General features: G+C 42.1%; 12 protein-coding genes, 1 long non-coding RNA gene, 2 other non-coding genes and 2 pseudogenes across 28 annotated transcripts; 9 read left to right on the forward strand and 8 right to left on the reverse strand.

Moving 5' to 3' along the window:
• Positions 1-903: 903 nt before the first annotated feature.
• On the reverse strand, positions 904-28406 carry LOC103709434 (annotated as a pseudogene).
• A 24415-nt stretch (positions 28407-52821) lies between these two features.
• Positions 52822-55083, forward strand: LOC103722722 (annotated as a pseudogene).
• A 4636-nt stretch (positions 55084-59719) lies between these two features.
• LOC103722711 (auxin-responsive protein IAA1-like) lies at positions 59720-63505 on the forward strand. The gene is made up of 5 exons (XM_008813364.4): positions 59720-60082; positions 60415-60596; positions 60691-60802; positions 62748-62809; positions 63156-63505. Exons 1-5 carry the CDS (start codon positions 59841-59843, stop codon positions 63191-63193), a joined length of 636 nt encoding a protein of 211 aa, XP_008811586.1. The 5' UTR covers positions 59720-59840; the 3' UTR covers positions 63194-63505.
• A 5740-nt stretch (positions 63506-69245) lies between these two features.
• On the forward strand, positions 69246-79929 carry LOC120106156 (serine/threonine protein phosphatase 2A 57 kDa regulatory subunit B' kappa isoform-like). The gene is made up of 2 exons (XM_039119046.1): positions 69246-71129; positions 79342-79929. Exons 1-2 carry the CDS (start codon positions 69969-69971, stop codon positions 79708-79710), a joined length of 1530 nt encoding a protein of 509 aa, XP_038974974.1. The 5' UTR covers positions 69246-69968; the 3' UTR covers positions 79711-79929.
• Positions 79930-81380: 1451 nt separating this feature from the next.
• Positions 81381-89262, reverse strand: LOC120106157 (protein PGR-like). The gene is made up of 5 exons (XM_039119047.1): positions 88871-89262; positions 88635-88748; positions 87138-87360; positions 82492-82740; positions 81381-81775 (listed from the first exon to the last, which is right to left on the reverse strand). The coding sequence occupies exons 1-5, from the start codon at positions 89017-89019 to the stop codon at positions 81644-81646; spliced, it is 867 nt and encodes a 288-aa protein (XP_038974975.1). The 5' UTR covers positions 89020-89262; the 3' UTR covers positions 81381-81643.
• A 1787-nt stretch (positions 89263-91049) lies between these two features.
• Positions 91050-96191, reverse strand: LOC120106158 (D-glycerate 3-kinase, chloroplastic-like). The gene is given in 15 exon segments (XM_039119048.1): positions 91050-91435; positions 91943-91993; positions 92125-92241; positions 92335-92409; positions 92588-92656; positions 92737-92768; positions 92964-93042; positions 93197-93223; positions 93225-93239; positions 93322-93373; positions 93605-93684; positions 93965-94099; positions 94101-94339; positions 95046-95280; positions 96132-96191. Coding segments are annotated over 14 exon segments (1287 nt in total). The 5' UTR covers positions 95218-95280; positions 96132-96191; the 3' UTR covers positions 91050-91291.
• Positions 96192-110983: 14792 nt separating this feature from the next.
• On the reverse strand, positions 110984-128906 carry LOC103722715 (photosynthetic NDH subunit of subcomplex B 3, chloroplastic). 7 transcript variants are annotated; one of them, XR_003388641.2, is made up of 8 exons: positions 128589-128906; positions 128374-128487; positions 114577-114630; positions 113644-113706; positions 113438-113500; positions 112031-112093; positions 111688-111800; positions 110984-111372 (listed from the first exon to the last, which is right to left on the reverse strand). XR_003388641.2 is itself a non-coding variant. In XM_008813369.4 (7 exons), exons 1-6 carry the CDS (start codon positions 128847-128849, stop codon positions 112058-112060), a joined length of 591 nt encoding a protein of 196 aa, XP_008811591.1. In that variant the 5' UTR covers positions 128850-128906; the 3' UTR covers positions 110984-111372; positions 112031-112057. The 7 variants fall into 7 exon arrangements, 5 of the variants coding, with proteins under 5 accessions (XP_008811591.1, XP_038974977.1, XP_008811594.1 ...); XR_003388642.2 differs by lacking the exon at positions 111688-111800 and having other exon boundaries at positions 113657-113706; XM_008813369.4 differs by lacking the exon at positions 111688-111800.
• Positions 128907-130800: 1894 nt separating this feature from the next.
• On the forward strand, positions 130801-136057 carry LOC103722716 (katanin p60 ATPase-containing subunit A1). Of its 2 annotated transcripts, XM_008813375.4 has the most exons (8): positions 130801-131103; positions 131967-132094; positions 132310-132778; positions 133701-133898; positions 134240-134484; positions 134949-135104; positions 135272-135359; positions 135511-136057. In XM_008813375.4, the coding sequence occupies exons 3-8, from the start codon at positions 132353-132355 to the stop codon at positions 135790-135792; spliced, it is 1395 nt and encodes a 464-aa protein (XP_008811597.1). In that variant the 5' UTR covers positions 130801-131103; positions 131967-132094; positions 132310-132352; the 3' UTR covers positions 135793-136057. The 2 variants fall into 2 exon arrangements, with proteins under 2 accessions (XP_008811597.1, XP_008811595.2); XM_008813373.4 differs by lacking the exon at positions 131967-132094.
• A 113-nt stretch (positions 136058-136170) lies between these two features.
• LOC103722717 (pentatricopeptide repeat-containing protein At5g11310, mitochondrial) lies at positions 136171-138579 on the forward strand. Its single transcript, XM_008813376.4, has one exon. It carries the CDS (start codon positions 136314-136316, stop codon positions 138090-138092), a length of 1779 nt encoding a protein of 592 aa, XP_008811598.2. The 5' UTR covers positions 136171-136313; the 3' UTR covers positions 138093-138579.
• Positions 138580-145322: 6743 nt separating this feature from the next.
• On the forward strand, positions 145323-165384 carry LOC103722718 (protein TIFY 8). 5 transcript variants are annotated; one of them, XR_005508379.1, is made up of 7 exons: positions 145324-145927; positions 148510-148721; positions 148819-149264; positions 149401-149488; positions 161790-162015; positions 162100-162254; positions 164867-165370. XR_005508379.1 is itself a non-coding variant. In XM_039119052.1 (7 exons), exons 1-6 carry the CDS (start codon positions 145720-145722, stop codon positions 162186-162188), a joined length of 1269 nt encoding a protein of 422 aa, XP_038974980.1. In that variant the 5' UTR covers positions 145324-145719; the 3' UTR covers positions 162189-162193; positions 164867-165370. The 5 variants fall into 5 exon arrangements, 4 of the variants coding, with proteins under 4 accessions (XP_038974978.1, XP_038974981.1, XP_038974980.1 ...); XM_039119052.1 differs by having other exon boundaries at positions 162100-162193; XM_039119050.1 differs by lacking the exon at positions 162100-162254 and having other exon boundaries at positions 145323-145927; positions 164867-165384.
• LOC113463785 lies at positions 157467-161783 on the reverse strand. Its single transcript, XR_003388639.2, has 2 exons — positions 157747-161783; positions 157467-157647 (listed from the first exon to the last, which is right to left on the reverse strand). It is a non-coding gene; the product is annotated as an uncharacterized LOC113463785 (long non-coding RNA).
• Positions 165385-172965: 7581 nt separating the features above from the next.
• Positions 172966-174656, forward strand: LOC103722719 (gibberellin 3-beta-dioxygenase 1). The gene is made up of 2 exons (XM_008813381.3): positions 172966-173848; positions 173934-174656. Exons 1-2 carry the CDS (start codon positions 173040-173042, stop codon positions 174535-174537), a joined length of 1413 nt encoding a protein of 470 aa, XP_008811603.3. The 5' UTR covers positions 172966-173039; the 3' UTR covers positions 174538-174656.
• Positions 174657-186548: 11892 nt separating this feature from the next.
• LOC103722720 (pentatricopeptide repeat-containing protein At2g13420, mitochondrial-like) lies at positions 186549-189678 on the reverse strand. Its single transcript, XM_008813382.3, has 2 exons — positions 188928-189678; positions 186549-187989 (listed from the first exon to the last, which is right to left on the reverse strand). Exons 1-2 carry the CDS (start codon positions 189543-189545, stop codon positions 187024-187026), a joined length of 1584 nt encoding a protein of 527 aa, XP_008811604.1. The 5' UTR covers positions 189546-189678; the 3' UTR covers positions 186549-187023.
• Positions 189679-190455: 777 nt separating this feature from the next.
• TRNAD-GUC lies at positions 190456-190527 on the forward strand. Its single transcript has one exon. It is a non-coding gene; the product is annotated as a tRNA-Asp (tRNA).
• Positions 190528-190701: 174 nt separating this feature from the next.
• Positions 190702-198048, reverse strand: LOC103700102 (probable 2-oxoglutarate-dependent dioxygenase AOP1). Its single transcript, XM_039119055.1, has 3 exons — positions 197583-198048; positions 197141-197465; positions 190702-191219 (listed from the first exon to the last, which is right to left on the reverse strand). The coding sequence occupies exons 1-3, from the start codon at positions 197963-197965 to the stop codon at positions 190947-190949; spliced, it is 981 nt and encodes a 326-aa protein (XP_038974983.1). The 5' UTR covers positions 197966-198048; the 3' UTR covers positions 190702-190946.
• Positions 198049-206025: 7977 nt separating this feature from the next.
• LOC103722721 (transcriptional corepressor LEUNIG) lies at positions 206026-224019 on the reverse strand. 3 transcript variants are annotated; one of them, XM_026810620.2, is made up of 18 exons: positions 223652-224019; positions 222648-222745; positions 222430-222539; positions 221164-221613; positions 220969-221057; positions 220684-220771; positions 220538-220604; positions 220067-220116; positions 218407-218718; positions 217197-217391; positions 215477-215722; positions 215246-215390; positions 214981-215090; positions 214705-214854; positions 211039-211194; positions 210783-210899; positions 209518-209724; positions 206026-206551 (listed from the first exon to the last, which is right to left on the reverse strand). In XM_026810620.2, exons 1-18 carry the CDS (start codon positions 223681-223683, stop codon positions 206408-206410), a joined length of 2766 nt encoding a protein of 921 aa, XP_026666421.2. In that variant the 5' UTR covers positions 223684-224019; the 3' UTR covers positions 206026-206407. The 3 variants fall into 3 exon arrangements, with proteins under 3 accessions (XP_026666421.2, XP_017702060.2, XP_017702059.2); XM_017846571.3 differs by having other exon boundaries at positions 215246-215363; positions 220538-220613; XM_017846570.3 differs by having other exon boundaries at positions 220538-220613.
• Positions 224020-240301: 16282 nt separating this feature from the next.
• Positions 240302-240407, forward strand: LOC120106159. The gene has a single exon (XR_005508380.1). It is a non-coding gene; the product is annotated as a small nucleolar RNA R71 (small nucleolar RNA).
• Positions 240408-288358: the final 47951 nt, after the last annotated feature.

A 288358-nucleotide genomic window follows, 5' to 3' on the forward strand; every position in this document is an offset into this window, starting at 1 on the left:
TGCGCCCCGCTAAATTGGGTCTGGGCACGCTTTCGATTGGTTTTTTTAAAGAGCTTGGACCACGGTCGAATGTCCTCGATATCTTGTTGCTCAGGCGCAAATTTGGTCATGTCTTGTGGACCCATGGATCCCGTCGTTCCGCTAGGAATTCGAGTTGGCAGCCTTCACGTAAGCCACGCGGCAAATGAAGTATAGGCCTCTGGGTTCGGGTCGTATCTTCCGCGCGAAAGAATCGATCTTTTTCTTTTTTTTCCCACGTCAACCGGATCGCATCTCGTACAGCTCTCAAAGCACTCCAATTTTTTTCCTTAGATCAACTGCACAGATCTCAACACGAACCCTTATGGGTATTTTTTATGGCTGCAATAGCAACCAGAATAAATTCTACCTTCAACCGAGGAAAAGCTATCCTACACTTTTTGCTAAAAAGTGACCAATTCTGCAATTCAAGCCTGAGTGGACTCCAGCCGGTATTGCATGCAAGATACATGGACCAAACATAGATATTAAGGGCTTCACACATTTATCCAAAAAAACTCCTCAATAGTTATTAGATGTCTCTTAAATCCACTATGTGCTGATGCTAGATCTCATCCTATTTTACATAATTATTGGTGCATGATGCACACTTTGCTCAAGCACGGCATATTTACAAGAAAGCAAATAGTGCAGCTAATTAGATGATATTTTATGTAGCCAACTATATTAAAACTATAATATTGTACTCTACTTCAAATCTTCCTAGTCAATTTTTGAATATTTTATTTTTTTAATTTCTATAACTGTACAAATTCTTGAATGATTTAAGTTTTTTAAATATTACCTTTAAAAAAAAAGACTCGTAATTCGACTTCCCCTAGACCAGCTGTATAAGTTTCATCCACAATTATGCAGGGTAGGGGATGACCAGACACAGGCAACTTTGGTCTATTTAGTTCTTTCTTTTCCTTCCTTTAGATGTCTACAGGTTGACAATTAGGATATCCTGAATAGCTGGCAAAGATAGCGCGATAGCCTCACCTCTATCAAACAAATGCAGCAAACAAACTCTAGGCACAAATGCAGCATAGCCTGACCTCGAAACTTGCCGTTGTTCGCTCATCTCAGAGGCAATCACAAGGCCAGGATCCGAACCATGTCATGCATCCTGACCTCTTTCGCCTCATCGTTCCCCCAAGCTCCAGCATGCATGCCAACTCTAGGTTTTCATGAGATCACATCCTCTGTAGAAGACTTCATGGACGGTCTCAAACCCATCAACAATCCCCAGCATCGCTCACAGCTCTATCAGCTTGTATTTGTGGATCGAGTATTCCTCTGGGGAGTAAAGAACAAGCAGTGAAGCATGCACGCCACTTTGTGATGAGATGCAGAAGCAGACTACTATATTCTCTAGCAACACTCGATCTCTCCTAGCTGATGAATTTTTCATGAGAGCCAAAGACTTAGTTTCCTCGCATTCACAATCCCCAGGCTTCCGACCTTCACCTGGGCGTCCATGCCGCCACACACATCCTCACCAGGGATTGTCAAGGTATGGAATCCCAACTGCTGCAAGATCAACCAGCTGCCAGAGGTCATCGAGCAGCAGCAGGAACTTGCTTTCAGGCACTCGAATACAGTTCATGACCACAGCTCGACTTTTTTGCTGCCACCAGATGCAGCCCAAGCACCATCCTCTTCCATGAATGCCATGGAGGACTGCAGTTGCTTCAGCTTCAGCAGCATCAATGATCTGAAGCCACCACCTGACATGTTGGGTGCAAGGGAGCTGCTGAACTCAAGGTGTTGGCTAGGAACTGGATGATATGTCAGGAGTTAAAACAGAGCTGCAATCGATCTCAATGGATCCATCACACAGACACACACATACACACACACAGACACAGGACAATTTGTATCTTTGTACAAAAGGTCAGGCGATGCTGGAGTACGAACTTGTAGAGATAAGCCGATGCTCGGTCAGTACAATCAAATGCTTCAGGACATGAAAGTTCGTTCAAGCAGCCAGTTATTGCTGGTAAAACAAATGGATGCTTGTGCAACAACTTCTCTTTCAACAGGAAAGAAGATAGGACCTTCGAGAGTGGATGAAATGCTTTGAAAGTCCGAAATGTTCCCAATGAATGAAAGCAGACCAGGAGGACCTTTGCATCGGAGGTTTTATTGTCGATCTAAAAATAAAAATTTTATTGTTAATCATATAAAATAAAAGCTCTCAAATCAAATGCCTGCTGGCCTGTAGAAACTTTTATGAGGGTCACGTACCTGCTATGCCATTTCTTCCACCCAGGAGCAAAAGTTCAACAGGCGAGCACCCTTAACAAACTGTCAACAGGAGATGCACTGAACATTGTAACATGATGAACCCCTTAAGCCGTGTCAAGTATTCTGTTGTGTTATAGATGCCTCCAATATGACATAAGCCATCTATACAAGTGAAAATACATGTGCCAGGATCCACTGTGTGAGGATCTGCTGGAAATCAAATCCTCTTATCAAATAAACCTGTTTTGCTTATTTAATCTGAGTGAAGCAATCAGAGATCACCAAGATCCATTAATCTCCAATCAGACTTGAAGCATTGGCACGATCCTGCATCTTACAAGCAAAGGACCTAAAGAAGTTTGTCCTGATCTTTCAAGATATTTGGATTACCTTTCCATCTACTCGTAGTCAACTGATCATCACCATACACTACCAATAGCCTATGTTTCAAAGCCTGAACTGTCATGTACTTACCCCGCGTCATCCACCTGTAATATCTCAACTGCAAAGACACAGACCAGCATATCCAACAGAGAAACAGGAACCTTGAAGCATAGTACTGTAAGAACATCTTCATAGAATAAAACCATCCATTTTTCCCCCAAAGGCAGCGGATCCATGCTTGGCTACTCCCATACATATATATAAACAGAACTTACAGAAGGCTAGCAACCTCAATCCCAATCAACAAAGCAAAAGTTGGAGATCTATCAACAAAATTTACACGTCTATATTGCAGATCTTGTGGCATCTGCACCACTCCCCACCCTCCTGTCAGTGTGTGGCCGGCCAAAGTGTGCACCAAAGATTGAACCTGCCGTGTCCCCTACCTCAGACTTGCAGAGGGGACAAAGGGCATTGATTTTGAGCCATTTATCCACACACATCAAGTGGAAGAAGTGAGAGCAAGGGAGCTCACGGAGATCATCGTTGTCTGCATAATTTGCAAGGCAGATACAGCAAACCTGCAGCAACACACGCCAAATAAATTATGATTTAACAGTAGGTTTCAATATTACTTCTTTTTTTTTTTTTACGAGAAATCAAAAGCGGACATATAACACAAAAAACAGTTTAGATATTATCTTGCACAGAATCCTGATTATAGGATGCGCCCATTAAAGGACCACAAGTGCACCGTCAACCAAAGGACTTGCTAGATGTGAAATAATATAAATCAAAAGTAACAAAAATTTAATAAAAAAATGATTCAAGGAAGACGTATAGGACTGCATGCATGTAATTGCAGATAACATGTGAAAATTTGAGGATTATTTACATAAACATTGATTTCACAACGTAGCACTTCAGTACATGTGTTATATCCTATAGCAGCAGGTTTCAGCATCATCCCTAAATGAAACCAATGCTTCTATCAACACCTGTTATATTTTTTAGTTCTTAATTGATTTTACGTACCTTAAATGATCACCCAGGACAAACTATTAAAGACAAAGGAGAGGTCTATGACTCCTTAAAATTGTTAATATGATCAACAAGCTTAAATTTTATTCAAAAAAATATTTTGCTACTGATGGAGGAGATGAAGACTAAACAAATCAAAACCATCTCACAAAGGAAGGGGAAAAAGAAAAACAACATGACATGAGAATACAGAGGAGAAAGAAGGCTAATGCCTTTCCTACTCCATGTACATAAAAAGATGTCACGACACCCACAATGCAATAAGAAAAGCATCCACATTCCACATCATGAGCAAATCTAGAAAATGTTAAGGCAATCTTCCATCACCCCAAAACTCACTTATTTCCAACCAATGTTTTGCCATGTATAACACGCCAATAAAAAGTACCACCTCAACAACTAGACTTGTATCAGCCGTTGGCATCCCTTTCCACTTTGTAGAGGTCCTTGGTCCAAACCTGGGTGGTAGAATTCCCATAGTATTTCTTTAAATAAGAGAGAGAGAGAGAGAGAGACCTTCTTAAATTACCAGTTTAATTTGACACGACGCTGAATTTTCATATTGATACTGAAATAGCAACTACACACACATTTAAGGAGGTCTAGTAGGGCTGAATTAGGGCTGCAAACACTTCTATTACTTGCTCTCCAGAATCTGAAACCAGGACAGCCAACAACAGAATTTGAAATTAGGGGCAATGGATGTTCAAGAAAAAATAAGAGAGAGAGAGAGAGATAAAAGAGGAATTAGTAGTAGGGAATAAACAAAAGAGAGAACAGATTATGAGAATGAAAAATGAAGAAGAAGAGAGAGAGCAGGCAGAGAGGGCTGAACCTGGCCAACAAAAGCTGCCCATATTTATAGACTCTGAAACAGTGAAAAGCTTTGCTTGCTGCCCAAAAGGGACTCTTCAAGATCCTAGAACTATTTTCACATAGATTGATTCCATAAATGACACCTAATCAATCTAAAATTATGCTATATCTAAACTTCCAAAATAACAATTAAAATCCTAGAACTTCCAACTCATCCAACCCAATATACAACTAGGACTCTTACACACCAATCTTACTCAAAACAGGACCTTAAAACTAACTCTAAAAAAATACCTAAGAAAAACGTCCAAAAATACAATAATAATATTTTTGTCCTCCATAAAGCAGATACAAGAATAAATTCAAATCTCGATTAAGTGGGGTTAATGAAAAAACACATGATGTACCATTTCACAGTTCTGCAAGGAGAATCCACAAGCGAAATTGGAATCAGGTATCAGTGATCATATGTAAGAATCTCCATCCTCAGCATGAGTAAATAAAGAACTTGAAGCAATACTGATGTTGCCCTGATAAAGGATGTGAACTAAAATCGTAGCACATGACCTAAACAAGAATGCTTCAGCTAAACTAAATGCCATAAACTTTTAACGGCACCTGCTATTTGCTTTACTACTAGAAATAAGAAGCTATCAGATTCTTGCATCCTTCAACCCCATAAGTTTTTACAAAGTCTAAGACAGCAAACCATCTTATAACACTTGGAAAACCAGCAGCAACTTAAATGCTACCTTGTATGTGCAATTTTTTTATAATGTAACATGTAGAATAATGGCTTAAACATTAATGTGCCACACATTGCTTCCAAACCCAAGAACAAGCAATTCAACACCAGCTATTAACTTACCTTTGCCTCTACCAATCTCCCTCTGAAGTGGGCACTAACAATAACACAAAAGTTATGCTCATCCACCTCCTCACACTTCCACTATCATTTTGTAATAATATCGAATCTGCTAACTTTGATCTCCTAGTCCAAAATAATACAAAATAGTACAACCCATTAGGGTAGCGACTAATCCAAATTAAATAAAGAGATAACATATCACATCGCTACTATTCTTTTTCTTAAAAAAGATAACAAGATTCTCCAGGTAAGAACTAGTTTTAGAAACATGAAAAACACAGGAGGAAATAATGATAAACACAAGGGTAACTGATGCCGAACAGCAGGGAAAGAGAGAGAGAGAGAAAGAGGAAGAAGAGAGAGAGAAGAAGAAATAGAGAAGGAGAGAGGAGGGAGGAGGAAGAAAGAACTAGGCTTAGCACCTAGTCATGCTCAGGGTTTCACACGTCAGAGCTCAAGAAAGAAATTCAGAAATTTTATTCATAGCATAACCCTAAATGATGTATGTCCAACATATTTATAAGACCCAGAAAATGCAAAAAAACCCTAAAAAAAACTAGTCTCACAAAAGACCCTCAAAATAATGAAATACCAAAATAAATCTTAAAGGCTGTCCAATAACAAAATACCCTAATAAGCCCAAATAAAATAAAATCACTCCAAAACTGGCTGAACCATCCTCCTGCAGCAGCTGTAGGCCCGAGTGACGGGCGGTCTAGCACTAGTGTACGCACCAGCTCTCTCCGGATGGGAAGAAGTCGACCTCGACAAACGCAGCTCGGTGTAGCTCTGACAGTACTCCAATAGGTCCAAATCAATCTGCTGAAGCTCCTCGCGCGTGAGCCAAGTGGAGTCGGACGCTAGTCATCCTCGCCAACGAACCAAGAAGCGCTGGATACCTCCATCATTGGTAAAAACTGTTTGATCGTCTAAAATAACATCAATGTGCTCTTGTTGTGCTCGGTGGAGTAAAAAAATCGAAACTGGTATGGGATCAATAATAAGGGAATTATCAGGCTCAGAAGATGGCTCAACAAAAGGGTCATCGGGGAGTGTTGGTGGGCCCTTGTAAGCAACCAAATCTTCAATATTAAAAGTCGGGCTAATACCAAAATCAGAGGGGAGGTCAATGACATAGGCGTTGGTACCAACCCTGTGCAACATCCTGAATGGCCCAGCACTATGGGCCTACAATTTTTTAACGGTTCCAGAAAGAAACCGCTCAGGCCGAATACGGATCATTATGTAATCCCTTGTTTGAAATTTTTTAGCATGGAAATCAGCTTGCATCTTATAGTGAGCATTACGTCCATGAATGCGCTTGTGGATTTCCTAATGCAACTCATGAATGTGCTGTGCAAATGCATGTGCAGACTCAAAAATCCTAATATCGGGTGATATGGATAAGAGATCTAGACGTTTTCTAGCTTTGTAACCATGCACTACCTCAAATGGATTCATGCCTATGGACCTGTTGACTAAATTATGGGGGTGAATTTCTTGGACAAGGAGAGTGAACACCAAAAATTCGTTGAACACTTTCTGCTCAAATTCAGCAGAACGTAGGATGTGGAGGTTCTTGTCCTTTGACACTTCTCTTCTCTTGTTTTTGTCATGTGGCTTGGGCAGCAAAGAATTGAGCTTAATTTTTTTGCCCTCGAACACGAAAGAATAAGAATTGGATCGACCAGAGATGGTAACATTAAAGTCGAACAACCAGAGTCTCTCTAAAATTAGATGTCCTACATCCATCGGAATTATGTCACACGATATGGTGCCCTTGTAAGAAAGAATGTGAATGGGCACAAGACATCTCTCTTTGATGTAAATAGAAGTTGTGTCAATCCAAGAGACCTTGTAGGGTTGTGGTTGGGGAATGGGAGTCAAACCTAAGCAAGAGACGATGTTGGAGAATATTGCATTAATACAACTCCTGCTATCGATGATAACTTTACAATCTTTTTCTTCACACTTAATATAAGTATGAAAAATCGAGGTTCTTCAGTCATTAGTTTTGTCGGATTGTGCGGGGGCACATCTGACTACACTCATGGTGGACTGGTCAAACTCTCTCTCTCTGACTGTGCAAATGATATAGGTATAGTGTGGATGCATCCTAGAGTATCAAGTCCTTCATCACACGCTTCTTCATCAATGTCCTGAATATCATCGATGTCTGGTTCGTAGACTTGCTCCTCCAAATTATCAGTGTCACCTCCTGCTCTTGCTAAGCAATAACAAGAGATTTGTTAGCACATTGGGAGGCAACGTGACCAAAACCTTGGCATTTGTAGCACTGAATTTAGGAATATGGTTTGAAAGGCTCACAAAGGATTTTTTTGCCTTTGGTGTCTCAGCATGGGACAAGGGCGGTAAAAAGAGTTTTAGGGGTAGAGAACCCCACAAAAGGTCTGGGCCCCGAAGAATAAGGATTAGTGGAAGTGCCCCGATTGTCAGAGCGCCTTACAAACATGGACTTGGAGACCTGCTCACAATTCTATACGAATGTATATGCTTGGTTTAAAGTGGACACCTCTCGAAGGACAAGTTCCTTGCTAAGTTCATCATTGAGACCTCTACGGAACTGGCTCGGGACCATTCTCTCATCCTCAATCACATTACATCGCATCATGTATTCATCGAATTGGGCAATGTAGTCAGTGGCTGATCGGGTGCCTTGTCTCGAGTTGTTCCATCGATCAAGGAGATCTTGGTAGCTAATGGGCAAGTATTTTTTCTTAAGTTTTTCTTTCATTTCTATCCAGTCAGATATGGCAGGTTGACGTCTCCTTGACAGAAGTTGTTCAGTGTTTTGTTAGAAAAGCTTAGCTCGACCGATGAGCTTCATTCTAGCAAATCGGATCTTCTTTTCTTCAGACAAATTATACTACTCAAAGAAGTGGTCCATTTCGTGGAACCAATCTGAGAAAATCTTTGGATCAAGACGATCATCAAAGGTGGGAGCTTCAATCCGAATGCCTTCCATCACATCTTCATCATAGTCACAAGGTTCTCTAGGTTCTACATTGTAGCGATAACCCCTATCAACATTAGGGACTGGACCCGATCCTCTGTGACGAGGTAGTTGGAGGACGGCCTAAGAAGGGATTAGGGTCAAAGTGGCCCTGTCGCACAGATCCTAGATGGTCTAGGGTTTCATCCTCGATCTTTGGGCCTTCCAAATGGGAGGCACTACCTTCTTTAGATCCTATAATCCTCTGAAGGGAAGACTCAGCTAAGTCTAGTCAGGTGCAGGCCTGGGTGGACACTGTGGTCAAATCTTGGACAGCCTTTAGCAAGGCTTCGATGTTGGAATCCATGGCAAGTTGAGATTCTAGCTGGGAGACAACACGACCACTACGAAGGTGCATATAATGAGTATGCAAAGTTGTGCGTAGCTCTACAATACTAAGGCAGTGGTAGTTCCTAGGCAAACCTAATGCATGAAAATGATGCCTAAAGCAAAATATATATGCCCAATATAAACGGAAAGCTAATTCGTAGCAACTGAAATCAAGCTTAGAATTGTGTAATAAATGTAGGCAAGTAACTGCAGTCAAATAGTGCGAGTGTTCTATGTGTTGCAGGGTTGCACGCAGCCTCGAAGAACTCCCAAAGATTAGGTAGCCCTACAATTAATGACAAAGATAGGCCACTACAAGGGTTTTAGGATTGTCTATGTGTTGCATTCACAGTAAGCTAAGTCAATAGAACACACAAGAGTTCATCGATACTGAATTTTAGACAAGCAAATAGAATTTCCAGAAATAGAGAAATTTGACTTGGGCTAGGCGACAACCAAAAATGCGGCACAACAAGTAGGCTCGTCAGATGGCTCCAATTGGGTCTGATCGCAACAACTCGGCGGGCCAAATATCAGCAACTCGTACAGTTTGAATGGCCTGTGAACTAAAAGGAGGGTAGGTGTTGTGTGGGCCTGTATAAGAAAAGGCCCTTAAAGTGAAGAGGGGGAAAGGGGTGGATTGGGTCGATGTGTAGAAGAGAAAGGGAAAGCGGCAGAAAGAAGAGACGGCGAGGGCAGAGGCGGAGCTTGAACAGTTGCGTCCCCTAGGGCTCGGGCAGTGGAGCTCGGACGGCTGCATCCCGCCGTCCGACGCCGGAGGTGGTGACGAGTCGGCGGTGGCCAAGCAGACCACGCCGCCTGCGAACGCAGTCAAGGGGAGCGGCACTGCAGAGGGGAAAGAACCTTGGGGACGAAGGTGAGCAATACCTTTTTTTTTCCTTTTTTTTCTTTTTTTTCTCTTTTTTTCTTCTTTTTTGGGGATTCTTACCTCGGGTTAACGGGCGCAGCTCGCTCCGCTAACCCTTTACAACCCGATGAACCTCTCGGGTTGTTGCCAAGTAGGGCTTGGGGAAGGAGACACAGTGGCTACGGCTGCGTGGGCTTCTGCTTCTCCGAACCCAGCGCGCGGTAGCGTGGTCGCGGGCGGCGGCAATGGATCTAGTGCGCGTCGGCGTGCAGGCAAGGGGATGGGGAGGGAGACACAGATGTTGTTCACGGAAAGGACTTCTCTTCCTTTTTGTGTGTGTGTGTGTTTTGGTGTTGCTTCCCTATGAGGCCTAATCCCCAAGGGACGGCCACGGAAGGAAACTTGGCCGCACAGCTTCAGAAGGAGGGGACGGGGCCCTTTCTCGGCTAAGGGAGTCGTCGCCCAAACCGTGTGAAGTCTGAGTCCTCACGTGAAGAATGATGCCACAGAAGGCCAAAAAATGTTTTGTTGCCTTGCTCTGATACCAATGTTGATGTCGGACAGCAGGAAAAGAGAGAGAGAAAGAGAGAAGAGGAAGAAGAGAGAGAGAAGAAGAAGAGAAGGAGAGAGGAGGAAGAAAGAATTAAGCTTTGCACCTAGCCCTGCTCAGGATTTCACACGCCAGAGTAAAAAAAGAAATTCAGAAATTTTATTCATAGTATAACTCTAAATGATGTATGGTCCAACATATTTATAAAACCTAGAAGATGCAAAAGAACCCTAAAAAAAACTAGTCTCACAAAAGACCCTCAAAATAACGAAATGCCAAAATAAGCCCTAAAGGCTGATAAATAATAAAATACCCTAATAAGCCCAAATAAAATAAAATTACTTCAAAATTGGCTAAACCATCTCCCTGCGGCGGCTGTAGACCCGAGTGACAGGCAGTCTGACACTGGTGTCCGCACCTGTAACTTATATCCGAAGAAAGCTTCCACCAATAAACTGACTTCTTACATGATGCCAACCTATGATACTGAAGGGTTTTAGCATGCTATAATGGGCAGCGGAAGCTAGGAATTTTAAAAATTTCTTAATAAAGTTCCTTAACATAAAACCCTTATAAGCCAAGATCACCTTAATGGAAGCAATCAAATAATATAATATAAATGCAGAAATAGAAGAATACCTCTAACGCTAATCCAATGTGCAGAATTTCCACTAGGTGCCCAAGTGTTCACCCTCCAACGTTGATCCACACGAAAACTTGATTTAAGTCTTAAGCTCCAAAGACTTTGATCCTTAATGCAGAATTCTTCTAAAGAACTCTAATGGCTTGCTTTTCTTTCTTTCTATTTTTCTTTAACCTTCTAAAATCACTTCTAATCCTTTTGTCCTAAAGAAGACCATCTTGTCTTGGCTTAGGACACACTAGAAGCAATGCTTGAAAGAAAGAAACTAATGTAAGAAAGAAAGAAGAGAGGAGTGGGGTGGAGTTGGAATGATGAAACCCATGGAGTGCTAGCCTATTTATAATAGGTGTAGGATGCATCTCCAAGGGATGCATCCCATCCACACATCCTCTCATGAAAGGGCATCATCTAAAGGGCCATATCAAATAAGAGGAGGTGCAGATCAAGTGAGGAGGTGTATCAAATGATATGTCCTTTCATGTGGTGCCATATTTTGACCAAGTCAACATCACATGCTAATCACATGTCCATCACGCCTCACCTCTTGATCTTTCATGATGATGATCCAAGGGCTCCAATGCAAGGCGCCATTCACTTGACCCATTATGTCTTCATCCAATGGTGGGATTAAGATCCAATGGTCAATTATGATAGCCATCCTCTAACCCAATCCAATTGGGTTAAACCAACTCTCTATTATGTCTTCATCCAACGGTAGATCAAGATCTAACGGTCTAGATTGAATGATTTATTAAATCTAATCTAATTAGACTCAAACCAAGCCAATTAGGTGCCAACTCTTGGCTAACCCATATTAGAACATGATCTAATCAAATTAGATCAATTAAGAATCGGATTCGAATCCAATTCGAATCAAGAGCTAAGGGTTTGCAACACCTGCTAGGATGTCTATCTTGCAAACATGATCTAATCCAATTAGACCCTTAATAAGTTTTTTTGTGTGTGACCCATTGGGTTCCATACTTAGCCAGCAATAGGTGTGAGTGCCAGTTGACCCAACTTGATTAGAACTCTTCTAATCGATTTAAGTCCAAACTGCGCGAACCCGAACTTAACAATTAGAATTCTTTCTAATTGGTGATCGAATTAAACTCTTTAATTCGATCAAACCTATAAGACAAGATTGACGTCTAGCAACGTGTCATGTCTATCCGGAAAATATGGAATTTGGTGGAAATACCAAAAATATCCTTCAGTGGCAAGTTACCGTGCAATTCAATCCTTTAAACAAATTGCATCCCGAATATGTATATGAGTATGAATATATGTCAAACTCAATTTCATATTCATATATTTCTCAATCTTCTAATGATAATTCGAATAATGAAACATTAGAAATTCTTTCTAATTTTCACTGTGCTTTGATCAAAGGCTTCCTGAATTATCATATGATTAGAATAAATAGGATGCGATCTTCTCTTACTAGAAGTGATTAATTTCTTGTTGCCCTACTCATAATCTTCGTACACAGTCCACCATATCCAGAAGACCTCGTACATAACTTATTGTCATGAATGAGTGGAAACCAAAATATGGATTTATGTGCACAAGATACTATGGTGATCTCAGGTCAAAGGATCAGTTGCACAACTCTCACTAAGAGAATCATCTTTTGACAGGTAAGTAAGACTTCATAAGATTTCTCTTTGTAGGTCAATTCAGTGAACTCATTTCTCTAATGAGCACCCACATCTTTGTATTAGTGTCTCCACACAAGTGATTGTGAGATCAATCACCCTCTGCATCGAGCATACATAAGATGTGCCAGTCTTTCCGGTAAACATTGATCCCCGACTCAATGTACCAATGACTGGGAATATTTAAGATTAGGATTTTAGGATTTTAGGTCTCACTAGTATGATCTCATCATAGCCTCAAAATCATTGCCTTAATCTAAGGGGTTCATCACAAATATAATCAACAGCATATCATGAAACACAATGCCTTTATTTATATTAAATGTCATGTACATGATTTGAAAAATCAAAAGAAAATCCTTCACAATACATATTGCGATTGGTTTGTAGGGCATCTACTCTTTCAATCTCGCACTTGCACCAAAGCCAATCGTCCTTATATTTCATCCCCATACAATCGAGGTGGCGATCGAACTGCTGTTGTGGTAGAGCTTTAGTGAACAGGTCTGCTAATTTGTTCTTTGTGTCTACTCGTTCAATGATTATGTCTTGTCTCTCGACGATCTCTCGAACGAGGTGGAAGCGTCTTAGAATGTGCTTGGATTTGTGATGAGACCTTGGTTCCTTTGCTTGAGCAACAGCTCCAGTGTTGTCACAATAAACTGGAACTGGTCCAGCAATCTCAGAAACTACTCCCAACTCAAAGATGAACTTCATCATCCAGACAGCTTTCTTAGCGGCTTCACTTACAGCAATGTATTCTGCCTCAGTAGTTGAGTCAGCTACAGTTTGCTGCTTGGAACTCTTCCAGCTCACTGCACCACCATTTAGGGTAAAGACATACCCTGAAGTGGACTTGCTATCATCTGGGTCTGATTGAAAACTAGAATCAGAAAATCCTTCTAGTTTCAACTCAGATCCTCCATAAACTAGAAAAATATCTTTAGTCCTTCTTAAGTACTTAAGAATATTTTTCACAGCTATCCAATGATTCTCTCCTGGATCAGCCTGGAATCTACTTGTTATGCCTAAGGCATAAGCAACATCAGGCCTAGTACATAGCATAGCATACATAATTGATCCTACTGCCGAAGCATAGGGAATAGAATTCATTCTATTCCTCTCTTCAGATGTCTTAGGAGACATCTTCTTAGAGAGACGTATGCCATGACTCATAGGTAAGTAACCTCTTTTACTTCCTTCCATGCTGAATCTTTTCAGCACACGATCTATGTACTTAGACTGGGACAAGCCTAGCATCCTTTTAGATCTATCCCTATAGATCTTTATACTAAGTATATAGGATGCTTCTCCCAAGTCTTTCATGGAAAAGCTTTTTGATAGCCAAGTCTTGACCGATTGTAACATTGGAATATCATTTCCAATGATTAGTATGTCATCTACATACAATATTAAGAAGACAACGGCACTCCCACTAGTCTTCTTGTACACACATGGTTCATCCACATTTTTGATAAAACCAAACTCTTTAACTGTTGTATTAAAACGGATGTTCCAACTCCTCGATGTTTGCTTTAATCCAAAAATGGATCTCTTAAGCTTGCATACTTGATTTGCTCTCCCACTTGAGACAAATCCTTCTGGCTGTGTCATGTAAACCTCTTCCTCAAGATAACCATTAAGGAAGGCGGTTTTGACATCCATCTGCCAAATTTCATAATCATAGTATGCAGCTATTACAAGCAAAATCCGAATAGATTTAAGCATGGCAACTGGTGAAAAAGTTTCATCATAGTCAATTCCTTGCTTTTGCCTGAAACCTTTTGCCACCAATCTAGCCTTGTAGGTTTCTACTTGGCCATCTGCTCCAATCTTCTTCTTATAGACCCATTTGCAACCTATAGGGTTTACACCTTCTGGTGCATCAACCAAAGTCCATACTTGGTTGGTATACATAGAGTCTATTTCGGATTTTATAGCTTCTAACCATTTGTTAGAGTCATTACTCATGATAGCTTCCGAATAGGTCAGAGGATCATCATTTTCAACGATGTGGGCTTCATCATTCTCAATGATAAACCCATACCTCTTAGATGCATTTCGCACTCTATCTGACCTTTGGAAAGGAGATGCGTGTTGTGGTTGTACTTCATCAATGGGTACATCTGGTTGAGGAATATCTTGTGTTTTCATTTGTAGGTCTTGAACTTCTTCAAGTTCAATTCTCCTATCCTTGCCTTTTTCTAAGATAAACTCTTGCTCTAAGAAAGTGGCATGTCTACCTACAAAAACCTTTTGTTCGGTAGGATGATAGAAGATGTATCCTATACTATCTTTAGGATAACCTACAAAAATACATTTATCTGATCTAGCACTTAGCTTATGTCCAAAATTTCTTTTGACATAAGCTTTACAGCCCCATATCTTAAGATACTTAAGATTAGAGTTGGGCATCGGGCCGTGCCGGGCCGGCCCGGCCCAGGCCCAGGCCCACCGGGCCCGAGGTCTAAACGGGCCGTGCCTGGCCCGGCCCACTTCATAAGCGGGCCGTGCCGGGCACGGCCCGTTCAGCACGGAACAGTAGCCCGGCCCGGCCCCAGGCCCGTCTATTGGCGGGCCGGGCCGGGCACGGCCCGTTTGGACCCGTTGCGGGCCGTGCCTGGCACGGCCCGTCTGGAGAGGGGGGGAGAAAAATAGCCGTTTCCAACGGCTATTTTGGAAAAATTCCAATTTTGCCCCTCCCAACAGTCCAAAAACGGCTAAATTGAGGGGTATTTTGGGAAAAAAAATTTGGGCTTCTATAAATAGCCCTTTCCTCCCTCATTCTCACCACACCAAACCAACTATTCTCTCCTTCTCTACTACTATTATTTCTCTCTTCTAAAGTGCTCTTCTAGCAATTTAATTTTTAGTTTGCATTTAGCAAGTGTTCAAGTGCTACACAAGAGGAGGTTCCTGTTGAGAAGAGAAGGTCACTCCTGTTGAGAGCACAAGAGGAAGCTCAGAATCTCGGCTCTGCCTCTGCCCTCCGACCCTCTACTCAATTCCTCCTTGTGGTTAGTTTTTATTTTTTGAATTCATCAATTTAGATATGTCATTTTTTGAGGAAAGTCAGTTTGGCATTCCTCCTATTTCTGAGGGAGAAGAAACTAATCCCCAACCCCATGTTCCTAGTTCCTCTAGAACTAGTGAACCGAGTGGAGATCAAACCTCTTCTCGTAAGAGGACTAGTGCTGTATGGAATGAATTTGATAGAGTTATGGTTGATGGAGTCTGAAAAGCTAAATGTAAAAAATGTGTCAAACTTTATAGTTGTAGTAGTAGTGGGGGAACAGGGCATTTAAAAAGACATCAAGAGAGTCATAAGATGCATGATTCTCATGCTCAAACTCAAAGTACCCTTAATATACAAGGGAGATTACTTGTAGGTAATTTTGCATATAATCATGAAAATCAAAGAAAAGCACTTGTAAAATGGATAGTTAAGGATGAATTACCTTTTAGTTTATGTGAATCTTTTAATTTTGAAGAATATGTTCAATTAAACCTACAACCTGCTTACAAAAGAACTAGTAGGCGTACATTTAGAAAGTAGCTATGACTAACTTTTTAGCAATGAAACAAAGTTTAATTGAAACACTTTCTACTTTAAATGTAAAAATTTCATTAACTTCTGATATTTGGTCAGCATCTGTAGGTAGTAATTGTTTTATTGCCATTACTGCTCATTATATTGATAATGATTGGCAATTAAATAAATGTATTCTTGCTTTTCGTGCTTTTGATTTTCCACATTCTGGGCAACAAATTTCAAATGTCATTTATCAAACTGCATGTTCATATAATATTAATGATAAAATTATGTCTATTACTTTTGATAATGCATCTAATAATAATTCTGCTGTTGCATTATTAAAAGACTCATTGCATCCCATGTTAGATGGAAATTTATTGCATATTAGATGTGCATGTCATATCTTAAATCTTTCTGTTCAAGCTGGCATGGGCATGATTCAAGATGTGATTTCAAAAATTAGAAATGCAGTTTCTTTTATTCATGCTTCAAGATCAAGACTGCAAGAATTTAAGGAACTATGTATAAATCATGGTAAACATTTTAAAAAATTTAAACTTGATGTAATTACTCGTTGGAACTCAACATATAGCATGATACATGATGCATACCCATATAAAAACTTATTAAGTGCATATATTAATGATCGTGGATTAGGCTTTACATTGACTGAAACTGATTGAAATAAAGAAAAAATTTTGGAAGATTTTTTGCTTAGTTTTTATAATGCTACCAATGTTCTTTCTGGTATTTATTATCCAACTTCATGTTCATTTTTACAACAAGCATATATAATTAGTCAAAAATTTGCAGAACATAGATATGATGATGTTTTAATGCCTATTATTGACCTAATGGAATCTAAATGGAATGAGTATTGGGACAAGATATGTCCTATGCATAACTTAGCTGCTGTATTTGATCCTAGAGTTAAATTAAATGGCATGCTAATTTTACTTGATGCATACTGTGAAAATATGAATCAAGATCCTGAACCTGCTAAAAATGAGATAAAACAACTTCTTTATGATATTTATGCTATATATGATGAAAAAATTCGTGGATCTAGATTTTCCGTACAAACCTCTATTTCTTCTTCTAGTAGTTCTCGTTCATCATCTATTTTTTCATTCATTGCACAGAGAAAACACACACATGCTTCAAGTTTATCTTCATCTTCATCTTTAAGTAGTGAACTAGAATTTTATTTACGAAATGATCTTCAGTCTGCATATGATGAAAATCAAATAGAGAATCTAGATGTATTATCTTGGTGGAAGAGTGTTAGAAATCAATATCCTGTTATGTCTGCAATTGCACGCGATATTTTAGCTGTGCCGATGTCCACGGTAGCATCGGAATCCGCTTTTAGTGCAGGTCGGCATGTTCTTGACGAAAAGAGAAGTAGGATGACGGGCGAAACGGTGGAGATGCTTCTCTGCTTCAAAGATTGATTGGATGCTGAGGCAAGACTTCAAGATAAAGGTGGACATAATACAACATCCTCTGATGATGATGATACAAACACTACTGAAGAGTGAATACTGATTCACTGAATCACTGATGATTAGTAAGATTTCTTAATTTTTTATAATTGTACATTTTTATTGTATTCTGGAGGTCAGACCAAGGTCCAAACCTCGGCCCTTTCTTATTGTATTCTGGAGGTCAGACCAAGGTCCAAACCTCCCTTCATGTACCATTTTGATTTAAATTAATAAACTGGTAGGAGTCTATGCCAAACCTCCCACCATTAAGGTGGCTTTATATTAATAAATCCTTAGTTTTCAATATGTATTAATTTATTAAAAAAATTTATGAAGCATTAATTTTTATGGAGACGGGCCGTGCCGGGCTGGCCCGCGGGCCGTGCCGTGCTTGGCCCGCGGGCCAAGAGCGGGCCGTGCCGGCCCAGGCCCGAAGCGGGCCGTGCCGGGCTCGGCCCGCGGGCCAGAAACCCGTGACCCAGCACGGCCCCCTTAAATGGGTCGTGCCAGGCACGGCCCGGTACTGTAGCTAGCGGGCCGTGCCAGGCACGGCCCGCTTCGTGCCGGGCCGTGCCGGGCCGTGGGCGGCCCGGCCCAGTGCCCAATTCTACTTAAGATTAGGCTTCTTTCCTCTCCATATCTTATATGGAGTACTAGATACAGATTTTGATGGTACCCTATTTAATATAAGTGCAGCAATTTCTAGGGCAAAACCCCAGAAGGAAATAGGAAGATCTGTAAAGCACATCATGGACCGTACCATATCTAATAGAGTACGATTCCTCCGTTCAGCTACACTATTTAATTGTGGCGTATACGGAGGTGTCCATTCAGAGAGAATGCCCTTTTCTTTAAGATGATTTAAAAACTCACTAGAAAGGTATTCACCTCCTCGATCAGATCGAAGGATTTTAATACATTTTTCAGTTTGTTTTTCAACCATACTTTGATACTCTTTAAATTTATCAAAGGCTTCGGATTTATGTTTCATAAGATACACATATCCGAACCTTGATAAATCATCAATAAATGTGATGAAATAAAAGTATCCACCTCTAGCAGGAGTTGTCATGGGACCACATACATCGGTATGCACAAGTCCTAATAACTCTCTTGCCCTTTCTCCATGTCCAATGAATGGAGACTTAGTCATTTTACCCATAAGACAGGATTCACAAGTTCCTAATGATTCATAATCATAAGGATCAAAGAACTCTTCGTTGTACAACTTGTTGATTCTTGATTCGCTTATGTGACCAAGTCGGCAATGCCAAAGAAGGGTGTTATTTACTTCTTCTCTCTTTCTTTTATTGCTTTTATCAATATGAAAGACATTGTCATTAAGTAATAGAACAAGAAGACCATTTTCCATAATGCCATTGCAATAGACTTTATTAGAAAAAGAAATTGAGCAACCATTGCTCTTTATATTAATTTCATATCCTTTCTTTAACAACAAAGGAACGGAAATTACATTTCTAATAATTTTGGGCATATAATAATAATCTTCTAATTCCAGGAGCTCTACCGAAGGCAACTCCAAATGGTAGGTTCCAACAGCTTCAGCCTGGATGGACTCTCCTCCAGCGCCATACAGCTCGAAGTCACCTTTCTTCAAAATTCTAATTTTCTGTAGTCCATTCAAAGATTTACAAATATGAGAACCGCAGCCGGTATCCAATACCCATGAATTTGAATTTGAAGAACTTAATGATAAGTTGGCATGTAACATAAACAAACCTTTCGATGCAACTCTTGCATCGGTCTTCATACTTGCAAGAAAACTCTTGCAATTTCTCTTCCAGTGGCCTTCCTTGCCGCAGTGGAAACAGATACTGGGTTTGGAGTTTTTCTTTCCTTTATTCTTCTTGATCTTGCTACTATTAGGGTTCAACCTTTTCTTAAAACCCTTATTGCCTGATTTCTTCCTTGAGCCCCTATCAACAAGAAGGATCGGACCCTTTTTCTTTTTGATATGGGTTTCAGCTGTCTTTAACATATTTAACAGCTCAGGCAGTGAGACATTCAGCTTGTTCATGTGAAAATTCACAACAAACTGAGAGAATGATTCAGGTAGTGATTGCAGGATCAAATCCTGACTGAGCTCACTATCCATAGCAAAACCTAATTGACTTAATCTGGTGATCAAGTCTATAACCATAAGATAATGATTTTGCACGGACGTTCCTTCGTTCATTCTAGCACGGAACAATTGCTTAGATATCTCATATCTAGCAGTTCTACTCTGCTCTCCATACAACTCCTTTAAATTAAGAAGTATGCATTGAGTGTCCATGTTCTCATGTTGTCTCTGTAGCTCATTGCTCATGGAGGCAAGAATGATACATTTGACAGTTAAACTGTCATTCTTCCACATCTTATGTGTGGCTACCTCCTCTTCTGTAGCATCATCCCCTAGATCTCCAAGATCAGGGGTTTCAAGAATATAGGAAATTTTCTCCTGAGTGAGTACAATCTTAAGATTCCTCAACCAGTCTACATAGTTTGGACCGGTCAACTTGTTGGCATCCAAGATGCCTCTTAGTGATAGTGAAGATGCCATTTAATTCAGAATTAATTCTACATAAGCAAAGAACAAAACTATCATAAACAAACCAATCATGATGACATATATACAGTTAGACAAGGACTTTATCTAATTGTTACTCTCACTATTTTATCGAATATCATAGCCCTCTCCTATGATAAACGAAAAAATCTAATTTTTCTTAGTAGGGTTGAGATCCTAATTCATCATAAAAGCCTTGTGGTTGCACAACAAACCTTTATGAGTTCAAAGGTAAGAAACTCTTTCCAATTGCATCTCATGCAATTCTCAACTTTATCCTATCCTCTTAAAACACTTATAGCCTTGTGGTTGCACAACAAACTATAATGTTTTAGTTAAGTCAAACCCTTCATTTCCATATAGTCATATTCAAATAATATTGCCCTTGTGGTTGCACAACAAAGCAACATATTAAAATATGCCATAAGCATCTCGATGCACCAAGACAGTATAACATCAGTCCTCATTGCAAGTCTTGTGGTTGCACAACAAACTAGCATGGATCTTGACATAATAATGTCGAGGCATGAAGGAAGGATATCAGTAGTGTTTTATCAACATTAAGCTTATCCATAATAGGCAATCAAACAATTAGCCAGGTAAGCAGGTGGGAGGCTTTCCTTACTCAGAGAGTAAGGTCCTAATTAAGTAACCACATTTAGTGCTTTCCTTAGACACCAATTAGATTAATTGTTCTAGAATGGGTCAGCTCAAAATTTTTCAACACTATGACTTAGGGCTTACTGGTCTCATGCACATTCTATAATTATAACATATTGAACATATGTCTTTGTATATGCTATAACAAATTATATATCTATCTCATAGCATATATAAATCATAACCAACTATCATGCATCATAGCTATCTCATAGCATGTATAAATTATTACCAATTAACTAAATCAATTAACATATCTTCATATGAAAATTCATATCATGAAATTTATAACATAATACTATCTCATAGCATAAATACATCATGGCTATCGCATAGCATGTACAAATTATTACCAATTGATTGGATCAATTAATATGCTTCAACATATCTTCTTATAAAAAATTCATATCATGACATTTTATTATATATCATATCATATATGAATCATATAATTCAGCATTCTTCTAAACATATGACATTACTATCTCATAGTAATTTAACAATCATACATCATGCATAATCACCTGATTGAACCAATTAAGGGTGGCTCTGATACCACTGAAGGATTTTAGCATGCTATAATGGGTAGCGGAAGCTAGGAATTTTAAAAATTTCTTAATAAAGTTCCTTAACATAAAACCTTTATAAGCCAAGATCACCTTAATGGAAGCAATCAAATAATATAATATAAATGCAGAAATAGAAGAATACCTCTAACGCTAATCCAATGTACAGAATTTTCACTAGGTGCCCAAGTGTTCACCCTCCAACGTTGATCCACACGAAAACTTGATTTAAGTCTTAAGCTCCAAAGACTTTGATCCTTAATGCAGAATTCTTCTAAAGAACTCTAATGGCTTGCTTTCATTTCTTTCTATTTTTCTTTAACCTTATAAAATCACTTCTAAGCCTTTTGTCCTAAAGAAGACCACCTTGTCTTGGCTTAGGACACAAAGAAAGAAGAGAGGAGTGGGGTGGAGTTGGAATGATGAAACCCATGGAGTGCTAGCCTATTTATAATAGGTGTAGGGATGCATCTCCAAGGGATGCATCCCATCCACACATCCTCTCATGAAAGGGCATCATCTAAAGGGCCATATCAAATAAGAGGAGGTGCAAATCAAGTGAGGAGGTGTATCAAATGATATGTCCTTTCATGTGGTGCCATATTTTGACCAAGTCAACATCACATGCTAATCACATGTCCATTACGCCTCACCTCTTGATCTTTCATGATGATGATCCAAGGGCTCCAATGCAAGGCGCCATTCACTTGACTCATTATGTCTTCATCCAATGGTGGGATTAAGATCCAATGGTCAATTATGATAGCCATCCTCTAACCCAATCCAATTGGGTTAAACCAACTCTCCATTATGTCTTCATCCAACGGTAGATCAAGATCTAACGGTCTAGATTGAATGATTTATTAAATCTAATCTAATTAGACTCAAACCAAGCCAATTAGGTGCCAACTCTTGGCTAACCCATATTAGAACATGATCTAATCAAATTAGATCAATTAAGAATCGGATTCGAATCCAATTCGAATCAAGAGCTAAGGGTTTGCAACACCTGCTAGGATGTCTATCTTGCAAACATGATCTAATCCAATTAGACCCTTAATAAGTTTTCTTGTGTATGACCCATTGGGTTCCATACTTAGCCAGCAATAGGTGTGAGTGCGAGTTGACCCAACTTGATTAGAACTCTTCTAATCGATTTTAAGTCCAAACTGCGCGAACCCGAACTTAACAATTAGAATCCTTTCTAATTGGTGATCGAATTAAACTTTTTAATTCGATCAAACCTATAAGACAAGATTGACGTCTAGCGACGTGTCATGTCTACCCGGAAAATATGGAATTTGGTGGAAATACCAAAAATACCCTTCAGTGGCAAGTTACTGTGCAATTCAATCCTTTAAACAAACTGCATCCCGAATATGTATATGAGTATGAATATATGTCAAACTCAATTTCATATTCATATATTTCTCAATCTTCTAATGATAATTCGAATAATGAAACATTAGAAATTCTTTCTAATTTTCATTGTGCTTTGATCAAAGGCTTCCTGAATTATCATATGATTAGAATAAATAGGATGCGATCTTCTCTTACTAGAAGTGATTAATTCCTTGTTGACCTACTCATAACCTTCGTACACAATCCACCATATCCAGAAGACCTCGTACATAACTTATTGTCATGAATGAGTGGAAACCAAAATATGGATTTATGTGCACAAGATACTATGGTGATCTCAGGTCAAAGGATCAGTTGCACAACTCCCACTAAGAGAATCATCTTTTGACATGTAAGTAAGACTTCATAATATTTCTCTTTGTAGGTCAATTCAGTGAACTCATTTCTCTAATGAGCACCCACATCTTTGTATTAGTGTCTCCACATAAGTGATTGTGAGATCAATCACCCTCTGCATCGAGCATACATAAGATGTGCCAGTCTTTCCGGTAAACATTGATCCCCGACTCAATGTACCAATGACTGGGAATATTTAAGATTAGGGTTTTAGGATTTTAGGTCTCACTAGTATGATCTCATCATAGCCTCAAAATCATTGCCTTAATCTAAGGGGTTCATCACAAATATAATCAACAGCATATGATGAAACACAATGCCTTTATTTATATTAAATGTCATGTACATGATTTGGAAAATCAAAAGAAAATCCTTCACAATACATATTGCGATTGGTTTGTAGGGCATCTACTCTTTCAGATACACCTCAAAAATCGGATGTCACTCATCTTTTCAGTTCCCAAAGAATCAAAGACAGCCAAAATTAATTTCCCCTAAATTTTGTGCTTAACACCACATCCAAGCAGTTGCTTTCCATTTTCTCATGAAAAACAAGTGCTACAGCAATCCGAGATAAGAATTGAAGGTCAATGACTTTGTATAGTAACTACAATTAAATTTGAAATAAAAGCAAATTGATGATGAAATATAAAAACTCACAGCATCTTCAGGAGAAATAATTTGCTCCTTGTCAGTACCAGAAGCAACTGTCCCACCATCATATATGTTCTCTGAATTTGTTTCAACCCCTCCTCTAATTTGGTTTCTCTTTGCCTTAAACTTATAGGTTGGCAGTGCATTAATTGCCTAAGTGGTAGCTCCTCTGGTCTGTCCCAAATCCTCTTGAAAGCCCAGAACAGATATTATGCAAGGCAAACAGCAGCAGATCATGGCACACAGGATAAATGGCATTGCATACCCAATACAACTGAATGTGAGGAAAGCTATACATAACCTAGAGAGAGCAAGGGGTAAATCAGGGTGCATCAAGATGGGAACGAAGTGGAAAAAAAATTAAAGCAATTATGGATGTACCTGTACAAGATGGGAGCATCAGATGAAGATGAGTGCCCACCAAAGATCCAGATATTGCCAACAACAAACCACACAGCGAAAAAACAATACAAAGCCATCTTGTAATGGTCAACCAGTTCACTGAGCCTGTTGAGCACATGATATTTTAAAACAAAATACGTACTTATAATTTTCAATACACTTGAAAGTTTATCTAGTAACTTCAGATTTGTTTCAATGTTGTCAAAATCATAGATAGCAACACAAGAAATTCTATTTGAAGATTACTATAAATTCTTTCTTTCTATTGTAATTTGCATAACTTTAAAAATCACAAATTTAAAACATGTCAAAAAAAATTATGAAGCCTGCACTGAATATCTAAGCCATCAGAGAATATTTGTCCTGTCAGGGAAGTCCTGTTACTCTTTTTTGTTTTACTTCCCTGATCATCAGCAATATGTTAATTTAGAAAATACCAACAAAACTGCAGTACATCCCTAAATTTATAGGGTAAGTTTTTCTTTATGTATACACTAATGCCAAAAAATCATTGCACGTGATCCAAATTGATGGTTCAGAATGTTCTTTAAGACAAAAGGAAGAAAAGCAAAAATAAATCTAATGGGTACTACTTAAAGTGGTCATAAAATGGGAGCAAATTACATGAACTTCTGTCAAAAGATGGCACATGGTAAACTATAGTATTGAAGTAAACAAAATGAAATTTGTTCCTTGTGTGTTTTAGGATGTGTACATCATGATAACCAAATTAGACAATTGACTTGGATGGCAAACAGACATTTCAGCTCATGTGCTCGCACATACCCAAGCCAACTGGCAAGTTTCCGGGGCCACCAAATTCTTTGAAAAGGAAACAAATCTAACATCCAACAAGTCCAACTAAAGCCTTTCTAATATGGCAGTTATTCTCCAAAATATATAAGCCTTAATCCAGCTAGCTTACACTAATAAGAGCACAACTGCTTCAATGAAAGCGAAAAAAGAGCATATAATTGCGGCATCAGACAGAAAAGAAAAGGAAAGAAAAACAACATAATTAACCATGTTCAACATATAACATATAGAGTTTTGCTACATATATTATTGCTAGTCTTGTGAGTTGCATGTGATTAAGTCAAGAAGGAGCATTTGATTGATGGATGTCATTCCATCAAAAACATTGTCTTGGCTGGTCCCAAGCCCGCATGAGAAAGGTTGAGGTTTAATGTCAAATTATGAAATGGATCAATCACGAATAGTTGGCAAAGGCTGGATGGTTAAGGTTATGGTAAGACTTGATAAATATATTTATCTAAGTATATGTACTTCTCTATCTTTCTCAGATATTTACTACAAAATGAACATGGAGGGGCATATTAGCCAAGAGAAGAGTGTTTTATGCAAGGACATTGAGAAACACAAACCGCAGGCACAAATGTCCCATCATGCTGAGCATTTGCATCATATCTGTAGCACAGATAAAACCCATTTGCAATAGCATCCGCTCAAATGTCACCGAAAGTAGTGTGTATTCAGCAAAAATCAACTTTCATGTGTGTTTTCCATGTTCTTGCAAAATGCGTCCATCCCACTTGTCCAAAGAGACATAACCATTCAGACAATTCCGAAAATCCTTAGGAGACCCAAAGTTATCATAAATATTTGTTACTACTGCATGCTGCTCATAGACATTTTGCACAAATCATGATAGCCACAAGAACTTCAAATGATCATATAGCTTGATCCAGCAAAAAAATTATATTTAGCAGTATTGGCATCACATGCATATAACTGAAGTTATAACATGGGTAAATATATTAAAGAGAGTTAATTAATAAAGGTTTACCTAAAAGCATAAAGGTTACATTAATAATGATAAAAAGAACAAAGAAAATGATTTCAAGAATCAGTTTGTTATAATAATTGCATGATGAATGATACCTTGGACTAGAAATTACCAAGTTTTGGTCAAATTGAAAGACTGCTCCGGCGCTATGGCGGTTTTCTCCTTCCAAGGCTTGATTAAAAAAAATGGTAGCGTATGAAGCTGACCCAGCAAGGTTATTTCGAGAAGAACTCTGACGTGAATGTGCAGTTTCTTGTTCAGAGCCTTGATTGTTACGATGAATGTAGCGCCAATAAAGATGAGGTAGAGTGGCAATACATCCTAAAGTATAGCCTATAATCCATGCAAACAATGGAGCTTGCGGATGCTCATGCCTTGACAAGGAAAGAACAACAATAGCTGCTATAATTTGGCTCACATTCACAATAAACTCAATCGAAATCCATAAACCAGAATTTAACGGGTTTCTGTGCCCGCGACCATGGTTATCACCTCTCCTGATTAAAGAAACATTCCTAGAATTGGATACATTGGGCAAAGATGAAGATGATGTAGAAGTTTGAGCTTGTGTGCTTGTTGAAGGACCATCTTCATAATGCAATTCACCCAAATCATTGTGATCACCATCATGAGAGAACGATGCAGAAGCAACATCACCCCTTGTGATCACCATCAGCAGAGGACGTCTGTCGGTTCGATCAACTTCACCTTGTGGTTCAAGAAAAATGAACAGCCATAAAACTCAACTAACAGACTTGAATTAGGAAGTAGCATAGGAAGATAGCAAGATGCCCACTTTCCAGTGCTTCGCCAGTCATTCTTTGTGACAACTACAGGATCTTCTTTCTGATAACACCACTTAAACTCAAAAGACAAGGGGGAAAAAAAGGCATTTTCATTTCACAGGAAATGGAGATAATTTTCAGTATTGGAATGCAAAGCTCAATGATTTGTATCTACCATGAACCCAAAACTGATATATTCTTCCTTTTTCTCTTCTAAAAATCGAAACATATCAAGAGTAACCCATCCTGCAAAATAAATTGGTAGACCGGATAAGCTGCTCAGAAATGAAGAAATTAAATACATCAAATGGGTAACTATTTGAAGCTTCAAATGGTTCAGATGATGGTATCTCCTCACTCATTGCATCACAGATATATGAAAGAAACAAAGTCCAGGAAGAGGCTGACATTGTAGGAAAATGTAATGCAGTAATGAAGCAAATAATATCCAGCAATGAGAATGCATTATCAATGGCCCACCTCCTGAATGCTTTACGGCCCTAAAAGTGCACTAAAAGCAGAATGAAAAGTTTCATGCAATGCATGCAGCACTTTCTTCAAGCATTTTTTTTATTGGTATTTAGATCTTTCAATTAAAATATATACTTAAAAAACATCCATCCAAATACGCACAAAATTAAGAAAGGGATCAACGCATGTGTTACAATAAGATGCTTTCTTGTTATTATAGAATAAACACGGCAGGGTTTCCACCCTAAGGAGAATGATAGAAGCACCATTATCAATTACAACAGGTAGTGCACTAAACTACTCTTCTTCCTGATGCTGCTATAAGGTTGCTGCAGTAACAACTCAAAATGATGCAAATTAGCACCTCAGAGCACTGAAACAAGTACCCAATTTAGGTGTTTTTAAGCGCCAAATCATCTGAATGGGGAAGTACACTGCTTTGCTAATTAGTCATTCACCAAATTGTTCAACATTTTAACTAGTATATGCAGTAGAGAACCCGACTCATAGATCAGACAGTAAGAAATAATCAATGGACACAAAAGAATAATACCTAAACATCAATAGCAGCAAAGTTTCTCTCGAGCTAACAGTAGAAGCATCTGTCAAATGCTCACAAACTACTGCAATCCAACCATTGAACAACAAGAACGAAACTTCAAAACATGAACAAGTAAAAGACCATCAAAACCCAAGAAAGCCCAAAATACAGCAATTGAATCCAAACGGGGAAGGCATATTAATCGAAACCCAGGTCTAATCCACCTTTTGATACATTAAATTAAACCCTAGTCTCTTAAACTAGGACCAGAAAATCCCTAAAATCTCTCATCAATCTACAAATAGATGCTCCCACCAAACCATAGCCCTGAAAAGAGAACAAAATCTCTACAAGAATTCATCCCCGAGACAGAAACACTAAACTTGGAGAGGGTTTCATCAATCTAAACACACAAAGTAAAAACATTAAAAAGAGAGAGAGAAATCATTTAACGCCAATTCGCGGGAGGAATCTGATCGATTGGTTCCCTCCCGTTTTTGTTTTTTTTTTTTTGCATCTTCAGGCTTTCTTTCCTTGATTTCCGAATATTTCTGGCATCGGCTTTCGATCTCCGTTGCCCGGTGGAGTCGTTCCCGGCCATTTCCGCACGTGGCAAGCGATCGAAAGGTGATGTGCATCACGGCCAATCACAGCCCGCTAGAAGGACCCAATCAGAATTCACGACGATGTCAGCAGATGCTCAGCTAAGAGTTGCCACCTGGCACGCGAAAGGTGTTCAGGTAGTTTTTTTTTTTTTAAGTTAAAACAGCAATTCATATAACTTTAATATAAATACATCCAACCATATAAAAAAAAAACAAAAAAAAAACAATCAACTACAGCTAGATAGATTCGAATCCCAAAACCTCCCCTCAATTGGCGGTACTCTAACCGAGATCACAGACGAAATTTCACTGCCTTTAGTGCCTTCATAAGTAGGGCATGATCCATACATAGGACGTTCGTGCCATTTTTGGCTGACTACATGCCCGATTTCTATTGGTATTCTCCTTAGCCCATATAACCAAATTTTTGGTAACCTTTGGTGAGTGTTGGGATATTCCGGCATAATTTTTTTCTATTTTTTGAACATCATTCTGATAGAAAGTCTCTGCCAACCACACCCTAAGACTCCTTTATTTTTATTATTTTAGATCGAAGCATGGCCATCGCTATAGAATTTTGATTGCTACCATGGCAATAAAAGAATTCTTTTTTTTTCAAATTTGCAGCCGCTATTCTTGCCCTCATATTTCATATTTTTGTACTACTGTAGTTTCTATGACTAAACAAAATAAAAAACGACGAACCCGGCGTAACAGTATCAAGTGCCCAGGCAGGACTTTTGATCTTGGCCGTCTGATCTCTGACTCTATTCCGAAGTCCACAAACGAAATTGGGAAGGGGTATCGTTTGGTTCTTCGATCATGGTTGTTTTGATCAGGACCGTCTGTTCAAGAAGAAGCACATCACCAACTAGAACTTTGAGACGTTTGATCGCTGGGGAATTTTTCGGGGTTCCCGTGGAAGGAGTCCATCACCTCGAGGCGGAGGGGAGCGATCACAAGATGGGTGAATTGAAATGTGGTCCTCAATCGAAAACGATTTGGGCAATTAACCCCTCCAATCTCAACTTATTATGTTCCAATACACTCATAAGCGCGGCAATTAATTCCTTCATTACGATCGCCTTATAAATATATTATTTTGCACATCTACCTATTATAAATATTTTAGTCATTTTAATTTTAAACTGTTAATTTTTAATGGCGTTAGATGGCATGGGTACATATGCAAAAATAAGAATAAAAAAAATGGTAGAAATAGCCAAACAAGTGTTTTGACGAGGGTATATATATAAATATCAATTTTGAAAGAATATTTATACAAAATTCGATATTTAGGAGGATATTAATAAAAAAATACTTCAGAAATAAACAATCGTTAATGGGCACGACATGCTAAAGGGGATTTTTTTTTTTTTCTCCCCTTAAACCACTGTAATGGAGAGAGAGGGTGAGAGCGTACAATTTGGTCAGATCAAGACTCGCCCATGATAAACAATAAAGATGAAGGATAAATACAAAGTTTTTTTTTGAAAAAAATATAAAGTTCAAATGCAATAAACACAAGATAGTGTAAAATAAACATAAATCTTATAGGAGTAAGCACAAACGGGCCACGAGTAAGCAGAAACCTATTAGGCATTCATATACTAGACTACGGTAATAAATAGAAACACCATGGAATAAACACTTCATTGACGAAGTGCTTTTTTTCTTGAAATGTAGCATTGTTGTCCCAACAATTAATGAAGTATATTTTTGTAAACACGACACTGCTGTAATGAAGAGAAGGGACAACAGCTCATTAATGTTTCTTCTTTTTCTGCCTTAATGGTTCCTGTTACGGGGGAACTTAGCCACCATGCCCCACGTGACCGGCACGCGCGCCCAGAAAGACTACGGCAGCTCCTTGATCCAGTAATCCGACCCCGAGTCGGACATCTTCGGCTCTGCAGCCCGACCCCGAGTCGGCTGCCCCTTGATCCAGCAATCCGACCCCGAGTCGGACATCTTCGGCTCCGCAGCCCGACCCCGAGTCGGCTGCCCCTTGATCCAGCAATCCGACCCCGAGTCGGACATCTTCGGCTCCGCAGCCCGACCCCGAGTCGGACATCTCTCGACAACGACAGGCTATTCCCCAGAGGCACGCCGCAGCCTCCTGCTCCACTACTCCCTGCAACGGTTGTATCTGGCGCTGCTCCACGATCCCCTGTAACAGCCGTACAAGGCGGAGCTCCACTACGCCCTGTCATGGCCGTACCCAGCGCTGCCCCACGACGCCCTGTAACGGCCGTGTCAGTGGCAGCTCCATCGTGCCCCACGATGACGAACCCCCCTGAAAGACCCCCCAGCCTGGTATATATGCGGCTGGGGGGAGAAGGGGGGGAGGTAAGCAAGAACTTCCAGAGCATTCTCTTACTTGCTACTATTATCTCTCCTTCTCCTCCAATCTCCTCTGACTTGATCGTCGGAGGGCCCCCACTACCCCAGTGGTGGTGCGAGGCTTGCTTGCAGGTTTCCCGGTGGAAGGTGGAGCGCAATCAACACCAACCAAGGCAACTCAAACGGAACCCCGTTCACACCGCCGTGCCAATCGTTCTCGGTTTGGACCACCAGCAACAGTTGGCGCTAGAGGAAGGGACCGAATCTCAGAGCGATCGTAATGGCACGGCGAGGTGGTCGTGGAGCTTCCAATGCCTCCGGTCGCGGGGCCTCTCGCGCCTCCGGCCGGGAGGCTGCTGCGTCTCCAACACATTCTCAGCAACACTCCACCGCTCCACCTCCCATTCAGATGGTCGAAGCCGCTCAGTTCGACCAGTTAGCCCAGCAGGTTCGCACCCTCGCGGAGGCAGTACAGAACCTGCAGGGTGTGATGTCTCGGGCGTCGCAGCGGGCCCAGGAGCCGCTGCTCCCTGAGTGCTCACCTGTCCTCCTCAACCCGCGCTCCTTCCTCTCCCATGGGGAGGAGCGCCGGCGCGAGGAAGATTCTCGAGCACGGTCCATTCTGCCGGGACCTTCCCATCGGAGCTGCGCGGGGTACGAGAGGCGGGCCCGGGCGCGTTCCCAGACCCCCCAGTCCTCAAGGAACCCGCACTCCAGTCGGTCCCCCTCTCGGTGCTCCTTGTCTCCCACCCATCGGTCGCGCTCCTGGACCGGCGGGTGGACGATCTCCACCGACAACTCCAGGTCCTGAAGGGCCACTCCAAAGATCCCTTCGCCGACTTGGAGATCTCCTCCCAGCCGGCGCTTGCCTCGAGGATCCTGCGGACCCCGAATCCGCCGGGGTTTAAAATGCCGGCGATCGAGCCCTATGACGGGGCGGCGGACCCGCGGGATCACGTCGAGAGTTTCAGGACCCTTATGCTCCTCCACGGAGCATCAGATCCTCTCCTCTGCAAGGCCTTCCCGGCGACCCTCCGTGACCCGGCAAGGGCGTGGTTTGCCGGCTTGGAGGCTAACTCAATCCAGTCCTTCGACCAGTTTACTCGCCTCTTCATCACCCATTTCGCCGTCAGTAGCCGGCGGCGACTGGTCTCCGACTCCCTCTTTGATGTCCGGCAAAACGAGGGAGAAAGCTTGCGGGATTATCTTACCCGCTTCAACAAGGCTACGCTGGAAGTCCGGAACCTGAGCCAGGAGGTGGCTCTTTCAGCCCTGAAGTGTGGCTTCCGAAAGGGCAGACTCACCTTCTCCCTGGACAAACACCTGCCGCGGAGCTTCCCGGAGCTGTTGTCCCGGGCGAACCAGTATGCGGACGCCGAGGAGGCGGCCGCCCACCGGAGCAAGGAGGCCGCCGAAATCCCTCCAAAGCTCGGGAAGAAAAGGCGAAAAGAGGCACGCCAGAGGAGGAGCCCGACGCCTCAACGTCGGCGCAGAAGCCTGTCGCCGGCGAGGAACCACGGCGCCCTACGCCCTCGTTCTCCGCCTCGACGTTTCAACCGGTACACTCCTCTCCTGACTCCCCGGGCCCAGATCCTCATGGAAATCAAGGGGCGGGAGGACCTCCCGGTCCCGAGACAGATGAAGAAGATTCCTGGGAGGAGGCCCTCTCGGGCGTACTGTGAGTACCACCGAGACCACGGCCACGACACCGAAGACTGCTTCCAGCTTCGGGACGAGATCGAGGCTCTCATCCGCCGGGGGCGTCTCGGTCGATATGTGAACGACCGACGTCCCCCCGCAGACTCGCGTCCGGCCGACCCGGCCCCTCCGGAGCCTCGGGAGCAGAATCGACCCGTCGCGGGCGTGATCCATACTATCACTGGGGGCTGCTCTCGGCCCGTAAGGAACGCAGGGGGCTCGGTGGAAGCATCAGGGGTGGCCGTCGCGAAGAGGCAGAGGGTCGGCAATGTAATCACTTTTTGTGATGAAGATGTAAAGGGGGTTCAGACCCCCCACGATGACGCCATGGTGATCTCCCTCACTATGGCAAACTATGATGTAAGGCGTGCTCTTGTGGATAGTGGAAGCTCAGCTGATATTTTGTTTTACGAGGCCTTCCAAAAGATGAGCTTGTCCAGACAGTTGTTGCACAAAGTATCCACCCCCCTCATAGGATTCACCGGTGACGCTGTCCCAGCGGAAGGCGTCATCGAGCTGCCTGTGACTGCGGGCGTCACACTCGCAGAAGCCACCGTGCAACTCGGATTCTTGGTCGTCCGTGTTTCCTCGGCCTACAACGCTATCCTCGGACGACCCGGGCTGAATGCCCTTCGCGCGGTGGTCTCTACGTACCACTTGCTCATGCGGTTCCCCACGGCGGCCGGGATTGGAGAGGTCCGAGGTGACCAACCGACCGCACGGCAATGTTTCCTAGCAACTCTCAAAGGGAAGAAGCCCGTGGAAGCCCTAAGCGTCGAGTCCCTTGACGCCAGAGACGAGGTGGCCTTGCGGCACGGGGAGCCGGCCGAGGGTGTGATCGAAGTTCCCCTCGAGGAAGGTCGCCCGGACCGGACGGTCCGGGTCGGCACCAATCTCGACCCGGGAGCTCGGGCTCGGTTGGTGGAATTCCTCCGAGCCAACGCCGATGTATTCGCTTGGTCGGCGGCCGATGTACCTGGGATCGACCCGGAGGTCATTTCTCACGCCCTCAACGTCGACCCGACCCACCGACCAGTAAAGCAGAAGAAGAGACACTGTGCCCCGGATCGGATCCGGGTGGTCGACCAGGAGGTAGACAAACTCTTGGAGGCAGGATTCATAAGGGGAGATGCTCTACCTCTATCTGGCGATCTCCCCAACCGCAGTCAGTGCGGTACTGGTTCGGGAAGAGGCAACGCTCCAGAAGCCTGTGTACTACATCAGCCGGGTCCTACGGGATGCCGAGACGCGGTATACGAAGGCTGAAAAGATCGCCTTCGCGCTGCTGACCGCGACCAGGAGGCTTCGCCCCTATTTCCAGGCCCATTCTGTCACCCTCTTGACCGATCAACCGCTGCGGCAGATCCTCAGCAATCCTAAGAATGCGGGACGGCTGGTGAAGTGGGCAGTAGAACTTGGTGAGTTCGACATCTGCTACTAGCCCCGACCCGCCATCAAGGCCCAGGTGCTCGCGGATTTCCTCGCTGAGTGCACGGTGCAGGAGGCGGAACCTAGATCGCCGAAAACACCCAGCCTCGACCTCCCGATTTGGACGCTTCACATCGATGGGTCGTCGAACCCCGAAGGTGGAGGGGCCGGGCTGGTCCTTACCAGTCCTGATGGAGTGATAGCCGAGTATGCCTTGAGGTTCGGATTTTCAGTGACCAACAACGAGGCGGAGTACGAGGCCCTAGTCACGGGACTCAAACTCACCAAGGAGCTCGCCTGAAGGTCTTCACCGACTCCCAGCTGGTGGTCGGGCAGGTCCGTGGGGAGTTCGAGGCCCGGAACCCGACCATGCAGAATTACGTCCGGAAGGTGCAAGCACTCATTCCCGACCTCGGCAGTGTCGACATCCAGCAGGTCCCAAGAAGTGAAAATGCCAGGGCCGACAGGTTGTCCCGCTTAGTGGGCGCAGACGCGCACAACTTGTCGAGGGCGATCTACCTGGAGACCCTGGATGCCCCGAGCATCGGCGAGGCTGGAGCGGTGATGGCGATTGATCCGGAGCCGTCTTGGATGGACCCGCTTGTCGCCTACCTCGCCGAAGGGATCCTCCCTGAAGACGAAGATCAAGCTCGGCGACTTGTTATGAAGTCCGCCCACTACGTACTCTATGAAGGGAGGCTGTATCGGACCTCGTTCACCGCCCCCTCTTAAAGTACCTCCGCCCCTCGGAAGCGGCCTACGTCCTCGGCGAAGTCCACGAAGGCGTTTGCGGATCACACTTGGGGGCTAGGTCCTTGGCGCACAAGATCATGAGGCAAGGCTATTATTGGCCTACCTTGTTGGAGGACTCAAAGGATCATGTACGGAAATGCGACGCCTGCCAGCGCCACGCCAACGTCCAGAGAGTCCCTTCTGTCCCCTTGGCACCAATCACTGCACCCTGGCCCTTCGCCCAGTGGGGAATGGATGTCCTCGGACCGTTCTCCGTCGCTTCAGCTCCGCGGAAATTTTTGATTGTTGCAATCGACTACTTCACCAAGTGGGTGGAGGCAGAGCCGCTGGCCACTATCACGGAGGCGCAAGTCCGGAAGTTCGTGAAGAAGAACATCATTGTCCGATTTGGGGTACCTCGGATCCTCATCTCGGATAATGGTCGACAGTTCGACAACAAGCATTTCCGTGACTTCTGCGAGGAGTTCGGGATCGAGCATCGGTTCACATCTGTGTCGCATTCCCAAACCAACGGCGAGGCCGAGGTCACAAATCGGACAATCCTCCAAGGAATCAAAGCGCGAATCGGTCGGACGGGGCAAGCTTGGGTCGAAGAACTCGAGAATGTCCTTTGGGCGTATCGGACCACGCATCGGAGCCCTATCGGGGAGACGCCTTTCAGCCTAACCTATGGCGCGGAAGCCGTTGTCCCCGTGGAGCTCGGACTCCCCTCACCTCGGGTGGCCGCGCACCGACCCGAGGCCAATTGGGAGCAACTCCGAGGGAACCTGGATCTCTTGGAAGAAGCGAGGAAAATGGCGCAGGTTCGGATGGCGAGGTATCAGCGGAGGGTGGCCCGATATTACAACTCCAAGGTCCGACCGAAGCTTTTCAGAATCGGAGATCTGGTGCTAAGGCGAGCTAAAGCATCTCAACCTGCGGAAGGTGGGAAGCTAGCGCCAAATTGGGAAGGCCCGTATAGGGTTCGCTGGGTAAACCGACCTGGCTCCTACCAGTTGGAGGCCCTAGATGGTCGAGAAATTCCAAGGAGCTGGAATTCCGCTAACTTGCGGATGTATTACCAGTAGAACGACAATGCCAGAAAGACAGTTCAAAAATGTATAACACTTTTCATTTCAATAATTTCTGGTTACAATGGCGTGCTCGTGTAATTACAAGAAATTTCCAGAGGGGAATTAGGGTGTAAAGAAAGTAAAGAAGAGGTGGAGACTCCGAGGAACTGAAGATCTGGGATCCCGAAACCTCCATCCGAAGCGGCTGCAATCCCACCGGAAGTGGGTGCTTCCAACCGGAGGCGCCATCGACGTCTCACGAAAAAGACGAAGAGCCGGCGCGGATGAAGAAGAAGTGGACGAAGGAGAAGTCCACACTGCTCCTACCCAGAGGCGCCATCCACGCCTCACGAAAAAGACGAGGAGCCGCCGCAGAAGAAGCTCCCGCTGCCTCCAGGGGAACGCCACCTCCAAGGGATATTCCGGTCCTCCCCAGTGTTAGGGGAGAGAAGGAATACAAGGGAGAAGAGCATATGGAGGCGCGGTCCCGGATCAAGCGTCTGGCGCGGAGCTCAATCGGGAGGCTGAACTTCAAGGAGGGGAGACGTGATCCCGGATGAAATGCCTAGAGCGGAGTTCCGCCGGGGAGAACCTCCTTGTTGATCCCAGATGAAACGGCTAGTTGGCGGAAGTCGCGAAAGGGCGCGCCTCCCGTTCCTTCGGTAGGGGTCTCTCAACCATGCGCCGGAGAGGAGGCCCATGATCCATGGCAACCTGAACAGCTCCGGCTTGGCAGGCTCCATCGCACCTGCACCTATATTTATAGCCAAACTGCGGCCCCCCGGTCGTTCCGATGCGGGTGGCTCCAATAAATGCGGGCGCATTGAATCCGGAGCCGATCCGGCTCTCAAGGCGTATCTTCCCGCGATTTCCTAAGCGTTATTCTCCTTAATCGCATTCTTTGTGCAGGACACTCCGGGTGGCCTGTACCCCTAGGTCCACGTATCTCCGCTCGCGCCCAGGCCGCATCCGCCTCGAAGAACGTGCGTATCGCGGCCGCTTAACTGACACTCCTCGCAAGCAGCAACTGGCGATCCGATTTCCCAGGTAACCCCTCAATTAGCATTTAATGCCCATCTGGTGTTCCCCAGGCGACGCTTAGAGAGGAGGAGAAACACGATCGCAGCTGGCCACGGAGAAATCCCGTCGGGCGGCAAGCGACAGGCGCACGACCAGCGAGCGGAATTTTCCGAGGCTCGGCCCTCGGATGCCAGGCTAACCCGATGATCATCCCGGGAGCAGACTGGCCTGAAGCCCCGACCGGTCGCCTCGGCTTGCGCCAGCCTTGGCCGACCAACGAGCGGAATTTTCTGAGGCCTGACAACCCTCAGATGCCAGGCTAACCCGATGATCATCCCGGGAGCAGACTAGCCTGAAGCCCCGACCGGTCGCCTCGGCTTGCGCCAGCCTTGGCCGACCAACGAGCGGAATTTTCTGAGGCTCGGCCCTCGGATGCCAGGCTAACCCGATGATCATCCCGGGAGCAGACTAGCCTGAAGCCCCGACCGGTCGCCTCGGCTTGCGCCAGCCTTGGCCGACCAACGAGCGGAATTTCCCGAGGCTTGGCCCTCGGATGCCAGGCTAACCCGATGATCATCCCGGGAGCAGACTAGCCTGAAGCCCCGACCGGTCGCCTCGGCTTGCGCCAGCCTTGGCCGACCAACGAGCGGAATCTCCCGAGGCTCGGCCCTCGGATGCCAGGCTAACCCGATGATCATCCCGGGAGCAGACTAGCCTGAAGCCCCGACCGGTCGCCTCGGCTTGCGCCAGCCTTGGCCGACCAACGAGCAGAATTTCCTGAGGCCTGACAACCCTCAGATGCCAGGCTAACCCGATGATCATCCCGGGAGCAGACTAGCCTGAAGCCCCGACCGGTCGCCTCGGCTTGCGCCAGCCTTGGCCGACCAACGAGCGGAATTTTCCGAGGCTCGGACCTCGGATGCCAGGCTAACCCGATGATCATCCCGGGAGCAGACTAGCCTGAAGCCCCGACCGGTCGCCTCGGCTTGCGCCAGCCTTGGCCGACCAACGAGCGGAATTTCCCGAGGCTTGGCCCTCGGATGCCAGGCTAACCCGATGATCATCCCGGGAGCAGACTAGCCTGAAGCCCCGACCGGTCGCCTCGGCTTGCGCCAGCCTTGGCCGACCAACGAGCGGAATCTCCCGAGGCTCGGCCCTCGGATGCCAGGCTAACCCGATGATCATCCCGGGAGCAGACTAGCCTGAAGCCCCGACCGGTCGCCTCGGCTTGCGCCAGCCTTGGCCGACCAACGAGCGGAATCTCCCGAGGCTTGGCCCTCGGATGCCAGGCTAACCCGATGATCATCCCGGGAGCAGACTAGCCTGAAGCCCCGACCGGTTGCCTCGGCTTGCGCCAGCCTTGGCCGACCAACGAGCGGAATTTCCTGAGGCCTAACCCTCGGATGCCTGGCGTAGCGCCGGAAGAAGTTCCTGAGGTCTAACCCTCGGATGCCTGGCCTAGCGCCGGAAGAATTTCCTGAGGCCTAACCCTCGGATGCCTGGCTTAGCGCCGGAAGAAGTTCCTGAGGCCTAACCCTCGGATGCCTGGCTTAGCGCCGGAAGAAGTTCCTGAAGCCTTACCCTCGGATGCCTGGCCTAGCGCCGGAAGAATTCCCTGAGGCCTAACCCTCGGATGCCTGGCTTAGCGCCGGAAGAAGTTCCTGAGGCCTAACCCTCGGATGCCTGGCTTAGCGCCGGAAGAAGTTCCTGAGGCCTAACCCTCGGATGCCTGGCCTAGCGCCGGAAGAATTTCCTGAGGCCTAACCCTCGGATGCCTGGCTTAGCGCCGGAAGAAGTTCCTGAGGCCTAACCCTCGGATGCCTGGCCTAGCGCCGGAAGAATTTTCTGAGGCCTAACCCTCGGATGCCTGGCTTAGCGCCGGAAGAAGTTCCGGAGGCCTAACCCTCGGATGCCTGGCTTAGCGCCGGAAGAAGTTCCTGAGGCCTAACCCTCGGATGCCTGGCTTAGCGCCGGAAGAATTTCCTGAGGCCTAACCCTCAGATACCTGGCCTAGCGCCAGAAGAATTTCAAGAGTCGGGAGTCAGCGAGACGCTACCAAGAGTTAAAAAGAAGAAGGACGAAAGTGAAATGAAGAAACTCTATTTGCATTAACTTTCATTGTTTCAGGGCCGAGACCCATACAACTTGGCAAAACGCCAACACACAAAGAAAAGTACAGAGGGTCAGCTTGGAGGAACCCCCGGGTCGGAAACGCCCGGCACGTCTGCAAGGGGTAGGGAGACGGTTGGATAATCAGCAGGCAATGGCGCCGGAGGGGAGTCGAGAAGGGAGATCCCACTCAGGTCAATTTCGGGGTACTTAGCCGACACCCTTGCCAAGCCTTCCTCGAAGCCTAAGACAAAGGAGTCGGACCCCGCGTCCGACATGTCACGGACGAACTCGTCAGACTGACGATAGGCCTGTACCGCCCCCGACATGTCACGGGTGAACTCGGCAGACTGACGATAAGCCTGTACCGCCTGACGCCCGATCTCCGCACTCTTCTCGGCCAGCGCCGCCTCTGCTCGCTCTATAATCTGAGCTTTTGCCTCCAAGACCTTCGCCACAATCCGGTCATCCGCCTCGGAGGAGACCCTCAGCAGATCAGCCTGGGCCTCCTTGTGCTTCGCCTCGGCAGCGATGCGAGCAGCCTCAGCCTCCTCCAGGCGCGAATGAAGCTCCTGGTCGCTCGCGCGGGACTTCTCCAAGGCCGACTCCAATTCGCCCAGCTTGGCTTCAAGAGATCGGATTCGGTTGCGGGCGTTGTCGGCTGACCGCTGGGCCTTCTCCCACCTCTCCCGGTAGTCGGCAACCTTCCGGGACTGCTTCTCGGCCCGCTCCTCCGCCTTCCTGATCTCGCTTTCGAGGCCCGAGGCAACTTTGAGTTGCTCCTGAGCCTCCAACAGTTGCTTCTCGAGGACGGCGAAGCCAACTACCCGCTCTTCGGCCACTCGGAGCCTCATCTCGAGGTCCCGGGTCGTCCTCCCGGCCGTAGCCTGGTCTCCCTCCTCTACGGCTTTCAGTCGGTCCTCGGCCCTCACCCGAAGCCTCACCTGTTCTTCGTAGCTCTCCTCCAGATGGATCATGTACTGGGCGAGCTGATAGATAGGAAAAATGAGGGCGTCAGGCGGGGATCAATAGAGCCTAAAAATGACGAAAGCGACCAAAAGAACACTCACCGACATGAGACAGACACAGCTGGCTGCCGAAGGGTCGCTCGCGCCACAAAGGCGAATCGACGCCATTAAGGAAGGATGTCCGCCGAAATCCTCAGACTGCCAGGTCAGCAACAACCGCCATACGCCATAAAGAAGGCGGGGAGCTCGAAGCGCGCGCGCCTCTCCGAGGGATGGCGGCAATCTCGAAGCATCACTCCCTTCACCCGTTCCCCTTATGGTTCCAGGCTCGGAAGTGGGGGGCTACTGTTACGGGGGAACTAAGCCACCATGCCCCACGTGACCGGCACGCGCGCCCAGGAAGACTACGGCAGCCCCTTGATCCAGTAATCCGACCCCGAGTCGGACATCTTCGGCTCTGCAGCCCGACCCCGAGTCGGCTGCCCCTTGATCCAGCAATCCGACCCCGAGTCGGACATCTTCGGCTCCGCAGCCCGACCCCGAGTCGGCTGCCCCTTGATCCAGCAATCCGACCCCGAGTCGGACATCTTCGGCTCCGCAGCCCGACCCCGAGTCGGACATCTCTCGACAACGACAGGCTATTCCCCAGAGGCACGCCGCAGCCTCCTGCTCCACTACTCCCTGCAACGGTTGTATCTGGCGCTGCTCCACGATCCCCTGTAACAGCCGTACAAGGCGGAGCTCCACTACGCCCTGTCATGGCCGTACCCAGCGCTGCCCCACGACGCCCTGTAACGGCCGTGTCAGTGGCAGCTCCATCGTGCCCCACGATGACGAACCCCCCTGAAAGACCCCCCAGCCTGGTATATATGCGGCTGGGGGGAGAAGGGGGGGTAAGCAAGAACTTCCAGAGCATTCTCTTACTTGCTACTATTATCTCTCCTTCTCCTCCAATCTCCTCTGACTTGATCGTCGGAGGGCCCCCACTACCCCAGTGGTGGTGCGAGGCTTGCTTGCAGGTTTTCCGGTGGAAGGTGGAGCGCAATCAACACCAACCAAGGCAACTCAAACGGAACCCCGTTCACACCGCCGTGCCAATCGTTCTCGGTTTGGACCACCAGCAACAGTTCCCATTACGATCCTCATTACTTTGGGAGTGGTGCGAGATCAGACGGCTTCGAAAGCGATCAACTTGGCTTCCGGATCCATTCGAATAGTGCGTAGTCTCTCTCTCTTATCCAATATTGTATTAAATAAGAAGATTATTAATCCATTAATAAGGAGTCTATTAGCTTATTAAATCATATCAAATAAAGAACTTTTCATCAGTATCATTAAATCAATATAGAAATTAATTGATATTATTAATAATTATATTTACCTAATATATGCTGGTATTAGTGAAAAATATTTTTCATTCCTATGATACTCTGCCCATATCTTGTATCATTCATTATATCACACTAATATTTTGTTAATTTTTATTGTAATTTTGTGATCATGTTCTGTTCGAAAAATAAAAGTACAACTACTAATTTTACTATATTGTATTTAAACCTCTATATTCAATACATTTCTATTTCTATCATGATCTTATTATTTTATAATAATGCATTATCTAACTATATCAATAATTATACATATACTATTGAAATTTGTATATTAATAGTGTTGCTGGTGGTCCAAACCGAGAACGATTGGCACAGCGGTGTGAACGGGGTTCCGTCTGAGTCGCCTTGGTTGGTGTTGATCACGCTCCACTTTCCACCGGAAAACCTGCAAGCAAGCCTCGCACCACCACTGGGGTAGTGGGGGCCCTCCGACGATCAAGTCAGAGGAGATTGGAGGAGAAGGAGAGATAATTGCAGGTAGTAGGAGAATGCTCTGGAAGTTCTTGCTTACCTCCCCCCTTCTCCCCCCAGCCGCATATATACCAGGCTGGGGGGTCCTTCTAGGGGGTTTGGGAATCGTGTGGCACGATGGAGTTGCCACTGACATGGCCGTTACTGGGCGTCGTGGGGTAGCGCTGGGTACGGCCATGACAGGGCGTAGTGGAGCTCCGCTTTGTACGGCTGTTACAGGAGATCGTGGAGCAGCGCCGGATACGACCGTTGTAGGGAGTAGTGGAGCAGAAGGTCGCGGCGTGCTTCAGGGGAACAGCCTGTCGTTGTCGAGAGATTGCCGACTCGGGGTCGGATTGCTGGATCAAGGGGCAGCCGACTCGGGGTCGGGCTGCGAAGCCGAAGATATCCGACTCGGGGTCGGGTTACTGGATCAAGGGGCAGCCGACTCGGGGTCGGGCTGCGAAGCCGAAGATATCCGACTCGGGGTCGGGTTACTGGATCAAGGGGCAGCTGTAGTCTTCTTGGGCGCGCGTGTCGGTCACGTGGGGCATGGTGGCTGAGTTCCCCCGTAACAGTAGCCCCCCACTTCCGAGCCTGGAACCAGAAGGGGAACGGGTGAAGGAAGTGATGCTTCGAGATCGCCGCCATCCCTCGGAGAGGCGCGCGCGCTTCGAGCTCCCCGTCTTCTTTATGGCGTATGGCGGTTGTTGCTGACCTGGCAGTCTGAGGATTTCGGCGGACATCCTTCCTTAATGGCGTCGATTCGCCTTTGGGGCGCGAGCGACCCTTCGGCAGCCAGGCGTCCTCTAGCGTCACCGGGGCGTCACCCACCTTTCCGCCTATTTAACCGGGGGTCCTCCTCCGTCCGCCTTTCTCTTTACAGACATCTTCGAGTTTCTCCTTTGCGCTGTCGTCATCGCCGTCGGACTGTTCGCTTGCTCCTCCTTTGACGCTCTCGGAGCCGTTCTTCCTTCTCTTCCGGTGAGTTGCCCCATTCTTTAATTTAGGGCTCTCCATACTCTCCTTTTGTATTAGTGTACTCCAGTCGTTCCGGTCCTTTCCCCCTTCTTGACCCTGTCCTGACCGTAGATTCACTGGCCATTAGGGATGGACGAAGTGAGAGCAGACCGCATTAAGTCGGAGTTGGTCGCCGAAGACCTAGATAGGTTCGTGGCTCGATACCACCTTCCCGAGGCCTGCAATGTTACACTCCCGGGGCCTGAGGAGAGGATGTCCCATCCTCCTCCAGGGAAGGTTGCCATCAATGAGGGCATTCTTCAGGCCGGGTTCCGCTTTCCCCCCTCGGACTTAGTCGTTCAGGTGCTTCGGGGTTTAAGAGTGGCGCCGACGCAACTGGTGCCGAACTCATGGCGCGCCCTGACGGCCTTTCAGGTTCTCTGCCGCATGCACGAGGTTCCCGCCACCCTGAATGTCTTTTGGGAATGCTACGGCCTGAGCGGCCACCCCCAGGATAAAGGGTGGTGGTGCTTTGCGGCGCGGCGAGGGTGCGGCCTCGTCAAGGAGGCTCCTACCTCCATTCACGGCTGGAAGGAGCGCTTCTTTTTTGTTGACGCAGATCCCTCTTGGGGAATCAGGGCAACCTGGGAGACGCCGATGAAGTCCCCGATTGGCCTATCGAGGTTGTCGAGGGAGGAATCCGATGGCGTCGCCGTCTTGAAGGAGTTGGTTGCCGAGGCGAAGCACAAGGAGGCTCAGGCTGATCTGCTGAGGGTCTCCTCCGAGGCGGATGACCGGATTGTGGCGAAGGTCTTGGAGGCGAAGGCTCAGATTATGGAGCGGGCAGAGGCGACGCTGGCCGAGAAGAGTGCGGAGATCGGGCGTCAGGCGGTACAGGCTTATCGTCAGTCCGCCGAGTTCACCCGTGATATGTCGGAGGCGGTACAGGCCTATCGTCAGTCCGACGAGTTCGTCCGTGATATGTCGGACGCGGGGTCCGACTCCTTTGTCTTTGGCTTCGAGGAAGGCCTGGCAAGGGTGTCGGCTAAGTACCCCGAAATTGACCTGAGTGGGATCTCCCTTCTCGACTCCCCTCCGGCGCCATTGCCTGCTGCTTCTCCAACCGTCTCCCTACCCCCTACGGACGTGCCCGACGTTCTCGACCCGGGGGTTCCTCCAAGCTGACCTTCTGTATTTTGTTTTTTTCTTTGTGTGTTGGCGTTTTGCCAAGTTGTATGGGTCTCGGCCCTGAAACAATGAAAGTTAATGCAAATAGAGTTTCTTCATTTCACTTTCGTCCTTCTTCTTTTTAACTCTTGGTAGCGTCTCGCTGACTCCCGACTCTTGAAATTCTTCTGGCGCTAGGCCAGGTATCCGAGGGTTAGGCCTCAGGAAATTCTTCCGGCGCGAAGCCAGGCATCCGAGGGTTAGGCCTCAGGAAATTCTTCCGGCGCCAAGCCAGGCATCCGAGGGTTAGGCCTCAGGAAATTCTTCCGGCGCTAAGCCAGGCATCCGAGGGTTAGGCCTCAGGAGATTCTTCCGGCGCTAAGCCAGGCGTCCGAGGGTTAGGCCTCAGAAAATTCTTCCGGCGCTAAGCCAGGCATCCGAGGGTTAGGCCTCAGGAAATTCTTCCGGCGCCAAGCCAGGCATCCGAGGGTTAGGCCTCAGGAAATTCTTCCGGCGCTAAGCCAGGCATCCGAGGGTTAGGCCTCAGGAGATTCTTCCGGCGCTAAGCCAGGCATCCGAGGGTTAGGCCTCAGGAGATTCTTCCGGCGCTAAGCCAGGCATCCGAGGGTTAGGCCTCAGGAAATTCTTCCAGCGCTAAGCCAGGCATCCGAGGGTTAGGCCTCAGGAAATTCTTCCGGCGCTAAGCCAGGCATCCGAGGGTTAGGCCTCAGAAAATTCCGCTCGTTGGTCGGCCAAGGCTGGCGCAAGCCGAGGCGACCGGTCGGGGCTTCAGGCTAGTTTGCTCCCGGGATGATCATCGGGTTAGCCTGGCATCCGAGGGCCGAGCCTCGGGAGATTCCGCTCGTTGGTCGGCCAAGGCTGGCGCAAGCCGAGGCGACCAGTCGGGGCTTCAGGCTAGTCTGCTCCCGGGATGATCATCGGGTTAGCCTGGCATCCAAGGGCCGAGCCTCGGAAAATTCCGCTCGTTGGTCGGCCAAGGCTGGCGCAAGCCGAGGCGACCGGTCGGGGCTTCAGGCTAGTCTGCTCCCGGGATGATCATCGGGTTAGCCTGGCATCCGAGGGCCGAGCCTCGGGAGATTCCGCTCGTTGGTCGGCCAAGGCTGGCGCAAGCCGAGGCGACCGGTCGGGGCTTCAGGCTAGTCTGCTCCCGGGATGATCATCGGGTTAGCCTGGCATCCGAGGGCCGAGCCTCGGGAGATTCCGCTCGTTGGTCGGCCAAGGCTGGCGCAAGCCGAGGCGACCGGTCGGGGCTTCAGGCTAGTCTGCTCCCGGGATGATCATCGGGTTAGCCTGGCATCTAAGGGCCGAGCCTCGGGAGATTCCGCTCGTTGGTCGGCCAAGGCTGGCGCAAGCCGAGGCGACCGGTCGGGGCTTCAGGCTAGTCTGCTCCCGGGATGATCATCGGGTTAGCCTGGCATCCGAGGGCCGAGCCTCGGGAGATTCCGCTCGTTGGTCGGCCAAGGCTGGCGCAAGCCGAGGCGACCGGTCGGGGCTTCAGGCTAGTCTGCTCCCGGGATGATCATCGGGTTAGCCTGGCATCCGAGGGCCGAGCCTCGGAAAATTCCGCTCGTTGGTCGGCCAAGGCTGGCGCAAGCCGAGGCGACCGGTCGGGGCTTCAGGCTAGTCTGCTCCCGGGATGATCATCGGGTTAGCCTGGCATCCGAGGGCCGAGCCTCGGAAAATTCCGCTCGCTGGTCGTGCGCCTGTCGCTTGCCGTCCGACGGGATTTCTCCATGGCCAGCTGCGATTGTATTTCTCCTCCTCTCCAAGCGTCGCCTGGGGAACACCAGATGGGCATTAAGTGCTAATTAAGGGGTTACCTGGAAAATCGGATCGCCAGTTGCTGCTTGCGAGGAGTGTCAGTTAAGCGGCCGCGATACGCGCGTTCTTCGAGGCGGATGCGGCCTGGGGCGCGAGCGGAGATACGTGGACCAAGGGGTACAGGCCACCCGGAGTGTCCTGCACAAAAAATGCGATTAAGGAGAATGACGCTTAGGAAATCGCTGGAAGATACGCCTCGAGAGCCGGATCGGCTCCGGATTCAATGCGCCCGCATTTATTGGAGCCACCCGTATCGGAACGACCGGGGGGCCGCAGTTTGGCTATAAATATAGGTGCAGGTGCGATGGAGCCTGCCAAGCCGGAGCTGTTCAGGTTGCCATGGATCGTGGGCCTCCTCTCCGGCGCATGGTTGAAAGACCCCTGCCGAAGGAACGGGAATGAGTGCTTGCACCTTCCGGACGTAATTCTGCATGGTCGGGTTCCGGGCTTCGAACTCCCCACGGACCTGCCCGACCACCAGCTGGAAGTCGGTGAAGACCTTCAGGCGCCGGATGCCGAGCTCCTTGGTGAGTTTGAGTCCCGTGACTAGGGCCTCATACTCCGCCTCGTTGTTGGTCACTGGAAATCCGAACCTCAAGGCATACTCGGCTATCACTCCATCAGGGCTGGTGAGGACCAGCCCGGCCCCTCCACCTTCGGGGTTCGACGACCCATCGATGTGAAGCGTCCAAATCGGAGGTCGAGGCTGGGTGTTTCCGGCGACCTAGGTTCCGCCTCCTGCACCGTGCACTCAGCGAGGAAATCCGCGAGCGCCTGGGCCTTGATGGCGGGTCGGGGCTGGTAGCGGATGTCGAACTCACCAAGTTCTACTGCCCACTTCACCAGCCGTCCCGCATTCTCAGGATTGCTGAGGATCTGCCGCAGCGGTTGATCGGTCAAGAGGGTGACAGAATGGGCCTGGAAATAGGGGCGAAGCCTCCTGGTCGCGGTCAGCAGCGCGAAGGCGATCTTTTCAGCCTTCGTATACCGCGTCTCGGCATCCCGTAGGACCCGGCTGATGTAGTACACAGGCTTCTGGAGCTTTGCCTCTTCCCGAACCAGTACCGCACTGACTGCGGTTGGGGAGACCGCCAGATAGAGGTAGAGCATCTCCCCTTCTTGCGGCTTGGACAGCAGGGGAGGAGACGCCAAGTATTCCTTGAGCTGGTCGAATGCTGCTTGACATTCGGCCGTCCAGAGGAAGTCTTTCGGGTGTTTCAACACCTTGAAGAAAGGTTGGCAGCGTTCGGCCGATTTTGCCACAAATCGTCCGAGCGCGGCGACCCTCCCAGCGAGCTCCTGAACCTCCTTCACTTTGGTCGGAGGGGACATATCTTGGATGGCCTTGATTTTGTCCGGGTTGGCTTCGATCCCCCGCTGGTTGACAATGAAACCGAGGAACCTCCCGGCCGAAGCGCCAAAGGCGCACTTCGCTGGGTTCAGCTTCATGCAAAACTTCCGCAGGGTGGCGAAAGTCTCCTCCAGATCCGCGATGTGCTGGTCTGCATGGCGGCTCTTTACCAGCATATCGTCCACGTACACCTCCATGTTCCGGCCGATTTGCTCTTCGAAGATTTTGTTGACGAGGCGCTGGTAAGTGGCGCCAGCATTCTTCAGACCGAAGGGCATTACCTTGTAACAGTACAGCCCCCGGTCTGTTATAAAGGCAGTTTTCTCCTCGTCCTGTGGAGCCATCATTATCTGGTTGTAGCCGGAGAAGGCGTCCATGAAAGACAGCAGCTGATATCCGAAAGTCGCGTCGACCAGTTGGTCTATCCGCGGAAGCGGAAAGCTATCCTTGGGGCATGCCTTGTTCAGGTCGGTGTAGTCGACGCACATCCTCCACTTTCCGCTCGCCTTCCGGACAAGTACGACATTTGCCAGCCATTCGGGGTAGCTGACCTCCCTTATGAATCCTGCCTCCAAGAGCTTGTCTACCTCCTGGTCGACCACTCGGATCCGATCCGGGGCACAGTGTCTCTTCTTCTGCTTTACTGGTCGGTGGGTTGGGTCGACGTTGAGGGCGTGAGAAATGACCTCCGGGTCGATCCCAGGTACATCGGCCGCCGACCAGGCAAATACATCGGCGTTGGCTCGGAGGAATTCCACCAACCGAGCCCGAGCTCCCGGGTCGAGATTGGTGCCGACCCGGACCGTCCGGTCCGGGCGACCTTCCTCGAGGGGAACTTCGATCACACCTTCGGCCGGCTCCCCGTGCCGCAAGGCCACCTCGTCCCTGGCGTCGAGGGACTCGACGCTTAAGGCTTCTACGGGCTTCTTCCCTTTGAGAGTTGCTAGGAAACATTGCCTTGCGGTCGGTTGGTCACCTCGGACCTCTCCAATCCCGGCCGCCGTGGGGAACCGCATGAGCAAGTGGTATGTTGAGACCACCGCGCGAAGGGCGTTCAGTCCGGGTCGTCCGAGGATAGCGTTGTAGGCCGAGGGAACACGGACAACCAAGAACCCGAGCCGCACCGTGGCTTCTGCGGGTGCAACGCCCGCAGTCACAGGCAGCTCAACGACACCTTCGGCCGAGACAGCGTCTCCAGTGAATCCTATGAGGGGGGTGGATGTTTTGTGCAACAATTGTCTGGACAAGCTCATCTTTTGGAAGGCCTCGTAAAACAAAATATCAGCTGAGCTTCCACTATCCACAAGAACACGCCTTACATCATAGTTTGCCATAGTGAGGGAGATCACCATGGCGTCGTCGTGGGGGGTCTGAACCCCCTTTACATCTTCATCACAAAAAGTGATTACATTACCGACCCTCTGCCTCTTTGCGACGGCTGCCCCTGATGCTTCAGTCGAGCCCCCTGCGTTCCTCTCGGGCCGGGGGCAGCCCCCAGTGATAGTATGGATCACGCCCGCGATGGGTCAATTCTGCTCCCGAGGCTCCGGAGGGGCCGGGTCGGCCGGACGCGAGTCTGCGGGGGGACGTCGGTCGTTCACATATCGACCGAGACGCCCTCGGCGGATGAGAGCCTCGATCTCGTCCCGAAGCTGGAAGCAGTCTTCGGTGTCGTGGCCGTGGTCTCGGTGGTACTCACAGTACGCCCGAGAGGGCCTCCTCCCAGGGATCTTCTTCATCTGTCTCGGGACCGGGAGGTCCTCCCGTCCCTTGATTTCCATGAGGATCTGGGTCCGGGGAGTCAGGAGAGGAGTGTACCGGTTGAAACGTCGGGGCGGAGAACGAGGGCGTAGGGCGCCGTGGTTCCTCGCCGGCGACAGGCTTCTGCGCCGACGTTGAGGCGTCGGGCTCCTCCTCTGGCGTGCCTCTTTTCGCCTTTTCTTCCCGAGCTTTGGAGGGATCTCGGCGGCCTCCTTGCTCCGGTGGGCGGCCGCCTCCTCGGCGTCCGCATACTGGTTCGCCCGGGACAACAGCTCCGGGAAGCTCCGCGGCAGGCGTTTGTCCAGGGAGAAGGTGAGTCTGCCCTTTCGGAAGCCACGCTTCAGGGCTGAAAGAGCCACCTCCTGGCTCAGGTTCCGGACTTCCAGCGTAGCCTTGTTGAAGCGGGTAAGATAATCCCGCAAGCTTTCTCCCTCGTTTTGCCGGATATCGAAGAGGGAGTCGGAGACCAGTCGCCGCCGGCTACTGACGGCGAAATGGGTGATGAAGAGGCGAGTAAACTGGTCGAAGGACTGGATTGAGTTAGCCTCCAAGCCGGCGAACCACGCCCTTGCCGGGCCACGGAGGGTCGCTGGGAAGGCCTTGCAGAGGAGAGGATCTGATGCTCCGTGGAGGAGCATAAGAGTCCTGAAACTCTCGACGTGATCTCACGGGTCCGCCGCCCCGTCATAGGGCTCGATCGCCGGCATTTTAAACCCCGGCGGATTCGGGGTCCGCAGGATCCTCGAGGCAAGCGCCGGCTGGGAGGAGATCTCCAAGTCGGCGAAGGAATCTTTGGAGTGGCCCTTCAGGACCTGGAGTTGTCGGTGGAGATCGTCCACCCACCGGTCCAGAGAGCGCGACCGATGGGTGGGAGACAAGGAGCACCGAGAGGGGGACCGACTGGAGCGCGGGTTCCTTGAGGACTGGGGGGTCTGGGAACGCGCCCGGGCCCGCCTCTCGTACCCCGCGCAGCTCCGATGGGAAGGTCCCGGCAGAATGGACCGTGCTCGAGAGTCTTCTTCGCGCCGGCACTCCTCCCCATGGGAGAGGAAGGAGCGCGGGTTGAGGAGGACAGGTGAGCGCTCAGGGAGCAGCGGCTCCTGGGCCCGCTGCGGCGCCCGAGACATCACACCCTGCAGGTTCTGCACTGCCTCCGCGAGGGTGCGAACCTGCTGGGCTAACTGGTTGAACTGAGCGGCTTCGACCATCTGAATGGGGGGTGGAACGGTGGAGTGTTGCTGAGAATGTGTTGGAGACGCAGCGGCCTCCCGGCCGGAGGCGCGAGAGGCCCCGCGACCGGAGGCATTGGAAGCTCCACGACCACCTCGCCGTGCCATTACGATCGCTCTAAGATTCGGTCCCTTCCTCTAGCGCCAACTGTTGCTGGTGGTCCAAACCGAGAACGATTGGCACAGCGGTGTGAACGGGGTTCCGTCTGAGTCGCCTTGGTTGGTGTTGATCACGCTCCACTTTCCACCGGAAAACCTGCAAGCAAGCCTCGCACCACCACTGGGGTAGTGGGGGCCCTCCGACGATCAAGTCAGAGGAGATTGGAGGAGAAGGAGAGATAATTGCAGGTAGTAGGAGAATGCTCTGGAAGTTCTTGCTTACCTCCCCCCTTCTCCCCCCAGCCGCATATATACCAGGCTGGGGGGTCCTTCTGGGGGTTTGGGAATCGTGTGGCACGATGGAGTTGCCACTGACATGGCCGTTACTGGGCGTCGTGGGGTAGCGCTGGGTACGGCCATGACAGGGCGTAGTGGAGCTCCGCTTTGTACGGCTGTTACAGGAGATCGTGGAGCAGCGCCGGATACGACCGTTGTAGGGAGTAGTGGAGCAGAAGGTCGCGGCGTGCTTCAGGGGAACAGCCTGTCGTTGTCGAGAGATTGCCGACTCGGGGTCGGATTGCTGGATCAAGGGGCAGCCGACTCGGGGTCGGGCTGCGAAGCCGAAGATATCCGACTCGGGGTCGGGTTACTGGATCAAGGGGCAGCCGACTCGGGGTCGGGCTGCGAAGCCGAAGATATCCGACTCGGGGTCGGGTTACTGGATCAAGGGGCAGCTGTAGTCTTCTTGGACGCGCGTGTCGGTCACGTGGGGCATGGTGGCTGAGTTCCCCCGTAACAAATAGTATATCATTATATTAATATCAAAAAAAATATTTTAAAAAATAATCTAGCTTTTATATCTATTTCATATTATATTTCAAGACTAGCTGAGAAAAGGAGAAAAAATTATATCCAGTGCATCACATGGGTTATAGGCTAGTTTCGTACTGGTATCATGAATGGTGTTTGTATATTTACAAATCCTAACTTATAAACATGATACTTACCCAAAAATGAATCTAGATAAACAACTTACCATCATGACATCATAACAGTCACCGCAAGAATATCAAATTAACCATGCGTTCCCGACCTAAAAAGGGTTTCCATGGCGTGGCTTCCGTAAGACAATCAAAAACTAAAATGTTATAATGAAACAATTTGCCCTGCATGCAGAAACTAAAACCCTCGACAGCATCCCGGCACGCCTAAGTGATAGTTTATGCCGATGCGTTTTTGTGTTGGTAAAATAACATACACCGACACTTTAATAAGTGTCGGAAAATTTTTGGTTTAGCCAATGCTTTCATGTTGCATCGGTAAAAAATTTTTCCACTCAAATATCGTCGACGCTTTTTCTAGCATCGGTCGATAATTTACCGACACTAATAAGCACCGGTAAAAGCTATAAAAAACGCCGATAAAAGATACTATTTTTGTAGTGAAATAGTATCCAGCATCGATAAGCTAAACGTTCGCGTAGCTTAGCTCGAAAATCCAGGTCTCGACCTTAAGAAAAGCTCCACGTTCTCAATATTTCCGTGCATGCACCATAGAGAGACGATATGGGGCCCAACATGGCTTAACTTCAAAGGACACTAATTTATCTCCCCAAATACAGAATCCAGTATGAATCTTCACATATTTCTAGTGTATAATACAATGAAAAACATCGAGATCCCTGCTTATCTAGTAGACCTTGGCCTTATTTCTTTCTTTTTTAGACAGAAAGAAAAAAAAAGACAAGCTAAATGGAACATGCATGTACGTTGCATTTACGCTTAGGTAGTGACATGCTTTGGTTGACTAATCATCCGGGTATCTGCATCTCATTTTAGTTACTTTAGAATGTACCAACATTTGAACCATGACGCGAACCATTTATATCTCATTGCACAAGTGTCATTTCCGAAATCTTGCAAAATACTGTTTTGGTCATGGACAAACAAACCTTGTTCTAGGTCTGTCTTGATTATAAGGTACTCAACTTGAATACTGGTGGAGTCTACGAACAAACACTTATGACCAAGATACACCATTTATGTACTAAATTTTATACCAATATCATTCTATTATAGTATCGGTATGTGGTATGTATGAGATGGCGAGGTGTACTTGATGGGGAGAATATTAGTTATCATGTTCTCAGATTGTTCCAACCTCCCTGATTTTGGCACTGACTGAGGTGAATAACCTTGGTATTGGGCGATGTATTCTGCTGGTCGGACCGACCGTGGAATAATGCAAGATCATTGAAAGGGTTGCAATTATGGTACAACAACTGATCGTGCTGGGGCAAAAATACACAATCAATGCAATTGTAGATATATCATAAGGAGTTGTTACCATGCATTAAGCGAATAAGGCTAGCTGTCGCCATACAATTATCGTACCTTTCGACAAATAAGATAACGAGTACTCACCCCATCCTATATATAGGAATGACGGGGGCACTCTTTAGTAAACACTCTTTCGCTCTCGCCTGGCCTCTCTCTTTTTCTCCCATTGATACTCTAGATTTTCACTAACTTAAGCATCGGAGAGTCCCCTGCTAGAAATCTTTGGGCAAATGAACTTTCTTGCAGGTCGTGCTCGCCTTTCGAAGTAGCGACATTGGTCCATCAGTGTCTTAAAGCTACTCCTTAACTCTTGATCAACCTGCTTTCATCTCGAATCAGACCGACCTTGACAGAGCTCGGATGGTGACCGACCTTAGCTCGGATTCTAGCAGCAACAATACTGAATATCAGTATAGTATGAAACTATATACCGATTTGGTATCAATATGGCATAAGATGTTTGGTATGATATGGCTACGATGCATGTATTAAATTTTGCTCACTATCGTCATCCACACACAAGCCGCATGTAGTCATACTATTTTTGGGCCATTATTTTTCGAGCTTAAGAACGTCACGTTCATGGTCCATCCCCGGCTTCCACCACATGTTAGAGCTGGTATGCGGAGCAGACCCCTTTCTTCTTCCCGTGATATCAGCGAGCTACGGGAATTATACTCTCCAATGCGCCCCTGGAAAAACGAATGATGGGAATTATATCGTGGTCCGAGAAATAATCGAAACAACTCCCGAGGAGGATCCCGGCCCTTGGCACGCGGCGCAGCCTCGGAGATTTTTGACGGTCGGTTTCCCACAGGTTGAACGTTTGGCTGTAATTAATTACTTCAAAACGTCGCTTTAGCTTAGCTTCTCCCCGACATCGCGCCAAAATCCGTGCTTAAACTACTCCCAAAATATCCGCTTCGAGGTCGCTCGGACGAGATCCCCTCTCCTTCAGCGGCAGCTTCGCTTTCGGAAAAGTTCGGTCCCCTCCTACATCCCCGCACGCGCGCTGGGTCCTGACCTGATAATTAAACAAATAAAAAAAATTATTTGATTAGAGTTTTCAAAAAAATATATATTTTTATACCAATAAAACTTTTATATTTTATAAAAAAATTACAAAAAAGAGAAAAGCTACTTTTTTTTTACCGAATAAAAATTAATTTTTTAAAAAATTATTCTTAAGTCATTAAAATTTTTAAATAAGTTACTTTTCTTTATTAAAAGTATAGTGGATATTTGACCAAAAATTTTTTTTTAAAAAAAAAAATGTTCAACCAAATATAAGCCTAAAAAGGGAGAGAAAAGAGGCTAGTCTAGTTGCAGCAGAGTTTCTTGACATCCATGATGTGACCATGACGTATGTAATACGCTATGTGTTGTTATTGATTTGTTCATTTTTATTTTATATAGTTAAAATGCTTTAAAGAATATTCAATTCTAAATACTTTGTAAATTAAAATTAAATTTAAACAAACATGAAATTTGTAGCTTTTGCTCGTGTATGAAATGAAAACAAAATTTTAACTTCGGCAAGATTTCTAATTTAGAACATCTAAAATAGTTAAATTTCATCTACATATATATTGAAATATCTAGATTAAGTTGGATAGTTTGGAATTAAGAATTAAATAGTTTATAGTTTGAGACTGCATTAACTCATCATGTAACTAACTAGTATTTTATATACTAAAAATGATCACAACACTCGTTGGAGATATTGGCGAACTTTTGCAAGCCAGGAGCTACCATTTTATCATATCATGTTGATTTTTTTGTTAGAAATATTACCATCCAAAATATTGTACTTCCACAAAAAATTAGATTTTTTTTGTGTCTACTAAAGATGTCACAGGGTATTCTACCTAAGGTTGAAAATGGGTCGGGTTGACCCGTGACGCGACCCAACCCACTTAAACCCAACCCAATCCAATTTAGAGGATCCGCGGAGCCAAGTCAAGTCCTAAAATTAGACCTATTCTATTTTTCGGATCAAGTTTGGGTTTACTAATTATCGATCTGCCCCGGATCTGACCCGTTATTTTTTGGGTCAATTTTGGATTGTTTACTCAACGACCTGATCCGACCCGACCCAAAATCGGATTACCCGTTTGGGCCTGTAGCCCCACATGCCTTAGCTGCAAACAAGGGAACTCGGATTACTGGGTCACTCGGCCATTCGTCGGCATCGCTCGCTCGGGTTCGATCCTCAGGCTACTTTAAGCCTTCAACTCTTCAAAGGTTTCAGGCTTTTACTCTTTCAACCAAGACTCGAGGCTCATTCGACATTTCGACTTTTCCTTTCAAGACTTTCGGTTTCCATTGTTGCCTCTCTCTCGATCTCTTGATTCTCCATTGGTGCCTTCTCGAATCAAGCTCCCCTTTCGTGCTCGTGCATCGCCGCACACTCCCCACGCCGCCGCTTCTTGTCCTTCCGGCAGCTCAACGCCCTCACCGTCATCATCGTCCTCTTGGCCTCCAGCATGGTTGCAGCCGCCGACATCGCCTTTGCCCTCTTCTCCCTCGTCTACCTCCCCCTCCTCTCCTCCGCTGCTTTCCCCCCTCCTCCCTCCTCCACCGCTGCCCCCGATCCCTGGTCTTCAACGGCCGCAACCCCCTCCTCGCCGCCTACGTCTCTGTTCGCACCCTCCTCGGCCTCCTCCTCCCCATCACCTACATACTCGACAGCGTTTTGCCAGTGACAAGAAGGGCATCAAGGCTGCCGTTCCCCATGTCTTCCTCCTCGCTGCCCAGGTCTTCCTTGAGAATGTCACCTTCTCCGGCAGCTTCTCCCTCCCCATACGTGCTCGGACCAGACCCGAACCCGAATTTTTAGAGTAGGATTTGGGTTATACATAAATCTGACCTGACCCTAATGACCCGTTGTGTCAAATATTATAGCCGTGGACCTGACCCGATCCGACCCGACCTTCAATTGGGTCAGGTCTGTCCAAAATTAAGATCCAAACAAAAAACTGTTTCGGGGTCACTCAAGGCCTGATCCGATCTGACTTATTTGCATCCCTAGTTCTACTGTTATAACTTATTTCTACTGCTTAGATATTTTCTAGTAATTTCTTTGCACAATAATTATAACAAGTGACTATAATAAATATTATTAAAATATATTTCTTTTTTCAGGTAAAGAAACAGATAACCGAGAGCTACAGAACAGGGTGTCCCTGTGTTCTTTGTTACATGGTAAATTATGCTTTCCCCTTGCTTTCCTTTTCTAAGATAGTGTTAAGGATTATTTTAAATTCCCAAGTTCTTCGTTACGATGAAAATATTACGATAAAAACAAAGATGATAAATTATGCTGATGTGCATGTAGTTAGCAGTTGTGAAATTTGCTCAAGCAGATGCTCTCAATTTTTGAAAACATTAGCTTTCTAAAGGAAGTAAATCCAACACTATGCACTACATTACATCAAATAAATTTAACATTATTTGTATAGTTGGCTGCCCACTATATATCATCATGCTCCCTGGCTGGACGTATTGCTGTTTACCTCTTTTTTTTAAAAAAAAAAAGGCTTTAAGCCCTGTTTGTATCAGGAAAAAAAAATTATTTTCTCTTTTATAACTTAGCAAATTTTTTAACCCCAAAAATTACATTAATTTGGAAAAATCGGCTCCCTTGTTCGAGTATCTTTTGCTTTATTAATGCATATGACTATCTCCACCGTAACATCATGAAATTAAATGTTGTCGTGTACGAGCAAACATCTTCCAGCAAGTACTACTTTCGTCGAAGGTTGCGAGTCAACCACGCAATGTCAGGTCCATGCACCGAGTCGTCTGCAGCTCTCATCACCTAGATGCAGCTTGAGAGAAACGGCTCAAAATTATTCCTGCTCCTAATAAATTAAGATGATTACCATTGGGGTGGTAGTCCAATAAAAATATGGCCTTACTTCCAATCAAATAGTTACAAGTTTGAAACGCACAGGCGTCGATTAAATTATGGAGACCGGATGCTCCCTGTTCGGACACGGAATCTGAAAGGACGTATCACTCTGTTGGTAGCCTCGGTGGTGCCAGGTGTGACGTACTCACACATGGTATTTGTATCGGAGTTCAAAGGGATAACCGAGCCGGGCCCACGAGTAGGGAGGGTATGAGTAAAACCGGCTGGGATGCCCAACACACACGATCATTTCTGTCCGCTTCGAATATTTTTCTGGCGGGATGGAGGGCCCAGTGAGGACTGCTTCGCGGAAGTGGGCTTGTCCCTTCCTCCCCCCTTCTCTTTTTTTTTTAAGGCAAAAAAAAAAAAAGGAAGAGAAAGGTGATTTTAACAAATCTAGTGCACCTAGGGACCCCAAAGATTCCATGGACCACACCTAAAGAAAGACCAATCATAACCCACCCCTCAGGATTTCCCACCACTTTCCAATTCCCAACCACAACTAATAATCTTTTCAAATATTTTTTTCTTTTGGTATACCGGCAGCTCACAATAGTTTCGCATGAGCACTGCCTACTGAGTCAAGGGGCAAAATACTCCATAGATGTAGAAAAACAGATGCAAAGTAAGTCTAGAGAATCTTTTCAGAATGATGAGCAGTAAAGAAGCCGATCCGATTAGTTGCTTTGTTTGTTTTCCGGAACACATGCACAACCTAAAAGACATCACACTCTTGTAGCAGCTGCCAGGCGTCCTCAAGAAGCAGATGGTCAAACACCTCCGGCCCCTTTTGTGGAATCCACTTAATCATCTTCATTAAGTTTTCCTCTAGAATGATGCACCAGGCTCCAGAACTCGCCTCGTATAAGAGATACGCTTCCAAAGAGTTCTGATATACTTTTGCCTTATATTTTCACCACCATCATCTTAAAACTTTGGAGTCTACGCTATAGCGAGGCAAGGACCCCCGGAACCCGGTCATCGGCGCCGGCTGCCGCACGTAAACCGCGCGGGCGAGCGGTGTGGTGGACCGACGAGTGTGGATTCGGGGGACAGGCCGCCGACACGGACCGGCAGAAGGTCACATGGTTGTCCTTCCGGGGACCGACTACTCCCCGCTTCTGGAAAGTTGACTGGGCCCACCATACCGCTCCCCCGGCTCCCTTTCCCTTTCCACCCTTTTCTTTTCCGTTTCTTCTGGCTTAGCCAGTGCCCGGCTGGCCGCCACCATCCAGACCCAGAAACAACGCGTTCCCTCAAATCATACTCTTGATTCCAATAAATAAATGTTCTCGTTCACATTGAACATATACATGAATATACATTGCTGTCTGTATGCCTATTTTCTCCTCGAACGACGTTGGCTGATTTGGGTAACAAATGATTCCTTTCTTTAAATTCATACGAGGTTTGCTTGGACATGGAACATTCCTACAAAAAATGGAGCATGCATTCTTGAGAGAACACAACCATCCATGGTGCATGCTGAATCCTTAGCTATGTTCTATTGACGAAACTGATGTGGCCTGGATTCGTTGGCTTATGACCAACCAATTCAGCCAAACAACCTAGAGGCCATGATGATTAAGCCCACAGACCGGCAACAAGGGGTTAGCGTCTTTAATTCAAAGCATATTAAAAACAAATGAAGTTCATTAAGAGAAGCAATTACAATTCCACATATTCATGAGATATGTTGCACGACGAGATATTGTACAATTACTGCACATTAAGTAGCTACTTCACGCCTGGGGAGTTATCGCACGGCCAAACAGTGTGCTAGTGATGGCTCGATGTTCACTCTCTCATATATATATATATATATATATATATATATATATATATATATATATATATATATATATATATATATATATATATATATCTATATCTATATATATATATATATATATATATATATATGTTGAGGGAAATACGGGTCCCCCCAAAACACTTGATTGGAAGCGCTCGACCTCGGACGACCAACCTGGCGCCCGACCTCGGACGCCCGACCAGGCGTCCAACCCAGAAACTCTCAACCTCGGAACGTCTGACCTAGAAAGCGCCCGATTTCGAAAGGCATCCGATCCCAGAAGTCGAACCTCACTGACTGCCCGCTGCGGTCACATTCTCCTACAGCCCAATTTGGGACCACGGCTTGGGCGACTTACTCAACAATTAATGCGCATGGTCTCTGCAGATATCCGGCTTACTCAACAATTAATGCGCATGGTCTCTACAGACCTCCGGCTTACTCAACAATTAATGCGCACGAACCCTGCAGACCCCCGGCTTATTCAACAATTAATGCGCATGGCTCCTGCTGTCTGCGGATCTCCAGCCCTCCACGGCAAGTCAGCTCGGCTGCGTTCAGTCAGCCATGACAACTCCCTGATTCCGACCTCATCCTCTACGGCAAGGCATTAATTCACATGATCGTGCACCAATTCGTGCGACGTGCTCAGTCATACGGCAACCTGGTCCCGTCGCATCATAGGTAACCCAGCACCCCTCTATAAAAGAAGAACTTCTCTACCTTAAAAGGGGCTGGACGCTGAAACTCTGGACATATTGCTCCTACTTATATTTCCCCCTCTAACTTAAGTATCGGAGGGCCGGCGCCGGAAACCCCGGCCACGGGCTTGTTGCAGGTCTACCGGAGGACGCCGCTCGCCGACGGACTGTCTCCTCCTGCTGATCCAGCACCGGAGCTCCTCCTTCTCAGCCGATCATCGCCCCCGGTCCAATTTCCAGCAACAATATATATATATATATATATATATATATATATATATATATATATATATATATATATATATATATATATATATATATATATATATATATATATATATATATAAAACTGAGAAAACTCCGGGTACTTTTTTTTTTTTTCTCTTAATCTGCTAAAACAAGTTTGACAATCCTTATTTATTTATTTTTTTTGTTTGCATGCTGAACTTTCACCTCCGAGTAGATTAATCCGACCATACCAATTCGAGCAAAAACCGATCACTCACCTTTCACTACCTCGTTCCACTCCATCGTATCGAATTTTGGCGGCAATAGAAACTAATATTGGGGATGCAAATACTTATCTTCAAAATTTTATTTGGATTAATTTGTGGGAATTGCCACTTAATTTAGCATTTAATCTTACATATTAGTTTGAGATCACCTTTACCTTTTTAAGGGAGTACGATATGTATCGGATTACTTTTGGTTGCCATACGTGAAGTCACCGATCCGTAGAACTCTTCCTCCTCGGGATCCGAATTACCCCGTGTAACACTAGAAATCGATCGCACGACTGGCCGCTGCACCAATAAAGCGAATCCAAAGAGAGCCGAGCCGAGGAGCCGGAGAGACCCGGGGGAACAGCTCGAACCGACAAGGCCTGCCCCACACGCCAAAAAGGCCGTTCACATACCCACAGGCACCACCCCTTGTCCGCTTTCCCTCTCGCGGACGAATCCCAACCGCCCGATCTCCACCAACGTGTCGCCATCTCCCTGGCTATTCGCCCCCATCCATCCATCCATCCATCCATTATAAGGGGATCAGAAGAAGCCAGCCACACGGAGACGGAGGGAGAGAGATAGAGGAGAGATCCAGGCAAGGAGAGAAGAAGCGCTAACCCTAAGTCCCTAACCCTTCAGAGTAGAGACGACCCTCGGCAGTGGAGGAGATGTCGACGGACACGGGGAAGAGCTCGACGGAGTCGGAGGTGTCCGGTCTGGACTACGAGGAGACGGAGCTGAAGCTGGGCCTGCCCGGGGGGTCCCGGATCGCCGGATCGGAGCCGGAGAAGAAGCGGGGGTTCGCCGAGACCGTGGATCTCAGCCTCGCGGGCGAGCCGCGCTCCAGAGATCCCGGCGATCGCTCCACCGACGGCCTCGTCTCCGGCGCCGGCAAGCCCCCAGCTGCTAAGTAAGCATATCACTCCCCCCCCCCCCCCCCCCCCCGCGCCTCCCGCCCCTCGCGGGGAGCCGAATCCACATGGAATCGTCACTTTTCTGACGGTTTTACCCTGACTAAATTCGAAATCAACGGCTAAAGCCGAGTGACCATGTCTTTTATCGAGGGGCAATTGCGTCAATCAGGATATCGGACATGATCAAGCTGACGAAAATACCCTTTCCTTTCAGGGGACCTATATGGCCTATGGGACGAGTTTATTCGTAGGTTGCCGAGTCACGCACAAGGGCAACACGGTCGTTTTTTGCGTGAGATTTACTATTTGAACTATTTTTCTGAAACAGGGCCCAGGTGGTGGGGTGGCCGCCGGTGAGGTCGTTCCGGAAGAACGCGTTGAAGAGCTGCACGTACGTGAAGGTGGCCGTCGACGGCGCCCCCTATCTCCGGAAGGTTGACCTCGAGATATACGGCGGCTACCAGCAGCTCTTGACCGCCCTCGAGGACATGTTCTCCTGCTTTACCGTCCGTACGTTCCCTCTCCTTCCGTCATATTTTTTCCCCTTGTTTGCCCTGATATGGCCAGTTTCTGACGAGGGTAGTTTGGTCGTTTGCTATGGCAGGTAACTATCCCAACGAGAGGAGGCTGGTGGATCCCGTGAACGGGACGGAGTACGTGCCCACGTATGAGGACAAGGATGGCGACTGGATGCTCGTAGGGGACGTCCCTTGGAAGTCAGTCCCTCCTTTCTCTATCTCTATAATCTAGATTAGTTAATAATAGTAATTCTAATTAGAATAACAATGTTCTGACTGGCAAGATGTACTTTTTACTTCTGTTAATTGTTGAAAGTTGGTAAAAAAGGACGTGACTTCTGGTTTGCATGAACCAGGGTGATATTATAGATCGAGTTGCACGTTCGAATAGATTTACAATTAAATGATCTAACTATATCAAGAAATGAAACAATTAAATTAGCATTAGCGCGAAAGAAGTGATCATCAAAATACCGTAACTTTTATTTTGGTGATGTTGTTATGGTTTGCTGCTTTTGTAGTATATGATTTGATAAATGGTTGGTTGAGAAGAAGTACGATCATGGAATGCAACTGCGGTGGAGGATCTACTAAAAAAAAAACTGGTGGAGGATAAGTCGAAGTCCAGCTGGGGAATGGGAGATTCTTGGAGATTTAATTGCTTTTGGTACTTTAGATCCATTTTACAAGAGAAGATGGTGTGATGGATGAGAGTGCCACTTTTGCATGGAGAGTTTATGCAGTGGAGGCAAAGTGGACATGCTCCTTTTAGAAATGGAATTTCTTGTTATTATTAATATGAATATTGCTAATCAAATGATTATCTGGGAATTCTGTAATCCAATTCTATTCCAGGGAAGATTCTTTGATGGGAAGTAGGGTTCATGAGCATTACTTGAGCACGATGTAGATGATTTTAGCGTAAGTATGTAAGACTTTTGGAGGATGTAGATGGAAGGATAACAATAAGGAGACCTTCCAGTTGACAAGGTCGAAGATGAGCCTCATGGGTAGATTGGTCATTTGATGAAGGCTATAAGGGTTAATATTTTGACAACACAATTTTGAGGGCTTGGATGAGAACCAATGACAGACTAGGACTCATAAATTCTACCCCAGGTTGATAGGATAAGGGTCCTTGACTCATCTTTATATATTCTGAGTTACATATCAATTCGGCAGTTTACTAACCAAAGTGGAGGGGTGTTGGTCTTTTCCAACAGCAGAGTTCTTCAACCACATGCTAGGATTGTCTCCCTAGTTTGGTACTTCATATAATTGATGCGGTAATTGAATAAGTCATCACCACCTCCGCCAGCTCAACTTGCCACTTATATTTTGCTTTCCTATCTATATTGCTTAATTTCCTTATTTCAAATTTGAAACTATTTTGGACCTCTTCTAAACAATATGGCTGGTTTTTGGTTTGATGTTTAATTGCCAACATTTAGTCGAATTCTCTTATTCAATGCCTGATTCATTGGCCAATATAGACATTGTAAACAATATATGGTGAAATGCAAATATGTTATCTGATTACTGCATGCAGTTTAAGTATTTATTCTGATGTAAGGGCTATTTTATGGGTTACTTTGGAAGATAAATCACATATGACTCTGTCCATCTATCTCTGATGGAAAAGATTTAGAGAACATCATAGATTGAATAAATGTAGAGAACATGGTAGAGAGAACAAATAGTTTCAAATTCCATTCTCATGAATTCTCGTTTCTATACCCAAAAAAGAAAGAAAGAAAGAAAAACTCTTGCTGCTTGAACAAATGTACATGAAAAGCAACACAATACCATGCCTCATATCTGGTTTTCACAATCACATATATGTGAGAGGAATTGCAATTATTTTATACCCATAATGTAGCAGTTCATCCGTCCTCTTTGTTTGTGGCATTTCAATGTGCCCTCAATCTAAAATCTTTCTTTCATATCGTGCATGAAATTTATCAACATATCATCGCTGAACTTTAGGTAATGTAGATTCTGCAGTTCACCCCAGAATGAAGGGCTGCTCTTTTAACAATGAAGTGCTCTCAGTGCCAAGTGTATATAGAATTATTAACCTTGAAGCATCACAGTTTTAACGCTGCATAAGCGAACAAATCTAACTCATGTTTATTAATTGCAGAATGTTTGTTGCATCATGCAAGCGTCTTCGGTTGATGAAAAGCTCAGAAGCTGTCAATTTAGGTAATGCTTTTGCTCTGTTAAATCAATCCTCTTTAGTTTCTTTCTAATCCGAAATCATTGTTACTGTAGGATTGTTTGCCTAGCTGTCTGTTTTTGAACTTGATTATATGATGATCTGTAGAAAGGAGTCTCTGTAGATCGTTGATGCTATTCACCGTCTTTGGTATCATAACATGCTGTGTTTCTCAATCTCTCAATTTAGTGTGATCAAATACAGTACCTTAATTTACAGACATTTTCTCTGCAATTCCACAGTGATGTTGGTTTCTTCATACCGAACACATCGTTGTAAGAGTTATGGTTTGGCCACGTACTTGGTTCATTGATTTGCTTATGGTGAATGCAGCTCCAAGGACGCCCCAGGGTTCCACGAGCGCCAGGTGAATGGGAGCTGCAGCATCATCAGACGACGAGATCATGTACAGGGATATTTTCTTGTCCTTCTGGTTTTTCTTAAGGCCTCTTGGAGAGTAGAAATAAGAGCTTCTATACATAACCGTAATTTGGTTTTCTTTTGGGGAAAGATATGAATATACACATTACGGTTGGTTTGTTATCAATAAGAAAACATTATGCTTGTGGTCCAGCTAACAAGCTTTCTTTCAGTCTTTCTTGAATGACCAAAGTTTAACATTCATCCATATACTGTTCCAGTGAGAATTTGGAATATAATGCTTGGGATGAATCCATTAACCATGTTGCTGCCCCAAGACCTTTTACCGAACTAATCTTGGGGTCTCACTTGATGAAATGCTTTTGTCTGTTCTTTGATTTCTGTGGCTCGTGGTTTAGTGCTCTCTGCAGTCCCAAACAAAATGAATATATATTTGAATTACATAGTGAAATTGTGAGCTGTAACTTGCCGTATGGTTTGTTGCTCTATGGCACATTCTTGGGTTTGTGGCAAAGTGTGGACTTGTTTGCTCAAGTTTTCTCCAGCTTCAGTCGCCTTTATGACCTGTTCAATTGCAGGGAGTGGTCTCCACTTCTTTGATCGTAATGGGAAGGCTGTGTATCGTGACTTCATTCTGTATACATGGTTTCAGCAAGAGCAATAGTTAATAAGCCTGCTTTGGGGACACCTGGGCACCCTCTGGCCGACATGTGGAACCTCATGTTTTGATGTCATTATCTTTCCGAACAAAAGAAAAAAAAAGAGGAGTGCTACATGTTGTCATTGAGGATCGGCTTGACTTAGGCACCGAGTGAGAAAGTTATTGGAAGACTTTGCAGCGAGCTGCTTGGATGGTACAAAGCAAGACTTTGTTTCGAAATGCATGCTTGCATCTGAAGTTTTGGTCCACAATTGAGCTCTGATTTGAGATGGAAAAACTAAAAAAGTTTTTTTTGTTGGAGTGTATCTGGAGAGACGTTCTTTGATGTTTAAGTCAAGACGATACTAAGAGAATAAAGAAGATTTGTAGTAGGTACATTGAGAATTAGATGATCACTTGAAATCATGTTATATACTGTATAGAGATGTGTTGTAGTTGTGAATACTACTCTAATCTTGGGAGCAACTAAAACCAAGTGGCAGTTAAGCTTATCTAGTTGTAATCGTTGGACACACGTTAATGCTTGTTTTTCTTTCTCATCCCCTTTTTTTTGCTTTTTTTTTTTTTCTGGTGGATAACAGGAAGGAAAATATTGTAAGTAATGCCCTTCTATAGAATCTTCTTGATAGGATATAGTTGTAAAAATTGCTAGTACTCACTGACGCTTGCTTCTCTCTCTTTCTTTTCCTAATGAATAAAAAAAAAAATTACAAGTAATCATGGTAGGAATTAGATAGTAATTGGCATGGTTAATTGTCGAAACCCACTGACCTCCTCCGAAATTTTATCCGTTTTGATGAGAAAAAGAGTTCCAAATTTTTTACAGAAATTTTTGCCGACAAGTCTTGTAATTTGGGCAAAATCCAAATGTGGTAATTGACGTAATTTTTATAACTTTCTGGGGTTATAGGCGAACACAAGATGGCAGTGATGTAATTTTCTTCACTTAGGTGGGTTGTTCAAAATCGAATAACTTAATCCGGACCCTTCGTCTTCCTCGCCGATCCGGGCGTTAATGCGAGAGAGAGGGAGAGGCCGGTTGCCGGGGAAGAGTTAAGAGAGAGAGAGAGAGAGAGAGAGAGAGAGAGAGAGAGAGAGTGGGAGGGAGGGAGGGGAGAGGAGAGGGATGGAAACGAGTTGTGATGGGCGACAATAAACGACCAAGATTAACCATATATGGGTACACCGGCAGCTCATACTAATCTCCCGCTGCTTACTAAATCATGGGACAAAATACTTTATAGCGATGGTGGGACAGTATAAAATGGATCCAGAGAATCTTACCAAAATGATGAGCAGCAAAAAAGATAACCCAGTCAGCAGTTTTGTTCGTCTTCCAAAACATATGCCCAATCTGAAAGACCTTACACTCTTACAGTAGCCACCGGACATCATCTAGAAGCCGATGGTTAAAGACCCCCGACCTTTCCTGTAGAATCCGCTCCACCATCTTTACTAAATTTATCTCTAAGATGATACACCGGCCTTCAGAACTCGCCTCGCATAGAAAACACCCTCCCATACATTTTGAGTTTCGCCCCAAAATAGATGATTTGAAGGTGCACCGCCTTCCTGCCGCAATCTCTAAGAGCCACTCAATTTTTTAGTTTTTAAAAAATAAGCTTAGCAATGTTAGATATTGATGAGACTTGAGGTGCTAAGGAAATAATGCTAACAATAACAATATTTCATGTGAATTAATCAAACAATCCACAATCATGTGACAAGGCACAAACATATTAGTCTGCAAAATTCAACAATTAACTCAAAAATCACTTTCTAATTTTGTTTATCCTATTTAGAAGTCATGCGCCCCATTATTTTTCTTCCTTTCTATTTAAGAAAAGGCTTTCTTGATGCGATTATAAGCCCCCCAATTTTAATTCATTTAAGGTACTTGAAATGATTTTTTTTGTTGTTTATGTTTATTATCTATGTGGGATATTTTACCATCTAGCTATTTGTTTGAACATTAATATCTAATTTCAAAACTTCTTTTTATAGGTTTATCTCTATTCCAAGTTTCTCAAATAGGGTTTTATGTTTCTAAATCCACATTGGAACTACCAAAAACTAGGTTCTAATTTGTGACAATTGTAGGTCCTATTTCTCTATCCTTGTTCGCATTTGGATGTTTAGGAGGATGGGTAGGTGTATTATATAATGATCTACACTTGTGCATTTGGTTCATGCCGAAATCGAAATGAACTGGAATAATCATATTTTGTGACGCGTTTAGTTCATGATAGGAATTAGAACGAGAACTAGAATATTTTTAAGTAAGATATTGAAAAATCAATTAAATAGGGGGGTATTTAAAAAAAAATTATTTATTTTTAATGAATCTAGAGGAAGCGTTGGAATTGAATTTTGAAAGATTGAAATTTTCCCATTCTCTCTACAATAAAAGTGGAAATGAAAATGAAAATGGACCCTCTCCAATCAATCAGTTGGTGTGGGTCTTATTCCTGTTTCCACTCCGGAACTCTCTCCAATCAAGTGCATCTTTATATTATATATTTTAAAAATAAAAAAAACATGAAGCAACTCAAACAAAGTATTTATTATTTTTTTTTATAGTAAATAGAGGCACATCAAATAGTTTTAATTACGTTTTAATATTAGAAAATATAAATTAATTTTTATTCCGCTGCACCGTCCAATCAAATCAAGCAGCATGCTGCTGCTCCATCAACCATTCCCTTTTTTTTTTTTTTTGGTGAAAACGGCAATTCATATATCTCTAGCTTGAGTACATGCGGCCATATCAAAAGAAAGTAAAGACAACAACGGGGTAGGACACTCAGCTACTGATGTCTAAAGAAACCCTCCCGAGTGCCGGGCAACATAGGAGGCGACCCAGTCAGCCGCTCTGTTCGCCTCCCGATACACATGTGCAGCATGAAAGTCACCCATCTCCTGAGCCAGTCTCCTAGTCTCAAGGATAAGTGGATGGCCATCACCGAACCTATCCACCCCCTGAATCCAGTCGATCACCACCGAGGAGTCTCCCTCGAGAAACACCCGGACAGCACCGAGAGCCCTCCTCGCAAAGGATAGGCCCTCCCAAGCAGCACACAACTCTGCCCCGACAACGGTAGGTCCTGAAATGCTGCGGCCCCCAGCGGCTATCAGTCTACCCCCACAGTCTCTGATCACAAATCCCACACCTCCAGAGACACCATCCACCAGCCTACTACCATCAAAATTTACCTTGAGATGACCAAGGGGTGGGGGTACCCAAGAAACCAGGGCGAACCTGGGCGCTATCTCAGCGGAGGAAGTACCCCAGATGTTCCTGGCCATCCCAGAGGTAACAGAAGCAGAGGCCACGACGATCTCCCCTGCACGTAGCACTGCATGATCCACCACCATCCGCGAAGACCACCTCCTCCCCTCAAATATGCGGGCACACCTATCCAGCCAGATATGATAAATGATGTATGCCATCATGATGCCCTCCCGAGCAAAACATGGGCTCCGCATGGAGGCTCTCAAAACGTGCATCAGGTCCTGGGCCGTCTCCACCGAAAGGGGTAATGTAACAGGGGACCTACTCCATACCTCCCTGGCCCTGGGGCACTGCAATAAAACATGGTCAATGGTCTCCTCCGTCCCCAAACACAGCTCACAACAATAAGAGATCAACATGCCCCGTCTAGCTAGCATGCTCCTGGTCGGTAGACAACCCCATGCCACCTTCCAGAAGAAGAGCGCCACCCGCGGATGACATCGCAACCGCCAGATCCATCTGCCCTCAATCCACCGATCTGGTGCCCTACTGATCAAGGAATGGAGATCCCGAGCTCGCACCTGCACTCGGCCCGTCGACCGCCAGACTAACCTGTCCGGCACCTCCTGCCAGGGAATCGGAATATCCAAGACCAACTCAGCCAACTGCTCCCCAAACACCTCCCGAATCAGACCCTCCCTCCAACGGCCCCCCTCTGGGTCTATCAGATCACGGACCCTGAATCCAGCAATCCTCGCCGAGTCCACCATAGTCGGAAGACGGCTGATCGGCTGCTCAGTCACCCACCTGTCCTCCAAAACGTCGATCGACCGCCCATCTCCAATGGCCCATCTCAACTCCGGTAACACCAGCGCAGCTCTAGCACACATCTCCCTCCACACCGGCGAGTGGGTACGGCCGCCACGCACCCCAGGTATCAAAGCTCCATATTTGGCCCTCATCAGCGAGGACCACAGACTATCCGGCTCTAACACAAATCTCACTGCATGTCGCGCCGCTAGCGCCTCCCGCCTAGCCATCAGGGACTGCACCCCCAGCCCACCGAATCTGATCGGCTGACACACCACCTCCCATGCCACCAAATGGATACCTCCTCTGCCACTACTCCTTCCCCAAATAAAGTTCCTAAAGATCAACCATTCCCTTCCAAAACGTATCATGATCAAAAGCTCCACTTTATTTCCAACCATCCTCCGGAACACTTTAACACCACCCACTTACGCCACCGTCCCAAACCTCGGAAAGGCCATACAACCAATCCCACCTTCCGTCGTAAGCCCATCTTTTGTCGTATTGTCGTATTCATGTAACCAAACGAGAATCCCCACCATCCAAAGCTTCCGGTGGACCATCACCATCACATCACGTCATTTCCGTCGACCCGAATGTCTCGTCTTGTAGATCAACGGCCCGGTTTCTCTCATCCAGAGTCCATAACACCCGATGAACTATGGGCTCGTTTGGTTCGCGGAAAGTATTTTTCCTCCTAGGAATATGATTCCTGGGAATCAGATTCCTAGGAAGAGGATACCTAGGAAAGTACTTTTGGCATGTTTGGTTAACCATGGGAAAGTGACAAATTTCCAAAGTGCTTATGTTTGGTTGACCATCCACTTTCCTAGGAAAGTTAAGTATAATTTCTATTATGCCCTTAATAAAAATTAGGTCTTTAATGCCTCTTTAATGCTTCTTTAATGCTGAAGGGTCTTTTTAGGAAAAAATAAAAAAGAAGTGATTCCCACCTCATGGGAAAGTTACTTTCCCATGTTTCTCATGGGAAAAACTTTCTCATGAAATGTGGGAATCATATTCCCATGGGAATACAACTTTTCCATCTCTCTCCTTTGAAAACTCCAACCAAACAAGAGGCATTTCATTACTTTTCCGTTGACCACACTTTTTCCCCTCCTTTTCCTGCGAACCAAACTAGCCCTATGATGGTGCGCCGTAGTTAAGACCGTTGGCGTCTGCTAATAATATCAGGGCCGATGGAGGACGTCTCAACGGTACAGATCTTCCGGTTCCGAGCCGGCGCGCGTTAGAGCCCAGTGTCGCTGTCGAACTTTAGTTTGCGATTCTCCGAAAACTATGTCCATTTTAGTTCCATCTAATCTGGAATTTGGAGCTCACACTTCCCTTTCTTTCTTCCCTCTTCTCGAGGAGCTCCTCGAGATCTAATCAGATCGTGCGAGCGACCGAAACCAGCACCGATCCCTCGAATCCCCGCCGGATCGAGCGCTGCCTTTTGAATCTGGGGCTTCCGGTCGGGATTTTTTCCCCTGATTCCAAGATTTCGAGCTCGGGAGTCTCAGATCGGTCTTGCCCGGCGATTTCTAGGGTTTGGGGGTGCTTTGAGTTCCCTCGTTTTCTTGCTCGAGATCATGGGTTTCTTCAGTCATCATGGTTGCTCGGCTTGGAATTACCGCCATCTCTGGATTCTAGGGTTTCTTGCGTTCATCCTGGTTTCTTAGTCGCAGTTCTTGGGGCTTCTGTTGACAATCTTGTTCAAAGGTAAAAGTTGTTTCTTTTCTCCTCTCTGATCTCGCCGCCATTATCAAGATCTTGCTGCTTGTTTCTATTTCCATTTGTACGGCAAAATCTCATCTTGTTTCCTCGAATAGAACAGTCGACTAGGTTTCTTTCCATATCGATCTCCCTTCGCAACCCGACTCCACGTCCCCTTTCCTCAAAATATTCTCTATATCTGAATGTAAGCTCGAGCTTCGGCCATTGGTTTTTACCTAACATCTGGCCGGTACAGAATCTAGGGCTTAAGCTTGGTCCTTGCGATTTTGTACATCAAAATTTGACCCCATGAACTGGATCTGAGTGTTCACACGATCTTACGACCATGTGGAAGCAATTCCTCAGTAAATTACCCCGAAAGTCCTCGAAATCGGATTGTGCTTCGGATTCCGCACACAACCACCCAGGCAGCAATGCCTCCTCTTCTGGCAACTCAATCCAGCGGACAAACAGTGGTAATGCCGGGCCAGGCCGATCAACCAGTGTTAAGAGGATGTCTTCTGCTGTCTTCCCATCCAGTGTAGTCGCCGGGATTGAGCCTCTCCTGTCATTCAAAGATGTCTCAAACACCGAAAAGCAGAACCTTTTCATCAGTAAGCTGAATCTTTGCTCTGTTGTCTTTGATTTCTCTGATCCAAACAAGAACTCCACTGAGAAAGATATGAAGCGGCAGGCCCTATTAGATCTTATCGATTTTGTCAATTCTGGGACCTCTCGGTTCACTGAGCCGATGATCTCCGCCAGTTGTAAGATGTTCGCCATTAATTTATTTAGGGGTTTTCCTCCAAATTACCGTTCCAACTCTTCCTGTGGTGGGGAGACTGAAGAAGAGGAGCCACAGTTCGACCCTGCTTGGTCCCATCTGCAACTTGTGTATGAATTGCTCCTAAAATTCATTGCATCCTCCTCCCTTGATGCAAAGATGGGGAAAAAGTTCATGGATCATTCATTTATCTTGAGATTGCTTGAGCTCTTTGATTCAGAGGATCCGAGAGAAAGGGATTGCTTGAAAACAATCTTGCATAGGATTTATGGCAAATTCATGGTCCATCGTCCTTTCATTCGCAAGGCAGTAAGCAACATATTCTATAGGTTTGTGTTTGAGACGGACCGGCATAATGGGGTTGCCGAGTTGCTGGAGGTTTTTGGGAGTGTGATTAGTGGATTTGCGTTGCCTCTTAAAGAGGAGCACAAAATTTTTCTCTGGAGAGCTCTTATTCCTTTACACAAACCAAAGTCGGTAGGTGTTTATCTTCAACAACTGACATATTGTGTGACTCAGTTCATAGAGAAAGAGCCAAAGTTGGCAAGTTCTGTGATACGGGGGTTGTTGAAGTATTGGCCTGTGACGAATAGTCAGAAAGAGGTAATGTTCTTGAGCGAGTTGGAAGAGGTCTTGGAAGCAACTAGTGTGGTGGAATTCCAAAAATGTATGGCCCCTTTATTCCGGAGGATTGGTTTCTGTGTCAACAGTTCGCACTTCCAGGTATTTCTTTCGTCTTCTTTGTTTTTGGTCTTTATTCAGTCTTTAAACATGTAGATGCTTTTATTTGGAAAAAAGGGGATGGTCAATTTGTTTTTTTAAACATTTTTGAATTTGTAACTTTTTTCTCGGCACTTTTAGTTTTTGTCTATACCTTTTATCACTCCTGTCATCATAGAGGCTGCCTTTTTATTGTGAGAAAAGTAAAATTGCTGATCTGGTTGTGTGCCTGAGAATTCCATATGATGGTCTGCCCATCATAGTCCTGCTCTAAGCTATTGAAGAGGGAGCTATTAGTAAAACACAACATCTTCTTTCTTCCCAAATACCCTGCCGCAAAGACATTATTTTGTCATTTAATCTGGGTATCCCGGTATGGATGCTTCTCTCTTCTTTGAGTAATTTCTCTGTTATGTTTGTGCTTTCAAGTATTTGTCAAAGTGATTATGCTTATGGAATAACTAAATGCTTGTTTGCTTCCTCGTTGTTTACAGTCATTATGATTGTCAAGCACTTGTTAGATCAGTTGCTAATCAGAATGACCTATATCCTTATTTAGTTAGTGTAATCTGTTGATTTTTAGCTCCCTTGGTTTCTCTCAGTTACATGTTTTCTGTTTTAGAGTTGTATTGGTGATTGCTTATGATTGTACTCTCCATTATCTGAAACCTTTTCTCCATCCGCAGACAGAGGTCTGGACAGACTTTGACCTTATACCTTTTTTCTATTTAATAGGGCTGAAAACGGATTGGATACGGATCAGATATTGATATATCCACATTTGTATCCATATTTTTCAATGAATACAAATATGGATGCGGATATTAAATGGATATCAAAATTAATATTCATATTTGTTCTAAACGGATACGGATACGCATTGGATATTAAGCATATCCATATTTGTTATAAACGGATATGAATCGGATATTAAACATATCCATATTTTTTTATCCGAATACAGATATAAATCAGATATTTTTTTAGATATTAATCAAAATTGGGCAAAATTCAATGATGAAAACTAGCAATAAAGACATGGTCGTAAAAGAAAGATTCAATTAAAAATATAATTTTAACAAGCATTTATCAATAATAAAAACTAACAATTTCATATAGCTCAAGGTCACTCGTCACCGAAGTAGATGGGATCTATGGCGCTTGAAAAGCTTCTCACGGTTGTCGCTAGTTGCAATTGCTGGGTAGAAACTAGGAAGTGGACGAGAATTTCAAAACCTTAGTTGCTTGAAGACGATGAAGAGGAAAGAGGGATGAAACGGACAAACAAGAGATTTGAGCCTTTCAGGCGTGCGAGGTGATTCAAAGAATTTTATTCAAATCGGGCATTCCGTATTCGGGTTACTGTCTTAAGTGACGGTCATTCGATATCTGGATTTTTTTTAGTTTAGGTTTGGTAATTACTTAATTAGTTCTCTGATTTAACTTAAACTTTTGTTTTTCACTTACTCTTGTTAGATGGATATCTAGATCTGGATCCGGATCCGAATATGAAAAATCAGGTGTAATCGCATCTGTATCCGTGTTCGAGAGATTTTGAACTGACTATCCAAATCCGTATTCGGATCCGACTGGACCAAAAAAAAACAGTATCTGAATCTGACCTGAATTGAATACGGAAATGGATATGGTCGGATATAATCGGACCCACTTTCAGCCCTACTATTTCGTGATGATGTAATTTTTATTACATACCAGGCATGACCTATTAAACAAGGAGATGCGATTGGCAATCCTTAAATATTTCGCAGGAAAGAAAAATCCATGGGATGTCTTCAGTCTCCTGATTACCTTCTATGGAAATGCTTGTGGTTTCCATCAATGTCTGTTTGTGATACAAGCAAAATGGATGCATGCCATGTCTCATATAACCTTTTTGTGATGCAAAATGATTGGTCTGCAGTGTTTTTTTTTTTCTTTGAAGTTATTGTGGAAGGAAGGTGGCCAAGCAAGGTAAAACAAGATGGTAACAATCAAGGCGTGATTTAGACCTATCTATTTAAAGATTGCGATATTGGTTGGATTTGGGTTGATGCAATACAATCACATATTGCAAAATATAAAAACATATATATTAAGCCAATTGTGGATAAAGTGGCGAGAAAGCTGATGGACACTCATGCAGTCCAACATTGTGATGCAGTGGACTATTAGGAATCAGGTCGCTCTTTTTTTGATAAATCACCAAGAAAATATAGATTACGTGCGTAGAAAAATAGATTGATACTTGTAGAGATGATTTGAGAACACAAGAAGAGGGAAGAAGATGGATGAAGACTTCTCTAGGCACCACAAAGAGTACTCACTTTTAGCATACCGTCCAAATTTACTTGGTACTTTCCTCATTTCTTTCTTCTCTGTCTCTCTCTTTGTTGGTGGCACTAGAGAACTCTTACTTGAGTTCGCAATGTGATATATGAGAAAGCTATAAACACCCAAATTTTGTGCCCCCCGCCCACCCTATGGTGGAAGCCTTAGGCCTTTTTGGCACCAACCTAGGAAACCATAGGGTTGGCAGCCCACTAGGATTGAACCCCAGCATGTGGCAACCACCTAGGAAGCCCTAGACATGTGGATGGCCCAGGGTTTCTAGATGTAGTCGGCCACCTAGGGCTGGCCTTATGAGCTGGCTACACTAGAAATCCTCATCTAGGGTCGAGTCGGTTCATTATTCCAGTCTGATAATTCTGATGCTGTCCCATACAAACCAAGTATACCAATTACCAAGGGTTTAATTTACTTGCTTAATTAAATGAGCCCGAGTTTGTCAAGTTGTCGAGTTATCTAGAGAAAATATCAGGGACGACAGATAAGTATAAGATCTGAGATCAACGTGGATTTTTAATCTACCATGTCCTTTCTTATTTGATGAGTGTGCCACAATTGCAAGGAAGCAAGGTGGACTAGCCTCCTTATACATAAATGTGCTATCATGCTAATCATGGTAGACGGACTGGATAGAAAAGATTTTCTTCATGCACAGCAACTGTTTATGCAATTCAATCCACCTTTCATTATCCTCAGTTGATTGTTTAAAAAATATTAGCATTGTCAAACCCATAGCCAATCAACCTCATGGCCCATTAGAACTGTAGATCACTTTGCAAAATCAATAGAAAGTAAACCAAGGTAAATTGGGTTTTATCAGTTGCTGCAAGATTGATCTGTTCGAGATGGTATGGAATAATCACCATAGTGCTAAATTAAGAAATGTAGGAAGTGCACTAATCAAGGACAAAGATGTAAAGAATAGATTAAAATGTATTCACATCTATGATGGAGTTTTAAGGAGAGGCCCCCGAGGGAGAGGAGCTCGGATTTGGGTTGAAGGTTTAAGAAATAGGGAGAGACAGCCTTTTGTAGAAAAAGTGGAACAAAACTGGAAAGCGTAAAATGAATTCTGGTGGAGGCTGTAAGAGGAATTATTAGCGAAGAAGTTTTCGTGGTGCTGATCAAAACAACTAGGATAAGGCTTTGATTGCTTGCTTCTTGCTGTCGATGTTGCAAAGTTCCCTAGTCCTTTCAAATGAACATGTAGATACTCACAAACACACACATGCACTTATGCTTGCTTGCTTACTCATGAACAGAAATATTTTGACATGGAAATTATTTTTGTCCAATGTGCGATGCTTCTTAAGGTATTAGTCTAGAGCAAATGAAATTTACCCATCGTGGAATCAATAATTATGAATTGATGATAGCCAGTTTTGGTTCCCATCCAAACACCTTTCTTTTTAATGTATGAAGAATGTAATATTCGAATGAGCATTATATTAATGGGATTCCTTTTTGCTTGGCAGTCGTGGTGTTTCTTTCGAATATTAGGAAGTTAGGAGATTTATATCTTTGAAGATTTGAAATCTTAGAAAAAGTTTTGACTTGTAATAATTATTTTGCAAACCTGAACATTAGATTTCTATGAAATCTGGGACTGGTAAGATCTAGGCATTGTGGCCTTTTCTCATGTCGTAAGACTTGGATGCTGGTATAAAGCTTTGAATTCTTAATGTACAAATTACAGTGTTTCCCGACTATGCATAATTGCACTTAATAAAGAAATAGGTTTCATGAACGTTGAATTCTCTGGATTCTAGTTTTATTTTTTACTTTCTGGCATGACATGAGTTGGAAACCTCTATTTGAATGTCCAGTATTTTGCAAGAATGACTTATATCTGGTAATATTATTTGACCAAATTAACCAACTTAAGCAGTTAACTTATTCCGAAAATTGTACTTAGTAGACCTAAATAATCATATTGTCTAGTTTGAGCTTGACTTTTTGCACAGTTACTTTATATTGATCAATTTGACTTTTTAAAGATGGTTCTCCTAATTGTAAGTTGACCTAAAAAGTTGTACAGGATTTGTTTTATATCAATTTGAGTTGATCATGCTATCAAGCATAGAAGGGACCCACATTAGATGTGCAACCCACCATTTGAATGAACCTTGGCTTTTGTGGCATTTCCATTTGCATTCTCAACAGGTAAAAAAGAAAAAATTGAGGTACCTGTAGTATGGGAATATGAAAGTCTAATTGCATCACATTTTGGACATTCTAAAACTTGGTGAATAAAGTGAACCAACTCGCTTGAATGATGAAACCTTATATTTGGTGACATTTCAAATCTTGATTTTGTGCAATTCATTAGAGACACCTATTAATGTTATTGGCCAAATTGTCCATCATAGTCAAGTAATCAACTTGTTTAATTTACTATGACAATTAAACTAGTAATTTACTCACTTTGGTTGACTTGGTATTTGTCAATATACCTAAGATACTAATCTTGCTTGTTCAATAACTAGATTTCATTAGTCCGTTTATGTCACCCACGCTAAGTTAACCAGCACGGATTTTGAGCAATTCAAGTTGCACTTATCATTTGATTTGTATAACTGGATGTGCAGTTGTAGACAATCATTATTTATATCAAGTTTTTAAAAACCGTTAACTCCCACTAAGGATATGTTTTATTGTACTTCCTTAACCTTTCTATTTTAGAAAAAAATCCAAGAGAACGTCAAAGCCACTTTCGATGTATGGGGCAACCGGGAACCAATTCTTGCTATCATCTTGAGTATTTGCCATGTAGATGGAATTAGAGTTTTTTTGTGTTTTATGATACATGGGTTGAAAGAAGACTCCTTTACCAATTTTTCCATTTCTCTATGTGATCCCTTTGTACATGCATATGAAATTTTGTAAAAAAACAAAATCAGGAGTAATAGGCACCTTCTTATACTTATGTTATGATTCATTATATTTGATGTATTTATGTTGATTTGCTAGGACATGCATGGATACATGAATAATGAATCATATTAAGTAAAAAATATTGGATATCAGTAAGTGACACCTGTTTGCTACTATGTTTACTTCAGTTGGTGGTCTTTCTTATTTCAGAACTGATTGCTATAAGTGGCCGACATATTTGAATTTTACTCAAGAGGAACTATAGAAACACGAGCGAGAAAAAACTGACCTTTTGTTGGAGGTAAAAGTCCAGGGACAGTTGTGCAATTTTTACCCGGACAAAAAGAGTTATAGGATATGCATTTCAAGTCCTTTTATGAGGTCCACAACAAATTTTTTTCTGTTTCTATAGCTATCATATATAATAAGCAGGAACTATTTTTTGAAAATATCATAATTAAATGTTGGTGATCGCTCTTGACTAATTATTCTTAGTGCCATAGAAGGAAAAAAAAGATTTATTTTGGAAGAGTAGAGGATGGCCATTAACTTTCATGGTTGCTTAGAACTGGAGCTGTAAGAACTTAGGATCTCATCCAAAAAAGGCTAGTTGGAAGGTGTTATTTGGATTTTTTGGCCTTGTATAAGTACCCAAGATCTATCCAGTGCATAGCCGATGTGGGACTAAACACGCTTGCACGGGTCTTCATATACTCTCTCCGTTTAGACTCTAATATCCTAGTCAGGCTAAGGGTTCAAATCCAATTACAAGTTTCACAAATTCAATCACAAACACCACGATTAGCCCATGGTTAGCCCAAATAGATGTGTTGCAGTGCCCCATAGTCCACATAGGCCATGGGCTAGCTCGCTCCGATACCATTTGTAACAATCCAGGACCTCACCTGTAAAGGCTAGCAAGAAGATGTTATTTGGTTTTCTTAGCCTTATAGAAGTATCCAAGATCTCCCAATGTATAGCTGATGTGGGACTAAACACGCCAGTGCGGGTCCTTATAGGGCAATTGATACTTATCTTGGTGAGCCATCAAGGTGGCGAGTGATATAACAGGTCCGATACCAATCTCATTGTTGTACATAAGATTGGATGTTCCCACCCTAGTATATGATCAAGCTCATGGTGGGTGTTGTTTTGCAATTTATGGGGCCTCCACCTGAGAACTGTTGAGAATTCACTTATTTGGGCAACTTTTGTTTTAGATCTGGACGTGACTTCAAGCTTTAAAGTAGGATCTGTATTGCTTGAAATCTTATCGCATGGAAACTACATGCATTTATGGAGTCATGTAAAGTACTTAAGTAAAAGTTGACCCCATTGACATGCTTGGTACAGCAAGTTATGCTGTGTTTATTACATTAGATTTTTAGTCCAGTGGAATATTTATGTGCTTCTGGTTTTGTGTGTACTCATTTGCTTGTGTGGGTGTTGAACTTGACTATCTGAACTTAGATTGCTCATATCTCGATGTTCATTGTGTATATTGGCTTTATATGATTCATTTTGCTGCAGTAATTTAATAAGGCATGTTTTCTTCTGCAATCATTTCACAGATTTAGGTGTTAAGAAATCTGTGCTAAAAGAGTGATAATGTGGATCTAGATCCAGGTTGTTTTGGGGCTTGGCTTACGAGGTCCATACCTTCATGAGATATGTCCAGAAAACTAAATATCAGTAAATCATAAACAGAAATTAGCCTATTGTAATGATTGTTGTTTCACAGAAAGTTGTCTTTGGTGGCAATTGTTTGATTCAAATCTATCTAGCCAGAATTGTATGCCATTATTTCTTGTTAAGTTTTTTGACGCGATACTTCTGTTGTTTTGTTATTGGGGTTCCTTTCGTAATATTTTTCTGGACTCATCATGAATTTCTTGGGTGTGTTATATTCGATGACATTTCTTTATCTCCATTGGTTTTTCATGTATGAATTTGCAATGCCGGAGCCTTTTGCTTTCTTTTTTTTTTGCCTTTTTTTATTATCATTAATATTGTTCAAATATCTCCATTTGTTATTATTTATCAAAGCTATGCATGTCCTTTCACCATCAATTTTTGAGTGAGCACCTGAGTTGAAATAAGTTGCATTTGGAAGTAGATATGTTCCTTTATATAAATGATTTGGTGAAGAATAATCATTCAAAAAACCTTCGTATAATGTTGGTGTAGTGATTATTGGGGCTTGTTATGGTTGCCCAGTATATTTGACTGAGAGAGACATTATATCGTTGCAGTATTCAGAGTTGATATCATGTTGAATGCTGAAAACCGGAAATTTTTCTCAAACATAATGCTATAAATTTAAGATAGAGCAAATGTTATATGCACTTCATCGGCAAGTTGTCTTCCCAAAATCTACACCACTATTGGTTGTTAGCATAGCTCTTGATTATTAAAAAATTCTAGAATTATTCTTGGTTTTTTCTCTTGAACTGAATGATTCTCCAAATTGTTTTCCAAAAATGAATCAATCCAGAATTATTCAATTATTCTAGAATTATACACATTTTATGATATATTCACGAGCTGCTCGCAGCTAATTTAAGAACTTTGTTGGGTTACAAATGGATGACACTATGTATTGTTGCTAGCAGTAATGTTTTTTACTATCATTTCCCTCACCTGTACTTATTTTTAAGTGAACAAGTTTACCCCATTTCAGTTTTATTATTTTTCTTGCTTATTCTTGATTAACCGATTTTTTTTTTCCTGAACTTTTGATGAATGTGCAAGATTCTTTTCCTAATTTCGAATCATTACTTTTGGCCAAACTGTTCCCGGATGCCAAACTTGTGATTATGGTTGTCAGGTGTAACCACAGCCATCTGGACATCTAGTCTGATCTTATTAACTGTTACTAATCGAAGTCGTGCCGATTTGTGGCGAGGACTCTTGGTCAATACCTTCATTGTGCAATCAGAGTCAGTATGTTTGTTTTCCTATCAGCTGCTTTAAAATAATAAGAATTACACTGCAGGTTGCTGAACGGGCTCTATTCTTGTGGAACAATGACCATGTGATGAGTCTGGTAGCACAAAATCGGCAAGCTATCATGCCCCTTATCTTCCCAGCTTTAGAGAAGAACAGCCAGAGTCACTGGAATCAGGCAGTCCTGAATCTAACAATGAATGTCAGGAAGATGCTCTCTGAGATGGATGAGGAGCTATTTTTGGCTTGCCAAAGGAAGTTTGAGGAGGATGAAGAGAAGCGAGTGGCAGTGGAGGAGAAAAGAAAGAAGGCCTGGGAACGTCTGGAGATTGCTGCCGCCTTTCAGCCAATGACTGGAAACACAGCCGTCCTTGTGAGACCTGTTATGGCCCCTGCAATTGCTGCTACTCTTACATAGTTATGAAGTGGCATGGGCAAGGAGAGACTAGGGTGGTCTAAAATACATTCAAAGTGCTCAGAGTAAGTTTTCCTAATATTTTTTTGTATTATGGTGTTTTATTGTAACTATGTGGGAATCCTTTGCTGCTCTGGAAGCAAGGCATGTTGTAATAGTCTTGGCACGTACTATCTCTATTGATGCATGTTTCGTCAAGAGCATGGTGCCAAATGCCCCCAATTCTCAGCTTGATGAGTTCTTTGATCACTGCTACCAAGATCGGCTCAATTCATGCAGGTGCCTCTCCATGATGGAATGCCATAGGAAGAGAATTGTAGTTTTTGGGTGCGGTTCTTTTTGATGGAGGTTGGTAACAAGCAACGGGCACTGGTATGCTTTTACCAGGCACGGTTTGATGGTTCCATTTCTTATTTTGTTAATGTGACTTGTGTTCATGTCCCCTTTTATTTTTGACATTGTTACTTTTAAAATTGATTTAAGCAACGGGCACTGGTAATTCTCATAGCTGTAAATGCCATGAATACTTTTTCACTTTAACAGTAGAAGATGGATGATTCGGGAGGTTTTTGGAGAACAGTTGGTTGAGAGAAGGATACTGGCTATTCTGATTCTAGATAGGGTGTCGAGAAATAGGTTGTTGTAGGCTTTTCGACGGGGAGGGCGAGGGTGAGCGCTGGAGATCTAAAGGCGTTGATGGGCAAAGAGGCTTCCGGTAGATTGAGGGTAGGCGGATATGGAAGATGTGGGTGTATCCTAGAGTGGAAGATGCGGGTGTATCTTAGAGTGGTCCTGTTTATGTAGAAGGTGGTTTGGAGGTGTAGAAGGTGGTTTGGAGGTGTTCATCGATTCGAGATGTTTTGGCGAGCAGGAGAGTCAGGGTCGCCCTTATGTGCGAGGAGTGCATGGGCTTGGAGGAGACTATCAGCCATTCTCTACTTGTAGGTCTGGTAGTGGACGTCCGTTTTCTTACTATAGGGTGTGGAGTTGGAGGATCTTTTGGACCACTTGAGGCTGTTGGTAGGCTCATTGAGTATCGTGGAGAGAGGCATCATATGTATTTATATGATGTATTATATTTGGCTGAATCGAAATGCGTGCATCTTTGAGGATAGAAGAATCCCTCCGAGGGTCATGGTGGATAGAGCCACTCATCATGCGACTAAGATTATTGTCACTACCCGAACATTTTCACCTAGATTGGCTAGGAACATCTAAAGTAACTTGCAGCTTTCTCTGAATTGAGCAATCTCACCTGTGGTTATGATTACCCTCGTTTCCAGCTTACACCAGAATTACGAGGCTTTCGTGCTCTCGTCTCACATGCTATCGTCATCATATTGCCATCATCGTGGATTAGCATATCCTGATAGACGGGTACACCAGATACTTGTTTGAGCAATCTGGTTGGCGCTCAAAGAAATTGCAGTATGTCAACCCCCATCATGCTGCAATCAAGAGTTCAGCTTTTAATAACAAAACCATCACCGTAAAGGAAACAACCGCAGCAAAGAGAATAGAGATGAATAGCAAGTGCTCTTATTCTCGTTAATGCTTAAGAACCCCAGAAACTTTTCCTCCTCCCAATTCCACCCCCACCATTCCCATGGGAAAGCAGAGAGAGACCGTCCTTTTCCATCTAGAATACGTCGGCACCATAAATGCTCCTGTAATTATCCCAAAATTTTAAACTCTTATTATAAGTGGATTTTATATCATCAAATATCCCTATTTATAGATGTCTTTTTATTTTTAATTTTTTCCAACTTGAAGATTTCACAAAGTCTTTATCTTTTAGTTTCCGGCTTTTCCCGAATATATCCCACAATACAGAGAGGGAGGGAACCAAGTCCGACCGTCATGTTGAAGGTACAGTAGATGCTGTCCGAGAATCAAGAAGACGTAGTCGCTCGCGAGAGCAATATATGGAAAGCCACTAGAAGATGTACAAGCACGCAACAGACGTAAGCAGCGCTGTTGATAGCACCGACACTGCATTCACAGCATTGTTGTCCAGAATGCTCATTCCTGAAATCTTGACCACTGTAGGTGCACGTTTTCCAACAACCTTCAAAGAAAAATATAAGAGAGTTACAGCACATTTGTCATAATTTGTATCAGCAGAAAATTTTAATAAGAACAGGCAGAAATAATCCGAATATTTTTACTCATTTGATGCAAACAAACAGCGTTGGCCTGCACAATTACATCACTGGGCATCAACATTGATTACAAGCCCATTGATGATAACCTGCACCTCAAGCGAATAAATGAATCTGGAACTATCAAATTTATGAACTCCTGCTGCAAGTCAATGACACTAAGACTTTTTGGATAATTTAAAGCAAAAGCAAAGAAAAAAAAGGGAGATAGAGAAAGGTGAATGCAAAAGGTGCAACTTCATGAATCTCGTGATCCCAGAGGTGGGCTGATCAATATGCCAAATCAGATTACTAGAGGCTTGGAGCAATTGAAAAACATAGCAAAGATGGTTTAGCAAAAAAAATCATGCAGTTTATTAGCTGATGGTTTAGCAGATTCCTTCTGAAGCGAACATTCAGGGGATCTGTTGCACGTCCATGTGATTTAGAAAGCAAAGCATACAAGAAACAAACATATAATGGTTATTGTTCCTACATTCTCTTTGATTAATAAATAAATTTGGTCATTTACGTCAAGCAATTTCCTGTTGGGTTGCTTAAAGGGAACTGATAACATCTTGTAAGAAAAAACGAGATAGTGATAAACGAAACTTTATGGGACATGGCTGATGTATTCATTTACCCTTTTCCTCAAGGTGCAATAACCACTGAACTGAAGCGTTGCTCCTAATAATGAATCAATCAAACTCCCACATAGACCAGCTGCTGCAGCGACTGGTATTACTAGCAGCTGCCTCCAGATGACATCATGAGCACATTCAACTGTAAGCAGTCCAACAATAACATAAGCAAGCCCGATAACAAAGCCAGCTGCTGCAGCTGCTAGAAGACCTTCCACTGTGACAGCACCATTTGTTCCCTTTCGGACAGTCTGCTCATACAGAGAGAAAAATGGTTTAAAGATGTTTCCACTGTTCTGAAAAAAATATAATATGATCCTAAGGTGCCATAAAATCATCAACACAAGTATCTGGTTAGTAGTGAGACAACATCTTGGTGACTTCGTCAATGAGAAAAGCACGTCTTTGCATTGATTGTAAAGCAAGAAATTTCTAATATTGGAATCCTTAGGAGGTACCATTCAGCAGCATTCAAAGCCTTTTTATTACATTTTATTTTAGAAAACAGTTAGCGCAACCGTGGAATGCAAGCCAGGGGCAAAAAATCACATAATGCAAGGTGAGAATTCTGTTTTATGTTCCATTTCTAGGAGCTTTAATAGGGATTATTATTTGAAGAAAACTATAAGACTCCTGTCAGGCAACTAGGAAAAGCAAAATTGCATCAGAATTTTGATATTGGCATCCACTGAGAGATTGACATAAGGGTACTGCATGGCATTGTAGTAATTGGATCCAAATGCTAAGTGAAGTACACAATCCAGGTGATGAAATGCAGAGAAGATCAAAGATGGACATCATAATGCATGTCTCAACTGCTTTTTTATTCTTGCTCAATCGGTAGGGTACAGAAAGATGAGATCAAGACCTGCTTAATTGGGCATTACCACTTCGTAGAAGCTCATCTAACACCACTTGCCTTGTTTGAATTTTTGTTTGGCTTATTACCTGATCCTTGCTTTCCAGATCATCTGATGAGTCTTTTTGTACTATATTACCTTCAAAATGCAATTTTAACGACAATGAAGTAGGATGGCTGTTTGGGTCTACTCCCTTAATATCTGTCTACTTACCAGCAAAGTTTTCCAATGAGACTACTATTTTCAGCACTCTAAAGAATGAAGCTAACAAGTCTTCTGACAGTTTTGGGGTTAGGAGCTATCCGAGTTTCAAAATATTTTCCAACAAAACTCAGCGCACCTACCACACGGTAAGATTAGCATTCAGTGTTGGGGGATTGATAGCCTGTTTTACCTGAAAGGCTAAATTTAAAGAGCACACTAGCTGCTGGGAGGAAAATAATTTTTTGTACCTACAAGTTGACCATTGCTTTGGATTTAGTGGGGGAGCTTATTTAGAGGTTAGGCTGGAGATGTTGAAAAACCTTCCCATCGCTATGGTTCATGAACTAGGTCCAATTGGTATGGTATGGCCTTTTTCCCGCCAATCTCCTATTTCATCTACCTTAAGCATTGTCCATTCCATTCAATCCCGTAGGAAATTCTCACTTAATTTCAGATATTATACTCTATTTTTTTAGAGCCTCACATCTTGTATAGCTTGTTCTGCCCATCTGGATGGAGCCTTCGCTTCGAACTATTGAATAAAGGACGTACTAGTTCGTGCAAACACCTAAAGTGACCTCATTTAAGTCCAATATTTGTTATCAGAACAAAAGAAGAAATATGGAGAGGCTTGGAGAGGGCCGTGGGGGAGGGAAAACTGAATACTCAACACATTCAACTATAAGATTGATTTATGACTTGAGAATATTATCTTAATAAGCTTGTAAGAAATGCTGTTTCATCATCTATGAAAAGAAAATGAGCATAAGAATGTAGAAGCTGCATTTGGCCTATCCCTGCAGCTTTAGAAAGCAGTGCAAAGGAAATGTAAACACTTAAAAATAACTACCATGTCCACCCCACTTGAGTACAATAGTATCATCTGACATTTGGCAAGCAAAAAAAGGATCGACAGAACAGGTATATGTTTGACACTCCTTTTAATTTAAATTCTATAATAAATAATTATTCATTATGAATCCTCAAAATGATTACGAACTATCTTTGTATTACAAGTATTGGTGGGTGTTTAACTACATAACTTTTAGCTGTTGGTCTTTTCAGTAATTTAGTTCTTCCAAATACCAAACTTCATGTCAATTTCTAGGGAACCAGGCGCTACATTAAGTGCAGACCGGAAAATTAAAAGCTTTTGTTGCCATAACAATGAATGTCCAGGTGAAAACTATGTGAGCATAAAGAATAGTACACCTGTTTAGTGGGAGAGAAAAAAATCTTGATGGTGGATGAGCCAAGAGAGGCCTGGTCATTTGATAAAAATGGTGTCCTTAAGAAAATAGTCAGTAAAATTGTTTGCTTATGTAAGTATTTCTATGTGAAAGGAAGACTTGCCCAGCTGATTATACTATGGATTTATTCATGATATCATTTTCCATCTAAAATATGAGCATGTTGTCATGTTGAAGAATGTTGATGTTATTGGAATGCATCAATAGGACAGACTATATAGAACTTCTGTTGACACTTAATTGTTCAAGGAAATTACTATTTTTGATTCAATTGCTAATCTTGGAGGGAGGAGAAAGAATAAGGAGGGTGAGGGTTGGCTGCAATAAACACACAATTCAGTTTGGCAAAAACATGATTTAGGTGATTGTATTGCTTCGTCTTTCATTCTTGAATATCCAGCTATCTGCATCGACACTTGCACAAAGGAATGGTAGTGAAGGTCCAGGGATCGTAGTTGGTTAGCATGAGCTTCTACAACAATACTAAAACTTCCACTTGATAGAGTCAACTTCCGACACACCTTCAACAGAGCTTACATGTGTTTGTTCCTGCACTTGCATAGCTGGCTGTATGCACATATGCAGTAGCTAATGTTTCATTTGTTGCTTGTCACTCTTTATTGGTTCCTATTGATATATATTGGTTGACTACAGTGTTGTATGCACTCTAGGCTGTACGTTAATATGCTTACATCACAGTTAGTCACACAATTATTTTATCCGCCATGCATTTCAACTATGTTATACCATTTTTTGTGGAGTTTACTGCGCTATGGGTACTCTAGAACAACCAACACGTTAGTCTTTGATCTCCATGATTACGGGTCCATGTAGCTGGCAGTTGAGTATCCATTTCTAGACTTTTATGTTGCTTTACTTGACCTTCATAGCCTCCATGTTTCTATGCAATATCTTTTGGTTAATCCATGTGTTTTCAAAATGGTTTTTAGCAGTTGAATTCACATTTTTCTTGTAGATTTTGGATTCCGAGTACTCTCCTTTTTTTTTTTGCCTTTGACATGGTCCTTAAAGTATTGATATTTCCTAAAGTTCCCTACAAGTTCTTCAGTTTTTAGGTTGGTTTTCAAGACTGAGCAGGTTTTGTTCATCACTTTATGACATAAGCCAAAATTTGATAGCAAAAAAATACAAGCATCTAGGGATAATTTAAACATTGATCTGGACAGGGTATTATTTATAATGAACATCACTGTGCCCTGAGTGATGTTTTATCTCAAAAATTTGTTTCATGCATTCATCTCTTCCTCTAGTTCTTTCTTTAGGCTCAAATACAGCTCACTAGCAGTAGATGAAAAGTAGAGATGATGGAGATTGTGAATGGATGTATAGAGCAAGGGAATCTATTATGTGACAAGTGGATTCCTTTGACTATGCATCATTGATTCCTAATAGTGTGACATTTGACTATCTCCAATTCATAATTTGTTCACTGTCAAGGTTTGAAACGCTGATTGTAGCATTGTACCATGCGTCGTGCCTCCTGTATCGTGCATTGTATTGATCCATACCAAATACACATGTTGATACAAATATAACGCTCATGCCAACAAACTGTGAATAGATACAGGGGGGAAACCACCCAACATACCATACCAATATCTAACCAGTACTCCCCTGTATTGCAAGATTTAAATCTTGTTTGCCATGCATGCTAATCTAGAATGTGATTTGAGGATAAAATGTACAACATTTGACTTTCTAGGGATTGGCAAATTGAACTACCACTCAGTGCTCATTTACTTGTTATATAATTATTTTTAATGTTTTCATTGAAATATAAAATCTAAATTAGCAACTTATGTTTTAATTAGCAAATCTTGGTTTGATAAGCAAAACTAGCTCATTGTGCCATGATTTGCATTCTATCAGGGAGACGTTCGAGCTGACGAACATGGAGATAAACTTATCAGCCCACTTCAGGGGTGTATAGATCCCATTACTTACATCACTGACCAAACGGCAGAACTAGAGCTGCATCATCTAGTTACTAGTAAGTAGATGACCAAAACAAAATTCTCGACTTGCTGCAATTAATGCTGATAAGTGTTGTACCCACATGTAACTAGCTAGATGAAGATGTTATATACATGTAACCAAATCAGGCTTTGCAGTCATTATTAGCCCATGACTTGATTCTTAAAATTCAGAGTTTCTTCTGAATAGCTAGTAAGAGACCTTGAGTTTTCTCTTCTTTTTTCGAGAATTTTCTCTCTGATGTTATAGAGCTACAATCCCCATTGTTTTTATAAATAGAAAATAGTGTCTTTCTTTAGTGCATTACTAAACATTACTAAGTTGTTTTAGTGCACTTACCTTGAAAGTTGTAATTAGTCGGGGCTGTGCATTACTAAGCATTCCAATTTCGGATGACCACGTGTCGCCATTGCAGCAGGCATAATGTCCGATGATACCACCAATAAGGCCAGTAATAAGAGCCGACTCTCGTGTGTCCAAGCACCTATCTTTCCCACCCGTCATTTTTGCAACTAAAACTACCAAAATCGTTGCAATTGCACTATTAGCCAAAACCTGTACCCTGTAAACAGAATAAGGTTACTCAGAATAAACAATGTGACACAAATGGCCAAAACATCAATAAAATACAATAGATATCAAAATTTTATGCTGCACATCAAATGACAAATTATTGAAATTCCCCAAGTCTTCAGAAATCAAAGCTTGTAATTGACATGAATTCAACACTTAATGTGGTCCACCACATAATGGTTTCCCAAGGCTTGGTTTTCTGTAAAGGTAAGAAGGTGGTTCATGAACAGTTTAATAAAGAGGACATCACCGAATCCACTGTTTAGATATTAACACATGAATTTTACTTGAAGGAAATCCAATAAATCTCTATGGTGACATGATATAAGTTTTTTTATTAAATAATCCTAACTACTAATTGAGATGATCTACAGATCAACCAGCTATTGAGTAGCAAAACCAACATATATATTCAAATTAAGTTTCTTTAGAACATGAACTCATAGTCAAGGATCACATTTATAATATTGGGCAAAGATGCATCCATGACACAAACAAATAAAATTTCCAGTTAAGATCAGAATATGAATTAATAAGCAAGAAACACATTTGAATTGAGCTTCTTTAGAACATGAAGTAATAGTTACATGAGGGAAACATTGTATCAGGCAAACCTATGTCGACGGCTCAAAGATAAAAAAATATTTTCAGCTGAACTGCATATCAGAAAGTGAGTAGGCCGTCTACATAACTAGATCAAAATATAAGAGAAATACTCAGTTAAATCTTATCATAATTACCACCTACTCAGGTTAGCTTTAGGAATTTTGTTTTCAACATCAATCTTAATTAAGGGTACCTCCTCTATATAGTTAATCTTTTCTACATACTGTCCCAACAACTTTCGCACCTCAGATCATTGCTGCATAGACCCTAGCGAGAGATTATAAAGTTTGGTCAGTTTCTTTCTATCCAATCTTTGGCTGGAATTTGACTGGCCATATCAAAGAAAAAGGGTATATAAATAATTGCAGATGAGAAAACTAAGAACACGAGATATAAAGAAATCACCAAAAAGAGTATAGGGCAAAATTAGACAATATGGTTGGATATTTAAATCAAGAAATGAAGAAAACCTGCTGCCACGTTAATCTGGGGAAAAGAACAAGAAAATAAGCACGAAAGATAAAGTCCTGGAACTGTCCGTCATATAATAGTTTCCCTAAAAGATCTAGCAGAAAGGTCTACAGGTAAAGCTTCAAGTCAAGAAAAAAGAGAAGAGTGAAACAAAAGGGAATTGAAATTTGAACGGCGAAATCTCACCAGTTCCGTAGACCTCCTTCCTTGAAATCCTCCTCAATGGCCCTCTTCTTCTCTTCCCCTATCCTGGTGAGCTTGGAAGAGGTGAAGAAGAAAACAAGAAGCAGCGCTCCGAACCTACGTTGAAGTAAGTCGGAAGGATCAGAGCACAAACTCAGGGAGATTATGTTCGATTCGATCCGATTCACAGATAAGATAATGGAGAAAGGGTCCAGAAAAGGGAATGGAATCGATCGGACCTGTAGTCAGCGGCGATGTGGATAACCATCACCAAGAACCCTGCGAGCGCCCCCGATCCATCGAGCGACCTGCGCTTATAGGCTCTGGCCGCGATCAACAAGGAGAGCACCACGGAGACCACCGATCTAATCAAGAAACCCTCCATCATCTTTCCTCTCTCCACTCTCGAACCTATGGAGATTAGAGTTTGGGTTCGAATGGGGCTTTCAATCTCTCCCGGCGGCGGATGGGGATGGCTGGGAGAACTCGCCCGTCATGGCAGTTCCGCTTGAGGATTTTTTTTATGCGGGAACCGAAAAGATATTCCGCCAGTGCCGTCCAGGCCGAACGATTCTATGCGGACGCCAATATCGCCGAAAAGCGACGCGACGCTTATGGAAACGGGACCCCTTCGTTGGCCCAGACATTATCGCGGGTACCCGAACGAGCGAACGGAGCCATCCAGTTCCGGGGAGGCAAACTTTCCGGCTTGCCCGCCCACGAAACCAGAAAAGAACCTCTTCTTTTTTTTTTTTTTTTTTTTTTTTTTTTTTTTTTTTGGGTACATCGCACTCTGTTTGGAAGTTTTCGGATAATAATAATTGTGCTTGCGGCTTCTTTCTGTTATTTATAATTCATAAAGTAGCCCTCGCCCGGTACACATACTTCTAACGTTTAACCCCAAATAATCCATTGGGGTTTTCTTTGTTTGCTCTTGGACTGGTTTGATCCATAGAAAAAGAAAGGAAAAAAAATAGGATCAACAGAAAAATACAGAGATGCTGAATATTTGATTTGATTAATACTTTTTACAAAAAAATAAAAAATAATTATTCTTTATAAAATTATTATTTGTATGTATATCTATTTTTTTTTTGCGCATTCATTAAAAAATAAACAGCTTAAAATTAAAATGATTAAAATATCTTTATAAGTAGATATGTAAAAAAAAAGTTACAAAGGTATACGAGCAAATAGTAACTTTATGAAAATATTCATGTGATTTCTCATATTTAGAAATGTGTGCATTCAAAAAAAATTGAGCCACATTGTCAATTTTTTTAAAATTTTTTTGAGTTTGTTAAGTTGGAATATTAGGTGATCCCTTTGTAATGCTATTCTCCATTTAATTTTGATATAATTATTGTTATTGAATCTATGACATCTACATATTCTTCATCATTTTTAAAAGATTAAAGCATATCGAATTTAAATCAATTGTAGATGTTTAAATTAGTAAAATACTTTTTAGTGATTTACATGTTGAGATGAAAATTTTGTAAAAGCAACATGATTTACTCTATAAGAGTTGATATTAACATGAGACCACGACATGATAATATTAATTTTTTTGTTACCTTTTTGTTATTAATGAATTATTTTTACTGAATTTTAATCATTTTTTATTATTTTTTTAAGTATATACCCTTGTAAATATGCGTAATTGCATGAATATTCTCACAAAGTTATTTACATATGTATTCTTATAAAGTTACTACCCGTAAGACTATTTCAGTCATTTTAAATTTAAATCATTTATTTTTTAACGACGTTAGATGGTATAAATATATATATAAAAAGAATAAAAAAAGTATACATGCAAAAGTATTTTACGAAAGTATACATGCAAATAGTAAATTTTCAAAAATATTTATACCATTTTGTATATATTGGAGAGTATATATGCAAAAAACCAAAATCTATATAAAATATAAAAACTTCAATTTCCATAAGCTGAAAATTAAGCTTTTTTTTTTTTTTCAAAGATGCTCTTAAGCTTTTAGATAGAATGAAGTAAGACTTTTCTATTTATTAAGGATATAATGGATATTTTACACAATTTTTCTAAAATAGTGGATGTTTGACCAAACATAAACCACTCTCGAATGTACCATTTTCTCATCACCAACCAAATATGCAAAAACTATTTCTCCAGACATTATATAACCAAACGTCGGCTTTCTAAAAAAAACATCCCAATGAGAGAAATTTTTCTCACGAACCAAACAATACAAGCCAATTCTTCTTTAAATACTTCTCTTTCACATGCCATACATCTCAACTATCATAACAATCATAGAAGTCTCCTATATTCGCATCACTTGCAATAGAGAATAATTTATAGTCTAAAAATAAATAAATAAAAAGTAAATGATCGAAGATAACATTTACCAAAAAAAAATAAAATCAAAGATGATATTGAATGAATAAACATGACATATTCCCTCTTTTGATGAACATGTACAAAAATATCAAAACAAGAATTTATTCTTTAAATACCCACTGAAAGATGAAACTAATGTTGTACAGAGTCTTCCAATCATAGATTACTTCTCGGCATAGGCGGAAGAACATGCACAAAAATATCAAAATAAGAATTTAATCTTTAAATACCCACTGAAAGATGAAACTAATGTCATACAGAGTCTTCCGATCATAGATTACTTCTCGGCAATTGGATTCCTCTCTTCATCAATATCGACAACTAAAAGGCAATTTGGATCCAGGCCCTTTGGTCCTTCAGAGTAGAGTGGTGGAAGATAGGCCTTGTATGCCGGCAGATACCGTGATACAAAATCCAAAACCTGCAGGAATTTAGCTTTCATAAAAATGACAAAAGTTTATTCTATGAAACATAAGGAACCGGGTGGTGTGCATATGATAGAGGCAGACCTAATGAGGACAAGGACTGATATGAAGTTCATCTAAAAATGCTTGCACATTCCTTGGAAAACTCTCAAAAAATGCAGTTTGAAAACAGTCATACTTCTGGAGGTATGGACAGACATATTTTGAATTAATAGCAACACTCTCAACATGTGGCATAATTATATTAGCAACTACTTGTCAAATTCATGACCGTAAATGATCGGCGAATGCAGCATATAACGTATATATGCTGTATAGGTTCATATAATAAACTCGAGGATGGCATCACAGCCAACTCACAGACAAGTAATATCTCGATCAATTAAAACTAAATTTTAACCAAAATTCTTAAGCAACATTATGTTTGGGCTATGGAAAATCAAACATATATTATGGGGTTATAAAGAAGAGCAGAGGATGATAGAGATGAATGACTGCAACACCTCTTCATCAGACATGCCAGGTTTCCCATCCTCCCTCATGGCCACCTCTGCCTGAAATTCCATAAGAGAGATACATATTATGCTAAGAATTGCTACAATTGAATGTTTGAGATAGAAAGGTCATATATGATGTTCATATAATAATATAAACTGCTTATATATCATCACATTATGACGTTAACCTGCAAGCGCCATTGGTATACACAGTTGGGATCCTTAATCTTGATAATAATCCATGCCCCAACAAACTTGTCCCATGCATCAAAGTAGGCTTCAAGATTTTTATTTACCACTTCAAGCTGGAGAATAGCGAGGTTATTACAGTTAAAAATTATTAAAAAAATCCACCGGGAAATTTTATTTTTTTTATTTATTTTTCAATAAGAACTTGCCTGTGGATCAACTGCTTTCACAACTTCATTTGGAAGAGGTTTGAAACCAAGCATCCAACCTTCCAACAAAACAACCTAAATGACCAGAGCACAAAAAATACCAATAAGAATATGACATTTCAACTTGGTGGAAACTCTTCAACAATAATAATTGTTTCCATTCTTTTTTTTTTTCGGGTTGGGGGGGTGGGGGTGGGGAGGGTTTAAGATTATTGACTTGATACTATTAATCTACAGTTGAAGGTCGCTTTACCTCCATAGGCCCTTCAACCTCTGGCCATGTTGAAGGGTCAGCTCTATCACCCCTCCCTCCATTAGCAGACTAAATACAAAGAAGAAGTCTAACATGAGCACCCAATATTTTTCGAGTGAAATATTTGAAGGCTTATCTTTTAAGCACACCTTATCATACCGTGGAAGCTTCATCTTCATACCTGAATGGTTTTAACATATTATGGATCATCATTTTCATTCCACTTGAAAAGTGTCTTTTGATTATATATAAAGAAAAATTATTCCATTCTTCCAATTTATAACAAAGCATACAATCCAAATTGCTGATGTTGATCGGCTGAAAACACAAATTAGACATATAGAGAAATGTCTGGTGATTCCTTGAAAAATCATACCTTTTTTTGTCAGCTTGCTTAAAGATGTAAGTGTATCAATTGAGAACTGCAGGTCATGGCTTCCCGCATTCCCACGAAACTGAAATGTGTGAACAGACGATATTCACAAAATGTTCATTGCAATCAAACTTCCATAAACGAAGATACTCCAAATTTGGGAGATTTATGACATCACAGCTGAATCATAGATTGTTCAATTACTGTAATATACACTCGGTGAATATTTTCAGCACCTCCAAGAGAGCATTTCCAGGATTTTTGACTCCTTAGTTTAGCCTGAAACAAAATATTCACTCATCAGAATACAGAGAAAAATAAACAAGAGGGCAACCACTGTTCTAAATCTCTATATCCCTACCTGATCCTCCGCTGTCAAATAAAAATCGTCTATTGATAATGTTGCTGCATTCCTGAGAGATATTTAACATAAACACACCATCATATCATATTTGTGAATCCATAAAGAATACTAACATTCGTCAAGCGGGGAAGAAGGGATGTCATAATTGGTTGAATAAGACAAAAAGACCTGCTGAATCCGAATCAGGTATTTACTCTAAAGGTTATGATAGTTATTATATACAGAAAGTATCATCAGCAAGCAGATTATATTTCTGGCTCCTCATTATCAGCAACCATACCTACCAGATCGCCGGAAAAGATGATCAAGAGCAAAAACAAGAGTTGTTTTTCCACTACCTTGAGGAGCACTTACACCAATCTGCAAAGCATAGAAAGTCAATGTTATTTCATAGGGTCCTAGATTCTTCTTCTTCCTTTATATTCATAAATACAACTACTCCAAAAACTTCCAATAAGTTATATTCGATGTCACAAAATCAATATCTTGTTCACAAAAGTATGATGTCCCGCTCAAGGTTCAAATCTCAAACCAGGAAATGAAGTTGAAGAAAACTCATTCAACATAGATTTTACTCAATAAAGAGGGACAATAGAAGCTACTACCAAGCTGTAATCACAGTCGGAGAGCATACACGTACCACTAGAGGTGGGATCTCATCTCCATCATTAAATTTGGACCTATGGCGCGAAATCTGATCTTCACACCAGAGGAACACCGGAACGTAGAAATGATATATTCGTGCCTTCTCAGGAGCTGACAAATTAAGGTCGTTTCAACCGGAACAACTGACACAAGCCAAAACCAATCTGTAACCACCTGTCGATGGACTCAGCTACAGTCTCAGCAGTAAAACCCAATTTTTCGATCAGAGGACCCGAGCATATGAACTCAAAGAGGTCATCAACAGAGGCAACAAGAGTAGGAGATGTAGGAAATGCCGAATAAAACTTCGCAGGTCCTTGCCCATTGCTTGCACTGGTGACGAAGTCCCTGTGGGTGGTAGAGGGAAAAACTACCATACAGAAGAAGGAAAATGTTTTACCTCAGAATTCTAAATAAAGTTTCAATTCATTAGCACTATAATCCAATATGTACCCAACCAAACCAAGCAGAACAGCCACCTAGCAATCTATTGAGACAACCATTGTGATTAAAAGCACAGAAATCTAATTAACAATATATATATATATATATATATATATATATATATATATATATATATATATATATATATATATATATATATATATATATATATATATATATATATATATATATATATATATATATATATATATCTCGAAACCCAATAATATATTATCGGAAAGCATTTTATGAACATTAGTTTAAGCCTATCATTTATATATATTGCAATTTCGATACCCGAAACCTTCCCAAGAAGAACAAAAAAATCTTCTCAAAATAAAATGATGCAATGACCAGAGAGGAAAAGAAAAGAAAAGCAAGCAGGATTAACAGCAAGACAGAAGCCCTATTGATCGTTAGATCTCCAGAAATTTACGTGCAAGCACCGGCCATGAGGCAGCACAACAAAAGATAAAAACAGCAGATTTGATAAGAACGAAGAAAGATAAAACTAGAAGCCTAAATAGTAATCCTCGCTAAAAGATTCATAGCAGTTTCTTGGGAAAGGAAGGGGGGGGAAGTCTCTTTTGAGCACATCTCCTCTTGTATTGGAAGTGGGGTTCGTTTCTGACCTGGTTTAGGATCGAGGCCTCGAAGGCAGAAAGGCGAATTCTTGTGCAGAGATGAGATAAGATGAGAGGGAGACGACGACGAAAAATGGGAGGAGGAACGGAACCCGTGGGAAGGAGAGAGGGCGGCAGCCGGCCATGGCGAAGGCTGGGACAGCGCGCTCAGAACCCTCATCCCGACGCTGGCGGTGAGGGAAGACGCGTGCAAGAGCTCCCCTATCCGAGCAGAGGCGCATCACTAGTTGTGGGGTAGTTCTATATACACCCCCCCTATTGCTCAGGACACCCCCCAAAAACCAAAAAAAAAAATACCCAAACTAACCTTTAGTGTAATTACCATATTGCCCTTAAAATTTTCTCAGTACACTCCCCCTTCCTCCTTCCTCCTCCTCCCCATCCCCCACCTTCCCCCCTCCTCCCCTCCACCTCCCCTCCTCCGCCTCCCCCCTCCTCCTCCGCCACCTCCTCTCACTCCTCTTCCCCCACCTCCCCGTCCTCCTTCCTCCTCCTCCCCATCCCCCACCTCCCCCCTCCTTCCCTCCACCTCCCCGTCCTCCCATCCCCCACCTCCCCGTCCTCCTTCCTCCTCCTCCCCATCCCCCACCTCCCCCCCTCCTCCCCTCCACCTCTCCGTCCTCCCCCTCCACCTCCCCGTCCTCCTCCTCCGCCTCCCCCCTCCTCCTCCGCCACCTCCTCTCACTCCTCTTCCCCCACCTCCCCGTCCTCCTTCCTCCTCCTCCCCATCCCCCACCTCCCCCGCCTCCCCGTCCTCCTCCTCCGCCTCCCCCCTCCTTCTCCGCCGGCGAGGTGCTCGTTGCTCGGGAGATGGCCGGGGAGGTGCTTGAGGCGAAGTTTTTTGGGCGGAAGAGAGAAGCCGGCGGGTGTTTTGGAGGGGAAGAGCGGGGTGGGGGGGGTTTGGGGGGTGTAGAGAGCAATTTAGGTGAGGGGGTGGGAAGGGTGGGGGGTAATTTAGGAATTTAATTTTTTAGGGGTGTCCTTAGCAAATGGGGGGGTGTAGAGAGTATTTAATTTTTTTTTAATTTTTGGGGGGTGTCCTGAGCAATAGGGGGGGTGTATATAGAACCACCCCTAGTTGTGGGTGATGCTCTCCAGGCTCCAGCTCTATCCAATTACCCGATTGCCCCCATTCTTCCATTCTTTTCCGCCCGTCACCAATGAAATTATCCCTTTATAGAAATTTGAACTGGGCCCGGCAGTCGGATGCCGGGACTGGTTCGCCCTTGACGCGCGCAAAAAAAAAAACCACATTACTCCTTCCCTTTTTTTTTTTTTATTATTTATTTTTTTATTTTTTTATTTTCAAGACGGATAATTCATACAATTCTAATACAAACACATCTAAACAAAATCGAAAAATAATACATCTTGGAGTGCTCTAGGCATCTTACTTTTTCCGACCCCGTAGAGCACCTTCAGAATGATTGGCCACATGGCACATACGAAGCCACCCAATCTGCGGCTCCATTGACCTGACCTTTCTGTATACATGCTTGGCCTGAAACACTACGCCACCACTAACCATTGTCCGGATATCTCAAAGCAGGGGGTGACACGCACACACCGCCAGTGCCTTCCTAGATTCAATCGATAACTGTTGCCGAGTCACCCTCAGCATAACTGCTTTGGCTTGCAGCACACGCCGAGCATGGCCTAACCCGGCCCATGCCACCTTTAGCTCAGCTTCCAATACCGAGGTGTCAAAGATCTGACAACCACCAGTAAACAAACCACTCTGAAGTCCGGGCCTCCGATGATGAAGCCAACGCCAACCCGAACCCTTTTTGAAGATGCATATTATTACATAAAAGTCTCTCATGTTAAGTTTGACTATTTTGATCCTAGTGACAAAATATGAAGAAAACCAAGATTGGAGGAAACATGCTCTGTGCCTTGTTGTTGTATTGATGTATGCTTTATCTATATATATAAGAGTTTGAAATAATCAATGACTACAATTAAGGACTAACAAAAGGAAGGAGCAAAAGAAAGAAAGAGTTAAATAAGGAAAACAAAAAGTCCTTGCTTGCTGCTAGCCAGTCAGCCTGTCATACATTAAGAAATAATCAATGGTTGTAATTAAGGACTAAAGAAAGAAAAGAGCAAAAGAAAGAAAAAGCTAAGTAAGAAAAATAGCTAATCCTTGCTTGCTGCTAGCCTGTCATACGTTAAGACTCCCCCTCAAGGTAGAGTGTGTATGTTATGCACACCCAGCTTGCAGATGAGAAAATTAAACTGATCGGAACCTAATGGTTTTGTGAAAAGATCACCAATCTGATGCTGAGAAGAAACATGAAGAGTGCAAATGAAACCAGCTTGCAATTTTTCGTGAATGAGATGACAGTCAATTTCTATATGTTTGGTTCGTTCGTGGAAGACGGGATTTGCACCAATGTGCAAAACAGCTTGGTTGTCCCAAAATAAGAGAGCAGGTTGGGGATGTTGTATCTGTAAAGTTTGTAGAACAGTTAACAACTAAGTATGTTCGCAACAAGTGGAAGCCATTGCACGATACTTAGCTTCTGTCGAAGAACGAAGGACAATACTTTGTTTCTTTGATTTCTAAGAAATAGGAGAATCACCAAGGAAGATGTAGTATCTGGTGACAGATAGGTGAGTATTAGGACAACCAGCCCAATTTGAGTCACAAAAAGCCTTCAAATGTAGAGGAGAATATGAAGGAAAAAATATTCCTTGACTCGGGGTCCCTTTGATATAACGAATAACCTATGTAGCTGCATCCATGTGAGGTTGACGAGGGCTATCCATAAATTGACTGAGAATTTGAATAGCATAGGATAGGTCCGGGCAAGTAACCGTGAGATACAGTAAAACGTCCAATTAGTCAGCGATAACTTGTGGGATCATCCAGAGAAGGGCCATCTGTCTTGGTGAGCTTCAGATTTTGAACCATAGGAAAAGTGATGGGTTTGGAGCCAAGAAGACCACTATCTACAACAATTTCTAGAGCATTCTTGTGCTGGCATAAAGAAATTCCTTTGGAAGTACAAGCTACTTCTAAGTCCAAAAAATATTTGAGAGGACCCAGATTTTTAATCTTAAAATGACGATGAATAAAGTGTTGGGAACCCCGCCCATGCCGCAGAAAAATCAGATAAGAAGAATGTAGCGGAAGGGGCATGCGCGGGATCAGCGTTCATCGCATGAACGTATTTCAAAACGATGTTCGTAGATAGATTAGGATTAAATTTTTTTAAAACCATTAGGAAGATCAGATCTTCACCTTGTGCGGGTAGATGATCACCGCAAACTGATGATCATGGTTTTGGATGAAGGCTCGCCTGAAGCCGCACACGCGTCCGGCCTCTATGGGGTATCCACACGAGGCAGAGGACCAATCCTAACACTCGAATCTCCCCAGGGTGCTAGCTCCCTTGCAGAGATTTATTTTGATGGCTGAAGTTCTCACTTTGAATCAACTCTTGATTGCCTTAGGAAGGAGGAAGAGGAAGAAGGATCTAGGGAAAAAGAACCAAAGGCTAGATGCAGCCTTTTCTTTCCCCTGCATTGGAAGAAGGAAGGGAGGAGGGAGAAGGCCGCCAACACCTCTTTTTCTTTCTCCTCGCTTGCGGCTGAACCAAGGAAAGGGAGAGGGGCTCACGGTTGGAAAGGAAGAGGGCTTCAATGCCCTAGGTGCCGCCCACACTTCCCCTTATAAAGCATGCAGAGCTCCTACAAATTAGGAGCTCCTTGATGTTTTTCCAAGAGGGGCGCCAGCCCCTCTTGTTTGCCGCACCAAGGAAAAACAAGAGGAGGGGTGTACGCCCCTCCCTCTTGATTAACCTAGTCCTCCTCTAAGGAGGACTAGGATGCCCTCACATGGTCAAGTCCTAATCTAATTAGGCTTTGATCTAAGTGTGAACCAATTTGGTTTTAATTCTATGCAAGTCCTAATCCAATTAGAACTTAAATGAATCATGGACTCAATTGAACTCTTCAATATCCTAATCCAATTAGGAGTCATGTTAATTCATTAGATTAATAATTAATTAGGACTTAAGAAATTCTAATCCAATTAGAACTTGTACAATTTTAGTCCTAATTCAATTAGGATTCTGATTTGAACCCGAAGTCCTAATCTAATTAGGACTCTGGGAATCCTACTCTAAGTAGGACTCTAATTTGAATTCGAAATCCTAATTCAGTTAGGACTCTAGGAATCCTACTCCAGTAGGACTCACAGTCCTAATCTAATTAGGACTCTAGGAATCCTACTCCAAGTAGGATTCGCGTTTAAGTCCAATTAATTAAATCCCATTGTTCATTCTTCAACTAATTATCAATCAAATTGATTACTCGTGATTCATAATCACAATTCAACCATCGGATCAGTCAATACCTTTAATGTGTGTGACCCCATAGGTTCTATTCTGTCTGGTAGTGAGATATATTGCGATCTCCATCACAATATCATTGAAAATTCCTTTCAATGGGTTGGAACGATTCCAACTCAACTCATCAGGGATCATCGATCATCGAGATAGTCCCCGTGAGTCTCACTATCCACTAGTGACACCTAGCAGCATGTAGCGGCTTCCCAGCAGAATGGAATGATGAACCTCTAGGTGCAGTTATCATATGATACAGTCCTTTGTACCACCTATCATCGTTCGGTACCAGAAAAGGAGTCGACAAGTCTATGCCAATGCCAAGAGAAAGTCGCTCCTGCTACTAAGGAAAGGACTCTAAGAGACTGACAAATAGTCAGTCGGCGGAACGGGAGGCTTTAGAGATTCTGTTTGAAGCCGCACCTCGTGGATCCCTACAGGACGGAGGTCATGGACAACTCGTCAAACCCCATCGTCTGTCATATGTCAAGATTTATTCGACTTAAGTTCGAGAGTTGAGAACTCTTTCTCCACTGTGCATACTGCCCCAACCGAGGTCTTACGAACTTAGTCTTATAAATCACATAAAATCACTCCTTATCTATCAAGGTCGATAGATTCCATGTAGGTGCATACCCTACTCCTACAGTGAACCTACTGCAGCCAATCTACACTACAAGGTCCCATATGTCTAGAGGCCATGTATATGTGCAATCAAACTACAATAACCTCACTGTGAGTAGCCGAAGTACCGCAGGTCAAAGGACCAGTCACACTACTGCAACATCAAGCTAGTCACTGATGAGTAGATAGACATCCAAGTGACTTCTTGTATTGGTCACGCTTAGTACCTTGTTCTCTAACAAGCACATGTATTATCACTTCAGTGTCCCACACTGTGGACTCGAATCTCGTCCATCCATAAGGAAAGCGATGTATGCACTGATCTCATTGGATCGATCACCATCCTCGTGATGATCCATCGATCAGGAGCATTTAGAAATTAATCACCAATGATACATGGCTCAAATTCTCAACTCTTGAGAATATGAATCATCATCTTATTAATTTCTTGGACGATTCATAGACACATAAACAATATGAATAAAAATGATGCCTATTTATTATTCAATAATAATAAATCAAGTACAAAATTATGTTCCAGAATTAATAATGTGTCAGCCAGATTGGCTTATAGGGCATACATCTAACATAAAGGCTTTGAGGTCAGCAATAAAAGCGTTATCATTGCTGGCGATGATAATATCGTCGACATAAATAAAGAGAGCTGTAAAAGAAGTACCATGTACCCATGCAAAAAGAGAATGATCACATGATGCTTGTGACGAGAGTACAAAAGTGCGATTTACATGCTGCTTAAATTAGTATTACTACTAACATATCACAATAAAATCGCTGAGTTAAATATTATATTTTTGTTGGATGCAGGTGATCATAAATTAGAGTTAAGATGCGTATTTGGTATAGATTGGATGATGCATGATCCTGAACCTGATCATGCTGGAGCATAATTGAATTTGGTCAAGTACACTTGCACTTGAGCGACACTTGGCAGCCATCCGGAGGCAACGCATAATGGATCTGCCCAGGGTCTAGTTTCATCATCCGAGAGGATCCAAAAGCCCGTGGGGTTCATAGTAGCGGATCCGTGATCTGATCTCTTGCGTCCCTTGCTTCCGCTCATCCAGATTCATCCGCCCGTCTCACGCGCCTCCCAGCCGTCCGCGAAGCATCCACCCAGCATCCCGCATCCTCCTCTTTCCCCATTTCAAAGGCTTCTAGAGTTCATGATTCATTCATCCCCACCGTCACCCCGGCATCATCCGAATCTCAGCATCCCGAGCCCAACATCCGGCCGTCCGTGGCGATTCTCCTGCGTCCAATTCCTTGCAATCTTCCATTTCCGCACCTCAACCTCCTTCCAACAAAATCCCAGCCTCCTCAGATCCCGTCCGCATTCATAATGCATCCTGCGAGCCTCCTGTGAAGCTTCCCAGCGTCCGCATCCAGCGCATCCAAATTTCATCCTGCGGCTAGCTTCCAAATCCGCATCATTCCGTGATCTGCCTCCTCCAGCGATGCATCCATTCCGTCCGTTCCCTCCAAATCAGCTTCCGGATTAGCAATCCATCAGTCCGCTTCTTCCGCGTCCGCAACATTCGGAGTTCACGATCTTCCCAGCGTCTGCATCGATCCATCCATCCGTTCATTGGCACATCCTAGCATCACAACAGGCTCAGCATTCGCGATCTCATCCTAGCCATCCACGCCCATTCCCCTGCGAGCATTAGCGCTCTCACGAACTATATGAGGGGCTCTCTCGGCTGGGAAAGGGGGAGTTCTCATTCTAAAAAAAAATAGAGGAGGGAAGAAAAAGAGAAACAGGGGATGCCCTGTTTCCGAAAAGAAAAAAGAAAAAAAAAGAGGCTGATGTTTGGAATGAGTGGCTGATATCTTAGGAAGGGTGATGGAGGAACCTTTGATGTATTGCTCTTTGAAGTAAACTCTGAACTTTTGCTTTCAATGATTTATATCTATTGATATGTTCTTGATCCATGCATAGTTATTTCGTAGATAGTTCTTTAATGGCTTATGTCTATTGATATATGGATTACTTTAGTATTTGATTCGTCGTAGATGTAGTAAGCACGATGAATGCTTAAAAGTTGAGTTTATATGTTCATGAAACATATTTTTGATTAGATCTATCTTACCATTAGTCTTTAATCAAGAACCATAGAGTTTATTTCTTGGATGCAATATCATTAAGAAGGATTCCAGGTCCCTACCATCTCTATTTTATTGAACTTTGTTTATTTATCTATTATTCTCTGCTTTTAATTTCTGGAAAATCAACTGAAAATTACATCTAAAAATTATGCTAATAATCCATAGATCGTTTCCTGAGGAATCGGTCTCGGACTTTCGAGTTATACTACTTGTGCGATTCTCCTGTACTTGGGAGAGCAGTTTTGCAACGCATCAGCTTGTATAAAGCCATGCTCTTGAAGAGTGCTGGAGAACTTAAAGAACCATTACCGAGAGGCTTGTTTCAAGCCATAAAGGGATTTGTTGAGCCGACACACCTGATGCTCCCTCTGAATAAAGAAACCCGGTGGAAGGGACATGTATACTTCGTCATGGAGGTCATCAAGAAGGAAGGCGTTGTTGACATCAAGTTGGTGCAACTCCCAATTCTTGATCGCTGCTACGGTCAGAAGACATTGAACAGTAGTTAATTTAGCTACAGAGAAAATGTGTTGTGGTATTCAAAACCTTCTTGTTGAGTATAATTTTTGGCCACTAAGCAAGCTTTGTAACACTCGATAGTGCCCATCAGATTTGTACTTGATTTTATAATCTACTAGCATCCGACTGGATGATTGTTAGGAGGAAGAGTAGTGATTGTCCAAGTATTATTCTCCTCAAGTGCTCGAATCTCAGTAGCCATGGCATCATGCCAGTGAGCATATTTAATAGCCTGCTGAAAGGTGCGATGTTCGATATGGGAAGATATAGCTAAAGCAAAAGCACAGTGAATGGGAGACAAACGATCATAAGAGAGTGATAAAGAAAGATTATGAGGAGTACCTGACTGTTGGAGACCCAACTACATAGTGGATGATTGGGAACATTTAGGAGATGACGCCAGATGGCAATGATAGTCCTGCAAGTATCCTGGTTGCCGTGGCCTTGAAGATCGCTTTAGGTTGGAAAGGTGCGGTGGCAGGGTTGAAGGAGCAGTGGTGGCCTGGGTGGAGGCGAGGAGGAAGTTGGCACGTGTTCAGAAATGGAGCGAGGAAGCACAATTGAAGTTTCAGGAGAATGATTGTGGTAGGAAAATATTGTTTCATGGAAAATAACGTCCCAAGAAATGAATATTGCATGAGTGTCAAGGTCAAGGATTTTGTAATCTTTGACACCATATGGGTAACCTAAGAAAAGACCACGCCTAGCATGGGCATCAAACTTAGAACGATTGGTAGCATTAGTGGAAGCATAACACAAGCATCCAAAATGAGCAAATGGGAATATGATGGCTTGGAAGAAAAAAGAAATTTATAAGGAGACTTGCCTAAGAGAAGTGGAGTTGGGAGGCGATTCATAAGGTAGGTGGCTGTAAGTACGCAATCTCCTCAAAATTGAAGAGGGAGGCTAGCTTGGAAACGGAGTGCACGAGCAACATTGAGTATGTGTGGGTATTTGAGTTCAACAACTCCATTTTGTTGGGATGTGTTGACGCAACTCCATTGATGAATAACTCCCTTTTCAGCAAAGAAATCTTGCATGTCAAATTCAAAGCCATTATCACTGCGCACTTGTTTAATATTTGCATTGACTTAAGTAGAGATAAGTGAAAAAAAAGGTTGAATGAGAGAGCAGGTTTCATACTTGGTGCGCATGAGATAGACCCATGTGCAACGTGTAAAATCATCTATAAAACTTTAAAAAAAATATTGAGAACCATCACGAGAAACCATAGAAAATGGTCCCCAAATATCAATATGAATGAAGTCAAATGCATGTTTCGATTTGATATAACTAAGTGAAAAAGACAAACAATGTTATTTTGCAAGAGGGCAAACGGTACAATGATTATTTGAAGAGAGGGAAATACTAGAAACAGAACATGCTACTAATTCTAAGCAAGAAAAAGAAGGGTGTCCAAGATAATAGTGCCATAGATCTGGAGAAGTGACAACCACAGAAGCTGCAACAGCAGGCGAGCCAACCGGATCATGTAGTGTTAGGACCGTAGGTGCTGCCATCTCACTAAAACCTGCAGATGATGGTGAAGGCTTAACCATGGTCTTTAAACCGACCATCCCAAATGCCCCTCCGGCGTTCGATTGCGACTTGGCCCACATCGGCCTCTGCCGCGGGCAAGCCTTGCTGACTTGGCCCACACCGTCCTCTGCCAACAATTCCTCCCAGCAAGCGAGCCCTGCTGATTTGGCCCACACTGGCCTTCGCCAATATTTTTTCCTCTCCAGCAAGGGAGTTTTTTTTTTAATCGCTTATCCTGGGAATCGAACCTGTGTCGCTGGCTCTGATACCATTGTTAGGACCGTAGGCGCTGCCATCTCACTAAAACCCGCAGGTGATGGTGAAGGCTTAACCATGGTCTTTAAACCGACCATCCCAAATGCCTCTCCGGCGTTCGATTGCGACTTGGCCCACACCGGCCTCCGCCGCGGACGAGCCTTACTGACTTGGCCCACATCGGCCTCCGCCAACATGTAGCAGGTGATATAGCCCAGCGTATTTCTTACCCATCCCAATTGTCCTCCATGTGGAAGGGTCCTATATAAAATAATAGTCAAGCAAGAATATAAGGCAACATGAAAAGAATGAACAAGCTTACTTGCATAAATAAGATTAAATGAGAAGAAAGGTACGACCAAGACATCATGTAAAATAAGAGAATTTATGAGGTGTACAGTTTCATGTGGGTGACAGAAGCAACATCACCATTGGGCAATTTGATAGTAGCTTGAAGAGCCGAAGTGATGGAAGTGAGGCAAGTGACGGATCCGACCATGTGTGTCGGTCGCGCTTGTGTCAATAATCCAAAAAATTTTATGTGTAGAGAATGATGCAAAACAAAGGAATGTACCTGCAAGATTAGATGTAGGCTGAGATTGTGAGGATAATATGTTACTTGCATGATTGGCCGAGGCTTGAGAGAGAGAAGGGCTCTTGATAGGAGCAAGAAGTTGCTAACACTGTTCTTGGATAATCGGCAGTTGTGAAGCATCAGAAGGATAGGCCCCTGGTGGCTACCTAGTTGGCCGAGCGTTGAGAATTAATCTTGGTGTGATAGCCTGGAGGGTACCCATGAAGTTTGTAGCATTTATCAATAGTGTGTTTAACGATGTTGCAATGAGAGCATGTTGGATGCTCACGACGAAAAAAGTTGGAGCTATTTTTCTTGACGTTTGACCGAGGAGGTTGTTGAGCAGTATGTGTCTTGCTGACCAAGGCAGTGGATTTAAGGTCGAGGGACGGTGTAACAGTGATATCTCGTTGTTTTTCTTCTTGAATAATGAGGGCAAAGACTTCATTAATGGGCGGCAAGGGGTCCATAAGAAGAATCTGACCTTATATTAGAGAAAGAGTCATTGAGACCCATTAAAAAATGGAGAACATACTCCTATTGTTGGTAATCGACCAATTGCTTGAAAGCGCCACATGAACAATCGGGTAGAGGTCAAAAGTTGAGCAACTCATCCCAATAGCTTTTGAGTTTGGTGAAATAGGTACTTACAGAATTTTGATTTTGAGTAAGAGAGGAAATTGCTTTCTTTAGTTGAAAAATGCGAGGACCATTGCTATGGGAGAACCGGTCTTTGAGATCAAGCCACATGTCACGAGCATTGTCGATGTAGATCACGCTAGCACTCAGGTCTTTGGAGATAGAATTGATGATCCAAGAGAGGACCATGTGGTTGCAACGAACCCATGACATATACAGGGATCAGTCGGGCTTGGCTTGGGAAGAGACCCATCAATGAACTCTATTTTGTGCTTGGCTCTTAATGCCATATAATGGAACAGCTCTAGGTGGGGTAGTTATCACCATCAAGGGGTTGCAAGACCAATATGGTGCCTGGGCTATCACCATCATGGAGAAAATATGGGCTGGAATGATCAGCAGCTGTATGGAGCATGGAAGAAGAGGCACTCGAGATAGAACTCAAAGATGATGCCATGAAAAAAAAAATAAAATTGCTCTGATACCATGACAAAATATGAAGAAAACCAAGATTGGAGGAAAGATGCTCCGTGCCTTGTTATTGTATTGTTGTATGCTTTGTCTATATATACAAGAATTTGAAATAATCAATGGCTACAATTAAGGACTAGCAAAAAGAAGGAGCAAAAGAAAGAAAGAGCTAAATAGGGAAAACAACTAGTCCTTGTTTGCTGCTAGCCTGTCATACATTAAGAAATAATCAATGGTTGCAATTAAGGACTAAAGAAAGAAAAGAGTAAAAGAAAAAAGAGCTAAATAAGGAAAATAGCTAATCCTTACTTGCTGCTAGCCTGTCATACGTTAAGACCTAGCGCCATGAATGTAGAGTTCGGATTTACAAGAAAATTCTTCATGGTAAGTTTGCATCCAACCCAACATTTGAGTGCCGGTACTAATTCGAACCCTACATTAGAGAAAAAATACGGTATATAAAACCCTTATAAAAGATAGATATCTCATTAAGAACTTCTTGTATAAGTTCCAACTTGTGCAGCTTTCTCGGATAAGGTGTTTTGAGAACTAATAGATGACGACAAACACAGAGACAATATTGTAGTCAATGAAAGAATTCAAATGGTTCTAATAGAGGATAAAATGGATCGTCCTGCTCAGGACAGGGGATCATCCCATTCCGACCGAGCAGACCTCAGCACCGACTAGGCCAGACCTCGGTCCCGCTAAGAGCCAGTCCGAGCTAGAATTTCACCAAAGGACCGGCCGACCTCGTCCAGCTCTCTCCACTACTATGACCTGCAGCAACCTTCTCCAACAACGCGCCCCGACCTAAGCTTGGGGCACCAAGCATCTCCGATGACGTGCCCCGACTGAGCTCGGGGTGCCAAGCATCTCCGACGACGCGCCCCGACCTGAGCTCCGAGCACCAAGCATCTTCGACGATGCTTCCTGGCCCTAGCTCGGGGCGCTATCAAACAAACCTCAAGAGTTGGAAAGGTTGGGCCGACCTCGCTAAACATACTAATCGACCGCAGGTAACAGCGCCTCGATCTAAGTGAAAGCATCCTCTAGAGTCAACTAAGAACAGAGTCCACCGAGCCGACCTCACCGAACATATGTCGCGGCCCCCAAGTCGGCCCGACCTTAGTGCTCATCAAGCTGACTTCATCACATAAATGTTACGGCCTCCAAGCGAGCCCAACCTCGCCCACGGCCACATCCACATGCGCACCTACGCGCGCCCCTACGTCCGCATACGTGGTCGTACATTACAACCTCACCGTGCCATGCTTTACTTGTTGGCCACTCCACATGTCGACTAGGGCCATACCTTGCTGCCAAGAATCATATGCTGCCACCTCTATCAACGCCATGTCGTTCACAAGAACGGCCTACACCATGTGCCTCAAGCAAGCTCTGGCTGCATGCCACCTGGCCAAATGCCATCTCCTCTCATGATGAGGGCGGGCCATACCTCCGCCATCTGGGCACCTCCACGGGGACTATAATAGCCACATTAGGTAACGCCTAAGGACCTTTTTTTTCTCTGGCTGGACCAGCCAACAAATACTCCACGCTAACTTAGCCATTAGAGGTCCTCAACAGAAACGTCGGTGAGGCTTTATGCAGGTCCGCCGGCGCGCAGGAAACAACGTCCTTTCTCCATCCCGATCGGTAGCTCTCTCGACTCCTCCAGCGTGGTCACCCTCGGGCTAAATTTGAACCACAACATCTGGCACTAGAAGGAGGGCCTGAGTCATGATCATGAGATTGAGGAGCCACGGAGCTTCAAATACATCGAGGAGCCAGACACCAACTCTCGGTAACTCGCTTCAAAGTCCACCCCCTGCAGCACCTGCACCGGCAGACCAAACTTCTCAGGTCTAACAGTTTAATTTGCTCATCTAACAAGTCCAAATGTTTGTTGCGGCCATTCAAGGCCTACAACAAACGGTAGCCTAGTCTACACTTCCTCTTCGTGGGCGTGAGCCCTCAGGACAGTGCTCGCAACATTACTCCCCTACCATGCGGCATATGACAGTCGACAAAAGGGAATACGATCGACCAAGGAGTAGATCTCCCCGGCTTAAGAGAAATTTTCCTTGGCCCAAGAGCTCGACTCATCCGAGATCTCTTCAGAAGTTCGGAAATACACTCCCCTCACCTCTACCCGAGCCGAGATTCTTATGGAAATCGAGGGTCAAGCTTACATTCGACCACCACCGAGGATGCGACTGTCTGAGTTGTGGAAGCGCTCGGGCAAATATTGCCGCTTCCACAAAGATCACGACCATGATACAGAGGATTGCTACCAACTTCGTGATGAGATCGAGGCACTTATCCGCAAGCCAGTTTGTTTATGCTTAAGTTGACCGGGGGGAAGCCCGAGGAACAGAGCCGCACGAGGGGCAGAACGACAACTGCCCCATTGCAGGCACCATCAACGCCATAGCCATATATTCTACATGTTGGCGGCTCCTCGACCTCGGAGGGCAGTGGCAAAGGCCTCATCCCCACCAGCCCAGATCTAGCGGCCTGAGGCTCACAAGCTGCCACCCCTGGACGGGACTTTAGCTCCTCCAGGTTGGAACTCTGATCTCAAAAATATATTATCATTAGAAATTATCTTTTAGCCTTTTTTAAATATCTCTAAAATGCCTTAATGGATTCGACACTATTTGGTTGTTTCCACGGTACGAGCCCACAACTATGACATAACGACACCAAATATTATCGATAACACACCCCGACCCGAGCTCGGAACGCCCTGCGTTGTATCGATCATGAGCCAAAGAGCTCTTACGACCGCAGGAGTATTCGAGCCATTTCGACGACATTCGACGTCATTTTGACGACATTCAATGCCATTCGACAATATCGGCGACGATGCGCGCCAGCCAAGTTTGGGGCACCCTGCGTTGTATCGATCGCGAGCCAAAGAGCTTCCGCGACCGTAGGTATTAAGAGCCGAAGAGGCCCATCTACGATGATGCACCCCGACCAAGTTCGGGGCGCCCTCTTCGACGACGTGCCCTGACCCGAGCTCAAGGTGCCAAGTATTCTTCGACGATGCACCCCAACTCAAGCTCGGAGAACCAAGTATTCTTTGACAACGCGCCCCGACCTAAGTTCGGGGCGCTCTATGTTGTGTCGATCGCGAGCCAAAGAGCTCCCGCGATCGTAGGCATTAAGAGCTGAAAAGGCCCATCGATTGTGAGTCAATAAGACTCCCTTGACCTTAGGAAAAATATATGAAGGTGATCCGACCTCGGTTCGAGCGCCCAAGTTAAAGTTTACAGAAAACTACGAAGCTCAGCCTGAAGACGTCGGCTCCTAATAACACAGTGTACCCAGCTCGGTGTGTACATCTTAACATACACTTAGCTACGATGCAGGATGACTAACAACTCAGCTACTTTTTTCGCCCGAGCCAAAGAATGACTCGACCTCGGAAGTCGGGGGGCAAATGATAGGGGATAAAATGGATCGTCCTACTCAGGACAGGGGATCATCCCAGTCTAACCGAGCAGACCTCAGCACCGATCAGGCCGGACCTCGATCCCGCTAAGAGCCAATTCAAGCTCGGATTTCACCAACGGACCGGCCGACCTCGCCCAGATCTCTCCACTACTACGACCTGCAGGAACCTTCTCCAATGACGCGCCCCGACCTGAGCTCAGGGTGCCAAGCATCCAACGACGCGCTCTGACCTGAGCTCGGGGCGCCAAGCATCTTTGACGACCCGCCCCGGCCCTAGCTCGAGGCACTATCGAACAAACCTCAGAGTCGGAAAGGCTGGGCCGACCTTAGAGTCCGCCGAGCCGACCTTGCTAAACATACTATTTGACCGCAGGTAACGTCGCCCCGATCTGAGTGAGAGCGTCCTGCAGAGTCAACTAAGAACTAAGGAGACTGGGCCAACCTCAGAGTCCGCCGAGCCGACCTCACGAACATATGTCGCGGGCCCCAAGTCGGCCCGACCTCAGTGTTCATCAAGCTGACTTCAAGTAAATGTTGCGGCCTCCAAGCGAGCCCGACCTCGCCCACGGCCGCATCCACGTGCGTACCTACGCGTGCCCCTACACTGGCATACATGGTCGTACATTACAACCTTACCGCGCCATGCTTTACTTGCTGGCCACTCCACGACATGTTGACCAGGCGCCATATCTTGCTGCTAAGGGTCATACCCTGCCACCTCTGTCAACGTCATGTCGTTCACAAGAACGGCCTACACCGTGTGCCTCAAGCAAGCCCTGGCAGCATGCCACCTGGCCAAACGCCATATTCTCTCATGATGAGGACGGGTCATACCTCCACTACCTAGGCACCTCCGCGGAGATTATAAATAGCCCTATCAGGTAACGCCTTAGGACCTTTTTTTCTCTGGTTGGACTAGCCAACAAGTACTCCACGCTAACTTAGCCATCGGAGGGCTCTTATCGGAAACGCCGGGGAGGCTTTGTACAGGTCCACCGGCGCGCAGGATGCGACGTCCTTTCTTCATCCCGACCGGTTCTCCGACTCCTCCGGCGTGGTCACCCTCGGGCTGAATTTGAACCACAACAGGTTCAATTAGTGGGTGTTAAATGCTAACAATCTAAATTTGTTGTCACCTACAGCCAAACTTCCTTTCATCCTCGTATTTAAAAAATATTTTTTATATAAATATTTTTTATAAAATGATTAAAAAAGAAAAGAAGGCAACTGTACGAGATTAATTAGAAATTAAATATTTTTCTCAAATTATCTTAATTAATAAGATCTGGCAATCTTAATATATTTCATTTTATGAATAAATCACATGGATTCATCTTCTACGGTGGTAACATACCACTCTATTAGCAAAGGCAAAAGGCGTCGATCCGGTTATCATGGGTTTACAGACCATCAAGAGTAACCTCTCTTAGAATGGGGGTCTACAATACTTTGGACCAGACCATTCTAAACTCTAGCTCTATGCTCGGTAGCGAAAACACACACTCGCTTGATAAAATTCGGAGCCACCGCAGACATGTAATCTTGGAACAAACGTCCTCGCTTCTGATGCAGCAGCCTCTCAGACGCCCGCAAGCTGTTCGACAAAATCCGAAACGAGACATAGTCTCCTGGAACGCGCTGATCGCCGCCAACGTCTCATCGCCTTCAATTAGTACACCCTCGGGAGCAACCTCAGTCAGCTGCCTCCACTGGCCAACTCTAATTAGGCCGCCAATTGCACTCCCTCGATCTTTATGCGAAATGTGGAAGAACAGGATAAGCTTATTTAGTTTTCGAGCTTATGCCAAAGCCAAATGCAGTATTATGGAATGGCTTGAGCGTGTGATCTAATACCAGATGCAATGGTGTGGATGACCCTATTGGGTGCATGCAGAATTCATGGTGATATGGAACTGGCAATCTATGCAGCTTAGCACTTGATGGTATTAGATCCTAGAGAGCGTTCAATTTATGTTCTTTGGGACATGCTTTCTGGTTTTGGGATGTAGGATGGCAGAGCAAACTATTCAGAGGGTGATGAGTAATAGAGGGCTGACCAAGGTACCTGGTTGGAGTTGGATCAAGAACAAGAACCAAGTGCATCCATTTAATGCTGAAGATAGATCCCACCCTCAAGATATGTATGAGAGGTTAAGAGAGTCGATTGGTCTTCCCCTACTGAATATAAGATGCATCATTTTGAATTTGGTTAGTAGAGAATCCACTGATATTGTTCAGCAAGTTTGCTGTGTGATTCTCATTCTATCAATGACGAATTCTTTTTCTTAAATACAATCTTCTATTTAAGACCAGATGCTCAATGGGATATCAATTTATATTTCTCCACAAAATTTGATGTTACAAACTCCAGGAGGATATTACAGACTCAAAAGTTGTGGAATAATCACCTTACGAAATTTGAAACGAATTGCAGATCACTTCTTCCACTGGGGCATCCGCTGAACGGTAACCTGAGGGAGGATGGATGGGATTACTTGTTAACATTTGAGATGGTGAAAGGAATTACAGACTTCGCAACTACAAAAATAGATTTACTTGCAGTACAGGACACACGTTAGTTTTCTTTCTTTCTTGTTCTTGTTCTTTTCTTTTTTTTACATGAGCTCAGATAAGTGGAGCAGGAAACTGCACATTAGTTTTCACATATATAGATATATATAGTTACATAGTTATATTTTGACATCAAGATCTTTGTATAGACTGACTAAAACTTGGATGATTATTCCATGTCTAGTTTCATTTTCCTTTGTGAGACAATGAATGCCATCAGCATCTTAGCTTTAACTTCTGATTCAGAATGCATCAAGAAAAGAAAAGAAAAGTTTCTTGTTGACAGTTGCTTATATGCGTAGTGCTAAAAACTGTACAGTTTGCAGAATGACATAGCTTTTCAGCTAAATCCTTAAAACCATAAAATAGAGTTTTCATGTATAGTCAGTTTCTTGAATCAAAAATAAAGCAACATTTCTGTGATTCCAAAATGCAGACAGTACTCTAGGGATGTGCCTATGTTTTAGCTGGAAAAGAACTAATGTGGATAGATTCTAATGAGAAAACCAAATGCATCGAGCTCCTATCCTAAATTTGCAACCAGATCATAGTAAATCAAGGAAAGAACACTTGAAAAGGGATTGCCTGCTTTAGTGTGTGATTTGCCATAAAAAAATATCAGGGTAGAGATAGAAATCTGTATATTTGGCAGCCACTAGATATGGAGATATCACTGAACAGGCGAGGTGAGCGAATGTATATTCGGCTCACTCAAGTAGATAAAAGTAAGGAAATATTCTGAAGCTTTTTTAAATAGCTAGATAGGAATCACTATTTGGAATCTATTTTGTTGCAAACAAAATGAACAGATTTCACTGCAAGTTGTAGTAGAGGTAAATGCCATACATCAACGTTAAGTATGAAACTCATGGAAAAGGACAACCAGATGTTTATTTTCTTTTCTCACACTAATGAAACAAGAGCAGATGAAAAAGGGGCATCTAGTTTTTTCTTACTAGTGCAATTCCAATGTCTAGATGGATTAAGTAAAACCTGTTGCCTATATTCATGTTTTCCTTAGTTTTTTATTTTTGAGCTGACAAAAACAATATATGCTATGCTTAATTAATAAAAATTATTTCTAGCAAAGGTGTACTTCCTGCTGGGCTGCTACTAAAGACGGAATATGATTGAATAGAGCTAAAAAAATGCCAAATCATGAGTCAGTAATAGAAATTGCAGCTAATAGCAAAGGGCCACTCTAAACACTAAAAAGTGAAAGATAATAGGTGACCACAGGATACCTTCCCAGCATTTTCCTTATTTCCTACAATAGTTTGACAAGCGAGCCTCCAAGATTCGGGTTTCTGTAATTGTTAAAAAAAAAAAGTTCAAAAACATAATTGTATGTTAAAATGACTAAACAGCAGAAACTAGTAAGAAACTTCTAATGGTTCAAATCTTGAATGGAATAAGCAGTTTGAAACTCAAGCACGGCGCAGTAGCATGCCTTCTTCAAGTACCGTTTTTCAGTGTTCGTTTTCTCATTCAGAAGTTCCATGCCATCAATAATCTGCAAGATTGACATCGATAGGTTCAAAAAAGCATCATGCAACTTCTGTTTAACAGTCAACTCCAGGGAAAGATGAAATACACAGCAAGTGTTTTCAGACCATCAAAAGCTAAATACAGACCTGTAAGGTAGAAACTTGGCCTTAGACGAAGGTCAAATGTTCTAAGGCAGTGTGGGCCAGGGTCATCAGACCAAAGAAGATCTAATTTAAACTCTAACTTTGGCAGGCATATGATATTGCCCTGTAAAGTATCTTGTGGGGGAAAACAATTCTCAACTCCAATCTAAGCAAATAGGAATAGGCTTAAACTTATTTTTGCATTCAACCATAAAGAGTTTCTCTTCTCGTACAAATTTCAATGAACAATGACCTCATCTATAGTTACTATCATGTGCTCCAGCAACCAAAAGATATCTTCTGTCCTGGGTAGGGAACTTAGGCGGTGTTTGGTTTAGGGATAAGAAAAGTGAAACAGCAATAGTTATCCCTCCTGGAGTAGTTTTTCCACAAGTTATTCCTGTTTTTTGCTTTGATAGGTATAAATCCAGGCTGAGGATATTTTTGTCAAGAAGGAAGAGGTATAGGAAAGAAAGGCAGCCTTATTCTAGATGTATAGTTATGCCAACCTTCCTTTGAAATAGTAATTTTACAAATAAGAAGGTTCAAATGGAATAGTTGTTCCTCCCTTATTCCTACTCAGGTCAGAATTAGACACATTTAAGCAAAATCTACAACTTCCCTATCTGTTCTAGTTTTGATTTTAATTCTCATAACAATAACATTTGCTCAAGCGTTCTGTTCCATGTAAGGCATTAGGACCTTAAGATAACTTCACAACAGAATGAAAGGACCAAAGTAAGCAAATGTACCTCCACAATGCATGTTCCACAGCTTCCGCCTCCTCCACAGTTCATTACCTTCCCCTGTTTCATTTCATGCAACCCTTCATTATAACTTCAATAAGAGAGTCTTTTGGGGCATGTGCATTTTATGGCAATCATGTTCTTCGGAATGATATGCTGTGTCTGGTTCATGTATAGTAAAAAGTGAAACAGGAGTTGTTAGACAGGATTATGTTGGATTTTGACCCACATGACTGATCGTGGGTGGTTACTAGTTGGTTATAGTAACCACTTTCAGAGAAGATATAGCTCCCATATTCCTGATGGAAGGATATACGAATGGGTCTCTCCCTCTGCCTATTTGAAAGACATAGAACCAGTCTCCATCATAGGGTGTCATTAATGCAGGGGTCAAGAGGGAGAAACAAGCTTTGATCGTTCAGTCATCCATGGATCCAGGTACGCTATCCTTTCATGATTTGTTTATGATTCTATTTACAGTTTTTACATGTGGTATCAGAGCCTGTTTCATTCTAGAACTAGATCACGGTAAAAAGGGTAGATCATTTTGGTTGAAGGCCTCTCGGTTGACGAACAAAAATCATATGGGGTGCGTACCATACTAGATCATATGGTACGCGCTCCTATTTCGGCCACGTCAATATTTTACACGAATCTCAAAAAAAAAACGGAAGAGTCCCAATAAGAGTAGAATTTTATTCCTAACGGGAGTCCGTCAATATCTAATATTCAGAGAAATAAGATAGGAGAACGTGAAGGTATCCATCGCCGTATCAAGTAGAGAGACTCTCCATATCCTCTTTCTTCTTCGTCAAGCTTCCCCTTCTATCCAATTCTTCATCAAGCCATCTCTCCGAGGAAAGAATAAAGACCACATCTGTCGCCGTATCTTCTTTCTTCCTTATGAAGTTTTCTTCGTCCCTGACTTCTTTTCTTCTTTTACGAATGTGAAGGCAATTATCCCTCTTCGGTAAAACTTTCTTCTTTCTTCCTAAACCCACCATCTAGATTCATTATCTCAATAGTGTATGAATCATTATCTTTGTACTCGTTTTATTGATCGAGTTATTTCTTCTACTCTAAATTTCAAATGATTGGGAAGATTTTATATAAACTTGTTATACCGCAGGGAAGTAGAGAAAAAAAGGATTTGAATAGTATAACACTATAAATATCTCTCTCGGATGAGTTTGGTAGTAGGAAGTATATTATTTTTTTTTATTACGTTGATGAGTAGCAAATGCTTGGACCCTAAAATCTAAAATACTACTAATAATAAAAAAGTAACAGCCTGGGAATTTTAACGTCGGCAAACTTATTTAGATACCCGGCACGTTTGACATTAGCACCATGTTCATCCCGTTGGCCTTCCAATGACCATAGCTTTTCTTTTGTTTTTGGTACAAGATAGCTACATTTTTTTTTTTGGTATGAGAAAAAGAAGCAATGGCCTTCTGATAAAAGAATTTTTGTTCTCAAATATATAGAACAAATATTGGATAGAGCATCACTCTCAATTGAAAAGGTTTCTACCCTCTTTTTAAATTTATTTATCTTTATATTATATTGTTTTAATACTTAGATGTATTTTTTTTCTAGTGAGAGATCGAACAAAGTCGTGCAAAATTTGTGGTTCAGATATTGCAACATCCAAATTCATGGACTACAAAGAAAAAGTTGGTTGATTGATGCACAAGAATTATCATTATAGTTGTGATTGTGCAGCATTGTCTATTTTACAAGATGTAAAGTTTTGACAGTTTAGATGTGAACATTGATCTATATATATAATGGTTATCACTCTTCTTAGGTTTTAACTGAATTTGTTATCTATTTCAAGGAATGTAAAAGTTTTGCATCTCATTTGAAGTAATACACTATATGGCCAGTTTGAAAAATATGGTATTCGCTATACAGCCAGTTAATACACATTTGGTAATATATTCATCCAACATCCAAATATCTATCTTTTAGCAAATTGATACATAGTACATGGCTAAGTGATACATACTCATCAGCTTTCTGATACATACTTTAAACTTTACTAATACATACTAAGCATCGATCCAATACATATCTTTACATATATCGATACATACTTTCCAGATCATGGTGTTGAGCAGTGTACACTGCATTGCCAAATAATACACACTAGAAAAATGGCCATCCAAGTTTCAATACATACCTTTAAGTATATCGATACATAGTTTCGACAACTTGGTATTCACCAGTACACACCAAATGGTCAAGTGATAAACACTCATCGGCTTCTTCACACACTTTAAGCTTTACTAATACATACTAAGCATCGATCAAATACATACATTTAGGTATATCGATACATATTTTTCAGATCATTGTGTTCAGCAGTGCACACCGCATGGCCAAATGATACACAGTAGAAAAATAACTATCCAAGTTTCAATATATATCTTTAAGTATATCGATACACAGTTTCGACAACTTGGTGTTCACCAGTACACACCACATGTCTAAGTGATACACACTCATCGGTTTCTTTGACACACACTTTAAGCTTTACTAATACATACTAAGCATCGATCCAATACATACCTTTAGATATATCGATACATATTTTCCAGATCATGGTGTTCAGCAGTGCACACTGCATGGCCAAATTAAACACACTAGAAAAATGGCCATCCAAGTTTCAATATATATCTTTAAGTGTATCGATAAACAGTTTCGACAACTTGGTGTTCACCAGTACATACCACATGACTAAGTGATACACACACATCGGCTTCTTAATATGCACTTTAAGCTATTGCAATACACATTAGCAGCTAAGCATCGATCCAATACATACCTTTAGGTTTGTCGATACATACTTTTCAGATCATGGTGTTCAGCATTCCACACTGCATGGCCAAATGATACACACCTAGCAGAATGACCGTCCAAGTTTAAATATATACCTTTAAATATACCGATACATAGTTCCGACAATTTAGTGTTCACGAGTACACACCACATGACTAAGTGATACACACTCATCGGCTTCTTGATACACACTTTAAGCTATGGCAATACACATTAACTTTTGGTGAGGAGAGCTCGGCATCCCGAATGGAACTTGTACTAGAACTTGAAATCTCATCTCTTGAGTACTCTTCCAACTTTTTTCTAGCATAATTTATAAAAAGAAGAGAAGAAGAAGAAAAACAAAATGATAAAAAAAAATTAATTTTTTAACATAAAAAATTATATACATACTATTCCTCAGATTTCATGAACTCTTAGATACAAAGATCTTAAAAAATAGAGAAATTTCGAGGAGAAAAAAACTCGAGGAGAAAAGGATGGGAGAGATGGGTTGGAGAGATGGCTACAATTTGTAACCAACCCATCTCTCCAATCGCAATAGCTAATGTGTATTGCAATAGCTTAAAGTGTGTATCAAGAAGCCGATGAGTGTGTATTACTTAGTCGTGTGGTGTGTACTGGTGAACACCAAGTTGTCGGAACGATATATTGATATACATAAAGGTATGTATTGAAACTTGGATAGCCATTCTGCTAGGTGTGTATCATTTGGGCATGCAGTGTGTATTGCTGAACACCATGATCTGAAAAATATGTATCGATATACCTAAAGGTATGTATTGAATCAATGTTTAGCTGCTAATGTGTATTTCAATAGTTTAAAGTATGTATCAAGAAGCCGATGAGTGTGTATCACTTAGCCATGTGGTGTGTACTGGTGAACACTAAATTGTCCAAACTATGTATCGATATACTTGAAGGTATGTATTGAAACTTGGATGGCCATTCTGCTAGGTGTGTATCATTTGGCGATGCAGTGTATACTGCTGAACACCATGATCTGGAAAGTATGTATCGATATACCTAAAGGTATGTATTGGATCGATGCTTAGCATGTATTAATAAGCTTAAAATGTGTAGCAAGAAGCCGATGAGTGTGTATCACTTAGCCATGTGGTGTGTACTGGTAACACCAAGTTGTTGAAACTATATATCGATATACTCAAAGGTATGTATTGAAACTTGGATAGCCATTCTGCTAGGTGTGTATCATTTGGCGATGCAGTGTGTACTGCTGAACACAATGATCTGAAAAATATGCATCGATATACCTAAAGGTATGTATTAGATCAATGCTTATTATATATTAGTAAAGCTTAAAGTGTGTATCAAGAAGCCGATGAGTGTGTATCACTTAGCCATGTGGTGTGTACTGGTGAACACCAAGTTGTCGAAACTGTGTATCGATATAATTAAAGGTATATATTGAAACTTGGATGGCCATTTTCGTAGTGTGTATCATTTGGCCATGCAGTGTGCACTGCTGAGCACAATAATCTGAAAAGCATGTATCGATATACTTAAAGGTATGTATTGGATTGATGCTTAGTATGTATTAGTAAATCTTAAAGTATGTATCAAGAAGCCGATGAGTGTGTATCACTTAGCCATGTGGTGTGTACTGGTGAGCACCAAGTTGTCGAAACTGTGTATCGATATACTTAAAGGTATGTATTGAAACTTGGATGGCTATTTTCCTAGTGTGTATCATTTGGCCATGTAGTGTGCACTGTTGAACTCAATGATCTGAAAAGTATTTATCGATATACCTAAAGGTATGTATTGGATAGATGCTTAGTATGTATTAGTAAAGCTTAAAGTGTGTATCAAGAAGCCGATAAGTGTGTATCACTCAGCCATATGGTGTGTACTGGTGAACGCCAAGTTGTCGAAACTGTGTATCGATATACTTAAAGGTATGTATTGAAACTTGGATGGCCATTTTTCTAGTATGTATCATTTGGCCATGCAGTATGCACTGCTGAACACTATGATCTGGAAAGTATGAAACGATATACCTAAAAGTATGTATTTAATCGACGCTTAGTACGTATTAGTAAAGCTTAAAATGTGTCAAAGAAGTCGATGAGTGTGTATCACTTAGCCATGTGATGTGTACTGGTGAACACCAAGTTGCCGAAACTGTGTATCGATATACTTAAAGTTGTGTGTTAAAACTTGGATGGTCATTTTTCTAGTGTGTATCATTTGGCCATGCAGTGTACACTGCTGAACACCATGATCTGAAAAATATGTATCGATATACCTAAAGGTATGTATTGGATCGATACTTAGTATGTATTAGTAAAGCTTAAAGTGTGTGTCAAGAAGTCGATGAGTGTGTATCGCTTAGGCATGTGGTGTGTACTGGTAAACACCAAGTTGTCGAAACTGTGTATCGATATACTTAAAGATATGTATTGAAACTTGGATAGCTATTTTCCTAGTGTGTATCATTTGGTCATGCAGTGTGCACTGCTGAACATTATGATCTGGAAAGTATGTATCGATATATCTAAAGATATGTGTTGGATCGATGCTTAGTATGTATTAGTAAAGCTTAAAGTATGTATCAGGAAGCTGATGAATGTGTATCACTTTGCCATGTACTATGTATCAATTTACTAAAAGATAGATATCGGGATGTTGGATGAATATATTACCAAATGTGTATCAACTGGCCGTATAGTGAATACCGTATTTTCAAACTGGCCATATAATGTATTACTTCAAAAGAGATGCAAAACTTTTACATTCCTTGAAATAGATAACAAATTTAGTAAAAACCTAAAAAGAGTGTTAACCATTATATATATAAATCAATGTTCATATCTAAACTGTCAAAACTTTACATCTTGTAAAATAGACGATGCCGCACAATCACAACTATAATGATAATTCTTATGTATCAATCAACCAACTTTTTCTTTGTAGTCAATGAATTTGGATGTTGCAATATCTGAACCACAAATTTTGCACGGCTTTGTTCGATCTCCTACTGGAAAAAAAAATACATCTAAGTATTAGAATAATATAATATAAATATAAATAAATTTAAGAAGAGGATAAGAAACCTTTTCAATTGAGAGTGATGCTCTATCCAATATTCGTTCTATATATTTGAGAACAAAAATTCTTTTATCAGAAGGCCATTGTTTCTTTTTCTCGTACCAAAAAAAAAAAACTGTAGCTATCTTGTACCAAAAACAAAAGAAAAGCTGTGGTCATCGGAAGGCCAACGGGATGAACATGGTGCTAATGTCAAACGTGCCATGTATCTAAATAGGTTTGCCGGTGTTAAAATTTCCAGGCTGTTACTTTTTTATTATTATTAGTATTTTAGATTTTAGGGTCCAAGCATTTGCTACTCATCAACATAAAAAAATAATAATATACTTCCTACTACCAAACTCATCCGAGAGAGATATTTATAGTGTTATACTATTCAAATCCTTTTTTTCTCAACTTCCATGCGGTATAACAATTTTATATAAAATCTTCCCAATCATTGGAAATTTAGAGTAGAAGAAAAAATTCGATCAATAAAACAAGTACAAAGATAATGATTCATACACTATTGAAATAATGAATCTAGATGGTGGGTTTAGGAAGAAAGAAGAAAGTTTTACCGAAGAGGGATGGATGCCTTCACATTCATAAAAGAAGAAAAGAAGTCAGGGACGAAAAAAACTTCACGAGGAAGAAAGAAGATACGGCGACCGATGCAGTCTTTATTCTTTCCTCGGAGAGATGGCTTGATGAAGAATTGGATAGAAGGGGAAGCTTGATGAAGAAGAAAGAGAATATGGAGAGTCTCTCTACTTGATACGGCGATGGATACCTTCACGTTCTCTTATCTTATTTCTCTAAATATTAGATATTGATGGACTCCTAACGAATCCCGTTAGGAATAAAATTCTACTCTTATTGGGACTCTTCCATTTTTTTTGAGATTCGTGCAAAATATTGACATGGCCGAAATAGGAGCGCGTACCATACGATCTAGTATGGTACGTGCCCCATATGATTTTTGTTCTCGGTTGACAGTTCAAAGCCATGGACAGTACTCTATAGTCGTAGGGACAAGGCAATGGTCGCTTTGGCCGGCTACCATCTTGGCCACCTGTCAATGGGATTGGACGGAGGCGATCTGACTGTCGCCTTGGCCGGCCATCACTAGAAACGGACCGACGCAGGGGCGGTCGGACCGTCCCAATGTCGGATCTAGCCGGCATATGGCGCCGAGAGCCGACACGGGATCCGGCGTCGACTCTCCGCCGTGGCCTCCATCCCACACATTTATAGATTAAAAAATGTAGATTAAAAAAAAAACTTACAGGATGATCGCCGTCGGGCGGCGGATTCTTGCAGGTGGCACGACCACCCGGATAGTCACCGTCGGGCGGCGTTGCATCTGGCGACAGGCAACATGATCGCACCCGCCGCTCCTAAGGGCCGACGGGCTGGGTTAGGCGGAACCCCAGCCCACTGGCGTTGCCCCTGGTGGCGTGCGACCGCCGGTGGGCTCGCCATCGGGCGGCAAGTGGACCGAAGGCAGGCGGCGCGCTCGCTGCCCAGCGGTTGTGGGCAGGCGGGCTGGGTTCGGCGAAACCCTAGCCCGCCGCTAAAAGAGGAAGAAGACGGGTTGGGCCGACCCGTCTTCTCTTCCCATTTAATATATATATATATATATATATATAATTTATGGCATAACGAGTCCGGGTTTTGGGTTTCGACCCGAACCCAGAATCGGTAACCCGTCTGCATTTAAAAAAAAAAGGCATAACGGGTTTCGGGTTTTGGGTTTAGACCCGAACCTGGAATCAGTAACCCGTATGCATTAAAAAAAAAAGACATAACAGGTTCGGATTTTTGGGTTTCGATCCGAAACCCGAATTCGGTTGGCCAATAAGAGAAAAATTTTTAGTTAAGCCCCTTTGAAACATTTTATTTATGCAGATACTCCTTCCAGGGCGTTAGAAGAAGAAATTATTTTCATTCAGTCCTTGTTAAATGTTAAACTTATGCATACAATCCTTCCAGGGCTGTTAAAAGAAGAAAATGTTTTTGTTAAGCCCCTAAGAAACATTTTATTTATGCTGGCATACTTCTAGGGCTATAAGAATCAAAAATATTTTAATTTAGTCCCTATAAAACATATTATTTATGCATAGGTCCTTGTAGAGTGATGTGATAAAATTTTCTGTCATTTATTTTACATTTTAGTATACTTGATAGCATAATATGACACATGTACTGATTGTGTAGATTAGTAAAATATTAAATACAAGTTTTATTTTAATTTGTCATATTATGAATTGTCAATTATGTGCAATGTCATTATTTCAATTTGATGTCTATATTATGAAATAGTTTGGTAGTTGCCAAAGTAACCCAACTAGAATGTTTAAAAGACATCAAGTCATCAAATACTCTAATCCCAGGTATTAAGATAGTGACTTTGCAAATTATGACTTACAGTTTTTCAATCATGAGACATTAGGGATTGGTCCAAAGGTGCACCACTTTCAAATGATTGACTTGCTAAGTTAGGATAATTAATGAGTATCTTTGATTTAATAGGTACTAGATGCTCAAAGGCAACAGACCTATTTGAATTTTGGACCTATATCATTAATTATTCCCAGGTGAATTGGGAATCACCATAATAGTAATTTAGTGTTTCATAATTACTACCCAAAGGTGTATTTTAGTAACACTGTTTATATTATTCATTATTATTGCTAACTCAAAGTATTAATGTTGTAAGTATTTTCTTATTGTTGGTTTTCTTATTGCAGTATTTATTCCTATTTCGCTTCATTCGCAAGCTTTATATGTTTCGATATTTAATAGAACCAATTTCTCCGAGTGGAATGAACAAGTCCAGTTTCACCTAGGTGTTCTGGATCTTGATTTAGCACTCCGATCTGAGAAACCGGCTGACATTACTGATATGAGCAGCATGGAAGAAAGATCTTTTTATAAGACTTGGAAAAGATCGAACAGACTGAGTATTATGTTTATGTGGATGAGTTTAGCGAACAACATTAAGTCAATGCTTCATGAATGTGATAGTGCTCAAGCATTATTGAAAACTGTGGAAGAACGTTTTCGATCTGCTGATAAGTTTCTGGCTGGGACATTAATGGCTAAGCTTACCACCATGAAATTTGATGGTACTCGTGGGATACATGAGCATATCCTTGAAATGATAAATAAATGATAAATATAGCTGCTAAGCTGAAGGCTCTTGGGATGGATGTGAATGAATCCTTTTTAGTTCAATTTATTTTGAACTCCTTGCCTCCTCAATTTGGATCATTTCAAATTCACTATAACACTATTAAGGATAAGTGGAATGTGAATGAATTGACCAGTATGCTTGTTCAAGAGGAGACAAGACTTAAGCAACAAGGACATCATTCTGTTAACCTTATAAGTTATGGAGCCAAGAAGAAATGGAAGAAGCCAAGAAAGGGCATAAAGAGGGGACCATCCAAGGGTAAAAAGCCTCATCATGATACCGAGGTTCATAAGAAGAAACGAAATAAAGATAAATATCATTTTTGCAAGAAATTGGGACACTATCAGAAGGATTGCCATAAACGTAAGGCATGGTTTGAAAAGAAAGGTGAGCCTTTGGCTTATGTATATTTTGAATCAAACCTTGCTGAAGTTCCTTCTAATACTTGGTGGTTTGACTCAGGTTCTAATATTCATGTTTCAAATACGATGCAGGGATTCCTTACAACCCAGATACATGATCCAAATGAGAGTTTTATAGTTTTGGGGAATGGGGTCAGAGTTTCTATAACAGCTGTTGGAACCTATCATTTGTTTTTAAACATTGATTGTCATTTAGATTTGCTTCAAACTCTTTATGTTCCTTCTATTTCTAAAAATTTAATTTCTGTTTCTAAACTTGATGTTGAAGGATATTTTTTTAAAATTGGGAATGGTAGTTTGCGTCTTTTCAAAGACAATGTTTTTCTTGGTTCTAGTGTCTTATGTGATGGCTTATATAAAATAAATCTTGATAACTATTTTGCTGAAACTCTTTCGACCTTGCATCGTAATATTGGAATTAAACGAAACCTGATAAATGAAAGATCTTCTAACCTGTGGCATAAAAGATTGGATCATATATCCAAAGAAAGGTTAGAGAGATTAGTGAAGGATGAGATTTTGTCAAATTTAGACTTTACTAATCTCGGTATGTATGTGGATTGCATTAAGGGAAAGCAAACCAAACACACAAAAAATTGCCATAAGAAGTGAAGAACTTCTTGAAATTATCCATACAGACATTTGTGGGCCTTTTGACTCTCCATCATTTCGTGGAGAGAAGTATTTTAACATCTTTATTGATGATTTTTTACATTATGGTTATGTCTATTTATTGCATGAAAAATCTCAAGCAGTGGATGTCCTAGAGGTATATATTACTGAGGTTGAAAGACAATTAGATAGAAAGGTGAAAATTGTCAGGTCTGATAGAGGTGGTGAATATTATGATAGGTATGATGAAACAGGATAACATCCTGGCCCATTTGCTAAACTCTTAGAAAAGTATGGCATACGAGCTTAGTACACTATGCCGGAAACGCCACAGCAGAATGGAGTAGCTGAAAGGTATAATCGTACACTTATGGATATGGTTAGGAGTATGTTGAGTAATTCTCTGTTACCCATATCGTTGTGGATAGAAACCCTTAAGACCGCCGTATACATATTAAACATGGTTCCTAGTAAGGCAGTTCCAAAAACTCCTTTTGAGTTATGGATAGGAAGAAAATCGAGTTTAGGACACCTGCATGTTTTGGGTTGTCCAGCGGAGGCCAGAATTTATAATCCATATGAAAAGAAATTGGATTTTAGAACGATTAGTGGATACTTTATAGGTTATCTCGAAAAATCCAAAGGGTATAGGATTTACTATTCTAACCATAGTACGAGAATTATAGAGACCGGTAATGTCAAATTCATTGAGAATGGTGAAATCAGTGGGAGTGATAAACCACAAAATGTGGAAATTCAAGAAGTTAGGATGCAAGTCTCTTTACCCATGACTTCTAAGAAAATTGTTGTTCCTACAGTTGTCACACGGTTTGATAATAATGAACAACAAATTAATGATCAAATACTCCATGATGAAGTTATCACCACTAAACAAGTTGTAGAAGAATCACAAGGGATGACATTACGGAGATCTCAAAGAGAAGAAGATCTGCCATTCCAAATGATTATATGGTTTATCTACAAGAATTTGATATTGATATAGGGACAAGAAAAGATTCGGTTTCTTTCAAACAAGCCATGGAAAGTGTTGATTCTACTAAATGGATTGATGCCATGAAAGATGAGTTGAAATCAATAAATCAGAATGAAGTCTGGAATGTCGTTGATTTGCCCGAAGGTTGTAAGACAGTTGGGTGTAAGTGGGTCTTTAAGACCAAGCTCGACTTAAAAGGCAATGTTGAACGATATACAGCCAGACTGGTAGCCAAAAATTTCACTCAGAAAGGAGGCATTGATTATAAAGAGACCTTTTATCCTGTATCTAAAAATGACTCATTTAGAATCATTATGACTTTGGTTACACATTATGATTTAGAGTTGCACCAAATGGACGTGAAAACTGCTTTTCTGAATGGGAGTTTAGATGAAGAAGTCTATATGGACCAGCCCGAAGGTTTTTCATTAAAGAAAAAAGAACATATGGTTTGCAAATTCAGAAAGTCAATATATGGTCTTAAACAAGCTTCCTGACACTGGTATCGTAAGTTCAATGATACCATCACTTTCTTCGGTTTTAAAGAAAACATCGTTGATCGGTGTATACACCTGAAGGTTAGTGGGAGCAAGTTTATCTTTCTGGTTTTATATGTTGATGACATATTGCTTGCCAGTAGTGATCTTGGCTTATTGCATGAAACTAAGGTTTTTCTCTCAAAAAACTTTGAAATGAAAGATATGAATGAAGCCGCCTACGTGATAGGCATTGAAATATTTCATGGATTGTTAGAGTTGTCTCAAAAGGCATATATAGACGGAATTCTAGAAAGATTTGGCATGGAGAACTGTTCAGCCAGTATTGTTTCAATTCAGAAAGGGGATAAATTTAGTCTCATGCAATGCCCACAGAATGAATTAGAACGTAAGCAGATGGAAAATATTCCTTATATTCCTTATGCTTCTGCAGTTGGTAGCTTGATATACGCTCAGACCTATACCAGACCGGACATCAGTTTTACAGTTGGAATGCTAGGCAGATACCAAAGTAATCCAGAGATGGATCACTGGAAAGTTGCAAAGAAGGTGATGTGATACTTGCAAGGAACAAAGAATTACATGCTTACATATAGAAAGTCGGATAGTCTTGAGATGATTGGCTATTCGGATTCAAACTTTGTTGAATGTATGGATAGTAGAAAGTCAACATTTGGCTATTTGTTCCTATTAGTTGGAGGAGCAATCTCATGAAAAAGTGCCAAACAGACAAGGACTGCTTCATCCACCATGGAAGCAGAATTTGTGGCATGCTTTGAGGCCACGGTTCATAGTTTGTGGCTGCGTAACTTCATCTCGGAACTTGGGATTGTCAACTCTATTGCCAGGCCGCTGAGAATCTTTTGTGACAATACTGCAGCCTTCCATTTCGCCAGAAACGACAAATATTCTAATGGTGCCAAGCACATTGAGCTTAAATATTTTGTTGTCAAGGAGGAAGTTCATAAACAAAATGTGTCTATAGAAAATATGAGGACAGAGCTCATGATTGCAGATCCTTTGACAAAAGGTTTACAACCGAAGACCTTTAAAGAGCATGTTGAAAGAATGAGTCTTTGTTGTAACCCATGATATTAATTGAGGATTGTATTATGTATATTTCTTTGACACTTAGATATAATTAATTATGTTTCTGATTTTCCTGTTCTTCAAATATATGTACATGTATGAGTTTGAATGTATGATCATAGGAATTATCTCTGACAAAGATATAATGTTTGACCATTATAGATACTTCTTATTTATGGACTGTGATTAAATAATTTACTGGTGTTGTGGTACTTGGAAGAAACTGTCATTTTGGTGATATGGAACCGCCATGACTCGTATTAGTAAGTTGTTTAATTATGGTATTATGATGACCAAACTGATTGTGGATTGGAATGATGCGCGCCTAATGTTTAAATTATTCTAACCAAATTATAGTCATATGGGCCAAGCGGGAGAATGTTGAATTTTGACCCATATAACTAATCGTAGGTGGTTACTAGTTGGTTATAGTAACCACTTTCAGAAAAGATATAGCTCCCATATCCTTGATGGAAGGATATACGAACGAGTCTCTCCCTCTGCCTATTTGAAAGACATATAACCAGTCTCCATCACAGGGTGTCATCAACGCAGGGGTCAAGAGGGAGAAACAAGCTTTGATCGTTCAATCATCCATGGATCCAGTTACGCTACCCTTTCATGATTTGTTTATGATCCTATTTACAGTTTTTACAGATTATTCTTTTATGGGTTTTATTTCGAGATGGAATAGCTATGGCTGCTGAGGCTATCTTTATCCGTATAAAAAGAAAAACATAATCAAGCAATAAAATTATTCCAGCCATCCCTCTGGATGGTTATTCCAGGACTAAGCAGGTTTAACAGGAATACTTATTCCTTCCGAATAAAGTTTATTCCAGGCCCTATTCTTGCTTTGCTCCTGAACTTTTTTTTTTTTGATAGTCAGTAATCACTAGATTGATATAATAAATCCGTTTCTACCCAAAAAAGAAAAACCTATAATAATGTTTATCAAAAAAGCCTATAATAATAAAAATGTACCCAAAAAAGCCTAAATAAAAGACATCAAAACCAGCCATCCATGGCCGAACACCGCCATAAAATAAGATTAGAGTTATCAGGAAGAGAAAAGGTTGGACTAGTGGGCGTTACGTATGCGGCGTAGAGCTCGATCTGGTTGTCGAGCATAATGTCGCGAAGAAGCTTCTCTCCACTGATCGCCGACGCCCTGTCCACCGGATATGACCCATCCACTCCCACTTTCGGCTGCCAGCACCAAAAAAAATTGTAATTGATACCAATGTAAAAGAAGGAATTCGAGAGGCCTTTGGATGAGGAGTAAAAACAAACAAGATACGGGGCGTTACCCCGACGAATTCGAGCTCGATCTGAGGCGGCTTCTCCGGTGTCGACGGAGGTGGATTCGAAGCTAAGCGAGAGATGGAGATGGAATGCTTCGATTTAGAAGGAGAAAAGAAGAGATTTCTCCTGTATCTATAGTTGCTGCTACCGCTACCCCTGGAAGAAGGAGAAGGAGAAGGAGTAGGAGTAGGAGGAAGTGAAGAGAAGGGGAAGGCTTCGGGCTTTGGGTGGAGAGCCAGAGAGACAGAAGCGATCGCGGTGGCCATTCCTTTGCGTCTTTCTTTTTTAAAAAAAAAATAAAAAGTTTTGTTTAAACTTTCCTGCCGTTTTTATTGTCGCCGTTGCTAGATAAGTTAATCCGCGAGGAAGTATGGGATATAATGCGTCGCGCTCTGGGCCACACGATTATGGGATCCGGTGGAGAGTTCCGAGAGGTTCTTCTCGTCCGTCGACCATCAGCAGCGGATAACGGAGGCTTGTACCGTGTGCAGCTAGACCGTGGCTTGATGTCCGTCGAGATCTCCGTGGCTGATATGTTGACACGTGCACTATTCCAGCTGCTTCTGGTTCGAGAATAGGGTCTTGGATAAGTCTTATTCCAAACGAAATTTGCAGAAGCGGGACACCAAAAATGCTGGCTTTTGAATAAATATCTATTTCGACATGGGTTGGATTGGGCCGCACTCTACAGGTACAGCAGGTCAGAGCAGTTATGCTTGAAGATGACTCGGCCACGATTATTAGTTGGATCTAGAAAGTCACTCGCGGTGAGTATAGGTGTCATCCCCTACTTCGAGACATCCGGACAATGGTTAGTGGTGGCATGGCGTTCCACGCCAAGTATGTATATAGAAAGGGCAATAAGGCCGCGAACTAGATGGCTTCGTATGTGATCAATTACTCCTTCACTCCGGATATGCTCTGTAGGTAGAGGAAAGGGAGCTGCCTAGAGTGCTCTAAGATATATTGTTTCTTGATTTCTTCATATGTGTTCGTATAAGAATTGTATGAATCATCTGTTTTAGCAAAAAATAATATTTTATAATCGCAAAAAAAAAAATGTGTTTAAGAAAGATTTGAATGATTTTATTCGTCAAACAATCTTTTCCGTAATCTTGCCCCTCCTTTTGGTCATCTTTGGCTGTCAAACAACTAACCAGATGAACACTTCTAATTCTAGGTAATCATCCTTATTCAATTATCTATATATTAATAATTTTCTTGTTTAGTTTTAGACATGCACATAGGGTGCAAAGACAATGGGTGATATTGCTTTATTTTCAAATGTAATTATCAACAATTTGTAGTATTAACTAATAATAGTTTATTATAACATTGGAGAACAACAATGGTTTTTAAGTAGAATACCTAACTTAAATTTTATAATTGGGAGGCTTGTATGTGACTTGAAATCATGAAATTTATAAAAAATATAACTCCTAAGATAATAGATTTTTAATCCTTTCCTCTAAAGAAAAGAGATAAGAGATATTGATGATGGGTTATAGTACAATATTTCTATCTAATATTTTATTTTATATTTTAGAGCGAACCAAGAGACCTAACTTTATTTTGAAACCCGTAAGGTTATATAAATGTTTTCTTATACATTGCAATAATTAATTTTTTATTAAAAAAATAATAGTTTTAGCTTTTTATAGGAGAAAAAGAAGCATTTTGGATGTGAAAAGATAAAAAAGACGATGCAACATAATGAGATTTTTTTTAAATATCTAACCCTTTTGTTCAGTTTAGTAACCAAATTTCTAAAATAGAAGATTTTTGAATATCGCTTACCATATCGAAAGCAGACAAATCCATACAGCTTTTTGAATATGACCTATTTCAATATCATCTTATATGCACTCTTTTTTATTTCTCTCTCCAAACTATTTAAGATATAACAGTATACAAATACATGTAAGAGTTGGATGCATTTATAGAGCCCTTCTTTTTCCTTCTGGTAAGAGGGAGGATTTGGAAGTAAATTAGATGGTAGGAAAGATGATGAGAAAACCTTTGGATCAAAGAATTTGAGGATAAAATAAAAATAAGAAAAATTTATATTAAAAAAATAAAATAATTAATAAGAGATATTCAGAAAAAAAATTCAAGGAAAAATTGAATTAATTTTTTAAATAAAACTATATTTTAAATTTTAATGTTGGTCTGAGAAAAAGAAAATAGAAAAATAACGCAGTTGCTTCTTTCCACCGGACGTTTAAACGTCACCGCCGCGGCGGAGATGTGCTACAGAAAATTAAACCATTTAGAGGTGTATTTGCGGAAAGGAAAGAGAGGGGGGGAGAGAGAGAGAGAGAGAGCGAGGATTCCTTCAAGCGAGAACGTAGGATTCTTGGAAACCCTAGCTTCCTCTCCGAAACCTAAGAGCTCGACGACGATGGTCGGAACCCTAGCGGGCCTCCAAGATCACCTGAAGCTAGCCAGGGAGTACGCGCTTGAAGGCCTCTATGATACCTCCATAATCTTCTTCGACGGCGCCATCGCTCAGATCAACAAGTAATTCCTTGGATCCCGCTCCCTCCCATCTCCTCGTATTCGATTTAAGAACAAAATCCTCCGTTCTTCTTTCCCTGCCTGTCAATAATTGCAATCAAGATTTCGAAAAATCTTTAATTTTCTTTCAAATCGGCTGGATCTAGTTTCTTGCCAAATTTAGTTGACTGAGTAAAGGTAGCTTTTTTATTACAAATTCCATCATCAATTTCTTATGTTTTTTTTTTATGAAGGTCAGGGCCTTAGTATGTGTAGGACTTCTTCCATGGTCTTTGCTGTTTCCTGTGGCACCCGAGAGGGGTGTGGTTATAAGACCTCTTGGAGAAGTTAATGCATGCCATCGTTGGTTGCTGGTTCAAAACTACTTTGTGGAGAATGATATCCAGCTTGATTTCCTCATTCGGGCACCGTTCACTTGAACTGATTGGTTTTGAAAATCGAAATAGCAAGTCTTTGGGGTTGGGACTCGATGTGCAATGCAAACAAGGGGAGAAGAGAATCATTGCTAACAATGTTGATATTAGTTGCTGCTATTTTTTCAGTAGAACATGATTAAATTAGATTTATTGCTTAACGTGGTTGCTATGTCCTATGTGCATTTCTAGATATTTGAGATTGAGAGTATTAAACCACGAGATGATAGTTTCCACCAATTTTGACAAGTTCACTGTTGAGATATGTCTCATCTCTTTCTGTTTTCTTTCATCTCTTTTTCTTTACTTAGTTAACCAGATGGGATTTGATATAAGTCGCTACTGTCTCAATGAGTGTGTTTAAACTGACAAATCTCTATTATTTGCCACGTGGATGATGAAGCAATATCTCATTTGCTCCTCAGTTGTCTCTTTCCTTGACAAATTTGGCAGGGATTGTCAAGTTCTGTACTACGATGATGGGCAACATACTAACCAAACAGCTGTATTATGAAAATGGGTTGTCTGAGAGGATGATGCAGGCCAAGATCTTCATGTTGCAAGGGAAGGTTTTTGTATAGGTTGTAGATCGACCATTATAGAAAATCTAGTGTGCCTTTTTTTTTCGGTTGAGTGCATTGTCAGTATCAACAGAGCAGTCTAGTCGGGGAATGCTCTACTATCTTTTTCATCATTTCTCTAAGTAAAAGATTACTGCCTAAAAAAATAAGAAGCCTTATTTTAATGGTACTTTCCAATGGTTGGCATTTAAATAGAATTCTATCTCTGCTTACAGGCATCTGAGCACTCTGGATGATGCCATCATTCGTTCAAAATGGATGAACTGCAAGAAGGCTATTTCTGAGGAATTAGACATTGTCAAACAGTTAGATGCTGAGTTAAAGGCTTTCAAGGAAATTCCCGTGTCCAGGCGGTCCTCTTCACCCCCAATACCTACAAAATCCTTTGTTTTCCAACCATTAGATGAATACCCAACCTCCTCAGGTGCCCCCTTGGATGATCCTGATGTTTGGAGACCACCTAGCCGAGATCCACAGAGCAGAAGATCCTCGAGGGCTGGGCAAGCAGGTACGAGAAAATCTTCCCAAGATGCAACATGGGCACGTAGTTCATCTAGGGCTGGAACAATTGGACGTGGGACAAAGTCAAGTGCAGGTAAAAGTAGTTCGGGTGTCAGATCATCAACATCATCTGGACTGTCAGGGAAGAAAGGCAAATCAAGCTCTAGCAAGGCAGATTCACAGGTAAATTTTGTACATTTAATTGGTAAATGCGACTTTTCTTTGTGTTGCTGTCATTGTTTGCTGGTTAAAGATGAAGCAGCCCTTTTTCAACTATTCTGAACGGCAAATTACCAATTGCAAATCCATAACTTCACATACGTAGTACTCTTACCAATTGCTTTTCACTTTTGCTTGTCATTTTCTTTTGTTCATGTAAAATTGTATACGATGAGGCAGCTGCCATTTTCTAACAAACACAAGGAGTAACGTTGATAGCTTGTTTTGCCTTTCCTATGTGAATTTTTATAAATAACTTTGTTCGGACTTTGAAATTCCATTTTAAGCAGTAAATGAAAAGCCCATCATCAAAAACGAGAAATGAAGGTATCTGCAACCAATTTAATCCATTGAATTTCCTGTCATCAACTGTAAGCCTAGACTTATAAGTAAGCAACTGTCATAAGGTATTTAGAAGTAACTGAAAATCTACCGTTATTGGTGAACTGCATACAAGGCCCTGTTATTGTTCATCCGTTTGCACAAATGAGAATAAGATATAAAAGCTTGTTGTTTCCATCCATTACATTAATCTTGTTCAACAGAAGAAAAATGCCTTTGGAAAAATCTAGGGCTGTTGAAATTTACAAAACTGTTTTAGGCAGAAGGAATAAGACAGATTAAAGCTCACTGCCCTTGTTTAGAGAATCATCTTATTTGAACTTTCAAGGTGATGTACAAACTGTTCTTTTGGTAATGTGACATTGTCACTCCTCATGATTCAATTCATCTGTGAGTAATTATCTCATTTTTGTAGCCACTATTAATTTTTATTCAGATTTCCCTTTCACCATTATGATTTTTGTCAATGATATTTCTCTCATGAATTTAGTATTGATAATATGTTTAGGCTTTCATGATTACTGATATGCTTGTGGCATTCTAGAGTGGTGATGCAGAGGAAGGAAAGCCAAAAAGGGGGCAGTACGAAGGACCGGATACAGACTTGGCTGCGATGCTAGAAAGGGATGTCTTGGAGACTAGCCCTGGTGTAAGGTGGGATGATGTTGCAGGGCTCACTGAAGCCAAAAGACTTTTAGAGGAAGCTGTTGTTCTTCCGCTATGGATGCCCGAGTATTTTCAGGTACTTCTCGACGAACTTATGACATAAAATGGCTAACTGCATTCCCTTGTCTAGTTAAAGGTTTCTGCTGGTCCTATATCTTAAAAGTCTTATTTATCACAAGCAGAATAATCTAGGAGGTCAGTTGGCATGATGGGGACCTTTTCTGCTTCCAAAGTTTAAGCTCATTATTTCGAAATCCAATTCTAAACAATACAAAACAAGTTTTTAGATAAGATAGTTTCACTAACAATCAGCTTCTTTGTATTAGCTATACTTGGATGCTGGTTAGCGGGCAATTAAAATAAAGTCTTAAGAAGGGTATGGTGTTCAAGGCTCTGTGTAATGTATCTGTTTTCCAGGGCATTCGTCGGCCATGGAAAGGTGTTCTTATGTTTGGTCCACCTGGTACTGGAAAGACACTTTTGGCTAAGGCTGTAGCTACAGAATGTGGTACAACATTTTTCAATGTTTCTTCTGCTACATTGGCTTCCAAATGGCGTGGAGAGAGTGAGCGCATGGTTCGCTGCCTGTTTGATCTTGCAAGAGCTTATGCTCCTAGTACAATTTTCATTGATGAAATCGATTCTCTTTGCACTTCTCGAGGGTATGCATACCAGGAATCTCATATCCTATCAATTTTATTGCCTTGTGCTTGAATAATTTTCTTTTGCCAGGTCATTCCTTTTAATCCATAATGGTTTATCTGGAGTGTTTTAGTTCAAATGCTTGTGATAGGTAAGCTTACTGGTGGATGTATTTTTTATCAAACAAATGTATAGTATATCATAGATCACTGGATTTATGAGGCAAGGACATTTATTCCAGTCTTATTTGATGACAATAGCTATCTTTGAATTGGTTAATGATTAGGCTTATGATAGAAGATGTGAATAGTGATCACATTCATTGGCTTCCTTGCTTCCTTTTCTTGTTTATAATTCTCCATTATGGCGGTTCTCAAGTTTGACCAGGTGGTGATGTACATTCATGAATTTCATCAGTTTGCTTTCATTTTTAGCAATATATGATTGAGGATTTGCTGATTGTCAAATGCGTGATTTTGTTCAGAGCTTCAGGTGAGCATGAATCATCCAGAAGGGTGAAATCTGAACTTTTAGTGCAAGTGGATGGTGTCAACAACAGCTCTAGTGAAGATGGTCAACGGAAAATAGTGATGGTCTTGGCAGCTACTAATTTTCCATGGGACATAGATGAGGCACTTAGGTTGGAAGCGGAGCAACTCTAGTAATATGAATTTGCTGCTGCAGTGTTCAGCATTTGATTATTCAGCAAGATCTTTTTACAGCAAGCTGTTTGAGATGGCCATCTTTTAGATCCCCAACCTTTCCTTTGTTCTGATGTTTAGCTGTTTATGCATTCTTGTGATACAGGAGACGGCTGGAAAAACGGATATACATACCTCTTCCCAATTTTGAGAGTCGAAAGGAGCTTATCAAGATTAATCTAAGAACTGTTGAGGTATGATTTGCAGTAGGATAATACATTCAAGCTCTTAAATGTTTCTCTTACGATATCATTTAAAATTTTGACATGAAAATTATAGAAATTGTGTTAAATTTTTGTTTCTTCTTGCTTGTATATCTGTGGTTCTCATGTATACTATGAACAGGTAGCTCCGGATGTAGACATCGATGAAGTAGCTCGCCGAACTGAGGGTTATAGTGGAGATGATCTCACAAATGTCTGCCGAGATGCTTCATTGAACGGCATGAGGAGAAAAATTGCAGGCAAGACAAGGGATGAGATCAAGAACATGTCTAAGGATGAGATCTCAAATGATCCTGTAGCCATGTGTGACTTTGAAGAAGCTCTGAGCAAGGTCCAGAGAAGTGTTTCTGCTGCTGATATCGAGCGCCATGAGAAGTGGTTTGCCGAGTTTGGATCAGCATGATACTCAAGTGAATTTCTGGAGCAGGTTGATTCGCAGTTATCAAAATCCATGGTCATCTCTCTCTCTCTCTCTGTTTTTTTTTAAGATGCCATTTTCTGGGCTCTGCATCATTTGAGCTATGTTTGTGCTAATGTAAGTTATCAACATATGAAACTGTAATGTCAAAGCGACTGAAGGTGCTTATTGAAACTATTCTAGATAAAATTGTTATATTAGTTATTATCTGTATGAAACTATAATTGATGGAAACAACTTGTCTACTAAAGAACTGCTAGCAGCTTTCTTTGCTGAGGAAATGGAATTTCAACACAACTGCCCTTCGCATGCTGTCAAGTTCTTATAGAATTCTATGAGATGTAAATCTTACATTAAAGTGTTCATGGAGCTCTAACCTCTCTCGTGTGGTAATTTGAAGTTTGAACTAGTACCTGCAGGCCACTTGCCGGAACTATGTTACGCCCACCCTATTTGGAATGTAAATATTATATTCAACTCCCTGTATAACTCGGAAGTCTCGAATCATGACTGAGGCCGAGATGTTACCAAACCGAGCCTTCATCACCTCCGTCGCCACGATTGGAAGAATCTCCTCCAATCTCCTGCACTCCTCCGCCGACTCATGGCTCTCCGTCCCCGGAAACCCCCTCATGCGGTGGCCCTCGCCGCCGCCGCCCAGCCCACCCGTCCTAACCGACTCCGGTGAGGCACCACAGCCATCCCCAGCGCCGGCTACCGACTCCAGCGCCGCCTCCGAAGACTCCGCCACCATCTCCCACATCCTCCTCGCCACCGCCCCCGACGCCCTTGACTCGGCCCTCCTCCGCTCTAGCGTCGTCCCCAGCCCTCCCCTGCTCCAGTCCCTCCCTCTCTCCGACCTCTCTCCCACCTCCCTCCTCGCCCTCTCCCGCTGGGCCCGCCCCCACCTTGTCGCTCTCGTCGACCTCCTCGCCCGCTCTCGCGCCTTCGACTCCGCCTGGTCCCTCCTCCTCGACGCCGCCCCCGCTCCCCTCCCCGCCTTCACCGCTCTCTTCCGCCGCTACGCCCGTGCCGGCATGCCTACCGCCGCCATCCGCACATTCGACTACCTTCGCCGCCAACCGGAAGCGGTGTCGGCCTCGGAGGGGGATAAAAGCGACGCCTTTGAGCTCCTCATCGACGCCCTCTGCAAGGAGGGCCACACGAGGGCAGCGTCGGAGCTCCTCGGGCGGAGGAGGGAGGCGGAGCCGCCCGGGTGGGCTCCCTCCGTCCGGGTCTACAACATTCTGCTCCATGGGTGGTTCCGGACTCGGCGGCTCCGGAAGGCCGAGAAGGTGTGGGACGAGATGCGGCGGGAGGGCGTACGCCCCACCGTCGTCACCTATGGGACCCTCATCGAGGGGCTTTGTCGGATGCGTCGGCCAGATCAAGCTAACGCCTTGCTGGAAGAAATGAGGGCTGCCAAGATCGATCCGAATGCCCTCACCTGCAATCCGATTGTAGACGCCCTCTCCGAGGCCGGTAGGTTCAAGGACGCCCTCGCTATGCTCGAAAGATTTCCCCTTTATGGTGTTTCTCCCAACATATCCACTTATAATTCACTGGTGAAGGGTTTCTGCAAGAATGGCGATCTTGTTGGTGCTAGCAAGATTCTCAAGACGATGATCGGCAGGGGAGTTCTTCCAACCCCGACCACATACAATTATTTCTTCAGTTTTTTCGCCAAAGTTGGAAAGATTGAGGAGGGTATGAATCTTTACAATAAGATGATTCAATCCGGGTATGTCCTAGATCGGCTCACATACCAGCTTTTGATTAAAATGCTGTGCGAGAAGGAGAAGTTAGATTTAGCTGTTCAGCTGATCGGAGAGATGAACAGGAATGGTTTTGATTCAGACTTGGCGACTAGCACTATGCTGGTGCATATGCTCTGTCGGATGCGCAAATATGAGGAAGCTTGTGATGAATTTGAGAGCATGATTAAGAGGGGGGTTGTGCCGCAATACATAACATATCAGATTCTTGCCAAAGAACTGAAGAGGTTGGGGATGCTTGAAATGGAGAGAAAAATATCAAGGCTGATGGATTCTCTCCGGCATTCTACTAAGCTTCCAGGAACTTACAGGGAAAAGGAGCGGGGTGAGGCTTTGGACTTGAGGAAGTCTATAATGAAAAAGGCCCAGCTGATGTCTGATACATTGAAGACATGTAAAGATTCCAAGGAATTAAGTAAGCTGAGGAGTTCGACGGAGAGTGCCGTGGAAAGTGCAAATAGGCTGATAAGAGATATTAGAAGAAGAGTATATGCAGTAAAGAGTGGGTAGTATATTTGATGGGTTGATTGAGGAATTTTTGTAATAAGATTGGGCTGAAAGTCTGAAGCTCCGAGGCTAGCTGAGACTGGAACCATATTATCTTCATAGTAGTTTTATTAGTTTCAAGGTGCAACAAACAAATCATGCTAGTGTTCTTCTTGAGTTCTTTCCGCTATTCCTGGATAGTCAGCCAGTTCAGTACTCCCACTTTTGAGGAATCAAGTGAGGTGAGTGCAAGTGCTTATATCGTTCAAGCTCAAAGTCCTGACCATCAGTAATTCCTTATCAATACTTGTTATATTATGAAGTATATTTCTTAATGTATGATGATATCATCAATGTTCATTATGCTGTAAAATTGCATACGTCTAACAGGATAGCATTTCTGCTCCAAGAAATTAACCTTGGTGTCATAGCATGGATTCGTTTCATCAGCCTTTGGGATTTGAATTTGAAACAAGAACTTTTCAAATAATATAGCGATCTTGCGGTGCGTTTTGATTCTTTTAAACAGCAGCTTTCAATTCCACCAATCATTTTCTACTATTTTCTCATGATTGCACCTCCTTGTGAGATCTCTTGATTCTCATATCTTTCTAGTCATGTATGGTGCTCCTGTTCCTCTTCTGTCTACTGTACACTGGATGGTGACATCTTGTGGATGACATGATTGGCATGCAAAAAAAGTGGATCGGTAGAATATGCATGCCTGCAAACAACTGTTCAGAAAATAGTATTTCACTTAACATTTTCCACTTTTATTAGCAATTAACGCACAGGTAGACATAGGGAGCTCAAATTCTCATACTAGTGTGAAGTGGTGGATACGGCAAAGCCTGAAAATAAAAAATTGAGGGTGTAAACTGTGAATTTATTACCTTAAAAAATTGTCAGTATATATCTATATCCAGCCCACATGTTCAGAGAATGAAGATTGTTGGTGAATCTTGATTCCATTTGGCAGAAAGAATGTAAACTTCTCTTCAGAGGACAACAATCTGAAAGATAATTCTTCGTTACTATAAGTGCTGATGCTTCAGAACGTTCTTAAACTAATTATGCAGCATAATTGATAGCTAATATCCTACATCGTAATGGAAAATATAAAAATGTTAGAAGACATACTTCTATCAACCTTAAATAGGAAATGTTGTATCGGACCGGATTCTGAGTGTTCAATAATGATGGCGGTATGTACTTTATATTTCATCAAATAAACTGTGTTCGCCTGTTCAAAGGCATCAGAAATGCATCAGTTGTTGATGCCATGCATCCTGGTCTTATAATCCTCTTTGTGGTAATGGTAAAAAGTAATTTTGGGGTCAATTCCTATTGCTAGTTGCTATATGATTCATGATTTGGAATGATGATCATCCCTGGATACAACTTGGTTTGAAAGAAGGGTCACAATTTTTTCAGAGGTGTTTGCTTAAATGTCAAATGCCAGTTCTGGTATAAAACAAAGCTAACTTGAAACGATATGCTAAGAGTCATGCACAATGTTCTGCCATACTAGGCATGACCATTCTTGACAAGCTGACTAGGAGGCATGGACATGAAGAATAATGTGGTGGACTTGGCAAGGGTGAAGGGCGGTTTTACAGGCATGGTGAAATGCCATATGAAAGATAATGAGAAGCTTATAATTAATCAGCATTAGTGAAGTCTGTATTCATATAATGTTTTCAACTCTACATTGTTGCAAAAATATCATGGTGATACTGATATATACTGTTGCAGTGTTGGAGATTAGGGAATCACTACTGCTGTCACAGTCTTAAAGGCTATCTTTATTTTCATTGCTGCTAGGTGGGGGCTCTTGTTAGCGCCATATCCTGCTCTAGCAAAGTCATTGAGCCACAACACCTGCTCGATATGATCAATGAAAATTTTACTATGATAACCATATTAAATCTGCTTCTGCCAGGTGTTGTGGGAGAATTCTCTTGCTAGGGATTGCCTCTATGTTCTCTTTTTAGAGTTCTCGGATTTAGTACTGTCCTTTCTAATCCTTCTTTTGTTTTAATCAATAATCTTTACCATTTGCTTAGCAATTTTCTTTCTGTCAGTTTGTCTGTCTGCAAAGGTACCACTGATGGAACTGGCGAGCTGCAGGAGTTACTTTGGTCATGCTCTCTCGGTCTCTTGGACTCAGTTTTTTTTTCTTTTCTTTTTTTTGGAGGAAACATGGGAGAGGGCCTTAAATCTGACCCTTGCTCTTCAAATTAGTTTTCAATGAATGAAGATTTCATGTTTCCTCCCTCCAAAAAAAAATGTTTTTCTTTTAATAATAGAAATGGGAGGTTTGGCCACCTCAAAAACTGGAGGCTTGACCACCTGAAAATTATTAAATAATGTACAGTATATTACATGGATTATTTACAAGATGGTTTGGCTTGGCTGGGGCTTTCAGTAGCCCCGAACCAACCCGATAGCTGACGGCTTTTAAGATGGAATACTTAGTCAGAAGAGCTGTAAAACTTCTCTTTCTGAAACAAAGCCTTCTTCTGTTTAAGAAACTGTTACCCACTTTGTTAGCCTTCTGTTTTTAGCTGTGAGATTATTTCTACCAATCCTTGTTTGGCTTTCCCCTTGTAGCATGAATTCCAGTTGTCCAGGAGGAAGACTGCATGTTGGTAGATAATATTCCCAGGGAGAGCTTTGAAGCGAAACAGTCTCCTGTTTCTCTCTTTCCATAGGGTCCAGCAGACGGTTGAGGCTAAGCTATCCCAAGTTTGCTTGTTAACCTTGATGGGAAGCTTGCTTTGCCAATCATTCCACATGTTTTTTATGGAGACTGGGGGGTTGGGGGATGTGAAGCTTCTGTGTTATCCTTTGCCAAATTGTTGCGGTGTATGTGCATGATATGAACAGATGATCTGTGGTTTCGTTTTCCGAACAGCAAAAGAGGACAGCATTGTGGGCCTTGAATCTTCCTTCTTCTCAAATTCTCTGCTGTTAAATTCTGGTGTTCCCATATGACGAGGCAATTAAGAATGAAACCACATTACGTGCAAATTTTCTCGATCAGAAAAAAAAAGTGTGATTTAAATCCTTCCTGAACAACTGGTTTCTCTTCCATATTTTGTAGTGCTCTAATTCTCTCTTAGCTGGACATTCTCTATGTGGACTATAATCATCTAACTCTAATATTTGTTTCCTGGAGCTGCTATCCTAGTATGCAAAAGCCAGTGATAAGAAATTCAACATATGATGGAACTAAATCATACAGTAGATTCTGTTGATTCAGAGTTACAAGTGGTTTCTGGCACAACCTTGAAATGGTCGCTGGACCGCATTAAACTCCATTTGGATGCAGGAATTTGGCTGCGGTAGAAATGCAGCAGATCATTAGAAGGTTGATATACTGCTTCTCAGGTTGATATTACTGCTTCTCCTAGTCTTCAGTTTCCAGACTACGCATGCGGTCGGGTATGCCATGATTCCTCGTCAATTTTTTTCTTGCACAACTTGTTCAGATTCTTTTGGTGTTTCTGTCAATTTTCTCCCACCTAGATGAACAGCATTGCAAGCCACTACCTTGATGATGAGGCCCACCAATTTTTGTCAGCTTTGTGCACCTATTCGGCCGGTTTTGCCCGTTCTGCAGGCATATTTTTGCCAAGCCAGTCGCACAAAAGCGTCTCTAAAAGCACAAAGGTCCTGCTGTGAAATCATGTCGACAATGTGCAAAAGCGAGATAGTTTGCAAGGATCATCGAAGACATTAAGAATATTACCAAGTGGGAGCGAAGTCGAATCGTTTGCTCATGCATTACTCTAACCAGGTAGCTGATGGCAAGGGACAATCCTACATAAGCCTCAATGTTTAATTGCTATTTGATTTCATCAATAATTTGTGGCATGCTCTTCTCCATCTTTTACTGAGGTATCTTCTGCTTTTTGTCACTGCATTGTTGTAATTATTGTTAAATGTGTTCTAGGGACGTCATATCAGCCATCGCCTTCTTTCATTGGGGGGCCTCCGCTTTCGTAACCTTGTCGCTTCTCTCAAGAGCCATCATTGAGAATATTCTCCATGTTGAAGAGCTGTCTTCTTTGTAGTGTTCTTGGGTGAGAATTATGCCCCCTTGGAAATTTGGGGGAAGTTGATTCATTTCAAGTTTGCACTGATACAGAAAGGGTCGCTGACCGTATGTCGTTTTGAGATCACTTTGGCTGTGGCATCTGTTCTCTTGCTGGCGTCTGCTATACTCTGTGGAATCTCTGTTTTCTCAGTAGTGGGAATTGGCATTGGTTAGATGATAGCTTATGATATCACACTGCTTATCCCATCATAATTATGCATGCTATAGAAAACATGCAAACCTCTTGCATGATCTTTCAAGTGCATCAGCACAAATCCATCTTCTTCGTATATTTTCGAAATCTAATCCTCGAGGCTGTGGTGAAAGCTTTTTTTTTTTTATAATAATTCTCGCTCGACATACATTTTAATCTTTTTTCCCTCTTTTAAGCTTTCAATGCATCATAATCTCCTCTAACAAGGCTATGTCGAATACTAAAGGAGTTTTTGAAGCCCATGTAACAATCTAGGATCTCATTCAAAATGGCTAGTCCGAAAGTATTATTTAGATTTCTTGATCTTATATAAGTACTCAATAACCGATATGGGACTAAACATGCCTGTATAGGTCCTCACATACTCTTCCGTTTAAGTCCTTAAGGATTCAAACTCTTTCAAATTTAATCATAACTACCACGATCGGCCCGTAGTCGACCCCAAAGGATCCGTACTGCAGTGTCCTCTAGTCCATATAGATTATGGGTCGGGTTTGCTATGATACTATTTGTAACAACTCAGGATCTCACTCAAAATGGCTAGCTATTATTTAGGTTTCTTGATCCCGTATAATTATCCAAGATCTACGAAATGAATAACCGATGCGGGGCTAAACACACGTCCGCACGGGTCGTCACTAACACCTAATGGAATCTATGGCATTAAAAGCATCTCCTACAATTCCACTAATGGAATTACTTCAACAAATTCTCAGTAGCGTCCGCGAGTTGGGTTAAGCCTCGACTTCATGTACAATTATTGTTAATTACTGCGAGTTGCAGGACCAAGGAAGGTGCTGAATGAATCCGGATGCAGCACAGGGCGATCACACGAGATGCTCTAATCATGCCCATCTTATTGTCTTGTCGAAGGGACAGAGCTGATGGATGGTAATGATTTTGCTGGGCTAGCAACAACTCCATGGCGAGGCCCTCGAGTGCAGGTTTGATTTCAGGTTCTCAGGTGGGCCAAAAAATTGCAGGGTTTGTTTTTTCAAAGCCTCCATGAGTAGATGATTTAAACCTAAAAGGAAAGCATAGCTGGTGATGAGTATTGGAGCTTGACAGCAACCACTGTAAGGGGAAGGAATTCTTGGTAACCATGAATGATCGTTTTACACCAGGCCCAAATCATTTGCATCGGTTAACAGAAGATTCAGGTCACAAGAAGACATGACGAGAGGTAAGAAAGTTTGTCATCCGAAAGAGCGAGTGCTCGATCTGTTTGCCATTTTAAAATCGAACACGCCTGAAAGGGACCGCGTTCCATTTTCTAGCGTCCGAGGTGATGTGTCTCCCATCGATCGCAAATGCATTGCATGGCTCGTCCCCACCATTCGCCGTCTCTCGTGGCTCCGGACGCAAAGCCATCCGAAGCGGGCCTACCACGGATGTGCGCCATGAGTTTCCGAGCACTACTCTCGGATGGAAAAGTTGGGATCGTGAAGTAATTGAGGCCCAGTTGGTGGTTCGATTGAGATGAAACCAATATTATTCGAACGCTCGATCATCATCAAGATCCGTACAGGTTTCATTTACACACTCCCGCATCCTCTCTTTTTTTTTCATTTTTTTCTTTCTTTTTTTTACTTGCCTCATCTCCTTTTCACCCAAAAAAAAAAAAAAAAAAAAAAAAACACACCAGACTACACTTGCCTATGGAGAGGCGAACACTATTGCGAACTGAGCGACATCTTATACGGCTCATCATTTTAAATATTTTATTTTGTAGAACTACATATTTTTTATTTTGGTAAATCGGCGGTTCACATCTGGCAAGTGTGAAAATAGCCAACAAAATCAAAAAAACAAAATACTGTGCAAAGGCATAGACAGCCCCATGGTCTAGCCAGAAAAAAATCTCCAGAGTGATGAGCCGCGAAGAAAGCAACCCAGTCTGCAGCATCGTTCGCCTCCCGATATACGTGCGTGGCCTGGTAGGAGTCAGTCTCCTCCAGTACTCTGCGAATATCGTGGAGCAGCGGCTGGTCCTCGACTGAGCACCTCCATCCCCGGATCCACTCAATTATCATGGTCGAGTCTCCCTCGAGGAGGATGCGACCCCCAACTAGTACCCGCCTCGCATAGGACACACCCTCCCAGGCCATCCGAAGCTCAGCGGTTACTACCGACGAGTCAAAAATCCTCTACCTACCTGCCGCCACAAGTCTGATGTCATGATTCTTGATGACAAATCACACACCTCCGCAGCTCCCATCCTCTGCTACGCTTCCATCGAATTTCACCTTGAGATAGCCAGGGGTGGAGGCACCCAAGATACCAATATCGTTCTGGACGCTGCAAGAGCAGAATGGGTGCCCCAGATGTCCCTGACCAACTTAGTAGGTGAAACCTCAATGGTGCCGGTGATCTCCACCGCATGCCGTAAAGCTTGGTCTGCTGCCATCCTCGGATGGAGGCTATCGCCGTCGAAAACTCGTGTATTCCTTTTCAGCTAGCAATGATGGGCCAGGTAGGTATCACGAGCCCCCCCTCTCCTTCCATCCAGACTTTCGAACTGAAGCCTCCAAATGCCGTAGGAACTCCTCGGAAGAACAACGTGTTCATTCTTTCTCCTTGTACTCTGCATGTGGAGGAGAAAAAAGAGAAAAAGTAGTCTTTGATAACTATTGGCTCTAAAAATGTTCGCCTTGGCCAAATCAGGAGTTGTTTCAACTTGGAGCTGATGACTCTTGAGGATGGAAGGGAATATTGACCTTGATGGATGTTCTGACAAATCGTAACACACATGGTGTATTATTACACCCATCTAACGGTCGCTGTCGCCCCATAAAACTCATTAATTACACACCGCTTCCCGAATGGGAAGGAGAGCCAATATAAAATAAGCAGTATATAAGATTCACATCGTAGGCTCGTGGCTGAGCCGCAACACCAACCCGGAGCCCACATATAAAACCTGCACCTTTACCGCTTGAACGCCCCCATTCACCCTCCTCGTGCTCGGTTTTCTTTTTCCTTTTGCTCTGCTTCGAAAACAACTGCAAACCAGAGCAACCCGTAGAACAACAAAGAGAAACGCTTAAGGGAACGCTCACGGTACACAAAGCATTTTCCAAAAGAAAAAGAAAAGAAGGAAAAGGAGAACCAAAGATCCCACCTTTTACTCTCTTTAATGCCTTCGACTCTCTGAAACAAACCCCTCCCCCCTCGCTCTCTTTCTCTCTCTCTCTCTCGCTCCGTCGCTTGCTTTATCTTTGTGGGAATTCGTGCTCTGCTTCGGGCTCGGTGACAATGGCATGAGGAGGAGGAGGCGGTGCTTTTCCTCCTGAGGAAGTGGGGGGGCTTTAAAGGAGGGGAAAAGAGGAAGGATAATGGTGGTTGCGATGATGGGAGGGGATGAGAAGAAGCGCACCTTTCACGACTTCTTGGGCATGAACTGCGGGGAATCCGCCCCGTCTGCTGCTGCGTGGGCGCGGTCTGGGGAAAAGATGCCAGCCGCGGAGGCGGCGCCGGAGGCGTCGGTGGGAGTCTCGTCGGTCGGGCATGGACTTGTCTCGGGGAGTTCCGATCTCGGTTCCGGTAAGTTTGTCTTGGATCTTATCTGTATTCTTGGTGCTGGTTTTCTTTTTCTTTGGATTTTGGGCTTTAGGCTGCTTGTGGTTTATTGTTGCTTTTGTTGGTGCTGGTTTCTCCTATCAAGATTCGTTCCTTTTGGGTGGATTTGTATTGTTTCTTGAATATCCTTTGGATTCTTGGGATTTTGGCTTCTGTTTTGAGTTTTGTTCATCCTGTGGTTTCTTGTGCTTTTGTGAGGATTCACTTCTTCTATCAAAACTCGTTCGTTTTTTTTTTAAAATCTTTTTTTCTTTTAAATCATGTTTTTTTTTTTTGGGGTGTGTGTGTGTGTGTGTGTTTTTTTTTTTTTTTTTGGGGGGGGGGGGGGGGGGGGGGGGGGGGGGGGTGTTGCAGAAAGAGAATCATCTTTGCTGTTTTCATTAATTTTTGGTGTGCTATTCTGATTTTTTCTCCCCCAATTGATTTTTGGCGACGCCTTTTTACTGAGTTTTATGCAATATCTGTTTTATTTCTAACTATATTTTTATTTCTTCCCATTGATTCAATCATTTGAATTTTGTTACTCCAATTTGCAATATTTAACTTTTGTGTATGGTGGTATTGGTTTTTTCCCTTTTTCGGGTAGGTTTCCAGTTAATTATATGTGACTTATGTTGGCAAATATTTGGTAATGAAACTTAGAGCACAGCTCTAGATATTTTTTAACTGCTGAATTACACCCACTGCAATAACTTAAAGTTTTTCTTTTTTCGTTATTGAAAACCAATATATGGTTATAGTCTCTTACTTGTCTAAGGTTTTTGAGCTTTCGTGTGTTTCTCTTCTGTAGTGTTATACTTTCTTAATCAAAATGTTTGTTGATATCGTACATTTTAGTATTGATGTATTCACAAATGGTGCTGATTCAGAGTTCTAAGCTTGTGGTAACTTAAATCCTTTGACCCTGGCAATTTGGAAGTGCTGCATTGCGGCAAGAGTCTAGAACTTTGCTCAATGTGGCTTGTTTGAGCAAATTTCTCAACAAATATGAGGTATTTCCTTCGGTAAGTTAGATATAGTTAGAATGATAACTGGTGAGTCAATCTTGAAGAGATGCGTGATTAATTTTATTAAAACCCTTTGACCCCAATTTTACCATTTTACGTTGGTGGGTAAGGAAAGGAAATGATGAACCTTAAATACAGGAAAAATGGTGCCTTGTTATTTAGATGCAAGGTCAGTTCTGCTTTGTTTCAACATTCAGGCCGTAGCTATGGCCATTCTTTGTTTAAAGTTAGCGGTTTTGGGGATGCGATTTTGATTATTGAATTAGAATATGAAAAGGTCTTGTTGGAACTCCTCATTGACAAAAGTTCAGGCCTTGTGCACTTAGAATTCCTTTTCCCTAGACATTTTCCTTTGTTCCTAGCATATGCATAACATAATTGGCTGCCCATTTTTCATAAAGCTCTCTTTATCTGTGTCCTGCTCTTTTCTTGTTTGTCCACGTATTTTATACATATATCTGACACACCTCTAGGTTTGTTTACTGAAAGGATGTTTAAAAAGAATCTGGTAAGGTTTCTTTTGTCTCTTTGCTTGTATAGTTTTATTTTTTTTTTCAAACCTGTCATGGATGTATGTAAATGCAGGTTATGTTTTGCATAGTTTTGAGTTTTATCCATCTCTTGCTTGTTTCTCACTGAGGTTCCTTAATATCTTGCACTTCTAAGGTTTTCTGTTTGTAGATTTTTCTTAATTAAATTGAAAAGTTATTTGTGGAGCTTGGTGGGTTATTAACCTTTCTAATCAGGTATTCTTTTCTTTGCTCCTTTTATTTTTTTCATACCTTTTTGGTTCTGCCAACTGTTTTCACTCTCTGTTGATTCTCTACTAGCAATAATTGCTGCCACCACCAATCATATATGGCCTTTTTTCAAATTATTATAAATTGATTATTTTTTACTCGTACATGTTTTTTCTTCTTGAAACTCTCTTCACCATTCTCTCTGCTTCAACCAACTCCAGCATTGCTTGGAAACCGAAGATGAAGATGAGCTTGGTATTTATGGAATGGTATTTTCTGTCCTATTCTCCAAACAGTCAATTGTATTCCTAAACTGCTAGCAGCAAGTAGTTTTATGTTAAGAAAATTGTTTTCTCATGGGCATAACAACTCTGACTTTTAGTTCTCTGTAACCAAAACAAACCGCACCACCCCTTTCCCTGATTTTCCATTTCTTGCTTTCCTTTTGGAGTATCCATTTGCTTATCTGCTTACATTTTTTTTTGAGTGATTCTACTGCATTTAAATGAATGTTTTGTTTATCTGAGCTGTTACCATGTTGACACCATATGGTTTGGATAGAGGGTGTTGTTTATGGTTATGATTGCCTTCCTTCTCATAGCTGATTATGTCTGTAGCCCTTCACTTCTTTAGGGTGATCCCTTGGATTTACAATTCAATCACATAGTTATGCAGAATGATTTTGGTAATTCAATTTCTTATTGTCTCCGATTATATCTTGATATATAAGCATTTGATAGAGTCCATGTAATTTCGTGGACAGGAGTTCATTTCTTTTCTTTTTTTTAATTTTTGGCAGAGAGGAAGGGAGGGAACAATTCTGAGGATTTTCACTTTCATGGTAGGAAGAATGCTATGTCAGGGCTTGAGATATGTAACACATCATCAGGAAGAAAGAGGAGCAATTCAGATTCAGCCTACATGGGTTTTGTAAGAAATAGGATGCTTCCTGTGGGCTCAGATTCCCTTGAAAGCTCACGTCTGATGAAGGCACCACAAGCCCATACTCCTGTACTGTTGTCTTAAAATTTGATTTTCATTTTAATCTCTTCTTCCTGTTTAATGCTTGCTTTTTTCCCCCTCATAAAATTATTCACTTGAAATTTAGATGTCCGGAAAAGAGGTGGGAAGTGAAGGGCTTGGAAGATCACATGATGAAATGATGATTTCAATGCAACCACCAAGGCCAACTTCTCTTATATTACATCCTCCACTTAGAAGTAGACCTGATTCACTAATTCCCAAGTGGGAACGATCTATGCCTCCAAATCCTGGGCAGATGGTGCATTTCCCTTTACGCTTTGCCCAGGGTGGAACAAACATAGACAAGGTTTCATCATCGTATGCATATAAGGATGCTAGTGCTGGTGCCACAATCATATCTCAGACTGTGGCAGATGAAGGTTCTAGAACAGGCATTAAAGATTCTGGAATTGTGAATATCATTAATCCCGGTAGTGGAGCTGGTGAGAGAAACTCAACTGGGGCACTGCCTGGTGGCAATAGACCCAAGGTTCCCCAAGCCATAGAACCAGAATCTTGTACCATACCCAGGTAAATCATCATTTGCTTGGTATTTAACATTGCATATCTAAGATACTTTGAAGAAATCAATGTCATCCAATGTTTTCATCTGCCAGATTTGACTGTGAAGATATCAATGCCATCCAAACTTTTATGTGTTTTGCAGATGTCAAAGCACCGTATCTGCTAGTCGGCAAATGACCATATTCTATGCTGGCCAAGCACACGTCTTTGACGATGTCCATCCGATTAAGGTGAGCTCAATAGTCTTTCTGTTCATTTTTAATATTTTGCAGTATGAGAAATTTTGGATTTGGTTAAACTTTAGCAAAACATGCGGTAAATAATCGTGGTCTTACATCTTGAATTGGAGGGTGAGTATCAACACAATACTAAGGTTGCTCCATCATAACCTGGTCATCATGGGCATGGAAACGGCCTCTTCGCATGCGGGGTTAAGGTTGCCTATACCCACCCTAGACCCTATAGCAAGAGCCACGTGCACTGAGCTGCCTTTTTTTATCTTAAATTGATAATTTTCACATATCACTTTTTATCCATCATCATGCGTGCGAAATCTAGCATTGTAAAATTGCTCCTTTGTCCTAGATCATCTAAATCCCATAGCCCCACTCCTTCCAAAGATCTCACAAGGATCAACTTTCAAACTTATATACGGACTGTTTCTACACATACCATAACCAACTTTCAGTAGCACCGAGCAGTGCTCCTGTAACTCTGCTCTAATCCTGGATGTAGTTATGTATACATCAACAGAATTGAGAATCCAGAGACGATGAAGTGATAATTGTTATTCTCTTTGTTCTCTTCATACATAAAAGAAATATAATGGAAAGATCCAATTTCTTTAACAGAAATAATCATTATAAGATCCATTCACGTCAGCGACCCACTCCCAAGGTTTGACCTTTAAGGTACATGGATTTGCAAATTGATGTTGTAGAGTGATTACATAAGTTGACCATTTATCGAAGAATTTATATATGCTTAGACAACTTTCAGAGCAAGGACTGCCGAACCAGTAGCGGGACCCGTACTAGTTAGCGGTCAGTACGGTTCGGTACCGAACCAGAACCGGTACAACTAGATAATTTGATTTTTTTGGATATTTTCTTGATATTTTTTGATGTTTCTATTATCTCAGTTTAACTTAATGATGCATTTTATTATTTTAAAATTATACAAATCATAAAATAGTTAGTGAGATATTGCATGCTACAAGGGACAACATAAAATATTCTCAATTCAAGTAGTGACATAAAAAATATAAAATAATACAATTATTTATATACATTTTAAGTATCACTTACGTACCGATATCTAAAATTGGATCGATTGGTGATGGCTCACGTAGATATCCGGATCATAAGCATAGTCAGGAGGCACATCAACTCACCCCTCTAACCAAACGGTGTTGTAGCCTTGTACGTTCATCCCATAAAGAACGTGCACTGGGTTATAAGCACTCTGGAATCTTTCGTTAAAGCTCTAGCTTTGAGAAGTGTCCTCTGGCTGATAATACGATTGTGGAGACCCCCATCCAAATATGCTGGTAGCAAAATTCGATCTGTGAGATGCTCTGAATTGCGTAAGGTAGTAGCTACTAGAAGATGCCTCGGACGCACTAGATCCATATCCATATTCGTATGGGTCATAGGTTGCTTGTGGCTGCGGATAATAGAATCTAGTATACGGCTCGGAATCTGATATGTTTATGGATCCTACTCCACGTGCGAGGTCATCTGCAACTGCATTGTGTCCTCCTGAATGATCTCAAAGAGTCCGTCTTCTATATGCAATCGTATCCTCACAGGCTCTACCAGATCGTGCATCGTGGTCCCTATTCTGTGTAGCATGCATAAATTAGGACTCACAAGTGTATCGAAGACCATCTTGCGGTTGTGTCTCATAAACAGTGGTCTTCTATCCTTCACTCCTCCATGGCCAGTAGATTTGTGACCACCAGAACTGTCATTGTTGCTACTCTAAGACTCCTCGACACTCTCCATTGGAGCTGCAAGTGTCTTTTGTTTTTCTTTTTTGTGTACTAAGCAGTTGCCTTCTTACCCTTTGTGCCCCTCTCTGCCTGGCTATATCGTCATCCTGACCGAGTCGACCGAATAGCGTAGTGGCTTCGTCTAAGCATCTCTCGATCATATCTCTGAGAGGATGTCTCGGATAAGAAGTCATGTAGTGACTGGCTATCCGATGGCTATGGCTGATTAGATGTAGGAATGCGTGGAATATTGTGCTCAGTCCATTGTCTTGCATCGACTCTAGCCTCGCTGGCTACGAAGTTGGCCGGTCGTGGAGGCGATCCTGGCTCGTCAAGCCCAAATAAAAAATTTTGTCATGATCTCCTCTTATTTTGCAATTTTTGAGCTATTTTTTTAAGCCTCCCCAAAAAAAAAGGAAGAAAGGAGATGGAAAGAGGAAGCACACCTTATTTAGCCTTGGCTCTTCCTTTTGATAGTCTCAATCAGTGTTGTTTGTAAATTTTTGAAAAGAGAAAGTGGCAGAGCCTGTGTCAAATTTCGTTGGAAAGGCCTTCTTGGGCCTTTCTAACACTTTCGGTGCCTTTTAAAGGCATCAGATGGACTGTGGCATTATTGCCACAGTGCCCACAGTCAACCTGGTTCAAAATCGGATTGACTCGGTGCGAAACGAGTCGGCATCGAATTGACCGGTTCCGGCTGGTCCCTTTGCAGCTTCGGTCCGTAGGGGCTGGAATCGAGTTGAAATAGCGAACCAACCTAGTTTTGCATTGGGTCGGCTCGGTATTGCTTGAACTGTGCGGTTCGGCTTGCTTCAGCAGACCTTGTTTCAAAGTGTTGGCATTTGCTATTGCAGCCGTGCTCTCCCATGCTTTGACTGCCAGTTGCATGTTGATATGCAAAATGTTATAAAGAGATTGTGTAAACTGACCATCAATTGAAACATCTAATTGATTCTTAGAGATCTTCTTGTTATCTTTTAGTGAATTGGTTGGGTTCGACACAATCTTCTACTAAAAAAAAAGAGAAAGAAATCTTCTTGTTATTTCTTCTCAAAATCCTTTCCAAATTCCACTTGGATTCTTCTCTTTCCATCTAGTTAATTGCCTATTATCTTCTTGAAGTCATTCTCTAGTACGAGTGATGCATCTCTCTTATAGTCATTCTCTGCCTTTTCATGCAGATGTAAGCTTCTTATAGTATTGCATCTTTTTCTTTGTTAATTTTGCCACACTCTGTTATTTGCTGTCTTGTGGATGAATTTTGGATCATTATCTCCCTTCTTAAGCATATAACTCCTATCTTCAAAAGATCTCCTTGGGTATTTTATGCGTGTGTGCGTTCCTTCCTCATCAATCTCATTGGCCTGCTTACTCCCTTAGAGTTTTCCTTGTTATGCGTATATCCCTTAACTCAGACTTGTGTCCTCTTCTATATTTAGTTCTAAATGACTGAATTTCCTTAGAAACTGTATACCAACGCAACCAGCAATGTTGCATGATGACCATTCCTCTGCAATCATCTCAATATGCACCTAGAGAGGTCTGCTCTGCATCCTTTTACTCAGATAGAAGATTTGAGCCCCAGATTGTATCATCATTGTCAGAAAGGGAGGATAAAAGTCAGTACCAAAATTCCTGAACAGCCATTTGGAAACCTATACATCCTTGTTGACCTGAGTTATCTCTTTTATTCACCCAGAGGGTTGTCAAGACACTAGTCAGTAAGATAATTTCATCTATGACGTCAAAAATTTTCTCATATCAGGAAACAAGTAGTTCAAATGTGCGTTGAGGAAATGCTTTGGTTTGGATCAAGGTCTGCCGAACCACCCGGTTCAGGCAATACTGAGCCGACATGGTGCGAAATTGGGTCGGTTCGCCATTTCAATTTGGTTCTGGCTCATAGCGCAAAGGGACTAGCCGAAACCGGTCCTTTTCGTGCTAGAACCGACTGGTTTGATGCCGACTTGGTGCGAATTGGTCTGTTCGTACCGAGTCAACTCGGTTTCGAATCGGATTGACCGTGGGCACTGTGGTATTATTGCCGCCATTGTGGCATTATTGTCCCAGTGCGGCACTGTGGCAATAATGCCACAGTCCACCTGATGCCTTTAAAAGGCACTGAAGGCGTTGAGAAGGCCCGAGAAGTCTCTCCCAACAGAATTTGATACAGGCTCCACCGCCTCTTATTTTCAAAAAATCGACAAACAACACCAATTAGGCTATTAGAAGAAAGGCCAATGCTAAATAAGGTGTGCTTTCTCTTTCCTATTTTCTCCTTTTTTGGGGGGTTTGAAAAAATAGCTCAAAAATTGCAAAATAAGAGATCATGCTAAAATTTTCGATTTAGGCTTGACGAGCTAGGGTCTTCACGACTGGTCAGCTTCGTAGCCAGCGAGGCTAGGGTCGATGCAGGACAACGGGCTGAGCGTGATATTGCACGCATTCCTGCAGCTGATCAGTCACAACCACAGGGGAGCCAGTCGCAACATAATTTCTTGTTTGAGACATTCTTTCATAGATGATTGAGAGATGCTTAAATGAGGCCACTATACTATCCGGTCGATTCGGTCAGGAGAGCGACATAGCCAGGCAAGAGGGGCACGAAAGGTAAGAAGGCAGCTGCCCAACATATCCAAAAAGAAAAACAAAAGGTACCTGCAACCCCGATAAAGAGTGTCGAGGAGACTTGGAGCAGCAGCGATGACAGTTCTGGTGGTCATAGATATGCTGGCTATAGAGGGAGTGGAGAACAGAAGACCGCTATTTATAAGACACAATTGCAGGGCGGTTTTCAATACACCGGTAAGTTTCAGTTTATGCGTGCCATACAAAATAAGGACCACGGAGCACGATCTGATAGAGCCCGCGAGAATATGATTACATATAGAAGACGGGCTCCTTGAGGTCATTCAGGACACGATGTAGCTGCAGATGACCTCGCATGTGGAATAGGATTCATAGACATATTAGATTCCGAGTCGTATACTAGATCCTATTATCCGCAGCCACAGACAGCCTATGACCTATACGGATACGAATATGGATCTGGGGCGTCTGAGGTATCTTCTGGTAGCTACTATCCTATGCAGCTCGGAGCATTTCACGGGTCGGATTCTGCTGTCCGCATATTCAGATGGGCTCCTCCATAACTGTATTATCAACCAGAGGACACATCTTAGAATTAGAGTTTCAACGAGAGATCCCAGAGTGTTTATAGTCCGATGCATGTTCCTTATAGGATGAACGTACAAGACTCCAACGCTGCTTGGTTAGAGAGGTAGGTTGATATGCCTCCTGACTATGCTTATGATCCGGATATCTATGAGAGCCATCGCCACTCGATCTAATTTTAGATATCGGTATGTATGCTGTACTTTAAATATATATAAGTGATTGTATTATTTTATATTTTTCATGTCACTACTTGAATTGAGGATATTTTATATTGTTTCTTGTAGCATGCAACATCTCACTAATCATTTTATGATTTGTATAATTCTAAAATAATAAAATGCATCATTAGGTTAAACCGGAATCATAAAAACATCAGAAAATGTCAAAAAAAAAAATCAAATTACACTTAAAATCATTAAAAAACTTCAAAAAGAGTGATTACTAATTAAATATTCTTGAAAAGTAAAAAAGAATGGGTGTGCCGGTATAGAACTTGCACACTCTAGCCATACCGCTTCCGGTTTCGTACCGAACCATACCGATCATCGGTATGGGTCCTGATACCAGTTCGGCGGTCCTTGGTTTGGATAATAACCACTTCTATCCTAACCAACTTTGATATGGGTCATAGAGCAGACAAAGAAAAAAATCAGTGACTACTAGGGGGAGCTTCTATATTTTCCTATTCTAACATCACTCTTAGTTTGACCACAAAGTCAGATCGCCAGTTTCACAAAAACAATCACTATGTGATGGTTGTGGGGTTTCCTAATGCAATGATTGTTATGCTAGTTCTTATCTATTCATCATAACAGGCATTATGAAATTTTTATTGATTTGTAATTTATTAAATTTTTTATAGTAATTATTTTTAATTGCATATGTTATATTCTTAGTGGCTTTGAATGTATATTTGGAGGAACTATAGGGACCATTATAAACATAGAATGTAAAAGGACAACCTCGTACATAAGGCTTTCACTATTGCGGGGTCTGGGGTGGGTCAGATATACACAACTTTACCTCTTACATATGGAGAGGCTGTTTTTATGTTTCAAACCCATAATACCCAGGTCATAATGGAGTAACCTTACCGTTGCACCAAAGTTTCCCTCATAAATAGAACATCTGCCTCTTAATCTAAATTTAGTTTTTTAATAAAAATATAGGTGTTAATGGCAGGCTATTGTATTGTTTACAACCATCATTTGCTATGGCTGGTTATGATATCGCAAATTTCTTAGTTGAGGGACCTGAAAATAGTGTGGGACTGGGGCTATGTGGTAGGCTTTTGCTAATGTTCTACTGACCTACTGATTTAATACAAATGTGGTTGTCTTTGATCAAAGGTGAGGTCCTTTGCTGAAATATCACTTGAATCTTGTTGATGCAACTGTTGAGTGCAATGAGAGAATGCGGCTGTCAGTCTGAACTGAAATTTCCATTCTAGGTACAACCAATGTCAAGCTAGTACCTAAGTAAATATAAACCATAAACAAACTGATATTGAATATGATTGTTTGAGTTTAATTCACAAGTTAGTATAAATAAATGCAACAATTGATCAGAGATTTGAGACCACGTAAAATAGTCAAATTAGTCTAGGCTAAAACTCTGAGAGTCCTTAATGTAATTTAATTGAATGACAGCTTAAGTAGCTAAAGACTTAAGCTCCTGCTTAAGTAACTGCTAATTGTTGCAACTGCATTATAATAGAGCAAAGCACACTGCAACTTAATTCAATAACAGAACTTTGAATCCTTCCACAATTACTTAATTCGTAGAAACTGTCATTTCTTCATAGAAAGTGTCTATTTGTAACTTAAACCCATTAAAACTGAATCCACACTGTTACTTAATGCACTAACAAAAACTTCATTAAATACATTCCATTTCTATGACAACAAAGTGATTCTTAAGCAAAGCTACATCCTTCCACAGTCAATCCTTTCCGCTCACATTAGATCCAACCCATTGAAAACAAACTTAAGTTGAGCTAAATCAGCACCCAACCACCCCCCCCCCCCCCCCTCTCTCTCTGGGATTAAGGCTTAGTTGAGTTGAGCTAAATCAGTCTAGCTGGCATTTCAATCCGTTCAAAATCCACTGTTTGGTATCTTGTAACTTATTAACAAACAACTGTATCTACATATGTTTGGTGCCCTGGAGCTCCAGTCCATTCAATCACAGCAGTAAACCATGTAAAACAACTATCAACACTCCATTTGAACCTGAGATCCAACAAATTTGAATCTAAAATAACAAAACAAGATCACAAGGTCAATAAACTTTTGTAAATTGAACTATTCAATATTTGTAATCATGCATTGACTTGAACCAGACATCAACACTTCCAAAGATGACACATCTGCACTTGCGTAACAAGTCACAATACTTGTCATCACAGAATATAAACTGACATGCAAACTTACATCAATACTTACATTTACCATCAAAATCAAAGAAAGTACTTGCCCTGACACAAGACCAATCACAAGGATCAAACTTAAGATGTACTTATGTCAATATTTGATTCCCCATTAAGTCTCAGCACAAACACAAGGCCAATCACCAATATACATGGGACAAATTTTAAAACTATAAGTCTATAAGCATTAAATATTTGTTCAAAATGCATGTCTATAAATTCCATCGTCTATGCACTTGGTCTTGGTCCGCTAGGTGGCTGGTGAGAGCTGAGGGCTTGTGAGCTACCCCTGAGGACTGCACCTGATGCCCCCTGCTACAAGGGGCTCAAAGTTGTGACCTGTTCCCCCCTCATTTACTGTACTCCCTGAACAGTTGGAATGGGGAAGGCACAGGCAGAATGCTTCCAAGTCCATAATAGTTTCTTGGGCATTGGAAGAAAATTGACACTAATTAGATGTGTATCAAATTGATAAGACCAATTACATGTGTATCAAACTGATAAGACCAATTGCATGTGTATCACAAAAAGCACCAACTCTAATAGGAGAAATGGTTGTGGATCATCTAACATAACAAAAAGCACCAATCACATTCAGCTGACATATATCTAAGCAGTAATTAGGAATTGAATAAATTATCTGAGATGCACTTGTAAAAGAAGTAGAATTCTTTGATGGACTTGCTCCACCACCTGATCTAAAAGCTACCCTGACTCACCACTTGGTTTAAAAGTTCCCCTACTTCTGGATTGACATTTGAACTTGCTTCGGCAGCCTCATTTCTTTGTCCCTGTGCATTCTTTGTTATATTAAGTTATTATGGCAATTGGGTTTGAGAGTTATATTTGAAGGAAAAAATCAAAGCATTTAATAATCCAAATAAAATCACCTGAGGTGCTTGATGACTCATTTTCCTTGATCTTCCAGGTTTTCTCTTGAATTTCTCTGGCTGACTTGAACTCCTTTGTCCCGTTTTCCTTGGAATAATCTTATTTGGATGCTTGTCCTTCTTTACAGGTCTTGGAATTATGCCCCCACTCCAAGCAATTCCCACACCTGAGCAAATTACCCCTTGTCTTAACCTTTTGAGGATACTTTTCTTCATCTTCCACCCTTCACCTTTATTCTTGGGTCTTTCTAGATGTCTTCTAAGTGGTGCTGTTTGAGGTGGCTCAAAAAGTGTTTGGTTGTCAAAACTTAATTCCAGACACTTGGAGTAATATGCACTCACAAAGTCCTCATTGTCCTATCTCATGAATGTTATAGCTGGCACTGCATGGCGGCAGGAGATTCCTATCAAATCCCACTTCATGCATCCACAGATTCATTATTTTAAGTTCAACAAAAATCTGCCATTTGGATGATCTATCTCATATCTGGTACCCCCTCCCCATGAACACTACTATTCCATTGCATCCATCATCTCCTCCTCAAGCTTCTTTTGAATCTAAGGACATGTGGGTCCTTCATATTTCATCACCCCTTCTCTCCTTGCTTGAAATCTTTGTATTAGTAGCCTCCTAATTGTTTCAAGCATAGAAATTATTGGCAAAGATGTAACCGTTAAAACTTGCACATATGTTGTTCAATATCTTGTTTGACTTGGACCTCGAAGGTATGTCTGTCTCACAATTCCAGCTTGTTGTCCATCAACCGTGCAGCTGCATTCTCATCCAATTTTCTCTCTTCTTTCATCTCTACAGCAAACTCCTGAGAAATATGTGCTTTTGCAGCAGCAAAGAGAGCAATTCTGAAGTTACCGCCCTTGTAAATTGTCTTGAAGCTGGTATGCATGTGCCCAACACGAAATTTGTATAAAGTAGTTGACCAACCAGTCATGAAATAAGAAGACCTTAGTGTCAATAATGGAGCTAATAATGAGGCAAACAAATAAGATTTTGAGGGAATCAATTAACTTATACATACATGCATGCATGCATGCATGCATGCATACATACATAAATCACACACACATATATATATAAGACATAAAGGTCCATTCGTTCTCTTTATAGATCTAATGTTTGTCAATAGATCAGTGACAAACTGCATCTACCTATCCTTTGTCCCAGCTTCTGGCACAAAACATGCAGTTGGAAAACTATTTTCATTTTTATCCTTTCCGACCAAAGTTTGTCATCTTGGTACCGAACCCCGTACTGGTGTCACACTAGCACTATGTCGGTATGGAATCCTTTTGATGTATCGAGTGTCGATACGCCACCTGTATCGGATACTGGTACTGAACCAATATGGTATAATACGCCCCGTACTGCCTGGTTCGGGTCGGTATGGCTAACCATGTTCGCAACAACTACTAGCAATTGTCCTCCCATAGAATCTTTTAGGTGGCAACCTTCCAATAATGGGTTTGCATCCTTTTATCAAGCCCTTCTTGCGAGCATCCTAACCCACTTAAAGTCTCTTAAAAATGGGTTTTACACCAAGTCTTTGTATGTTAACCATCTTTATGGTGGAGCAAGGGTTTGTTGAGCTGATGATGTGATAGAACTCCTATAGCTTAGCATACTGTTCCCTATGTGCCCATGTATGATCTTGATTTTTTCTTATAAGCCTATGTCTTTATATGAAAACCTTATAGTCTCTCCTCACTCTATCAATGAAAGCTTGAACTTTAAGTTTGTTGTCTAATCTAAGTAGGTCTGAGCAAGCCATTTGGAACTGACATTTTGATTTCTGGATTATTTGCAACACTTGTATGTTGCCTCATTGGTCTTGATTTGAAATGTTGCCTCTCTCAGCATTGGAGAAGCATGTATCCTCCATTCACAACTCTCTTGCATATTGTTGTGACTTTGAACTTATTGTTGTGCTTATAGGTGTAGTCAAAACCTTCTTGAATACTTGGCTTCCTGAGTGCCTCCTTGAACACAACATGAGGGTCGAAGTGCATTCTAACTTGAAGCTTTGTAGGCTTCTTCAAATCTGATGTTGAATTGAGTTCTGGATACTCTTAGACACTAGGATGTTCCCCATCAGAACCTGAGGAGCTACTAAGGCTTCTAATATCACTACCATCCTCTAATTTTGGTTCCTTGGCTGCTAGTCCAGAATCTTCAGCCTCTTGTGAATAGTTGCTCTTGCATCCACTTTCCAGCAATCACTTTCAGATTCTCCTCAATAACTGTTTTATTAGTATGCTCCCTGAACGAATCATCATCATCCTCATCGGTCTCCTGAAGATCATTTAGTGCCATGCTAGCATCACTTTCATTGTCGCTACCCTCATTACTGTCTTCACCATCTTCTTTAACAAGTCTCTTCCCACAGCTACCCACCAATAACTTGAACCGCCATGGTTGTACCCTATGCATCACCTTGTCCACCAACCCCTCCATATGCAGATACCTGAACATTTACATTGACAAAACCATGACTGGGAATCTAGCAACCATCCTTTGCCATAGACCCTTCCTGTGCACCAGTCATTTTAACACCCACATCTATAACCTATGGTCAATGATTGCCGAACCAGGCCGTACCGCCTAGTTTGGGCCAAACCGAGCCGACCCGGTCTCTGACCGGGTTGGTTTACTTATGGAAACCAGGCCGGAACCACAGTAACACCGGCTAGAACCGGCCGGTACTAGATAGAACCGGACGAAACCAGACGGTTTCCTCCGGTTCGAACCAGTACCGAACCAGACCGGGCGCCGTCCGGTACGGCACCCGGTACCGGTTTGGCAATCCTTGCTTATGGTCTTTCACCCTTTCCTCCATACTTTGCAGCTTTTGCTCTTTTAGCTTGTCCACCATCATTGACATCCACTTGTCCAACCCCATGATCATTGAGATCCCCTGCTACACTAACCGTTCATATCCTTTGCCTTAACTTGGTAAAATGACCATCATCATCCTATGTTGATGGCTGTGAGGAAGGAAGAGGTAGTGGAATATATTGGCAATCCACTGGTTCTTGTACATGGTGCTCTTTCTTGGATAGCTTGCAACGTGTCCAGCTCATTTATCATCATTCATTGGTTTCAAACCATTTTCTAGGCTCGTGTCTGGCACCAGATTAGTAGAAATTGGAACAATTCATATAACCCGGACTTTTGTCATATCTTCAATTTCATCCAGGAAATCTTCTTCAGATCACAAGTGTCATAGTGAGATATGAACCCCCCACTGTAGTGCATGGTTGGAGTGAACTGTAGTGATCTACAATGGTGTACTTCAACTGTGATCAAATCTTCATCCATTCCTGCACTATTTACAGTAAAAACTTTTGACCGTGTTCTTGCAATATTCGGACAAGAAATGAGTGCATTTTGGTCTTTTAACACCCACTGTTAATGGCATTAAGGGGTTATGCCATAGCTGTATATGAGAAAAAAAGGCATCCCAGTGCATGTGGCTTCCACTATTATAAGGTCTATACGCAGCCGGACCCCAACATGCAGAGGCTGTTCTATATTTTGAACTCATGAGTTTGAGGTCATAATAGAGCAACCTTATTATTGGTCACTCTTTGCGCCACAGCTATACATTGCATCCGAAGAATAAGTTGAGGGACTCGGTTGCAAATTTTTAAACAAGATGGTGTCCATGTGAAAAACATTAAAATTTGAGGGGGTCAAATGGTATTTTTCCTTGAATAATAAGAAAAGCTTATCTCCATGGATGATTGATTTGTTTCTTAAAATAATTCCAGTATGGTTGAATACTTACTGTGACAATGATTACTTAACCTTATGAGATATTCTCCCCCCTTATAAGCTCCGATAATTGGGGTTTGACTAATTTGTGTAGAATGCTATATTTATATGACATATAATTCTACTTATATAGTTTCCTCTCATATAAGCGTTGCTCCAATTAACATTGAATCCCTTCTGCTATCATTGGTCAACCACTTTGTGGTTCTATGAACAAGATGTGTCATGATGAGTATGTTATTTTGAGTAACAGGCGGATGTGATAATGGCTTTGGCTGGATCAAATGGAGGATCATGGTCAACCACTTACTCCCCTAAGTCTAGTATCCGGCCACCAACTAGCGAAGCTAAAACACCTAGCGGAGAGAATAAAATGCGAATGAACAACTTACCATTATCTATACATGGAGATTCTGATCATGGGCTTAGCCAGGTTGCGCAGATCCCTGTTCTTAATGTTCTTTCAAGCCTTATGCCTGGTACATGTTTGCACCTTTTTGAATCACTTCAGGTTATAATATACTTTTATAATTGCAATGGCATGCTCACTTATGGCTTTCTAGGGAGTAATCAAGGTAGCATGTCTGTCAGAGATGCAAGACTGACGCCTCCAGCATCAGAACATAATGTGGAAGACAGGAGAGATGCATGATAGAGGTTATGATCCCCCTTAGATCCAGCCCTGGTGGCTTTTGGGAAATCTTATTTTTGTCCTCAGGTTCTCATCTTCTGAGGTTAAAGGCACTTGTTAATTGAGTTTTGACTAATTTACTTGACAAGAGGCTAATTAGAATTAATTTGTCTAACAATAGCAATCAATGAAATGAAAAGAAAGTCAGCATAAACATAAGGCACTAAATTAAGCATGCAGGCATAGATTTGTGTCAGAGATGATGCTCCACGAAGAGGAAGGCAGCAGGACGAAGTCACAATGCTGGCTAATTAAGTTAACAAGTGACTTGCTTGTTAGCAAATAATTTGTTAACTCAATTAGCCAACCATGTAAACTTCATAAGCACATTACTGTTTGCTGCATTCTCTCCATGCTACATCTCCTTTGACGTATACCTATGCCTCCATGCCTAGTTCAGTACCTTAAAGTTAATACTTATTTTCTTTTCATTCTGTTAATTGCTATGATTAGTCATATTAATTTTAGTTAGATCACAGCACATCATTCTTGAAGAAGTACCCCTCGATATGCAGAGAGAGGTTTGAATTTGTGCTTCCATCTGGAAATAGACTTAATGAGAAATTTCAGTGCTCCTAGTTCTGCCTGTTGCTTAAATTGTCTGAACAGGTGGTCGTGCAATTCATAGTTTCAGAAGTGATAGTGCTTATATGGAGTTAGATAAAAAAAGTTCAAAGAGTCCTATACCATCGGCCATTTTTACAGATTGCTTAGCAAGTTTCTGACTAAATCTTTTTCCACTAAATAAGTTAGAACAGTGTACTAGAAGCTTTTAAGATGTGCATTGTTGCCATGGTGAGTAACCTACTTTCAGTGTCCTATGCTACCCATCCTGGTATCTTGTATTTTCCCAACAGACTATAATGAATTGTGGTTTTGCTCACCTGCGGAGCAAGCTGAGGTTGTAGTGTTGTGAAAAGACAACCGGCCTTTGTTCCATCAACATGGAATCCACTTAATTGACCCAATCATGCCATTATTTATGTTGACGGGCGGTCGTCTGGCATGGTAATTCTTCACACTTTCCATCCAAATCCACTTGGTTCTCTGCTCTGATTTTCCAACATGTGGCTGAACTGCAAGCAGCCAAACATTCTCAAAACACTTTGCCCCATTCTATGCACTGCCTGTCCTACTGTGTTCCCATCTTAATGCTGTGCTTCCTAAATTTTCTCCATCCACTTTGCATTCTTGAACTCTGCCACACATATCCTATCCTTATGCCTGGTCTTATTGGCCAATATTTTAGCAGCATTGTCAGCTTCACAAATTATTTTTCAAAAAAGTTGCACCCAATATATATATATATTTTATATATCATTCAGAATCTTTATGCTCTGGATTTTCTTCCAAATTTTGAGTTAAAAATTGCTCCCTTTCTGATGCCTTGTTTTCCGGTGCCACACAGGTATCGTTTTAACATGCATAAAAAATCTGCCTCTTCGATGTATCTAGTTTTAGGGGTATTGCTGCGAAAGCAGGGTAAGTGGGGGGTATATGCAAATAGTGATTTTCAAATGATACATGTGCAATAGACCTTACATGCATGCGCGCATATATATACATATATACAAGAATCTCTATTTTCAATAGCATTTTTGGAAAAATTAATGGGATATAGAGGGTTGAGGACTTTTCAACTATTGCTTTTCTTTGTAATCACTTATTATTTGTCGAATAAAATCAATGTCAGGATGGCCTCTACGGATTCCTTAAATATCAGTTCGAATCAATATACCGCATGCAAGTGGTTAAAATAAAATACTTGTAACCATCTTGATGTGGGTGGAGCTATGTTAAGAACACTGATTCAGAGCATTATGGTACAACGCCTCAAAATTTAGGACCACACTGGTAAGATTTCGCAGGGAAATGATTTTTTATTTGTTATGAGTGAGGTGAAACCATGGTACCCAATGATGATTTAATTTCGCAGTCACCATCAGGGTGAAGATTTCTTGAATCAATTGCTTGACGTGGAAACTGGTGATGCGTAGGTAGATTAAAGTCCTTGCATGTACCATTGAACATGCATGCATAGTGTCAGACATCTGAGAACCTTATCGATATGAGCTTTTTCTGAACATCCACTCGAACATTTAATCAGGATTCTCAGAGAGTTTGATTTGAGATTGCAGCGAAACCACTCCCCCATTTCGGTCCCCCCCCCCCCCCCCCCCCCCCTCCGCAAGGGTCCAAAGGCAAGCAAGGCAGCATGATAACCCAGCACTGCACGATCCACCCGTGCTGTCGACACCTGCTTCCGTGCGGCCAAGCAATTCTTGCCTGCATCCAGGCCTGCATGGAAGCAGATGAAGTAGACTATGTCACACCTCCTTATCCTCAGCTTGCAATCAGTCCTTTTAAAGTTGCTCAGAATACACAGAGTCTGTCGCAAGATGCTTCATCTATGTGCTCATTGTAGATGAAGACAATGCATGCAGAGCATGCTCTCTCGTGCTGCCCGAACCTAACAAGTCATGTGGCCTGCTGGCACCTGGTGTTGACCTTTCGCAAATTATTGGGCATGGTCTTTTTTGGAAGTTGTCGATCGATGTTCTGCATCGTTTTGATGCTGTAGAATTCTTAAGATTTATCTAACATCATTTGTAACTTCAGAGGATCTCTCTTTCTTGCAGGGCGTCTTGGAATGGGAAATGCTTGTAGTTGGGCTCACCCGGGGGACATGTCGATCCGCTTTTCCATCTTTCGGTCCACTTGGAAAGACCCTAACAGATGGATAAACTTGCAAGGACAAGCTCTAAAACAAACGGAGTGTAGTGATGAACAGGGGAAGAAGCCTAAGAAACGATGTAGAAGATCTACCTACCGACGCCTGAGTAAATGATGGACGGGATCATTAGATGGAGCCCAATCAGTTTTCTGACGGACGTGCTGCTGATCGTGGAGCATATTTGCGCAGAAATTGTTCAGAAAAGGAATCCAAAGGCAAGTATGACGAGATCTCAAAAGGTTTGGTTAAGCATGGTGAAAATTATTTACTGTAAGGATGGCATGAGGAATCCAATGGCAAGTGTGCTGAGATCTGAACGGATTTGATATGTACGGCGTAGACGACCACAAGGATGGCATTCTGTGTCATGATATTTTGCAGAAAATTTAATAACTATACTATCAGCAAATCCCATCTTGCGAATCATGGTTGATTTCTACCTTTTGTAGGAATCAAGGGTTTCGAACTTAGTCCCATATCGATTGAATAGCAAAAAGGTCTGTGCCTTAAATGGAGGGCTCGATTACCCTTCCCTCAAGAGGTGCCTTTTAAAGGACAAAACTATGAGAGGAGTAAGCTGCCCATGACACGCGTTGCGCGATACATACGCACTTCTCCAAAGCGGACAATATTTTTTGTGAGAACGCAGTCTTTTTTTCTGTTCCAGTTCGGTGAGGACTAAGGTCTGAGGTCAGCACTACCTTTTATCATTTTATCCTCTCCGCGACTCGAACGAGCCTGACGAGCGCCGATCATATCTCGAAAACCAATCCATCCGTGGTGCCCATTGAAGAATTATGCAGTCACAATGACCCAGTTGCCAAATGGAGGAGCACAAACCTTGTGCATGCGCGAGCTTATTATATGCGCAAGACTAGTAGCTAATGTGGCCGCTTCTTTCTTTCCGCACGCTGACGATTTCATCTATCTGTTCCCCACTTTGTTTCCAGTGACATGATGCTAGATTTCCGATTATCCGATGGGAGGGAGCATGAGGATAACTTGGTGGAGACGGAGTGGATTCGAAACGGAATGATCGAGCTCGCCACCTTTCACAGGGTTAACGAGAGAGAGAGAGAGAGAGAGAGAGAGAGAGAGAGAAGCAAAAAGGACGAGAAGGACGTGTCCTCTTCCAATCAGGGTAGGTGACAAAATTTCGCATCTTTTTTGCATGGGCTCCAATCAAGGCCGCCTTCTTGCTTTGGAGCCCGAGCACCAAGGATCCTAGAGAAGTTTCACCATTTCCAAAGAGGCCAGGTTGGTCATTTGACCATAGTGGAAAGAGTTTAAGTGGGTTGGTATCTTGGAAGGTGGTGAGGACTGAGGAGGAGGGGGGATGAGAGAGCCACTTATCCAAAAAGTCTCATGACAATATGACATGGATGTTTTTCTGCTTGAGGACAAAACAAAAGCACATGGTTGGGGGGGTTGTATCTCGCCCTCTCTCCCCATTGGAGATAGTTGAGGACAAGGAGGTTCTTTCATTTTTCACCCCTCCTTCGTCCCTCCGCTTTTCCTTCTCTCCCACTTCTTAATTTCCTTGTCCACTATCCCCACCACTCCCAGCCACTCAAGGACATCACTTCCTCCAGCACCTGCCCCGAACCCTTTTGGCACCATCTCTCTCTCTCTCTCTCTCTCTCTGCCATTCATTTTCCTTCAACTGCAAATTCATTACGACCATTATTATTTATTCTTTGATATTTAAATCACATTTTGAGTTATTTCTAGTGTCTCTTGCAGAGCTCGCATTTCTTTCAATATTTAAGTCAAAATTTACTGTATAGAATAGAAGTTCATCTGCATAGATGTAATGAGAACTTTTTGATGAATTTTTGGTGAGCAAATACATCAACAACAAAGTGAAAGGAATTTTGTCAAATTCGGATCAGTTGTGCTGCATGTCCAGGATCAAAGAATATGAGGTTTCATGTTTCTTTCAATCCCAGGATGCTGGCTTGTTGTAATTTTGACGCAAGCAGCATGAATCTTAAACATATCGGTGAGCATTCATCTCGAGGAAAAGTAAAAGGTTTTTGTGGCCATCAAAAACTCAAATGCCGGCATGCCACAGATAATAACCTGCTTGCTTCTGCTGTTATATGCAAAATTGACAGTAAAAATTGTTACATCCGCCGACTAATTAAGAAGTTTCTGCAGCTACGAACGTAAGGGATTTTATCATCCTCTAACGGATGCATGGCGACCACCTGTGGTGGGGCCAAGTATTTTATATCGATTGTGAAAGTGTGCATGGTGTATTAGCTGACGTTTCTATCAAAAATTTGCTTTCCATGGAAGTAGTTTAGAAAAGATAAGCAATCGGTATATGAATGGCGATTGGTTCTTGGGAGTACTAACGATGTAAAAGTTCACTTTTGGGGAGTAAAGGTGATGGGGAGATCCATGCATGCACACCATAATTATCCTATCAACCAATCAAAGGCAGAACCTATTGTTATTAATTTAGAGGGGTACGACCACAATGATATGTTGGACGTGGTTTTAAGCAGTTTTCAAAAGTATTTTTTTTTTTTGAAAAATCATCACAGAAGTTTCCTAATCCATTTTCTATGTCATTATTTGTTACAAGAACAAGTTCTATTGCTACTAGCAACATTAAAGTTCCATATAACTACTCTTAGATGGGGACAAAGAGGTTCAAAGAGAAACCATTACTAAGTAATTAGCACCATGCAAATGCTGCGTTTATAATGTTTGCCACACGAGCTCAAATGAAGCATGTAAAGACAGTAAGGCTATTTTTTCTTCGATATATGACAGAGTCTAATAATTGCGGTGATGGAAAGTCAGATACGCGTGCAATAGATTTCAGTCATCCTACTGCTTTATGGGCCTCATTTGTGATTTGAGGTCAGACCGAGCCACCCTAGAAGTAGGCGATTTTCGTAACACCTATAGTTGGTAGGTGAAATATATGCTAGCTAGCTGCATGAGACAAAAGGCATGCAGGATAATAATTTGGTTCGAAATGCATGCTTTCACCTCTCAAGAGCGTCTGGATGCAATGGTATATATCGTTGATTCTAAAGAAGAGAGGGCCATCTCTCAGCTAGCCTCTCAAGAGCATATTAGCTGTCTAAAATATATGAAACCCATGCATTCACGTACGTCCATTCTAAAACATGGTCGTGCTTCCAATTAGCTTTCCCAATATTAATTACGTGGCTGGCTCTGGTCATGAGCATGGGAACTCGATCGAGTAACAGATGGCTAAGGATGCGATTCAGGCGGCCAGAATTTAAGCCTGTTCGGGCGACGGTGGTTATGATAGCCATGAGAAGCAGTCCATGGTTTGCTCAAAAGGCAAGGGATGCATCCATTCGCGGACAAACCAACGTCCATCCCCATGAGGTATTTTGGGCTTCCGGACGCCAACTCACTCCCCAATTCCTTTTGTTACGGACGTGTGCCAATGGGGCAGGAAATGATTGGATTCATGCGAGGGAGAAATAAAAAATGCCAGCAAAACAAAAAGCCGAAAACGTTATTAAAGAGGGAGGGAAAGAAAAAGATAGGGGGAAAAGAAGAAGGATAATTAATTCCCCACTTTCCAGAAGGCGGTGCTTTGACCGGTCTTAAAATCTTCTATCCAATATCTTTACCAAGTTTAATTTCTGGTCCTTGAGCCTCTTTTATTTTTTTTAAAAAGGCCAAAAATGCCCATATCCTCCTCATCTCCCATTCCTAGAAAGAGAAAAAAAAGGCGTCGCCACCGATCACGGCCCGCCCCCGCCCGAGCTCCCTCCTGCGGCCGCCACCGGCCCCGGTTCGCCTCCTCTCGAGCCTCCTCCTGCGGCCCCGCCCCCTCCTGAGCCCTCTCCCGCGGCCGCACCGCTAGGATTGCCCCCGCCCCTGCCCCCTCACGAGCCCTTTCCTGCGGCCGTTGCTGGCCGCAGCTTGCACTCCTCTCGTGTCCGCCACGGCCCAGCCCCTTTTTGGAGCCGCCGGCCTCGCCGGATGAGAGGTGTTCTTCGCTGGCCAGCCGCCGGCGGCCCCGCCCCCTCCCGCGGCCCCCTCTTGCGGCCGCCACAACCCGGCCCCCTTCCGGCGCCGCCAGCTCGCGTGAGGAGAAGAAAGAAGAAGAAAGGAAGAAGAGAAGAAAAAAAAGAAAAAGAAAAGAAAAAAAGGAAGAAAAGGAAAGAAAAAAGAAGAAAAGAAAAGAAAAAAGAAAAAAAGAAAAAAAGAAAAAAAAGAAAAGAAAAATAAAGAAATAAATTAATGCATCAATATATATATATATATATGAATGAACGAATAAATAAATAAATAAATAATATATTTTAATGAAATAAAATAATTATAAATAAATAAAGCTGCTGGGGCTGGACCCCCTTCCGCGGCCGCCACGGCCTGGCCCCCTTCTAGCACCACCGGCCTCACGGGAGCAGAAAGTAGAAAAAAAAGAAAAAAAAGAAAAAAAAAGAAAGAAAAGGAAAGAAAAAGAAGAAAATAAAAAAAAGAAAATAAAAGAAAAATAAATAAATAAATCCATAATAAATAAATACATATATATATATGTGACTGAACGAATAAATAAATAAATAAATAAATATATATATATAATATATTGTAATAAAATAATAAATAAATAAATAAAGTGGCCGCGGCTGGGCTTCCTCCCCCTGCCACTATGGCACGGCCCCCTTTTGGCGTCGCCGGCCTCACGAGAGAAGAAAATAGAAAAAAGAGAGGAAAAAATAAAAGAAAAAGAAAGAAAAAAAATTTAAGTATGTGTAGAGAAGATTTAATTATGTGCAGAAAATACTTAACTGTATAATGCACATAGTTAAGTATTTCCTATATACAATTAAGTTTTCTCTGCACACACTTAACTGTGTGATGCAGAGAATACTTAACTGTGTGCAGAGAAGGAAAGGAAAAGAAAAAGAAGAGAAGGAAAGGAAAAGAAAAAAAAAAGGAACGAAAAAGAAGAAAAGGAAAAAAAAGAAAAAAAGAAGAAAAAGGAAAGAAAAAGAAAAAGAAAGGAAAAGAAGAGAAGGAAAGAAAAAGAAGAAAAGGAAAAAAAAGAAGAAAAGAAAAGAAAAAAAGAAGAAGAAAAAAAAAAGAAAAAGAATACTTAACTGTGTGATGCATAGAATAGTTAATTGTGTACAGAGAAAATTTAAGTGTGTATGTAGAGAAAACTTAATTGTGTACAGAGAATATTTAACTTAATTGTGTGATGTATAGAACACTTAACTGTGTGCAAAGAAAATTTAAGTATGTGTAGAGAAGATTTAATTGTATATAGAGAACACCTTGAACACCTAACTGTGTGATGCACACAGTTAAATGTTCTCTGTATATAATTAAATTTTCTCTGCACACACTTAATTGTGTGATGCAGAGAACACTTAACTGTGTGCAAAAAAATTTAAGTGTGTGCAGAGAAGATTTAATTGTGTATATAGAACACCTAACTATGTGATGCATACAGTTAAATATTCTCTGTACATAATTAAGTCTTCTATGCACGCACTTAACTGTATGATACAGAAAACACTCAACTGTGTGCAGAGAAAATTTAATTGTGTACAGAATACTTAACTGTGTGATGCACACAGTTAAGTGCTATCTGTGCGCAGTTAAGTATTCTCTGGACACAATTAAGTCTGTGTGCAGGGAAGACTTAATTGTGTGCAGAGAATACTTAACTGTCTTCTTTTTCTTCTTCTTTTTTTCTTTTTTTTTGCTTCTCTTCTTTTTTTTTCTTTTTCTTCCTTTTTCTTTTTTTTTATTTCCTTTTTCTTCTTTTTCTTTCCTTTTTCTTCTTTTTTTTTCTTTTCTTCCTTCTCTTCCTTTTCTTTCCTTCTCTTATTTTTCTTTCCTTTTTCTTCTTTTTTTTTTCTTTTCTTCTTTTCTTTTCTTTTTCTTCTTTTTTTTTGTCTTTTCTTCCACTGTATCTATCAATATTAAGAAAAGAAAAGAAAAAAGAAGAAAAGGAAAGAAAAAGAATAAAAAGAAAAGAAAAGGAAGAGAAGGAAAGAAAAAGAAGAGAAAAAAAGAAAAAGAAAGAAAAGAAAAAAAGAAAAATAATGAGTGAGTGGCAGTTAGGTTAGTAAGCTTGGTATACAGGTAATATAGCATGGTTAGCTTAACTGTGTGCAGAGAAACCATACTTGTGTGCAGGAAACAGTAAACTATGTGCACAGAACAGAAAACTGTGTTTTGGGGTTAATTAAGTATGTGTCATCGTTAGTTAAGTATGTTTCAAGTTTAATCGACTATGTGCCATGCTAAGGTAAGACTTGGCTCACAAGAACAACCTATATTAAGTGTCTACCACGTCATTGTAATTGATTCGAAATATTCTACAAAAATCAGATTTCTTAACTTAACTGCGTGGAGAGAAACCATACATGTATGCATAAATCGGTAAACTGTATGCACAGAACAGAAAACTGTATTTCGGGATTAATTAAGTGTGTGCATTGGTTAATTTAATGTGTTTCAAGCTTAATCGACTATGCGCCATGCTAGGATAAGTATTGGCTCAAGAACAACCTATATTAAGTGTCTACCATGCCATTGTAACTGATTCGAAACATTCTACTAAAATCAGATAGCTTAATTTAACTGCATACACAAAAACTATATCTATGTGCAGGGAACAGTAAACTGTATGCACAGAACAGAAAACTGTGCTAGGCTAGATTAAGTGTTAAAATATTGATTAATTGTGTACCAAGTTTATTTAAATGTGTGCCATACTATATTACATGTGTACCAAGCTTATTAACCTAACTACCACTCACTCATTGTTTTTCTTTTTTTTCTTTTTTTTTCTTTTTTCTTTTCTTTTTTTCTTTTTCTTCTTTTTCCTTTCCTTCTCTTCTTTTTCTTTCCTTTTTCTTCTCCTTTTTTTCTTTTCTTTTTTTCTTTTTCTTTCCTTTTTCTTCTTTTTCTTTCCTTTTCTTCCTTTTTCTTCTTTTTTTTTCTTTTTTTTTTCTTTTTCTTTCCTTTTTTCTTCTTTTTTTTTCCTTCTCTTCTTTTTCTTTCCTTTTTCTTCTCCTTTTTTTCTTTTCTTTTTCTTTCCTTTTTTTTCTTTTTCTTTCATTTTCTTCCGTTTTCTTCTTTTTCTTTCCTTTTCCTCCTTTTTCTTTCCTTTTTCTTCTTTTTCTTTCTTTTTTCTTCTTTTTTTTTCTTTTTCTTCTTTTTCTTTCCTTCTCTTCTTTTTCTTTCCTTTTTCTTTTTTTCTCTTTTTCTTTCCTTCTCTTCTTTTTCTTTCCTTTTTTTTCATTTTCTTCCATTTTCTTTCCTTTTTCTTCCTTTTCTTTTCTTTTTATTCTTTTCTTTCCTTTTTCTTCTCCTTTTTTCTTTTTCTTTCCTTTTCTTCCTTTTTCTTTCCTTTTTCTTCCATTTTTTTTTCTTTTTCTTTCCTTTTTTTCTGTTTCTTTCCTTTTTTTTCTTTCCTTTTTTCTGCCTTTTTTTTCCTTTTTCTTCTTTTTCTTTCCTTTTTCTTCTTTTTTTTCTTTTTCTTCTTTTTCTTTCCTTCTCTTCTTTTTTCTTTTCTTTTACTTTTTTTTCTTTTTCTTTTTTTCTCTTTTTTTCTTTCCTTTTTCTTCTTTTCTTTCTTTTCTTTCTTTTCGTTTTCTTTCCTTTTTCTTCTTTTTCTTTCCTTTTCTTCCTTTTTTTTTTCCTTTTTCTTCTTTTTCTTTCCTTTTTTTTCTTCTTTTTGTTCATTCATATATATGTATGTATGTATGTATATATGTATTTATTTATTTATTTTTTCTTTTTTTTTTCTTCTCTTCTTCTTCTTTCTTCTCCTTCTGCAATGTCGCCAGTGTCGGAAGGGGGTTGGGCCGTGGCGGACGCAGGAGGGGTCACGCCGGAAGGGAAATTTCCGACAGCGCGGCCGCGGTAGGAGGCTCGGGAGGGGTCGAGCCGTGGCCGGCGCCGGCCATGGCGGGCCCGACCTTTTTTTCTTTCTCTTGTCCGTTGGGATGGAAGATAAAGCAATAGGAATTAAAATATCCTTAGGGGGCGTTTTCGTCTCATAATAAAGTATTGAAATATGACTGATTGTCAAACAATCGGTCAACATGGAATAAATGTTATTTAGAGACCGGTCAATAAATGTACCGGTGATTAATTACCCCAAAAGAAAAGGAGGAAAGAAAAGGAAAATTAACATGCAGTCCCTGAGTCATGTCTGGCGTGGACCTCAAATCCATGTAATCCAGCAAATCCTGTCCGAATCAAAATGGATCGCGGTGGATGATACCACCCATATACAGCCAATATCCTTGACGCCTTCCAGAAGCCATCTCTCCTCCTCCTATATAACTAGTACGCCGGTATTGTATTTGCTCGTTGAATCTCCCACAGCCAGCACACGGTCGGCCCTCGCAGAAACTCCTCCAAGATCTCTTGCGTTCCCTCCCCTCTCCCCCAGCTCTCCAACGACTCGAAGCATGCCTTCGCTTTCCGACGTACTCCTCGACCAGGCTCACCACTTGGAGTTCGAGTCCGTCCACGAGCTCCCCGAGTCGCACGCGTGGCCCACCCTCCATGACCACCCTTGCGTGTCCGAGCCCGTGCCGGTCATCGACATGGCCGACCCCAAGGCTGCCGAATTCATGGCCCGCGCATGCGTGTCGTGGGGCGCGTTCCAGGTCACAGGCCATGGCGTCGCCCCGCGCCTTCTGGAGTCTATCGATTCCGAGATGCGCCGCCTCTTCGCGCTCCCGACCCAGCAGAAGCTCAAGGCAGCCCGCCCCGCCGACGGCGTCTCCGGCTATGGCCTCGTCCCCATCTCCTCCTTCTTCGCCAAGCTCATGTGGTCGGAGGGCTTCACCATCGCGGGCTCCCCGCTGGACCACGCTCGCAAGCTCTGGCCCCATGACCCGGACCAATTCTGGTACGTGCCTGCATGCCCCCCTCGTGCCGTGTCGTGGCAACCCTGCCTGCTAACTTGTGCTGCGCTTTTATTGCCGTACGTGCAGTGATGCGATAGAACGATACGATCGGGAGATGAAGGCTCTCGCCGGGAGGTTGATAAGGCTGATGCTTCTGTCGCTGGGCCTCAGCGATGAGGAGGTCGAGTGGGCCGGCCAAGGTGGGGAACTGCCGCCGGACTTGGCCGGCGTCCTCCGGTTGAACTCGTATCCGGCGTGCCCGGACCCCGACCGAGCCATGGGCATGGCTGCCCACGCCGACTCGAGCCTGGTTACGATTCTGTACCAGAGCAGCACGAGCGGGCTCCAGGTGCTGCGGGCCGAGGACCAGAACAGCCCGGCCCGGTGGGTGACGGTGCCGCCACTGCCGGGGGCTCTGGTCGTGATCGTCGGAGATTTATTTCACATACTATCCAATGGGCGGTTTAAGAGTGTCGTCCACCGGGTCGTCGTGAACCGGAGCCAGCAACGTGTCTCTGCGGCGTACTTCTGCGGCCCACCGGCCGGTGTCACGGTGTCACCGATTGAAAAGCTGGTGGGCCCTGGGCGGGCCCCTGCCTACCGGGCTGTTACGTGGGCCGAGTACTTGGGCCTCAAGAGGGAGCTCTTCGACAAGGCGCTGGCGACCATAGAAGTGCCACAGGAATCATAGGAGGGTCGTAGCAATAAAGTTTTATTCTGCAATGGTTGTGGCTCTTTTAAGGAACAACCGTATGTGTGATTGACTATGAAGAATAAATAAAAGCTCTCTTACCGTAATGACTTTTTTTTATATTTTTTTTGGAAAATCTCCTGGATCTTTGTTTGCCGTCACTCCGGGATCCGAGATGAACGCCAGTAGCGGAACTCAAAAATGATTTTCATAAAATTGAATGAGTGCAGTCAATGCGTGCAACGCGCGCGCGCGGGGGCGGGGGAAAAAACGAAGGGGGTGGGGGTGGGGGTGGAGCAAAAGAAAAAAGAAAAAGCCCAGAAGAGCCTTGTTCTTTCGTTGTCGATTTTCGCAACTTCGTCGATGGGCCAAGAGACGAGGGATGCGACATCTCATTGTGGTCCCTCTCGTGCAACGATTCTCTTCTCTTCTTACGATATAAAGACAATAGTAGAAAATTAACATGCGCCCCCTTCTTTTTTTTAAATACAGAACCGGAGGCAAGCATGTAAGTAAAATGGAAGCAACATATATATATATATATATATATATATATATATATATATATATATATATATATATATATATATATATATATATATATATATATATATATATTAAAAAATCCTCATAAATAGATAGCATAATTAGATAATAATAAAAATTTATTTAGTTCATGGAAAAAATATCGCTGTTGCGGGGTTTCACCCCGGCAGCAGCCCACACACCAGCCGAGCAGGGAAAGCATCTGCGTCCCTCCCGAGGTATTGTCCGCTCTGGGATTGCCGCTTCGGGTCTCCGGGAGGTCGCCCAGGGTCTTTGCCCAATGACAGTCCCGAGCCCTAACGGCGCGGGGGTCCGCTGAGGTACTACCCCTACCCTCACGGTTTTGTCCTACAAAAGGGCCTTCGGTAAGAAGAGGTTATTGAGCCCCCCATTTAAGGCACAGACCTTTCTGCTGATTAGCCGATGTGGGACTAAACTGGGAACCCCATCCCACAACACAGCCCCCCCAGCGGGAAGGTCTGTGCGTGGCCGGGGCCCTTCCTCTAGCGCCAACTGTTACGGGGTTTCACCCCGGCAGCAGCCCACACACCAGCCGAGCAGGGAAAGCATCTGCGTCCCTCCCGAGGTATTGTCCGCTCTGGGATTGCCGCTTCGGGTCTCCGGGAGGTCGCCCAGGGTCTTTGCCCAATGACAGTCCCGAGCCCTAACGGCGCGGGGGTCCGCGGAGGTACTACCCCTACCCTCACGGTTTTGTCCTATAAAAGGGCCCTCGGTAAGGAGAGGTTATTGAGCCCCCCATTTAAGGCACAGACCTTTCCGCTGATTAGCCGATGTGGGACTAAACTGGGAACCCCATCCCACAACACAGCCCCCCCAGCGGGAAGGTCTGTGCGTGGCCGGGGCCCTTCCTCTAGCGCCAACTGTTGCGGGGTTTCACCCCGGCAGCAGCCCACACACCAGCCGAGCAGGGAAAGCATCTGCGTCCCTCCCGAGGTATTGTCCGCTCTGGGATTGCCGGTTCGGGTCTCCGGGAGGTCGCCCAGGGTCTTTGCCCAATGACAGTCCCGAGCCCTAACGGCGCGGGGGTCCGCGGAGGTACTACCCCTACCCTCACGGTTTTGTCCTACAAAAGGGCCCTCGGTAAGGAGAGGTTATTGAGCCCCCCATTTAAGGCACAGACCTTTCCGTTGATTAGCCGATGTGGGACTAAACTGGGAACCCCATCCCACAACAATCTCACTAAAATATTTTAAAAAAAATTTGATGCATGGATATATGATATCGAGCAATATGGTTTTGCTGAAACAGCTGATTCATATAGTTTTAGTTTGGATACATCCAATAAGATCAGAAAACAATAAGTCTCGGAGCGCTCTAGACAAATCCCCTTCCTCCAACCCACAGGATGACTTCGAAGTGATTGGCCACATACGAAGCCCCTCAGTTTGCGGCCCCATTTGTCCTCCAAACATGTTTGGTTTGGAAGACCACATCACCACTCATCATAGTCCGAATGTCTCGAAGCAAGGAGTGTCTCTCTCACCGCCACTGATGCCACTTTGAATCAATTCAATCATATTAGCCGAATTACCCTCAAGTATGATTAAGCTAGCCCGCAACACTCACTAAGCATGGCCTAGACCTGCCCATCCGCCCTCAACTTTGCTCCGGAAAGTGAGGTGTCGAAAATCTGACAGCCTCCAGCAACTACCATCTTAGAGTCCGAGCTTCTGATGACGAAGCCAGCACGTCACCTCTGCCACCATCAAGCACGCATCCATTGAAGTTGACCTTGAAAAAACTCGATGATGGAGGCTTCCAGGTGAAAAACACCATTCGAAGCACTATACGAGCAAAGGAAGAGCCTTAGATGCCCTAAATTATTAAAGGTCTATCCGACAGGTCCGCATGAATAATCTCAGCCGCCTGTGCCCTGACACGCTCCACAAACGAATCTTGAAAAAGGGCTGCTTTCGCCAAAGGTTCTGGCATTTCTGGCTAGCTAGATCTGATAAGCAGTGTAAGTCCCCCTAATGGCCACCTGCCGAGCTAAATGGTTTTTGCATATTCAGTTGATCACGACTTTTGCAAATTAACCTACACTTAGTTGATCATCGACTTTCCAAAAAACAGTTTTATAAAATACCCATAAAGTATCACATGCATAATTTTTAATATCTATTTTTCAAATATTTTAAAATATAAAAAATATTTTAAAATAGGCATTAAAAATCTTTATTGGATTGAGTTTTTAGGCTTCTAACCATTTTTAATAGTTAGACAATTTTTTATATTGTGATAATCTTTAATAGTTATTAATATATTTTTATACTAAAATTATCATAATTCTTCATATTATGTTAATTTTTAATAGCATATTGCTAATAGTTTTAGATTAAATAATAAAAATAGCTATAACAAAGATTATGACAGCTTAGAGGTATTTTTAGAAAAAAAAATTCTTTTTTATGAAAAAAAATATATATTTTCATAGAAAAGCTATTTTCTTATTTCTCTTTCTTCTTTAGCAAACCAAATAAGTCCTAAGCAATAAAGCAGAGGTGATAGGTGATTTTTAGTAGTATCTAACTTTTTTGTAGGTTTGCCTGTATTCAGAGCTTTGAGGTTCTTGGGTTTATATAAGACAGAGAGAATTTGTCAAGCTCAATACAGTGGAAGTTGGGTGTATTGATCCTAACGTGTACGATCTTTCTTATTTTGAAAAAAAAAACAGTGGAAGTTATTAAAAAAAAAAAAAAGGAGTGGGACCAGGTGTTGGTCCAAAGGTGAGGGTCTTGTCGTAAGGGTAGCCTTCGTGCGCTGCGCTTTAGATATGATGCGACGGGATCGTATACGGGAGGGGTTTTTTATGTTCCCTTGCTGCGGATGGTGGCAGCGACCGAAAAGGATGCCGCCGGAGGCTGCCGCTCACTTGGCGTCGACAGTGGGCGGCACAGATTGGTGAGAATTTGTCTCAATCTTGCATCGATTTGGCTGCAAGTGGGTCAGGTTTGGATCCGGATCCAAATCCGTCCCGGTTTAGATCCAATCAAGCCTTTTACATTGAACTGATGATCGCTCAAGGATACGATATAACCATTATACCATATCAGCTGACACTATCTTGGCCGATATAAACCAATTTATTTTAAGATATCAGCAGCTGCAAGACCAAAATACCAATCAATATTTACACAGCAATCAAGATGGTAGCATAGGTGGAACGGGGCGTTAGCTGCCACTGGGATGGTTCAGATTCGAAACGCACGGGTGTCGATTAAATTTAGGAACTGGATGCCCCACGCTTGGACGTTGCCGGTGAAAGCGCTACTGATCCGCTAGTACCGACTACCGAGGTGGCGTTGAGGTGATATACTCACATATGGATGATAAGGCTAGTAGGGGGAGCCCATGGGTGAGAGAGGGTACGCGAAAACTTACGGCCTGCACCGAACATTTTCTGGTAGAAGGGGGGCCAGTGGAGGCTACTACGCGGGTGAGGTTCGCCTCTCCCCCTCCCCTCCCATTTTTGACAAAAAAAAATCAATATTTAAACAAATATTAAGAGCATGTTTGGCATTGCATTTATTTCTTATTTTTTATTTTTAAAAATAAAATTATAAAAATTAAGACAAAAAGCATATTTGGTGCTATTATTTTTGTTTTATAATTTTTAAAAATTACTTTCATTATTTCTAAAAAAATAAAAAAATTTACTTTTAATTTTTAAAAATATATATATTTTTAACACCACTACAAACACCGTCTCCACCAGCACCATCATCATCTTCGCCATCACCGGTGCTGCCTCCACCATTGTCACCACCTCTACCACCCTTAATGCCACCATCGCCACAATCATCATCGTTTCCACCATATTGCCAGCATCTCCATTACATCTATTATCACATGCACTATTATTGTTGTACTTCCTCCATTACACATTGCTATTATCGTCATTGTGTCCATCACATTGTTGATGCCACTACCATCAATATCATCATCACCTCCACCATGTCATCATTACCATCGTTGTCACTTTTGCTATACCGCAGGCAAACATACCATCAAACTACTATTGTCTCTACATCTTCACTACAACTATCATTATTTTCATCCATCATCATGTTGATTTTTAAAAATAATAATTAATTATACCTAATATATTTATATTTAAAAAATGAAAAAAAGAAATAGAATGTCTAATAGCACCTAATCATTTTAATTCAATATTGTAGCTACTAAATATAAAAATAGTAAGTAATCTTGAAATTGTTATATTTGTCAAGATTTCGATATCTCAGCTCTTGATCTATCAAGACGAGATCTTGTCATCATCTCGATGATTTTAATTCAAAAATTTTGACCCCAAGCAAGATAAACCAATATCTCCTTGTATCTAGTTTTCAGTTGCCCATCAAGATAGCTGAGATCTCTAGTTTTAAAATCCTTGGACTCAATCAGAATTGAGTTTATGAGTTCTTGTATCGAAAACTCAAATCTAATCCAGCACACTTCGTGTCTTGCAGGCACCGGATTGCTCGCGGTTAGGTTGGATCCAAAGCTTCGAAGTCGGTCTCAAATTTATTTACATATTCTTGCCAAATTGAATTGGATCTTGATCAACTCAAACCAATTCTGCAATGTCCAAGCCTGACCCAATTGAGGATTAGGTCATCATCATTCCCAGTATACAAGTCTCTAACTTCGGATACAGATCAGGTCCAAGTTGATTTAGGAGCCCACTTGCATACCCACCTCTTAATCATCATGTTCCTTCACCTGTCACAAACTTTCACTTCCTGCCCCCCGTTTTTTGGGTATGAAATTCTTGCCCTTTTAAAAAAGTGCAGTCGGCAAAGATTACGAGTCCATCAGAACGAATCATCAGCTATCTTTCGTGTGAAGCCTTTGATTCAAATTGTGGGGATTCACCATTAACTAATCAGTGATTGCCGACACAGATGTCTTTACGTGGAGGACAGGTTGAATTATGAAGCAATAACAAAGGTGAAAGGTGATGTGATCAAGATCTATCATGTCCGAGATATATATTGCCTGGGATTGTCAAACTCGTAAAGTGTGTCGGGATTCTAGATCTAAGTATCATCATCATTTAGATGGAATGTCAAATTAACTACCTACTGTAGCGTTAGAAGTTTATAGTTGCACCACTGTTGTCGGCAGCAGGAGTCACCATGTTAGGATTCATAATGATATAGAATGCACTAATATTTAGATGATTATATCCTTATATATATAAATTGTCGCAATTCAGGATCTCATTTAAAAAAAAAAACTAACCAAAAGATATTATTTGAGTTACTCAGTCATGTATAAGTACCCAAGATTTATCCAATACATATTCGATGTGGAACTAAATATATGGCCGCAAGGATCCTCACATACTCATCCCGTTTATATCCTGACATCCTTGTCATGTTAGAAGTTCAAATCTATTCAAATCTAATTACAAACACCACGATTAGCATGTGATCAACTCTCATAAAAAAATTTGTGTTGCATTATCTCCTAGTCTATATAAACTATGGGCCAGATCCGCTTTGATATCATTTATAACAACACAGAATATTACCCAAAAAAATTAGCTGGAAGATATTATTTCGGTTCGTCAGTCCTGTATAAATACCTGAGATGTATCTAATGCATAGCCGATGTGAGACTAAAAACATGTATGTATGAATCTTCGTATAAGTAGAAGCATGCAAAAGATGCATACAAGCATGGTTAAAAAAGAAGCCAAACCGGGCTCTTAAAGTTTTGTAATCTAGCAATTTACTCAGCCTCAGAACGTTTTACGTACGGATTTTCGTGGATGTATTTACTCAAAGATAATATAATATAATATATTCCGTTGCATCAAAAAAAAAAAAAAAATCACGCGGAATCTACGTCACACACTTAAGCGTCGAACTTGGCGGCGCATCTCGCCCCCTTTTTCTCAGGAAAATAAAAATAAAGAAAAAACATGGTCTAGTCTTATTGTTATTACTTAGATGTTCGTGATCCGTAATGGATACACCTGATGTGTTGCCCCTGCTTTTGCTACCTTTTCTTTTCTTTTTTTTCAAACATAACGTGATCCACCAACGACCGAGGGGCCAACTTCCTAACGGTAACATTTCCTTCAAGGCTTGGGAATGCCGACGCTGAAAGCTGGTGCGCTGATCAAATAATCCAATGTATTTGCTTGATGAGTCTGAGTTTAAAAACTTCATGAATTAGATCAATCAACAAGGCTGAGAAGTTTAAACGGTTAACAACATTTAGAACATTAGGAAGCCTCTGTGGTCATACAGGCGGCAGCCAAAATGTTGCATCAAATCCTGTATAAGCCAATATAATAGGTTTGTCCATATATATATATATATATATATATATATATATATATATAAGTGGCTAGAGCTTGGTGGAATGCAAATGCATTTTTTTTACACCAAAAAAGTGCAGATGTGCTGATTACCAACCGGCAGAATCACACGAAAAGAAAAAAGAAAAAAAGAACAAAAAAAAAAGAAGCAGCTTGTGTATGGCAGGGGTTATATCTTTCGTGTAAAGAAAAAATCTTCCTCCTTTTCATAAATCCACAATTAGATTATGCAATAGTCGCTTCGAGATCTATGCAAACGAATGAATGAGAAGATCTTGAATGCTTTGAGATATGTGTAAGATATGAACCAATAATTGATATTGTAAAAAAAGACCCATCGTTCCTTTGCACGAAAGATACGACCCAAACCCATATGGACTGTCCTTTCAGCAATCCAAGAAATGATGAAGCTAATACAAGAATAGATCTATACCATCTGAGGTAAGAGGAATGAAGCAGAGTTTTAACTGATTGAATGAAAATAATCAGCTACCGTAAAGAAAATATGACTGAAACAACATGGAAGTGATCCAAACAGCAATGGGGAGCATTCTTAATCTTTTAAAGTGCAAGTATTCACATAAAGCATTTAATGTTATTTGTAAGTTAAAGAAAAATAGTAATATCCCAGCAGTGATGTCTTAATAATATGGATGTACTCTGGTTGTAAAGAATGACAAAGATCCAGGCAGAAAAATGATATATCTGGTTACTAAAAGAGAACCAGCAATCAAGTAGCATCATCCCAATAATCTGATGTATTTCAGTTATAAACGACATTAAAAACTAACAAAGGATGATGCTTTAGTGATAAGATGAACTGAAACCAAATATAGCCACTAGCTCTATATCACAAGCTGAAAAGGATGGACACTGTTTTAAGTAGATGTTTGAGATCAGAAAAAATGTCCCTGTGCTGATATATCATTATATAACAATATTGCAAACAATCATATTAATATTAAACAACGGTGGAAAGAGGAGAAAGTGCCACTAAAATTTCTCTCTATATGTTATATGTGTGCGCGCATGCACGCACATATTTCTGTCACTGCAGTACTCTGGCCACACCAAAGCATAGTAGGGTCATGGAATGGATGAATTGGGCACATTTCTGTCACCCTACTACTTAAGCCACACCAAAGTAGAATGGCGCTGTGGAATGGATAAATTGGGCACTCCAAAAGAGAGTGTACAACATTTAATGGATATTATAGAAGACCAACTTGAAGTGTCGAAAGTATTTATCAGGTTTATGAGATTGTTTTTGCTCCTCTTAAGAGGAGAGATATCTACTCCCGAGTTCAAAATCAACAATGAGCCAATCAAATTAAAGATCTATGCCATTAACCAAGATCTATATCATTAAAAGTGCTTAGAAATCTAAGTATTAAAATCTATTAATTTTTAATTTATATATATTTTATCACGTGTAGATCATGATCTATAAAATAGATTCTTAATTTAAATTATTATGTATTTTTGCTTGGTCATACAATAAAAATGGTCCATTTTTATGTCCACATGATGCATTCATTTGAGCTATTAAAAAATATGATTTTAGTTTTTAATATTTTAGTTGTATAAATCACAATCAATGGTGTGACTTTTTAATTTGGACACCTCACTTCTGATTTTGGATAAAATTATACCCTCTTCTGATTTTCAGAGCTGGGATAAGAAGCTGACTATTGACCTGGAAAGATATTAGCTAAGAGAAAAGACATGCATGCCACTGCTGCCGCATAATTCCTTGAGATTACAAACTCACTGCTACTCAACAAAGAGACTAAAGTGGTGCTCTGTGCTCCTCAATCTTCCATCACATGAAAATAGCAGCAAGTAATTTCTCGAAAGACACTGTGAAGAATCAAATATTCAAATGCCTTTGATAACGTAAGAATTTTAACAAGCAGGACAGCATAAAGACTAAACACCTAAAGACTGAAATAATCAAAATTTTATCAAAAAAAGCAAAAGAAAACAGCAAACATAGATGTAATTCACTATACTTCAAGTGCAATATATTTTTTCAGAAACCCATTGCATTTAAGAATGTTAGATCCCCTATCAATAGCTATTCTGCAACATTGGTAACTTAAGAGTCAGAGAGGAAGGCCAAAACTGAGGTGCTCCAGCACACTGCCACCAAAATGCTGTCTTTGAAAACCACAATGCAAACATGCTGATTGTGTAGGTCCAGTGGCACTATCTAATGAAGCACCCATGAACATACCTGTGTTTAAACATCCTGGAAGATGACCAGTCATTTAACAGAAAAGATAAATTTAGCATGGCTATGTAGAAATAGATCACCAGAATATGTATATGAAAACAAAGAAAAAAGTGAACAGGGATAAGTCAATGACATTGTGCCAACAGTTTCTGCCTCGGTCCCATTAATAACTTCAGTCAGGACGCACGGGTGTACGAGAGTGAAATAATAGGTAATGATGACTATGACCCGCCATATGGATGTCGCAAGATGTGCAAAGCATGATATGTAATAGAGACAAACATGAACCTACAGCTCAATGAAAACGAGTAGGTGTCACATGTGAGTGCACATTCAAAAACTTTTGAAACTAAAAGTTTAAATAATAATTAAACATGCCAGAATGAAACAAAACATCAATTTGTGCAAACACAAAAAGCAACAAGTTTTGATCTCTAAAACTGAGACAATTGAACAGCAAAAGACCATCTTTCATGACTTGTGAGTGTCTCAGTTTTTATAACAAGAAATTTCAGTACATTTAGAAAGGAGAACAGTACTATTATTGATATATGCTCAGTATTGTGCTCAACATGTAAGCAGCTTTACTCTGGTTAAAGTAATATATAGACCACGAGATATTTCTATTTGCCTATTTCTTACTATAAAGTAGAAAGCATTTGAGAGAAAGAACCATCAACAATCTTCATTTTAGTTGTACGGACACACCATACCACAACCACAAACATCATGGTATGAATGTTTCATTTCGAATCAGCTTCACAACTCTGCTTGCATCATCTGCTGCACCATCAAATTGATTGTCAAAGAGCGGCTTCCCTCCCTATAATTTGTTTTAGGCAACTTTGTAGCCCAGGGTGTTTTTGTGTCATTTCTTGTTTTCAAATTATGTTTGTATCCACCCAGATTGCAGCCTCTTGTTGTACTTTCATGAGAAAACAATGTCAAACTTTTACTTGCACTGACAAACCCATGTCTGTCAAGAGAATTTGTTTCGGCAATTGCAGAAGAAAGTAAGATACATGCTATCGAGAGATCATGATCAAGATTGAGTGAAGATCTTTTCCTACATGGTTGTATCAGCTACCTTGCCCTTTTCATTTCAGTTGCATCCCAGTAATCAAGCTAGAACTGCAAAGCAAAGCTAGTTTGAGGTATGTCCCTCATACAAAGGATCTCCCCCTGCTTAGTAGGCCTGATATTGGCTGCTGTCCACTGTTTGGCATTCCTTTTTCTTTCTTAAGTAGTTTAATTGTTTATGCTGCCAGAAAAAGAAGGATTACATGAGAAAAGAAATGGTTAGCAGTGGACTCCCTTTGGAATAGCCTCAATTAACTCCAGTGTAAAACCAGTTGTGCTATTTATGGTGGCCAAAAAATAGAAAAGGCAAGGGGAAGAATCAGAAAATATCATTACATGAATGAACTATTATGCTAAAATCAAGCCAAATCAAAACCAGTTCGGACTGAATACAAAACTAAACAAATCCAGCACAGATTAAAATCAAATCCAACTTAAACCCAAACAGCCAAATTGAATCCATGTTTCACAACCAAGTCCACACAAGAGCCTTGACCCAAGCAAATGACCCAAAGTGCAACCTGAGCCACAGAGTCAAACTAAGGCCACGAGGTTTGATGACTTTTTGGCAAGAATCCAATTCAAGGCATATCATAAGACAATTCTTCTCTTCCAAATCAAATCAAGCAATTCTGTAAAGCAAAAATGTGGTGAATATGAAATCGAACTTTTATTTCAGAGCAAACTTGTTAACAAGAACCATCTCTAGAAGCAGCAAATCATAGTTTCGTGTGCATTTCATGTGCTAAATTCTAATGGTTGTGTATGCACCAGTGCATCACAATAATAAGAAAAAAAACAGCAAATTTAGAATGACAGACCACAAACACAGCACTTTCTGCACCAGGAATACATCCCAAACCTAAAGAGAGATGCAATTTTAGATTAGCTGGATCATTCATGCTTTCACAATCCAAAAGCATGAAGTAGATTCTTTACCACAAAGAAAAGTTGCATTGTATAAACCCATGGATTATACTTATGTATCTAGCTGTAACAAGGCTGCAAAAGGCAATTGCATATGATACAAAAAACCATATCTTCTTTATACACAACTAATTTTTCTATATCCACTTTTACTTGAATTTGTTGAGCTTCAAGAACTCACTGACATTGTCTAAAATTTTAGATATTCTTTCTTGGCTTCCTCATAATCAAATCAATATCTAGAGTTCTGGTGTCAGCTTGTAACATCAAACTCGAGATCAAACGTAAGAAAATGCATTCATTTATGCAACTAGTATATTTGAATTTATATTGAATTGTCACTTGAGAGAAAGTAGTAGTATGTACTTTATTAAATGAAAAATTAAGTAGTTTATGCTGAGTATAACGAATGATAATTCATTAAATAGTTAAGAAAGAATACAAACTGAAGAATATAATGAAAAAACTAGCATAGAAGATCCATTGAAGTGTTAAATTTATCATCAACAAGTTTTTGTTTGCATCGAGTCTACACCAATTTTTAGCCTAAAGCACACAGGCACACCACTAATAACCAAGAACAGGTTTCTACTAGAATCGGATACTGGAGATTACTTGGAAAGGTGCTATCAGGAACTATGTAATAGGCTTGTGCAATAATTTTATCCCTGTATTTTTTTCTGGCTCAAATTTTTAGGATATAAGTGGGTCCAAGCAAACAAGTTGAATATGGCAGAGATGAGAATTTTGCATGCATGTACCGTGAAAATAGGAAAACTTAGGTGAGACTCATGTATATTGCAGGAGGCAGAAGAGTTGTATGCATGAAGGTCAAAGAGATGGCGAACCAATTAAAATGGTATGGTCATGTGCAACTAATCAGAGATCTCCATAAGGAAGTTGTCAAAATTGTGTGGATGACACCAAGAGTGACAAGAATACAACAACAAAGTTAAGTTTATTGTTGCGACACTTAATTAAGCAGGATCGCAGATAGGTATCCTTTGCTGTACCAACTCGTACCAATGCAAGCCTCACCTGTCCTCTGCTCCAGCAAATAATTCTGGAGTAGTTAGTTTTGTGGCATCAGATATCATGACCACAACTATTATTGTAAAATTTCTCCATTTCTTTGCTAGGTTTCACCTGCATTGAGACTAAGGCTACTCTTGGATAATATGCACATATGACCTGCATTCCAGGAAAAATTCTCTACATGTTCGACAACACTTAATCATCAGTTGATTCTTCAAGTAGATTCTGCACAGGCTACGGGCAGGCTTGGTATTCTTCAAAGGCAACCCCCACCAGCTCCTAAGCACTTGATTGAACTCAAAAAAGAGTATCACCTCTTATAAGGTTTAAAATGATAAAGTTGGAATTCAGAACCAAATTTCAGTGACTCCTCCTCCACCTTGTTCTTCAGTCTTCTCCAAGTTCTCAGCATATCTGATTGTATCAATCCCCGGTACAATGTCTCGAATGTCGCCTTCTGTGGAAGGAACCCTTTCTCTATCATCTCCATGAAGAACTGGCATGCCTCCCTCCACTTTTGCTTCTCACATAACCCATGAATCAACAAAGTATACGAATCCAAATCCGGCCCGACACTGCCCTCAACCATATCATTCCATAATTCCCTGACTATCTCCATCCGGTTTAGCTTTGAAAACATTCCAATTAAGATGTTGAACGTGTGAATATCAGGTGTGCTCAGGGAACCCATTTCCTTCATCTTCTTGTACAACTTTATCGCACCATCCACATCTTTCCTCCCACGATACTCCTTGAAGAAGCAATTATATGTAGCTGGGCATGGGCAAATGCCATCGCTTGCCATTTCATTAAGCAAATCTTCGGCATCCTCCAGTCTCCCACAGGAAGCCAGACACTTGATTACCGAAGTGTATGTTGCCGCTGTGGGACAAATGCCTTTCTCTTTCATCGACCGCAACATACAAAGTGATAATTCTGGTTTATGGGCTCGACTGTAAACATGAAGGATGATCGAGTAGCTCGTGACATCAGGTTCAATGCCTTTGCTTTGCATCTCATCTAAAAGGTCATCAGCTGCATGGACTGTTCTATCAAACCGATTGTCTGGATGCAAGCTTGCCCTCCTACAGATCCCATTCAACAGAACATTATATGTAACCACATTGGGTTCTAACCCACGATGCACCATCTCCTTTAAGAACTTCTGTGCCATTTCATGTCGGTTTACCTTACACCATCCGTAAATCAAAATTGTGTATGTCTTCTCGTCTGGTTCATATTTGAATTTTCTTTTATTAAATATCTCTGTTGCAACCTGCAACCATTGACACGACGTCAGTAACTGGAGTTCATTGGGTAAAGATAGTTGTACATATTTCCAAATCCAGGAGATGGCATTGATACTACCATCTGTTGTTATGACGACCAATGATAAAGGTTATCTTATGGCTCCAACAATTTAAAATAAAGATGTCAAGATAGAAGTGAAAGAATTCACTATATGAAAGACTGTTCGCTTGGGTGGCATTGGCTTGGTGAAAGCATATGATAAAGTACTACAGGAGATAAATTGGTGAGCATTAAGAGATGTAGTGAATAGCTATTTAAATTGTTAAATACATTTATGACAATGAAAGCATTAGAAACAGCAATGGCAAAACATTTCAGTACTTGTTGAGGCTGGATCGTGCTACCCAAATGGCTTAGCACTGCACTCAATGTGGTATATCTTAACAAAGTTGACTCGACAGGAAAAAATATGGTAAAAAGTAAGCAAATTTATATAAAGAAGGAAAAAGAAAAGATAATAGATAACGCAGACGGAAGGATTTGTGAGGCCAACTCCTCATAATCCGTGTAAGGTTTGTCAGTTAATCAAATCTTGCCAGGGATCTCGTAATCTCTAGGCAGGAATCAAACGCATTAACAAAATCATGATAATTTAACGAAACATCAATGCTTAAAAGATTTTTTTCCAACCGAAACCAATATAACAATTGGTGTATGAGAAAATTCGTAAAAGAAAGTAAAAAGATTCAAAAAATAAAAAATAAAAAATCCAGGACACCCCATGTCTAAATCAGAAAATTTCAAATACCACAGCTTCATCTTAGGCCTAAATACAAATCATAATTCTCCAATGTAAAGAAGAAGCAGCACCAAAATGGACCAAGCACCCATTTATCTCTCAATCGATATTTGATAGCAAAAAATCAAAAGAGAAGGGGGAAAAGTTCAGAAAGAAAGCGAGACCTTGGGATAGCCGTACTTGCAGAGGGTGTCGAGGAGCATCTTGAAGTCGTTGCCGTCGGGCTCCCGGCCGATGAAGGCCTCCATGTCGTCGAAGGCCCGGACGGCCTGGCGCGTCATGCCAGCAGCGATGTAGCGGCGGACGAGGATGGCGAAGGTCCGGGGGCTGGACCCCGCGCCGCCGCGCTGGTCCATCTCGATGATGAGCTGCCACGCGACGTCGAACTGGCGAACCTTCCCCAGGATATCGATCATGAGGTCGTAGGCGTCGGGACCATGGGCGTGGTGGGCGTGGTCGCGGGCCCAGACGAAGAAGCTGAGGGCGACCTTGGAGGCGTGGCGGAGGCGGAGGAGGGTCTGGAGGACGAGGTCTCCAGAGAGGCGGATGCCGGCGAGCTGGAGGGGGGACTCCAGAGGGTGGAAGGGGTTGTGGTGGTGGATGAGGAGGCGGGCGAGGGCGTCGGCATCGGCGGAGGGCCGGAGCGGGGGAGCGCTCGGCTTCGGGCTGCTTCCTGAAAGCCCTAGTCCTAATTCGGGCTCCGGGGAGTGGGAGAGGAGGAGAGGTTTGGGAGGTGAAAGGAGATAGCGGCGGCCGGCCGACGCGAGAGCCGCCCGGGACATTGCCGACGCGCGTCTCGGCCGGGAATGGATTTCCAAAACCGGACGATTGCGCTCGCTGATACGGTGCGCATCTCAATGTACACACGACGCTTCTCCTCTCTCTCTTATCGGTAAGTAGGCTTCTCTTCCCCTTGCAGTTGGGGGTCTATCAGGAGATCTGGTCCATTTGATGTTTCAATCTATTTGGATCCATGGATGCTATTGTGGCACCAATTTGCATCTTGATGCAACCACTTAAGTAACTTCTCATATTCCACCATTCTCATCTTCATGAGAGAACAAACTTAGCATGAGGGTGGGCCAAAGTCCTAGAAAACTACTCCAAATCACATGTAGTTGTATCAACTGGGAAAAAATAATAATACAAACATGGTTCCAAAATAGTTACATATATTGATGTCAACTACTACTTTATCTATTTTATCATATAACGTTAAATTACGCAAATCCATAATGCGTTCATCCATGAGGTAAATGTAGCCATCCAAGTTTCCTCACATGTTTTTACCTCTACCGTATTTTCTGCCTCATGTTTCTCGCATCACCTAAAAACTATAAATAGCTTTTAAAGACAATGTCGAGGTTCGAGTCCTTTACATAGCATTTATTTTTTTAATTTAATATATTTTAATATAAAAGTACACCTTAATCTCCGCAATGCCCGTAGTATTTACTGATTTTATACTAATAAAATAAGCATGCATCAAATTTGATGGATTCTATGGTAAATTATAAGCAATGATAGTCGTAACAACACGAAAAGGTACCGCTACAGCACTTGTCTATATAGTTTAGAGTGCCAAGGTTGGATAGAGCATATATGAAATGAGCAATGTGAGTGTATGTTTGCGCAATTACAGATAAAAGTAGTAGGGCACAAATATTATTCCGTAACCACGGGATTACCAAAGTCGTTGTAGTATAGTGGTGAGTATTCCCGCCTGTCACGCGGGTGACCCGGGTTCGATCCCCGGCAACGGCGTTAATTTTTTTCCAGTTCAGAAGAAACTTTTTTTTTTCTTTTCCCCCTTCTGTAAAACAGAAAAAAGACTTTTCACCTTCCTTTTTTTGTGTATATTCTTGTTTTCCACCCCTTTAGAAAAAACAATAAAAACACCTTTTCTTCTTTTCTTTTCCTTTTTTTTTTTTATAAAGCAAAGGAACAGGGGTATATTTCACATATGTAATCACCAGGAGATTCCACAGTCAGTTCCAGTTCACCCAATCTTATATAATAGGGGCTAAGCCATTCCCGATATCACACAAATGCATCATAATACACCAGCAGGGCGTTATAATAATAGAGCAGCAGCACATATAAACCATATTAATATTGGTTGTCCAAGGTGACAGCAGCAGGAGCATCTCTACCCAGTGCTTCATTACATCAGAGAAGAACTCTTAGGCCTCGGCCTTTCTTGCCTTGATAAGCTCGTTGTAAGCACCCAGTGTATCCATCGTTTTGGTACCCTCCTCTGAGACACAGAAGCGCACGAATTCATCGTCGTAGTAGGGCTCAAAGAGACGAGGGTGGTCCTCATCCACCAGCTCCGGCGGGGCCTCGACCAAGAAATCCTTCTTTGGAACCGAGAAAAGAACGACGGAGTATCTCGTCACATCGCCTCCCACCAGTATGCGATGCAAGGCCGCACCCACTCGACCGTTGGTCCATGCCTAACTCAAACAAGCACTTCTCAGCAAGTATATATATATATATCATCCTGGGAGGCTAGGACTGACAACATTAGTTGTGCACAAGTGATCATGCAATTTCTTAGCCATTCACCTCGTTATTTGGATTTATGTCTCTGGATCAAAACCACATGCCTTTAACGATCATGAAAGACAAAAGATATGGTCTGCTACTAGCTGAATTTCTACAAAAGTATTATTGCTCCTAGTGAGTTTTTTTATTAAAAAAAAAAAAAATTGCTCCTAGTGTATTCTCATAATAGTCTCATGATGTTTCCGAGTTACCATGTCATTGCTAGCTTCAAGTTTGACCTTCCAGTGCACGGCAGAAACTAGAGAGAAAGTATGATTGTGAAAAATAATAGTTCGACAAAATGCAAGAGCTTCAAAATCTCAAATCCCCAAAAAAATATGCATTCCGCTTGAAACATGTTCATGAAAGTCATATCCTTTTAATAAGATTGAAGTTTCATAAATCTACTTAAACATCTGCAAAGTGATTAATTCCAGGGATATTCATTACCCAGGCATCCAGACAAAACCCTAAGGCCCTGTTTAGACGCTGGAAGATCTCAGCAGCCCAATAAGATCTTCTCACCGGGTATCTCTTTGGAAATCGTAGCAAAGCAGGAAAGAGAGTCGGGTTGTTTGACCAATCACTAATTTTTCTTCTCAAAAAACTAGATATATATTATCTCCATCGTCTTTTTTTTTCTAAGAAGATCCTTGTTGAAAGATCTTGTCGGACCAACAAGATCTTTCAATGCCCAAACAGGCCCTGTTAAGACGATTCAATATCGGAGCAAACAATGGGGCAGTCTTTGTTGGAAGTTGATAAACTTAATTATGCTGAGGAATTCAAAGGGTCATATGAAGTATCCAAAGGGTCATATGGATAATCTAAAAGGTCTCATTATGATGTACTTATTAGGGGAGTTAAAAGGTCACTTCTAGTGCCTATAAATATGTGGCTATCATGAAGAAGAATGCATGGAAGAAAAAAAAGGAGTGGTAGATAGAGAGGGCTTGAGAGAGAAAAATTGTATTCCTCTTTGAAGAAAAGTTGTACTACTCCATTATCTTATATAAAGTATTTTCTTTCCATGTTCTTGTGTTTCTACCACCATTGCATATTCTATCAAAGTGGTATCAGAGCTTGGTCATGGCTACCGGGATGCTTCCTATTCCTCGTCTCACCAATACCAACTATGAGAATTGAAGTATCCAAATGAAGGCATTACTTGGATCTCAAGATATTTGGGATATAGTCGAAAAGGGCTATGAAGAAGACGGAGATAGAGCGCAACAACGAGAGACTTTGAAGAAAGATAAGAAGGCTCTCTACTTCATTTATCAAGGCTTAGATGAAGCCGCTTTTGAGAAGATTGCTGGTGCTACCAACTCAAAGCAAGCATGGGAGATCCTCGAGAAAGCCCATAAGGGTGTTGAGAAAGTGAAGAAGGTGCGCCTCCAAATATTGAGAGGCGAGTTCGAGACTTTGAAGATGAAGGAAGGAGAATCCATCTCGGATTACTTCACAAAGGCTCTATCTATTGTAAACCAAATGAGGAGAAATGGTGAGAATATAGAGGACAAGCGTGTGGTGGAGAAGATCCTAAGATCCTTGGATCAAAAGTTTGACTATGTTGTGACAGCAATTGAAGAGTCCAAAGATGTGGATACTATGACAATTGATGAGCTCATGGGTTCTCTACAAGTCCATGAGCAGAGGATCTTGTTGCGAAAAGAAGAACCTTTGGAGCAAGCCCTGAAAAGCAAGCTCACCATCAGTGAGAAGAAGGAAGGCCCAACTGACGAGGACAAACATAAAAACCATGGTCATGGTTACAGCCGTAGATATCATCATGGACGAGGCCGTGGGCAAGGACAAGGTTCCTTTGGACGTGGCAGAGGAAGAGGAGGCCTAGGATTTCCATCAAATGAAGAAAGCACTCAAGATGGAAAAAGGCAAGGAGGTTTCTCAAAAGGAGGACGAAGGTATGATAAAAGAAATGTTAAATGTTTTATTTGTGGCAAATATGGTCATTTTTCCTCAGAATGTTACTATAATAAGAATAATCAAGTGTATGAGAAGACCAACTATGCAAGGAAGGAGGAAGGAGAAAATGGTGTGCTACTACTAGCAGAGAAGGGAGAAGAAGCCTCCAATGAGAATAAATGGTACTTGGATACTGGTGCAAGCAATCATATGTGTGGGCACAAACATATCTTTAAAGAGTTAGATGAGACAGTGGAAGGCAACGTTTCTTTTGGAGATGCCTCAAAAATTCAAGTGAAGGGAATAGGTAAGATCCTAATCCAACTCAAGGATGGTTCTCCACAGTTCATTTCTAATGTTTACTATGTGTCTAATATGAAAACAAATATCTTAAGTCTTGGTCAATTATTAGAAAAAGGCTTTAATGTTTGCATGAAAGGAGGATGCTTGTACTTGAATAAACATGATCAGTTGATTGCAGAAGTACCTATGACCAAGAACCGAATGTTCATGTTGAACATTAAGTATATCAATACAAAGTGCTTAAGTGCATGCATGAAGAATAACATGTGGCTATGGCACTTGAGGTTCAGGCATTTGAACTTTAGCTCTTTGAAGCTCCTCTCCTCAAAGGCGATGGTGAAGGGGTTACCTCTCATGGAGAATACTTGTGAAGAAATATGTGAAGCATGTATTATTGGAAAACAGTCAAGAACAAGTTTTCCAAAGGAGTCACTTCATCGAACCAAAAAACCTTTGCAACTCATCCATACGGATATTTGTGGTCCCATCACACCGGCCTCATTTGGAGGTCGTCGTTATTTTCTAACATTTATTGATGACTTTAGTAGGAAAACTTGGGTGTATCTCTTGAAGGAGAAACGGGAGGCCCTAGAGATATTCAAAAAATTCAAAGCTCTTGTGGATAACCAAACTGGGTGCAAAATCAAAGCTTTGAGATCAGATCGAGGAGGAGAGTATACCTCGAAGGAGTTCGAAGAATTCTGCAAAGCTCAAGGCATTTGGAGGACCTTAACTGCCGCATACTCACCCCAGCAGAACGGCGTAGCAGAAAGGAAGAATCGAACCATTCTTGACATGGTGAGAAGCACGCTGAACACAAAGAAAATGCCAAAAGAGTTTTGGGCAGAAGCCGTAAATTGTGCGGTGTACATCCTCAACCGCTGCCCAAGAAAGAATCTTGATGGAAGAACCCCTCAAGAAGCATGGAATGGCTATAAGCCAAATGTATCTCATCTAAGAGTATTTGGTTGTATTGCCTATGCACACATCCCAGATCAAAGAAGAAGCAAGCTTGATGATAAGAGTTATCCTTGCATCTTTATAGGATATAACCAGAGGTCCAAGGCATATAGACTCTATGATCCAAAGACAAAGAAGACTATTGTAAGTCGAGATGTGAAGTTCAACGAAGAAGGAAGTTGGAATTGGAGCACCAACTTGGTGGAAGTACAAGAAGAAGAAGAAGATGAAAAGTCTCAAGCTGAAGATTCCTCACCTCTCTCTTCACCTAGCACGAGATCTCCATCTTTAAGTGAGGATTTCAGAAAGACAAGAAGCATTCAAGATCTCTATGAGGTAACAAGACCTCTTAATCTCATTTGTTTATATGCTGATGAGGATGTAATCTCTTTTGAAGAAGCAGTGAAAAATGAAAACTGGAAGACGGCCATGGATGAAGAAATGAAAGCAATCCAAAAGAATGACACATGGGAGCTTACCACTCTTCCAGAAGGCCATGAACCCATCGGAGTGAAATGGGTTTACAAGGTAAAGAAGAACGCAGAAGGAAAGATAGAAAAATACAAGGCTCGCTTAGTAGCTAAAGGCTACAAACAGCAAGCCGGGATTGACTACGAGGAGGTATTTGCTCCCGTAGCTCGTATGGAGACAATTCGCCTGGTAATTTCCTTGGCAGCACAAAACAATTGGAGAATCTACCAACTAGATGTGAAGTCGGCCTTTTTGAATGGCTTATTAGAAGAAGAAGTATATGTTGAGCAACCTAAAGGGTATGTGAAGAATGAATGCAAAGAGAAGGTTTTAAAGCTAAAGAAGGCACTTTATGGCTTAAAACAAGCTCCAAGAGCTTGGAACTCAAGGATTGACAGCTACTTCAAAGCAAACGGCTTCAAGCAATGTCCCTCTGAGTATGCTGTGTATGAAAAAGAAAAAAATTCTAACATATTACTTGTTTGTTTGTATGTGGATGATCTCATCTTTACAGGTAACGATCCACAAATGATTGAAGAATTCAAGCATGCTATGATGAAGGAATTTGAGATGACAGACATGGGACTCATGACATACTTTCTTGGTTTGGAAGTCCAACAACATGAAGAAGGAATTTTCATATCCCAAGAAGGTTATGCTAAAGAAATCTTGAAGAGATTCAAAATGAAAGATTGTAATCCTATAAACACCCCCGTTGATTGTGGAGCAAAAATATCAAAAGAAGATGAAGGAAAGGTTGTTGACCCTACTCTCTACAGAAGCTTAGTGGGAAGTTTGAGGTATATGACCTGTACAAGGCCGGACATATTATATACAGTCGGCTTAGTCAGCAGATTTATGGAAGAGCCCAAATCAATGCATTGGAAGGCAGCAAAGAGGATTCTTCGGTACATCCGAGGTACTATTACTGATGGACTATTTTATTCTCATCTTGATAATTTTGAACTTGTTGGCTACTTAGATAGTGATTGGGCTGGAGACATGGATGACCGTAAGAGTACTTCTGGATTCGTATTTTTTATGGGAAATGCAGTATTTTCATGGATGTCAAAGAAGCAACCTATTGTTACTCTTTCTACATGTGAAGCTGAATATGTTGCTGCATCTGCATGTGTATCACATGCAATATGGCTAAGAAACTTGCTAAAGGAAGTTGGTTCTGAGCAAAAGAAGCCCACTAAGATAAACATTGATAGCAAATCAGCCATTGCACTAGGAAAGAATCCGGTGTATCATCAAAGAAGCAAACATATTGATATTCGTTTTCATTCAATCCGGGAACATGTGAAGAATAAAGAGGTAGTGCTACAATATGTGAAGACTCAAGATCAAGTGGCTGATATATTCACTAAACCCTTGAAAGTAGACCTCTTCATCAAGTTTAAAAGTTCTCTTGGTATGATAAAGAAAGAACAATTAAGTTTAAGGGGGGGTGTTGGAAGTTGATAAACTTAATTATGCTGAGGAATTCAAAGGGTCATATGAAGTATCCAAAGGGTCATATGGATAATCTAAAAGGTCTCATTATGATGTACTTATTAGGGGAGTTAAAAGGTCACTTCTAGTGCCTATAAATATGTGGCTATCATGAAGAAGAATGCATGGGAAAAAAAAAAGGAGTGGTAGATAGAGAGGGCTTGAGAGAGAAAAATTGTATTCCTCTTTGAAGAAAAGTTGTACTACTCCATTATCTTATATAAAGTATTTTCTTTTCATGTTTTTGTGTTTCCACCACCATTGCATATTCTATCAGTCTTCCATCTTCTTTCTCTTAACAGTCGGCCTGCTGTGAGACGTAGATGTTGTCATTTTGTGCAACATCAGCGTGGTCCCTCCGCTATCGACATCGTTGGTTGGAATAGTCAAAGATGGTAGATTTCAAAGGTAATATGCAAGCACCGCATCATTAAGGCGGTCATGTGATCTAAAAGCTTTCCGAGGCGATCGAGCACCGAATAAATTTATGTTCGGAGATAGAATAATGTTCTGTACCGCCGGATCTGTGAATATAAAATGGTCACAAAGAGATCGTTGGGGTAAACGGGAGATGGCTGCGAGTTGAGTTGCCATAACCGGCGTCTCATAGCATGTTTACTTAGAGGAAGAAATTAAGGCGCGGGGTGGGGTGGGGTGGGGGAGTGAAGCTTACCCGGAAACCGTTGCCGGCGAGGACGATGAAGGAGATGGGCGAGGGCGAGGCCAGAAGCCATTCCCCATCGTTGCCCTGAACCTCCAGGCCATCCTTCTGGAGCTGGCACACAACGCTCATCATATTCGTGTCACGGTGAGGCACATAACCGAGCTTCTTCTCCTCCCCCTGAGCCGGAGCCTGGTACTCGGCAAACCGGAGCAAATACCAGGTGGAATTTATTAGATCCTCGTAGTACTTGTCCACCCCCAACCCCTCCATCAGCATCCTCCGCGCCATACCCTCCAACTCCGCCACCTTCTTCGAGAAGGAGAGCACCGTCTCGCTGCCGGCACCAAACCAAGAACAGAATCTCAATACATACGAAAGCTATCTAGCTAGCTAGCCAGAGAAATTTTAGCAGATTAAAAGGGTGTGAGAGAGAGATCATCAAGTGGAGTACCAGAAGGTGGGGTTTCCGGTCTCAGGCCACATGAGATTGGCGAAGCTTTGGGTGGCATGGGGGAGTGGCGCGTCTACGATGGCGAGGCTCTCGTAGTAGTCGAGCGCCGGAATATCGCCGAGGTAGCCGTGGAAGGGCTTGTGATGGATGTTGCGTTGCTTGGTCTCGAGGGGGAGGGCGAAGAGCTCTTTCACGGCAGTCCGGAAGAGGGACTCCCGGAGCTCCGGGGTGACCTGGGGGTAGATGGCCTCGAAGCAACCGTGGGACTCCATGGCCTGCATCACCTGTGCTCGGACCGAGTTCCAGCTCTCGGTGCCTGGGCTGGCCGGCTCCACGCCGGAGAAGTCGATCTTGGGGAGCTCTCGCGCGGTCTCCGACCCCATCCTCTCTCTCTCTCTCTCTCTCCTCTTTCTCAGGACCTGCGAGACCAAAAAAAAACGGAGGAGACCGCAACTTGACGCATTATTCCAAGTAGAGGAGACGGCTGAGCCGAGCCACTAGTGGATCGTCACCGCCAGCTGTCAATCAACATCAGTAGGATGGAAAAATGCGATGCCACGTCATGCCATCTTGTCAGTTTCTCAGGTCGACTGTTTGCCAGCGTAGCAAGTAATAGCCCGTTTTAGGCCAAGTGAAGGCACGAAGTTGGACCCTTCTTTCGCGCGGAAGATACAACCCCCGTCCCACGAAAACAGCCTTTGTCGTCCTGAAAACCATGTAATATTCCATCTGAATTGAATGATGCCGAGTGGCTCTGATTCCATTGAAGCTTATAACCATGGCCACCTGGGTTCGGATTCTATCATTAATTCATTAGCGCGAAAGGACGATTCACCTTCCTTTGTACGAATCCACCATGGATCATCCACTGATCACTTCAAATTACGTGCAAACAGATGAATGATGGAGCTTGCGAAGCTTTGAGAGCCGTGCAGTGGGTGATCCAACGGTGGATTGTGCAACGGAAGGTGAAATTTTCTTTGGCGCCAAATATACAACCACAGTGCCGACCCGTTAACTCGGCTAAAATGAACACTAGGGTCAGCAAGCTCTGAGCCGGTCTCATGCAATACATAGAGGGGAGGAGAGATGGCGGCAGCATGCGGGTTGGCTTATCTGTACTGAAGTGGGGTTTGGAATATTCGGGAATAAATTACTTATAAACAAAGATAAACCATAGCAAAAGCACTTTATAAAAGATCCTTAACCTAGTAATTTGGATATTGTAAATTTGATGATATACCTATTTACATCATATCCCAACTGACGACTACAATCCAAATTAATGCCAATACACCAAGGGATGTATAGACCGATGTAGCAACGATGCAGGCCGAACGATTGTGGCACAGATTGAGGGAGGCGAGATATATCAACCTGGAACAAGACTTTTTATAGAGCGAAAGCTGAGGGATGGCTAGCCAATAATTACCACTGCTTAGTACATAGAGAAATGATAATGTGATACAAAATATATGAGCAGTGGAAGGAAGGTGACGTCCACGTGATGTAAACCAACAAAAACAAATGTCCAAAGTCAGTTATAACTATTTTACTACTATCTTACCATTACTCAAAATATATGAGCATTATTCAAAATATAAAAATAATAGAGAGAAGATAATTATCATGCATGGCAATAATACTCCATGTCTCCCAAACTAGAAAGAGCAAATGTAAAAATTATGTAGTGACATGTATTCTAGTAGGTAATGGGAACTACAAACAAATATCAAATTGTAATATCAAGAAAGTAGCATATCCATCTATCAAACAATCCATTGTCATCTTTATCATTACCTCGAATTTATCAGTGCATTTATCTTAAAATTCTCTGCTTTTAGTTACCTAGTAATTGTTGGAAATTGTATCCTAAATGTCAATCGTCAGCATGTTGATGATTGAATTTTGTAAATAAATTGACAAATCAATAAAGTATTTTTTGACATTATTCATCATTTTACATCTTCAAATGAACTCTTATATGATGAAGTCCTTAGGACTTATTAATGATAAAGGAGGATTTATCTTCGAGTCCTTAAACTAGTTCGCGACCAAATGATATGTTGTTACAAGGACGACAGCATTATCAAGATTAGGTCGTTGTGTGACATATACGTTGGTTGTCCTCTTAACCAAGGAGTGTGGAGACACTGGTATGCCACATATGTGAAGTGTAGGAGTATATTTTACTGAACGTGACCAATTCTGGAACGCTCTACTGTCAAGAGATGTTCCGAGTGAATATGGATATAAGTTTGGCTCTCTGACCTGAGACCACAACCTGCGACTAGCAAGCAACTCATTGTATTTTGGTACTGGACTGCCTGAATTTTTAATTCAGTGACGGAAGGTCACTGGGTGCAGTCAAGTACTTGCGTAGTCAGTTGTAAGTCGAGATGGAATTGACCCCTCCTGAAAAATAGGAGATAATGTCTTGTGATTAATTTAGCAAAACCTTGGCCAGGATAATCCTAGTGAGGAGTCACAGGATATCTAAAGTTAATCACATAATGGATGTACTAATTATAGAGTTGACAGTGAGCTCTAAGTCATCCTGGCATTAGGAATCAAAGGGATTGAATTATACAGTAACCATAGTTCAGGATTCCAGAATATTTGCTTCGCACATATTCGGCCTATCCGGACATCGGGTACCATTGCTAGATGGTCACATCGATTAGTGTAGGAAGTCGTTCCTATACTACCGGCTTAGGTTCGAACCTATGAGGTCACACGCATAGAAGATTCCTGATTGATCAAGAAGGCTGATGAATGATTAAGAATCATTCAGGGATAATTTGGTCAATTCGATTGGTGAATTATCTTATAAAATAATCAAAGTAATTATCGGAGAATTAATTAGTAATTAGATTGCTAATAAACTCAATTGGATTGAGTAATTAGACTAAGGATGAATCAAATTGAATTAGATTCAATTCTGGGCTCAATTAGGGTTTTTTGACCTGATTGGATTAGGTCTGAATCAAGAGGACTTAGGTTGACCAAATTAAATTAGATTAAATTTATACTTAATTAAGGATTGAACTAATTGGATTAGGTTCAACACATGGTAATTGGATCATTCTAATTGTTAGTATTTAATTAAATTAAATGGGTTTGATCTGAAACTGTTCGGATCTTGAAATCCACTTGTCACATATCCATGCATGGCACCATAAATTGATTTTTAATATGATTAAAAATTAATTTAATTTATTTAATGGTGCCATGGGACACTTGGCAACATCAGGGACCTCTTTCATCATTAGATGGGTCAAAATGGAGAGATAAATTCATTAAAAGAATTGGATAAGATCAAATTCTCTCTTTTCATGACATATGTCATCCTTATCTTTATGTCACTTCTAATTAAGGTTGAATTTTGAATTTAATCACCACAAAATCACCACGTGACCCTATGGGGCATGGAAATTTCGAAATTGAAAAAGGAAAGAGGCAACATGATGAATGGTTTAGATTAGATCAAGCTTTATCATGTAATGGCGCATAAACTTGAATTTTGAATTCAAAATTCAAAACCCCACAAAATCCTTCCCAAATATGGGATGGTTGGCATGAAGTTAGGGGGGATAGCAACATTAAAAGGACCTCCATCAACTGGTGGTCGAATTCAAGAAAAAAGAGGGAAAAAGAAGAAGAAAAAAGGAAAAAGAAAAGAGAGGAACCCTAGTTCATGCATGGAAAAATTCTGCATTCAATCTAGTCGATTTCTTCCTCCTCTAAGTCCATCGCGCCATTAGTATTAGGGGTCCCTGATAAGAGACTTTAGATCAGATCTAAGTCCTCTTCAATCCCTCCAAACCTTTCCTCCAAGTTCTTCCAAGAAGGCGGTTCAAAAGTTGATAGCGTTGGGAAAATCAAATTTCAGCCTCAAGAAATTCTGCGCAAGCTAGAACTTCCGCAGGATTGGATCTCTTCAGGAACTTCGCGTGTACTTCTCGTAGAGGCCATTCGTGTGCGTGGCTGCGAAGTCAAGGATCAGATCCACAACTTTCATCCATCATAAAAGTTATTAATCTAGCATTAATCATTTATTATGGTGTCAAGATGTAGGTCCGATTCTCTGAGGTTTTACCCTCTTTTGGGGCTCCTCACGGAGATATCTCCAAAATCCATTCTATGGATATTCGGAGATTAATTGGAATAGAGTTCTTAAGTTTCATATCTGATAGTTAATCATGCATGAAAGTTTTAGCATAATTGTTTAAATGATTCCGGCATAATCCTATGTGTTCTTAAGGTGCTGATTTTTAGATTTGATCTTATAAGCATGCATGAATTAAATTGTTTGATTCGATTTTTTCTGCTGCATTTTTGAAACTTAAAAAGAACTACGTATGGCTTGATTCCCCTTATGAAGGGGTACGTAGGCAACCCGATCAGCTTCTGCCATGATTTTTATAAAAAAAAAATCAGCATGCTTAGCACCGAAGAACCTAGGGTTCACTTTCAGTAATACTCTATCTCCTCTTCCAGGCATGCAATATTACAACAGCAACAGTTCTTAAAGATCATGGCACTAGGATCTTGTTAGATGTAGGCCCTAGAAGCCAATCTGGCTGACACATTATTAATTCTGAAACATAATTTTGTACTTAATTTTATTATTATTAAATAATAAAAAGCATCTTTTTCATTCATATTGTTTATGTGTCTATGAATCGTTCAAGGAATTAATAAGATGATGATGCATATTCTCAAGAGTTGAGAATTTTGAGCCATGTATCATTAGTGATTAATTTCTAAATGCTCCTGATTGATGGATCATCACGAGGACGGAGATCGATCCGATGAGATCAGTGCACACATTGCTTTTCTTGTGGATGAACGAGACTCGAGTCCATAGTGTGGCGACACTGAAGTAATAGTGCAGGTGCTTGTTAGAGAACAAGGGTACTAAGTGTAACCAAGATAAGAAGTCACTTGGATGTCTATCTACTCATCAGTGACTTGCTTGATGTTGCAGTAGTGTGACTGTTCCTTTAACCTGTAGTGCTTCGGCTACTCACAGTGAGGTTATTGTAGTTTGACTGCACGTATACATGGTCTCTAGACATATGGGACTATGCAGTGTAGATTGGCTGCAGTAGGTTCACTGTAGGAGTAGGGTATGCACCTATATGGAATCTATTGACCTTGATAGATAAGAAGAGATCCTATGTGATTTATAAAACTGAGTTCGTAAGACCTCGGCCAGGGCAGTATATATAGTGGAGAAAGAGTTTTCCACTCTCGAACTTAAGTCGAATAAATTTTGACATATGATAGACGATGGGGTTTGACTAGTTGTCCATGACCTCCGTCCTGTAGGGATCCACAATAGTAGGACTATATCATACGATAACTGCATCTAGAGGTTCATCATTCCATTCTGCTGGGTAGCCACTACATGATGCTAGGTGTCACTGGTGGATGGTGAGACTCACAGGGAATATTTTGATGATTGATAAACCTTGATGAGTTGAGTTGGAACTGTTCCAATCCATTGAAAGAAGTTTTCAATGATATTGTGATAGAGATCGCAATATATCTCACTACCAGAGGTATTGACCGATCCGATGGTTGAAATGTGATTATGAATCACGAGTAATCAATTCGATTGAGAATCAGTTGAAGAAGGAACAATGGAAATTGATTAATTGGACTTAAACACGAATCCTACTTGGAGTAGGATTCCTGGAGTCCTAATTGGATTAGGACTGGGAGTCCTACTCTAAGTAGGATTCCTACAATCCTAATTGGATTAGGAATTCAAATTCGAATTAGAGTCCTACTTAGAGTAGGATTCCCAAAGTCCTAATTGGATTAGGACTTCGGATTCAAATTAGAGTCCTAATTGGATTAGGACTAAAATTTAAATAAGTCCTAATTGGATTAGAATTTCTTAAGTTCTAATTAATTATTTATCTAATGAATCTAAATGACTCCTAATTAGGTTAGGATTAAAGAGTTCAATTGAGTCATGGTTCATTCGAGTTCTAATTGGAATAGGACTAGCATTAATTAAACCCAAAATTGGTTCACCTTTGGACTAAGCCTAATTAGATTAGGACTTAGCCACAAGAAGGCTTCCTAATCCTCTTTAGGGGAGGACTAGGGCTAACCAAGAGGAAGGGGCTCATTCTTCCTTGGTGCGGCAAACAAAAGGGGCCGGCGCCCCTCTTGGAAATTTATCAAGGAGCCCCTACTTTGTAGGAGCTCCGCATGCTATTTAAGAGGAGGTGTGGGCGGCATCTAGGGCATTCAAGCCCTCTCCCTCTCCAAGCCGTGGACCCCTTCCTCCTCTTGGTCTTCGGCCACAAGCAAGGGAAAAAAGAAAGAGGTCTTGGCGGTCCTCCCCTCCTCCCTTCCTTCTTCCAACGCAAGGGAAAGAAAAGACTGCATCTAGCCTTTGGATCTTCTCTCTTGATCCCTTCTTCCTCTTCCTCCTCCCTCTGGCTTTCAAGAGCTGATTAAAAGGGAGGTGATCAGCCATCAAAACAAATCTCTACAAGGGAGCTAGCACTCCGGGGAGATTGGAGCGTTTGGATTGGTCCTCTGCTTCATGTGGATACCCGTAGAGGCCAGACATGTGTGCGGCTTCAAGCGAACCTTCATCCTAAACCATGAACTTCAGTTTGCGGTGATCATCTACCCGCACAAGGTGAAGATATGATCTTCCTAATATTTTAAAAGGTTTTTAATCCTAATCTATCTACGAACGGTTTTTGAATAATGTTCATGAGATGAACGTCGATCCCGCGCATGCAACTTCCGCTGCCATCTGATTTTTTTAAAAATTTCTGCGGCATGGGCGGATTTCCAACAGATCTGTACTACTAACTCTTCACTTTATCTTTCTTCTAGCTATTCGATGTTGATGGTATGCCCACATGTCCTAACCCTACTAAAGGATGTCAACACAGTCCAACCCTTCCACAGGATGTCCACAGCGTGCAGATCCCCTTAACAAAGAATTTTCTGGACAACAATACCTAGAACGAACATAGAAAACAAGATAACAAACAAAGGATTCCCCTTCCTTCATATGAATCCACCGTTAGATCGCACAATGGTTGCTTCGAGATCTATGCAGATGGATGAGCGAAAAGATTCAGAGTGCTTTGAGACCTGTGTAGACCGCAATCTAGCGGGCGACGTCGTGAAAGAAGAACAATCATTCTTTCGCACAAGAACCCATATGGAACTCGCCTAACCTACTTTATTTAAAAAATATCTTTTGATAATTAACTTTTGATCTTCTCTTGTTTAAAAATTTTCAATTAGGTTGTTTAGATTCATATAATAATCTAATATAATCGTGCTATAGATCTCTGCTTATGTGATCTCGATGGATTACATCATCACATGATAATTTTCGGAAGAGCATCCTTCATTTGGCACCAAATTTCTCGTTTTGAGAGGCGAGAGAGTGGCTAGGCAACCTCAGTCTCGGGGAAGGGACGCTGGAGACGGCTTTGATCACCGGTGCTGGCACCTGCCTTCTGGGTAGCGACGAAACAGAAGACGCCACCTTTGGGTACAGCTGGGAGGTGCGAATGCCTTGCCCTAAGGGATGCTTGATGTGTCATGGGTTAGAGCTGCAATGTCATCAAGAGGAGGATAGACGTAGAGCTGCTTCGCTTTATATTTCTTGGATGAGCCCCCGTCCCGTGGTGCAGCCAGCCTCCAACCTCACCCGTGGCCAGTCTCATCAACCACACGGCAAGCGCCATCGATGATGGTGCCCGATATTATCGATCGAGTCAAACTGCTGTCTCAACTCAGATTGCAACGACTCCAGAGTGGATTGGATCGCCTTAGACTTCTGATCGATGATTCGCCTGGCCACCAACCATGGCACGAAGCAAAGCTGCTGTGTTCCCCATCACCGGAGCCTCTCTGCCTCCTTGCCGTCGAAGCGCACGCTCTTGTTAAACTTGGATCCCCCCACCCAGCCAGGGCTTGCATCGCCCATCATCGCCCATGACCAACCCTTGCCACCTCCGCACACATTCCCCGAGGCGTGCCGGCACCGCCTTCAGGCTTCGCGAGGAGGAACGGGCGCCCGCCCGTGCTTTGCCGGAAGCCCATTCGCCACATCCTTACCTCCATGCACATCCCGCTCTCGGACGCAATGTACTCGGACATACTTATTTTGCTGAGATATTAATTTGTCCTTTGACATTTTGACTCTATGCAAGCCTTGAAACTATAGGCATGGACAAAGGGCTCGCACGAACATAATTTACCTAGTATGTTCGAGAAACCATCAAATTTGTTTATAAATGATCTGGAAATCCCGATCATCCCAAAAGCAGTCGTTTGCTAGCTATAGTGATCAGGATTATAATTTCGTTATAATTAAAAACAGACACAGCCATTCCACATTTTGGGTTTCAAGCCCAACAGAGTTATAAAGAAAGTAGGCCACAAGAAAGATGCTGTAAACGGATGCATATATTTTATAAGAGGTATATACAAAACTTGGAGTCAGTGCAAGGGACTTGCTGTGTTGATAAACATGTACGAGTATCAATCAGGTCTACCTGTAAGCAAAACATATCAGCTAAAAGCAGCAGCACCAGCCATCACTCACATAGTACAGAGCATGCTAAGTATTTATAACGCAATAATAGACTAAACCGGGTGTTAAGAGATCCTGGAACGATATCACAGTTACCAAGGGCTGGAAACATTCCGCTCAATCTGGACCGCACCACAATCAAGAACAAGCACCAAGAGAAAGCAGACATTGCTCAGAGTTCCGCAGCTTTCGTATGGATACAAACAATAGCTGAGAGTCTGCTTGAAGTAGGAGGTTACTTCCAGAGTTTGATAAACTTGTCATGACTTGCTGAAGCCACCAATCCAGTTACATTTGATACTGCCAAGGCTGCAATCAAACCCTCGTGTGCCCCAAGAGTAATGGTATTGTTCTCAGCCATGTCCCAAAGCTCCAATGACTGCAGTGTCCACAATTCCAGTAGACAAAATGGTCAGCGAGCCATCAAATTTCTTCATCGTTCACAAATTAAAAAGTACGAAGTAATAAACTCGGTTAATATAATAGGACCAGGAGCATCTGAAGCTTTCCAGAAAGGTAGAAATTAAGGGGGCAGGGAAATACACTTATCTTATTTCTTTTTCATTTCCTCTGGGTGCAAAAATAAACACCAATCATATTAGTCATCTAATGATGAATACTAAATTGAGTTATACATCTCTAACTTGCTTCATTTTACAATTCGGACTGGTATCAGACCAGAGACAAACAAGAAAAATGTGTTTGGTGGGCCATTTTTGCTATGCTTATGACATCTAATACGATAAGTGAATCGAGTTATACTGCTAATTTGTTACATGAAACATCAGTTGTAACTTCATTTAAGACATTAATTTGGATGTAACAAGCGAGGACAACCACAACAGGGATATCTTATCATAACCAGTCTTCAACCTATTACTATGATATACATAAGTTGCCCATCGTAGATTCAGTGATTCCAGAACACAGTTGTGGAATTGCTTCTCATGCCTAGGGCCGTCATTTGAGAACATGTAAGCATCATTAAAACTAATAATAAAAGAGTTGAGAACCAGGACTCCATTCATCAGTAGTGCTAAATCTCGTCGAAGAGTAACAAATTTACTTCTTTTTAAAACATTTTTTGTTACATGGCATTGTTTTTTTCTGGTCTGCCATGATCATCTTATAGATTATCTGGAGATTTTTTTTTTTTTTGCTAAAAAAAAAAGAGGTAGGGGGGAGGAAGGAACAAGCCCATCCCCGCGTAGCAGCCCCCACTGGGCTCCCGCCCCGCCAGGAGAATGTTCGATGCGGACAGAAATGGCCGTGTGTTGGGCACCCCGACCGGTTTTACTCATACCCTCCCCACCCGTGGGCCCGGCTCAGCTACTCCTCTGAGCTCTGGCTCGAGTCCCACGTGTGAGTACGTCACACCCGGCACCACCCCGGCTACTAGCGGTTCAAGAGCGGTCCTACACCACAAGTCCAAACAGTGGCCAAAGTAGTGAGCTCCGGTCCACAATTTAATCGTCGCCGCAGCGATTCAAACTTGGGACCTTATGGTTAGAATTGCTGCCCAGTACCACTAGGCTACCACCTTGGTGGCGATTATCTGGGGATTTTGCAAAGAAAAATTCACCCTATTTACACTTCTGGAAAAATTAGTATTTTCACACAGTCCATTTTAGATTTTGTCGTAGATAATACAGGCACACATTTAGCTCAATCAGACATGTAATGGTTGCAATCATAATAAATGTTGATACACAACCACCAAACCTTGCACCATCTACTGACAGTTGGTTTATGGAATCTCATGAACCATTAATTTCTGTGTGGGACCGCCTCTAATGCAATCTCAAGCAAATACATATCTTCTTCTAAACCTCCATCCAAGTGGCCCGATGTTTCCCCTCCTACATCCTTTTCAGTGAACTTTGTTCGACATTCGTATACCATTTCAATTCTCCAGCAACTCCAGCAGCTTCTCTTAGACATTGAGTTCTCAATCTATCCTTTCCAGTTTTATCACACATCCTAACATTCTCGTTTTCACTATCCTTAATTTGTTTATCAAACCATCTTTATTACAACATATGGATCAAAACAACATTGCAAACCTTGTTGTCGTCCCATGAAATTCATTTAGAGCCACCAAGGTTTGCATTGATAACATAATACAAAGCACCTCTACACTTCATCCAACCAGCTCAAATCTTGTTCATATATCTTCACCTATCACTCCATTATTTTGTCTAATATATCCCAAATTATGATACATTATCACTTGGGAATGTCTCTGGACCATCAATCTGATCGGAAACTCATTTTCGTCTCTATTTTCACTAAAATTGCATTCCGTACGGTCTTTTTTTTTCTTTTCAAGTATTCTTCCACAAAATCTAATTTAGAATTTGGTGTACTTCTAACCAACCAATGCTATATCATTTGCGAATAGCATACACTAAGGCATATCTTCCAAAATAGTATCAATAAATTCATCTATAATGGGTCTCAATAGACATTGGTATAGTGCCAATCCCTAGTGCAGTCCTCGTGTCACAAGAAATACATTCTATGATTTCAATGTACAGCTTATGATACCCTTCCTTTTTAAAGGCCACCAAATTTTCTTTTTAATACTGCTCATCCAAGTCAATAAAGACTATAAAGTCTTTTCCCTCTTCTCTATTTCGTCTATCAATTGACTAAGTAAGAAGATAGCCTCTATTCTTGGCCCTTTAGGCATATCTCCAAATTGGTAGGGTATGCCCCGTACTACCTAGTTCGGGCTGGTACGGCGAATCATGATCCTACTTTGGATAAATAGATATCACAATACGTCACCAATCATCCAATATCCTCTTGGTTTTCAAAATATCATTGAATAACTTAGCAAGGCAAGTCAACCCAATACCTCTCATAACTTGCCAAATCCCAAAAGGTATTTCATGTGACCCTGGTACAGATTGATGGACATGTAAAAATGTTGTTATTGCAGTCAATGCAACAAATTATAATAGTCCAATAAAGTCCCAAATTGACCATTTCTCTCTCAGAAAACTAAAAAATTAGCAATTTGCAAAAATTAAAGGGAAGTGGATTTTTAATTCTACAATCCATCAAATTATTTCCAACACTTTGGTATCCAGACTAACTCATTAGACAATTACAGTATTAAATCATAGGGCCAAAACAAACCTTGAATAAACATCAATGTACACAAAAAGCATTTGCATGTGCAGTCCACAAACACCAAATAATCATAATCACAATGCTGCACAGAAATTTACCTAGTTTAAACTAAATCAAACCAGCATGCCTATCCCTTTAAGTTACGAAAATTGACAAAAAACACTTGTGAAAATCAATTGCAAATAAATACCCAAGTAGAGGACTTGCCTGGTAACAGCCAATGACAAGCAAAGATGGATAAGTGGGGTGGAAAACGCATGAATGAAACTTGCTCCCATTACAGCTCAGCTCATGCACACATTCACCTTCACTCCCTGAACCAAGTGACCACACCCTGACCGAGTCTTCACTAACAGAAGCCAGAAGCTCACCCGAAGGATTCCAGCACACAGAATCAACATGTTTCCTGTGTCCCTGTAGTTTGGCAACGATGTCATATTGAAAACTGTCAGTTCCATGTCTAACAAATTCACATGCAAACTGGAGTACCACTTATGCAAATTTACACATTGAGAATCACATATAATCATCTGGAATACAGTCATACATCAAAAAAAGGATAAGGATACAAATGACACAGCAGCTTAAATTAGCTAATTTCTAATTGGCTAATTCCAGATGTAATTTCAAGAAATTTAGTTATAAGAAACTTGCTAAAAAGTACAACAATGCATGCTTTTGCCTTCACCATTCCTTTCAATTAAAGATACTCGCAAAGTATAAGAATAACAGCTCACCAAGAGGCAATACATAACCGTGTACTGCAAAAGTTTTACCGCTTTACACATAATCCAAAGGAATAGAACAAGTAGATGTCATTCAGGTTGTATTACACCAGTGTATGGATTCTAACATGCAAACATGTTCATGGGCATAACAGGCATGTTTGAAAATTAGGAAGCATAAATTGAATGTATGTGGCTTTGCATGGAAACTGATAGAACTCTGGCAGAAAGAATGAATACATCAACCAGGCAATTCTTGACTTTGTTTCACCTAAACCAAGAATTACTGTTCTTGGGACTAGAATTCTGGTCATGACAAATGGTAGTTTTCAGATATTATTAGGACTAAATTACGAAGATCTCCAGAATGTTATCAAGGCTAAACAATCAATTTTCCATACATTATTAAGAATAAATTATGAAGATTTCCAAATTGTGCAAAGGATTGACCTTCGGATAGATGGATAAACAAAGAGATTAATTCATACTAAGCCTTCAAAAACGAATAATCAAAGCTACCACAGTATTTGAGTCGAAAATATGGGTAATGTTGAGAATGAAAAACCAATTTTCACAAAACAAAATAGTTGATTTGCAAATAGATTAGGATATCAATTCTAAATAAAATAGGAACATTCAATACATGGTTTCATGAAACACAAACATTTTGCCAGAAAAACTTGATGTGATACTTCCTCTTCCTGCTTCAGGCATTTTAAAATCAATACCAAAAGATCCACAACTTACCTGTAGCATTTGCCTGCAAGCCTGTGTCTCTACATCTAGTATGGAAATAGTGTTGTCAGCAGCGGCTGCAAGATACCTTCCCTGACGAGGTTGAAATCTCATTTGGGCTGTTCCACCCTGCAAGTACATGAAAGGATTCAATGAAATTGTCAAATAATTGAAATTTTTCATGGAAAAAAACAAAACATTGATACAACAAAAAAAACTGAATTTTGTGAAAGAAATTAAGCACACAAGTTATAGCACTATTTCACACCTTAAAAACTCTAACACAGCTACCATTATTGATGCTCCAATAACGTATTTCTCCATCACCATCGCAAGAGCATATGAGATCTTCTTTATTTGGGTGGAAGTCCAGAGACATAACCGATGCTGAATGGCCCGTAAAAGTACGAAGTGAATAGCCTGGCTGTACATCAATTCAGTTAACTAATTTGTCTAAAAGTCAAGTGATGCAAACAGACAACACTAGCAGATAAGAGAAAAGGTAATCTGCATTATACAGATACATGTACAAATTAGAAGTTCTCGTGTAAAGTATCCCATAACACAACCGGTTTCCCCTGCTCTCTGGTCGTAAGTGTTAAATCCACACAACCTTGGGGATGACTCGTCAGGATTTTAATGAATTTTACACCAAGAAGATTCTTCAGCAAACATAAATACTAGAGTAGTTTCAAACTGAAGACCATAGATTCACGAGCATATTAAATGGAAAGATAATATGCTGAAAAAACTGTTAGCAGGTAAAATGAAAGTGAATTTTGTAAAACTCATCTCATCAATTAAAGGCTGCGTTTGGCATCGATGTCACTTTAATTTTAAAAAAAAATGGGAAACATGAGTTCTATTTCCATTTCTTTTTTTCCAAATTCCTGACAGCAGGAAACATATATGGTTCGCTCTCTTTTTGTTTTTTTAATAATTACAACAAGAGGAGCCACTGGACCATGTTGAGGCTGAGAGGCAACACTAGGAAGAGCCAGCAGGCAGCTCGAGTGCTGTCGGTGGCCTCGTGGTCAGGAAGCTTGCCCAGGGTCTCGAGGATAGAGCGAGTTTGGATGACATCGGAGATTGTGGCAGCCATGGCTGCCCAGATGGCTGCAAGAACGGCAGGCAACATCATCGTCGCCGATGGGGAGCTCATCGAGGGCGTAGGGAAAGGCGGAGTGGAGGAGGTCAGTGGCAGACTCGATCGGGCCATCGGCCAGGTGGGAGAAGCTAACGTGCTCAACGGTAATGACATGCTCAACAACATGCTCGAGGCAAATATGGGAAGGTCAAGCGGAGATCATGGAGAGGTCAGGCTGATGGGAGAATTGTGAAAAGCCAATTTTGAAAAAAGTGGAAGTGAAAATTTTTCACTTTCAGTTTTTCCAAAAGTCGTTTATAAGAAAAAAGAAATGAAAATAGGGTAACCAAATATGTTTTCTACAATTGGATTCCGTGTTTCCATTAAAAAGGAGGGAAGGAGGGGGGGGGGGGAGTACCAAACAGTGCCTAAAGTAGTTCTTGCATGGTGGAATCAAAACAGAGAACTGTCTTGAAACCAATTTGTGCTTTACTAATAAACACATCCAGGGTAACAGTATTTGGTAAGTCGGCCTTGAAAAATGACTTGCAATGATAAACATCTTTGAGTATGCTATATCATAAATAACTTGGGAATTAGAGAAATATGTACAGATTAGGTGGACAACTGCACAACAATAATCTGTTTCTCCACATTCATCAATAAAGATTTGTGTTTGGATTCCTGTGCTTTTACTGCCAAGCCAGCCAGTCATCCTGAAGATGTACTCCTTACAAGCCCACTTATAAGCCAGATACAAGCTTCTCAACCACTAAAGTGTCAGATCCTTAACCAGACTTTAAAAAATATTCCTACAGAGTTCTGCATACAAACCAAAATTTATGCATCTTTTCCAATACACTCTAAAGACATCAATCTTGTGGTATCTAATTTAAGTCGAGAAGTTATCCTCTAATTTTCACCTCTTTAATACCTGCTGATTGAACTCCGAATCCTATTTAAGGTATCTAGTTTTTTGCCTCTTAAATCAATTCTGTCAAGATATCAGATTCTTGTGCAGAAAGCTGTAGACAGGCCATGATGTCCGCATCTTTTCCCCAAACAATATAATCATAATCTTGTAGCTATCTTCAATTTGTTAAGTAAGGTTATAAGTTTTGTCATCTTGTCTTTCCCCTCTCAAATGCCTGTTCACCAAATTGCTCAACATGCAGTCCAGACAAGAAGCACACCAGGATGTAACTCTCATCCTTCCACAACCCTAACCTCCATATACATTATAAATAAATCATTCCAAATAGAACTTGCAGTTAAGTAATAAGTGCTACCATGAAAATAAAATTGCTTGCTTCTTTTTTATCCAACTAGAGTTAGCTCTACAAATCTTCTTCGCTAATTATTCTTGGCTATCTACAAAGTCCTTGCAAGCTCTGCCAGATCCTTTTTCACACTTTTCTCCTTGCTTTGTCCTCCATATATGCAAATCCTAACCTCCTACAATATATTCAATCCTTCTCTATCCTACATAGCTTTCCCATATAACTATGTTAACCTTCTCATTTATGCATCATTCACATTGTTTGCTTGGACCTTCTTTAGTGACCATCGTTTTTGAACCATACATATATCTGATGAGCATTATTCCGGTTAGATAAATTTTCACTCGCAACACTGAGACTTACATCAATTACTTAACAATACAAATGCACCTCCTGTTTTAGGTACTTGGATTTAATTCTATTTAATATCTATCCAATTATCCTTTTTCTTAAGTCACAAAATGACTATGCTTTGGTATCTAGGCTCATTTTTATTAGGATTAAAATAAACCTATACAAAATTCTGTCTTTAAACCTAAACTTTAGCCAATTACCTTTAATATTTTCCTTAATTTTTCCAGCTTTCTATTCAACCAACTGCTCATCTTGTCAACACATCATATATAAACAAACAAAATCGATGATCATCTTCTTGAATACAAAAGACGTTTACCCATGCCAAGAGACAATAACTTGGTGGTGACTGTCTGGTACGGCTAGAACTTCACTTGTCCCACTACAACTACTTTCGATGCTTGTCAATGTGCATCTCAACAAGCTCAATGTACCTTCCCAGAAGACAAACAAAGTACCTCATTCCATATTTATCGTGTGCTTCTCCAAGTTGACAGAACATGCATAGATTGTTTTATTAAGCATACCCATCAAATGCTTAAGCAAGAAAATGTACCATATCTAACTTCCTTTCATAAATCTCATTGGTTATCTGAAATAGCCTTACAGACTCCATCTAATTGCAGTCAAGCACAAAACACCACGTACAACAAAACCATCAAATGGCAACAAAATTGAAGCCCTCTTTCAAACTCTTAACATGTTGAAATCTTTCAATAATGAACAGTGGAATATAAATGAATGCAGCTTAAATGAGCTATGGTTCTCATAAAAAACAGTTGGCTATGATTCTAACTAAGATACAAAGCTCCTAAATGGCTTTGGCACATACCAAACAAGAGAATTCAAGAAAGAATGACTACTGTACTAATATGTGGATGACTGTAGTCTAACATCATTCAACACCTGAAACACCAGCTGTAATAGAAGCACATTTACAGAAGGAATGGATATTTTATGGAGTCTAACTGTTCGAAGTATATCTTCATGACAACTCATAAGACAGAACAGGTAGAATTCCTTCTCAATGACAAGCAGGGAGCACCATTTACATGGAGCAACAAAAGATGTAATAAACAACAGATAATAAAACTAAACATAAATAATTAAGAAAAAGTTCGAGTAATGCAAGTTGAACAAATAAATTTCCAAACAGAGTGTTTGTAGGAATTTTACGAATAAGCATGAAAAAACAAGGGCATATGCTACTCACGTTATCAGCATCCCAGACCCTCACGGTTTTGTCAAAAGATGATGTAGCCAGACGAGACATGCTTGGGCTAAATCGAACATCAGTAATCAGCAAGGAGTGTTCTTCCAATGTAGACTTTGGCTTTAGAGTTTCAGTGTGCCACAAAACAGCCTGCATTAAAAAAATCATTCAATGATATTGCCAATCCATCAATTTTATATTAATACCAGAGTAAATCCCAACCAAAAATGTGACAACATTTTTACAGAAACAAAGTATCCTCTGTTTGGTTCTGACCTTCTTATCATGGCCTCCAGTTGCAAGCAGTTTTCCATCGGAGGAGAAGTGGCAACAAATGACTTTATTTGTACTTGCTCGGGCCGATCTAATCTCAGTAAATGTAAACCCTGCCAGTGCAGCTTTAATGACATTAAATACAATTTGAACTGGAGAAGATTAAGCACATAAAATAGAAACAATTATATCACTCATCTTATCTTTTTATAATAGAACAGAAAAAGTTTGAATCTTTTAAACAATGGGAAAAAAAAACAAGCAGCACCTTTGCTGACATCCATACTGCGACCAACTGTATCCCTTGGGTCTGCATCATCATGAGATAAAAAAGACTCTACATTATCATCCAAAGATCCATCCTCCACAAAGCGGTCCATGTCAGCCTGCAATTCAATATCTTTATCATCCCACTGCCAAAATGAAGTGCTAATGAGGGTCTCTACTAGTAAAGAAGTTAAACTTTCACTAATTTACAAACAAGTTCCAAGGTGCTTACTAGCTGGTTTGATGGTGACGTTAGAGTTCCAGTTCCTTCAGAGCCAAACACAATCAATGGCTTAGATGACCCACCATTATGTTGCAATTGTGGCATTGATATCACGTCTCCTGGTGTGTGAGTAGATGGTGTTGAGGGTGCTGAGCTTGGAGAGGGTCCAGCAGTGTTTGCAGTCCCTGAACTGTTGGCAGGACCTGAGGAAGAGACAGGCTGCTTTCGCTTGCGCCCGCCTTGAGTCTTTGAAGCCTGACATTCATAAAAAGATAACTGTGCTTGAAACCTCAACAAGCATGTAATCCAAAACAACTCCAAATTATCCATAGCCAAGAGGTACAACTTAGAAGTAAATGTTTTTTCTACAGATTCTGGAAAGAAGAGACATAGAAAAACAAGAGTTACTCGGTATTATTCTAAGATCAACTTACACTAGCTTGTTAGCCTGCAATTCTTTTAAAAAAATCCATTTTTTATTATTTTTATCCAAATTACTTAAAAAAGTCGACCAGCTCAAATGATTTTATTGCTGTCAATGGCGTAAGGCCCCAAATTTATAAATTTAATTGCTGTAATTATTCTCATAGATCATTCAATTACGATAATTATTCTCATAGAGCAATCAGAATAATACACACACACACACACACACACACGCATATATTAAGCACCACGTTAGCAAATGTTACACGTGTCAAACAAGGCTCTCACACACGCACATGGATATACTGACCCAGTATATCCAAAAGATTATAAATGACTTTTTTGAGGTACCGGCCAGATAAATTTAACATGCCACTTTTTTGCTTGTTTTTGTCTGGTTAAGAAGATAGTCACCATTTACCCAACCCTAACCAGTATCAAAAAGGGCTATATCCAATTCAAACTCAATGCAACCAAACCGCAGGTTGGGATCTCAAATTTGGGTTATTGCTAGGTTTTGACTATGTTGGGTCGAAGTAATTGCATTAGATTGGGTTTATGGATAATTTAGATTGCCGAAAGGTTAAAATAACTTATATATTCTCCAAATTACAAATTATCTTTCAATATAGGGGTCAGATAAGTTATTATGATCAAGGTTTTAAATCTCATGGGGCAAGGTTGTCCTCCCATGAAAGAAGACGTGCTGCCATCTCACCCCGTTGTGACACTTGAGACAAAGGATGTCCCCAAACATGCCGATTGGGGTGCTGAAACAATGGCAGGTCTGACACCTACCCCATCCCGATGTCCCGCAGGATGTCCCATTGGGACTTGAGTCCTTAATTACAAATATTTATAACCATGGTAAAAAAGCTATAGGAGATGTTTAACAGAAGCAGCTGTAATGTAAGATAGCCTAAATGGGGCGTATGCATTTGTTTAACACTAAATCAGGTTCATTATCACCAAAAGAAATCAACAAAAAGGAGAACTATCGTTAACCCATCGCTAAAGCCGCTGGTCTCTTACATAAATCAAAGTAGAAGGATGATAAACTATGACCGTGATTACAAGAAATGCACCCCTAAATACTAACTCAGGTGAGGAGTGAGACATGCATCCCAAACATATAATATAATGTTTTATCAGAAAGAATACCAGAAAATAGGAAATGACTTGAATTTTTACACTTCATAGACTATGATGACACCATTGGTAATGGTAAGAAAACACTGACAACATCTACAAGTCATATTTGAGATATCATTACTGAGTCAGCACAGAAAAATAAAAGAGGAACCTGATCAGTTCCTCTAAAGGAGCTTGACATGCTTCCATCCACTGTAACATTGCCAGTACTGAGCTTTTCTTGTTGAGGAAGAAGGTGATTTGAATTTTGTGACTGCTGACTTGAAATAGCATGCTGCTGAAGCAGCTGGTGCTGGCTATTACTTTGCTGCTGCTGCTGCTGTTGCTGCTGTAGCTGAGCTATTTTCTACTAAACAAAAATAAGAACATAAGATGGTGGAAGACAATCTATGAAAGATAGACATAAAACAAAACATAGATATGCGGCTATTTCTTCAGAACAAACAATATGCAGTTACACAACCATTAGGAATGGCAGCTTTTATTTTCATTTTTATAACAATGTAAACCCACAAATATATAGGAAGTACTGAGAACAACAAAAAAGAATCAAATCTCCAGCAAATTAAATTCCAGAGTCTTAATTCATGGTTAGAAGTTATACTAGTTGGTGGGTGGGTAAGAGGGCAAGCCTCGGGGCAACAGCAAGGTTGCTCCCCGGGTTTGATACACGGAAACAGCATCTCTGTGCATGGGGCATGGCTATGTACATCCAACCCTCTCCTGACTCTACAGTTGCGGGAGCCTTGTGCACTAAGATGCATTTTTAGTTAGTAGGTGAGTAACAGTTAGGGGGGACAGCTTCATTTAGAGTCATTATCATCATGCTCTTTGTCAGTAACAAAAGTCGCTGAACAACAAACAGTACGACAACAGCGTACAGCAGATATAACCAGATAATGGTCTCTAATTAAATGCTTTTGTAAAAAATCCTCATTTTCATTTCATATTTTCATAATGCACTGCCTAATATGATAATTATAGGGATCAGGGAAGACTAGACGGCCTGTATACACTTGTGGCCAATGACACAAGTGTGATAGAAACCAGCTTTTGCAGGACAAAAACAGTCTGGAATGCCAAACAGGGGAACGGAACATGGACATAATCACAGTTGACAAATATGCTCATGTGATGATTGAAAAGTTTGTCATGCTGTAGCAACAAGATGCAGCATTATAAAAAAAACAAAAACTCATGCTTCAACAATAAAATTCATATTCTGGTTAAAACATATTAATCATGATATCTGCAGATGATTGACTGTTTCATGATTATACCTATCCTATCCACAAAATAAGCAATGAGGTAAAGCTTCGAACAAGTAAAAGCACCAATATTAGCAAGGATTAGAGGTGCACCTTGATTAGCATATCTGTATCTGCACGAGGAATAACAGAGCATGGAGTTTGCATTGGAGATCCAACATTTGGAATAACATCAACATTGTTTGACTGACCATCCTTCCCAAGAAGCATGTTTTTATTGTTCAGAAGCATTCGTAGCCTTCTGGTGTCAACATCTCCAGCTGACGGGGATGTCAAATTTTGCTGTGCCTGAAGAAGTAACTGTTGTTGGTGTGGACTTAGAAACTGAAGTTGATGAAATGGTTGCGGGGACTGCATAAATGATTTTTGCTGTTGCAGAATTCCTGAACGGAGTTGGTCAAGTCCCTGGAAGAAGTAAGAAAGAAAAAAATAATAAACGGCGTACAACCAAGCCATGTTGCATGGTTAAGAACAGACATAAATCAGAAGTGCGAGTCAAATTTGAGATGGCATAGACTCATAATAACATGTTCATGCAAAAATCAGAAGTGATAGTCAAATTTGAAATGGCATAAAACTCAAAAATAACATGTTTCATGGTTAGCGATCTAAATCACTTTAATAAATGGCACCAACTTGTAAGAAAAACAAAGGGGATTTCATGAAAGGGTTTTTCCACCAAATAGAAGTTTAGTGGCTCTGGATGCTGTGAAAGAGAATCTATAGGAGAAATCAAAGGTGCCTAAGCTCAAGGTAGTGAAATGATATATACCCAAAGTTGCCTACAAAGACACTTTAGAGCTCACACTAAGCTCAAGGTAGCGAAATGATACATAACCAAAGGTGCTTATATAGAGACTTCAAAGCTCAACAGTTTTTTTTTGGGCAAGGGGATTGAAACCCAAAAACAACACTACTTGCATTTGCAGAATAATGTTTGAATATGCTATAGAACCAATCAACGAAGTGCTACAAGTGTCCATATGCAAAAATAAAAAAAATAGACATGGTAGTAAGCAAATTGTGCTTTAAGGATATGTGAATCTTTCACGCACAAGGGCTTGGAATCTTGGAAGGTAATATCATAGAATTTAGAGATCCAGGAAAAGCAATTAATTGTAAGCCAACAAGGAAAACAGAATGAAAAATGCAATGATTATCCATAATGGTTACCATACAGTACAAAGGACCAAAGAAATTTGCATATATGGTATAGTGAATGCAGATTCCCATAAAAGCAGGCCACATTAAGGATTTGCTTAAAATTTGCCATAATTGCAAAAATGCAATAGAAAACCCTGTGGCATGCATTGTTTAGGAATATCTGTTCACATATTCAACTAAAGAAGGAGACAAATTGGTTTTACCACAAGAGAACAAGGCAATCAAAGTTCGTGAGTATGTGGAATGCAACATTGACTGACATTAAATAAGAAATGAAACACATTCATCAATTGATGGTCAAGAAGTCAAGAACTACCATAAAGAGATTACTTACATCACCTTCAACTTATATTTAAGGGGGAAAATAAATGGGCACAAACTAAAATGTTTATAGTGAAATTAGAATAAGACAAATGACGTGGTGGAAAGATGACAGTGGGATGTTTTGCGACACATCTAGGAGATTCTACTGTAGCTATACATGCATTGCACAGATTATAGAGTTTGAAAATAATGGAGGACATACAGAACATGAGAAAGAAAAACAGATGAAATTCACAAATTTACATATCATGAAAATAAAACTTACTGTAAGCGGCCATCCTTTCAAAGTCAAATTGTTCCCAGTTTGATTAGACCCTGCGATGATTGCAATCACTGTTATTATACAGCCTAAGAACACAATAACCTATATCAACCTTTAAAACGCTTCAAACTGCAACTGAATAATATATCAAACTCAAGTGATAAATAACGCAACTGACATAAGACTTATAGTTCATGGCCCCTAACTGGAACAGTTAAATGACAACACAACCATAAGCTTCAAGGAGCAAATGGACAATGACAGAGCACAAGCAAAAGTACAATTACAGGATAAAACTAGAAAACAAGCAACCTGCCAAATCTTAATTGAAACAAAGTACTGAAAACATTACACAATTCATGTAAACATTTGAGAATGATATACAGGTATGGTACGCAAACATGGTTATACACATTTTAGTTATGTAAACAAATTAAAATGACCTAAAGAGTTTAGAATTTAAACAGCTACTACCTGGAATTCCAATTAGCGATCCATCAGGACCTGCAGCTCTCGGGTTCAAAACTGGATTCATCTCAGTCTTGATATCCTGTCACATATTCAGTCACACCAGCAACAACATAAACAAAAACAGTAATTACATCACACTAGAGACCAACCTGTGTTGATCCAGGAAGTTGTTGGTTCCTAGCCTGAACCTGCTGCAAAGCCCCCGATAAGCCTCCAGATGAACCATGCAAAACTTGGCTGAGATGAAAACATGATCAGATGGCAGATCTAGAATAGTTGTTTGAGACATTTCACCCATCTCTCAAATATGTGCAAATGCACAAGTATAAATGCATATATATTTTATCACAATCACCAGTAGAGAAGATAACACTAAATGTGATAATTTATACTAATTAAATAATGGAATGTCATGCAGGATTTAGGACCAATACCCTGAAGGCTGTCCAGATGTTGCAGCTGACTTTAACATTGATGCATGGCTTGGATCCCCTAGCTGACCCACACTTTCCCCAAATCTTTGCTGCAATTTAATTGCCCAGATGACAAAATATTGATTGATAAGCAAGTAAATACTATTTAAGCAAAGAGAGAAAGAATAAACAATACATGTCAGGCTAGAGGAATACCTTCATAGATGTGTCATCCATAGGATCCCTTTGAAGTGGCAACTTCAATCGTTCCTCGTACATTTTTGCTGCCAAGGCATTAGCAGTTCCAGGACTCTGACGGATTAAAGAATCACTGCCAACCAGCCCATTTGCAGTGCCATTTAGAAGATGAGCTCCCTCTCTACGCTGTTGTTGCTGCTGCTGCTGCTGCTGCTGATGCTGCTGCTGGTGCTGGTGCTGGTGCTGCTGCTGCTGCTGGTGGTGGTGGTGGTGGTGGTGGTGGTGCTGCTGCTGCTGCTGCTGCTGCTGCTGCTGCTGCTGCTGGTGGTGCTGTTGCTGCTGCTGCTGCTGCTGCTGCTGCTGCTGCCTCTGTAACAGAATTTGTTGCATTTGAATATGTTGATGTTGTTGCTGCTGCTGTTGAGGCGGCTGCTGCTGCTGCTGCTCTCTTGGTTTAGCATGTTGAGTCTGCCATTGCAAAAGATTATGGATGTTGATGTCCAAAATGTAGTAGTCTAAAACTACCAGATCAAACATGGCCTATAAAAGAAAAAAGCCTATAACATGCATAATTATATCAGCACACCTTAGAAATTGCAAACTTCTTGAGACAGAGAACATCTTTTTGACAGTATCGTTTATCAAACACATTACATTGCAATACCCAATTTTCCTTTCAACGTGAATAAAAATAGAGCGAAGAAGATATGAAGCAGCCATACAAACACAAGCATTTGAACCAGAGACCAGAGAATTATCATCTATTATACTCCTGATTTGGAATAAAAAAGATGACTTACTGCAACGTGAAAAAGCCCACAGCAGTAAATGCTACTCGGTATACTATAACAGACGACAGCATCCAGCAGAAACTACAGAAGGGGAACCAAACAGAGAGATGATGAAGTATTGCTGCTTACATGCCTAGAACGAAATCAATGAACGATGCACTTTTAAGCATCTCGAAATTCCATTGTGGTGTAATGAAGCCAAATCAGTGATTCTACAAGGTTAAATAGATGTTCAATATCTGATCTGTTAGATGCATAAAGACAGCCCGAGAGGCATTACCGTCATAATTAGAAAGCGTACGCAACAAAAGTTCGTTCGATTTTAGCAATAATCAGCTAAAGAAAACAAGCAACATGTTACCAAAAAGCACTGCATGTAACCTTTTCCCTAGATAAATAATAAACAACTTACAGCATATAACTGCACAATCTTGCCAAAAAAATAAAGTATATTTTTTACCAAAAAAAACAATGAAAGGCCAGAAAAACTTGCCTCTATGTAAGACGCAGCGACATCAGAATGCTTTTCATTTGTCCTTGCAATAAATATATCCCAAAAAACAGACCACCACTCGAAGAGAAAACCGCCAGGAGCATCAATTGCTGAAAAATTAGGCAGTCATGGCATACATCTATTTCATAAAAGAAAATCCAGGTACAAAGAAAGTACTAATAACCTCCATGGCTTCCCAAAGTTTCACTGCAACTTACCAACGGGATCAGAAGATACCTTCCCTTCAGCTTGGAAGGCCTTTGCGGTTGCTTGCAGATTTCTCTTAACTAAATAATCATAAATATACACATCCAGCCTGTTTTGAACATTCCACAGAAGATTACAGAATCAGTCATAGAGTAAAGAATGGCTAATACAGGGGGAGAGACATGCCAAGTGCAAAGAAAAAACGGAAAGAAAGAACTTATTTCTTAAGCAAAAACCTACAGGAATAGAGTAAAACAAGAAGTACGGAGGGATGGGGCAAAAAAACCCTAACAGGAACATCAACGGAATGATGTAGCAGAAAAGAAAAAAAAAAGCAAGGATATTTTAAATTCCCCGTTGCTTGATGCGAAAGCTACAAAGAGTCCACCAAAGAAAAACTTCGGAACTTGCAGTCCAAGATAAAAGGAATGCACGAATCCAATAAGGACCATCCAGAAAATTGATTCTAAATGGAGAAAAAAAAGGGACAAAAACGTTACAAGGAGCAACAAAAATGATTTCCTTAAAACAATAAAATATTTTGTTAAAACTGCACCAAATTGCCCTAAACCCTAACCCCAAGCAAGAAAAGACGCTGAAACTCTCAAAAACTCGGTTCTTGAAAGAGAAAATGGTAAAAAGATTAAAACATCGGAAAAGAATGGCGAAGCCCTGGAACAAAATCCGCACGCGCACTTCAACCCCATCGAAACCCTAGAAGACAACCCTACAATCTCGGTTCTTAAAAAAGAAAATAGTAAAAAGATTAAAAAAATCGGAAAAGAATGGCGAAGTCCTGGAACAAAATCCGCACGCGCACCGCAACCCCATCGAAACCCTAGACGACAACCCTACAGTAATGGGTACCAAAGACGCAAGAAAAACTCCGTCAGAAAACGGCGAAGGAGACACGAAAACTGGATAACCAAAAATCTCGAACACTAAATATACAAAACGCTACAAAAATCCACAACGAAACAGAGATTTCAAAGAAGCAACCGCGTAAAAAGCTCACATTTTATCAGCCTCCCAGTTGTTCTGCGACATGATTCCCACCAATCCAACCGACACAATCCTCTCCCCCCGCTCCTTCTCTCTCAAAACCCTCAATCGCCGAGCCGAGAGACGCCAGAGAATCCCCAACCTACTCTTCTACCACCTCCTCGAATCGGATTCCATCCAAAAAAAAAAAAAAAACTCAAACACCGTCTTCTTTTTTTTTCCTTCTTCTCAACACTCCGGACCGCCGCTCGATTCCTTCTCCTTTAATCCAAACATTCGATTTCCCAAACCCCTACACCGATCCCTCGGAAAGAAGATAGAAAGAGGTCAGGAAAGCAAAAGAGGGAGAAACCCAAAAGAGACGCGCGGCGAGTTAAAAAACTTGATAGGTTGTAGCTGACAGCCGTGCCCTATTTATAATAAGGGTAAAAACATTGAAATAAGATAAATAAAAATAAATTATTGCTTCATATTTGAACTCCACTCAGATACGTACCCTGGCTCGTGCGTGGGACTATTACCACATACATTGGAGTAACGTTATCGGCCCAGGCTTTGTAATCTTATGCGGGCTGAAATTTCTATGCGCGTGTACTCCATCCGGTCGAAAAGAGTGTATCGTGTCCGTCCATTATTGGCTTCTGGTGTAAATTTCAACGGTAGATCTTGCATCCGCACAGAGATTTTTATGCGACGGAACACAGGCGCCGGTTACGAAGAGCGATACACGGTAGATACAAAATACGGAAATATAGTTAGGAGACTAGAAGCTAGTATCTGCCGCTAAGTCTAGCGGACGACTGCTCGAAATTAAACGGCGCCGTCTAAATCCGTCGAAGTACGGTAACATCAAACCCAATCGGACGGTCTTCATCAAATACAAAGTGTATACCCGATGATGGTTGTATATAAGACTTACACGGAGCTTTTTTCCGTGCTTTTTTTTTTAATAGATACATAAAGTAATAAATTAAATTCCGTAAGAAAGAATATTTTCTGGGACATCGATTCGGCTGCGAACTATCATAGTAACCTTGTTGGAGACATCGACAGGAACAAGCCCTCGTTTTCTCTCAAAATATCGGAATCACCCTGATATATTTGCCCTTGTTTTCCGTTGGCAGCCCCAGGAGTCCGCCCCAACTCCGGTCCCGGGGGGGCCCCGCACGAGGACTTTATGGTCATTTTGATCTGTCAGCTGGGAAACCAATTCGTCTCTCCTCTCGGCAAAATGACCAATCTATCCTTCATCAACAGGCTCAATTGTCGCTGTCTGATCTCATCAGAACTGCGATGGATCGTTCTCCGTACGCATTATCAGACGTCTGATCTTGGTCATACGGTGGCGACAGCGGGGCCGCTATCCATCCGTCGCGCAAAGCGGTGCATGGATGCGAGCAAGGGCATTTGGGTTAATTAGGGTACAAATGTGTCAGCGTAAAAGCAAGTCAGTCATTGTCAGTCCGTTCCGAGGAACGAGGTATTTGTTAAAATGACATGACAGCCCACTCCTGAGTCCTGACGGAGGCTCTGGCGAGTGAGGGGTAATTTCGTCATTTGGTTTGGTGTGTACGTGGCCGGAGATCCCAAAGATGGGGCCCACGGATCGGGCGGAGGGGACGTTCCCCATCGCTCGCTCGATGGATGTCTTACATGATTGGGGGAACGATCGGGGATGAGGTCCACCGATTGATCGATCCGAGAATCCTCTGCAAGGAAACCATCCGGCCGTCCATGTCCGATCATAGGGTGACTGTGCTCGTGCAAGTGTATGCCGAGCGGAGGTGCCGCGGGGTATTTATCATCGCTGTGCCGAAGAGAACACCGAATGAATGGTCGTGATCGAGGAGTGGTCTGATAGAAAGCGACAAAGGAAGAATATAGCGCTCAGATGATCTTGTCTTCCGAATATCGTAGTGGGGGTGTCTGCAATATTGAGGCCGAGATGACCAAAGCGTACTTCGAATCTTTGAAAGATGTGCTCGTTTAAAGGTATCATGTCTCAAATTCCGAGGGCCGCAGAGTTTGAGATTCTTGGGATAAAGCACCCAAAAAATTTAGGGCTGATGATATAAGCCAATTCTTATGTGATTTATTGGAAAAGTGGCATCGCTCCTTAAAATTAGTGAACTTGAGAATGGGAAATCCATAAATATTATGGGCTTGTTTGGTCTACGAAAAACATTCTCAGAATATAATTTTTTTAAAAAAAATTATAAAAAAAATATCTGGAAATATATATTTGGCATATTTGGTTAGATATGGAAAAGTGACAGATTTCTAAATTGTTTATGTTTGGTTGATCATCCACTTTTGTTGGAAAGTTATGTATAATTTCTCTTGTACCTTTAATAAAAATTAGTTCTTAAATGTCTCTTTAATGCTGTAGAATTTTTTTTTTGGCTAAAACAGGTATTTCATACAAGTCGGGTACGAATACACCCAGACGAATCTGCAAACAAAATGTTCCAGAATGCACCGGGCAAGTCATCCTCACCAACCCATAGAGTGTCTCCCGAGTGGCTAGCCACATACGCCGCCACCCAGTCCGCGGCCCCGTTGGCCTCCCGATATATATGCATAGCCCGAAAGGTGATCCCCTCCCCTACTATCGATCCTATATCGCGAAGCAGAGGATGCACTCCTCCTCCATCACTGTGAGGGCCTTGCTGATCACCGTGGACGAGTCGCCCTCCAGGAGGATAGAGCTCGCCCGAAGCACTCATCGCGCATATCGCAATCCTAGCCAAGCCGCTCGCAGCTCTGCCCCTAGGACCGAGGTGTCAAAGATCTGACACCCCCCCCCCGCTGCCACCATGGTAGAGCTCGGTCCCCTGATAACAAAACCTGCCCCTCCTCTCCTGCCTCCATCCAGGACCGAACCATCAAAATTGACCTTGAGGAAACTCGGGGGTGGGGGCTCCCAGGTGAAAAACACCGTGTGAGAAGCTGCCAAAGCAGTATGGGGGCCCCAGATGTCCCGAGCTATCAAAGATCTATCATCCAATCCTGCATGAAGAAGCTATGCTGCCTGTGTCCGAGCCCGCTCCATCACAAACCGTGGGGACAGACGGAGCTCGCCAAAAACTCGGGCGTTCCTGGCCAGCCATACCTAGTACGCTGTGCAGGACGCTCGAATAGCCACAAGGCGCATCTGAGGGGAGCTAGACCACCGCCGAACCTCCTCCAAAAAACAATCCCTCCGGCTCCAGGCACCCTCCGGGATCCCGGACAGCCTCCAAGTCCACCTCGCCCAAACGCACTGGAATAGTGCATGATCCACTGACTCATCCACCTCACAAGACAGACACACAGAGGGGATACTAACATCACGTCGGTTCAGCGCCCAGCTCGTCGGCAGACGGTCCCAGGCCACCTTCCAGAGGAAGAGTGCAAACCTTTGGTGCAGCCCAAATCTCCAGACCCAGCCACAGTCCCTGCCCGGCTCTGATCCCTGTTGGAGGACCCGAGAAACATCACCCACCCTAACTCTGACCCTGCAAGTGGTGCTCCATACCCTGACATCTGGCCCTGCTGATCCCGGAACAGGAAGAGCCCGTACTCGCTCGGCTAAGTGCCCCCGAAATAACTGGCCCAGTCTTTCCTCATCCCACTCTGCCACCCCCGGCAACATGAGGTCGCACACCCGTAACCCCTCTGCCCCCTCACCGCCATCGTCGGCCACAAACTCAACGGAAGTGCATCCACCCATGGATCCTCCATCACGTCAATGCTCCGACCGTCGCCAATCAACCATCTAGTGTGCGCCAGGGCTATAGGCAAATACCTCCCAACCTCCCGCCACATGAAGGAGGTCCTCCGTCTCCCCACCGCCGGGCCAGCAGGGACTGCCCGGCCATATCTCGCTATCATGACCTGACTCCAAAGTCCTTGAGGCTCCAGAACAATCTGCACTGCCCGCCGCGCTAGGAGCGCCTCCCGCCTCGCCAGAAGTGACTGCACCCCCAAGCCACCCTCGCCCAGGGACAAACAAACTCTTCCCCAGGCCACCAGATGTACCCCGTGGCCTCTCCCCAAGGAGCCCCACAAGAAGCCACGCATAAGCCGCTCTATCCCCATCAAAATCGTCTTCGGCACAACAGTATGGGCCATAAGGTAAACAAGCATGGAAGAGAGAACAGACCTGACCAGCGTCAACCTGCCCATCATAGAAAGAGAATCGAGAGATGAGGCCCTCCAACCCTCAAATCTACTCTGCATCCTCTGCACCAAAGTAGAGCACTCCGCCACTCGCAATCTCCTCCCTGTGATGGGGACCCCAAGGTAGTCCAGTGCTCCCTCCTGCTCCTGCATCCCCAATATCGCCCTGATCTCTCGTCGCACCCTCCGCTCCGTGCGCGGGCTGAAATGTATAGATGACTTCCGGAGATTAATCCTCTGTCCGGACGTCCCAGAGTACTCAGTCAACACTCTCTGGAGAGCTCGTGCGTCCCTCACCCTCGCCCTGGTAAGTAGCAGGCAATCATCTGCAAAAAGCAAGTGAGAAATGGGGCGAGCACCAGGGGCTGGACTATAGGCATCCAACTCCCGATTCTCACAAGCTACACGTAGTGCACGAGAAAGGGCATCAGAGCATAGGATAAAAAGGTATGAGGACAAAGAGCATCCCTGGCGGAGCCCCATAGTGGCTCGAAAAAAAAGCGAAGGCGTACCATTGACCAATATGGAGAAGCTAGGCCCCTGCACACAGCCAAAAACCCAGTCAATCCAGGTCGGATGGAAGCCAAAACTCTCCAGTGCCCATCTGAGAAAGGCTCAGCGGATCCGATCATAAGCACGCTCCATGTCCAATTTCACTGCCATCAAACCCCTCCTTCTCGGGGCTCTCTGTAGGTCTCCCATCATCTCCTGCACTAACAAGATATTGTCTGATATGCTCCTCCCTCCCACAAACGCTCCCTGCTCCTGACTAATAATGCTAGGCAGCAAAGTCTTCATTCTCCCAACCATGAGCCTCGTCACTATCTTATACAAAGTGGTGCACAAGCTAATGGGCCTGTAGTGGCCCGGTTCCGATGCATCCTGACGATTCGGTATCAGGATGATATAAGTAGCCTGCCAGCCATCTGCCATCACCGCCCGACTGAAGAATAGCTGCACTGCCTCCACCACCGACCTCCGAATAATACTCCAATATCTTCGAAAAAAGAAGGGTGGAAACCCGTTTGGACCTGGGGCCTTGTCCTCTGCTAGAGCCCATACCGCCTCCTGCACATCTTTATCGGACACGGGTCGAATCAATGCTGCATTATCTGCCTCCTCAACTCTGACAGCCGGCCTGGGGAGCCGGTCAAGCTCAAAGGGCTCCTCTACCTCCGTCCATCTAGTCCTGAAGAAATCAAACAACACCCGTCTCACTGCAGAATCCTCCTCCACCCGCTGTCCCACCCCAACTCTCAGTGATCGTATCATATTCCTTTACCTCCTGATGACTGTCGATCGGTGGAAAAAACTGGTGTTCCGATCTCCCTCCTTGACCTACTATACCCTCGACTTCTGCCTCCAAAAATTCTCCTGCTAATGCAACAATGAGTGATGGGAGGACAAGTGTCGTCGTAGGTCTGCCATCTCATCCTCCTCAAGCTCCCCCTCACGGTCCTCCCTCCCCTGGAGATCCACAATCAACCCCTCCACCTCCTCCAGCCTCCGGAATACGTTGCCTACAACCTCCCGATTCCATCTGCGAAGGCGACGTTTAGTAAGCTCCAATCTGCGCGACACCCTCTGCATAGCATTCCCCTGTACTGGCACTTCCCAAGCCCCTCTGACCACTTCCCAAGATTGTGGGTATGACAACCACAGCTTCTCAAAACGGAATGGGCTATAATGACTGGAGCTCGAGGTTGTAGAAATCAAAAGAGAACAGTGATCTGAGGCAATTCGAGCAAGATGGCTAACCTGGTAAGCTGGGAACCGCTGAATTCAATCCGGGGATGCAATAGCTCTGTCAAGCCGCTCCCACACTCTCGCTCGTCCAGACTGATTGTTGCACCAAGTAAAACGTGGTCCGGTGAAGCTAAGGTCCACTAGGCCAGTAACATCCAGAAACTCCCGAAACTCCCTCCTGTCCACTGAATCAGAGTAGATCCTCCCACCTCGTTTCTCATTGGGGCCAAGCACCCAATTAAAATCACCCACTACCATTGTCGGCACCCCCTGAGTCAATAAACATGACAGCTCACCCCAAAGGACTCTCCTTGTCCGGTAATCAGTGCTAGCATAGACCCCACACAAGACCCACGGGGGTTCATTTGGTTCCGAAATTACCATCACAACCTGCTGAGAACAGTGACGAAAGACATCTACAGAGGCAACGCCTCGCTTCCACAACATTAAAATACCTCCAGACAAGTCCTGGGATTCAACTTCAAAAGATTCTCAATCAGCTGCTAAACATCGCTGCACCCGACGTAGAACTTCTCCGGACACCCGTGTTTCACATAGAAAACAAATCTCAGGGCAATGAAGCTGAACTAATCTTTTGAAGGACGACAAAATGAAGGCTTAGCCGCCCCCTACAATTCCATGCTATAATCTTCATTTAACACAATAGAGTGAGGTTTGGCCCAGACATTGTGGGCTGCTCACTAGCCTCTTCCCCTGACTTCTCCACCCCTCCCTGAATCAGAGCCCGCAGCAAAGTCACAACTTTCCTATGATCCTGAATAGGGGAATTTTTTTGGAAAAAAATAAACATGAAGTGATTCCCACCTCATGGAAAAGTTCTCATGAAAAAAAACTTTTCCATAAAATGTGGGAGTCATATTTCCATGAAAATACAATTTTTCCATCTTTCTTCTTTGAAAATTCTAACTAAATAAGAGGCATCTCATTACTTTTTCGTTGCCTATACTCTTCTTTCTTTTTCTTTTTTTTTTGGAATCAAATGAGCCCATATCTTAAATCTTACCGTCGATATTGAAATATATCATAAGCTCGTCCGGATAACGTGATGACTTGATCTCCGATGGACCTCGCAGGTATCACATCCATGAAAGTGCGTTATCTTAGCATCACACTCCATATGTGTTGAGATGCTTAACGCCAATTGAACGTACATCATCATGCAAGGCGAAAGCCAACAGTCCATACCTGTAGCTTAAGGGTGCAGAATAAGGAATTCTTAATTCCTGAATTTTTTATATTGTATTTAGACTTTTTTTTTCAAACTTCTGGAAGATTTATCCTATTGAGATGTGGCTTGTTGTTTTTTTATGCAGACATTGCATCTTTTAGTGCAGTGGTGAGTACTTAAGGATACGACAAGTATTAAAAACAATTAGTAAGGCATCAAATCTTACTGTAGCTACGCGGCAAAAGCACGATGGAATCATTCGGAGTCTACAATGAAAACGTGTAATTAATGTTATCAAAATAGTGGTCATGATTAATTTACAAGGTGTCTAATGTCGCCCATGGATGGAATCTAGCAATGCTTGTTCATCTTGTCACGTGCTGGTTGAGATGAAGCCACGTAGAAAAGAGGACATGTGACCAATTTTGTTGATGCCCAAATCCAATCTAGTGATCTAAAAATGAGGAGGCACCGATGAGTCTGTTACAGTGGAAGACGAAGCGCTGGTTTGCAATGGAGGCACACGAACCTGAAAATTGTGAAGGCTTGAAAAGTGCCTGCACACAAGAAGAAAGAGAAGCAAAAAAAGCTCATTAGATTGGCTTCAGCTGTACCCTCTGATATCCAAGTCAACAAGATATTGGGAATAACAAAGGAGAAAAAAGAGCATGGTGTAGAATAGCTCGTGTCCCCTACATACATTAGGGATTGAGCACTTTTTATAGATGAAGAATTCTTTTTTATACATAAGCATGGTGTTGGACTCTTGAAGAGTCCAAGTCTAAGTATAAAACTATCTCCTAACTTTCCTTATCTCCATCGACCAGAAAATAAGACCTCCACTGAAATTGGCCTTCTGCCAAGCTATGTGTTGACCCATGATAGACAAGTGGAATTTAAGCCATATCACAAACCACCTATTTATGAGTTCGTGCATTTTTTCGAGCTCGAAAAAAGGAATTAGTCAAATTTGCCAATTGTAGCCAGGTCTGGGCAAATCTCGTCTTGCCCATTTCTTAAATTCACGGATTGGGAGTGCGACGAGGTGCATAAACCTCAACTAGTCTAAGCCTTGAACCCTTTGTATTTTGAGAACTACAGTGATCAAATTCTGAGAGCTGCTAAAAGTCAACTCTACAACTTGTACAAGGTCTGTTCTTCGATCTGCTGGAGAGGTCGGCCAGCTGGAAATCAGCTCTTCCACTTGCAGAAGGTTAGCTCATCTTGCATGGATGGATTCAAATCCTCTTTGTATTTAAATGGTTTAAACACATACAATTTGGCAAAGAGATGCTAGAGGTCCCTAAGATAGCAGTCCTCTAGGATCGATTTGAGAGCTGGTATGGCTTAAGTTCGGCCGCTAGATGCTTGCCCCCCGTTTATCAGCTAAATTTAATCACGACTGCTGACATGAGGCCTTCTAATTTTGCTTGTACCTCATTATATTTGAGTGTTTGCTTTTTTTTGCTTGAGTATCTGAGGATGTCTTATCGTTGTTGAGGCCGATGTGTTGGCTTCTAGTCAGTTGGAAGGATCTTTGGTAGCTCTTCCTAAGGTTAAGGTGAGGGACTGCTTTCTGCATGTCATTAGGGCCTTGCCCCCCATGCTTAGCGTTGTTAGGCCGAGGTTGAAGACTTTGATTTTTTAAGAGTGTAGGCAACTAGCTTAGGAGTACTCAAAGGTTTAAATCCCCAGATGTCAAGGATCCATAGGGCGTAGACTCGCTGGCCCAGAGTACTCGTAGGTTTGCCCACCAAGATGGAAAGAACCTGGGTTGTAGCTTCGCTGGTCGGGAGTACCCCGAGGTTTAGCTCCAGTAGTGCAATGGACCCGTATGTTGTAGCTTCATTGGATGGAAGTACCCGGAGGTTTAGCTCCTGGGATGCTAGGGATTCAAAGGTCATATCTTCGTTGCCCGATAATGCCCGGAGATTTAAGTCCTACGACACTTGGGACCTATAAGTTGTTGACACAATGGCCAAGATAGATCCATGGATTTAATTATGGAGAGGTTGAGTTGTAAAAGCTAGGTCTTATGCATTTAAAATCATTCAAAGTGGTGATCGGTTCTTTCAATTTCAAAAGTAAACCACGCAATAGCACGTATCCTGTAGGATAGTGATTACGGATGTCGGTCCACAGGGATTGGAGACAAGTTATTTTTCTTTCAAAATAAATCAAAAAGAAGGATTTGCTAACTTGATTTAACTAAATTAAACTATGAGTGCGAATTGGAATTGATCAGAGTAAATAGATCTAGGGTTTGGAATCCACCACATAGCATTGCATCAAGGATTGTGTTCTTAATTTTTGTCTTTTGGAGAGGCATGCAATTTGGCCACAAGCCTTTTAAAATAAAATCATAAAGAGTGTTAGGAAGATCCATCTTCGGTGTAGCATGAAGTATCTACCTAAGTATGCTAATCTAGGATGCAGCACACTTCATCTTCCTAGGCATGAATCATCTTAGACTACTTTAGCAAACATGATTAGTAACTAGCATGCTCAAAGTTTAAATATCATAAAGGAATATTTCATTGAAAATAAAAATTTAAACAAGCTCCAAAATAATAATAAAAATAAGAACTACAATGCCCTGATACATTGCTAGGGCTTCATCCAGCCCTAGACTAGACGTTTAGCCGCGCATGGCTTCCGGACGACCTCCCATCTTCAAATGAAAGCCTTCACCTCCCATTATTCCCAAACTATCACAAAATATTCTCTTTCCTCCCCCTCTCTTTCTTTTTTTTATTTCTTTCTCTCGGCTTTCTTCTTCTTCTTCTTCTTCACCGAAACAGAGCCTCCCCCCTCTTCTTCCAACCGTGGCCTCCTTTTATATCTTCAAGAGCACCCCGTATCAAATCCCTCTTTCCCCTGTTTGGCATCGGAATCAAAGGGGAAGGAGCTGGACGTGGTAGGTATGCCTTGCAGAGGCTGGCACGCAGAGGAGATCTCGGACACGGCTGGGCGCATTGGGTGCTGGGATCCCTGAAAATGGAAGGAGCTGTGATCGTATCCCGTAATGGCTGTGGCTGCAAATGGATTGGAAGAAGCTGGGTTGAATGCGGTTGAGATCCGTGGATGCTGGGAAGATTGCATCGCGGGAGGAGATCAAATCCGGGACGATTTGCTTCGGTGTGCTGGGAAGGAAAGAAGTCACCGGCTGGCTGCTTTGGGAAGAAGATCTCCCCTGTTTCAGTGCTGGGAAGGAGAATGGAAAGAGAGGATTTGGGAGATGATCTGTGAGCCCGGGATGGCTGGAAGTTGGGCGGAAGCGGGGGAGATTGCATCGCGGATGAGATTGGTCTTCCACTCGGTCACTGGCTAGATTGACTGATGGCGGAACACTCGGGGATGACGACGTTGCCACAGATGCTTGGATGCGGAAAATGCCCAGCTGGATGCATCGCGGGAGAAGTGGGAACGTGCGGAGGATCTGGCTATGGCTGCTGGGAAGGAAAGAAAGAGAGGATTTTGGTTGGGATGAAATCTTTGGGCGCTGGTTTGGAGCCGGCTGGGAATGGATTTGATCTTGAAACAGGGGATTTTTTTTTTTGGACGTGATCCAGAGGGAGTGATGTTGGATTTGTGAATCGGTTGGGAGGAAGTGGAAGGAATGGAGGATCGGGTTGGGTGATCTGCCGATTTTTGGGAAGAGAAATCCCCTGCTTCGGGCGCTGGATTGGAGGGGAAGATCGTTCTTTTTCTTGCTCTATTTTGCTGGGAAAGTAGGTAGCCGTGAGGAGGCGGGGACGCGGGCCGATGCGGAAGGGATCACCCGGTATGTTCCAAAACAGGGAGGGAAAGAGAGTAAATATGATGTGGGAGATGAATACGGGAATGAGTAGGATATGTGATTTTTTTATTATTTATATTTCTTCTTCCTTTTTTTAGAAAAGTGGTTGGGTCCATTCGGGTAGGTTGGAAGGGCTTTGAATCTAAAATAAAGAAAGTTTGGACACGTGGAGAAAATGGGAGAGGCCTCTATTTTGCTAGGTTGGGAAGCTTGATGCACACGGGGAAATGGACAAAGGAATGAATAGCTTCATGCAGATGTGGGAGAAAGTAGTCCACACATGAAACAGATTGGGACTAGTTTGTGAATGGGGTGACTCGACCTGCACACACATTAGACTAAATCAATATAGAAAATTAAACCAAACTTGAATTACCTCTAATAATTTATTAAAATGAAATGAGAGGGGAAACACATTTTCTTCTGTTAATATTTAAAATATGTGCATAACAATAATAATAAGTGCTATGTAAAATAGATAAATTTGTACATTATTTAGCACTTATCACACCCCCAAACCTACATTTTGCTAGTCCTCGAGCAAAATAAAATTAGAAAAGAAGAAACTCTAACTCACTTTCGCAGGCATCGCGATAGCATTTACCATATGCAACAAGGCTTTAAACCCCTAGGTTACCCTAGTGGACGAGTTATAGTCTCGTGAGGATTTCCAGTAAAGATACCCACAAACTTCAATATTAAAATAAATCATTTATTGTTATGATTATTTTTATTCTTTTATTATTATTATTATTATTTTTTATCGATTGATCTATGAAGTGAAAATCAAATTCCAAATGCATACTAGTAAAGAATTTCAAAAACTCTTTTTTTTAGTATTATTAAAATCTAATTTAAGATACAAAAATGATAAGAATTTCAAAGCACACATGGTTTTATTTACTAAGTCAGCCCAAATCCTAGGTCAAGATGCAATTCAAGTTGAAGTCATTAAGTTTCCGTTAGGGAGTTGTAAGACTTATTTATACTGGAGTGCTCGGTGAAATCTGGACCGTACACAAGCTAAAGGTTCGGATCAACAAAATATTGCAAAGACTAGTAGTTTCCAAGGATTGGTCGAAAGGACCTGTTTACTGATTCAAAATCATTTTATCTGCAGAATTTCGAGGGTTGTGGATATTTACTTTAGTACCTCACGGGCTTTATCTGTAATATTCCAGTTTACTCGAATTTTTTTATCATGAAAAGCCTTAGTCCTTGCTTTATAAATTTTAGCATTTTCATAAGCCTCATTGCGCAATTCTTCAAGTTCACTTAGTTGGAGTTTTCGGTGAGAACCAGCTACTGCCATCTCTAAGTTAATCTTTTTGATAGCCCAGAAAGCTCTATGTTCAAGTTCTACCGGTAAGTGACAAGCTTTTCCAAAAACTAATCGGTAGGGAGACATGCCAATAGGAGTTTTGTAGGCAGTACGATAGGCCCAGAGTGCATCATTTATCCTTTGAGACCAATCTTTCCTATCGGAATGTACCGTTTTCTCTAAGATGTGTTTTAACTCCCTATTGGATACCTCGACTTGTCCACTCGTTTGGGGATGATATGGGGTAGCAACTTTGTGGGTGATGTTATATTTGCGAGCCAAAGCCTCGAAAGACCGGTTGCAAAAATGAGATCCCCCATCACTGATGATGGCTCGGGGTCTGCCAAAACGACAAAAGATGTTTTCATGTAAAAATTTAATCACAACCTTGTGGTCATTAGTTTTAGTGGCGACAGCTTCTACCCATTTTGAAACATAATCAACCCCTACAAGAATATATTCGAAACCAAAGGATGGTGGAAAAGGGCCCATAAAGTTAATACCCCAGACATTAGATATTTCTATAATTAAAATAGGATTGAGAGGCATCATATCTCTACGGGAGATGGTACTCATCCGTTGGCACCGTTCACAAGTTTGGCAAAAGTTATGGGCATCTTTGAAAAGAGTGGGCCAATAAAATCCACTCTGTAAAACTTTTGCTGCAGTTTTTCTACCCCCAAAATGTCTCCCACAAGCTTGTGAATGGCAGAATGAAAGAATACTTTGAAATTCGCATTCGGGGACACATCGACGGATTACTTGATCGGGACAATACTTGAATAGATCGGGATCATCCCAATAATAGAATTTCACTTGTGAAAAGAATCGGTTCTTGTCTTGAGTTGACCAATCATCAGGAATTCGTCCTATGGCCAGGTAATTTACAATGTTTGCAAACCATGGCGTTTTCATTCCTTGTACCCTAAATAATTGTTCATCTGGGAAAGCATCATGTAAAGGTGAGGTATTCTTAGAGGGCTCAAGAAGAATCCTAGATAAGTGGTCTGCTACGACATTTGCAGTTCCTTTCTTGTCACGAATTTCTAGGTCAAATTCTTGTAGTAAAAGAATCCATCGAATCAGACGGGGTTTGGTGTCCTTCTTTGCAAGAAGGTGTCGAAGGGCAGCATGATCAGTGAATACGGTAACCTTGGATCCTAAAAGGTAAGATCGAAACTTGTCTAGCGCAAATACTACAGCTAGTAACTCTTTCTCAGTGGTGGTGTAGTTCAATTGTGCATCTGAGAGTGCTTTACTAGCGTAATAGATGACATGAGGTACTTTATCTAGCCGTTGCCCTAAAACTGCCCCAATTGCATAGTCGGATGCGTCACACATTGATTCAAATGGAAGGGTCCAATTAGGAGGCCGTATGATAGGTGCAGTGGTCAATTTCGAGCGAAGATTTTCAAATGCTTCTTTGCATGCTACATCAAAGACAAAGGGAGTGTCCTTGGCAAGAAGATTGCACAAGGGTTTGGAAATCTTGCTGAAATCCTGAATGAAGCGACGGTAGAAACCAGCATGGCCAAGGAATGATCGGATTTGTTTCACAGTTTTGGGTGGAGGGAGATTGGAAATAAGATCGACTTTGGCTTTATCTACTTCAATGCCCCTCTTGGACACGACGTGTCCTAAAACTATGCCTTTTTGAACCATGAAATGGCTCTTTTCCCAACTTAATACTAGGTTGGTCTCCTTACATCTTTTCAAAACTAAGGTCAAATTGTTCAGACAATCATCAAAAGATAGGCCAAAAACTGAAAAATCATCAATGAACACTTCTAGAAAGTTTTCCACCATATCTGAAAAAATGGCCATCATGCATCGTTGAAAGGTTGCGGGTGCATTGCATAGTCCAAAAGGCATCCTCCTATATGCAAATGTCCCAAATGGGCAAGTAAAGGTGGTTTTCTCTTGATCGTCCGGGTAGACAGGTACTTGATTATATCCAGAATAACCATCTAAGAAACAGTAGAAACCTTGACCAGCCAACCGTTCCAAAATTTGATCTATGAAAGGTAGAGGGAAATGGTCCTTCCTAGTCATTGAATTAAGTTTTCTGTAGTCAATGCACACACGCCAACCCGTGGTTGTGCGTGTTTGTATCAATTCTCCTTCCGTATTTTCAACCACAGTGATACCTGATTTCTTGGGTACCACTTGTGTCGGACTCACCCACTTACTATCAGAAATTAGATAAATGATTCCGGCATCTAATAACTTCACCACTTCTTTCTTGACTACCTCCTTCATGTTAGGATTGAGTCTTCTTTGCATTTCTCGGGTGGGCTTTGCATCATCTTCGAGATGAATTCGATGCATACAAACGGAGGGGTCAACCCCTTTCAAATCGGCTACAGACCATCCTATGGCATGTTTATTCTCTTCTAGCACCCTTAAAAGTTTACCCTCCTGTTCAGTAGATAAGTTGGCTGCGATGATTACAGGAAGGGTATCTTCTGGTCCTAGAAAGGCATACTTAAGAGTTGTCGGAAGTGGCTTCAACTCGAGTTTAGGTGGAGAATCAATGGAAGGACAAAGTGGTGCGCTAGCAATGGGGGGAAGAGGTTCAGGTCGGATCTTCCAAGGAAGGGAACTCATGGGAGATTGATTGTCGAGTAAGATGTTGACTTCTTCTATGGCCTTGTCTAAGTCAAAGTTGTCAATGTCAAAATGGGCCAAGCATGCCTCTAGGGGGTCATCTGCTAAGATATAGGGAAGGGCTTCCTCTACAAGATCATCCATTTCATCAATTAGGCAACACCCGTCTTCTCTCACATGTTGGTCAGCGGCATGAAACACATTCAACTTAATTTTCATGTTCCCAAATGATATATCCATTGCCCCAGTTCTACAGTTGATACATGCATTGGCTGTAGCTAAAAAGGGACGACCAAGAATCATAGGGATTTGTTTTTTAAGGTTGGGCACATGTTCCATGTCAAGGACGATAAAATCTACTGGAAAATAGAATTTGTCTACCTTGATAAGAACATCTTCAATCATCCCCCTTGGCATCTTCACCGATCGATCAGCCAATTGTAAAGATACCGAGGTAGGTTTCAATTCACCCAACCCAAATTTTTCATAGACTGAATAGGGTAGAAGATTCACACTTGCCCCTAGATCTAAAAGTGCTCGTTCAATGAAGTTATCTCCTATGACACAGGAAATAGTGGGAGCGCCAGGATCTTTAAATTTTGGAGGGGTGTTGTGTTGGAGAATGGAACTTACCTGCTCAGTTAGGAGGACCTTTTTAGGCACATGTGTTCTAGATTTCCGCTTTTGGGTGCAAAGGTCTTTGAGAAATTTGGCATAGGAGGAAACTTGTTTGATAGCATCAAGGAGTGGGAGGTTGATTTTAACTTGTTTGAAGACCTCCATCATCTCTTCTAATGAAGTTCCCTTCTTGCCAAAGGGAGAGGGTGCATTAAGTGCTTCAGGAAATGGAGCCTTTGGAATGTGGGTTGTGGTAGATGGTGGACTAGCTGAAGAAGGTTTTGGGTTTTCATGTGATACATTCTTCTCTTCTTCTTTTCCTTCCTTATTATTACCCTCCCCAACCTTATTATCTATTATACGTCCACTCTTTAGGGTAGTCAAAGTATTGGCTTGCTCATGATTTAGTTGAGTTTCTTGAGCCACGTATTGTCCCCTAGGATTACTCATTGGTTGACTTGGAAGCTTACCTTCCTCTCACTTGTTTAATGCATTAGCTAGTTGACCTATTTGGAATTCTAGCTTAGCAATTGATTGCGTGTGAGAGTGCAATAGTTGTGTGTTTGCCTCCAAACCTTGAAGGACAGTCAACACCTTCTCCTCAAAGGCTGTATTTCTTTGGGTTGGAGGCGGAGGATGCTGAAATTGAGTGGAGGGACGGTAGAGATGGAAATTCTGAGGGTTTTGAAAATTTTGGGAGAAGGGTTGGGAGGTATTAGAAGCTTGCTGCCTCCAAAAAAAATTTGGATGATTCCGCCATCCCGGATTATAGGTATTGGAAAATGGATCATTACCCGGTCTGGGCTGTGTTTGGGCAGCATTGATGTGTTCTTGCACGAGTTCGGGATATTGGGGTGCTGAGGGGCACTCATGAATAGGATGCGATGGGCTAGAACAGATAGCACACACTTGTGCTTGGGAAGAGCTAACGACATGTCCTCCTATCATTAGTTGGTCAATCTTATGGGACAATGCATCTACCTTGCTAGACAGGTCCATAGAATGACTTATTTCACAAATGGCCCCTTTTCTTTGAAAATTCGGGGGTGCTTGACGAGAACATGAAGCATGGTGGAGGGAGTTTTCATTAAGATTTTCAAATAGTTGCCATGCTTCATGCTCATTTCGAAGCATGAAAGTCCCCCCGCATGCAGCATCGATCATCTGACGGTTTCGTTCAGTCAAACCGTCATAAAAACATTGCACTAGCTGCCACTTAGGTATTTGATGATGAGGGCATTTACGGATTAGGTCCCGAAATCTCTCCCAAGTTTCATGAAATTCTTCTCCCTCGGTTTGGGAGAAGCTTGTAATGGCACGTCTAAACTGGTTCGTTCTTCCTATAGGAAAGTATTTTTTAAGGAATTCTTGTTGCATTTGATCCCAAGAACGAATTGAGTTAGCTTCTAAAGAATTCAGCCATTGTTTGGCTCTATCTTTAAGGGAGAAGGGGAATAACCTAAGTTTTAGGGCATCATCAGTGAAGTTCTGAATCTTGACAGTGGTGCAAATCTCAAGAAATTCATCTAAATGTTTGTATGGGTCTTCGTTGGTGAGCCCATAAAAAGATGGGAGCATTTGGATCACACTAGACTTTATTTCATATTGTACAGCTGCTACCTCAGGTAATCGAATGCAAGATGGGAAAGTGTAAATAGTGGGAGTAAAGTACTCCCTCAGGAGTTTGGGTTGTTCTTCAGCCATCTTAAGAGGTGGGGATGATCCTAATGTTTTGATCTTAGCTCGAATGTTCCTAAGGGTTCGTTCTATTTCAGGGTCAAAAGGTAATAGGTTTCTTACTCTAGAATGACTACCTTGCATACACTAGTACTCGATCAATCAAGCATGCAATAAAAGAGAAAAGCATATCAATCCTAGTCTTTATCCTAAAATCACTAGACAGCTCCTAACTGGTTTGAAGAGGGCACCTAAGCCTCCAATCCGGTCTAATGAACCGAGTTGACCAGGTAAGCTCCCAGATAAGTGGAGGGGTCACGATGCGTTCGCAAAGGCCCACTTAAAACCCACTTGCCTCGAACAGATGAACTGTCTTTCTTATAGGGACAAAGCTTGCCTAGACATCAACTAAGCCACAGAGCGAAATTGGTGCAACTTTCGGTGATCTTCATCCTATTGAGCTCGAATGTCCCTAGGAGCCAACGTCTAATTAATTTTAATTAAAGTGACACTATGTGAGATTGAGTTCACTAAGTTGGGCAAGAGTCCAGTGATGAAATCCGTCTCTTACCTTGTTGGGGTGATTGCCCTTACTATGTGCGGATTAATTTGTGTATGTGTATCAAACATGCATTCACACTTTTGCCGAAATTAAAATCAAACAATCACCACAAAATTTCAAGCTAATACTTAATTTAAATAAGAAAGGTTTAGAGGTTACCAAAGCGAATTTCCCCAGCAGTTTAATTTTTTTTTTTTTGGCAAACCTCTACGGCATTCCTTTTCCAGCAGTTCTCTTTTTGATCATCCCAGATTTTTCTTTCGATTCTTGATCAAATAAGATCAAAAGAAAATTTAAAAAAAATAGTAAACGAGAAAAAGAGATAAAAAACGTAACAATAATAGAAAATAAATTTTTTTATTTTATTTTAGACATACATATGTTTTTTTTAAATTTTTTTTTAAATTAATTAATAATATTTTTTTTTAATGATAGGAAAAATAACTATGCTAGCAATCTCCGGCAACGGCGCCAAAAATTGATTGGTTCTTTCAATTTCAAAAGTAAACCACGCAATAGCACGTATCCTGTAGGATAGTGATTACGGGTGTCGGTCCACAGGGATTGGAGACAAGTTATTTTTCTTTAAAAATAAATCAAAAAGAAGGATTTGCTAACTTGATTTAACTAAATTAAACTATGAGTGCGAATTGGAATTGATCAGAGTAAATAGATCTAGGGTTTGGAATCCACCACATAGCATTGCATTAAGGACTGTGTTCTTAATTTTTGTCTTTCGGAGAGGCATGCAATTTGGCCACAAGCCTTTTAAAATAAAATCATAAAGAGTGTTAGGAAGATCCATCTTCGGTGTAGCATGAAGTGTCTACCTAAGTATGCTAATCTAGGATGCAGCACACTTCATCTTCCTAGGCATGAATCATCTTAGACTACTTTAGCAAACATGATTAGTAACTAGCATGCTCAAAGTTTAAATATCATAAAGGAATATTTCATTGAAAATAAGAATTTAAACAAGCTCCAAAATAATAATAAAAATAAGAACTACAATGCCCTGATACATTGCTAGGGCTTCATCCAGCCCTAGACTAGACGTTTAGCCGCGCATGGCTTCCGGACGACCTCCCATCTTCAAATGAAAGCCTTCACCTCCCATTATTCCCAAACTATCACAAAATATTCTCTTTCCTCCCCTCTCTCTTTTTTTTTTATTTCTTTCTCTCGGCTTTCTTCTTCTTCTTCTTCACCGAAACAGAGCCTCCCCCCTCTTCTTCCAACCGTGGCCTCCTTTTATATCTTCAAGAGCACCCCGTATCAAATCCCTCTTTCCCCTGTTTGGCGTCGGAATCAAAGGGGAAGGAGCTGGACGTGGTAGGTATGCCTTGCAGAGGCTGGCACGCAGAGGAGATCTCGGACACGGCTGGGCGCATTGGGTGCTGGGATCCCTGAAAATGGAAGGAGCTGTGATCGTATCCCGGAATGGCTGTGGCTGCAAATGGATTGGAAGAAGCTGGGTTGAATGCGGTTGAGATCCGTGGATGCTGGGAAGATTGCATCGCGGGAGGAGATCAAATCCGGGACGATTTGCTTCGGTGTGCTGGGAAGGAAAGAAGTCACTGGCTGGCTGCTTTGGGAAGAAGATCTCCCCTATTTCAGTGCTGGGAAGGGGAATGGAAAGAGAGGATTTGGGAGATGATCTGTGAGCCCGGGATGGCTGGAAGTTGGGCGGAAGCGGGGGAGATTGCATCGCGGATGAGATTGGTCTTCCACTCGGTCACTGGCTAGATTGACTGATGGCGGAACACCCGGGGATGACGACGTTGCCACAGATGCTTGGATGCGGAAAATGCCCAGCTGGATGCATCGCGGGAGAAGTGGGAACGTGCGGAGGATCTGGCTATGGCTGCTGGGAAGGAAAGAAAGAGAGGATTTTGGTTGGGATGAAATCTTTGGGCGCTGGTTTGGAGCCGGCTGGGAATGGATTTGATCTTGAAACAGGGGATTTTTTTTTTTGGACGTGATCCAGAGGGAGTGATGTTGGATTTGTGAATCGGTTGGGAGGAAGTGGAAGGAATGGAGGATCGGGTTGGGTGATCTGCCGATTTTTGGGAAGAGAAATCCCCTGCTTCGGGCACTAGATTGGAGGGGAAGATCGTTCTTTTTCTTGCTCTATTTTGCTGGGAAAGTAGGTAGCCGTGAGGAGGCGGGGACGCGGGCCGATGCGGAAGGGATCACTCGGTATGTTCCAAAACAGGGAGGGGAAGAGAGTAAATATGATGTGGGAGATGAATACAGGAATGAGTAGGATATGTGATTTTTTTATTATTTATATTTCTTCTTCCTTTTTTTAGAAAAGTGGTTGGGTCCATTCGGGTAGGTTGGAAGGGCTTTGAATCTAAAATAAAGAAAGTTTGGACACGTGGAGAAAATGGGAGAGGCCTCTATTTTGCTAGGTTGGGAAGCTTGATGCACACGGAGAAATGGACAAAGGAATGAATAGCTTCATGCAGATGTGGGAGAAAGTAGTCCACACATGAAACAGATTGGGACTAGTTTGTGAATGGGGTGACTCGACCTGCACACACATTAGACTAAATCAATATAGAAAATTAAACCAAACTTGAATTACCTCTAATAATTTATTAAAATGAAATGAGAGGTGAAACACATTTTCTTCTGTTAATATTTAAAATATGTGCATAACAATAATAATAAGTGCTATGTAAAATAGATAAATTTGTACATTATTTAGCACTTATCACACCCCCAAACCTACATTTTGCTAGTCCTCGAGCAAAATAAAATTAGAAAAGAAGAAACTCTAACTCACTTTCGCAGGCATCGCGATTGCATTTACCATATGCAACAAGGCTTTAAACCCCTAGGTTTCCCTAGTGAACGAGTTATGGTCTCGTGAGGGTTTCCAGTGAAGATACCCGCAAACTTCAATATTAAAATAAATCATTTATTGTTATGATTATTTTTATTCTTTTATTATTATTATTATTATTTTTTATCGATTGATCTATGAAGTGAAAATCAAATTCCAAATGCATACTAGTAAAGAATTTCAAAAACTCTTTTTTTTAGTATTATTAAAATCTAATTTAAGATTAAAAAATGATAAGAATTTCAAAGCACACATGGTTTTATTTACTAAGTCAGCCCAAATCCTAGGTCAAGATGCAATTCAAGTTGAAGTCATTAAGTTTCCGTTAGGGAGTTGTAAGACTTATTTATACTGGAGTGCTCGGTGAAATCTGGACCGTACACAAGCTAAAGGTTCGGATCAACAAAATATTGCAAAGACTAGTAGTTTCCAAGGATTGGTCGAAAGGACCTGTTTACTGATTCAAAATCATTTTATCTGCAGAATTTCGAGAGTTGTGGATATTTACTTTAGTATCTCACGGGCTTTATCTGTAATATTCCAGTTTACTCGAATTTTTACAACGACAGCTTTCACACTATTGTCTTTTTCAAGATCAATACAGAGTTTTTTTTTTGTTCCTTTTTATATATATATTGTGCACTTTTACTCTTGTGGTGATTTCTCCGTGTAACGAGCAATCAGTCGACAACTCTCACACCAGGTGGCATAAGGTGTCGGGCATCGAGACTCCCCTACGGACTTATGCTCGGAGTTCTCATCACAAACCCACTTGACTTTTGACAATAGGTAGCCCTTTTCGATGTTCCTGACTAAATCCATTATTATTGATGATTTTTTTTTTTTGGGGGATTAGATAAGTAGATTCATCAGGGTCCAAGGTTGCTACTATACTATCAATATAATGTCGAGCCTAGACCTTAGAAGTGTCGGCCAGTGTGTAGTGAAATTTCGAAGTATTAATTAGCTTACAACTCCCTAAGAGAGACTTAATGAAAAGAACTTAAATTTGTATTACTTCCGACTAGTCATTGGGCTTTTTAGATTTTATATACCTTGTGTGTTTAGCATTCTCGCATTAATGTATAGAAATGAGGTTTTTTTTTTAAAAAAACAAAACTTTTTTTTAATTTTTTTTATTATTTTATAAAAAATGAAAATGAACACATTTTTTTAAAAGATTTTTTTTTATTTTTTTATTTTTTTTGATAAAACTGACATTATGAAGTGCAAACGAATGCAAGAGATGCAAACAAAACAAAAAATGAAAAAAATACTTAAAAATACCCCCAAACCTAAACCTAACATTGTCCTCAATGTTAAAAAAATCTAAGAGAATTGGGTTGCCTCCCAACAAGCGCTAAGTTTATTGTCTTCAGCCAGACACGGTGTATCCTTAATTATTTTGATAAATGGGGTTCGTCAAATTAAGGGATTCGATCAATTGCCCATCGGTAACACAGTCCACATAAGGTTTTAACCTTTGACCATTGACTTTTAAAATATGTCCACCATTGAGGTGTTGGATCTCTACTGCACCATAAGGAAAAATCTTTTTCACTACGAATGGTCCATCCCACCTAGAGCGAAGTTTACCCGGGAAGAGTCGCAACTTTGAATTGAACAGCCAAACCTTTTGACCAGGTTCGAAGGACTTACGGTTAATATTTTTATCATGAAAAGCCTTAGTCCTTGCTTTATAAATTTTAGCATTTTCATAAGCCTCATTGCGCAATTCTTCAAGTTCACTTAGTTGGAGTTTTCGGTGAGGACCAGCTACTGCCATCTCTAAGTTAAACTTTTTGATAGCCCAGAAAGCTCTATGTTCAAGTTCTACCGGTAAGTGACAAGCTTTTTCAAAAACTAATCGGTAGGGAGACATGCCAATAGGAGTTTTGTAGGCAGTACGATAGGCCCAGAGTGCATCATTTATCCTTTGAGACCAATCTTTCCTATCGGAACGTACCGTTTTCTCTAAGATGTGTTTTAACTCCCTATTGGACACCTCGACTTGTCCACTCGTTTGGAGATGATATGGGGTAGCAACTTTGTGGGTGATGTTATATTTGCGAGCCAAAGCCTCGAAAGACCGGTTGCAAAAATGAGATCCCCCATCACTGATGATGGCTCGGGGTGTGCCAAAACGACAAAAGATGTTTTCATGTAAAAATTTAATCACAACCTTGTGGTCATTAGTTTTAGTGGCGACAGCTTCTACCCATTATGAAACATAATCAACCCTTACAAGAATATATTCGAAACCAAAGGATGGTGGAAAAGGGCCCATAAAGTCAATACCCCAGACATCAAATATTTCTACAATTAAAATAGGATTGAGAGGCATCATATCTCTACAGGAGATGGTACCCATCCGTTGGCACCGTTCACAAGTTTGGCAAAAGTTATGGGCATCTTTGAAAAGAGTGGGCCAATAAAATCCACTCTGTAAAACTTTTGCTGCAGTTTTTCTACCCCCAAAATGTCTCCCACAAGCTTGTGAATGGCAGAATGAAAGAATACTTTGAAATTCGCATTCGGGGACACATCGACGGATTACTTGATCGGGACAATACTTGAATAGATCGGGATCATCCCAATAATAGAATTTCACTTGTGAAAAGAATCGGTTCTTGTCTTGAGTTGACCAATCATCAGGAATTCGTTCTATGGCCAGGTAATTTACTATGTTTGCAAACCATGGCGTTTTCATTCCTTGTACCCCAAATAATTGTTCATCTGGGAAAGCATCATTTAAAGGTGAGGTATTCTTAGAGGGCTCAAGAAGAATCCTAGATAAGTGGTCTGCTACGACATTTGCAGTTCCTTTCTTGTCACGAATTTTTAGGTCAAATTCTTGTAGTAAAAGAATCCATCGAATCAGACGGGGTTTGGTGTCCTTCTTTGCAAGAAGGTGTCGAAGGGCAGCATGATCAGTGAATACGGTAACCTTGGATCCTAAAAGGCAAGATCGAAACTTGTCTAGCGCAAATACTACAGCTAGTAACTCTTTCTCAGTGGTGGTGTAGTTCAATTGTGCATCTGAGAGTGCTTTACTAGCGTAATAGATGACATGAGGTACTTTATCTAGCCGTTGCCCTAAAACTGCCCCAATTGCATAGTCGGATGCGTCACACATTAATTCAAATGGAAGGGTCCAATTAGGTAGTTACCGTGGTAGTTGAAGTGGTGCTGAAATGGCAGTAGATGATATGGTATTAGCTGGTGTTGGGGGTTCAAATCTAGCCCGAGGGTGACCACGCCGGTTGAGCCGAGGGAGTCGCCGGTATAAAGAGGCGAAGATGGGAACCAACTCCTGCGTGACGGCCGCGGACCTGTATAAAGCCTCACTGATTTTCCCGATGAGGGTCCTCCGACAATCAAGTTAGAGCTAGCAAATTTTGGACCAGCCAAGAGAGCCTCTCTTAGGAATTACCTGACCGAGCTATTTATAGCCACGGTGGAGTGGCCCGGGTGACGGAGGTACTGTCAGTTCCCATTATGAGGGGGTATGGCTCTGACCCGAATGGCGTGCAGCCCAGGAAGGCAGGTGACATGCGGTACAGCCCGTTCTTAAGAACGGTAGGACATTGACAGTCACAACAGGGCATGGCCAGAGTAGTCAAGGTATCGTCTAACTGTTGTTGGTGAGATCACGTAGGTGGGTGTGGGCCTACGCATGGATGTGGTTGTTGGTAAGGCCGAGCTCGTTAAGTAGTTACGTCAGGCATTTAGTGAGGCCGGCTTGGTGTAGGCTGGAAGGGCTCGGTTTTTCGGGTTCCGAGGTGTACTCGAGGGGGCGCTCCGAACTCGAGGGTCGGAGCGTACGCAGTGCATTGCTAGGGTCGGCATTTCGAACTTGGTCGGGACAGGTCGGCATTTATCCGGAGGTTCCCTGAGCTCGGTGGGGGGAGTTGGCGAATATGCGGAGTTGATGGAGTTCCGAGGACAAGCTGGCTCTGGGCCGAGATGAAGGTTTAGTCATTGTCGTTGGTATTTACCGGGCCAAAACTGTACGGCCTTTTAGTTGTGGGCTGGACGATCCATTTTTTCCTTTATCATTTTTCCCCACTTCCGAGGTCGAGCTGCCTTGCTGCTCGAACGATGGAAGTAGTCGGACTTCTGATCGTCCAGCATTTTAATTTCATAAGAAGAGGTGCGTACTGGACGGGGTAGGCTTCGGCGCACTTCTTGGTTGAGAGCTCGGCGCCAGATTTGGGGTGTCCGAGCTATTAGATTTGTTGGGAATAGAATTCGTTGCTGGAATTTTCCGGGGTTTTACGTAAGTGTCTCTTTCTGGGAAGTGGTTGAATTGGGACGAGAAGGGCTTCAACCATTAATTCCCCGTCCCCCGAAGCATTCCTTTTGGCGGAGCATGAAGAGTTGGCCATTAATGCTCCCTTCTCTGATACGTCTCATCCGACGGAAGGCGGAAGATCAATCATCAATATTTTGAGCTCCGGAGCGCTCTTCATAATGATCTGCATTTAATGAGGCGATTCGGAGAGATTTGTTGAGGCCGTCTTAGGGCTCGCCACATGGTGGATTCCAGACTGTATGATCAATTTAGGCCGCTCGATCGGAGCCGCTGCAGTAGCCTATATAAGGCTTGAAGAAGGGGTCGTAGGATCGTTACTTGACCTTCCTCCTACCCTGGTCTAGCCGCCGTTTCCGGAGTGTTGGAATTCTCTTCCGAGCGTTCATGGGAGTTCTCGGCTAGCGTTTGCGTCATCCGTCATTTTTCCCTTTCGGGGGTCATTCCTCTTCTTTGCTCATCCATCTTTTTCGGCGAGTTTTCGGGTAGGCTTTGTATCCTTTTTTTCGGTCGCTCGGAGAGTTTTTCGATTTCTTCCTCCTTTTTAGTTTCAGAACCTGGGCAATGGACTCGCCGATGAGGGCATCGATGTTCAATGCAAGTCCATCACAAATTTTGGCTTCTTCTGAGGGGGAAGAGGTCGGAATTGAGATGGGCCCGAGCCCGTATGGAACCGGCTCGCTCATGACTGATGAGGATCTGGGCTCGGTTCGAGCCCGATTTTTCATTCCTCCGGAGTTCATTCTTGAACTCCCGAACCTCGGGGGCCGAGTCACCAATCCCCCAAACGGTTGGGTCGGAGTGTATGTAGATACACTCCAAGTAGGGCTGAGGTTTCCTCTTCATAGGTTCGTGGGCAAGCTTCTGACGGCATATGGTCTAGTGCCCGCGCAGCTCGCCCTGAACTCATGGCGATTAATCATTGGCTTCCATGCCCTCTGCCTAGCGCACGGCCTCCCCCTTTGGTAAATATCTTCAGGAGCTGCTTTATATTAAAAGGCAACCATGTAGATAAAGGATGGTAGTACTTCTCCCCTTGAGGAGATCGCAAATTATTTGGAGACCTGCCCACTTCCATCCATGGATGGAAGGATAAATTTTTCTACATCTTCTCCGAGCGGTCGTGGAGATTTAATCCGACCTGGAGCTTTTCGTTGGCCTCGATGAATAATAGGCTCCTGCAGTTATCGCAGTCCGAGCAGAAAACCCTTGATAGTTTGCTCGGACTGAAAGAGACTCCTCGGCTTACCGACCTGCTCAGCGAGGAGACTTTGGTGAATCTTGGTCTGAGTCCGGCCCGTCCCGAGGGTAAGAGCAATTTGACTTTTCCTATTTTCCTTTTTTCGTCGGGGATGCTGACAAGACTTTTTGTTTTTAGATATCGCAGAGATAATTTTCAACACCAAGACGCTGGTGGCCATCTGTAAGAGGAAGAGGGCCGCCCCTGAAGGGGTCCATCTTGAGGGGAGGCCGAAAAGGCGAGAGTCGCTTCCGGCCATGAAGTTGGGCAGGGAGAAGTTGTTGCTCCTGCTTCGGTCGGGCCCAGCCGGGGGCCCGTAAGGGAGGCCGAGGTAACCCAGTCAACGACAGGGGGGATCTTCCTGCCCGAGCGATGGTCACACCAGCCGACTAAGTCCCGAAGATTGCCGCTGCAACTCAACCGTTCGAGCCGGACTCTGAGTCGAGGTGTGGGCCTGGGACTTCAGTTCCTCCAACATTCTCGGCATGTGCCGAGGCCGTGACTCCTCCGAGGTTCCAGCCTTGGGAAGAATTGAGTTGATGATTCCCCAGTTCAGCAGGAAGTCATCGCGGCGCGTACCTGAGGGCGATTCGGCCCTCGGATCCGAAGAGGCGGCCCGCGGACTTATGCGCAGCATCATGCTTCCGCGCGACCGTGCACTAATGGAGGGCGATCTTGGCGACCTCGTCGATCATGTCTATTCAGCGAGCATACGGGTAAGTGATGTTCATTCTTTCGTCTATTTTGTTCTATGGGTATTTAACTTTCGTTGACACTTTCCTTTCCGTGCCAGTCTCTTCATGTGGTCGACGTGTTGATGTCCAACATGCTCGCCGATCGGGAGAAGCTGAAGGTACTCCGGTTTAGGACGGAGCGTGCCGAGCTCCAAAGTCAAGAGGCTGAAGACCGGGCGGCGTCTGCTGCACAATGCCGGCAGGAAGCCAAGGGTCGAGTGGTAGCCATCGAGCAGCAGCGGCATGAAGCTGAGGAGAAAACTGCTGCCACCGAATAACGGCTTCGGAAGACCAAGAAGAAGGTAACCACTTCCGAAGCTGTAATAAAGGATAAGGTCGCTCATATCCAAGTCATGGAGGCTGAGCACTCCCGAGCCTGCTCATCTTCAGCAAGCCATATTACCGAGCTTGAAGCCACTCTAGCCCGTCTTCGAGGCGAGGCGGAGGAGCGGGAGCTGAAGATCGGGAAGCTCGAGGGGGAATATATTGCCAAACTGGTGGAAGGGGCTGCTGCCGCCATGGTCTAAGGTTTCGACAATTATCGTTTCCAAGTTCAGTAGCTCTGCCCTGAGGTCGACCTCAACGGCCTTTAACCGAACACGGACGGGGCCGCTGAGGAAGGAGAGGACGCCGCCGAAGTTGCTGGCGAGTCCGGGCTAGAGATTGCCTCCATAAGGGCTAATGGGATGGAATCATCAGCCATTCCTGAGGTCGGCCCTGGAGTTGAAGCCACCGCAGTGGGCGGGGATGGAGCTTCCGAAGTTGCAGCTGAGCCAGAGGCCGCAACTGATATTAATGCGATGGTCGTTCACGTCGATTGATTATTTTTTTGCTTTTGTAAGGTTGGCCGTTTAGGCTCTTTGTAACTCTCCCGACCATGAGGCCGGGTGCTCTTGTATTCGGCCATCGGCTTTTTCTTGCAATAAAGTCCCCTTTGTCTTTTAGCAAGTGTTTTTAGTTCGCTCTGTCTCGTGCCTAGATATTAAGATTCGAATTATGTGACCCAAACTCGGACCCGTTTTACACAGCAGGAGTTGCGCTTAGTACTTGGAGGAACTCCAAGTTTGGTATACCCCTAGGATAGATCTCGTAGGAAACGAGCTCGCAGCTCTTCGTTTAATAGCATGGGCCGTTCCAAGCCTTGCAATCGTAGATTATCTCAAGGATAGAAGCTTGTCCGGGGGCTTTTGTTAATTCATGGGCATAGGTGAGTTCAGGGATAGACATCCACCCGAACGTAGAAATTTACTCGAGGGGCCGAAGCCACCTCGAGACTTGGAAATCCACCCGAGGGGTCGAAGCCACCTCGGAAATAATAAGTTCGGAAATAGACATCCACCTGAACGTATAAATTTGTTTGAGGGGCCGAAGCCACCTCGAGACTTAGAAATCCATCCGAGGGGCCGAAGTCATCTCGGAAATAATAAGTTCGGGGATAGACATGAAAGTGAATCCTAGGTTCTTCGGTGTTAAGCATGCTGATTTTTTTTTTTTTTTAAAAAAAACCATGGCTGAACCTGATCGGGTTGCCTACGTACCCCTTCATAAGGGGGATCAAGCCATACGTAGTTCTTTTTAAGTTTTAAAACGCAGCGGAAAAATTGAATCAAACAATTTAATTCATGCATGCTTACAAGATCAAATCTAGAAATCAGCACCTTAAGAACACATAGGATTATGCCGGAATCGTTTAAACAATTATGCTAAAACTTTTATGCATGATTAACTATCAGATCTGAAACTTAAGAACTCTATTCCGATTAATCTCCGAATATCCATTGAATGGATTCTGGAGATATCTCCGTGAGGAGCCCCAAAAGAGGGTAAAACCTCGGGGAATCAGACCTAGATCTTGACACCATAATAAAAGATTAATGTAGGATTAATACCTTTTATGATGGAAGAAACTTGTGGATCTGATCCTCGACTTCGCAGCCACGCACACGAATGGCCTCTACGAGAAGTCCACGCGAAGTTCCTGAAGAGATCCAATCCTGCGGAAGTGCTAGCTTGCGCAGAATTTCTTGAAAGCTGAAATCTGCCCGTCGGGATTCAATCAACTCTTGATCAATCGTCTTGAAGCAGATGGAGATGAGGTTTGTAAGAGAAGTAGAGGACTCAGATCTGATCTTGAATCTTCTAGATATTCACCCTGAAAACCCTATCTAAAATGGAGAAGAAGAGGAAGAGGAGGCGGGTGAGGAAGAAGGCTGCAATGGATATGTTTTTGGTGCCCATGTTTGACCCCTTTTAATGGCCTCCGAATTTTCATTCAAAATTCAAAATTTATTTTCAGAAAACCTCTTTTAGTTGGCACATGCAAAGGAATAGGAACAACCCAAATCAGATCTCAACCAAATCTGATTTAAATTCAAATTTTAAACACATGTGCAAGAGGGAAGGAATTTGAAATCCATGCGGCAAGGTAAAACACTTCATAATTTCGAAATCACCTCTTGAAATTCGAATTTAATCCATTCAAAAACTCATACGCCACCTTGGCTGATGGTTTGAGTGATTAAAATCATTTAACACATTGCTTAATGTTTGAATTTAAATTCAAATAACAAACAATGTCGCCATGTGTCAAGCAATGGGTCCATGTGCCATGCAATAATTTTGGTTTATTTAAAATTCATGAAATCCAATTCCATGTCACCAATAATTGCCACATCATCTGAGCCTAATCCTCTTGGGTTGCACCTAATCAAATTTGGTCAAACCCAAATTAAAACAAAGCAATTTGGTTGAACCCAATCTAATCAGGTCAGACCCTGATTGAGCTCAAATTGAATCCAATTCAATTTTGGCTCATGCAAACTCAATCAAATTGAATTAATTACTTTGTGTTGGACCTAATCCAATTAGGTCAATCCCCAATTAAGAACAAATTAATTTAAAATTAATTTGATCAGCTTAAGTCCTTTTTGGTTCTAACCTAATCCAATCAGGTCAAAATCCTGATTGAGCCCAAACTTGAATCCAATTCAATTTGGCTCATCCTTAGCACAATTACTCAATCAAATTGAGTTTATTAGTAATTTAATTACTAATTAATCCTTCAACAATTACTTTAATTATTTTATAAGATAATTTGCCAATCAAATTGACCAAATTATCCCTGAATGATTCTTAATCATTCATCAGCTTTCTTGATCAATCAGGAATCTTCTATGCGTGTGACCTCATAGGTTCGAACCTAAGCCGGTAGTATAGGAACAATTTCCTACACTAATTGATGTGACCATCTAGCAATGGTACCCAACGTCCGGATAGGCCGAATATATGCGAAGCAAATATTCTGGAACCCTGAACTATGGTTACTGTATAATTCAATCCCTTTGACTCCTAATGCCAGGATGACTTAGAGCTCACTGTCAACCCTATAATTAGTACATCCATTATGTGATTAACTTTAGATATCCCGTGACTTCTCACTGGGATTACCCTGGCCAAGGTTTTGCTAAATTAATCACAAGACATTATCTCCTGTTTTCAGGAGGGGTCAATTCCATCTTGACTCACAACTGACTACGCAAGTACTTGACTGCACCCAGTGACCTTCCGTCACTGAATTAGAAATTCAGATAGTCCGGTACTAAAGTACAGTGAGTTGCTTCTAGTCACAGGTTGCGGTCTCAGGTCAGAGGGCCAAACTTATATCCATATCCACTCGGAACATCTCTCGACAGTAGAGCATTCCGGAATTGGTCACGTTCAGTGAAATGTACTCCTACACTTCACCTGTGTGGCATACCAGTGTCTCCACACTCCTTGGTTAAGAGGACAACCAACGTATATGTCACATAACGACCTAATCTCGATAATGCTGTCGTCCTAGTAACAACATATCATTTGGTCGCGAACAAGTTTAAGGACTCAAAGATAAATCCTCCTTTATCATAACATAAGTCCTAAGGACTTCATCATATAAGAGTTCATTTGAAGATGAAATGATGAATAATGCCAAATAACACTTTATTAATTTGTCAATTCATTTACAAAATTCAATCATCAATATGCTGACGATTGACATTTAGGATACAAATCCCAACAACTCCCACTTAGCCTAATGCCAATCGGCACAGTATCTAATACCCATCTTCGACTTGTGTTCGTCGAACTCTTTGATGCCGAGGACTTTGGTAAATGGGTCAGCCAGATTTTCTTTTGTGTCGATCTTCTGAAGATCAATATCACCTCGTTCGACGATCTCTCGAACCAAGTGGTAGCGACGTAGAATATGTTTGGTCCGCTGATGTGCTTTGGGTTCTCTTGCTTGAGCTATGGCTCCAGTATTGTCACAAAATACAGGCACTGGACCATCAATCGAGGGTGTCACTCCAAGCTCGGTGATGAACTTTCGCAACCATACAGCTTCCTTGGCGGCATCAGATGCTGCGATATATTCTGCTTCACATGTAGAATCTGCCACTGTATGCTGCTTGGAACTCTTCCAGCAGATGGCCCCACCCTTAAGAGTGAAGATATATCCCGACACGCTCTTGCTATCATCTTGATCTGACTGAAAACTTGAATCGGTATATCCTTCAAGTTTTAAGTCAGAATCACCGTAGACAAGCCACTGATCTTTAGTATTTCTCAAATACTTAAGGATGGTTTTGACAACCTTCCAGTGGTTGCTACCTGGATCAGACTGGTATCTACTCACTACTCCTAGTGAGTATGCCACGTCTGGTCTAGTACATGTCATGGCATACATTATAGATCCCACTGCCGAAGCATATGGAATTCTATCCATACTCTCTCTTTCTTGAGAGGTTGTCGGACAATCCCTTTTAGAGAGGTTAATTCCATGGCCCATTGGAAGATAGCCTTTCTTGGAATTAATCATACTGAACCTTTTCAGTATAGTATCAATGTATGTGGATTGAGATAATCCAAAGCAATCTTCTAGATCTATCTCTATAGATCTTCATCCCTAGGATGTAAGATGCTTCTCCCAAATCCTTCATGGCAAATTGAGATGATAGCCAAACCTTTATTCCTTGTAATGCAGGAATGTCATTCCCGATTTAAAAAAATGTCATCCACATACAAAACAAGAAATATAATAACTGAACCATTTGCCCATTTATAAATGCAAGGTTCCTCTTCATTCTTAATGAAGCCATATGATTTGATCACCTTATCAAATCGTATGTTCCAACTCCGTGAAGCTTGCTTTAATCCATAAATGGATTTTTGAAGCTTGCACACCTTAGACTCATCTGCAGATATAAAACCTTCAGGTTGCATCATATACACCTCTTCTTCTAAATCTCCATTTAGAAAAGCAGTTTTAACATCCATCTGCCAGATCTCATAATCTAAGTGTGCTGCTATCGCAAGCATAATCCGAATGGATTTGAGCATTGCCACAGGAGAAAACGTCTCGTCATAGTCAATACCATAACGTTGACGATATCCCTTGGCAACCAGACGGGCTTTATAGGTCTCTACTTTTCCGTCTGCGCCCCGTTTCCTTTTGAATATCCACTTACACCCTATGGGTTTAATTCCTTCGGGTAGGTCAACTAATGTCCAAACATCATTGACCTTCATGGATTCCATTTCGGATTGCATGGCTCCAAGCCATTTATCAGAGTCATACCTCTGCATTGCATCCATATATGTGATCGGATCCTCATCGTTTTCATCGAGTTCGATAGGATCCCCATCCCGGACCAAGAAACCGTAGTATCTGTCCGGCTGACGTGGTACTCTACCCGATCGCCTTAATGGTACATCTAATATGGGTTCTGGATCTGATCTAATCAAATCCGACTCAACTGGTTCAGTAGATGGTGTCGGATCTTCTACATGTTGAACTTCTCTAAGCTCAACATTAGAGCTATTTGTTCCTTCACCAAGGAATTCCTTTTCTAAGAAAATTGCTCTATTGCTTACGAACAACTTTTGTTCTTCAGCAAAGTAGAAGTAATATCCTTTAGTTTCTTTAGGGTAACCAACAAAGAAACATTTGTCAGACTTGGGTTCAAGTTTGTCTGTCTTCAAACGTTTGACGTACGCCGGACACCCCCAAATCCTAAGGTGAGAGAGCATCGGCTTACGTCCAGTCCACATCTCATGTGGTGTTTTATTTACAGACTTACTTGGAACCTTATTTAGAATATAGCAGGCTGACTCAAGAGCATATCCCCAAAAGGATATGGGCAGATTAGCAAACCCCATCATGGATCGAACCATGTCTAACAGAGTTCGATTTCTCCTTTCTGACACACCATTATATTGTGGTGTACCAGGAGGAGTCCATTGAGAGAGAATCCCATTTTCTCCTAGATATGTCAAAAATTCACTGGAGAGGTATTCACCTCCTCGATCTGATCGAAGAGTTTTAATACACTTTCCAGTTTGTTTTTCTACTTCATTACGATATAATTTGAACATTTCAAATGATTCAGATTTATGTCTCATTAAATAGACATAACCATACCTAGAAAGGTCGTCTGTAAACGTAATGAAATATGAATACCCACCTCTAGCATCTGTGCTCATTGGCCCACATACATCAGAATGTACAAGGGTCAATAAATCACTGGCTCGTTCACCTTTTCCGGTAAAAGGTGATTTGGTCATTTTACCAAGAAGACATGATTCACAGGTTGTCAATGATTCACAATCATTAAAATCAAGGATTCCCTCTTTACTTAACCTGTTCATCCTGTTCTTGTTAATATGACCTAGCCTATGATGCCAAAGGTAGACATCCGTGACATTATCTATTCTAGGGCGCTTATTGGATTTATACATTACATGAACAGGCTGTGACAAAATGTAAATGCCATTACTCAGAATTCCATTCATTACAACAACACCATTCCAAATGACATTGCAATAATCCTTTTTTATTGATATTTCATAACCATTTTTGGCCAAAAGGCCTACAGAAATGATATTCAATAGAAAACTTGGACAATAGTGACAATCACTAAGGACATTTACATGAGAGCTGAATTTAAGTTTAAGAATTCCTAAAGCTAGAACTGGAACTGGTCTTCCATCTCCAACATTCAGGAACCTTTCTCGTTCTTCAAATCTCTTACTGACTTGTAGCCCCTGCAACAAATTGCAAATATTAAAAGGACTACCGGTATCCAATACCCAGGTCGAATTATCACAAATAGAAAAATTGCAAGGTGTTATCATATAAGTACCTTGATTGGCAACTGATTGCCCATTTTTCTTAGGCCGGTTCGGATCGAGGGATGCAATGTAAAGAGGACAGTTCCTCTTCCAATGTCCTTGCTTCTTGCAGAAGAAGCACTCCGCCTTTCTCTGATCAGCCTTTTTATTCTTTTTCTGACTAGGCTGAGCATGGTGCACCTGTTTCTTTTGGATTTTATTTTTCTTTTTTCCTTTCTTAAAGGAGCGACCCTTGGATGAACCTCCCACTAAGTTCACCGTCTTCTTAAGAAGTTGGTGATCATTCTCAAACGTTTGTAGTAACCCCAACAATTGGTGATAATTCACTACAGGTTTCGTCATACGAAAATGAGTGAGAAAAGGACGGTATGATCCAGGCAATGAGTTTAGTATGGCATCCTTCCCCAATTGATCATGAAGGGGAAAGCCAAGAGAGCTTAGACGCTCGATCAACTCAATCATGTACAGTACATGATCAGTTATCGAGGTCCCATCTTTCATTCGGGCGCTGAAGATGGCACAACTAGTTTTGTGCCTCTCAACGTCGTCAGGAACGCCGAATGATTCATTCAACACTTGAATGATATCTTCCGGCTGCGTATTCTCAAAACGCCTACTAAACTCATCACTCATTGCTGCCAACATGATGCATCGAACAGTGATCCGGTCACTGAGCCACTTCTGATAAGTGTCTCTGGCCGATCTTGATGCATTAGCAGCGGGCTGCTCAGGTGCTTGATCCGTTATCACATAAAGGATCCTCTCATGCTCTAGTACTATTTTCAGTTTTCTATGCCAATTATTGAAATTTGGACCAGTCAACTTGTCATTGTCCAACAATGAGCGAAGTGACAAATTAGTGGCCATTTCTGCATAAAAAGAAAATTTGGCTATTAGTATATGAATTGACTAAACTCAATAGACTTGGACTTTAGTCTAAAGGTATTCCCACTATTTTATACAAATTGGTAGCCTCTACCTCTAATTCGAAAAATTACTCCTAATTCTTTAGTGGGCACTAGAACCCAATAGATCACATATAGGCCCGAGTGTGGCTCGGCCAACCCATATGCACCTATTGGTAGGTTCTTAACCAATTGCTTCACCAAGCAACTTCTAGTGATGATTTTGCCCTAGGTTTTCCGGCAGGCGTGTGGCGCCTCCACCGAATACCCTAGTCAGGTCCAACCATTAAATGATAGGGTTAAATCTAATCAACTAATAGACGACCAAGCCCGAGTGTGGCTCGGCTCACCTGATCGCCTATTGAAGGTACACTTAACTCATCATATATTGAATGACAATTCCAATGCTTGATAAGTACCAGGCGTGTCGCGCCTCCAATAATTATCAAAACATTGGACCCATTATCACCCAACTTAATGGGAGGCTATGACCTAGTTATCTCCATAACCATTTCATTTTAAGGACCTAATAATTTTAGAGGATTTCATAATTAGGATAGATGAGAAGATCCGGTTAGTCTAATTTCTCCCACTGACTTCACCAAATCAGATTAGACTCAAACCGGTTAAGGAGACACCTAAATCAGTCAAACTGATTTTCCTTATAGGCATGGGCTAACTCGAATCATTAAGTGATCCAATCAAAATGTGATTGACCATGTCGGCCAGGTAAGTGAGATCGGTGGAAGGGATATGCCATTAACTCGGCAAAGACGAATCAGTGCGAGTAGCTCCCAATTAAAAACCACCGGTCAAAACTGCCAAACTTACCTTAGACACCGACTGGTTAATCAATTTCGATTTGATTACTCAAATGACTCGGGCTACACCTCTGAGCCTAAATCAAGTTCCATCTTGGTCTAATCAAAGACATGGACTTGATCCATCTACAACTATTGTAAATTGATCTAGAATTTTCTTGACCTAATCTAGTTACTACTTAATTAGATTTGATCAATTAATTCTATTTCTCCATGTATGATTCTAACCTTAGGTCTAACCCAATCCTAAGAATTTGATTCAAGCTAACCCATATGCCCAAAGAATTATGCAATGTCAATTAATTGAGTTACAATTCTATTTCATAACACTTAATTCTCAATTAAGTTTAGACTTATGAAAGTTTTGATCATTGCATATTTCTTTTTAATTACATATTAATTACAATCTTTCAGTTCTTAAAACATATTTTCAGATCTGAGTTTTTGTAATTAATCACATGTAATCAGATTTAATTCATGTTTAAGTCATTATGTTTTATGTTCATGCATCACATATACATAACAACATGAATTAATACAAACAACATACATCTTATGTATTTTTTTTTTCACTTTTATTTTCAGATCTGATTTGTTCATTAAAATCAGAGATCATATGAATCATAAACTTTATTTAGATCTAATCTAAACAATATTATGATTTTAGATTTATTCATGTTACTAATCCTAACACAAACATGCATCATATGCTTCCAAAATTTCAGATCTACTTAATCATGCATAATCAGCAATTAAATCAATCATAAAAAGCACTTTAGATCTAATCCAAACATGTTAATGATTTCAGATTTAATTGCAAGAATTAAAACATAAAAGTTTAAACATAAACCTGGCTCTGATACCACTGAAAGTGAATCCTAGGTTCTTCGGTGTTAAGCATGCTGATTTTTTTTTTTTTTTAAAAAAAAACCATGGCTGAACCTGATCGGGTTGCCTACGTACCCCTTCATAAGGGGGATCAAGCCATACGTAGTTCTTTTTAAGTTTTAAAACGCAGCGGAAAAATCGAATCAAACAATTTAATTCATGCATGCTTACAAGATCAAATCTAGAAATCAGCACCTTAAGAATACATAGGATTATGCCGGAATCGTTTAAACAATTATGCTAAAACTTTTATGCATGATTAACTATCAGATCTGAAACTTAAGAACTCTATTCCGATTAATCTCCGAATATCCATTGAATGGATTCTGGAGATATCTCCGTGAGGAGCCCCAAAAGAGGGTAAAACCTCGGGGAATCAGACCTAGATCTTGACACCATAATAAAAGATTAATGTAGGATTAATACCTTTTATGATGGAAGAAACTTGTGGATCTGATCCTCGACTTCGCAGCCACGCACACGAATGGCCTCTACGAGAAGTCCACGCGAAGTTCCTGAAGAGATCCAATCCTGCGGAAGTGCTAGCTTGCGCAGAATTTCTTGAAAGCTGAAATCTGCCCGTCGGGATTCAATCAACTCTTGATCAATCGTCTTGAAGCAGATGGAGATGAGGTTTGTAAGAGAAGTAGAGGACTCAGATCTGATCTTGAATCTTCTAGATATTCACCCTGAAAACCCTATCTAAAATGGAGAAGAAGAGGAAGAGGAGGCGGGTGAGGAAGAAGGCTGCAATGGATATGTTTTTGGTGCCCATGTTTGACCCCTTTTAATGGCCTCCGAATTTTCATTCAAAATTCAAAATTTATTTTCAGAAAACCTCTTTTAGTTGGCACATGCAAAGGAATAGGAACAACCCAAATCAGATCTCAACCAAATCTGATTTAAATTCAAATTTTAAACACATGTGCAAGAGGGAAGGAATTTGAAATCCATGCGGCAAGGTAAAACACTTCATAATTTCGAAATCACCTCTTGAAATTCGAATTTAATCCATTCAAAAACTCATACGCCACCTTGGCTGATGGTTTGAGTGATTAAAATCATTTAACACATTGCTTAATGTTTGAATTTAAATTCAAATAACAAACAATGTCGCCATGTGTCAAGCAATGGGTCCATGTGCCATGCAATAATTTTGGTTTATTTAAAATTCATGAAATCCAATTCCATGTCACCAATAATTGCCACATCATCTGAGCCTAATCCTCTTGGGTTGCACCTAATCAAATTTGGTCAAACCCAAATTAAAACAAAGCAATTTGGTTGAACCCAATCTAATCAGGTCAGACCCTGATTGAGCTCAAATTGAATCCAATTCAATTTTGGCTCATGCAAACTCAATCAAATTGAATTAATTACTTTGTGTTGGACCTAATCCAATTAGGTCAATCCCCAATTAAGAACAAATTAATTTAAAATTAATTTGATCAGCTTAAGTCCTTTTTGGTTCTAACCTAATCCAATCAGGTCAAAATCCTGATTGAGCCCAAACTTGAATCCAATTCAATTTGGCTCATCCTTAGCACAATTACTAAATCAAATTGAGTTTATTAGTAATTTAATTACTAATTAATCCTTCAACAATTACTTTAATTATTTTATAAGATAATTTGCCAATCAAATTGACCAAATTATCCCTGAATGATTCTTAATCATTCATCAGCTTTCTTGATCAATCAGGAATCTTCTATGCGTGTGACCTCATAGGTTCGAACCTAAGCCGGTAGTATAGGAACAATTTCCTACACTAATTGATGTGACCATCTAGCAATGGTACCCAACGTCCGGATAGGCCGAATATATGCGAAGCAAATATTCTGGAACCCTGAACTATGGTTACTGTATAATTCAATCCCTTTGACTCCTAATGCCAGGATGACTTAGAGCTCACTGTCAACCCTATAATTAGTACATCCATTATGTGATTAACTTTAGATATCCCGTGACTTCTCACTGGGATTACCCTGGCCAAGGTTTTGCTAAATTAATCACAAGACATTATCTCCTGTTTTCAGGAGGGGTCAATTCCATCTTGACTCACAACTGACTACGCAAGTACTTGACTGCACCCAGTGACCTTCCGTCACTGAATTAGAAATTCAGATAGTCCGGTACTAAAGTACAGTGAGTTGCTTCTAGTCACAGGTTGCGGTCTCAGGTCAGAGGGCCAAACTTATACCCATATCCACTCGGAACATCTCTCGACAGTAGAGCATTCCGGAATTGGTCACGTTCAGTGAAATGTACTCCTACACTTCACCTGTGTGGCATACCAGTGTCTCCACACTCCTTGGTTAAGAGGACAACCAACGTATATGTCACATAACGACCTAATCTCGATAATGCTGTCGTCCTAGTAACAACATATCATTTGGTCGCGAACAAGTTTAAGGACTCAAAGATAAATCCTCCTTTATCATAACATAAGTCCTAAGGACTTCATCATATAAGAGTTCATTTGAAGATGAAATGATGAATAATGCCAAATAACACTTTATTAATTTGTCAATTCATTTACAAAATTCAATCATCAATATGCTGACGATTGACATTTAGGATACAAATCCCAACAAGACATCCATCCGAACGTAAAAACTTGCTCGAGGGGCCGAAGCCACCTCGAGACTTAGAAATCCATCCGAGGGATCGAAGCCAACTTGGAAATAATAAGTTCGATGATAGACATCCATCTGAATGTAGAAACTTGCTCGAGGGGCCGAAGCCACCTCGAGACTTAGAAATCCACCCGAGAGGTTGAAGCCACCTCGAAAATAATAAGTTCGGGGATAGACATCCACCCGAACGTAGAAACTTGCTCGAGGGGCCGAAGCCACCTCGAGACTTAGAAATCCACCCAAGGGGTTGAGCCACCTGGAAATAATAAGTTCGGGGATAGACATCCACCCAAACATAGAAATTTGTTCGAGGTGCCTTCGGCCCCTCGGGAATAATAAGTTCGGGGATAGACATCCATCAGAACGTATAAATTTGCTCGATGGGCCGAGCCACCTCGGAAATGATAAGTTCGGGGGTAGACATCCACCCGAACGTAGAAATTTGCTTGAGGGACCGAAGCCACCTCGAGACTTAGAAATCCACCCGAGGGGCCGAAGCCACCTCGAAAATAATAAGTTCGGGGATAGACATCTACCCGAACGTAGAAACTTGCTCGAGGGGCCGAAGCCACCTCGAGACTTGGAAATCCACCCGAGGGGCCGAAGCCACCTCGGAATTAATAAGTTCGGGGATAGACGTCCACCCGAACGTAAAAACTTGCTTTAGGGGCCGAAGCCACCTCAAGATTTAGAAATCCATCTGAGGGGCCGAAGCCACCTCGAAAATAATATATTCGGGGATAGACATCCACTCGAATGTAGAAATTTGCTCGAGGGGCCGAAGCCACCTCGAGACTTAGAAATTCATCCGAGGGGCCGAAGCCACCTCGGAAATAATAAATTCGGGGATAGACATCCATCCGAACGTAGAAACTTGCTCGAGGGGCCGAAGCCATCTCGAAAATAATAAGTTCGGGGATAGACATCCATCCATACGTAAAAACTTGCTCGAGGGGCCGAAGCCACCTCGAGACTTGGAAATCCATCCGAGTGGCCGAAGCCACCTCGGAAATAATAAGTTCGGGAATAGACATCCACTCGAACGTAGAAATTTGCTCGAGGGGCCGAAGCCACCTCGAGACTTGGAAATCCATCCGAGGGGCTGAAGCCACCTCGGAAATAATGAGTTCGGGGATAGACATCCATCCGAACGTAGAAACTTCCTCGAGGTTCCGAAACCACCTCGTGACTTAGAAATCCATCCTAGGGGCCGAAGCCACCTCGAAAATAATAAGTTCGGAGATAGACATCTATCCGAACGTAGAAACTTGCTCGAGGGGCCGAAGCATCCTCGAGACATAGAAATCCATCCGAAGGGCCGAAGCCACTTCGGAAATAATAAGTTCGGGGATAGACATTTACCGAACGTCTAGTGGATCAGGGACGAACTCGTAGAATCCTATGGATGGGGGTGCTCTGCCTAGGCTCCTCGTTGACGCCGCAGGGCACCCCGAGCCGAGCTCAAAGGGTGATTTTGTAGATGCCCCCACTCAGATCAAGTGCGAACTCGTAGAATCCTGCGAACGGGGGTGCTCTGCCTAGGCTCCCCGTTTATGCCACAGGGCACCCCGAGCCAAGCTCAAAGGGTGACTTTGTAGGTGCCCCCCACTTAGATTAGGGGCAAACTCGTAGAATCCTGCGGACGGGGGTGCTCTGCCTAGGCTCCCCGTTGACGCCGCAGGGCACTCCGAGCCAAGCTCAAATGGTGACTTTGTAGATGCCCCTCACTCAAATCAGGGGCGAACTCGTAGAATCCTGCGGACGGGGGTGCGTGATAGTCAACTTTAAAGACCACGCAATAGCACGTATCTAGTAGGATAGTGATTACGGGTATCGATCCACAGGGATTGGGGTATAGTTGTTTTTCTTAAAATAAAAATATTTAAAATGATGAATTTGTGAAGACTATTAAACTAAGCAATTTAATAAAAGAAAATGCAATTAAAGGGATATCAGTTTAGGAGAACCTAGGGCAAGGAATTCACCACTAACATCGGAACAAGGGTTATTTATATTTTAATTCATTCTTGAATTAACATGCAAATTGGCTACAAGCCTAACAAGCATTCGAATAAAATTTCACAGAAGTAATTTAGGCATAATCCATCTTTAGTTTAGCATGAAATGTCTACCCTAATCTAAGGTGGTAGCACATCGCATCTTCCTTAAGCATGAACTATCTTATTTTTACTTCAATGATCATGAAGAGCAGTTGTATAAACTTCATATTTAAAATCACAGAAATTAAATATGAGATGAAAATAAAATATTCATTAGAAGCAGAATAAGGTTTATACAACTCCAAGAATAGAAATTAAAAATATAAAAACCCTTGGCCCTTTGTTAGGGCTACATCCGGCCCTGGAGAAGAGATCAGCCCTGCATGGAGTTGGAGACGGCAGCAGCAGCACAGCAGCAAGCTCCCATCTCTTCCTTCATGATTTCTTTCTTTGAAATATTCCCAAAATAACAAAACTCTTCTCTCTCCTCTTATTTTTTTATTCTCTCATGTTCCCGTGGCTCACTCCCTCCCCTGTTTCCTCTTCTTCTTCCCGTGGGATGTGGCCTCCGAGAGATGATGGGAGCAACCCTCGGTGGGGGAAGAGGGAATGCCCCCCCCCCCGGTGGGGGAGGAATGAATGGAAGAGAAGAATATGGGATAAGCTTGAACTCGGATTGGGATGAATCCACGAAAATTTGAATTCGGCTGAGATTGGTTCCGAGATGCAGGGGATGTGGACACGGCTGAGAGTTTGTTTGGATTGATCTGTGAGCAGGGGATTCGGAAGAGATGAGGACGCGTGAAACAGGGGGGAAGACGTTGGGAGATTCGGCTGGGAGGAAATCTAGCGGAGATGAAGATGTTGGGAACGGAAGATAGCTGGGACGTTGAGGTTGTTGTTTACGGTTGGAAAACAGGGGATTTAATTCAAAGATGAGGATGAAGCGGATGAAGCTTTGGAACGGCTGGGAGCTTATCCGGATGCTGGCCACGGGATCCTCGGATGCGGAGGGTGTGGCCGAGTCGGGATACAAGGGATTCGGTTTGTGAGGAGAAGATGCTAAGAAGAGAATGGAATGAAGGAGCTGGGGGTTGTGTTTAGAGATGGAATAAGGATGGGTTGAGGCTTTGAGATCCGTGCAATTAGATAATATACTTTGAGATATAAGAAATAAATAATTAAAGAGATTTTATTAAAATCGGATCATGTGGAAAAAGAGTTGGGTGACTGAATCAGAGGGTCTTGATTTGCAGGGTGCATATGATTTGGATTCAAGGATCATCCCAAATAAGTTTGACTTGACCTGCATTCATTAGGCTTAATCATTAAATAATTAAATCAACTCGAATTACCTTGGATAATTTATTAAAATGCAATCATGAAGGTAATACAATTTTTAGTTAAATTTACAAAACATATGAATTAAAATAACGATAAGTGCTATGAATAAGATATTAATTTATGCATTATTTAGCACTTATCACACCCCCCAACCTACATTTTGCTAGTCCTCGAGCAAAATAAAATAAATAAATAAATAAAAACTAACTCACTTTCGCAGGAATCGCGATTGCATTTACCGTATGCAATAAGGCTTTAAACCCCTAGGTGGCCCTAGTGGACGAGTTTTGTCTCGTGAGGGTTTCCGGCTCAGATACCCACAAACTGCAGTCGAAAGAATTTATTTTATAAAATCTAATTTCAAATGCATAAGTGCCAAGAATTTCAAAAGCACACAAAGTTTTAATTACTAAGTCAGCCCAAATCCTAGGTCAATATGCAATTTAAGTTGAAGTCATTAAGCTTCTGCTAGGGAGTTGTAAGACTTCTTTATACTTGGGTGCTCGGTGAAATCTGGACCATACACAAGCTAAGGCTTAAGATCTCCAAAATACTGCTAAAGCTGGTAGTTTCCAAGAATTGGTCAGATATGACCTAATCACTGATTCAAAATCATCCTACCTTGCAGGATTTCGAGAGTTGTGGATGTTTACTTTAATACCTCATGGGCTTTATCTGTAATGTTCCAGTTTACTCGAATTTTTACAACGACGGCTTTCACACTATCGTCTTTTTCAAGGTCAATATTATTTTCTCTTTTTTTTTTTCTTCTTTTTTTTTTTTTATAAAATTTTTTTTTATTTTATATTTATTACGCACTTTTACTCTTGTAATGATTTCTCCATGCAACGAGCATTCAGTCAACAGTCCCACACCAGATGGCATAAGGTGTTGGGCATCAAGACTCCCCTACGGACCTATGCTCGGGTTCCTCATTACAAGCCCGCTGACCTTTGACAATAGGTAGCCCTTTTCGATGTACCTGACTAAATTCACTTTTTTTTTTAACAGTAAATACGGAATAATAGTAAATTAGATAGGAATGATTCATCAGGACTCAAGGTTGCTACTAGACTTAGTAACATAATGTTGAACCTAATCCTTAGAAGTGCAGGCCATGTGTGTTGTGAAATTCCAAAGTAAAAATTATCTTACAACTCGCTAAAAGAATTTTTAATGAAAAGAACTCAAATTGACTTATTTGACTAATCATTGGGCTTTTTAGATTTTATATACTTTGTATGTTTATCATTTCAGCACTAAAGCATAGAAATTAGGGTTTTTTTTTTTTGAAATTCAGTTTTTTTTGTTTTTTGAAATTCACTTAAAAATGTGAAAATGCGAAGAATTCCTTAAAAAATTCAAATCCTATTACCCCCCAACCTAGATCAGACATTGTCCTCAATGTTTTTTTTTTGAATATTATATTATTATTTTTATTGTTTAATATATTTTTTTTATTTTGGACGAAAATATGATGCATATGGAGGATAGAAACATTTTACCGTAGTTGCATCAGTAACATGAGGGATCCTGTTAAGGAAAAAAAAAAATGCGACAAGAAAATATGCAAAAATAACCTACGAGAATTGGGTTGCCTCCCAACAAGCGCTAAGTTTAACGTCTTCAGCCAGACGCAGTACAACTTTATCAAATCATACCGGGTTCATGCGGAGTTCTCCAAGGAAGAAAATTCATGGGAAACTGATTGTCGGGCAGAAAATTGACTGCTTCTATGGTCTTTTCTATAGTAACGTCAAAATGGGTCAAGCATGTTTTCAGAGGGTCATCTGCTAAAATATAAGGAAGGGTTTCTTCTACAAGATCGTCCATTTTATCTATTAGGAAGTACTCAACTTCCTTTGCAGGTTGATCAGAGGCACGAAATATATTTAACTTGACCTTCATATTCCCAAAGGATATATTCATCACCCCAGTTCTACAATTTATACTTGCATTGGCTGTAGCTAAAAAGGGACGCCCAAGGATCACGGAAATTTGTTTCTTAGGATTAGGCTCATGTTCCATATCAAGAACGATAAAATCTACTGGAAAATAGAATTTGTCTACCTTGACAAAAACATCTTCAATTATCCCACGTGGTGTTTTCACAGATCGATCAGCCAATTGAAGGGATATCGAGGTTGGTTTTAACTCACCTAACCCAAGTTTCTCGTAAACTGAGTAAGGTAAAAGGTTGACACTTGCCCCTAGATCTAAGAGTGCTCGATCAATGAAATTATTTCCTAAGACACAGGAGATGGTGGAGCACCAGGATCTTTGAATTTCGGTGGGGTGTTATGTTGGAGAATAGAACTCACTTGCTCAGTTAGGAAGATCTTTTTAGGTACATGTGTCTTAGATTTTCACTTTTGGGTACAAAGGTCTTTGAGAAATTTGGCATAGGAGGGAACTTGTCTAATAGCATCAAGGAGTGGGAGGTTGATTTTAACTTGTTTGAAAATCTCCATCATCTCCTCTAGTGAAGTTTCCTTTTTGCCAAAGGGAGAGGGTGAATTAAGAGCTTCAGGAAATGGGACTTTTGGAATATGAGTTTGGGCAGAAGCTGGAAGAGCTGAAGAAGAAGAAGGTTTTGGATTTTCATGTGATACATTTTGCTCTTCCTTTTTACCTTCTTTATTGTTACCCTCCCCAATCTTATTGTCTACTACACGTCCACTCCTTAGGGTAGTCAGAGCATTGGCCTGTTCATGATGAATTGTATTTGGTTGATTTTCTTGAGCCATGTATTGTCCCCTAGGATTACTCACTGGTTGGCTTGGAAGCTTTCCTTCCTCCCGCTTGTTCAGTGCATTAGCTAGTTGCCCCATTTGGGATTCTAGCTTGGCAATAGATTGCGTGTGAGAGTGCACCAATTGTGTAATGGTTTCCAAACCTTGAAGGGAGGTCAACACTTTCTCCTCAAAGGCTGTGTTTCTTTGGGGTGCTGGAGGAGTGTGTTGAAATTGAGTCGAAGGACGGTAGGGATTAATATTTTGGAATGGTTGAAAGTTTTGGGAATAAGGCTGGGAAGTATTGGAAGTCTGCTGCTTCCAAGAGAAATTTGGATGGTTGCGCCACTCCGGGTTATAAGTGTTAGAATACGGATCATTACCCGGTCGGGACTGTGCTTGGGCAGCATTTACTTGTTCTTGCACAAATTCAGGAAATTGTGCTGCCGAAGGGCACTCAAAAACAGTATGAGACGGACTAGAACAGAGAGCACACACTTGTGCTTGGGAAAAGTTTGGAAGCTGTTCTCTAGACATTAGCTGGTCCAACTTGCGGGATAGTGCATCTACTTTGTCAGATAGACCTATGGACTGGCTAACTTCATATATAGTTCCTTTTCTTTGAGAACTCGGGGGTGCTTGACGAGCGGAGGAGGCATGGTGGAGGGAATTTTCATTAAGGTTCTCAAACAATTGCCATGCCTCATGTTCACTTTTAAGCATGAAAGTACCCCCACAAGAAGCATCAACCATTTGACGATTTTGTTCAGACAACCCGTCATAGAAACATTGCACTAATTGCCATTTGGATATTTGATGATGCGGGCATTTTCGGAGTAAATCTCTAAATTTTTCCCAAGTTTCATGAAATTCTTCCCCATCAGATTGGGAGAAGCTCGTTATAGCACGCCTAAATTGGTTTGTTCTTCCTATGGAAAAATATTTTTTTAAGAACTCATGTTGCATTTGAGCCCATGAAAGAATGGAATTGGCTTCTAATGAGTGGAGCCATTGTTTAGCTCTATCCTTAAGGGAAAAAGGAAACAGCCTAAGTTTCAGAGCATCATCAGTGAAGTTCTGAATTTTGACAGTAGTGCAGATCTCAAGGAACTCATCCAAATGTTTATATGGGTCTTCATTGTTAAGTCCATAAAAAGAGGGAAGCATTTGGATGACACTAGACTTAATTTCAAAATGTGCAGCAGCGGTGGTATCAGGTAGTCGAATACAAGATGGAGAGGTATAAATGGAAGGAGTGAAGTACTCCTTTAGGAGTTTGGGTTGTTCTTCAGCCATCTCTATAAGTGGTGTAGATCCTATGGTTCTATAGGTCCGGATTTCGGCTCGAAGGGTCCTAATAGAACGCTCTATTTCAGGGTCAAAAGGTGCTAATTCGGGAGATCTGGAACGACACCCTAGCATACACTAATACTCCTCTGATCAGTTTCAGTCAAGCATGCACTAAAAAGAAAAACACATCAATTCCTTAAGTTCATCCTAAAACCACTAGACAGCTCCTAACTGGTTTGAAGAGGGCACCTAAGCCTCCAATCCGGTCTAATGACTGAGCTGACCAGGTAAGCTCCCAGGTAAGTGGGGGGGTCACGATGCGTTGCAAAGGTCCCACTTAAAAACCACTTGCCTCGAACAGATGAACTGTCTCCCTTAAAGGGACAAAACTTGCCTAGACATCAACTGAGCCACAGAGCGAAATTGGTGCAACTTTCGGTGATCTTCGTCCTATTGAGCTCGAATGTCCCTAGGGGCCAACGTCTAATTGATTTTAATTAATGTGATAACTATGTGAGAATTGATTCCCTAATTTGGGCAAGAATCTGGTGATGAAATCCAGTTCTTATCTTGTTGGGGTGATTGCTCTTACTATGTGCAGATTAATTGGTGTATGTGTATCAAGCATGCATTCACACTTTTTGCTGAATTTAAAATCAAACAATCACCACAAAAGGAAATTTAAATAAGAAAGGTTTAGATGTTACCAAAGAAAATTTTTTCAGCAAATTTTTTACTTTAAACCTCTACAGCCTCCTTTTTCCAGTAGTCCCCTTTTTGATCATCCCAGACTTCCTCTTCGATTCCTGATCAAATAAAAATCAAAAATTAGTAAAGGAGAGAAAAAAGGGATAAGTAAAGTAACAAAAATAGAAAATATTTTTATTTAATTTTAAATATATATATATATATATTTTTTTGAAAGTTTTTTTTATGAAAAGAAAAACAACTATGCTAACAATCCCCGGCAACGGCGCCAAAAATTGATAGTCAACTTTAAAGACCACGCAATAACACGTATCTAGTAGGATAGTGATTACGGGTATCGATCCACAGGGATTGGGGTATAGTTGTTTTTCTTAAAATAAAAATATTTAAAATGATGAATTTGTGAAGACTATTAAACTAAGCAATTTAATAAAAGAAAATGCAATTAAAGGGATATCAGTTTAGGAGAACCTAGGGCAAGGAATTCACCACTAACATCGGAACAAGGGTTATTTATATTTTAATTCATTCTTGGATTAACATGCAAATTGGCTACAAGCCTAATAAGCATTCGAATAAAATTTCACAGAAGTAATTTAGGCATAATCCATCTTTAGTTTAGCATGAAATGTCTACCCTAATCTAAGGTGGTAGCACATCGCATCTTCCTTAAGCATGAACTATCTTATTTTTACTTCAATGATCATGAAGAGCAGTTGTATAAACTTCATATTTAAAATCACAGAAATTAAATATGAGATGAAAATAAAATATTCATTAGAAGCAGAATAAGGTTTATACAACTCCAAGAATAGAAATTAAAAATATAAAAACCCTTGGCCCTTTGTTAGGGCTACATCCGGCCCTGGAGAAGAGATCAGCCCTGCATGGAGTTGGAGACGGCAGCAGCAGCACAGCAGCAGGCTCCCATCTCTTCCTTCATGATTTCTTTCTTTGAAATATTCCCAAAATAACAAAACTCTTCTCTCTCCTCTTATTTTTTTATTCTCTCATGTTCCCGTGGCTCACTCCCTCCCCTGTTTCCTCTTCTTCTTCCCGTGGGATGTGGCCTCCGAGAGATGATGGGAGCAACCCTCGGTGGGGGAAGAGGGAATGCCCCCCCCCCCCGGTGGGGGAGGAATGAATGGAAGAGAAGAATATGGGATAAGCTTGAACTCGGATTGGGATGAATCCACGAAAATTTGGATTCGGCTGAGATTGGTTCCGAGATGCAGGGGATGTGGACACGGCTGAGAGTTTGTTTGGATTGATCTGTGAGCAGGGGATTCGGAAGAGATGAGGACGCGTGAAACAGGGGGGAAGACGTTGGGAGATTCGGCTAGGAGGAGATCTAGCGGAGATGAAGATGTTGGGAACGGAAGATAGCTGGGACGTTGAGGATGTTGTTTACGGTTGGAAAACAGGGGATTTAATTCAAAGATGAGGATGAAGCGGATGAAGCTTTGGAACGGCTGGGAGCTTATCCGGATGCTGGCCACGGGATCCTCGGATGCGGAGGGTGTGGCCGAGTCGGGATACAAGGGATTCGGTTTGTGAGGAGAAGATGCTAAGAAGAGAATGGAATGAAGGAGCTGGGGGTTGTGTTTAGAGATGGAATAAGGATGGGTTGAGGCTTTGAGATCCGTGCAATTAGATGATATACTTTGAGATATAAGAAATAAATAATTAAAGAGATTTTATTAAAATTGGATCATGTGGAAAAAGAGTTGGGTGACTGAATCAGAGGGTCTTGATTTGCGGGGTGCATATGATTTGGATTCAAGGATCATCCCAAATAAGTTTGACTTGACCTGCATTCATTAGGCTTAATCATTAAATAATTAAATCAACTCGAATTACCTTGGATAATTTATTAAAATGCAATCATGAAGGTAATACAATTTTTAGTTAAATTTACAAAATATATGAATTAAAATAACGATAAGTGCTATGAATAAGATATTAATTTATGCATTATTTAGCACTTATCAGTGCGCTGCCTAGGCTCCCCGTTGACACCGCAGGGCATCCCGAGCCGAGCTCAAAGGGTGACTTTGTAGATGCCTCCTACTCAGATCAGAGGCGAACTCGTAGAATCCTGCGGATGGGGGTGCGCTGCCTAGGCTCCCCGTTCGCCGCAAGGCATCCCGAGCCGAGCTCAAAGGGTGACTTTGTAAATACTCCTCAAGGCGTATGAATCGCACTGCCGGGAGATCGAACATACGCCGAGCTTCCTAAGATACTTTAGAGATACCTCAGAAGAATTCCGGAAGATAACTTCATTAGGTTACAGCCTAAGGGAAAAAGCCCTGACTTGAAGGGGGCCAAGGTCCTCCCTTGGGGGAGTAATTTACAACCGGGGTCATTAGCCTCGGACCGGTGAGCGTGGCCTCCCTCCGGCCCCTCAGGGCTCGGGCGGCATCAACATAAGGCTCATAGGCAGAGCGTTAGTAGTGTCTGCACTAGAGCGTCCGTCATTGTTTCCGTCAGATGGTCCCAAAGTCTGCCCCTCAGGCTCTGCTCTGCTGGTTGGCCTGCTGACGAATCGGCTCAGATGGCCCTGACAGACGATCACTTCGATCCTATTACAGAGCTGATAGCAATCCTCCATGTCGTAGTCGTGGTCTCGGTGGAAGCGGCAGTACTTGCTTATGCGCTTCCGTGACTTGGATGGTCGCATCTTCGAAGGAGATTGGAGGTAGCCGTGGCCCTCGATTTCTATGAGGATTTGGGCTCGAGAGGACATAAGAGGAGTATACTCCTCAAAACTTCAGTGGGAGAGGTGTCTCCCAGATCTTTGAGGGGACCGGCTCCTCGACCAATAATACTCCTCGTGGAGTTCCACGATCTAATCCCAAAGCATTTGGATTTGCCGCCCCGCTTCCTCGACCTTCTTGTCAAGTTCGGTGATTGATGGAGCTCCAGCCGGATGAAGAGTTTGGATAACCATGGCCAGGGTTTGGACTTGCTGGACGAGCAGGTAGAACTACCCTGGCTGGATCGGAGAGTTTGGTCCGCAAGGACGGGTAATGCTGGAGGTGGACCTTGGAGAAAGCAGTCGGGCCTTGATTCCCAACTGCTCGATGCGTTTGGGGCCCCTTGGCTCATTATCCTCGCGATCACAACTCAGTCCCTTCCTCTAGCACCAAATATGTTGGGGTTCAAATATGGCCCGAGGGTGACCACGACGGTTGAGCCGAGGGAGCCGCCGGTGTGGAGAGAGAAAGACGGGAACCAACTCCTGCGTGACGGCCGCGGACCTACACAAAGCCTCACCGGTTTTTCCGGTGAGGGCCCTCCGACCATCAAGTTAGAGCAAGCAAATTTTGAACCAGCCAAGAGAACCTCTCTTAGGAATTACCTCATCGAGCTATTTATAGCCTCGGTGGAGTGGCCCGGACGACGAAGGTACTGTCAGTCCCCATTATGAGGGAGTATGGCTCTGAGCCGGATGGCGTGTAGCCCAGGTAGGCAGGTGACGTGTGGTACAGCCCATTCTTAAAAACGGTAGGGCATTAACAGTCACAGCAGGGCATGGCCGGAGTAGTCAAGGTGCCGTCTGACTGCTGTTGGCTGGTTATAAAGGCATGACGCGGCAGTATGGTGGAGTACGGCCGCATAGGTGGGCATGGGCCTACGCGTGGATGTGGTTGTTGGTGAGGCTGCGCTCGTTAAGCAGTCACGTCAAGTGTTTAGTGAGGCCGGCTTGGTGTAGGCTGGAGGGCTCGATTTTTCGGGTTCCGATACTCGAGGGAGCGCTCCGAGCTCGAGGGTCAGAGCGTACGCAGAGCATTGCTGGGGTCTGCGTCTCGAACTTGGTCGGGACGGGCCGGCATTTATCCAGAGGTACCCCGAGCTCAGTCGGGTGAGTTGACGAATGTCCGGAGTTGGTGGAGTTTCGAGGACGAGCTGGCTCTGGGCCGAGGTGAAGGTTTAGTCATTCATTGTTGGTATTTACTGGGCCGAAACTGGGCGGCCTTTTAGTTGTGGGCTGGACGATCCATTTTTTCCTCTATCATTTTCTCCCCACTTCCGAGGTCGAGCTGCTTTGCTGCTCGAACGATGGAAGTAGTCGGACTCCTGATCATCCAGCACTTTAATTTCATAAGAAGAGGCGCGTACTGGATTGGGTAGGCTTCGGCGCACTTCTTGGTTGAGAGCTCGGCGCCAGATTCGGGGTGTCCGAGCTACTAGATTTTTTGGGAATAGAATTCATCGCGGGAATTTTCTGAGGTTTTACGCAGGTGTCTCTTTTTGGAAAGTGGTTGAATTGGGACAAGAAGGGTTTTGACCATTAATTCCACGTCCCCCGAAGCATTCTTTTGGCGGAGCATGAAGAGTTGGCCATTAATGCTCCCTTCTCCGATATGTCTCATCCGACAGAAGGCGGAAGATCAATCATCAATATTTTGAGCTCCGGAGTGCTCTTCATAATGATTCGCATTTAGTAAGGAGATTCGGATAGATTTGTTGAGGCCGTCTTAGGGCTCGCCACATGGTAGATTCCGGACTGTATGATCAATTTAGGCCGTCCCGAGGGTAAGAGCAATTTGACTTTTCCTACTTTCCTTTTTTCGTTGGGGATGCTGACAAGACTTTTTGTCTTTAGATATCGCAGAGATGATTTTCGACTGCTTGATGCGTTTGGGGCCCCTTGGCTCATTATCCTCGCGATCACAACTCAGTCCCTTCCTCTAGCGCCAAATATGCTAGGATTCAAACCTGGCCCGAGGGTGACCACGACTGTTGAGCTGAGGGAGCCGCCGGTGTGGACAGAGGTAGACGGGAACCAACTCCTGTGTGACGGCTGCGGACCTACACAAAGCCTCACCAGTTTTTCCGGTGAGGGCCCTCAGACGATCAAGTTAGAGTAGGCAAATTTTGGACCGGCCAAGAGAGCCTCTCTTAGTAATTACCTGACCGAGCTATTTATAGCCTCGGTGGAGTGGCCTGAATGATGGAGGTACTGTCAGTTCCTATTATGAGGGGATATACCTCTGAGCCGGATGGCGTGCAGCCTAGGTAGGCAGGTGACGTATGGTACAGTCCGTTCTTAAGAACGGTAGGATGTTGACAGTCACAGCAGGGCATGGCTAGAGTAGTCAAGGTGCCGTCTGACTGCTGTTGGCCGGTTATGGAGGCATGACGCGACAATGTGGTGGAGTACGGTCGCTTAAATGGGAATGGGCCTACGTGTGGATGTAGTTGTTGGTGAGGCCGAGCTCGTTAAGTAGTCACGTTAGGCATTTAGTGAGGCCGGCTTGGTGTAGGCTAAGAGGGCTTGGTTTTTCGGATTTCGAGGTGTACTCGAGGGAGCGCTCCAAGCTTGAGGGTCGGAGCGTACGCAGTGCATCGCTGGGGTCGTTATCTCAAGCTTGGTTGGGACGGATCAGAGTTTATCGGGAGGTACCCCGAGCTCGGTCAGGGGAATCGGCGATTATCCGGAGTTGGTGGAGTTCCAAGAACGAGCTGGCTCTAGGCCGAGGTGAAGGTTTAGTCATTCGTCGTTGGTATTTACTGGGCCAAACTGGGCGGCCTTTTAATTGTGGGCTGGACGATCCATTTTTCCTCTATCAGCTGGGGTCCACATGTTAATTGGATTTGAGTTGGATCCTTCTTCTGGATCCATTCGGAATAGGCCGATCCAACCTGCGATCCTTCTTCTTCCTCACGAGGGCTCGAATCCAAGCTATAGCATGTCATGGGCGAACTCTGGCCAGGTGGCGAGGGAACCAGTGAACTTAAATATGGTGATGGAGGTGATAACCGCCCGCGGTGCCACAGCGAGAGGAGGTCTAAATGCTATCGTTCCTCACAACAGAGGCATCGGAAAGTGGTTGATTAAGACCAAAATAGCAAATCTCAGTGGGCACTGGGCATTGCTTGGTCGAGCTAGGATGATGAAGAATCACCGAGAACTGGAGACGGTGATGTGGCCATGGTCAGCGATGCAAGCCACGATTAATCGCAAACTAAGAAGAGATTTGGAGGGTGGATGTTGCTCGAGGTTGCAGAGACCAATGCTAGTGCGGTCGTGAGGGAGTACCAAAGCTCTAGGAGGGCTCTAGCGATAAGCAGAGGGCCACCGGTGATAAGCAGAGGGCCACCGGTGGTTGGGATGGCGATGATGGAGAGGGCAAAGCCCATGAAGATGAGGAAGGGGGGCCCTGACGATGATGGCGCATCAGTGAAGGTTGAAGAGGCCTACGGCGGCGATTGGTCCGGTTAGCACGACACAGGATTGTGCATCTTGTGCAAACAACACTCATGGGCGGCTCGGAAGGGCGTTGTCTAGGGACCGACATTATAGTCTCCTAAAACATGCATCCCATGCAGAGAGAAGGCGATGCTCAGGGGCAGAGGAGTCGGGCAATAAAGAGGTGCTTATAGATGCACCACACCAATGATGAGATCATTGCCGAAGACTTTCATATTCGACAAAGAAAGAAGATAGGATTTGTTATCGTTTCTAAAGACAACGCCAATCTATTGATGCCAGAAATCTGGTCTGGTAATTTGGAGACAAGGCGGGAATTAATCGGCCCACAGTAATGGAAGATGGAGCGCCAATTTGCCATAGAGGCATGTTTATATGCACACAAAGCTAAGGATGGTTGAGGCCTGGAAAGCGCTAGTCAACATATGATATGCACACAAAGCAAAGGATGGTGGAGGCCTGGAGGGCCCCGGTCAACATCCACATAATTAGAAAGAGAAGCAAATGAAATCACGGAATTGGCCCCTTCCTTTTTTTTGGCAGGTATATCATACAATATGTGTACGAATACACCCAATAAAGTTAGAAAATAAAAAATTGGCAACTCTTCCTCCCTGGCCCACAAGGTGCTATCGTTCGATGCCTAAGTCAAATATGGTATTGGAGACAGCGGAAGAAAAAAGAGAGCATGGTGTACAATAACTTGTATCCTTTGCATACTTAAAGAGTCTCATGCCCTTTTTATAGAGGAAGAATCTGGATCCTATCAAAGTTGGACTCTCCAAAGTTTGAGTCCAACTATAGACCGAGGAATTAAAATCCCACTAAAATTGGCCTCCTACTAGGCCACATGTCGACTCATGATAGGCGGATCAAATTTAGGCCAAATCAAATTCCAATTGGAGCCAACACTCTCAAAATAGGATGAAAATAGAATTAAAAAAAATATGGGAATCGGTTCTATATACATATAAAAAAAATGACAAGGCTCAATAGGACTCTTAGTTTGCTATATATAGTTTGGGTTGGTTATATTATTATGGCAAGCAAGATAAATTGTGATGGCTTAGTAAAATGCCTAGCTATATTAGATTATTAAAACACACAAGCCATTCATTACATTGATCCACACATAATATAATGACATTGAGCATTGATACATAACAACTCCTATGTACTTGACTATCAAATTAGACTCCAAATCCTTTACAATGCATTGCAAAGAACTACCTATGCTTGGATAGCTTCCTCGTCTCTCATATCCAAAATTCAAGGCTTGCGCACAATCTTTACCTTGCAATGTTTGGCACCCTAACAAGATGCTCTTTCTTTCCGAGACAAGCAACCTGGTGACTATCCAAACATGTATTGTTCTCTGCATGCAAAATATGCAACAAAGAGAATTCAAACCTTTTAAATTAAGGTATGATTAGCCTGCCAATGTTTCCAGAACATCCTAGTGTTGATAAAATACCAACTACTACAATATTGTTCCCACACGAGCGTATCGCCATTGCATCTTTCTGTTTTCTTTTTTTTTAAAAAAAAAATGGGTGATTTTTGCCACACAAAGATGTTATCTATAAAACATTCATGAGAAACCCTAGGCATGATTAATATGTCAATGCCTCGGCACCTTAGTGTCTTCTCCAACACAAGCAATATTTCTACTGCATGTGTTGAACTTCTTTTCTGCCACACAGATTTTAGTTAAATAACATCAATGAGAAATCTTTTGTTTTTCTATTTATCGACCACTTTCTTGCTTGATTTGAAGCATGGGTCAAGTAGTTGTCATAATTTAAGCATGCAACTCAAAACTCTTAACTAACATTAAAAGGAAAAACCATGCATCATGACCTTCAGTCCTTTAATTATATGTATTCAAGTTTAATGTGATTCTAAACATCAAAAAAGGTACAAGGAGAAGGGGGGAGATTGGAAGATCTCTATACGTCCAAGTGGATTGGACTGATGTGCTGCGGCTCACTCCATGGAGCAATGTTAAATAGGCCTGTTGTTCAATGTCCATTCCTCGGCCGCAGCTTGTATCCCTTTGAGCCCATTTACGGGGGGCGTTTAAAGGTGACATGGGCCACTTTGAGTTGCGTACTTCGCTTAAACATTTCATAGCCTAGTATCGCAGCCAGTTAGAAATAAGTGAGCAAAACCAAAGTCAAATTACTTAACTTACATTCATAAAGAAAAAGAAAAAAGAAATGCCTCTAATTTACATGTTTTTCATGTGAGATCTCTGTTATCGCTCTTTTTTCCCCTTATTTCTTTCTCCCCTGCAATCAAACAAAAAGAGCTCTCATCTAGTTCATTATATATTATTTTGAAATTATTATCTACGACATCATCCTGTAAGTCCAATCCCGATAACAGCATCTTTTCGTCAACCCTAAGAATAACAGCAACACCAATTTTTTCTGCAGATTCCCACCATGAGGCTAGGCCTAGCCCGGTCAATGATAGCTAGGATTTGAAATGTTTTGACTTAGAATCTTCTATGATGCACGATTTGCACCGTAGAGTACTACAAACCATTTAATGGCCACCATCAGGAAATTGACAGCTATCAATAATGACATGCTTCATATGGAACGTAAGGTCATTTTATTTGATAGCCATGCATTTTTTGATGACACAAAACAATATTTACAATATTTTCAGTTTGTTTAGACTCTCCAGACATATAGAATTACAAATTTATTCTTATATAAATATGATAAAGTTAAATATGGAGAGATGCAAAAAAAAAAGATTATTTATTCTAAATTTCTTTGTTCATGAACTAATCTTTGTGATTAGTGTTCACTACACCTTGATGGCACATGAGCACTAGAATGCACATTTTTTTTAGAAAAAATGGTTTGGATAACGAGAGATATAATTAAAAAAATTAGTGAAAAAAATACTTTGATACGATTAAATGAATAGTGAAAGTTTGTGAAACCTACTAATACTAATTTCAAAACTTAAATTCTAGGTATTATACACCGATTAAATGCATAGTGAAAGTTCGTGAAACCCACTAATACTAAAATCAAAACTTAATACTTACCAATTCCGTGTATTTGGGAAAAATTGTAGCAAGTTTTACCATTCACTCCATGCCACGTGGCATGAAAACCGAAGAGTTCATATTTGTACGTGTGGGACATGTGATGCCCATGTTTTTCTTTAGAAAAAGTAAGAAAAAATTGGTCAAGATCTATTCCAAAATAGAGAGGGTCGCATGTTATCTAACTCATAACTAGACATGCAACCAACCATAGATAAATGGACTTGGGCTTCGCATGGATATATTTGGGTCATAAAAAAAAACTGACCCAACATAGCTCATTACTAAATGGGCTAAATTTAGGTTTTGATTCTTAGCCCAAATAATATGTTTTAACATATATCTTTTATTTCTTTTTGATAGAGAAGATCTTTAGTATTTAGTTGAGCTTGACATGGTTATTGGCCAGCTATTTTAGAATCCATTTTAATATAATGAAAACTTATTTAATCTATTATCATAAACTTAACTCTTTTTTTTTGTTGAAGCGGATATATTATGCATAGCGGGTATGAATACATCCAAAAAGATCAAAAGATAACAAGTTCCGAAGTGCACCGGATAAATCCCTCTCCCCTAGCTAAAGATCTCTCCAGAATGTGTTAGATTTTTATTAAATAATGATTAAAAGTTTTCATACTTAAAACATATATATTATGTATATAGGTTAAGAAGGGAGTGTGGTGTGGATGGTTGGTGTGCCCGTTTGAGGTGCTTGAGGTAGGTGGTTCGAATCTCTTTTCCCTCCTTTTTAAAATTCTCATATGGAGGATTTATTTACGTGAAGGAGAGGCAGCTTGGTTATGTTGCTCGGTTCTGTGCCTGTGCTCGTCCGACCCGACGGTCTTTGTGCCCGAGCCTGTGCTCGCTCGGCCCTGCTCGTCCGAGGTTCCTTGCGCCTCACAGGCCCTGCTCGTCCGAGAATCCTTGTGCTGTGCCTGTGCGACCAGAGGTTCTTTGCGCATGTGCCCTGCTCGTCCGAGTTTCCTTGTGCCCGTGCCTGTGCTCGTCGGCCCTGCTCGTCCGAGGTTCCTTGTGCCTGTGCGACCAGAGGTTCTTTGCGCATGTGCCCTGCTCGTCCGAGTTTCCTTGCGCCCGTGCCTGTGCTCGTCGGCCTTGCTCGTCCGAGGTTCCTTGCACCTGCGCGACCCAGAGCTGAGGTCGTCCAAGAGACTGAGGCCCTGCTCGTCCGAGGTTCCTTGGCCTGTGCTCGTCCGAGGTGCCGAGGCTGAGGTCGGACCACAGGTGCAATGAGCCCAGAGGAGCCGAGGTCGGGACAACAGGTGCGATGAGCCAAGAGGCGCATGAGTCGTGCTTCGCACCCTTAGCACGAGGAGCCACGTCGCTTCCTCGTTAGCACCTCTTCGCAACCGACCTCGCATCCGCTGATCCTACTCCCAGTGTTTTTTCAAACTTTATTACCAGTTTTGACCGTTGACCAATTTTTGGTCGCGTCTGTTCCGAAGAAGTCTATAAATAGACCTCTTCGGATTAGACAGAAAACAGAATTGAAAACAGAGAACTTCTATTCTTCCTATTTGCTATTTTTCTTTCAATCGGGCTTGCTGCATACTGATTCTGGGTTCGAAGGCTTCTTTGATCCGTGCAAATCATTGAGGCAGAAGGAACAGTACGAGAGGCTGTTGTATCTCAGGAGTAGAACGCCATCTAAACCTAGTGCACTGTAAGGCGGCGAAATCTACTTCAAGGAAAGTGACCAACAACCACGCCTCAGCATCTCGAGTTCCATTTTTCCACTTTCTCTATTTATTTTCTCTAAGCCTATTTCTGCCTATTATTTATTGAAGTAGAGTATTATAGATTTAAAATTTTCTGGGACAGCATATTCCCAAACATTCTTGAAGTAGATTTTCTCCTACATATAATAGGCTAGTACTTAGAGTTACCCCAATGGCCAATGCAAGTGACCCGGTTCCTCCTGAAAAATTTAATGGAAATAACTTTAAGCGTTGGAGACAGAAGATGGAAATCTTCTTAACCATACTTGGGTTATTTTCCATAATCTTTGACTCTCCTCCAAATGAGGAAGAGAATGAACCAGCTAAAACTTGTAATTTGGAAGAATTTAAGAAGAAAGACTACCTGTGTAGGGGAAGGATTCTGTCCTATCTTACTGATCCCCTTTTTGATGTCTACTGCACTTTTAAAACCTCTAAGGAGATTTGGGATGATCTTAATAAGAAATATGGTATCCAAGATGCCGGAATGGACAAGTATGCTGCTAGTCAATTCCTGTCTTATAAGATGGTTGACACCAAGCCCGTAGTTGATCAAGCCCATGAGTTAACAGTGATTTATCATGAATTAGGCTTAAGGGGAATGGGTATAACTGAGAGCCTTCAAGTTGCTTGTACCATTGACAAGCTCCCACCTTCTTGGAAAGACTTTGGGTTATCCCTGAAACATAAAACCAAGGATATGACAATGAAAACTCTATTGTCTGCCATTAGGATCCAAGAACAACACCTTGAGAAAGATAATGAGCAACTCATGAATCCTGAGCTTCTAACCAAGGTGAACTTTGTAGAAGGCCAGAATAAGACCCATAAGTTCAAATTTGAAAAGGGTGGACCTAGAAACAAAAGAAAACTTATGAAGCCAAAACACCATATCAATAAGAATGATCGGAAGCCGATTTGCTACAATTGTGGGAAACTCGGTCATATGGCTCGAGTATGCCGGATGAAGAGGAAGAAGTATCAGAACTATGAACATGCGCTTTCTCAACCTGCAAATCCACAAACCAACATGGTGCTATCCAGTATTGGTCCTACTAGTACTGATAATCGGTATGTAACTTTAAGTCCAGAATTAAAATTGGCAATTTGCTCTACTGATTGGTTAGTGGATACAGGTGCGAATGTTCATATGTGTACTGATCATACCCTTTTTACTACTGATCAGGTCCGGGGTAGCCTAACAGTAACTATGGAAAACTCCACCTCGGCACGAGTGCTTGGAACTGGAAAAGTACTTCTAAGGCTTACGTCTGGAAATGTGCTTACACTATTTAATGTGTACCATGTGCCCGATGGAAGGAGGAATCTGATCAGTGGATCTCTTCTAAATAGGAGTGGTTATTCTTTGTTATTTCAATCTAAGAAAGTGATTATAACAAAGAATGGAACATTTGTAGGCAAAGGCTATGAGTGTGATGGCTTGTATGTAATAAATAATGTATCTTTGGATTTTCCTTCTGATAACAATAATAAAATTGTGCTTTCAATATGTTCTTCATCTCTTTGGCATGCTAGATTAGGACATGTGAATAATAATACTATTAAAAGAATGATTAGCTCTGGTTTATTACCTAATGTTTCATTAAATGAAAAAGAAAGGTGCCAAATTTGTGTTCAATCTAAACAACCTAGAAAATCATTTAAAATAGTAAATAGAAATTCAACTTTATTAGAATTAATACATTCAGATGTATGTGATCTAAATGGAACTTTGACTAAAGGGGGTAGAAGGTATTTCATTACCTTCATAGATGATTATTCTAAGTATTGTCAAGTTTATTTAATGAAATCTAAAGATGAAGCATTTGAGATGTTCAAGACTTACAAATCTTTAGTAGAAAATCAACTTGACAAGAGAATAAAGATTCTCAGGTCAGATAGAGGAGGAGAATACACCTCTAATGACTTGAATGAATTCTGTAGAGTTAATGGAATTCTACATGAAGTTACACCTCCCTATTCACCTCAGTCTAATGGAGTGGCTGAAAGGAAAAATAGGACTCTGCAAGATATGGTAAGATCTTTGCTTGCCAACTCAGGTTTACCTGAGGTTTGGTGGGGGGAAGCAATGCTTACTGCATGTTTCTTGCTTAATAGGGTTCTATTTAAAGGTTCTAATAAATCTCCTTATGAACTTTGGAAAGGAAGAAAACCTAACCTAAATTTTGTAAAAGTTTGGGGTTGTTTGGCTAAGGTTAATATTCCTTTAATCAAGAAAAGAAAATTAGGACCTAATACTTTTGATGCTGTGTTTCTTGGTTATTCTCTTAATAGCATTACTTATAGGTTCTTAGTCATTAGTTCTGATATTAATGGCATAGATAAGAATACTATAATTGAATCTAAAGATGCTTCTTTCTTTGAAGACATTTTTCCATTTAAGGATAAAATAGAAAAGCATTTAATAGATAGATCTAATGATGCATCTTGTAGTTCGCCATCTAATTCTCTAATTATTCCTAATAATGAAAATGAAAATGAACTTAATGATATTAATGAACTTGGTAAAGGAAAAAGAATTAGGAAAAAGAAAGATTTTGGATCTGATTTCTATATCTTTATGGTTGAAGATGATTCTAAAACTTATAAAGATGCTATGAACTCATTAGATTCTATGTTTTGGAAGGAAGCTATTAATAGTGAAATGAATTCACTTTTGACTAATAAAACATGGTTTTTAACTGACTTACCACCTGGTAGTAAGGCTATAGGTTGTAAATAGATATTTAAGAAGAAATTTGATAAGTACAACTGTAAACTAGTGAGTACACCTTATGAGCATGGTTTGAACTTGAAGTGCAATAAAGGTGATCCAGTGGCCCAAGAGAAATATGCTCAAATTATTGGGACACTGATGTATGTTGCAAATACAAGTAGACCTGACATTTCTTATGCTATAGGAAAGCTCAGTAGGTTTAATAGTTGCCCTAGTCTTAGTCACTGGGAAGCACTGGATAGAGTACTTAGATACTTGAGAGGTACCATGTATTATGGTTTACATTACTCAAGATTTTCCGCTGTACTTGAAGGATACAGTGATGCTAGTTGGATCACTGATTCAGTGAACCGAAAAGGAACTAGTGGATACATATTCATGTTGGGTGGTGCAGCTGTTGCTTGGAGATCATCCAAACAAACTGTGATCACAAGATCCACTATGGAGGCTGAGATTGTAGCCTTAGATTATGCAAGTCAAGAAGCAGAATGGTTTAAGAATCTTATGTCTGAAATACCTATTATGGAAAAGCCTATACTTACTATCTCTTTGTTATGTGATAATGAAGCTGCAATTGATACTTGTAGAAATACTGAGTATAACAAGAGAAACAGAAGACACATTAGTGTGAGACATAAGACTATTAGATACCTAATTAAAAATGGTATCATAACTTTGGAATTTGTTGGATCTAAAGATAACCTAGCAGATCCTTTAACTAAAGGACTGGCTAGAAGCAAAGTCATAGAAACATCAAAGGGGATGGGATTGAAACCCATAAGAAATCATTGACAATGGCAACCCAACCTATTCTGACTGGAGATCCCAAGACGAATGGTTCAACGGGAAAAACAAGTTGTTTAATGATTAGTTAGCACTATAATAAAATGACTTTATGTCATTTAGTCTCTCCCTGTGATGTGAGTGCTAAATACAGCAGAGGTATACGAAAGAGTTTAAAACTCTGAATGAGTCCGAGTCTATGGCAAGGTGCTGTGCTGCGAGCACCCTTGGAGGACTCACCTATGTGAGTGTGACTGTGTGGCCGCAGTCTATGGGGATAAGGGTTTAACCCCTAGAGCACTCATGAAACTGAGATATTGGTGCATAAGGCTAGAAAAAGCACCACCTATGATGAACCCAGTATTTGCATTTGTCATGGGTGAAGTATATAGAAATCTGAACCAAAGGATTTGGTTCAAAGCTTTTTAGCTACCACTATACCTTTCAGATGAAAATATACTTTCACTAGGTAAAGGTTCAAAGCTGCAAGCTACCTTTATTAAAGTCGTGACATAAACAAGCCTGATTTGACTATTTTCTGATTTTATAAAGTTTTGAAAACATTTTAATCAGGTGGGGGAATGTTAGATTTTTATTAAATAATGATTAAAAGTTTTCATACTTAAAACATATATATTATGTATATAGGTTAAGAAGGGAGTGTGGTGTGGATGGTTGGTGTGCCCGTTTGAGGTGCTTGAGGTAGGTGGTTCGAATCTCTTTTCCCTCCTTTTTAAAATTCTCATATGGAGGATTTATTTACGTGAAAGAGAGGCAGCTTGGTTATGTTGCTCGGTTCTGTGCCTGTGCTCGTCCGACCCGACGGTCTTTGCGCCCGAGCCTGTGCTCCTTCTATGCCATTGCTCGTCCGAGGTTCCTTGCGCCTCACAAGCCCTGCTCGTCCGAGGTTCCTTGTGCCTGTGCGACCAGAGGTTCTTTGCGCATGTGCCCTGCTCGTCCGAGTTTCCTTGTGCCCGTGCCTGTGCTCGTCGGCCCTGCTCGTCCGAGGTTCCTTGCACCTGTGCGACCCAGAGCTGAGGTCGTCCAAGAGACTGAGGCCCTGCTCGTCCGAGGTTCCTTGTGCCTATGCTCGTCCGAGGTGCCGAGGCTGAGGTCGGACCACAGGTGCAATGAGCCCAGAGGAGCCGAGGTCGGACAACAGGTGCAATGAGCCAAGAGGTGCATGAGTCGTGCTTCGCACCCTTAGCACGAGGAGCCACGTCGCTTCCTCGTTAGCACCTCTTCGCAACCGACCTCGCATCCGCTGATCCTACTTCCAGTGTTTTTTCAAACTTTATTACCAGTTTTGACCGTTGACCGATTTTTGGTCGCGTCTGTTCCGAAGAAGTCTATAAATAGACCTCTTCGGATTAGACAGAAAACAGAATTGAAAACAGAGAACTTCTATTCTTCCTATTTGCTATTTTTCTTTCAATCGGGCTTGCTGCATACTGATTCTGGGTTCGAAGGCTTCTTTGATCCGTGCAAATCATTGAGGCAGAAGGAACAGTGCGAGAGGCTGTTGTATCTCAGGAGTAGAACGCCATCTAAGCCTAGTGCACTGTAAGGCGGCGAAATCTACTTCAAGGAAAGTGACCAACATACCACGCCTCAGCATCTCGGGTTCCATTTTTCCACTTTCTCTATTTATTTTCTCTAAGCCTATTTCTGCCTATTATTTATTGAAGTAGAGTATTATAGATTTAAAATTTTCTGGGACAGTATATTCCCAACAGAATGGTTAGCTACGAAAAAATGCTACCCAATCTGCTGTTCCGTTGGCCTCGCGGTGCACATGCTTTGCCTGAACGGCCATTCTCCTACTGACCATTGCCCGAATATCTCTGAGCAGCAGGTTGTTGTCACCCACCCCACCTACACTCTAATGGATCCAACCAATAACTGTCGCCGAATCGCCCTCCAACACTGTAGCACATGCTCGCAATAAGCATCGGGCACAACTTAAGCCGGACCAAACTGCCCTCAACTCCACCCCCGAAGACCGAGATGTCAAAGATCTGGCAGCTACCAGCCGCAATCACCCTGTAATTCGGACCTCTAATGATGAAGCCCGCCCTTCCCCTACTTTCGCCATCTAGTACACAACCGTCAAAATTTACCTTAAGAAAACTCGAGGGGCTCCTAAGTGAAGAACACCGTGCGAGACGCTCTATGAGCAAAAGAGGAACCGCAAGTGTCCCGGGCTATCAAGGGTCCATCCGACAGATGCGACTGAATAACCTCAACTGCCTGGCTCCGAGCCCGCTCAATCACGAACCGCGGAGGGGGACAACTTTCACCAAATATCCATGCATTCTTGGATAGCTAAAACTGATACGCCATATAGATCACCATTGTAGCCGCTTGCCTGGAGCGTGGTGAGGCCGCCCACCATCTGGTCATCTGCAGAAAGGATGCCGAGTCACGCCGGCCTCCCAAAGAGATGGCAAGCTCCCAAATCCTCCTTGCACGTTGGCACTGAAATAATGCATGATCCACGGACTCATCTACATGGCAAAAGAGGCACTGAGAACGGATCGCCAGGCCCCTACTACTCATGACAAGCCTCGTCGGTAGCCTACCTCAGACTACCTTCCAGAGAAACAAGGCCACCCTCGAATGTAGACCAAAGCGTCAGAACCAGGCGCAGTCAAACCCTGTGTGCTGCACACTCTGGAGAAGGCCGAGAACATCGCCAACCCTGACTCTAGATCTGCATGTCGAGCTCCATACCCGCACATCGGGGCATTGACAATCTAGAACCATTGACCCCTTTCGAAGGTAAGGTTACGGACAACAAGCTGGTTACTAAACAACTGGGCTAAGTGGGTAGTATCCCATCTTGCCTCACCGGGCCGAAGGAGGTGAC

The sequence above is a fragment of the Phoenix dactylifera genome, unplaced genomic scaffold, assembly GCF_009389715.1.
Source record: "Phoenix dactylifera cultivar Barhee BC4 unplaced genomic scaffold, palm_55x_up_171113_PBpolish2nd_filt_p 000480F, whole genome shotgun sequence".
Lineage (NCBI taxonomy): Eukaryota > Viridiplantae > Streptophyta > Magnoliopsida > Arecales > Arecaceae > Phoenix > Phoenix dactylifera.

What these genes read in the sequence shown, in the direction of transcription:
- LOC103722711 (XM_008813364.4), top strand. Translation starts at nt 59,841, where the DNA reads ATGTCGACGGACACGGGGAAGAGCTCGACGGAGTCGGAGGTGTCCGGT. An exon ending in GGCAAGCCCCCAGCTGCTAA is followed by an intron (nt 60,083 to 60,414) that starts GTAAGCATATCA and finishes TTTCTGAAACAG; the next exon opens with GGCCCAGGTGGTGGGGTGGC. An exon ending in GTTCTCCTGCTTTACCGTCC is followed by an intron (nt 60,597 to 60,690) that starts GTACGTTCCCTC and finishes TTGCTATGGCAG; the next exon opens with GTAACTATCCCAACGAGAGG.
- LOC120106156 (XM_039119046.1), top strand. Translation starts at nt 69,969, where the DNA reads ATGTGGAAGCAATTCCTCAGTAAATTACCCCGAAAGTCCTCGAAATCG. An exon ending in TCAACAGTTCGCACTTCCAG is followed by an intron (nt 71,130 to 79,341) that starts GTATTTCTTTCG and finishes ATTACACTGCAG; the next exon opens with GTTGCTGAACGGGCTCTATT.
- LOC120106157 (XM_039119047.1), bottom strand. Translation starts at nt 89,019, where the DNA reads ATGATGGAGGGTTTCTTGATTAGATCGGTGGTCTCCGTGGTGCTCTCC. An exon ending in CACATCGCCGCTGACTACAG is followed by an intron (nt 88,749 to 88,870) that starts GTCCGATCGATT and finishes ACTTCAACGTAG; the next exon opens with GTTCGGAGCGCTGCTTCTTG. An exon ending in ATTGCACCTTGAGGAAAAGG is followed by an intron (nt 81,776 to 82,491) that starts GTAAATGAATAC and finishes TTTTCTTTGAAG; the next exon opens with GTTGTTGGAAAACGTGCACC.
- LOC103722715 (XM_008813369.4), bottom strand. Translation starts at nt 128,849, where the DNA reads ATGGCCACCGCGATCGCTTCTGTCTCTCTGGCTCTCCACCCAAAGCCC. An exon ending in GTGGAACATGCATTGTGGAG is followed by an intron (nt 113,707 to 114,576) that starts GTACATTTGCTT and finishes TCAATCTTGCAG; the next exon opens with ATTATTGATGGCATGGAACT. An exon ending in AAAAACGGTACTTGAAGAAG is followed by an intron (nt 113,501 to 113,643) that starts GCATGCTACTGC and finishes TAACAATTACAG; the next exon opens with AAACCCGAATCTTGGAGGCT.
- LOC103722716 (XM_008813373.4), top strand. Translation starts at nt 130,829, where the DNA reads ATGTGCTACAGAAAATTAAACCATTTAGAGGTGTATTTGCGGAAAGGA. An exon ending in GGATGCCCGAGTATTTTCAG is followed by an intron (nt 133,899 to 134,239) that starts GTACTTCTCGAC and finishes TCTGTTTTCCAG; the next exon opens with GGCATTCGTCGGCCATGGAA. An exon ending in TCTCTTTGCACTTCTCGAGG is followed by an intron (nt 134,485 to 134,948) that starts GTATGCATACCA and finishes GATTTTGTTCAG; the next exon opens with AGCTTCAGGTGAGCATGAAT.
- LOC103722717 (XM_008813376.4), top strand. Translation starts at nt 136,314, where the DNA reads ATGACTGAGGCCGAGATGTTACCAAACCGAGCCTTCATCACCTCCGTC.
- LOC103722718 (XM_039119050.1), top strand. Translation starts at nt 145,720, where the DNA reads ATGGTGGTTGCGATGATGGGAGGGGATGAGAAGAAGCGCACCTTTCAC. An exon ending in CACCACAAGCCCATACTCCT is followed by an intron (nt 148,722 to 148,818) that starts GTACTGTTGTCT and finishes CTTGAAATTTAG; the next exon opens with ATGTCCGGAAAAGAGGTGGG. An exon ending in TCTTTCAAGCCTTATGCCTG is followed by an intron (nt 162,016 to 164,866) that starts GTACATGTTTGC and finishes TCTTTCTTGCAG; the next exon opens with GGCGTCTTGGAATGGGAAAT.
- LOC103722719 (XM_008813381.3), top strand. Translation starts at nt 173,040, where the DNA reads ATGTTATTTAGAGACCGGTCAATAAATGTACCGGTGATTAATTACCCC. An exon ending in CATGACCCGGACCAATTCTG is followed by an intron (nt 173,849 to 173,933) that starts GTACGTGCCTGC and finishes CCGTACGTGCAG; the next exon opens with TGATGCGATAGAACGATACG.
- LOC103722720 (XM_008813382.3), bottom strand. Translation starts at nt 189,545, where the DNA reads ATGTCCCGGGCGGCTCTCGCGTCGGCCGGCCGCCGCTATCTCCTTTCA. An exon ending in GCAAGTACGGCTATCCCAAG is followed by an intron (nt 187,990 to 188,927) that starts GTCTCGCTTTCT and finishes CAATGGTTGCAG; the next exon opens with GTTGCAACAGAGATATTTAA.
- LOC103700102 (XM_039119055.1), bottom strand. Translation starts at nt 197,965, where the DNA reads ATGGGGTCGGAGACCGCGCGAGAGCTCCCCAAGATCGACTTCTCCGGC. An exon ending in ACCGGAAACCCCACCTTCTG is followed by an intron (nt 197,466 to 197,582) that starts GTACTCCACTTG and finishes TGGTGCCGGCAG; the next exon opens with CGAGACGGTGCTCTCCTTCT. An exon ending in TCGCCGGCAACGGTTTCCGG is followed by an intron (nt 191,220 to 197,140) that starts GTAAGCTTCACT and finishes TGTTTGAGTTAG; the next exon opens with GCATGGACCAACGGTCGAGT.
- LOC103722721 (XM_017846570.3), bottom strand. Translation starts at nt 223,683, where the DNA reads ATGTCGCAGAACAACTGGGAGGCTGATAAAAT. An exon ending in ATACAGATATGCTAATCAAG is followed by an intron (nt 217,392 to 218,406) that starts GTGCACCTCTAA and finishes TTTGTTTAGTAG; the next exon opens with AAAATAGCTCAGCTACAGCA. An exon ending in CCTTTAGAGGAACTGATCAG is followed by an intron (nt 215,723 to 217,196) that starts GTTCCTCTTTTA and finishes TATGAATGTCAG; the next exon opens with GCTTCAAAGACTCAAGGCGG.